This window comes from Phoxinus phoxinus, assembly GCF_949152265.1.
Source record: "Phoxinus phoxinus genome assembly, chromosome: 10".
Lineage (NCBI taxonomy): Eukaryota > Metazoa > Chordata > Actinopteri > Cypriniformes > Leuciscidae > Phoxinus > Phoxinus phoxinus.
The window spans coordinates 16,550,435-16,810,547 of NC_136885.1; the positions used below are offsets into that span (position 1 = coordinate 16,550,435).

A 260,113-nucleotide genomic window follows, 5' to 3' on the forward strand; every position below is an offset into this window, starting at 1 on the left:
CGCCGATTTTCGTCAATGAAGCGACGCAGCGCGGACACGCACGGCCATGAGACGCAGTACTCGTTCCCTCTTCTAGAGAGAACCGAGGTTACGTTAGTAACCGAGTACGTTCTCTTACGTAGAGTTCTCTCGTACTGCGTCGAAGAACGCTACGGGAACCCCATGTAAAACGCCGTGCGTGCTCTTGGACCGACACAGACACCTAAGGGCGCGCGCGCCCTGGTATACAAGTGCCTACCCCAAGAAGTATAGGGAGAGCGGCTAAATTAGCATCATCCCTTTATAGTAGTGCCTCTTAAGGCATAATAGCATATATATGTAAATATAGATATATATGAGGGGTAATAGCATGCTCATGGGACACATTGTCAGTGAGTGATGCTTAAACATTGAAGTGACCTGGGCCGCAGCGCGGGGCAGGAACACTTATACACATTAAACATTGAAGTGACCTGGGCCGCATCGCGGGGCAGAAACACTTATACATATTAACATTGAAGTGACCTGGGCCGCAGCGCGGGGCAGGACACTAATACATAGTCTTCTAGACCGAGAGCAGTTTAGCCTGCAACGCAGGAACCTCTAGGTTATAGAACCTAATAAATGTAGACGGGGAGGCCCAGCCTGCCGCCATACAGATATCTTGTAACGAGATTCCGCTATACCAAGCCCATGAAGAGGCCATGCCTCTCGTGGAATGTGCTCTGATGCCCAAAGGGCATTCCAAACCTCTAGATGCGTAGGCTAGCGCAATGGCGTCCACTACCCATCGAGACAGACTCTGTTTCGTCGCGGCTCGCCCCTTGGAGCGTCCGTTGAACGAAACAAAGAGCTGCTCCGTCTGTCGAAAAACAGCGGAGCGGGACACATAAGCTCTTAATGCCCTGACCGGGCAAAGGGGGCTATTTCCGTCCTCTGAAGCCGGCAGAGCCGACAGGGAGATGACCTGAGCCCTGAACGGTGTGTTGAGGGACTTAGGCACGTACCCATGCTTCGGTTTCAATACGACTACAGAGTCGTTTGGCCCGAACTCCATACAAGAAGCTCTCACTGAGAGCGCTTGCAAGTCTCCCACACGCTTCACTGAAGCGAGAGCCAAAAGAAACACGGTCTTGAAAGACAGGTGTTTCATGTCAACTGAGTGAATAGGCTCAAAAGGGGCCCCTTTCATAGCGTTCAACACTGTAGAAAGGTCCCAAACGGGGACTGAGGGGGGCCTTGGGGGGTTTAACCTCCTGGCGCCTCTAAGGAAACGGACCACCAGGTCGTTCCTGCCTAGTGAACGGCCAAGCGTTGGATTAACGAACGCTGATATGGCAGCCACATAGACTTTGAGCGTGGATGGGGTTCTTCCCTTATCCAATAGCTCTTGCAAGAAGGAGAGAATCTCCGGTTCTCCACACTGAAGTGGTGACAGACCTTGATCTGAACACCATCCAGAGAACACCGACCATTTGGAAGCGTAGAGCCGTCTAGTAGACGGAGCCCTAGCTTGCTCGATCGTGTCTAACACTCCTCTTGGGAGGTTAGCGGGTACCCGTTTATGGCCCATACGTGTAGGGACCAAAGCTCGGGGTGAGGATGCAGGATCGCGCCCTTGGCCTGTGAGAGGAGGTCTCTCCTCACTGGAATCGGCCACGGGGCAGTACTTTTTAGTCGCATCAAAGCTGGGAACCAGGTCTGATTCGTCCAGTATGGAGCAACCAGTAGTACCGAGCATCCGCTCTCCTTGATACGCTCCAGCACTTGAGGCAGGAGTGAGACAGGAGGAAAGGCATAGAGCGGACGGCGGGGCCAGACTCTGGCCAGCGCGTTCGCGCTCTTCGAAAAGAATTCTGGGCAGTGAGCGTTCTCCTGGTTTGCAAACAGGTCTATTTCCGCTCTGCCGAACCTTTTCCACAGCAGACGCACTGTCTGTGTGTGTAGGGACCACTCTCCCGTAGGAACATTGTTCCGTGAGAGTCTGTCCGGGCCTACGTTCAAGTGGCCTGGCACGTGTGTTGCTCTTAACGAGCGCAGGTTGTGCTGGGCCCACACCAGTATGCGTTCCGCTAACCTGAATAGGTTTCGGGACCTCAGGCCACCCTGGTGGTTTATGTAGGCTACTACCGACACGTTGTCCGAGCGGACCAGGACGTGGTGTCCTTTTATCCGGGGACAGAAACGCCTCAGCGCAAAGTCCACCGCCATCATTTCCAGGCAGTTTATGTGCGGTAGTTTGGCTCGCTCTGCCCATTGGCCAAAGAGCGGTCTGCCGTCGAGCAGTGCTCCCCAGCCTGAGGTGGACGCGTCCGTGGACACCACCTTCAGGCTCGAGGAAGTCCCCAGGCTTACACCTGACCGGTACCAGTCTGACGCTCTCCATGGTGTCAGGGCTGAAATGCATTCCTGAGTGACCTTGAGGCGATAACGACCGTGTAACCATGCTCGGCGCGGTACGCGCGTTCTCAACCAGAACTGTAGTGGGCGCATGCGCAGCAGGCCCAACTGCAGCACTGTAGAGGCTGAGGCCATGAGGCCCAGCATTTTCTGAAATCTCCTGAGCGGCACTATGTGGCCGCTGCGGAAGGATTTCGCCATTTGCAGGGTATTTCGCCTGCGCTGTGATGACAGGCGTGCTGTCATAGACAGTGAGTTCAGATCCAGTCCTAAAAAGGAGATCCTTTGACTGGGAAACAGTGAACTTTTCTCCCAATTGACTCTCAGACCTAAGCACTCGAGGAGATCGAGTATTAGTGTCTTGTGGTGAGCGAGTTCTGACGGAGATTGAGCTAGAATCAGCCAATCGTCCAAATAGTTCAGAATTCGAACGCCTCGGAGTCTCAGGGGTGCCAGCGCCGTGTCCATGCACACTGTAAATGTACGAGGTGCTAGGGATAGGCCGAATGGCAGGACTGTGTACTGATATGCCCGGCCCTCGAAGGCGAATCTCAAAAATCGCCTGTGACGTGACGCAATTTGTATGTGAAAATACGCGTCTTTCAGATCTATCGCCATAAACCAGTCTCCTCGGCGAATTTGCGCGAGGATTTTTCTGGCCGTGAGCATTCTGAACTTCCGCTTTGTTAGCGTTTTGTTCAGACGCCTTAGATCTAAAATGGGTCTGAGACCCCCGTCTTTCTTCGATACCAGGAAATATCTGCTGTACAGACCCCCTTCGCTCTGAGCTTGAGATAAAGGCTCTATGGCCCCTTTGCTCAATAGCTTCGCTATTTCGGCTCGAAGTAGATGTGCTACTTCTGTTTTTACCGTGGTTTCGACTTTTCCCGTGAAACGGGGAGGGCGTCGATGAAACTGTAGCGAATAGCCTCTTTTTATAGTCTCTAGCACCCATTCTGAGACCCCGGGAAGTCATTCCCATGCATCTGCACGTGTGACTAGGGGTTGAATGTAATCTGGGCCCTGGTCGCGAAATGGCGGCGACACGAGAGCAACCGTGTGCTGTGACATGGACGCCGTGGCGTGTGAGGCGGGGGGCATGTTTAACACAGTATGCATCCCGCGCGCGCTCAGCTCTCTGTGTCGAGAGAGAGCGCGCGGGACGAGTCCCGTAGGGCTCGTGATGTTTGTGAATAAACGTGGGCGCTTGGTGGCGGGCACATTTATAACACCGGGAACACTGTTTTTGTGTACTGACTGACCGTTCGTTAGTTTCGTTTTTACAGAAAACCGCGGAACGTGCAGTGTGTAGTGGTTGTGGGCACTTGGCAGTGGGTCACGCTCACTACATGTAAAACACAATCGGCATGAGCCGATTTTATGTGTGCAGACCCTGCGTTGTTCAGGGCTGTGCTTGCACGGGTTGAAAAACCGGGCTCTGGTCGCGAAATGGCGGCGACACGAGAGCAGTCGTGTGCTGTAACATGGGCGCCATTGCAGCGTGATGCGGGGGCGCGCTTAATCGAGCGGGCAGCCCGCGCGCGCTCTCAGCTCTCTCAGGTGAAAGAGAGAGCGCGCGGTGCGAGCCCCGTACGGCTCGGCATGTTTGAGAATAAATGTGGGTGCGTGAACGCGGGTACATTTATAGCACTGGGAAGTACTGTCTATTAGAACTGACTGACCGTGCATTGGTTTCGTTTCATAGAAACCGTGTGACATGTAGTTTGTAGTGATTGTGGGCGCTTGAAAACGGGCACGCTCACTACCTATAATGCACAATCGAAATGGGTCGATTTATGTGTGCAAACCCTGTATGTGTAGGGCTGTGCTTGTGTGTACGAATGGGCACTAGGTCGTGGGCATTACGGATACACACATTACATCATCGGCTGTGGCCGGGACACCGTGTAGCACAGAGAGTACTGTCTATCAGAACCGACTGACCGTGCATTCGTTTCGTTTTTACAGAAACCACGGGACATGCAGTGTGTAGTGATTGTGGGCACTGAAAAGCGGGCACGTTCACTAACTTACATGTGAAGCACAACCGACACGGGTCGATTTTATGTGTGCAAGCCCTGTATTGTGTAGGGCTGTGCTTGTGTGTACGAATGGGCACTAGGTCGTGGGCATTACGGATACACACATTACACCATCGGCCGTGGCCGGGACACCAGTAAATACATTTTCAGATTTACCTGGGGCGTCGTGAAAACGGCGTCTGTGTGCAGGCAAACGGGCATTGATGCCGATTTGGTGACTGCAAAATACACTGGCACGGTCGCGAATGTTGGGACTGTGCGAGCGAGACATTTTAGTGAAATCCGGCCGCGGCGGGATTTTAACACTGTAGCTTTCCTCGAAGCAGAAATGCGCATCCTGGCTGAAAACGGGGCTTTCCGGGACTCCGCGATTTCCTCGTGAATTCAGGAAGAAAAAGGCGCGGGTCGTGAGGACGGTAACGTACGTTCCTCTGCAGAAAAGCAGCCATCCAGCCGGTAAGCGCATCGATGCTGGTCTTTCTCCGTCGACGCTCACGAGCGGCGGGGGAGGGGAGATCCTCGGAGCTCGCCCATCCCTCGCTACCCGAAGCGAGGAGAGAACAGCAGTCGTCCTTCACAGACACGGCTTCATCTTCCTCATCCATGACGGACGCGGCGGCACACAGCGGCCCTTGTCCGTCGGTCAGAGAGTCGAGCGAAGCGGGCGGAGAAGCTAGCGGCAGCAGCGGCGAGCATCTCGTGGTGAAGGGAGGTTCCGGGCTCCGCTGAGCACGGCGCTTTTCACGGCGCGGCACTACAGCGGGCGGAAAAGGGTGCAGCTTCAGTAAATGAACGCCAGGCGAGTCCGCAGAGTCACCGTAGGCATCAAATCACAGTGATGGCAGCCGCCATCGACGAGAGCTGAAGCTGCGTGATACTCACAGGCAGGAAACACAAGCACGTGGTCCCCGTCGCTGAGCGGGGCTCTACACGAGCCACAGGAGGTGCGAGACATCTTGAAAAAGACGCTCGGCTCTTTTAGTGTGGAAAAACTGTGTGACGCGACGGCGAACACACACACAAAACACACACACATAATGTAAAGGATATTCCACGCCGGAGAAGCGCAGCAGGGAACGGCGGCTGAAGGCGGCGATGACCAGCGGCTTCAGGTAAGAGGCGCGTCCTGCTGAGGTGCTTGTTCCAAACGGCTGTGGCGGCTCGAATCCAATCCAACGATGCGTGCAGCTTCGTGAATTTAAGAAAATCGGCGTGTTAGACAGCTATGCTCGTATTTATAGGCCTAGGCCACGCCTGTTTGGGCGGGAGGTGACGCAGAAGGGCGCGAAGCGCCCTCATTGGTCAGCGTCCTGGCCTCGCATAGGCTGTGCTTTTCTGGCAGAGCAGCCAATGGGTGAGCTGTATTGCTCCGCCTAGGTTGTATGCTTCAGAAAAGCGTTTTACATTATTACAAAATTAAGGATTAATTTTAGGCTTCAATCTCGACAAAGAAATATCTTTCCCGTAGCGTTCTTCGACGCAGTACGAGAGAACTCTACGTAAGAGAACAATTATCCGGGTATGAATTCACCTGTTTACTTTTACTGTTTCTAAATGTATTTATTTATTAATATGTGGGAGAGCTTGAGTGTTTTTCAAACAGTGAAGTTTGTCGCGAGGAGGGATTTATCTCAGTATTATTTTGAAGGTAGATTTATTTTTCACAAATGCCTTATGTTATAATTTTTTATTATATATCAAAATGTTCTTGTTTTTATGCTAATATAGAGAGTCTAATAGACGTTTTGTGATGTGATGTTGTTCTTGTTCTGTTGGTCTGTGTGACTCAGTGCCTCTGAAGAGCATCTCGGTGGAGGTTCGTGTTCAGGATCATGTCTCCACAGTCTGCTGTATGTGAATGAGGAAGAGCGCCCTCTGGAGGCCTTGTTCGTGTTCCCTCTGCCCGCTGATGCTGCTGTCTGCCACTTCAGTGCCAAGATCGGAGAGCAGGAGATAGTGGCAGAGGTGCAAGACAGAGAAACCAAAATATAAAGTCCAAATATAAGTCTGCTGGACATTCATTTGCATATTTTTTGCACCACGTAACAAAATTGTGTTTTGCAGGCAAGGGATCGGTATGATGACGCTGTGAGTTCGGGTCAGCAGGCGTTTCTGCTGGAAGAGAGCACAGAGTCCTGATGTGTTCAGACTAAGTGTCGGGTGTCTGTTGCCGGGTCAGAACGCTACCGTCACCATCATCTACGTCACCAAGCTCGATGTGCAGGCCGACCACTCGTTGCGCTTTTGTCTGCTGGCTGTACTCAACCCCCGATACACACCAGCAGGTACAGCAGCTGCTACACACACTTTATTAGCGGAGAGAAGCTATTAACATACTCTGATTCTAACACACTTTGTGTGTCTGTGTGTGTGTGTGTTTGTGTGTCAGGTTCAGGAGCTGATATAGTCTCAGAGATTTCATCAGCATGTGGAGCTGTTCCCTACACGCTGACTCTCAGTGTCCATGTGAGCTCTCCAAAGCCCATCTCCAAACTAGAGTCCAACTTCACTCTGGATCCTCTAGTGTTCCTGCACTCGGATCACACTCAGGCTACGGTACTGTGTGTGTCTTCATGTGATCACTGGCATTATGGGATTGAGTGATCAAGGTTTCACTGACTCTCTCTCTCTATTTCAGGCTCTCTGATGAGGGACCCAGTGGTCATGATAAGTTTGTACCCAGAATTCCCAGAGGAAGTGATGTCATCACTGGCAACACAAGGAGAGTTTGTTTTCGTGATGGACAGATAGGGCAGTATGGATGACATGATGCATTATGGGAAAGGAGCACATAGTGAGAGATAGAAAGCGCAAAGGCAAGATTTAAGTGTGCCTTTGGGTCTTTTGACATTAGACATGTGCCGGTATTTGGTAACACGGTATCTCAGGATAATGATGTATGTAACAGCAGAAATGCAGTAGTTACACCGGTACTCAAACTCTATGGGTTTTAAAATAGAGTAGGCAGACGTTTTTTACTTTTAGACAGAAATTTCACTAAAAAGTTTAAGAAAAAATAGGCAAGTAGGAGCTTGGTAAATTTGCTGGTGATCAAATATTCAAAAAATCTTTTTCTTCCTAGCTGCTAGATTATCAGCAGGAGCAGTTTAAATTAAAATCACGCAAATCACATCTCTACAATGTTTGGTTGATATTCCATGTGAGGCTAACCTCATCTGCCATTTTTCTCTCTCACATTCTGACCAGAGAAACAGCCGCTTTGCTGATGAAGTGAAATATGATACCGCCTAGTTATTAAGACAATTATTTCATTATGTTTCCATTCCATGTCTCGCTACAAGACACTCTGCTGTTACTGTTGAAGAGTCTGCCCATGGGATGCTACTTCAATATCTATGGATTTGGCTTTGATTTTGAATCCTTCTACCCGTTAGTTACTAGATCTTCATTCATAGATATTCGCAATTTTTTGAACATGACCACAAAATTCACACCATATGTTAGAAATCAACTTTGCCTCTAGGACCACCTCTGTCAATCGTTCGTTAAATATTGGAGATTATTTCAAAAACCTCTCATACTAGGTTTTTGTGAACTTTTGTGAACTAGTCCTACCGGGTTTTGGCTCAACCTCGAAAATGTTAAAAAACTTTAAAGGCATGGTATAATGGCCCTTTTTACAAGATGTAAAATAAGTCTCTGATGTCCCCAAAGTGTGTATGTGAAGTTTTAGCTCAAAATATACCCCACAGATAATTTTTACAGCATGTTTAAATTGTCCCTGTTTGAGGGTGAGCAAAAACGCGTCGTTGTGTGTGCCCCTTTAAATGCAAATGATCTGCTACTCCCGGCACAGAGAGCGGAGCTTCAACAGCTATTGTGTGTTAGCAGCTCCGATTAACTCACGCAGACACACACTGAAATGTCAGAAAACTGTTCTGCCTTTTATGTTTAAACTGGAGTCAGACAATGATGGAGAGACTCAAGAAGAAGTGACAACATGTAGATTGCAACAGGAAGTTTCTGAATGGTTAGTTGATGAATGAATGTTGCTGATGTGGAGTTAACTATCTTCAAGTCTTTGATTATCAGCAAATGAAAAAATAATACAGCCTACAGTTTACTCTGTTGACTGTTACAGTAGCTAATTATAGAGATGGCAACAGTATGGTTGACCCTGCTTGTATTATCTGCACATGTGATCATCCAACCACCTGTTGTGTCCCTCCATATGAGAGGGAAGGTCAAATCTGACTTGGGTAATATGAGCTAACCATTTGTTTTGTCCTAAATGAACAAGTAGGCTACTCTTGATATGAATCAGTCAGACTGTGATTTAAATGTGTTTGAGGGCAGTGACACAATTTATTGGGGGAAGTTCATCTGTGCGGGGAGTCGAATGGCTCCCTTTATTTAGAACACTAGGACAAGTCAAGTATGGGCAGAGGAAGAGCTCCCAAACACTCCTGCCCCTGCACATGTGCTGGACATGTGTGTTGTCATTTGTCTCCGCAGCTGTTGGGACAACACCTCACATCTAAACCCCCTGTGCCAGCAAGTGTTTGGGACATTTAGGGGACACAAGCAGGGTTTTGTCAGCCAACACATTTCAAACAAGTAGTCGTAATGGACTCTCGGCTGTCGAAACAGATCCAGTGCTCCGTGTGTTTGGGGGACTTTACGGATCCCGTGAGCCTGCTGTGCGACCACACGTTCTGCCGACAGTGTATCAGCAATCACTCCCAAAGCAGCCGCTTGAGACTGTGTCCGGAATGCAGGCGACCCTATACTATGTGGGACCTCCGGTCCAACCGCGTCCTGCGGAATATGGTGAATGCCGTGAGGGAGCACTTGAGCGAGCAACAGGCGCTCAGGGACACGAACGGAGCAGCTTCGGGAGCAGACGGTGGGACCGCAGTGAGAGTGTTTGAAGAACCGGAGAAGCTGGTGTGTTCAGATCATCAGGAGAGACTCAGGCTGTTCTGTGAGACGGACCAGAAACTGGTGTGTCTGATCTGTAGGGACGGTGAGAAACACCAGGGACACAAGTTCAAACCTGTGGAGGAGGCAGCGGAGCCCAGAAAGGTCAGTGAGTTAGGACTGGAAAGTCATAGATATTACGTTCATTAAGTTTGTGTTTGATGCTACTTAAATTGCAGGTCACATCTAGGTCTGAAATCTGAAGTTTTTTGGTTTCTATTTGATCTATTCCCACATTGAAGACTGACTGAAGAGATGTGATAATCTAAGTAACTGTATATTGTCTTATAAACAGAAAAATAGTTATGTTGGGCAGTTATTGCAGCAGGTTTGTTCTGGGTCTCGGAGACCCCAGGGTCATTTACTGTTTCTCAATATAATAAAATACTTGATTGAAGTATGAAGTTGGTTCACCCAAAAATGAAATTTCTGTAATTAATTACTCCCCATGTTGTTCCAAACCTGTGAGACTTTTGTTCAACTTTTTAGGAACACAAATGAAGATTTTTCTGATGAAATGTGAGAGCTTTTTCTACTCTCCTTTGACAGCTAAGAAACTACCACTTTGACACTTCAAAAAGTTCATAAAGAGATCGTAAAATTTATCCATATGAATTGAGCAGTTTAGTCCAAATTTTCTGAAAATCGCTTTATATGATGAACAGATTGAATTTAGGCTTTTATTCACATATTAACATTCATTCACACATCAGTTATGATAAATGGAAGCTCAAGCATGTTCGCTTGACGTGAGAGAACCAATGAGGCTTCAGAGTGGTATGTTTTTTTAATGTATTTTTTTATTTATTCTAGATATACACCTTTTAATCATGATAATTTTCGATCACAAAACCATGATTAATTTTCCTAAGATGCGGTGAACAGGCTTACAAAAGCGAACAAAAAACAGCTTTGCCCTTTGTTTACATCGTAGCAACAAATTAAAACTTTTAACTGTTAATAGAAAACACAACTAGAAATAATAAGATACTTCTTTTCAACATAGCTAACACTGTCTTCTCTAATGCAATAAACCAGGCCTCATCCCCTTGTGTATTCCGTGTGCGGAGATTATTTAAATGAGTAACATTATGACTTCACAAGATCCGGAAAAAAAGCGAGTCATTCCTTGTAGTCCATGGAAAGTGGATTCTGTTAAATAAAATATCTCCCTTTTGACTTTTATATTTTTTCATGCTCAAACAGCAACATTGCACACTGACTAAAGTGGAAAAGCATAATAGGACCCCTTTAAGGTTGGAGTACATTACACAACTTTTGCACAGATTTTGGCCCCGATTTGCAATCTGTACGAGTCCAAAAAAAATCAGTAACCAGTGTACAGATTTGAGTTCACCAATTTTACAAAAAATCATGTAGTGTATGATGGACACAGATTTTTTTTTAGCTTTTAGCTCCAGACTGAGATTCCATCCGATCAGAGGATATTAAAACATATTTGATATTCTGAGCCCATTTTAGAAAACGTTACACGAAAGAGGCACACGTTTCTATCCGGATTTGTTGTGTTTGGAATGACTTCAAAGTGTGAGTGATCCTCACTCGTTCAGTGTCTGATGCCTTGTTTTTCTCTGTAACCATTTCCAAAGTTGGCAGTGTATTAAAATCTGTTCAGAAGTCTGTTCAGTCAAGTATTGTATTCCAGCCTTAATTAGAAGAACGGGTCATAAAAAAACGAAGCGTGATAACTTTCTCCACGTACTTAAGACATTTACTTCACTAATTGTTTCAGAGATTTTAAGTATGGAACATTAAATAATGACTTTTATTATTTGTATTATTTACTTTTTCCATTTAATATAAATAAATATAACCAAAATTATTATTAAATATTATTTATGTTCGTAAAAAGTAAATGTTTACTTTGGTAAATGAAAAGAAAGATAAAGCTTCATTAATATTTTACTGCGGTTTAGTTAGTCAGGAAATAAAACACAATAAATTATTAGTTATTTATTAGGCCTAGTAGAAAATATAAGAAATTATTATACTCTTTACATTAAAGAATTTAAGGGGAAAGTAAGAGGTTAATTTAAAATGTACGGTCATTATTTTTTACATTGGGGTCTCAAGCTAAAAACAAGTCTCATCTCAACAAAACATGAGGGTTAAACTTATTAAAGTGTAATTTCACCGATTCTCAACCCAATTTGTATTGTTATGGTAGGATGTGTAGTAGGCTATATGTAAATTTAAAAAATTTACTCTTTCTCTGTGTTACCTGGACCAAGATATTCACATTTATTTGCCAGCAAATGTCCGCCAGAAAACGCGAAACACATCATTCGGTGGATTTTCAACAGCTGCAGGGCTTTTGTGAAAACAGCAGTTAATTTCTTTCGTAATACACTGTGTTTGTTGTCATCCAGTTTGAAATGCTGACTAAAAACACTAAGGTTTTACAGATTTTCTGTTGTGGTATTTTCTCCATGTATATATGATTCTTTGCAGTTTTTAGCCAAAGGATCCTTCACTGGAAACAGAAAGTACCTCCCTCCCGCTAAATGTTTACTCTTTGAATGCTTACACCAGGGAACAATACAAGTCGACACCATTATGACTAAAAGTTTGCTTAGAAGTATTTCCAACTGAAGCAAGGTGGTGGTAGACCTATTTGACTTAAAGGATAATTCCGGTATTTAACACCTTGAGTCTATACTGTAGTTTGTTTTGGATGAACAAGAGTGGTGGACAACATTTTTTTGACAATGGTTCCTCTCTCGAGTTTTTGACTATAATAGAATTGGCCATGGACCCATTTAACATTGGAGTCAATGGGCATGTCCGAAAATGTCATTAAAACAGCCAATAATGTTCGTTCACAAAACTGTTAAACTCACCGAGTGGTTGGTGTTCGTTGATGATTATAAACAATATATCGTCGCAATATATGATTCCAATCCGTTTATTTTGCTATAGTGGAACTATTTTTTCAGACACTTCACAACTGTGTAACTTCCGCTCAATATTTGAATCTGAAGCGTTAGCACACTCCCGACCACTTGATGGCGATAACTGATGTTTATGTCTCGCGGGACGCTCACGGTCACAGTCGAGTTCAACTTCATATTACAAGTAACAATTAATGAAGGTTTTGTTTGTTTATTTCGCTTACTCTCCCGGAGCACAGTTGCTCTGCTCGCTAGCCTTATGAGAAACGGAAGCGAGCAAAAAGACTACATCGACCAAATGTAAACAGCCCCCTTTCCGTTTCCGGTAGCGCATTTATATTAACGAGCACTCAGTCCTTCAACAGAATTCAATGGGATTTTACAAAATGACGAATAAAACATGACAGAAACTGTATTCCGCAACACTTTTTGTTTCTGGAACATCAACTAACATCACTAATCACTCGGTAAGTTGCACAGTTTTGAAAACTAATGTTAAATGTTGTTTTAATTACATTTTTGGACATGCCCATTGACTCCAATGTTAAATGGGTCCATGGCCAATTCTATTATAGTCAAAAACTCGAGAGAGGAACCATTGTCAAAAAAATGTTGTCCACCACTCTTGTTCATCCAAAACAAACTACAATATAGACTCAAGGTGTTAAATACCGGAATTATCCTTTAAGCATATACATAGCCGAGTGGTGGGAGTGGCCTTGGACGGAAACATGCCCAGTGCATTATGGGTGTTGAAGTTTTCTATTTGGCAAAAGAGAAGAGGCCTTTTTTCTGTTTTATAATACTACTTCTTCTTTTTTAAGTGTACAAGCATTAACAAAGTACTTTCAACAGACCATGAATAACCCCAAAAGCTTGATTCTTTCTCCAGCAATATTATGGACGGGTTAAATAGCCTATCACTGGTAGTAATATGAAGCTCATTCAGCTCATTATTTGTAGCGCAATTATGATTTGAAATAATTTTTTCAATCTTTTTGAGTGAAACGGTTTAAAGGTAATGCATAATATGAAATATCTTGTCTGTTGTAGAATTTATTGTTAGAGCCTTTGAGTTTCCTGTCAAAGGAGAATGAAGACCTGCAGACTCTTATCAAGAAACAGACGAACGAGATCTCTAAAACTGAGGTGAAAAATACACTTTACACAAAAGAGTGAAACAATCTATCAACATCACTCCATAAAGGACCACAGCAGGGTTCATTACCATCCGTGATTCTTCTTTTCTCAGGAAAGGTCTCGGCAGCTTTCTTCTCAGATCTCCGCACAGTTTGAGGAGATGCACCAGTTCCTGAGGAAAAAGGAGGAGCAAGTGAAGAAAATGTTGTTGAAAGAAGAGAAGGAAATGATTGAAAAGATGAAAAGAAATAGAGCAGAAATAGAAGAGAAGCTGAACGATGGAAGAGAGAAGGAAGGGATTCTACACTCAGTCTTTGAGTCCGATCAGCCAGACGGGTTTCTGCAGGTTCAAACTAACATTTGCATTCAGCACAATTTGTCCAGTTAGCTATGTCCAACATAGGCTACTTCCAGTAGGCTACAGTAAGAAGGGAAAAATATGTAATCATTTTTAATGTTATTCAATATTGATGGAGAAGTATAATTAGTCTAAAAATGTGTAGATTTTATACAGTTTGCTTTGATTAAAAATCATACAAATATAAAGGCAGATTGTTTTACCCTGAATACACTCCTTTCACCTAATAATAGTCTGCTGATTTAATCACCATAAACAAAACTGACAATCATAAACATGATCCTAAATTATATAAATATTATAATATAGAAATGAGGTAACAGAGTTAAATAGAACGCTTGTCACTGGGTCAGTACCTTTAACGGGACAACTTTTTACCTTCATTTGTACCTAACAGGTGGATATTAGTGATTTATATGTACCCTTAAGGTACTACTATGAATCGTTTAAGTGTGAATCATGTGTAAAGATGGCCCAGTGAAATACTGTTGTACCCCTAAAGGTATTTTTGCATATTTTTCTGAGAGTGAAGAATCAGGTTTAAGAATGTGATTTTTGGAGGGTAAAAAAGGACTAGCTAAGCACAGAATTATTGCATATATTATACATAACGTAACACTGGGTTATTCATAGCTGCATTTTTCATGACGATAACCATTTGCTTTGTCTGGTTCTTCTCTTGTAGTGGTGGACTGAGAAAGGGCTGGAATGTGTTGAAGAGATGAAAGAAAAAGAAAGCTGCAGTGAAAATAACGACTGTGCTTCTCAAATAACCAAGTATGACAATATATACTGTAATGATTGAGGTAAACATGACCAATGCTGTATAAATCCCATAAGTTACATTCTACTCCTGCATTGTAGGTTCAAATCAACAGTGAAAAGCGTCAATTTCACACCTAATTCTTTGTTCCTCGGCCTTCACGAGACTCATTTGCAGTTTATTGTGTGGAAGGAGATGCTGGGCTCTATCAAACCAGGTGAGGACATTATCCATATGTAGACAACACTTTAAATTAAAATACATGTAAAAGTATATTAAAAATAATGCACACTAAATGGTGAACATAAGAGACTTCTTTCAAAAACATTTGGAGAAAAAAAATAGTTTTTGACTGGTAAGTTGAGCTGCATTTATCTTTCAAATTTTTGTTTGTCTTTCTTAGCCCCTGATCGTAATGTCATACATGACTGTCATGACCCATACCTGAGGGTCTCCTCCGATGGGCGCAGCGTCATCCGCACATCCAAAAAGGGGATTTTTTTGCGTCACAAAGACTATAGGCCTCTGGCCAGGACCCACAAGACCTTCCAGTCTGGGCAGCACTACTGGGAGGTGGACGTAGGAGCGAAGATAGACTGGAGCGTGGGCTTTGATGGTGGCTGCATAAGCAACTTGAACAAGGACATTGGGCTTCACCTTAAGCATGACCAAGGCTACTGCATCAAAGAGTATGAGACAGTGACCGAGATAGATCTGACAGTGAAACCACACAGGATAGGGCTGTACCTGGACTGCGACAGATGTCAGGTGTGCTTCTATAATGCCGATGACATGACTCTACTGCACACCTCCACATACCCTTCCTCCATCCCTTACTCGCTCAGTCTCTCTCCTGGAGCTTATCTAGCAGGGAAGAATTCTGATCCTCTGACAGTGTCCTGGAACTGATCCGTCCCGGAAACAATTAGACACTTTGTTAAGAAAAAAAAAAAGACCACGGGAGATTTTGTTCTTTATTTTAGACAACAAGGGAAAGCTTATCTGGCATTTCTGCCACATAAGAAAAAAGTCATGCTTTCCTAAATAATAATTATGACATAAATTGTCAAAATTATCAGATACTGTATAGTAATTATGAGAAACGTCAAAAGCATGACATACTAAGACAATTTATAAGATTAAAAAGTCAATGATTTTTATCATTTTGACTTTTTATGTAATAATTATAACTTTTATCTTATAATTTTAACTTTTTCATAATTTTGGTTATCTTATCATCTTAACTTTTTGTCAATTTCAACCTTTTATCTCATAATTATGATTTTTTTTTTTTTTACTTTTTGGACTATAGGAACTATAGGAAATAGTTTAGATGCAGCTAAAGTCACCTTCATTCTTTCAACATGTTAGAGTAAAAACAATATGGAGTATAGAATTATAGAAAATACATATATATAGTTTATGGACTTGGTTTGTTTGATATTAGAAGTGTTGTATGGTTATACTGGTGCAACTAACTTCACAAAATCAACAAGGTGCATTGAAGGAAAAAGCAAAAGCACATTTTGAACAATACCAGCAACTCTTGTGAAGTTGTCAAAATAATCAGAAAGTGGAGCTGAAAAAATAATACTGTTTATTTCATTTATAAGTTTTGGCGCAGACCTTCATCAGGGCTAAAAGATGCGCAAGTTGCACAAAGACTCAATTCAAATGAACAAATAACCAATTAGAAAGTCAAATGAATGGCAACAACCAATCATAACATATGAGATAAGTCATCACAAGTTCACAAGTGATCTTTGAATACGATGTTTATTAGAAGCTCACCATAAGAATAGAGGCTATTGGTGTCACGTTTAGTTTTGGCTTTGTTTCATGTTCATGTATTATTTTTGTGGTTTTCAGTTATCCTGCCTTGTCCTCCCCTTTGTCATGTGATTCACTTGTCTTCTTGTGATCATGTCATGTGCTTCCTTGTGTTCTCATTGGTTCATTGTTTAATCCTGTTCACAGGCGTCTTGTCAAGTCATTAGTCTCTGTGTATTTATTGATCTCATACTTTCCAGTCGTTTGTCTTGTCCCTGTAACCATTGTTGGTGAGTGTCAAATCAAGTTTTTTATTTTGTATCTGTTCACATTGGGTGTTAATAAATACTACACTTGGGTTCTATCAAGCACACCTTCAGTGGACTATCTGTCACGCTCACTAGAGCCTCATCAATAGGGCATGTATGCGCTGAACAGTAAGTTACAGTTAGCAACAGTTAACTAATCATGGAACAGAACCTGCACCTGAGCAGGTTATGTTCAGAGAGTAGGTTGCTATGGCTACTTACACACCCTGAAAGTTACCTCCGTTTTTGGAACCGAAAGTTGAGGTTATCCGTTTACTTACCCTTAAACATAACCCGCTTTCTGGAATACCCCCCTGTAGTATTGCAGCTGACGTGTATAAACAACACCACACACTGTACATTTGTGGCCACACACTTATACTCTTCTGCCCCACACACTCTTGTTTATTTTCATATTTTATTGGGTATATTTACAAACACCAACATGCATAGAGCTGATTCACAGGGAATTACAGAACTCAAGAGTTGGTACAGAACATATTATGCTTTAAGTGTGCTACCAGCGATAGGCAATACCACACAGAGCTACGCAACTCATCACCACACAAAAGTACACACACAAGTGATAGAAAGAGAGATAGATAGACAAGAGAAACGGATGAATAGCAGATAAATTGGTATAATTAACCACAAACAACCAGTACACTATATTTATAATGCAACATAGCCATTTCTTTCTCCAAAACATACTAATGTAATTAAAATCTCACAATTATAAATGCTGTTATAATGAAAATAACAGCTACAAGAAAAATTATATAATAATGATAATAATAATAAAATGATTAAGTCATGCATCATTGCAGTTTGCCCTGTGAGGTAAGACTATGATACTAAATATGATTTTTCTACCGAACCCCTGCTTAACTCTTAAACCATGACATTTTATTATATTTTTCTTCATTTTTAAAAGAGACATTAAAGTTCAAGCCAATTACAAAGCTAACTTCACGAGGAGTTCCGTCTCAGATTTTTTTTTCTAATATACCGCCTAAACTATATCCTAAAAACAGTACCAATTGTCCCTGACAAAATCATAGATACTTAAATCCCAGACATTAAGTTTCAATTGTAAGCTTTCATACGCTACACATACAGTAATGTGAATGCTCAGTTCTTTCAGTGCTCAGTAGATACTGTAGCTGGCTGCTTTTCTACATTTGGATGGAATCGTCCTGAAGGTAAATCAGCATGTGGTGTAATGGACAAAAGCTGTGTTCCATGCGGACTGGCACGTTACCGGGACAAGATTCATCTTTCATTTTATCGTATATGTTTTTGATTAGCAGCTCAGCTGAAAGCAGTGACAAAAATGTATACTACACATGAGCATTCAATTGTGGGAAACACAGAGGGCCATTTAATGAACAAGAATAAGCAAGCTCTAATTTTAATCACCTTTCCCACTACAGCCACTAAAACCCTGGCTATACCTTTAGCATGAAGCATTTTTATCTTGAGTGAATGTGTCCGTGCTCACAAATAAGTTGTATAGATGATTATTACCTTACATTTGCTACACACATTCATACACATTCATGCAGGTTTAGTATGTAAACCCCTTATTCAACGCATTATACTGATGCAGAATATCCATTCAAAAGAAAATCATCAATGCTATCGATCCTATATGGGTTTCCCCAGCAACAAGCCTCATAAACAGTACAGTACAGAGTATGCATAGTCACTATCAAGCTCATGGTGATACAGATCTTACCACATAAGCCATCACACTGTAAGAAATATAAAAGAATCATCTACACACTACCACACTAATATATTCGACTGTTACCATTGAGAGTTACAATAATAACAATAAGACAATAATAATGTTGGTCAAAAATGTTCAACAAAAGTTCTTCCTTTTTCCTGGAAAGTGAGATAATAAAATAAGGGAATCTTCAGGCAACACAACGTTCATCTATTAATTGTTTGTGTACAAATTAGGAGAACAAATTATTACTATTTTGAGGAATAAAATATTTTTTTATTGTCAAGAAATTCGTTTTTTAGATTGACTAGTCTAAACTAGCTTTTTAACAAAATAAAAACATTAATTGTATAATAAATTAAAGAGTTAACTTCAGTAAATCTTTGATTTATGCACTAATGCAGCCCCCAAATAACCAAAACGCATGCCTTTGCATGAATGAAGTTGTGTGCATCTTTATAAAACATTGCTGGGCTGATGATATGACAAGAAAGGATTTGGATAAATAAATAAAAAGCCACATATGCATATTGGTTTTTTATTGGACTTAAAATTATGATGAAGTGCTGTTTTACGAATATAATTTTTTTGATAACTTTGCGCTGAGCAGTTTAATTAAGTAAGCTTGTGGGCAAGCCATTTGTTATGGCAGAACACCTAATAATAAATACAATATGATGGTTTTATTTTTTGTTAGACTTGATTCTTATTCATTACCCATTTCTATTTCCAGTTTATCTGTCTATCTATCTTTGTAAAATCTAAATATATATATATGTATATATTGATAATTTATACAGTAATTTATAATGATTTTTTCCCTATATATCACAGAAAATATTCCAGACATCACAAACCAGGCAAGAGGGTCAGAGATAAACAGATAAACACATAACACGGCTACTAATAACTACGTCTATTATATGGTCTCTTTTTCCTTGTATGCTATCCCCTGATATTTTTTCCACACAAACATACAGGCAGAATTAAAGATAAGTCACATGATAAGTGAAGCATAACCAATGGGAACAAGGCCCTCTTTGTGACCTTGACGACATCGAATCCAGTCGTGGTCCACACCTCCTAACAGAACAAGCTCCTCCCCCTTCCTGAAGCTCAGCTCGGCTCCAGTGCCTGTGTGGTCACACAGAGTTCTGACCCCCCTGATCAACCAGAACACAAGACTCAGAACATTGACAGTAACAGCAGCGTTGCTAACGTTAAATAAAATTAATGATAACAACAAAACCTCTATCTATAAATTAGGCTTATTACCTAAAACCTTAAAAAATACCTATTTGTTCTTGCAATATTATCAGTCATAGTGTGTATTTGCTTCATGTAACTGCTCACTGTGTTTGTATGCTTACATCTTTCTATGCTGTCTACACTGTGTTGTGTTCATCTTTATGGATTTGAATGTTTTGCACAATTTGATTTAACTGCTAAACGCAACCGCATTGGCTCTTGTTCTGGACTGGGCAAATGTCCATTGTCCATATGACTGTGCATATGATTGACTGTATGATTGTCATGTTATTGTTCTTTATTGTGAAGAATCCTTGAGCTTGGGAAAGGTGCTATATAAATGAAACATATTATTATTATTTATCATTATAATTATTAAAACGATTAAAAACAGGTTTGTTATTTGAACTAAAGCCGAAATACTATATAATGTGTATATTAGATGAGTGAAATAAATAATACATAAATAAATAATAAATTAAAACGATTTAGAAATATAAATCTATTTAAAGGTTGTGTAGGTAAGAATTGTCTAAAGAACTTTTTTTCAAATTGGCTTAAACTGTCTTCATATACCAATACATAATTAAAATGTAAGTACTTTGAAAAAGAGAGTATAAAAATTGAGTGACTATAGTGTATTTAATCTTCAAAAAACACAGCTCATTAATTCCATTCGGGACGAAACAAGTGATTGGCTTGCGCGACTGTCACTCTTCGTCACTATGACTACCGTCGCTATTATTGGCTCTGCCCACGTGCGCGCAGTCGCGCACCCGTTTTTAGGTGGGAGTGAATGGAATTAATGAGCTGTGTTTATTGAAGATTAAATACACTATAGTCACTCAGTTTTTTATACTCTCTATTTCAGAGTACTTGCATTTTAATTATGTATTGGTATATAAAGACAGTTTAAACAAATTCGAATAAAAGTTTTTTTAGACAATTCTGACCTACCCTACCTTTAATTAAAATTAAATCTGAAAATATAAAAATAAAAGCTTATTCAAAATATACAAAAATAACTACAATAGTCTATGAATAATATTAAAATAACTCTGAGTAGAAATGTTCTAAGACAAAATAGATTGTGCTTTATGGGTCAATGAGATTGAAAAAATTGTCCAACTAAATGACTCTACAAATGTAGTGTAAAGTAATAACACATTTTCCTTTCACCTTAAATACGTGCACACATTTTATAATTTTTATTATATATATTATATATTTTTTAAGGAAAAGCTGTTGTTTTGCAAATATAATGAATATAATTTAAGTATTGCATTTTTTAAAAATTCTAAATTATTTTTTAATTATTTCTGAATTAATGAAATACTTGGTTAATTAATTTACAAAACAAAACGGAAAAAAAAAAAATAGGACAAATCATGCCATTGACCTAAATACAAAAGACCCTACAAAAAACACGTAAAAAAAAAAGCCTCTAAAAAAAGGTTTGAACATTATTCTCATAAAATGCATAAATGTAAATCTCTTAAGAAGAATGTGAATAATCTAATGAAAACTTTACCTCAGGGGCTTTGGCTGATCTCTGGTTTCATTCATCTTTTCATTTTCATCTTCTTCCTTATCTTTGTTTCTTTGGAGCTCTTTCTTCTCAGGCGGAGAAACCTGGCCAAGATTCACTATGCGAGAAAAGACGGATCCGCCAGGGGACAGCCACTGAGATGGACGTCTATAAACAGAATACAAAGATACGTCGCATGAATAAACCGACACATCTGAAACAAACTAAACTGACATTAAAAAGAAACATCATCAAACCTGCTTGTTGGTGGGTTGTTGGGGCTCTTAGAAGCTCCAAAGAGCCGTCCCATTCCCCAGGGAACCGCTGCTCCACTATCCCACAGGGAAAGATCCTCTCTTGGTTGCTGCCTGTTTTCAACTGGACTTTTTGGATTCAGTGAGAAGCCTGTCTTGAAGTCATCTGGTGAGTTAGGACCTTTAACGTCCTCTGTGTTAGTGGCCAAACCAAAGTTCTGCCCTAAACGTTCCCCCAAACGCATTACTGCCCCCCAGCCTTGCTGAAGAGCCTGGCCTGCCTGCTGGGAAAGGCTTCCGACATTAAGAGGTGCGGAGATCTCATTCCCATTAAACCATGATAATGGCGGATTGGCTTCCTCCTTGGTGCTGCTTGATGATAGCGAAATTGGATTGCGATACGCTGACACATCAAGAACCTGACTTGTGAGACCTGAATTAGGGTTGGTGTCTAAACCCAAAATGCCAAGGTCTTGCTCTAACATGCTTCCAAGATTATGGCCATTTCCTTGGAAAATCCCCTTGGGTGACAAGTGGAAGCTGAAGTCCTTATTTGGCGGGCTATATATGTCAGAAGTGTGACTGGCTGGGGTAAGAATTGGGGAGGAGGGATCAAGGTGGTGATGCTGAAACAGCAGGTCGAGGTTAAAGGTCAGAAGAGAGAGAGGCTGCAGTAGGAGAAGAAGCTCCTCAAAAAGAGGCTGGCAAGATGTGAGTGACAGACGCATGAAGGAAGTGGGGCGATAATATGTTTCCAATACATCTGCGGGACAGTAAAAAAGTTATTACAGTTATTATTATTTAAAAAGTTAATACAAATATTATTATTTAAAGAATTATTACATCTCGTCACTGGTTAAATTAAGATTTTTAATGATACTGCAGTGACCTTTCATACATCCCTAAAAAAAGTCCTAAAACCTGGAAATGAGTTAGTATTTTTAAACTTCCAGTTGCACTGTCAATGGGTTTTCGGTTTAAGGCACCGTATGTAACTATTCTAACTCAAACTTTACAACTTCTAGATTTTTAAAGAAAGTTCGAAAGAGTCGTCGGAAGTGGTGGTGACGGTGAAGTCATTTGACTGTGGGGTAGTTTGTTTATAGCATAACTTTAGCTATTTACTTCTGGCTATTATATTTAGGCCTCAAAATTCACAAAATTGTATTTATAAAGATTATCTTGATGAACAAAACAAGTAAGAAGAATGACTTTTAGTTTTTCCTGAGGTAATCCAAACACCAGTTAAAAAAATATTATTGGCTTTTTGAGGGTACCAGGGTGATGCTCACTTCCTGGTTGGGCTCCAAAAGCATATCATTACTGTAGCATTCTATGAGAGCCGTTATTAGCTAAGTTTGTTGTTAGTAAATTTTGATCAATGTGAAATGATTTTAAGAAAATAAAAATGTAATGTTTGTATTTTGACAATCCATCATTGTCATCACAACCCCAGAGCCGATAAGACTGCAACAAAAACTTTGATGATAGTCTGGGTTTTAAGTCTTAAGATGGATTTTCCAGCACGGACCACTAGGCTAGAGAACAACAGTAAATATGAATGCTTACCACTGCAGGACTGTAGATGCGAAAGCCAGTAATCCAGAAGCTTGACACTACATGACAGATTAGAAGAGAATAAGAATAAAACAGTGGAGAAAAACAAGAAGAAAGAGACACATTAGTCATTTTGCCAATTAAATGATCTTAGATGGACGGAGGAAAGTTCTGCCTTACTTGAGAAGGCCAAACAGGAAGGCGTTGAACCTGTGTCTGCTCTGCTTAAGCTGGGGAAGCCCCGCTACTTTAGTCTGGAGGTTGTGCAAAGCCTGTGTGCTTGGGCCTAAAGGAGCACCATAAATGAAGAGAAAAAGATTTTTTAAAGAAACATTTAAAGGTGCAGTATGTCATATTGACACTGACAGCTAGTGGTTGAAATTAGTACTGCAGTTTAAATTCAAAATATTGGAGAGAGTTGTTTGCCCCTCCTCAGACTAGCTCACGCGGGTTGTCAGATTGAGGACACACAACAGGAACGAGCGCAATTTACAATGGAAGGCCACAAGGTCATTTATCTGCATTTTAATATGCCTCTGGTCATAGAACTTTTTAGATGGATGGCGAGGCTTTTTAGGTCAGGTAGAATCTGTAATCTCTGACCAATTTAATTTGCTGGCTTCCATGGCTCCAATACGCAGTGTTTTCCACCAACTGGCAACCCAGGGTGTCGAAATACTATTGGGTAAAATTGGCAGTGGGCGGGATTAGACGAACCAAAACAAAAACATACATTCCGACATATAAAGCTCATTTTGAAGTAGAATAACTGGCTGTAACAAGAATGTGAACTTAGCATGTTTCCTAAATAACTGCAAACTTAGTAGTTTTATGCTTTACTACAGTCAAAAACAGTGCATACAGCATGTTTTAGTTGCATTTAAGCAAATTATTAATTATTTTAAAATGCTAGGAAGGGCAACAGAATGAATGTGTACAATGCTGTACGGTTTATTTAAAATCACGCTAAAGCTGCAAAAAATATGACACCATGAATATGAGTAGCAAAAACAAAAAAACATTGAGGGAGAAAACCGAGGAATATTTAAAGATTGGAAGTATGACAGAGATGCATGAGTCAATACTGCAGGGATTCACAGTGCCAGAAAAGAAGAGAATTAAACAAGTTTGAGGATGAGGGAGAGAGAAAGAGAGGTAGAATATAAAAAACAAGATATTTAATGACGGTAATTGTCTTATAATCCTGGTCCAGATGTCTTATACCTGGTTTGGTGGAGGCCTGAACCAATCCCCAGGGTGAATTTGGCCTTCTGCCTGCAATGAGGTCACTCTGGTGGGGCTTGAGTCCATCACAGAGAAGGCTGCGCAGGGCTGGACAAAGGCACTGCAGTACCAGACGACCCAGAGAGGGATTTACACTGCTGTCTCCAGAAAGAGTCTGTCAAAAGAGGTAAAAAAAGGGCAATGGAGGATAGACAGATAAAAGACAGGGAGACAGACAGAAAGAGAAAAAATAAAAATGTGCAAAGCAATGGAAAAAAGAGATATGGGATATAAAGTTTTAAAAATGAATAAAAAAGGGAAGAGTAGAGAGAGGGAGCAAGAAATTGGGAAAAGAGGTGAAAAGGTGCATGAGGTTAGTGTGCAAATAAGTAATTTGCAAAGCTCGTGTTTATGGACTTTGATGTACCTTATTTACTGAGTAAAACTGGAGAAAGAAAAAGGAAGAGATAAGCCAAGTGCATGGAAGTGGCATGGAGAGAAGGGAAAAAAACAGTTGGGATTTACTAATTTTAGTTCAAAGTTTGTTTGTTTGCTTGTTTGTTTGTTTTTTCAGTGGGAATTTTTCAATTAAACTAAAGTGGGGTTAATAATGCCAAGTTTGAAATCGAAAGTTAGCACAAAACTTACCTTCTGTACAACAGTCCTGGATGAATTGAATTGAGCCAAAATGGCCTCCACTGCCACACTGACTGAATTGACAAGAGCTGTGTGACAAAAACATATAAATGTAGGACTACTATTTTCTTTACAAAAAAAAAATAAAGACAAATAAAGACAAATATGGACCAGCACTATTTATAATCATGAGGTAAACTATACTATATTACTTTTCTTTTCTTGCAGGCATGCAGAAGACAGCCCTTCAGCACTCAGTGAGGTCCTCACATCATCTCCCATCCAGGCCGCTTTCTTCTGCTCAGAGCCGGCAAATGAGAAGCTGCGAACCGCTATTAGGAGGGAAAAACAGCAGGGTGGAGTTAGAAACTCGATTAACGGAATATAATGTATTACAGTGCTCCTGATTCATCCAGTGCAGTACATGACAGCAGTTTGCGAGGAATGTGTATAGATCTGATACAAATATTCATGAATAAATTATGAAAGATATTTATTCATTCAAAACATATTTGGATCTGATTTGACATATTTGGGTTTGTCACATGCATTACCATAAGGTAAGTGAAAAACAAAACATGCTGAGCAGCATAAAAAAAGAAACACCAATCCCTTAAAAATAAACAAAATTATAAATATATATATATATATATATATACACATATATATGTAACCTTTCATTTAACCTTTGCTTTTTGTGTTTTAAAAGCAAAGGTTAACTGAAAGCAAGAAGTATATTTATATATTAAAAATGATTACAGCTACATTATGTAACTTTTTTGTTTGAAATTAACAAAATTTAAATAATGGGCGAGTACATCGTAAATCCATCTTCCAAACAATGTTTTTGCCTTGGCCTATAATAATTTATACTCTAGAGTTGGGACGGATTTTGCGGGAAAATGCATACACCTAGCATTAATTCTGTGCATGTTTACGTCATATCCATAAATAAAGGAGAGAAGGTCAGGATACTACTATATGTAATGGAAGGTGCCTCAACAGTTTTTAATCTCTAAACCAGTTACTACTTTAGTCTATTTGTCTTTTAGCCTATACTAGCTGAGTTAATAGTTAACTATAATAGTTTACACTGTTTCAGTCTGATGGCCTCAAGTCATCAGATTTATCAATGCAAAGTACGCAATTACCAAAACAATGTTCCTCCACAAGTAACTTGTTGTATGATTCATCCGCTGGAGGGTCAAAAGTTACATACTGTAGTGTATCTTTAGTTAACAGAATTTATAACAAAAAAGGAACACTAACAGTTGAACAGTAAAAAAAAAAAAAAAATGAAATAAGCCATATATTATCACTTTCAGAAAGAGGTTGTGATGTCATCATGCAACGGACAACAACATATGTCACACTGTCACAGACACTGACAGTGCTACAATATCCACAGGATTATGAATGAGACACACAGACAAACAGACAGTGCTTTACAATCAAAGAGAGTGGGAAAGAAGTGGAAGAAAGTGAGAGAAATGAGAATGGACTGATTTCTTACTCGAAGTGAGCGGTGGTGGACTCTGAGAGTGAAGTATGGGAACCGATGGCTCCCGCAGAGGGGCTTGAACAGGGGGAGTGTACAGATAAGGGTAGTAAAGGGGTGCAGCAAGGGCAGGAAGGGTGTGACTACGAGGAAACAGGGGTGAGCAGAGACGGGCAACATCTGTGCCTGGAACTGGAGGCCCGGACCTGTGGGGAGGTGAGATCGCTCCTACGGGGGACAGCCGTGGTGGGGCGCCTTTATGCAAGGGGCAGTTTTTGGGGTGGTAAAGATAGTAGGCAGGGAAAGATACAAGCTGCTGTTTGTTCATTAGTGTGTTTTCATTGCTGTCATAAAACGGGTTGATTGGTGGTTTGGAGTTATCAATGTTGTCCGAGTTCAAATCAAACAGCGAGTCGTCATCTTTATAACGGTTTTTGTTTGCATAGCTCTGGTTTTTGAGGTTTCGCATAGTAATGTAAGTCTGCATGTCAATGTTTTTGTATGGTGTTATGTCACCCTCAGTGAGTGTGTTAATGTTAGTTGGTGGTTCAGGGTCAGTGAACAGCTTCAGGGTATTTCTTGTGTATCTGGCATCACTGTAGAGTGAATCATCATTTCTGATTGAATCTACTTCATTGTTATACTCGGGACAGAAGTTGTTTTTTATGCTGTCAGGATCATGCCCACAGATGTATAAAGAATCTAGAAAGCTGTCAGTATGATTATAGCGGTGGTACAGAGAATTCATGTTAACACTGAGATCATTGTCTTGTTTACAGAACAAAAACGCATTGTTTTCTGGCCCAGCACAGTACAGGGAGTCAGTATAGTTGTTGTCGCTGCAGTCAAAAGTGGAATTTATGCATGATGGGTTTGAGATGTTTATGGAACCCTCACAGTGGGCCACGGCATGATTCCTGTTAGTGTCAGTGTGGTAAAATTGGGAGGCTTGTGACAGGGGAGCAGAGTGTAGGTAATAAGGTGAGGTCAAGGAAAGGGACAGGGGAGGTGAGGACACTTCAACAGGAGCATTATGGGAACAAGGGTGAAGAATTATGAATGTATAACAATAGAGAAGATTCAGAATCAAAAAGATGGGCAGAATGGTAAAACAGCAAACAGTAAAGAAAGAGGAAGAAAAAGAGAGAATGGAAAAATGTTAGTGTCATTTTGAAGAAGAGAGAATGCACTTGATGAAACATGATAGAGAACTCCTTCAAACATTCAATATGCTAAAGAGAGTTTTTTCTGTTATAATAACCATACAAACATTAGAACACAACACAACACGACAGTGTATGGGGAAATTATGTATATTATTCACTGTACAAAGATGAGAACATTTAGATCATAATAATACTTTTAATGTGGATAGCATGAAATGCAACTCAGTGTTTCTCTTACATTAAACATTAACATTAAAGGAATAGTTCACTTAAAATTTAAATATTGAAAGATGAACGTTTTTTTTTCTACTATGGAAGTCAATGGGGTTCATCAACTGTCTGGTTGCCGACATTCTTCAAAATATGTTCCTTTGTGTTCAGCAGAAGAAAAAAATTCATTCAGGTTTGAAACAACTTGAGGGTGATGACAGATTTTTCATTTTTAAGTGAACTATTACTTTAAATTAAAATAGAAAAAAAAGAGAAAGACTAACTATTTTAGTCTAAATAAACAAGGCACAAGATAAAAATTGCATTAATTGAAAACAAAGTAAACTTTTCCTCAACAATTTAAAAAAAAATATATAAAAATAAAAATTACTCAATCCATGAAAATGTATTTAATACACAAATTCCTTCTGACAACTGCACAGAGAACGGAGTGCCACACCCTTATATATTTTCTTTGTCTTTTTTTAGCTACTTAAACATCCTACAATCTTCTATGGCAATATATGGTGTGCAAAGCCTAACAGCACTATATCTGATCCCTCAACATCCGACCGAGCGCAGAAAAGCATGCACTCTCTATCTAGGATCTCACTAGGAGCTGTACATGGATCACATTACACCTGCAATGGCAACTTTGACTTAAAAGGCAAGCTACAAGACTTATGCGTTTCAGGATATGCTCTTTCATATGCACAATATTGACAATTACTTTCTGACTCTTATCAGTAGATTGCATGTTTCATTTCAATGGATTATAGTGACTAAGTGTTGTTAAACTGAACTGAACCATCCAACTGAACTAAATTTTTCATCATACAATACATACAGTATACATAGAGTAGCCTATTGTGATTTACTCACATAAAAACATTTTATTTTACCTTAACATGTGCTGATATCTCACTCTCTCTCTCTCTCTCAAATGAAGTCAGTTTGACTCAGTATTTCCTGTTTCCTTGTTGCTGTATTGTGATTGGTGTAAAGGTGAGTCACGCCTTTCCTACACTTAAAGGCATATGGTCATTTTATTGTGCTATCTGATAGTCAAAAATATGAGTGATGATGAGTGTAATGATTCACTAAACAGCAATATAGTAACACAAAATGATAACAGACACACAACTTGAATAAATAAAAATTTATAAATAATAATATCCATGAAAAAGATGAATATCACAAATATTGCCAAAGCTTGGGTTAGCAGAGTTGCATTTTAAACTTGTAAACAAAAATGAGGGCTCCTCCAAATGTATTTGCTACTCAATTTACAGGCACATTAGAGGCCATTTATGTCTGTTGTCAGTGAAGTAACCTGATCCAAGCAAATTTATCTTTTCCATTGGGCAGATAAACAGTGCAGAAAGAAGCACAGCAAAAAGGAAATGGCAAATAATAAGAAGTGATAATAGCAAGCATAGAAGTATCAAATTAATAAAAGGAGACAGCGAGGCATGTCAGAAAGACAAAGTTGAGGACAGAAGCAGAAAGGTTTGGAACGTGCATCATGACTATTTTATGAGATAATATTTGTGATGGTAATATCGTTTTAAGGGAAATGCCAATTCATTTGACTTAGAAATTCATCGAAACTATTGACTGAAAAATAGAAAGGTTGACTGAGGAAATTATGACAGAATGTGTGGCATGGCAAGGGAAGAGAGGATGACAGAAAAAGGGAATTAGCCTGCTGAGAGGATGAATAATTAAAAGGCTTTGTGACATCATGAAAAAACAACAGAGCATTAAGCTTGCTGCATTCTGAGATTCCCTCCAGTCTTGCTCTGCTGATTCATCTACCCATCTGCCTGTGTGACTCTCATCTTGGATCATCACTTTCCACGTCATCAGAGCATTGTTCTTTTACTTTCTCTTTAATATTCCACTAAAATAATTTGCACTGTTTTATGATGCTGATTAACCTTCTAAGACAAAACAGGTCAAAGAAAACAAATATATTTATGAAATCAACTTTACCTGTTGTCCTGGATTCCAAAGTCCACGCTCCATCTGCCATTCCCCTAACTTCCACTTCATCCTCGTCTTCCATCATTTTGGTGTGAACAGCTTGATCTCTTTCATCACAAATAGTCCTAAGGCTGCCTTCACTTACTGAACACCCAATTTGTTGGGACACTTTGGGTTTTGCTGGGCAAACATCTTGTATATTCAGGCGGCACATTTCCCTAAAGAGGGACAATGAGGCAGGAGTGGGTGGTGGCTGAAGAAAAGATGCTTGTGCTTGGGAAGTATATTCCCAGCCATCCCCATCAATTTTCTCTCTTCTCCATTTGAGGTTGTACAGGAAATCAGGGTCTGGGGTGACGACATTTGGATCGGGTTCTGGTTGAATAGGGGCTGGATTGGAGCTCTGTTTGCTTCTGTTGCGCAATTCTTTAAAGGTTGTGACTTTTAAGCCTGAAGGTAAGCCTTTTTGCAATGTGCCATCATTGGACAATTTTTGCATCTCAAGAGGCGGTGACTCTGTTTCTGGGGTGAAGGCTATCAGCCAATCAAATCTATCTGGGCGAGATGCATTGGCAAGTAGAGTGCATGGCTTAAGAGGGGGTAGTTCAGGAGGATTGGAGACAGTTGGTGGACAAGGGGGCAATGGTCGTGGAGGTGGAGGAGGAGGGGTGTCTGAGATCATAGAAGTATAATCAAAACTCCCAAAGCTAACATTCGGGATGTTTGTATTGCTAAGATCAGTGCTGTAATATGAGTTGGGAGATAGGCTAACATTGGATCCACAACTGCAGCTATGATTACAGTTTCCACCATTTCTCTTACGCCGTCTTGCCATTTCTGTGAAGGATGTTGTCCTGATTGCTTCTTTCTGTTCATCTTTAGAAATGTCCTTTTCACTGAGAGTATCTAATTCCTTTACACATGTAGACCTGTCTTTTCCCAATTTGGTTCCTTCTCTCAATATGGAGTGCAACCCCTTATCTACACCATCTTCCTTGTGTGTTCTGTTAACACTGATTTCTCCAAACTGAGAGACATCAGACATTAGCGGTTGCTCATTCTCCAGGACTACATCTACACAGACACCCAACTCGGGACTAAGTTTAAGCAATTCAGCTTGGGTGAGGCCTGCAAGTGCAAGCAACTTTCTGATTTCCACATCCAGAGCATGAAATGATGGAGGGGGCAGGAGTGATGGTGGAGGTGGAATAGCTGGAGGCGAGGACATTGCAGGTGGAGGTGGCAATGGAGGAGGTCTAGACGTTGGTGGTGGAAGGGACAGAGGAGTCTTTTCTCTTTCAAGCTGAGCAAGCCTTTGAGCCTCTAGACGGGCTTTATGACGTCTTCTTGGAGGAGGAATGGGTGGTGTGGGGAAGGGGAGAGCAGGTCTGTCTGTATTTAGGGAGAAGTAGGGCACAGGCTGTGATGGATGAGGAGGAAGGGCAGGAGGTTTCAAGGCTGGGGGTGAGGATGACAGTGCAGGCAAGTTAGGAACAGGGACCCTTGAAGAGAAAGGAGTAGTGTCGTTGGTGGATGAGACTGAGAAGGCATGTCCACTGATGTTCTCATAAGTGTGTGTTTCTGGATGAGCACTCACATGCCTTGTTGGAGGCTTTGGGGGCCGGGGAGGAGGATCCAATGGCGATAAAGCCGGTGAATCAGAGGCAGGGGTTTCATCAAGGTCAGAAGGAGCTGTCAGATCTACCCCTGCATCAGAAAATTCCTGGGAGTCACTTGATTTGTTGCTTTTATACAAATTCCATGCAATGTCAATGTTGCCCATTTCATCTAAAACTCCAGTGATATCCTCATTGTCAAAGTCAAACCCTTCCTCCTGAAGTTTCACAAGATATGCTAACTTAACCTCTTTGTTGACCCTCTGAAGCTTCTGCTGGTGATCCAATCTATCTCTGACAATCAGCTCACCACCCAGTTCCCAATGTGCCAGCCTAACAATGCGGTAGAACAGATCCATTTTGCCCAACTCTTCTATGGAGTCTAAAAAATGAAGGAGATCCACTTTGATACATTTTCCTTCTTCTGATTTCCTGTTCTCTGTGTAGTCAGAGGAAGGAGAGCATGGGGCTGAGGGATAGCCTTCATCAGAAGAGCAAGGCGATCTTGCAGGGATGAGATCTAATGGTAAGACATTGGAGTGAAAGGTAGGGCAATTGGAGACAAGTGAGCAAGAAGATGGACAGGCTTCAGAGGCTTCTTGGTCCTGTGATGACAATGAAAATGTATCAGGGCAGTCACACTCCAGATCTGAGCAGCTGCTAATGGATGTGGAAGAAGATGAGGTAGAAGATGTGAGGGAGAAGTCTAGCATGGATTCTGGGCAGTTGCAGCAAGAAGGGACAAGAGTATCATCATCTTCATCGTCATCATCTTCATCATCTTCACCATCACAATTGCCGTTGCCATTGACATCAATATTGCCATTTACATTTACACTGCAGTCATCATTTTTGAGGTCACCACCCTCTTTTTCATCCAAATCGTCATTTTCCTTCTCTATCTCCTTCACTGGGATGGCATGAGGTTGCTTTACTTCTGGCTCACACTCGTCTTCTTTGATGTCTTGTTTTGGAACAGCCAATTCCTTCTGAGGAGGTGGCGGTGGTAGCTTCATTTGTTGCCTGATGTTTACAGTGTTATTGTTGTTATGGTTGTGATTAAAAAGGCTGTTGCTATCCTGAGGTGAATGGCCATCACAACACAGACAAGGTAGGCTGGGCTCATTGCAGTTTGGATCCACAGCTGGAGCCAGGTTTGATACAGTGTGTACACTTTTTGGTTTTGAGATTGCTGGAATTGCGTGAGCACCATTCTTCTGTGGCCGCACCAGTTTGGACTGAACCACTGGGGCTCGTGCACCTTGACCGGGGCCTTTTAACTTGGAAGACTCAGGTGGTCCCCGAGTGCCACGCCGAGGGGACGAAGATGCTGTGTTCATGTTTTTGTCATCCCTCTTAGCCACTTGGCTTGGTTTTGTCTCTATGCGCCTATTCTCAAATCTGCGGGAACGTGGGGGCACAGAGGGACGAGAGGAGGGGTGCATGGTGGTATAGTTTTTATGTGCTAATTATTATTTTGATGTTTGTCTAAGGAGTTTGTAAACATATGGTGTCACATCCTGGACTTAGTTAGTACCTGAAATATCAAAAAGACAGATTCTGTTTAGAAACACAAAATATAAAAAAACACCACCTGGCTTGAGAGGTCGGACAAACATTCTTCATAATTTAACATAATTTGGTAAATTTTATAGATAAAGTATTTCTCTGTTGTTCCTGGCCTAATATTGAACATCATTATTTTTTTCAGTTTGTCAGAGCATAAAAATATATACACTATTCTGTTTTACGGAAACACAACTAGGCCTACCTATTGTACACCACCCGTACCCACTGTACAGCAACTTTTTTTTTCTTATTTTAAAATTGCTGCCATTCTTAGTACTACTATTATTTTTTTTGTCTTAAAAATAATATATAACTGTAATAATATTGACATAATAGACCTATATAAAATTATTTTATATATTTACTTTAAAATGTGTGTGTGTGTGTGTGTGTGTGTATGTGTGTGTGTGTTTGTTTGTGTGTGTGTGTGTTTGGATCAGTATTTTATGTACTGTAATAAATAGTATAGCATTATTTCAAAGTCTTTTATTGCATTCTCACAATCCATGGCCTCAGATCAAATTTGTTTTTATTCTTGCAATTCTTACATTATTTAGAGAATCACCTTTTATTATGAGATAATTAATTGTAATGTTAGATAATTAGACATTGAGATAACTATTTTAATTATAAAACATTCATAGATAAAAAAAACTAAATTCTGACAGTAAATCATAATTATCTACTAATCTAAATATAAGCTCATGTCTAGAGAGAACAGAACATGCTGTCGCAAAATGTAGCCTTAAAACTCGTTATTCCACTATACAATATCTATATGGCTTTTCTATGTGGGAGCCATGTGGAGCAGAAAATCGTAGCAATAACCAACGCTGTTTTTGCTCTTTATAAACACCGTGGGCAATGCACTGCTCGCGCCCAATGTCCTTGGATACAGAGGATGTAAATCTAGGCCTACCGAGCGCTTTAGTAAATAAACTCATGATTGATATAAATACATGAACATCCCGTTCTCTAATACACAATTGTGTATTATTTAATGTCGGTGGCTAATAAATTAAATATTTAAAGAGCGTTTTAAAATTATATCTTACAAGATGATACGAGTTGTGTTGACACCTCCTCCGCAGACTTTAATGCTACTGTATCAATACAATAGACTCAAATTTCACATTAATAACGTATTGGGTTATGATATAGCTTCAAAGTATTTCCTTACAAGCAAAAAAAAAAATATATATATATATATATATAACGTTGTATATATATCAGAAAAGAAATCAGAAAATTCGGAAAATGCTTCAAATCTAGCATACAGTGCATTAAAAAAAAACGCATTTACCCAATTTCCAGAAGGATATAAAGGATGCGTTCTTCTTGATCTCGATCTCTATTCCACCGCACAAGCCATGACTCTGAAATTATTATATGCCGTTATTCTTTTTCTTCCAGTCTATCGCTCCGTCATAACCCTCCCCTCCTCTCTCTCATCCCATCCTCGAGACCACACCCCTCCCTCAGCAGCATCTCTCTGCTCGGCTCTCACACACGACTCGACACTTGCACACACTCAAACACCTCACACGGAGAACTGCATAATAAAAATGTTGATCAGATTTGTTTATTTGCACATTTATGTCTTTAAGTATTCTACATACAGCAATATTGGGGATTGATCACCTGACCGGACACTTGAGACAGACATTCTGGCAGTCTATAAATGTACAGTACAACTGTTAATGTGACAGGTTTCACACAAACAAACAAACAAACAAACAAACAAACAAACAAAAAATATAGGATTCTGAATGAAACTGCCCTGAAGTGCCATTGTGTTCTGCTTGGGAAGATATTTTCTCTATAGGGTATTTTTTTATTATTAAATAAGAAGTTAAATATTTCAAGGATATTTCACTGGGTTGGTTCTCATACTTTAAACAAATATTCTATTTAACTATTGACTTATTTTTTATCTATAAATCTTTACTCTTCCTAGTTCTTCCAAAGATGATGAAAATACAATGCAAAAGCTGGTGAAAATATGGTTTATACATGTACCTCAATTTAAACACTATTTGTTGTACAATGCCTGACCTCTGAATCAGCCGATTGTATTTTTGATGCAAGAATAAAAGGGGAAAAACAAATAATTAAGCAACATAATTAGACTTTTAAAAAAAAAAAATGCATTCTTGACAGTATATTTAAAGTGCAGTTAAAATCTACCGTTTTCATATACAACTAAAATCCCCCACTGCATCTTTATTTGACCCTGAAGTCTGTGTGCCTAAAGTACTCAATTACATTTGTCAAGTCCCTCCAGTTCCCTGAACTACACCTTCATTTGTTCCTCTTATATATTTTTTTGGCAAAATTAAGAAAAACAGCATGAGGCAGATTCTTGGCATGAAGCTGGATGAGTTTTTGAAGGCGGCGATAGCTCTCCTCCTCATGTTGATGGTATCGGATAGGCATTTCTAGAGTATCATACAAAGCCTTGACCCTTTCAACACTTTCAGCATCACTACGCCCATAACATGCCTGAGAGAAAGAAGACAGGTCAGAAAACTGTTAACTCTCCCACATTAAAAATATGTTCTATTTTTGCATTCATTATATTTGTTTGTCATTCAACAGCCCCACACTTTCTCACCTCTAGTTCTGCCCTTTGTTCAGGTGTCATGATGCCCAGTGCGGTCACCACCAGCCAGCTGCATTTGTTGTCTTGTATATCTGTGCCGATCTTTCCAGTCACTGCAGGATCCCCATAGCAATCCAGGTAGTCATCCTGTCAACGAAAAACATGTTATGAATGCTTTGAGATATTGCAACCAGATCTGATTGAGGATACTAAGCTTCAAAAGTGTTGCTTTATACTAATACGGTATACCTGTATCTGAAAGAACTCTCCCATCTCTAGTAAAATTGTTTTAGCATTGTTGTGTTCAGTCTCATTCTCAATCCCTGCCTGTAATCAATAAAAGAAATGATCACAAAATGAATTATTTTCATTAAATATACACAAAACACATGTATGCAAACTCACCATGTACATGGCTGCAGCCACAGGGAGATAAAACGAGTAGAATGCAGTCTTGTATTTAACAATGGCTTTGTACCTGAGGCAAATACACTGTGAATCAGTCAATGATAGGCAATTGGCAAATGATAAGCAATACATAAATCAGCAAGCAAGTATTTAAATTCTCTGTGCCATAAGTTTAAGAAGTCCAGCTCAACTTCTCACCTCTCCATGGTGAAGCGATCAAGGTCGATTTTGTGTGGAGGTGCAGTCATCAGATCTAGAGTTTGACCCAGCTCTGTCTGGAAAGAGGTCTTGAAGGGAAAAAAGATTCAGTTTAAGTCTTTGTCTTATGTCTTTATCTATTAAACAATATGCATGTGATCGAAATAGCTTAACAGTTTTGTGTCAATTTAAAATTAAAATGTGCGTACATGCGTAAATTAGCAGACTAATGAACCTTTGTGTGTGTTACCTCAGTAAAAAGCTCAAGCAGATGGACATAGTAGCGCTGTCCTCTGCAATGTCTGCGAAGAAGGCGGTAGATCGCCCCCTCCAGGAGAAAAGCGTCGTTAATGGCATCCAGACCAATACCTTCCTGGTAAATTCAAAAAGAACCCAATTAGCACAGGAATACTCCACACAACTGATATACACTACTGTTATGTAATATAACATAATAAACATACAAATATAATACTTATATTTGTATAAGTATTATATTTGTATGTTTATTATGTTATATTACAAATATAATACTTATTCCTCTTAAACAACTATGAATTGTCAATCCCGTGATATGTACCAATTATTTTTTTTTTATCAGACACAAGAATAATGATTTGTAAAGTTATTAAAGGAATAATTCCCCCAAAATGAAAATGATGTCCTCATTTACTCACCCTCATGTCGTTCTAAACGTGTATGACTTTCATTCTTCTGTGGAACACAAAAGAAGATATTTTGAAGGATGTTGGTAACCCAAAGGGGTGCGTGTTCCATTTTTGACTATACAGTGAAAGTCAATGGGAACGGAAACTGTTTGGTTACCAACATTTTTTTAAATATCTTCTTTTGTGTTCCACAGAATAAATAAAGTCATGCAAGTTTGTAATGATGGCATTTATCATTTCAAATGTTTTGGGTGGACAGTGCCTTTAACAGTAAAAATTTAATAATCATAATAAAAATAATAAATATTCTTGTGTTTGAATTTTTTATTTAAACAAGCACAAATCAATTACCTTCTTATACCAACAGGGTTGACCCCTTCTTGTCATGGATGCATCCATGATGTCATCAGCCACCAAGAAAAATGCCTGAAGCTGTGAAGAATCAAAAAGTTTTGCATTGCACTCTTTAATCTTTTTTCTCACTTATTTTTTCTTCTTCAAATTACAATTAATGGTATACATTTTACACACCAGTTCAATGCACCATCCAACCAACAGGGCTCGGTGAGCTTCATCAGGTGGCAGTTCAGAGGGAGAAACTAACTCCCGTAAAGAACCAATCACAGACAAGCCTCGGTTTCTCTTGCCTCCAGGGGCATTGTACCGAAGCACCTAGAGAAAAGTGACACATTTCACAAAACCAGAGGTGTCAAGTAACGAAGTACAAATACTTCGTTACATTACTTAAGTAGAAATTTTGGGTATCTATACTTTACTTGAGTAATTATTTTTCAGCCGACTTTTTACTTCTACTCCTTACATTTTCACGCAATTATCTGTACTTTCTACTCCTTACTTTTTAAAAATAGCCTCGTTACTCCTATTTCATTTCTGCTTGTTTTCATTCCGGCTTGTCGTCGTTCAAAAAATGGGCAATTATACAATAGATCTGAGTCCCGCCTCCTGAACACACATCGCTAAACTGATTGGCTTTGTGTTTTCTTTCTAACTTGTGAGAGGCTGTCCGCGCGGCGCGCTGTAGTTACATTTTGTTGTGCAAAGCGGCAAAACTCCTCCGAAGGAAACCTACTGTAGATGCGGTAAGCGAGGGAGAAATTAATCAACAGTTTTGTGCTCAAGAATACGGGGCAAATCGCGTCAAATATTGCTTTGGGGACAGCCGTTTTTACAATATTGCCTACTGTATGACAATCGCGGGATAAGTGGCAAACATAATCGTTAGTGTGTGTGTGTGCGTGCGTGTGTGCGCGCGTGTGTGTGAGAGAGAGAAGAGAGAGAGTGTGTGCGTGTGTGTGAGAGGGAGACTGAGTGTGCGTGTGTGTGTGTGTGTGAGAGAGAGAGAGAGAGAGAGAGAGAGAGAGAGAGAGAGAGAGAGAGAGAGAGAGAGAGAGAGAGAGAGAGAGAGAGAGAGAGAGAGAGAGAGAGAGAGAGAGAGAGAGAGAGAGAGAGAGAGAGAGAGAGAGAGAGAGAGAGTGTGTGTGAGAGAGAGAGAGATAGTGTGTGTGTGTGTGTGTGTGTGTGTGAGAGAGAGAGAGGAGAGTGTGTGTGAGAGAGAAGAGAGAGAGAGTGTGTGTGTGTGTGTGTGTGTGTGTGTGTGCGTGCGTGTGTGTGTGAGAGAGAGAGTGTGTGTGTGTGCGCAACCATTATAGTGTCAAAATATCCCCACAAAGATGGCAATATCTGAAATCCTTATATGCGGCTGACACAGGTGGCCTAGTGCCTCACAAGTTTTTCAACATTTACATTTTAATATATATAACATTATAGTCATTATGGCCTTAGAATTTTTTTTTTTTGGATGCACTATAGGCCCCTTTGGCGCGGTCTAAGCTTTTGTCCTTAATGGCATTTTTTGCCTTGCATTACTTTTACTTTTATACTTTAAGTAGTTTTAAAATCCAGTACTTTTACACTTTTACTTGAGTAAAAAGCTTGAGTTGATACTTCAACTTCTACAGAAGTCATTTTAAACCCTAGTATCTGTACTTCTACTTGAGTAATGAATGTGAATACTTTTGACACCTCTGCACAAAACTGACACATAATACAATAAATTCAGTGCAGAGTTGATTCAGAATTGTTTTAGATCTGTTCTGGAGTTTTAAACTGACAATGCTTTGAGTGCCAGTCTCCATGTGTCTCAACTCTAGCATAATTTGTTTTTTTGAACATTAGCATGTTCTTTATGTCTATGTACGGAGTACGGACACCATGACATTGACATTTGGTTGCTGATGTCACATAGTATACTTCTTAAAACACATTTCACATTAAATAACCAGTGAAGCCTGTCATCTTTTATCTCTTAGTCTTGCCCATGTTTCTTCAGTACTGGTTGTGAGAGTTTAGTTTACTTTACCTCTCTGAGTCTGTTGAGGGCATCCGTGAGAACTGGATCAGTGAAGTCCTGCTCTGTAAGTTCAGACACCAGATTTTCAAATTCCCCCTCAAAGAGCTGAGCATCCGACAACATCTTTCCTTTCTGCTGGACACCGTTACTGCACCTGCTGTCACCCTGAAGTGATGGAGCACACAAATACAGTGCAATGACGAGACATAAATACAAAAATTAGGCAAACATTTGACAACATGATTACTGTATGATTTGGAAACAATGGAAATAATTTATTGTCCTAAATTTAAAATACATAGCTACATACATACATCAAAACCTACAGACAGCTTGTTCATGCGTTGGGTTTAATCCGCAGTAAAAGCCTGATTTTGTTTGCTTGCTTTTATGTAACATTTGCCAAATTAATTACCGTATGCCACTTTTAGGAAATAACAGCACGCATATTACGCCCTGCTTAGCACGATCAACATAACATAAGCAATGCAACTGTCAGATGTAAACATGATCGCGTAAACTTTGCTAGCTTTGGCTAAGAGCAATATGAACATTATTCACATAGTATTTAATATTTACTCATTCACTGTACACTTTTATCATGTAAGAGGTTTACTTTGACTTACCATTGGGAATCTATCCTTGCTCAGACTACTGACACATATCTGTGTGCTTTTATTTCACCTGCCGAAGGCAAAGTCAAGACGGCCCATAAGATCGAAGGCGTACCTCAAATTGTAGTTTTTCTGTACATTTATTTCAGTGTAAAGTCTTGATTTTTAAACTTCAAGTACCGAAATGCTTTGCGCATGATCTGTTGGGGCGTGTATGACATCGTATATGACATCACGAACATCCATTGGCTGACATCATCGAACGAGGATGGGCTCCAAAGAAATTAGCCAATGAGAAGAAACTATCCAGGACGCAAGGGTGGAGTGAATGCAAGGGAACCTATCAGATTTGGGCAAATTATCTCTTAGCATAACATAGGGGAGAGCGGGGCACAACCTAACGCTTTTTGACTTTCTCATTTTGTAGAAGTAACGTTATAGGGTTCAGAGTATTTTTTTTTCATGTCTAGTACAATTAAGTGGTTTTGTTTCATTAATAAAGTGTATACTTTTTTCTTGAATTACCCCGAAAAATGGAAGTGAGGTGTGACAACATGCCCCATGTGGGGTAGTGTAACATGACCATATGACAGCTTACATATAACCCTATGCATTTAACACATAGCTTAAAATGTTATCTGATCTAATCAAGAAATATACTTTGTCAATAAATATAATGGCCTTTTTTATAATAATTAAAAAATAAACAATATTTTGAGTTTGACAAGTTCATAATGTAGCCTCCAAATGCTATGCAAATTTCATACATTCCACAACTAGGGTCCCTCGTGAATCTCAACCATTTCCACCACAGGCTGAATCATTTTCTTTCTTGCTTCATGTTTTTGTATTGAACGCCCTTAATTGAACTGGTGTTATTTTATGAGAAGAGCACATGCCTAGCACAGCATTTTTTATACCTCAAAAACTTGAACACTTATTCCATTGTTGTAATTTCTGCTGATATGCTGCTACAGGCCCAGGTTAAAATATGTATTTACAAGTATTGTTGTTATTGTTTTTTGCCTTATGTAAGTATGAATTTTAATTGGCATTACACTAATATTACTGAACATCTGTTAACTCATTTGTTGCAACTCATCAGTGAGGTTCAAAAAAGTAAGATAAAGTAAAGTGTTGCAATAAAAAAAGTAAAGTGTTTCAATACAAAGTTTAAAAAGTTGGCTTAGAAAAGGGAAAGAATTATAGAAATACAGTACAACAGAGCAACATAAAGTTGTAGTAGTAATATTTATTTTTTACTGAGGCGGCGTTTAGTAACAGCAATGCGTTAAAATGTAGGCTAATTAATATTTATTCAAGGACAAATTGATCATACACAGCCAGCTAAAATGATTCACTAAATGCTTACAAAGAAAAAAATCTACATATTTTTCTTCTAAATAAGTTTAAAAGCAAATGAAAAAACAGATTTATTAAAAGCAAACATTTCCTGTCACTTCCACTTTCCATTAAAGATCATTCATGCATAATATGTTTTTAGTAAGAATCATTTGCAAGAAAGTTATATGTTATGATTATGGTTTTATGATATGAAATTTAAATTTAAACAGAAGACAACAACTTTTTCTAGCTCAGCTTTTAAAATCCTCTTTAGACATGTCTAATATGGATTGACATAGTGTTAAACATTTCACTATCAATTGTCTTCTGTTAATGCAGATAAATTGAGCTGTCGTGACTGCATGATCCTGCAGAGGAAAGCTTAAATCTTAACTAGGTAGTATTATCTTGAATAGCAAGCTTGTCAAATATTTGGTATATTCTCTCAGTAGTATGATGCTTCTTCTTCCTCACTGAATCCAGTCTGAACAGCCTCTTGAATCCTCTTGATTTCCTCTGGAGGAGCAGCAGGCAGAATGGCAAGCAGCTCTCGATCGATCTTTTCTAGTCTTGCAGTCCTCTTCCTGTCAAACTCCTCTTTATTCTTCAGGACAAGCCTTAAGATGCCTTTCTGTGCCTCATCACAGGAGTTCTGGAGCTGTTGTCGCTCATGCTCAAATTCTGGCTTACTTTTATCCATGGCCATCAGTTTGCCCAGTGAACTGACACGGTCCATCAGGTACTTGTTGGAAACATCTGTGTATGTTCCAGAGATCATATTAACCAGACTAGCAATGTTACAGGCTTGGAAGGCTTGAGAGTACAGCAGATCTTTCGAGAAGAGCTTTGCATTGTAGGAGAGGGCTTGTGTTTTCTCAGATGTTGAGACAAAGTTTGTGAGAGTTTTGCTCAGGCTGGTTTTTATGATGTTAGAAACCATCTGAAAGAAATGAACCATCTTCTCCCACTGCTCCTTCACTCTCCCCATGGCATCCATTCCTTTGACGAGCATCTCTATGGTAGTCTTGAAGTCGATCTCTTTCAGTTCACAATTTCTCATAGTGACCAGAATATCAGTTAGTTCCTTCTGGTTCTTCTCTAGGTTCTCCACACACTTTTCATAGTTCTCACTTGTCTTGTTCATCTGAGCTCGGGTCTGCTCTATAGCGAATCGTGCATTATCTGTGGCCCTCTGTGAAGCACTCATGTTCTCTGACTTGTTTTCTTCTTTTTGCATCATTGGTGGTTTTGGAGAAATGGCTGGAGAATTTGTGATGTCTTTGCTTTTGCAATCAAAAATATGGGTCGATTTGACCAATTCCAAGACCTTAAATATTATCTCGATGCTTTTGTCCTTGTCACATTTGCCATCTGGTGCATATTTTGCCAGTTGGTTGCATATGTCCATGCCCTCTTTGCATAACTTTTTTGCTTGTTTCTTTACTGGGCAGTCAGGGATTTTCTTTAAATCATCACTGATCCTCATGAACTGTTTTTCTATGAAATTCGTGTTTGTACTTTTGTTCTTCTGATCATAGAGATTTGCCCAGTCAATGTCATCATTCTCACTAACTACATTCATTGACTGCAGGACTTTCTGCACACAGTTTAATATTTCAGCAGATTTACTATATACGTTTATTTCAGCAATCACATCTCTTGCACTTTCATGATCTCTAATGTTGTTATAATTATAAGCGATCTTTGTTGTTGCAGAACACGCATTTCTTACTGGGTGAGTAATAACAGATGTAAGTCCATTAACCAGGCCTGTAATGCTCTGTGTTATCCCACCAACCGCATCCATGCCAATCATTTCCCATCCACCTGGGAGAGAATCCAGGGCTTTCTTGTAGCTCTCATGAGCCTCATCCAGTTGCTTCTCCATGGCACTCACTGCCTTCTCAGTCCTTTTCTTGGTTTCTTGTGCTGACTGCTCCCTCAGTTTGCTCTCTTCTAGTTTCTTCTTGATTGCTGACATCTCTTCCCCATAGAAGTGCTCTGCATTCACACACGCTTCTAGCAGCTCTTGGATGATATTGATGACATCCTTGAAACGCTTTTCAGTTGCACTAGACAAATTAAGACATTCATCTGCAATGACTCTGATATTGTCCAGCTGATCAGGAAGATGTGCTTTGACAACTTCATCATCGCCTTGGAACAGAATCTTCACAGCCATCTTCATGTAATCTGGCACTTGGGCAGTATGGAGGCGAATCTGATCCATGCTCGTATGGGCCTCATTAAATGCCCACCAACCAGAGTTACACACTTGCATGAGGCAAGCGCGAAAGGAATCGGGGTATTTGATGAATTTGTAGCCATCTTTGGGGGAATTTTTATTGATGGAAAAATCTGTCGAGGATGAGATGAAAACCAGCTCTCCCATGATGGCTATGGACAGCGGAGCTGGAGTCAGATACTCTTCCCAATTGGCATAGGGCTGCATCATAAGTTTGGTTTGGTTCCTCATGTCCTCAGCAGTGGTGAGACTTTGAGTTGTCTTTGAAATTTTGGAATCCATGGCTTCTCTATTCCTGCTCAAAACAAAGACAAATTAGAAAATCTCACTTTTTTTATTCCACAAATGGCAGCATTCATTAAAGCAATTTTTTAAAGAATATATAAGATTTTTTTCTTAGCTTGAAGAAAACCAATGGACAGTGCCATATAAGTGTTTTTTTTAGCAAGAAGTTAAACAACTGGTAAGGGGAGAATATAGAGTGGAATAGCCTTACACAACACAACTTACTGCAGTTAGCCTGTTTTCAGTAATCCTAAGGAGAAATCACATAATCACATTACACAAGTTCAAATATCTTTGCAATCATATTAATGAAATCATGGCAAGCACTAATGGCCCATGTGGATGATTAGCAATCCGATTAAAATGTATGTTACTGTACATGTACGTACATTACATTGTATATAGGCAATAGATTGTGCATTCTGTGTTGATGCAGGTTTACTCATGTCATCAAGGTAATAGCCCACAAGGTGGGAGTGTTGTATTAAAGCAAGAGACCCGCTATGGTTATATTCTGCTGTTTTCAGTGATGAGTGTCTAGATATTCCAATTTCAATTTCTTGTCAAAGATGTCTCTTATTAAGTTTTGCCTATTCAAAAATCCCATTCAAAATATCTACAAATATGACTAGTAGCTAATAAATTACTTTCAGATATCTACAAATGTATTGTGGATATCTTTAAAGATGATTAATTAAAGTTATCATACATTTGAATTGAGTCAAACAGCCTACCAGTAAGCCAAATACAAGATATCTCGAATTATACTTTTTTTACAAGTGGTAATTTAGTTAGTTCGAATTGAATTATCACTAGTAAAATTATAATTTGAGATATCTTTAATTAGAAGTAGAACCATCTATATAAATTATAGATATATTTAATTAGCCTTCAATTTCTACTGGTCAAAACTCATTTGTAGACATCAGAAAATATTTCCAATGGAAGTCAATTGACTATGACTAGTCATAATCACATTGTAGATATCTTAATTCCAATTATGATCAGTCTAAATTGCAGAATAGATATGTGAATAGAATTTTGAAAAGTCAAAACTAAATTACGACTAGTACAGACAAGGGGATTAAATGCTAAAACAGCTTGTCATAGTCCTGTTGTCTTTGGCCATGCACCCACTGCAGTAAAATTTGGTTGTCAATTCACCTTTTGGTGCTTAAGTATATACACACAGACACAGTAATTTACGGCCTCTCCCAGAAGAAGCGGATTTCGCCTCGGACGCGCGTCAATTTCGCTCCAAACGCTTGCTTCTACGCGCGTGTATTTCGCTTTGGACGCGCGAATGCATTCAAAATGTTCAAGCGTCAAACGCGGCAGGCGCGAATTTGACGCGCTATTCGCGTCCGGTGTGAACGCACAGTAATGCACTCAAGTGTTGCCAACTATTTTCAAAGGAAAGTAGCTAACGCCTTCCCTAATGGTGCGTTCACACCGGACGCGAATAGCGCGTCAGGCGCGAGTGATTTCAATGTTAACGGCGGTGATCCACTTGTCCGTGCGACACTTCTGTCGCGCTGCACTCCACTATATTCCTATGGGTGACGTCAAGCGACTTTGACGCGCTCGCAAAGCATTCCGGGAAGGCGGCGCTTCATTTGAAAAAATGCCGCGCGTCAAAAACATAGACAGTATATAAGATGGACACAGCGACCCCATAGACTTCAACGGAGAAAAGTGAAGCCCATTTGAAGCACTCACTTCCTGATCGCCAGGCGAACTGCGCAGGCTCAAACTGAGCTTGGTGACGTCAGCAACGTGCCTGACAGTTGCCAGTCTTCTAGTAGCTGTGCCGATGGAAATCTGAATCATTCCCTTCCGAATCTTGCAGAGACGGAGAGCGTGAGCATTAGCTGTCCATGAGCTAGCAGCAGAAGCAACTTCATCACTCTCTATGGGCTTCTCCCTTCACTTTATCGGACTTTATGTCTCGACGTCCCCCCGATGTCTTGCGAGCTTCTCCGCCGGTATATACGGTAATTTCTCTACAGTGCGACAGAGAGTCGCGTGGGTTATGACGCAATCGTTAGCCTATTATTACAAAAACTGTTTCTACGGGGCCATAACGTAAGGTACAAGGTAATGGAGCCTTTTATACATTGTCGTGTTTCTTTAGAAATAAATAATGGACAAATGGAGTCTTTGGACGCCTCAGATGTAAAGTTATTCGCTGTCAAAGTGACGCAAAAATGAATGGGAGTCAATGGAATGCTAACAGCTGGTGAAGTTCTGCTACAATGGCGGCGCCCGCGGAGGCTTCAGTTTCCGGCGGATGGATTACCCCCTTGGTCAAAAAGCTGGCCGATGCCCATCTTTATGCAAATGATTCCATTGAACGCGAGGCGTCTATCCAATAGAAGCACGCACATGGAGACGGAGGGAAGTCTCTCGCGGGTCCTTTGTTTTTGACTGGCCGCTGGCTCAAAACCACGCCCATAGCGGTAAACTAGAAGAACGCCCATCAACGTTCGTCGCAGTGGCTGGCGGTGCGGTCGCTAGAGGGCGTTCCCGCTACTGGTTGCCTAGTAATGTTTGTGAGTGACATTCACGGATGTTTCTCCATGTTGTAGACAACAAGTCCGTTTTCTTGCCACTACAAACAAACATTTTGGAAGGAAAATTTGAAATATAAATGGAATCCGTACATAATATGCATAATATTAAAGATGAACGAGAAACTGTGAGTGCTTTTTGCCATCGCGGCTATTTAATTGCAACAAACGGGCAAATACCGGTCTATATGGGTTCACGAAACCAATCAGGCTCTGAGTCAGTACTGTGAATACCACTGTATGTACACGGAGATATTTCACAACTTATAGGACAGTTTCTGACGGCTAAAATTAGCTTCTCGTTCAACTTGCCTCTGTCAGAGAGTGACGGATGATCACGCGCGCTCCACTGACTTCACTCCTATTGGTTGTCGCTCCCGAAAGTCGCTCTTCATTTGCATAAAGTTAAACACATCTCAACTTTGTCGCGTCGCCAGACACGCCCCACCAGGTCGCCAACGGCCGCGATCGCGCGTGTCGCCGGAAAACGCCCGCTCCCCTTTGAAATGAATGGTAACGTGTCGCTTTGTCGCTTGTAGTGTGCACGCAGTGGCGGTTCTACATTGAATTACACCCTGGGCGAGACCCCCTTCGATCCCCCTGTTGTGTTCTAGTGTCCTTTATGTTCATTTAACAACACACCATGTGACTGTGTGGCTCTAAGCGAGTGCATCCTTTATTACTGAACTCACAAACAAGACACAGACATGAGCAATCAACAGATGATCAGTCTAACCCATAAGTCAAATTAATCAGACACGGAGTGTGTCAAACCAAATCCACCACATCCCCCCTTTTTAACAAAACTACAATTTAATATTTACATTCAGATAGGTTCACTTAAATCTCCACATGTAAATATTCAAATCTATCAAACAGTAACTTTAATTAAACAAACACCATATCACATGTTTACTTATAAACGCTCACAGTAAACATCAATAGTCCAAATTACTTTGAGAATACTTTGTCTTCTGTTACCAAATACTGTTTCCCTTTTCTTTTCTTTCTTTTTTCTTTTACATGTCCACAAGATAATCATTATATTTAGTTGGCCGTTTTACTTCTCTACCACTTCTAGTATGGCATGCTGGCTGCTCTTCCACTCTCACCGGAGCATTCACAAGTGATTGGTCTGCAGGTCGGGGTGCCTGAGTGGAAGTCTCCTCCACATGCTCATCAGGATCAACATCTTTAAACAGACTCTGATGTACCTTCCTCAAGTGGCGTCTATTTCTCCTGAATGTCTTTCCTGCTGGCGTTTAAACTGTATAAGACCTAGGTTCATCTCTCTTGTGAACCACCACTGCAGGCTCCCATCCACGTCTCGTCTGCATATGTACTGTGAATCCTGGAACCAGCTCAGGTAGTGTTTTGGCATTACGGTTGTACTGATGCCGCATTCGAGATTGCAAATCCTCCAGTCTTTTGTGTATATGTTGTGGGGTTGACTGTTGAAGCACAGCACTAGAGCATGGGAGTGTACCCCGCAGGACTCTGCCCATCAGCATTTGTGCAGGAGATTCATTCAGACCTGTCACTGGTGTATTTCTTAGTGACAGCAGCACTAGATGTGTGTCTGTGCCAGTTTGTACCGCTTTCTTCAACGCATGCTTAACAGTCTTTATGGCTCTTTCAGCAAGTCCATTGGACTGAGGGTATCCTGGACTGGAGAATGTGAGCTTAAAGTCCCATGATGCCGCAAAAGACTTCGGGCCCTATTTTAACGATCTGAAACGCAAGTGTCAAAGTGCAAAGCGCAAGTAACTTTGTGGGCGGATCCCGGCGCTGTTGCTATTTTCCCAGCGGGATAAATGACTCTTGCGCCCGACGCAAATCTAAAAGGGGTTGGTCTGAAGTAGCTCCATTATTCATAGGTGTGGTTTGGGCGTAACGTGAAATAAACCAATCAGAGCGTCCTCTCACATTCCCTTTAAAAGCAGGTGCGCTTGTTCCATGGCGGATTGCTATTATAACGGCGGATTTGCCAGCGCACGACAGGAGCAGTTCACAGCCGAGGAAACCGACGTTCTCGTCAGGGCTGTAAAACACAGAGAAGTGACATTGGGGATGATGGGAGAAACCCACCCAAATTAGGTTCGGTTAAACAGGCGTATAATTTGGGTAGTAAATGTGTAGCTAGCCTAATCTAGATGTTTTTTTTTATCTATTCTAGATAGATCTTTTTCACATCTTCACGGACACAACAATGATTTCCCTCGTGTGTTAATATTTTTCCTTGTAACAATGTATGATTTGCAAAAATGAAAACTGCTGCATCTGTTTATAGCCTATTAGAGAATCAAAGTGGATGCGCGTTAACATTATGGCCAAACACGCGCCCTTAAAATACCATATCACTAACACGCAACGCGCCACTGTCTTTAGACTGTTTTTTTCCTGGTCAATGGCGCAATTGCTTTCTAAAACTGGAAAATAGCACCATGGAAGTTTTGCGCCGGAACACGCCTTCTCTTTGCGCTGAACCGCCCCCGCGAGCGCAAGTTCATTCCCTAATTTACCGACGTGCGTCTGTGGAGGGAAAAGTCCGCTGTGCGCGGGTGCAAAATAGGAATGATACATGCGTCGGTGTTCAAAGTCAATTGCGCTGGGTGCAAGATAGGGCCCATGATCTCATAGCTAGCAAATGGTACGTTGTCACTCACTAATTCTTTCGGGATACCATGCCTGGCAAAGACTGATTTCATCTTTTGTATTACTGAGTGGGCTGATTTGTCTGGTAAATTCAGTACCTCTGGATCTCCACCATTCTCCACCATCATCGCTATGTCTAGTGCCATTCCAGGCCAGTATAGGGATTTTCTTGCTTTGGCCTTTGTTCTCTGGATACCTTGGTGAGCTATGTGTTGCTTTTCTAAGATGACTTTTTTGAAGCTCTGAGGTATGATTATCTTGTCTCCTACCATCACAATGCCGTTCTGTACGCTGATTTTGTGCCGCATAGGCCAGAAGTTGTGTAGGCTAACATTCACACCACGTCTTTTCTGTGGCCAGCCAGTCTCTACCTTCTCACACAGATCTTGCAACACTTTGTCTGCTGCAGTGGCCTCTTTCAATTGTTGGAGTGTCTGTGTACTCAGTGCATCTGTGGCCTCAAAACCATGCACAACTTTCTCATCATAGAGGTCTTCGCCATCATCAGCCTCCCTACTTACAGTTGCACGGGATAGTGTATCGGCAATATGCATGTGCTTGCCCGGTGTATATACAATGTTCAGTTCATACTTTTGTAGTTGTAAGAGCATTCGCTGCAATCGTGCTGGGGCCTTGCACAGCTGTTTCTGCATGATGTTCTCAAGGGGCTTATGATCTGATTGCACTGTCACTGCCTTGCCATATATGTACTGATGAAACTTCCTTGCTGCGAAGACTATGGCGAGCAGCTCTTTCTCTATTTGAGCATATCTTTGCTCAGTGTCATTGAGTGCTCGTGATGCATAGCACACAGCAGGGTGTCCCTCTTGCAGAAGACAAGCTCCCAAGCCGTCTTTCGAAGAGTCAGCCTGTATTGTTAGTGTTTTTTTGTGATCATAGAACTTTAGGACAGGTGATCGTGTGAGAGCAGCCTTCAAGCTCACTAAAGCAGTGCTATGATGTGGATTCCACTGCCATACAACATCCTTCCTCAGCAATTGTCTTAGAGGCGCTGTGAGTGACGCTTCATTCGGAATGTACTGAGCTAAGTACTTAGTCATGCCAAGTAGACGTTGCAGGCCTTGCTTATCCTCTGGGGGTGGCATGTCAATGATCGCTTTCACTTTTGCATCATGAGGTCTCAGGCCATCCGGTGTGATGATGTGTCCCATGTATGTCACAGTATTTACCTTGAACTGGATCTTATCACTGTTAAATCTCACCTTGGCTGTTTTTGCTCTCTCAATGACCTTACTAAGGATTTCATCATGCTCTTGCTCTGATGAGGCTGCGATGATCATGTCATCGGCAATGATGTGTACTCCTTGTATGTCACCAAACGTCTCGCAGTTTTTCTGCTGGAACACCTCACTCGCTGACTTGATCCCGAATGGGAGTCTCAGAAAACGATATCTGCCCCATGGTGAGTTGAAAGTGCATAGTTTTGAGGATGGCTCATCCAACTTGATCTGCCAGTAAAAATCTTTTTCATCAAGAATGGTGAAGATAGACTTTCCAGCCAGGTTACTGCACACATCTTCAGGAGTGGGAATGGAGTAGTGCTGCCGTCGTTTTATGGCTTTATTCAGGTCACGAGGATCCAAAGATAACCTCAGTGTACCATTTTTCTTCTCTGTGATAACGAGGCTGTTTACCCATTCAGTGGGTTCCGTAACAGGGGATATAACACCTCTTTGCACAAGATCTTGAAGTGTTTCTTTCAGCTTGTCGCGAACAGACAGTGGAATATTTCTGCATCCATGGATCACCGGTGTGACTGTTGGGTCAACATGTATATGATGGACTCCTGGGAACTCACCTAACCCAGTGAAGACTGATGGATGGATCATGACCAGCTCTTCTTTGGTTGACACTGACTTTTTTGCCAGCAGCTCAATCCTTTTCACTAGCTGCAGCTCCTCACATGCTGCTCTGCCCAGGATCGGCATGTCTGATTGATCGGACACATAAAACTGTAATGTAGCTGTAGCTTTGTGGGTCTTGCATTTCAGTGACACAACACCTTTTGGGGTGGAGCGCGTTCCCCTAAATGCTATCAACACCGTTGATGTAGGCTGTGGCTTGACAGGACCAGGGATCTTCTGGACAATGGATAGAGGTAGCACATTTGCCTCTGCACCTGTGTCCAGTTTGAAGCTTATCTCTATGCCACGGATGGTAGCTGTCGTGTACCATGCACTGTCCTTTATTTGTTCCATCTCATGCCCCTGTGCGTGTCCTAACATGCCAATGTACATGGAATCAATTTCATTCACTATGCTGTGCACTGTCTTTGCTCTCCTATCGTTTTGACTAGCTGCGTGGCATACCTTGGCAAAGTGGTTACTTTTGCCGCACTTATGACATACTGCTCCGAAGGCTGGGCATTGCCTTGGCTCATGACTCTTTCCACATCTGCGACAGTTTCGAGTTGCTGGTTTCTTATAACTTTTACTCCTTGCACCAGGCTTTCTCTGTTGTGTTGCTTTTTCTATAGCATTTACTTGAGAGTCTTGGACAGCAGCAGTATTTTGCATTGCCTGTATCTGTGTTTTGGCTAATTCAGTTGCCCTGCATATCTCAATAGCTCTGTGTAATGACAAGTCATTTTCACGAAGTAATCTTTCTTTGAGAGAAGGGTTTGTTATACTAAACACCAACTTGTCTCTAAGCATGTCATTCTCACCTGGGCCAAACTCACAGTCTTTGCTTTTTTGTTTTAGCTCTGTGATGAATCTGTCCACCGTAATGCCATCTGCCATGGGATGAGACCAGAATTGATGCCTCTCAAACACAACGTTTTTTTGTGGGCTGCAGTAGTCTCGAAATGCTGTGAGCACGTCTTCCATCGTCTCATTTTCTTCATCTACGAGATGGATGGAGAGTGTATTATACACTTCTAATGCCTCTTCTCCAATGGTGTGAAGCAAAATAGCTATTTTAACTTGCTCTTGTTTATCACTGGCTCCCGTCGCAGTCATGTACAGCTGAAAACGCTGTTCCCATCTCCGCCAATTTTCCGCTAAATTGCCCGTCAGCACTAGTGGGTTGGTGGCTTGAACTGTTCCATGTTCGTCTATCGTTACGTTACGTTTAAATTTAAGCTGGCGCGCTAATCAGCTAGTGTCAACAAAACTGCTCGCGGTACTCACATCACTGTCACTTCTGACACCATGTTGTGTTCTAGTGTCCTTTATGTTCATTTAACAACACACCATGTGACTGTGTGGCTCTAAGCGAGTGCATCCTTTATTACTGAACTCACAAACAAGACACAGACATGAGCAATCAACAGATGATCAGTCTAACCCATAAGTCAAATTAATCAGACACGGAGTGTGTCAAACCAAATGCACCACACCCCCCCACCTTAAAAAAAACCCATGTATTTAATTGAAATAAATTCACCAAGTTTTATGTCGAAAACCAGCAAATAACACATAAAATTAGCATCAATATGCAATTTTGGTTTACATAAACATTAAAATAATAACATTAAAGATGATGGCCAGATTTTAAAGGAGTGTCTTTTATGTCATCTGTACACGTTCAAATAACGTTTTTACAAAAAAGGTTTTATAAAAAGATAAACCTCACATATTTCAGCCTTTAAATAATTTTTATAAAAAATAATGCGTCAAAAAAGATATATTACTGACATTTACAATGCGCATTAGCTTATCTTTTATTATTAATAGTAAAATTTGGTCCGATTTTCCCATTGCGTCTGTCGTTGCTATGCAACCATGCACTGCGCTCTCCACAAGCACAAAGAAGTTTTAGTAGAGCGGATTTCCACCACCGAAAAACGCTTGCTGAAGCTCTGCTACAAGATTTATTTACAGAGAAGAGAAAAACACCCACGGTGTTTGGTTGCACCCCCATACTGAAAAGTTTAGATTTTTTTCATCTGGCTGCCCCTGGAAAAAATGAGCCCGTCGCTTCAATTATGAGCGCGCTTCCCGAACTCGAGCGCGCAAAAGACGCGATATGTGAACATATAAAGCAAACTTTATTGGCGAGCTACCTCCAATCAGCTGGTGGCTCGCGAGCGACGTGTTGGAGACCCCCTTTACATAGCTTCTGTGCACGGCAGACGGCACCTTCTCAGCAAGCAGGGGCGCCAATTTGCCAATAATTGAAATTATATATAATAGAAAACCGCTTCGCGGCGCAGAGGTTTTTTTTTTTTTTTAACAGCTCGTGCCGCCCCCCATGTGACATGAAAAAATGCCGCCCCGGGCAGCCACCCGGTTCGCCCGTGCCTAAAACCGCTACTGTGTGCACGCACCTTTACGCGCGTGTAACGCGTCTTTGCATTGACTTAACATTGAAATCACTCGCGCCTGACGCGCTATTCGCGTCCGGTGTGAACGCACCATAAAAGTCGCTAAATGTCGCTAGATGACGTCATGAGTCAATTAGCATATTTATGACGTCATCGCGTCATACTTGCGTTCTGCTTGCCTTTTTTTTTTTTGCCTGTTTTCTCTCTAAATGAATGCTCATGTACTGTACATATTATTCGGCGATATATTATATTATATTATATTATATTATATTATATATAGCCGAATGTAAAATAAAGATGTTCTCATTTCCTATATTTTTTTTTGGTCAGACAATATGAATAGCTATGATATAGGCCTAGTGAATGACTAAATGTTTTTTATAGGCCTATGTGGAAATTTATCTGAATTGAGAGAGTTCGTGAACCAGATGAACTAAAGCTCTGTGATAGTGAGTATTAAGTAATAAGCACATGAAAGAAATTAACTTAAAATGGTCAAACTAAATTATGGAGAAAGCAAAAAAGTCGGGGTCTGAAAAGTCGCTAAAAATAGCAACAAAGGAGTGGAGGGGTGAACATCTTCTGCTCTGACTGCAGAGCGGCGGCTGCGCGAGGATTGGGCCGCCTGTGAGTGCTTTGGGACGCGGGTGAGACCCACGGCAGCACCCGCTGCTCGTTGAGAAGAGTATGAACGATATTTGCTTTCACGTCAGAGAGTCTCCAAAAGTCACCAATAACAGCAGAAAAAGTCGTTAGATTTGTCGCTAGTCGCTTTTTTGTAAATGTGTCGCTAGAGGGGTCTGAATACCAGTAAGAGTAAAATCTTTCCGTGGCAGGGGCAATTGCCACCGGCGCCTGTCACTCGACCTGTCACCACTATATGCGCCTGTCACTCAACCTGTCACCACTATATGCGCCTGTCACTCAACCTGTCACCGCTATATGCGCCTGTCACTCGACCTGTCACCGATATACGCGCCTGTCCCGCGACCTGTCACCGATATACGCGCCTGTCCCGCGACCTGTCACCGCTATACGCGCCTGTCACTCAACCTGTCACCACTATATGCGCCTGTCACTCAACCTGTCACCGCTATATGCGCCTGTCACTCAACCTGTCACCGCTATATGCGCCTGTCACTCGACCTGTCACCGATATATATGCGCCTGTCCCGCGACCTGTCACCGATATACGCGCCTGTCCCGCGACCTGTCACGGCTATACTCGTCTGTACCGCGACCCGTCAAGGCTATGTGCGGCTGTCCCGCGACCTGTCACGGCTATACTCGCCTGTCCCGCGACCCGTCACGGCTGTCCCGCGACCTGTCACGGCTATACTCGCCTGTCCCGCGACCCGTCACGGCTGTCCCGCGACCTGTCACGGCTGTCCCGCGACCTGTCACGGCTATACTCGCCTGTCCCGCGACCCGTCACGGCTGTCCCGCGACCTGTCACGGCTATACTCGCCTGTCCCGCGACCCGTCACGGCTATGTGCGGCTGTCCCGCGACCTGTCACGGCTAAACTCGCCTGTCCCGCGACCCGTCACGGCTATGTGCGGCTGTCCCGCGACCTGTCACGGCTATACTCGCCTGTCCGCGACCCGTCACGGCTATCTGCGGCTGTCCCGCGACCCGTCACCAGTGGCGGTTCTACATTGAATTACACCCTGGGCGAGACCCCCTTCTTTTATGTCGAAAACCAGCAAATAACACATAAAATTAGCATCAATATGCAACATTCAAATAATAACATTAAAGATTATGGGCAGATTTTAAAGGAGTGTTATCTGTACACGTTCAAATAAAGTTTTTACAAAAAAGCTTTTATAAAAAGATAAACCTCACATATTTCAGTCTTTAAATAATTTTTATAAAAAATAATGAGTCAAAAAAGATATATTACTGACATTTACAATGCGCATTTGCTTATCTTTTATTATTAATAGTAAAATTCGGTCCGATTTTCCCATTGCGTCTGTCGTTGCTATGCAGCACGCACTGCGCTCTCCACAAGCACAAAGAAGTTTTAGTAGAGCGGATTTCCACCACCGAAAAACGCTTGCAAGCTCTGCTACAAGATTTATTTACAGAGAAGAGAAAAACACCCACGGTGTTTGGTTGCACCCCCATACTGAAAAGTTTAGATTTTTTTAATCTGGCTGCCCCTGGAAAAAATGAGCGCGTCGCTTCAATTGAGCGCGTTTCCCGAACTCGAGCGCGCAAAAGACGCGATATGTGAACATATAAAGCCAACTTTATTGGCGAGCTACCTCCAATCAGCTAACGTTACTGGTGGCTCGCGATGAGCGACGTGTTGGAGACCCCCTTTACATAGCTTCTGTGCACGGCAGACGGCACCTTCTCAGCAAGCAGGGGTGCCAATAATTGAAATGATATATAATACCGCTTCGCGGCGCAGAGGATTTTTTTTTTTTTTAATAGCTCGTGCCGCCCCCCATGTGACATGAAAAAATGCCCGGTTCGCCAGTGCCTAAAACCGCTACTGCCTGTCACTGCTATGTGCCTGTCTCGCGACCCGTCACGGCTAACGTTATATGTGCCTGTCTCGCGACCCGTCACGGCTATATGCGGCTGTCCCGCGACCTGTCATGGGTATATGCGACTGTCCCGCGACCTGTCATGGGTATATGGGTGTCCCGCGACCCGTCACGGCTCGGCTATACCCTCGACCTGTCACGGCTATGCGCCTGTTAAATAAAGACGGTTAAATAAAGATATCAATAAATAATATAGCTACCTGGCCTAATGAAATATTGTAACAGTTTATAATTTAGCTACAATTATTTTATTATTTTCAAATCTAGCCTCAACAGTGTTAGATTTTAATAAAATAAAAAAAAATTGTGTTTTAAAAAAAGAAGGTGTTTTTCTCTTCTCTGTAAATAAATCTTGTAGCAGAGCTTGCAAGCGTTTTTCGGTGGTGGAAATCCGCTCTACTAAAACTTCTTTGTGCTTGTGGAGAGCGCAGTGCGTGCTGCATAGCAACGACAGACGCAATGGGAAAATCGGACCGAATTTTACTATTAATAATAAAAGATAAGCAAATGCGCATTGTAAATGTCAGTAATATATCTTTTTTGACTCATTATTTTTTATAAAAATTATTTAAAGACTGAAATATGTGAGGTTTATCTTTTTATAAAAAAAAGCTTTTTTGTAAAAACTTTATTTGAACGTGTACAGATAACACTCCTTTAAAATCTGCCCATAATCTTTAATGTTATTATTTGAATGTTGCATATTGATGCTAATTTTATGTGTTATTTGCTGGTTTTCGACATAAAAGAAGGGGGTCTCGCCTGTAGTCCTCAGTTGTAAGTCGCTTTGGATAAAGGCGTCTGCTAAATGACTAAATGTATGTAGGCTATGTAATGTATGACAGGCGCCTGTGGCAGCTGCCCCTGCCACGGAAAGATTTTACTCCCTCTCCTGAATACTCGCTAAATATAGCGACAAAGGCGCTAAGTTGGCAACACTATATAGCCTAATAAGGCATGAAGGTTAAACTAATTGATAACAATAAGAACAAGTCATTTCAAAAAGTGCAGCAACATTCATGCACAGAACAAGCAACAGAATCTGACTGATTATTCCCCCCAGTAAGAAAAATATGTTTGAGTTCCGTTCAGAAAATGAATGCATTAAAAATGTAGTTGTTATTAGATGGAAGGTTTTAAAACGTTCAATAGAGCAAATGTGCATTTCCAAATTAGTTTTGGTCTTTCGTTAAAAAAAATTAGCCTAACTCTCAAAACTATTTGAATCTGATTGTAACAAATAACAGCCACTTTTGTTTAAAGCTGCACTTCAACTTAAGTGCTCTCATTATGAAAAGGCGAAATAACCATATAGTTGTCTTACCCTGACGAAATGGCAGATGCTTCAAGTTCAGGTCCGTTAACGGTCTGAAGGAATGGGTGAAGACGTCGATGCTTTTATAGGCGACATGGAGAAATGCCCAAGTTTCCAATAATGCTTTACTACTTTTGCTTTCGCTAAAGGACTGCCTGACCACCCCGGTCACTTAACGTTCAGCTTTGATGATTTACGTGATTTTGGTTTCAGATTCGGTTTTATGTATTTGGCACGGCCTATTTTAAAACACGTGACCAATTTATACTTCTGCGTTGAACTCACGCCGTAGCTACGCCGTAGGCTGTGTGTAGCGCGCGTACCCTCCGGCGTACCCTGACGTGCACCTCTCAAAAAATGTAACAACGCGTCAATTCTACGCGGACGCAAGTGCTGTGATTGGTCTGCTAGACCCCTCCCTCGGGTTTCACATGCTCACTCTGCATGTGTAATTGCGCGTCAACGCGGACAACGGCGCAGAAGTATAAATGAAAACCAACGCGGCTCCGGCGTAGGTCCGGCGACGCAGAAGTATAAATCAGCCTTCGAGGAAGGTGGTCCCTCCCTAATTCTCTCTTGAAAACCAGGGGATTTCTGCATGTTGGTTAGAAGCCTATATCTAGGATACAAACACTCCATTCTCACGATTGACGAAGCATAGCCTATACCGTTAAAAAGAAAATAAAAGAAGCTGCAACAGCCAGTTTCAGGTAAGCAGGCTGTTTTAAAATGTATATTTTTATGTTTTAAAATAAGAGCTGGCCATTCGTTTTTTCTTCTTCTACTTATTAGAAATTAGGTATTTTTTATATAGGCTATGTATATGCCACTGTCTGAAGTGTGACATAGGGGAGAGTAGGCTACTTGCTAGCTTGACGGAATTTATATTTAGGCTACTAGTTGCCATATCAACACTATATATATAGAAAAAAATGCGCCAAAATTCTGAAATCTTTGGAAGATATCAGATATCACTGACCATTTATTTAACTATAGCAAAAGTAAATTTCTTATGTTCATTTTTCATCTCTATTTTTGGTGTTTATTTTAAATTAGACAAATCTGATATTATTTTAATCTCCAATATGTTATTTAAGAAATATGATTCTTTAATGCTGATCTAACCAGCAGAAGACACTAGCAGGGTTTAAATCCCAGTTGCACAGGTGGGGCGCGTTGTGGTTGTAACACTGCGTTACAATGTGCCCCTATTAGAAATATACTATTTTCTATTCTATACTTTAATGAATTCTATTGAGAAAACATGAGAAAAAGGTGAATAAAGACTGAGAGTCAATGTTCAGAAATTATTAATTAGTATTATGTTTTGAACTATGTTGTATAGCTGTGTTTCTGGTGTGTTCATTGTCAAACTCAAAAATTATTTTATTTTTAATTATAAAAAAAAATGGCATTATTTTAAATTAAAATTTTAATAATTGTATTTTATTGAGAAAATATTTTAGTTGGTCTTGTATATTTTTTTTATTAGATCAGATTACATTTTAAGCTGTCATATGGTCATGTTATGTGCCCCTCACATGTCACAATGTACCCCACCTATGGGGCATGTTGTCACATTGCACTTCCATTCTTTAGAGGTATATCAAGAAAAAAGTATACACTGTATGAATAAAACAAAACCACACTATTGTACTAGACGTGGGCAATTAATGTAGGAAAAAATAAATACTCTGAAGCCTAAATAGATTTACACGAACTGAGAAAGTCAAAAAGCGTTAGGTTGTGCCCCGCTCTCCCCTATCTCAAAAACGCTGCAGTGAAATGGTTTCATATGAGTAGACCATGCATATGGGACATTGCATGCAAGAATCGAGTAACAAATGTATTTAAGAGTAACTGTCATTCCAGTTAAGTCAAACAAATGAAATTGTAAAAAGAGGTTTTAGAAAGAGTAAACACTTATTGCAAAAATGTATGCTGTAAACATATGCATCTAAATAAAACAATGACTTGAAATGTGACCTTTAAAGAAAGAAAAAGCATTTTTCAAAGTAATGCACCACTTGGCCCATACTAATAAGGGTAACAACAAACAGATGAGAATGATCAGGCAAAGGAAACAGGAACACAAAGCACAAGACGAACAAGGAATCCATAATTTTGTGACAGAAGTTTATCATTATGTGCCTGAGAACAACAGCACGCTTCTTTGATATTGTTATTTAATCCTTCACTAATTGGCACAGGGTAGACCACAGATATTAGGTAGATATTTGATACATTTAAGTTTCTTTCATTTTGTGTTTCAGGATGACAGTCGAAAAAAGACGGTAAGCTTTTTTTCATCTAATCTCTTCACAAAGTGTTGCTGGTATTTAAAGTGAATGATCAATTATTGATATGATGTTGTAAATTAAAAATATTTTTCTCTTTCCATATCTTCAAACTTGCAGTGTAATGGATTTGCAGGCAATGGAGGCAGTTTCTGTGCCTCTAAATGAGGGAATTGTCTCTATCTGCAACATCTGCAAGTCCCTCTTAGATACACATGTAGATCCCAACACTGGCACATGCTCCAATTACAAACAAATCAGGAAACATATTGAGCATGCTGAGCAGTGCCTGAAAAAATCAGAGACAATGATCAAAGGAGAACTGGGATGTTTGGATGAACGCATAGAGCAACTTACTGAAGAAAATAAAAAGGTTGAGCAACAGAGCAAAGAAAAACGCATGGCCATGGTTAAATTACACATCGAGAAGGAATCTGCTGAAGAATCATTAAAGAATTCTAAAGCAGCTTTGGAGCAGGCTAAAAAAAGTGTAGCATTAAGAAAAGATGAAATAAACAGAGAGACAAATAGGAAGAACACAAATACATGTGTAGCGATTGCAGGGGCAGTACTGACTGCAATACCAGTTCTCGGATGGATTGCTGGTGAGAAATCCTCTCGGATTCACTACTCTTTATATTATCATCCTAATGAGTACAACTAACCAGTATTTGTGGCTGATATGATTTCTTGCTTTGCTTTAGGGCCAAAAATTATGGTTATGGGAGCATGTGCAGCTGTGGATGCCTCAAAGGCTATCAGCAATGCTGAAGATGAGCTAAGAAAAAATGAGTCCCAAGTGAATGACAACAGCATAAAGGTGTCTAATTACCAATCCGAGATCTCTACCATACAGAATGAGATTAAAGAGACTGATCAATTGCTGAATAAAATTCAGAGGGAGATTAAAGAGGTGAAGCAGCATCTAGAGGTCACAGCTGATTTTCAGCAAATAGTCAGGAAAGCTGTGAACCTTCTGAGTGTTCTTAGTGGAAGAGGTACTGTATTGGAGAGGCAAACTCAACGTTTCATCCTCTGGGAGCCTGTGATAAAGTGCATGGAAGATGTGATGAAGGCAGCAGGAAATGTTGCAGAGAACCGGCTCCTTTAGGCAAGGTGTACCAGGCTTCATAAAAGCTTTGAAGGAGAATGTTGGAGGACTGCTAGCTTTATGCAACTCAACCAAAAATTCTGAATATGACAGCTATTACTGATCATAAATGTAGAATGCATAGAAATACTTTACAAGCAAGGCAAGAAACAAAAATTATGAAAATAGCCGCTTTCCGACCAAGTAGTTACAGGAACTTAGTTATAGGAACTGTCCACTTATAAACTAATACTCTCCCCCAAACACACACACACACACTTTTGTCAATGCAGACACACATCGCTCTCAGACATTCACACATACTCAGAAACATCATTTTAGATCATTGAGCCATTAAAATGCTTCATAACACAGTCAATAGTGCCCCTAGTGGAAACCAGAAAAATAACGTGCATTTCACCCCATAGGGAATACCTATGTAGTGACGTAATCTAAATTTGCCTGAAGTGGTCTGGGTTTTCCCAGGCTAGCTATATGTTCCAATTTGAACATATAGCTCAACACAGTGTGTGTTATACATATTATGCAACATGGGATCAACATTTTTAAATTTATCCAAAAAGTCACAATTTTGCCAAATTACATACCATTTGCATTAAAACAGCGAAAATGGTCAAAGAAATTAAACTGAAAATGACCAAAAATGTTCTAATGCAGCATGAAGGTTAAATGGTAACAGTAAAAGTGATAATCAGAACATTTATTTTATGCATTATTTTTAATTTTGAAAAATTTGTTGTAATAAAAGTTTTAATATCTCTTTATAAATATATAGCTGGCAAACTGTATTGTTAAAATACAGTACAACTGCTGAAACAATTTAAAGATTTATTTTTTACAGAGTGATGAATTGTTGAGAAATATATTCCCAGATCCTCCACTGAAAAGTTTTTTTTTTTAAGTACAACTTTAGGGGACAAATTAGTATAGCTATTTACCAGCCACTCGTGAAATCTCCTGGTTAGGGGTTAACGCTAGGGTTACTTTAAATGTCACCATTGTAATCACTGTGATATATAATGTTGTGCAAGGTAAAACGTTTTTATATGTAAAAACAAACAAGATCTATTCTATTAAACATTTTATTAATTGCCAAAATACTGTTATTTAGGCTATATGGAATCTCCTCAATGTAAGGTTTGGGAGAACAAAAAGACGATTACTGAACATAAATATGCCATCAAGAAGGTAAATGAAGAATCAAATGGCAAAACATTTAAAAAGTAGGCTACTGCATAATAGTAATCCATCTACCTGCATACTGTATCGATCGTGTGAATATTAAGCCTACTATTAGGAAAGGGAACAGAGAATTTAAACTGAATCAAAGAGAGACGTTTTGGATTTAACTAAAGGCTAATCCAGGATTGAATGAGGACTTGGATTTAACTCCTTTTTATAATCTTTTAATTTTTTTATTAACATTTGAAGTGGTGTTTTTGTGTATGGAAATAAACTGTACATTTTAAATGCTGTATAGAGATGTTGGTCACATGACAACTGTTAACTAATCAGATGATGTAAATAAATGATTCTGTTTTCACCTGTAGCTGAGTTTGTTGTGATGCTGAGGAGAGCTTTGGCCGAAACGCTGAAAAGTTTATAGATTTTTTTTGTATGGAGACCAGGGACAGTTGTAACAGGGGACGGTTGTAACACCTTGAATTCCTCCCATCAGAAACAACCTAGAGTGATGACACTCTCTGTGCTCATGCTTATAGTTAGGTTCCCTCCATTCTTACCAAAAAGGGAACCACATTTGAAACTTCCTGACGGAGTTATCTACAAAAGGTTGTTTTTGAGTAAAAAAAAATACTTTTCTTTCTGATATACGTCCCGTTACAACTGTCCCAGTATCACCAACCAAGTGTCATTTAGGCCTATATTTTAAAAACTAATCAAGCAAAAAAAAAAAAAAATCCCATTAATTTGCTAATTAAAAGTAAAATGAGCACTGTGCATTGCAAATTAAATGTAAAAGTTTAAATGTAAACTTTTTTGAGGTGTTCTACCCATTAAATAATTTTCTTGCATTATAATTTGACGGTTGCACCTCTTTTTTTGTCATGTAGTATGACAAAAAGGTAATCATTACTTAAAAACATGACATTATTAGTCACAATAACATGATTGATACATAATATTTTCCATTTTGCGTATATGATTGATTCATTATGTATATTTTAGACATGTTACAACCGTCCCTGTACACTGGGACGGTTGTAACAGTAGAGAGACTGTATTAAAATCAATTTTGCAACCTGTACATATTTCATAAAACCACTTAAATACATTGTTTCAGCAGTTGACAGATTGAAGTTTATAATATAATAAATTGGTTATTCCAGTATAAATGGTTTTTGATGTAGGCCTATTGCTTAAAAATTGCTAAAAGTGTTACAACTGTCCCTGGTCTCCCCCTATGTATCCATCCGATAATAAAGGCTTTTTAATTTGAAAGAGTGCCATGGTCATTCTAAAGTTTTCTTTGATGGATTATTAAAACGTGTATTTAAAATGTAATGTTTGGTGATACATTTGTAGTTTGGTAAGTGTCCACTAGGAGCAGCACATTAGACAAAAAAATGACAGTTATGATCGTTTTCAGGCACGCTTTTTTTTTTTTTTTTTTTGTAATGCTGTAACTGTAAGTTGAACATCGTCTGATGCAACCAAATAGATCATCTTTTGTTTTGTTTTTACAGCTTCTCATTTTTGTCTTCAACCGATTGCACACAGGTGGCTCATTTGGACATGCAAATGAGAAAAGTTAAGGACTTGTCAGCGTCAGTGCAAAGCTGTGCATGATTAAATATATTTTAGCATATTAGCTTTTAATGTTTTTTTCAATGTTTTTTCTACATTGTACAACATATGCCCTTATTCATATTCTCAGTATTAGTGCTAAAACATTAATGATAATACTATTATATAATAGGCCTAACAATAATAATTATTCACCACTACTGCTAATAATACATATCATATCATCATCATGATCAAAAAAAGAATAATAACTTGATTATTTCAAGTAAATGTGATTTTTTTATGAGAGGCAGTATAACAGTATATATACATAATATAGTATTTATTTTACAGTTTAAGTAAATCACTGCGAAGAATAATACAAGTGACCAGCAGATGGAGACAGATATTACCGTTTTTACACTGAACTCATTTGTGAAATGTCAAAGATGAGGTTTTAACATGCAGTTACAAGTGTGTCAGTTACTGTAATTTGGCTCCCTAATGAAACTTTAGAGCAAAAAAAAAAAAGAAAAAAAGATTTGAAGTCTGTTTAACCATTTCATTGTTACAATTTATTTATTTAATTTACAATCAATTTAACAGCACAAACAGCACATTGTTCTGTCACATGGTATAAAGTAAAATTATTAATAGTAAGAATAACAAAACAAAATAACTCTTAACAACTGGCTTGAAAAAAAACTCTAATGCCTCTTTTGTAGTGGATCATCGTTTATAAAATCCACCTTGTGCAATAGCTTTCAGAAACACTGATAAATTACCTAAATAACACATACAGTATGTTTGCACAAAACAATGCACGCATATGTAGAAAGGCAGTGGGTTTTCTCAATCACACAAGCTGTTAACAATTTTATATACACCATACTATATATATATATATATATATATTTATAAATATATATATATATATATATATATATATATATATATATATATATATATATATATATATATATATATATATATATTTGCTAAACTTGGCAGATGTGATGTATTTGGACCGGTTGCCGTTTTATTGACAGCATATGAAGAAAATGTAGTTTATGTAATATATTGATATATCAAAATAAGTACAAAAATGGATTTATAGGCTCAGGTTTAAAAGTTAAAAAGCTGTGGAATAATATTCATTCTAACTTCTAAGTCTAACAGTCCTTTGAAGAGAGGTAAATAAACAGTTTTTAATAAATACACACGAATGCCGAAGCAAATGTCTCTTGAGCGTTCTGAAATCACACAGGAAACAGCCAAGTGTTTCCTGTAGCGGTGAACCCAATGAATTTCCTGTGACATTCCTACATGATTAGGCAAACAGTGATGGAGAAAAAGAAGGATGAAGCAGCAGGGAGTCTGACTAATTCAAAGAGAACAAAACTGCTATGTATTTTCCCCCTTCGCTGCTCTTTTACACCGTGACTCTTTTTAAAACAATTTCCGCATAATCATTAACCAACACTAAATTTGCTTCTGCCCTCTCTCTTCTGGCCATCATTCTTCTCTTTTTCATTAAGAAACGGAGGACAAAGATCATGGCTACCAGACTCACACTGGTGAGCAGCAGTACCAATCCAAGAGCCAGAAGGTGTGATGGACCACTGTTCTTGTACTCCAAATGGTCCCATAAACCCAATGACACAATACTCAAACCAACCAGAGTGCCCCAAACCCCAAAGGCCATCATACAGGTGCCACAGGACAGCTCCGCTCCCCCCGTCACCACCGTGACACCGGCCACAGAAACCAACCCATTTGGTAACGTGACAGTTTGAGACTTTGGATCATATTTCACGGTTTGGGACGGGTTAGGCTCGGCTGAAACGTCCTCAGATGTTGCCATCATTAATGTGCTCCACAAAAGTAATATCTTTCCGAAGTTGCCTGCCTCTCCTGTGTATGTATGATTTTTATAAACTCCTTAAATATTGATGATTTCAACACAATAAATATTTTAGGAAGCAGTTGTCCACCCAGGCTGTGCTTCTTCTGTGGTTGTCCTTCTCATCTTTCCTCATAGGGTTGTGTCAGTCATTTCTATACTCCCTATAAATGATACAAAAGCACAATATACATCAGCATAATAGCCTATGCATAGAAAATGGCATTGTGATGATAGCAAATAAAGTTATAAATTATAGAAAGACTACTATTAAGTGAATCATTATCCACGTATGAAAATGTCCACATAGCCTACATTTTAGAAATATTGATTGTTTTTTAGCTCTCATTGTAAGAATTACACTTGTTGTTCTGTTAATAGTCAACATAGTATTATTTATCAGTATCTTGGCTAGTTAAAATAAATGAAGTGTCATATAAAGTACACTACCAATCATAAGTTTGAAACTAACTTCATTTTTTATGAAACTAATGCTTTTCTTCAGCAAGGGAGCATTGAATTGATCAAAAGTGACAGTAATGGCATTAATGATGTTACAAAAGTTGTCTGTTTAAAATAAATGTAGCTCTTACTTTCCAAGCTCTTAATTTTAGCTCTTAAATGTACCGAACTTTCTATTCATCAAAGGATCATGAAAAAATTTAACGAATCATGAAATTCGAATGATTTCTGAAGGATCATGTGACAACAAAGACTGGAGTAATGATGCTGAAAATTATGCTTTGCCATCACAGAAATAAATTACATTTTTAAAATATATTAAAATAGAAAACACTTATTTTAAATTGCAATAATATTTCACAATATTACTGTTTTACTGTATTTTTATTATAAAATGTTATGTGTTGATTGAATACAAACATATCAAATGAATAAATATGTAATTAGTCAAATGTATACATGTCTCACCTTTTTCTTGCATGTAAAGAGTCACAACAATATATTTGTATTTCAAAACATGAAGAAAAAAAAATCCTTCACAAATAAAACTCTTTATTCTAAAATATTGTTAATCCAGTCTTCTCCTTCAGATTCACCAGTGTAAAAAAATGTTCTCCAAGGACATGTTTTCTCTCAGGCAAGAACATGTTAAATGCCAGTGCAGTGCTCTACGACCATTCTCATAGTGTATCACTACTTGCAGACCAGCCTGTACCCACCACAGAGCCGGTGAACTGTTGTTTTTATTTTCCTTATCATTTGTTTGTTTCCATCGCCCTTTGTGTCCCGAAGGAAAGCGATGTCTGTCATTAGACATCATTATGACCCATTAACTTGTATTTATCTAAGACTCCCTCCCTTCCTCTGCTCCCACCCTCACTCCTGCCTTTGCTGAAGAACCGGCAGCATTTTTAAAAGAGGTATTGTTTTCTAGGAAGAAAGTTTGGTTTTTCTTTCAAAAGAAATTTCCTCTGCCCTTTTGACATTTCAATCGCTATCCTGTCTACGTGCCTCATTCTTTGCGAGCAAGAAATCAATTTTGTTGATTTACCTCTCAGATATATCTCATTATCATTTCCAAGCTCAAGAAATATCTGAAGCCAGTTGGGTTTGAGTCTTTTCAGTAAAGAAACACTGAATTTGTTCATCAGTGACAACATAAACAAGTGTTCTTGTTTATGTATTCCTAAAGATCTACTCATTCAAAGCCCAAGTTGATCCGTTGAACACCCAAAGGCATAAAATGTTCATTAAGCATGAAACACCTTGATGTCGGCAAACACTTGAGGGTGTTTCCTTCCAAATCTTGTGGCACAATTGTTGTTTCAAATGACTGACAAGTCAGCCTTTTTGGTGCTGTGAACCTTGAGGAAACTAAGTATTTTTGATAGATTGTTTATTATGTTGTCATTTGCAATATGTGTATATTCACTACAGTGACATGAAACCACACTCACATAACATCCACAACAACTATAGGCTAAATATCTACTAGTTCCAGCAATCCTTGTTATTTGCTGTCAATGTGGGCACATTGTAATTAGCTCTGACAAGTAATCCAATAAATGTGCTCTTGAAATTCCTGGAATAGCACAGAGAAAATCCCTGTGCTAAAAGAAGGAATGGTTAGGTATGTCTGGTGTTTCCGAGGGAGTTAAATAAATCCAGGGTGATTAAAGGCAGGGCAGACCTGTATCAAGAGAATGTTTTGGAAAGTTTCAAATGCAGCTTAAGGTTTAAATGTGTGATCTGATGAGGGGAAATGTATGGGCACAGGGCGAAAAAATCCAGACGAAATGTGAAAGATTCCCTTTCTTGTCCTGTCAGCACTGTAAACAGTTTAAATACTTTTGTTGAATAGACTGGGGCCGTTTACAAGACACCGTTTTCAACTAAGAACGGAAAACTTTTTATGCGTTTGGGCCGTTCATTTACATGACAACGGCTTTTTGGGGGCCTGAAAATGCAAGATTTTGAAAATGCGTTTCAAAGTGCACGGTTTTGAAAACGATGCCGTTATCGTCTCTGTGTAAACTAATAAAAACGTGAATTTTGTGAAAACGGTACTGCGTATTACGTGTGCAGTCTAGTGTTTCTTTACAAAGTGATATCGCCAACTACTGGCCTGGCAGCATAATACAGTGTTTGTAATTGTCTTTGTGGATCCATGTGAACGGGTATCTTTTTGAAAACGTTGTCATCTGTCCACAAGAAATGCAAAGGATAAACGTTTCCATTTTTAGTACATCGTTGTCATGTAACTATACCAGATATTACATTTTTTATTATTATTTTTTTTTTAACAATAGGCCTGAGTTCAGATCTCTGAACAATTAGTTTCTTGTTGACATCAGATTTGATTTTATTGATTTAAGGAAATTGCAAGTGTTTTGGCACACGTGTGCAAAAGTTGTCTACATTTTGCACAATAACTAAATGCACAATTGTTGATCAAAACTGATGAGTTGATTCTCAGTGAAACTGGCAAACTCTTCACAACTTCTAAATATTCTTGTAAGCCCTCACATGCAAAATGATCCATTCAGTTATCCAAATCTGACAGACATGCATGTACTTTCCATAAATATCTATTGTAATATCTGCTATATTGGAAAATGACCTGCCATTGCAATAAAATAAGAATCACAATCAACCAATCAAGTTTGGAAGCATATATTTATATATGGAGTTTGCCCACAACAAGATAATTACCATTTTTGAACATGGAGGACCTTAGTTTTATTATCAGCATTTTTTATACACATAAATATTGTAAAGGTAAATGCCAGTCTATATTTTTACATTCTACATACAGAATATCCGCACAACAACCACATGTTGGTGGCAGAGCAGCAGTATTTAGCCATCATCAAGAACAAGAAATTTGCAACATGGTCATTGCCAACAATTCCATCAGGCTAAGAGATCCAAAGTGCAACATAAATGACAATGCTGTCTTTGCGAATATAAATTCTGTCAGCATTTCCAAACAGAGTTTTGAAAAGACATCAAATGACTATGAAACAACTATTTAAGGTGCCATTTGAGAGCAATAGTAAAAGAGTAAAGGAGCTGTGGTAGTATGTCCAGGTAAACCATTGGTGTGCACTTAGTACATTGTCCAGTGAGTTTTACTGTAAGATGCCTGTATATATTTCTTAAAAGTTTTAGATACCCATTAGAAGAGAACATTTTTACTAAACTGTGAATAAGCTATGTAAAATTAAGTTTATATTGTTTCTGTTTTACTTTATAGATAATAATGGAGTAAGAAGGACATGAAACAACCCACATTCCAGTTTTTGAGGACGAGGTTGGGTTCAATCTGGCAAAAGGTCAGAGACGTGCAGCCGCAATCTCATTGGACACCGAGCAACAATTGGAGGGTGTGGGGGTAATATTCAGAGAAATGGCAGCACACATATCACACACATTGAGCCCTTTAACACCCAACTTCTCCTGGCCTTCCTTAACAAACTTTACAGAGACCTAATACAAGAAAGAGGTTTAGTTAGACCAGATTTGCCAATTTATGTTATTGTCTGGGATAATGTCAGTTTCCACCGAACCAACATTGTTAGGGAATGGTTTTCTGCACATGAAAGGATAACAATGTAGTTCCTTCCACCATACTCTTTTTTCCTCAGTTTTTTCAGCATGGAGGTGGAAAATATATGACCATCGACCACAAGATCAGATGTCTCTGTTAGATACTATGAATTCTGCATGTGAGAACATCACAGGTGATCACTGCAGGGGATGATTGCATTACTCAAGGAGATTGATTGATGCAATCAAGAGAGATATTTTCTTTGACAGAAATCACTAACCATTCAGAGACGTCCTGTTGCATTCTACATGTTGTCACTTCTTCTTGAGTCTCTCCATCATTGTCCGACTCCAGTTTGAACATAAAAGGCAGAACAGTTTCAAACTTTCTGACATTTTAGTGCGCACAAGCTGCTAAGGACACAAGCTGTTGTAGCTCCGCCCTCTGTGCCGGGAGCAGCAGCTCATTTGCATTTAAAAGGACACACAAAACAAAGCGTTTTTGCTCACCCTCAAAAAGGGACAATTTATATGCTATAAAAAATTACCTGTGGGGTATATTTTGAGCTAAAACTTCACATACACACTCTGGGGACATCAGAGATGTCTTATTTTACATCTTGTAAAAAGGGGCATTATACCACCCCTTTAAATGCTTGTGACATGTGTTACTATACTCTAAAAAATGCTGGGTTGTTTTAACCCAATTTTGGGTCAAATATGGACAAACCCAGCCATTGGCTTAAATTTTTAAATTAGCATTTTTGATCCAAAGTTTGGGTTTGTCCATATTTGACCCAACATTGGGTTAAAACAACCCAGCATTTTTTAGAGTGTACGTGCACAGCAATTGGCTGCTGATTGCTTTTTCTTTTTCTTTACATTTGCATAAAGTTGAGTATTTCTGAACTTTTTCATACTCTCAATGCATTCTCCGGTCTGCTGTTAATCCCACAATCCACCACCCAAGCGTGTTGCTCATTCATAGCAATGAATTGAAAACACCCCTTTGCTCGCTCCTCCTCACCAGTGTAAAACGCATCGTTATGATAAAAAAAGCAATGTGGCCGATAATAATACTATGGAAGAGGTGTGTCACTAAAGCCCAGAGAGAAGTAAATGTCTGCTACACGGAGCTGAAATACTGCCAGTATTTATTTAGAATGACCCAACAGAATTAAGGATGCCGTGTGTCACAGATTCAACAATCTAATGATATTTACAAATGAACCTAAACACAGCTGCTACTAAAACAGCCATTAGTCACTAAACCAAACATGACCTCATGAATTTATTGGAGTAGCCTAACAAAAGTTTATGTGCAAGTGTCAAAGGACACCATGGGCAACATAGCAGGAAAAAAATCAGGATAAATGAGTTTGTTGCTTATGAGTTTGACTTTGACTTTGACAGATGGCAAGAAAAGTTGTAGAGAGGTGAGGTTTACAGGAATAAGATTAAAAGAGGGATTGTTCCTGGAAAAGAGGGTATGGCAGATATCAGGTCCAGGCTTAATGATCCCCTGATTACAACTTGCAATTGAAACACCATCAAACAAAACCCACGGATGTTTCGAATTAACCTCAATGAACTTGATACTGACATCAGCAAAATCAGCTGTCACTTGATTCACGCTCAGTGAAAGTGTTGACTGTTCGTAAATGCTTCTTCAAATAAAATAGATAAAGTTGATTTTTTAAAAAGCCATATAGAACCTATAGCAGTTTTGTAAGAAACAACATTAAGTTATAAGGAAAATATATATGTATCTACAACAAGGCCTTATTTTTAAGGTCACAAAAGGTCAGTTTGGTTGTCTGGATGCTGCTTTCTGTGCCAAAGTGCTCAGATGTCTCATTAAGAGGACTAAGACTGTCAGTTGAGGACATGACTGTATATTCAGGACTCATTGTTATTGACTTAACCACTGCGCTTTTGCGGCTGAAATTATTTGGAGTCATCTTATTCTTTCACAATAACAAACATTTACTTTTTTTGTGAATTTGTTTATTGTCCATTTATTTTCTACACAATTGCCTTATGTCGGCCACCAAGAAACTGTAAATAAAGGATCTCTGGAGTTTACCAGCAAGGTGATTAATTAATAGAAAGAAAAGAAAAATTACTATATCACATATTTATTTACTGCTATTTTTAAATCAGTATGATGCATAAATAAATCGATAATTAGTTAAATATGCAATTTGGAAAAATAGCTGGAAAATAGGCCTACACTACAATGCAATGTATAAATTCATAAACACCTATAGTATAAGGTGTGAAACCTTACTGCTTTGTGCAAAGAGTTCTTGATTTCAATTCAGTTTCACAATTTCAACATGTTAAATAAAAATGTAAGTTGTGACATATTTAAATGAGCAGAAATTTAAATAATCCTTGATACGTCACACAAACTAAATGTTTATTTTGTGTGACATAACATGTTTATCATCAACAAGCTTAAGATGTAGTGACAACTGGGTATTTGCCTAGTAAGGCAAGTGACAGTTTTGTCAACTGGCCCAGAACTCATTTACATTGACGAACGAATGAACGAACGAACGAACGAACGAACGAACGCAAGATAGATAGATAGATAGATAGATAGATAGATAGATAGATAGATAGATAGATAGATAGATAGATAGATAGATAGATAGATAGATAGATAGATAGATAGATAGATAGATAGATAGATAGATAGATAGATAGATAGATAGATAGATAGATAGAAATGAATAAATAAATAAACAGACAGAGATAGAATGATAGAACGATTGATAGAACGATTAAAAGAACGATAGACAGACAGATAGACAGATAGATAGATAGATAGATAGATAGATAGATAGATAGATAGATAGATAGATAGATAGATAGATAGATAGATAGATAGATAGATAGATAGATAGATAGATAGATAGATAGATAGATAGATATAAATTAATGAATAAATAAACAGACAGACAGAGAGAGATAGAATGATAGAACGATTGATAGAACAATTGATAGAAAGATATATAGAACGATAGATAGAAATAGATAGATGGATAGATGTTGTTTTGATTGTATTCAGGGTTATTACTGTAATAATTAATGGAAGGGGATAGTCCCGAGCTGTTGATTTGGGGCTCAGAGGCTCAGCCATGTCAAATCCCTCTTTAGCGACTTAAACCTGCATTCAAAGGTAACAGCCTAAGTTCACCTGCCCCACCCTCACTCACTCACTCACCCACCGGCATCAATCAGTGGTCATTCTTCCCTGTACATTTCAGTGCTTCATTACAACGGACGTTGTTCTTTCTCTGCTACCTCTTTGGAGTAACATCTAGAAATCCTTCATTTTCAAAGGAGAACTGAGCACCAGGATTTTGGAGACATTAATAATTACAGGCACCCAACAAAAAAAAGAGATTCTCTGAGAACATCTCAACAAGAGCAGCTTCAAAGTAGAGTGTTTCTCTGATTGGGAAAGGAGGACCTGACAAACAACACTTCCTGAACCCCTGCCTGTGCCCTCCACCAGCTGCCAAAAATGGGGAATGCCAAAAGCAGTGCTATGTCCAAAGAGATCCTGGAGGATCTCAAACTCAGCACCAAATTCTCAGAGGATGAACTGGCACAGTGGTACGAGAACTTCCAGAAGCAGTGCCCGTCTGGCCGTATCTCACCAGACGAGTTTAAAAAGATATACGAACGCTTTTTCCCAGAAAGTGACGCCGCATCATACGCCCAGCACGTCTTCCGCTCCTTTGACACAAATGATGATGGAACATTGGATTTCAAGGAATACATCATCGCTCTACATATGACATCAACTGGAAAGACGGAGCGGAAGCTGGAGTGGGCCTTTTCACTCTTCGATGTTGACAAGAACGGCTACATCACCAAGTCAGAAGTGAAAGAAATCTGCCAAGTAGGTCAAATGTTATCTTCACAAATATGAAACGTTTGTGGCAATGTTGTGTGGCTTCCCTTCAAAATCATAGCATAAATGAGTGAGTGTATTTTTGTAGGGAGACTGGGGCTAGTTGTCACGCTTTTTTACTGCAACTTCTCAAAGTATCACATATTATATTATATTATTATACAAAAAAAATCCCATAAATAAGTGACAACATGCTAAGATAAAAACGTGCCAACTTACCCAACCAGTCATAATATATATTTGTCCAGAAAAAAGTTCAACTTTTCGGTTAAACTATGTTAAGATGTTTGAAACCATCTTGAAAAACATTAGACTCAAATCCTTATAGTTACTGAAATACATCCTTATGCAGTCTTAACACAGACCACTTCCCCCCATGTGACAACTTGCCCCTGCCCCAATATAGTGCTAATGCATTCTAACCTTTCTCCTGATCAATGAACCAGACTTTAAATATTCTCTCTATTCTCATTCTAAGTTTTGTTTTGTCAGCCATGTACTGAACACAAACAAAACACGATGCCTCATTAAAAAAAAAGAAGCCAAATGTCTTATCCTGTAACTTTGACTTAATAAGCCAGTGCCTCGGAGCATGGCTAATGGAATTGGCCGATCCCAGAATAATCCATCTGATAAATGGTTTAGCTTGAACAATAAATGCACACAGGGGCCTTTTCTGAGGTAGACAGACAGGTGGCTGGGGGGATTACAGTGTGAGAGACTTTTTTTTAGAAAGACGCTGGATCAGTGGGTCATAGAAGTCACAGTAAACAGTGGGAACATACATTGCATATTAAATGTCCAGAAGGACAAACATGGGGGTGGGGGGGATGCAAGAAAAGAGTCACGGAGATCGGTACAGTAATATAAATTGAAGCATTGGAAGAGAGTACACCACCACGAAAACTTAAGATGTGATATGGATACTATTGGACAGGAGATACTTACCTTTTTGATGCATTGTTTACGGCATTGTTTATGGCATTAAGGCATTTGTGGATGTATATTCAAATGGTTATTCTCACACAGCTAGTGTCAGATCAGCATTGACCTCATACTCAGGCTTTGTGATCACTGGTTTGGTGGTTTATAAGTGTAAATGTCTCTGTCATCATGCCAGTGACTGAATGCCAAAGAGTAGCCAATTAAAGACTGAGCTTGTTGAGGGCAGCGAGTGGTTTTGGCAGGAGCTTTGGCACTGCATCTAATCTGTATTATTCTTACGTGTCTTATGTGTCAGAGATAAACATCTCCTCAGATCACTGAACCACTCAGATCCAGGTCAGCTGTGGTCAGGCAAAACTAAAGTCTATGTTGATGACCCTTGGCATTAGTGGCCCTAATCTATGATGATTACCTCCAGACAAGCATCATCAGAAGAGCAGATGGCCATTCATTCGACACTCCCAATAATGGCTGATGAATAATGGCTGTGGTTTTCACTGTCAGAAAATGAATAATGTAATAAAACAGTACATAGACTGTATTGAGATTTAAAGTGTTTACTTTTGATGTGTTGGGGAGAAAATGCTATGAGATTGGGAAATGGTGGCTAGACTATTATTAATAATATTATAAAATAATAATTATCTATATTATCCTGTCTAATAAAAGGCAAACAGATCATATATATTATAAAAATGACCACTACAAATTAAAAAATAATATCAGTTAAATTGAAGTCGTCGTGTTTGGATATAAACCAAAAATTTTCAAGTTGATTGATGTTTGATTCATCAATTTTCTTTGAGTTCCAAGCCCATAATGTGTAAAATTATGAAAGCGAGAGGTTTTAGAAATGATTCAGGTTACACTATATTTCCACTTTGGACATCAAGTAACTTAGCAAGTTTGTCAACTAACTCACATTCATTTCCAACTATGGCAACTAACTCTCATTAGAGTATTGGCTGTTAGGTTAGGGTTAGTAGAATAAGTTGACATGTACTTGCAAAGTTCCTTATAGTTAGTAGAATGTCTGTTAGGGGAGCATCATAATAAAATGTTAGCAGACAGTCTTACTCCAATGACTAGTTGATATGTACTTGCAAAGTTACTTTAGGTAGAATGTTTAAAGTGGACTATCGAAATAAAGTGTTAGAAGTATTCAACAGAGCATGAGCATCTGTTATTTTTCCTCCCTTCTCAACTCCCCTTTTCTTCTATCTTGTTGATCTTCAGGCTATCTTTAAGCTGATCCCTAAAGAGGCCCAAGAGGATCTTCCAGCAGACGCGAACACTGCTGAGAAGAGAGCAGACAAACTGTGGTCGTACTTCAATAAAAAAGATAATGGTAATATCTTTGTTTTTGTATTTTAGTTTTTAAATAGGCAAACTGTTTTGTATAGCTTTTAAAATAATACAATAGATGTATTATTATCAAATATCTGCCATCCCTGGATACATGGTAAAAGTTTCAAGTCTGTTACTTGAAAATAAACCATGGTAATGTCAAAAGTCTGCTGTTAAAAGCTATGTGGTATTGTCCAGTAACATTGAGGGTTCTCACCCTCTCTTTCTCTTTTTTTCCCCAGAGCGATTGGCTGAGGGCGAGTTTATTCAAGGTGTTCTTGACAATGAAGGCGCTATCCACCTTATTCAATATGAGCCCAAAAAGTAACAATAGAACGAGAACAATAACACTGTATTTTGATTGTCATGTGGTTTCCTTTTGTGCTCCCCTCTTTTCTTTTTCATTTTGTTTGTTTTTGACTTTTACCCCTTTAATCTGGGCACATCTGTCTGTTGCTTGTATTAGAGTGCGAAATAATTTTGTCAATATCTGAAAGCCCATTAACTGCTATATTTTTGGAGCGAGTCATGATAGATGGAGTGAGGATAGGTTAAAGTGATTAATATTAAAGATTGTAAACTGATAGTAAAGTGTCACTGCTGGGAACATAATGTGTTGAAATGTGTGAAAAAACGTAGACTTTCTGACAGATGAAATTATAACGATACTCTTGAGCTGTGTAAGCAATCAAGATAAGTCATATTCCTCTTGTAAAAGAAGATAAAGGCCAAAAAAAAAAAAAAAAGATTGATTGCACAATACTGTATATTCAATAATGTTTGTCATTTAAATTGTGCAAATCAGTTTTTTGATGTCCACAGCTGAGGAATAAAACTAAAACTGTAAAAGCTACCATGAGTCTCACTATTCTGTGTCAGTATGTGTGAATTTGTGTGTAATTGTTTGGATGAGGTGAAGAGTTCAAGTGAACCGCTGGAAAGGGCAGCACATTAATCTCTGATGGTCTGCTAGCGGCCGAGAGGTTTAACATTCTCGTGGCAATATTTACCCGTAATCCTAGATTATCTTTGTGTGTCAACGCATAGATAATTTGGGACAGATATATACTTTATGCACACAGGTAAATGAGAGTCTCTCTGTGAGTACTTTGGAATATTGTGTTGAAGAGAGTCAGATCTTTATGCTCTTTATAACACTGTTTACTAACCGCTCCTTTCCTCACTGGCTTAGTCCAAGTCAGGATTACTGACATAATCGCCTGTCCAACATTGCAGAGTAGACATTTCAAAATCTCCAACTTCACAGTCCATCCTCTCTCTCCAGTTAACTCTGTCTCCGCTATTGACGGAAATTTCCTGTGTTATGCTGAATTTCGACTCCTTGTCAAATTATTACCTATAATCCTTAATCCTAACCCCTCCCCCACAACTAATCCTAAACCTACCAATACTAGGGGAGTAATAACTTGGCGGGGATCAGAATTCGGCACAACACCTGGTTTCCGTGTTTACACTGTTATACGGTAGGGCGTTATTATAGTACATCGTCTGAAAGAGTAGGCTACTGAATCTCCTGATCAAAAACACACTGGACTCTATCATACACCTGGCGCAATGCGCGTTGCAAATGTTTTTGTTAGTTTTAGCCCGACGCAGTTATCATTTTCACGTCCTGTGCACGTTGTTTAAATAGCAAATGCATTTGTGCGGGGATGGGCGTGCTGGTCTGAAAACGAGGTGTGTTCAGGCGCATTGTTGGCGCGTTGCTATTTTGAGGCAACTAAAATAGACTGCACCATTGACCAATAAAAACCTGGTCTAAACTCAATGGCGCAGTATATATTTTTTGTTATTTAAAGGGCGCATTAATAATATGAGCCTACAGGCGGGTGCACAACGTGCATACACTTCTTTTTCCGGCTTGTCCCGTAGATGGTCTGCTTGCACACTTTAACCTCACACACTAGCAGATCTGTTTCCTCTCTGGAGAAGCGTTCAGTTTTTCCGCTCGCAAATTCCACCATGTAAGTAACAATCCGCCATGGCGAGAGCGCAACTGGCTTTTAAAGCGAATGGGAGATGAGACTCTGATTGGTTTATTGCACGTTACGCCCAAAACACACCCATTACTCATTAAGAGAATAGTGACAACCATTTTAAACCATGCGCCCGGCGACCATTTTTTCCGTTGTTAAATTAGCAATGTAAAATAACGCAATAATCAATATTAAACAGCATATAAACCAAAACTGCTTAATGTTACTGAATGAAATGTCGACCCATGACGAGCTATAGGACTGAGCAAGCATTAGGGGTGTTGATAGACTCGATCTACTCCATGTTTTGATCATCGTTCTGACTCCAATCCAGACATAGTCTGACAAAAACACAATTTTCTCAGCGTTTTGCTCAAAATGTTGCATTTTTTTTAATGCAACTTACCCACATTCAAGTTTAAAAAAGAATTCAATAAGCTAGAATAAAGTGGGGGGTTTATGTTTAAAAGCAGAGGGTCTGTTCTTTCTTTTGATATATTGCATGTTCAGATATTCATACAACAAAATATTCTGAGGGCCATGAAACTTGTGAATAATCAAAAATGGTGGTGGGCAACTTTTTCAAAAACGCTGGCATTAATATAGGCTATAATTTTTTTCTTTGTTTTGCCATATTGAACATTTGTGATAATGAACTTGAACCGTTAGAAATACAAGGAACACAAAGAATGTCACATTGGACAACAGTGAACGTAAGTTACAATATAATTTACAGTATTGACTATACCCTGCTCTCTCAGAAGTAGTAGAAAACACCATGACACAAATAATCACAACAATTGATGGTTGCAACAATTCCACATTTAGTAAATATTTCGAGGTATTTTAGATTTTGTTAGTAATAATATTCTTTTAAGCAAGTCTGTACATTAGCTATGCTAGCAGATGCTTTTCTGAGCAACAGAGTTGTTAAATAACACAGATATAGCACAAAAGAGTGGATATAACAGAACACCTTTTTGTTTAGAAAATAACAGATGAGATGCATAACTAAAAATAATACAGGCTTCGTGATCTGACACTATCTCAATGTAATCCACTCGAGAGTCTCATACCTTTCAATACATAAATAAAATTTCCTGGAATCCTCACACTTGGAAATCCAATCACTGAATGATTTACACAAACCTTTCTCACATCTGCTGTGTGTCTACATATAGTATCCCACACTCACACTGACTGAATTTCAGCCGCACACATACCTGAAAAAAAATCATCTATAGAGACATTTTGAATAGACAATTTTTGCAAGTCAGTCAGTTAATCAGACAAACGAAACATGCAAGGCCTTTGTTGTAAAACTCAAAGTATAGTTCACCCAAAATGAAAATTCTGACATCATTTACTCACGCTCTTGTCGTTCCAAACCCGCACGGCTTTCTTTTGCGGAACACAAAAGTAGATATTTTAAGATACGTCACAGTGCTTTTTGGTCTATGTAGTCAATGGCAACCAAACCTATTTGATTACCAGCAGTTTTCAAAATTTATTCTTTTGTGTTCCACAGACAAAATAAATTAATTGAGGTTTGGAACGACATGAGGTTGAGTAAATTAAGTCAGATTTTTCATTTTTTGGGTGAATCAGCAAGGAGAATCTATTCCTTTCATGGCCTCCTTCATCTCATCTATCTCTCTCTCGCAGTCCTCACATGTATCTGGTCTGCATCCCCCAACCAGTACCAGGGTGGGCACATCTTCCTCTTGCACCATTCTCATGCTCCCATTGGATGCCCACACAGAGTCCATCATCCCATTCGGGCACTGTAACAGGCCACTGACGGAGTAGAGCCCGCCCCCTGGGACCACCTCATCGTAGGATGGAGCGTGGGTTGTAGCGCGGGCCTCTTCTAATCGAAGCCTCTGGCGGTGGCGCATCTCAATGACTGTTTTGGTGTAAGAATTAAGGGTCATAACCGCAGCCCCCATGCAGCAGCTGAAAGACACCCATGCCAACCTTGGAGTTGAGAAGTGAGAGAAAGGACCATGCAAAAGAAAGAGGGAGATTAACAAAGAACTAGACAGGATTTACAGGCTTTTTTACATCTAATGTTTGACATTTAAGTGGCATTTAACATCATGGACAAACCAGGGCACATGTCTTCTATATTTGGATATATATTAACATACTGTATATATATCATAGCTTTGACGTTCCATATTTGTAATATATGAAAACTTGAACGATATTTGATATCTATGGCAAAGGGGAAGCGAAGAAATCTTTACAAATGTTATATTATATATTTGTATAGTTACATCATGTTTCTATTATTTGGATATTTGCAAATAAATGGTGATGATTAAATTATGACAGAATTTTCGTTCACTATTAACATTTTAAAGGCTTTGTTAAAGTGATAAAATCATATAAAACGTGTTGAAAACAGCACAAAAACAATTACACAGAACAGAATGAATGCTTTGTGCCAAGTCAGAAAAATGCATCTAAAGAATGTGATAGCTTTGAACCCATTCAATTAATTTCACTTATTAAATACATAGAAGCAACCTATTAATTCCATGGATTCAATAGAACTGGGAAAAATTCCTAAACATTTGCATGTTTCTAAAGTTTATTCCTGACCTGGGCCTGCTTTGCTGCAAATTGTAAACTATATTATCGCACAGTAAACCCAAGTTTACATCTGCCCACCTACAGTGTAGTACACCCCAAAAAAGCAATATACTACATAAATAGCAAATCTCGACTGATTGATTGCTTGTATCCTTGCAAAACATAAACTATATTAGGCGATCACCCAGCTCTAATCTGCTAAATGCAACTAAAAGGCATGAAAATACTTAAGATATGATAAACATTAACATCATGATTTTCTGTAAAAATAATGTGAAAAGCGCTATACAAATAAATTTGATTTAAGTTAACTAAGTTCAAACTACACTTTTAATCGGATCCCAATCAAATTAAAATGATATTGTGTAAACATGCAAGTGTACTCACGCAAATGACCAGCCGTAGTCCCAGGTCTGAGGTCTCCAGTCTTTGGGTCCCACAATCACAGTCAGCTGAAATACGGTGGTGTACATCATATGAGCCACCATCCCTAACAGTCCTGAAAGATATAACTAGAGGGAATTAGGACAATGTAAGATGCCTGGTATGTAATGCAAATGATCAAAAATATAATTCTTTAACAATAATTACCAAAGACTGCAATACCCAAATGTACCACAAGAGAGAAGCAATCTCTTACCTGAGAGCACAGTGCACATGGCTGCAAAAGCGTTGATTTTGAGCGCATGCATTTCTTTATGAGCACACAACACTTCCACCCACATGAGTAGAAACCCCATCCCCAACAAACTGATGTACATGAACTCAGCAATCATTGACAACCAAAGAACACCTGCAGAGGAACACAATGAGCATATACTGTACAAATAGAGAGAGACTTGACATTCTGTATAATATATATCATATCATATATATCATATATAATTTCATGAACACACACATGCACTGCACTCTCACCATGAGTCTCTCCAGGAGTAAGATCTAAGAACCGGCGACATCTTTCTCCTGTAATGTAGCAGAATGAACAAGAATAACAATGAAATCCCATGTCTGACACACAACGACAGAATTATTTAAATGATATATCAAGCATTTTAAAATGGGTGTGCCATTTTGGTTTTTACTATTTCTTTGACACTAATTTGGAACTCATTTTTCAAAACTCTAGACATTGCAATGATCTAACTGTCAATTAAAATAACTGCTCAAAATGATAAGTAACTACTGCATTACTGCATAAATAGCTTTATGAAAATTGATGAACATTCCATGTTATGATCAGAAGGTTTCTGGATCATGAAATCTACTTTTAAATACACAATTACTGGAAAATTAAACAACTGGTCTACATTACTTTGGATGTAATACCTCATCATCATTCTTTTTCAGACACTGTTTCTATGGCCCCATGTTCCACTTTGCCAGACCATGTTTTCAGATTTGACATTACTGTTGAGGCCCTTGTTGCGAATCCCAAAAAGCGGGTTGAAAAAATGTTTTGAACATTTGATAGCCCATTACAAGTGATTGTTTTGTGTCCAGATTTTGAAAAATGCCATCAAGGTCCTTATTTTTTTTATATTTTTTTTTACTAATTTGTTCAAATAAATTGTCATTTACCCTCATGTCGCTCAAAACTAACCCGACTTTCTTTCTTACATAAAACACAAAATAAAACATTTGGCAGAATGTTCATGCAGCTCTTCCATAAACACATGCACTATTGCAAGTGTTCTGAAGATTTGAAAAAGAGAAAACGGCATTGTTGCATCTCTGAAATCTTGCATATATTTGCATATATGCAAAACACATTTGCATATATTCAAACATAGCATAAATTCTACATTCAGTTTCATTGTACGGGAAAGAGCAGTGTGAAACATCTAACATCTCCTTTTGTGGTCCATAAACAGAATGACATAATCGACATTGTGACTTGACGGTGAGTAGATCATTTTAGGGTGAGAATTTCCATTTTTGGGTGAACTATCCATTTGAAGTCTCTCAATGATACTTTTTCTTACCATCAGCGTGCTTTTCACAAGACTCCCAAAATCCTGTGTGGAAATATCTGAAGGTGTACTTGTCTTCTCCCGTCTCCCAAATGTAGTGAACTGCGTTGGCCAATTGCCTTTGACGAATCCTGGCTAGTTCCTCCCTTCGCTTTGGTGGTAAAGTGCCCCGTGGATCTGGGGTGGGGCTTTCTGAAAAGAAAAAGAAAAAAGACAACCAATTAGCCTGTTAGGAACCTAAATAAGTGGAGTGTACAAGCACTGGAACTTTTCACTGTTCGTATCACTCCGCTTGTCTGTGTTCCAGAATCCAAACAGTCACATTGGCGATTATTCATTGACTCTTTCTACAGATTACATTATTACACCAGTAGGTGGCGACCATCTTCATAAACAGAGTTCGGGCTAACACATTACAAATAAAGTGAGTTACGTAATCAGATTACTTTTTAAAAGTAACTAATGCATTACTTTTAAATTTGCAACAAAATATCTCGGTTACTTTTTTCAAATAAGTAACGCAAGTTACTTTCCATTTACTGACACCTCTCCTGTCCCATTGTTGAGAGAAATCCGGACTAATGTGCAGAGGCGTTGTGTGCGCCATGTAAACATTATACGGTTATTGAAGTTCTAGACTAAATGAGAGCATGTGTTTACTCATCAGACTTGCATAAAGACAAATTCAGTATTCCTCAAAATGAATAAAAAACAGCGAAATGCAAACTCAGAATATTACGCAAACCTGCAATAAATAAATGTGTAAAAAAACACGAATATACTATGTATTTAATCTCACTTTATAAACCAGTGTCTTTGCTGCTGACCTTCCGTGATACAACTAAATTAAGATAAACATCACATTTGTGTTTAATTTTTTTTTTTTTATTGCTGACATAAGAGTGTTGAACTAACCTCTCCAACCTATTCTTCTGCAGCCAGAATGGAAATGGCCGAAAGGTTTGATTCAGCTGCGCCCTACAGTAGCTGCGAATTTGTATTTCCTTCTTCCTGAGTCTTATTCATTTCACTTTTGGTGCGAAAGGGCCTTTACATTTGCCAAAAACATAACTTTTTTTAACACTGTTTATGAATGAATCATTGAATCATTCACTCAACCAATTCATTCAAAACACTGGCTTATTCATTCAGGAACGAGAAACACTACTGTTGCTTGGAGATGCACGAAGATGAATATACTTTCATTTAATTTGGGACTATTTATGTTGATTGGTCAAATAGGCAGAACGAAATTGTCTCTAAAAAGTAAGTTACTCAATCATAACTTCTTGTAATATCACACTCTCAATTGTTATGTTGGCCCGATCTCATCCCAAGGCGTCATATACTGACGCTTTGACAAATCGTCTACATCCAACGCACATGGCACCCTTTAGCGTCAATATGAGACGCAGATAGAAATGGGCCAGAAGGCGCCTCCTAGCGGTCTAACCCTAACACTACCCCAGACCCAACCATAACCGCGCGTGTCATATTGACGCTAAAGGGTGCCATGTGCGTTGGATGTAGACGATTTGTCAAAAGTGTCAGTATATGACGACCTAGGATGAGAATGCGTTGGAATATCAAAACGATTGTGATTTATCACACTGGTAAAATCAAACCAGAAGATTAAGGTGCATGCCAACCGTTCCGTATAATACGGAATCGTCCCGTATTTGACACATAAAAGTCTTGTTCCATATTGAACCGATACGGAACGCACTTTGTTCCGTATTTTTGAGAATCAATTCAGTGCAAATCCGTGACAGACACACACATAGCTTCTAATATATGTCAGACTATGAACGAAGACATTTGTAGGCTATGATAAGAAAAAAAAACAGACGGTGCGAGCGGTAGATACTAATTTCTCCCCGTTTGTCTATGATCAGCGTCGAACATCATCAGAGAATGCCCTTTTAATTGGTCGTTTCAGTCATTGTGAGTCATGTATCGTAGCAACGATGACGACAAGTGACAACAGCGGGAAATGTAAAAATGACTAACGTTACTTCCAAGCAGCCGGCGAAAAAGAGCACAAAAATATAGAATTGAATGGGAAATAGCTGCACAATGTGCTTAGTCTGGAGGTTTATTTGTTTCTGTGAGATTTTCCTTGTGCATATATATAATATTTGCTTCTCTTGAACCCTTCAACCTGCATCATTTCAACGTAATTGTGTTTAAAGGGTAACTAAACCCCTGGTCAGAGCCTGACTCCACCCACTGGCAATATTTGAAAAATGCTGGAAAAGTGGGCAGTGCCCAGTGGAGGGGGGCGTGCACCTGAGACATGTCTCTCTGTAGGCAAGGGCGTGGTTAGCTGGTACCCTCTTACATCACAGGGTACCACAACTGCCAATAGGAAAATTCAACTGCAGTAGCCACCGTTCAACCTGAAGAGGGCATCACTCAGACGTTTTTACACAATATATTGTAGAAATAAAACACTTTATACCCAAATGTCAAAAAAATTACTTGAATCAATGAACAGCATTAATAAAGCCCCAGTCTTACAGATCATTAACTAAAAAAAAGTTGTTTTAGGGTTTAGTTACCCTTTAACAGCAGAATTTGTGGTGAAAAACTACATTAGCCATTTTCCTTGTGCATATATACAGGTGTTGTATTGCTTGAATGCATTATTTGAGTGCAATATTTCCTTTCCAGTGCAAAACAATAATACATAAAAAAAACAGGTAATATATATAAAATATATATTGAATATTTTCTTTATTAGCTGTTATTTTTATGTACTATTGTTTTGCACTGGAAAGAAAGTTAACTAAAATGGAAGTATAATTATATAATATAAAGATATTTGCACTACACATCCTTAAAATGTTGTCAAATTAAATGTCACCAATCCCATCCCCCCCCCCCCCCCGACCCCACCCCACCCCACCCCACCCCGTTCCTTATTTCAATTTCAGAAAGTTGGCAACCCTAGGTATATCGTACCTGTAGTGTAAGGCTCACTATTGTTCTGGCCGCAGTTCTTCATCTTGACAGGTGACAGGCAGAGAGGTTTGACCACCTTGTGCGTTCCTTCACACCAGTAAGACGTACAGAAAGCCAGCACAGATAAAGCAAGGGCAAGGGAGGTCAGGAAAAGAGAGAGCAGGGAGCGAGAACGCCTGGACATGTGGTCCAACATGCTACCCAGAGGTAAGGAGGAGAAGGGCAAACAGGGATGCCAGTGTCCACGCACAAAAAAAAATCTTTTGGGATGAGAAAAAAAATTATATAAAGCAGAAATGAGAGAGAGATCCCTAGGACAGATGGTAGGATAAATGAAGATGTGGATTTATTAAAGGAGAGGGTCAGACAAGGAAAGAAAAACATATGTCCCAGGCTTATACATTTAAACTTTGTTCTTGGCAGATGTTTATTAACCAAAGCAATAAATGAAAACAATTCTTGAAGAGTTCTAAAAGACAGATACACAGACACATCTTATACTTTAGCACTATCGGTTTGGCATTCGTATATCATTATTATATGGATTTTGTTAGCTAACAGATTTATTGTTTGTTTGATGTTTTTATATGAAGTCATTCACTTTATTATAATTTCCGATCACCAAATTCTGTAACGCAAATCACTTCATGTCATAAAATGTCTTGATTAGAATATTTAAAATATTTGTTATATTAGTGATCTGTTATGTTGCTTTGAAAACCAAAGGCAAATCAATTTACTAATTACGTCTTCCAATATCATTCATATACAGTTCTTCTCGTTTATACCCCTTGCAGAATATGTAAGATGGTAAAAATTATAATAAAATAAGAGGGATCATAATAGCATGCACTGTTTCACATTAGAGTTGTATACTATAGTCTACAAGAGAAAATAATCACTTGATTAACACAAAAGAACCAGTTCAAAAGTTTACATACCCTTGAATCTACCTGGATGATCAACACTTTTATGTTTTGATAGTTTATCATGAGTTGTGGTCAGGAGCAGTTAAACCCAATGTTCTAGCGTTATTTTATTGAGATACTATTATAGGTTTTTATATTATGTTTATAATTTTCAGTTTCATTTCATTTAAAGTTTTGTTCAATTTTAATTCATTTTGTTGTGTTCAAGTTTGTATATATTTGTATTTTGGTTATTTAGTTCTTTAAACTAAATGAAAATGAGAAATGTTGCAGCTAGATGAGATAAAAATAAGTTTGTTTTTATACTTTATTTTATTTCAGTTGTTTGTTTTATTTTAAGTAACAAACATGTTTTTTTTAATGTTTTTAGTTTTAGGTTCGGTTATAATAATAATCATTCTTCAGAAAGATCTACTTTTTTTTTCTAGCATCTTCTGCTTTTTTTTTTACTCTTTCCAGCAGAGGCCGTATGAATTTGAGATCCATCTTTTCACACTGAGGACAATTGAGGAACTTGCAACTGTTACAAAAGATACAAACATTCACTGATGTTCAAGACGGCACCATGATGTATTAGGAACCTATAGGGTGTACATTTTTCTTGTTTAGTTTAAGGCACATATTTCCCAGAATACAAAATAATCCAATTCAAAAAGTTAACACCCCCTGCACCATCTTGAACATCAGTGAATGTCTGCACCTTTTGTAATAGTTGTGTAGTTCCTCAGTGTGAAAAGATGGATCTCAAAATCATACAGTAACTGTTGGAAAGGGTTCAAATATGCGGAAGAATGTGCAGGACCTGAAGACCAGTGGGAAGTTTAACTTCCTGTTATGTTTATTCAGAACAGTACAAAAAAAACAAAACATGCAATTTTGCATAGGGGTATGTCAATTTATGAGCAGAACTGTAATTTAAAGGTAAAACATGTTCATGAAATGCAGAATAAATGATACGGGACTATTACTGACATTCCCTAACGCATCATCCAGTCTAGCACTGAATGGGATTAAAAATGAGAAAAGGAAAGAGAGGGAATTCAAAGGATTACGTTTGAAGTTACGTGATGAAATTATTAGTTAAGCTCTTGCATTAAGTCTAACTTTACTTGTAATCCTCTAATAATCTGTTTTAATCTGTTTGGGCTTTGTAGGTGTGCATGTTTTATTTATTTTTTTAAATGCTTTTAAGGATTCCTATGCATTATTTTTATCCTTCAACTCACATTAAAAGTGAGCTATATGAGCATGTAATATAAAAAACTATAGTTTAATATATCTGAATAAACCTGACTACATTATAGATTACATCAACAAAAGTCATTTTCAAAAGTCAGATCAACTAAAAACAGTTCTTTGAGGCAATATTTGCACATTTTCACGTTTTACAGAAAAACAGATCCTAAATATAATTAAATTTTGTTTGTAAGCGATACGAAAGGCATTATGTGTGCTAATCAAAAGAAATGCTTGAATCATTCTACTATTGTTGAAGAGTAGTAACAGATGTATCTGCAGTATCTAGAATTAAATATTTAACAAGAAAATTGACATTATTCTGCATTAAGAAAAGCAGATTTTTACCTGTGCACATTAATCTTCTTACATCATGTCCATCGTAATATTTCCCCTCTGTTTCGATCCATTCATTTTCATCTTTTTCTTCCTTCTGTGCAGTTGTTAAACACAGAAGGTCTCGTCTCTTTGGTTCAGCATGCAGTTTCCCTCCATGCAGATTATTTCTGCTTTTCCCCTTTTTTGGTACAATCCTGCCCAAATCTCCTCCTTTTCCTGCCTTTCCTTGGAAATTGGTGTCACACTCTACCAAGAGCATCCATAATCCCTCTTCAGTCCATCTGTTAGCGCCGTCTCCATCTTTCTATCCTGTCTTCTTTTACTTCACTCCATCCCACCCTTTTTAAACAACCCTCTGTCCCACCTGTGTCTTCACCGGCTCTTACATGTGACCTGTTCTGTCCTGGGGCATTACCCACCCCTCCTGTAAAAAGTAATCACTCTGTAATACTGAGAATCACATATTGTCCTTGTCCCTGTAAATCACTTCAACACGAGCTTAAATATAAAAAACATTCATCAGAATTTGTCACTAAAGGTATTTGGTGTTCTTATGATTTCCACCTCCCACCTCCACTGCGCTTTAAAAAAGTCCCACGAGATGATGCATTGTTTTATAATATTATTTACACTTTATTATTTACAAAAAAACAAGACATGAAAAATGTATAAGTTATAAAAGCAATGATGACGTATGGGATGTTTTTGTTACTGTATGTGTACAGATGTATAAATGAAAGGTGGAAAACGGTCATCCCCAGGCCTGGGACTTGCAGTAATGGAGAACTAGTTTCCCATCACTTCCAAAACACTGTAAAACAGAGTAGAAGAACAAGGTTTACCTGTTAAATCAGAGAAACACATTGTTCCTTCACAGAAATACACACCAAAATGAACCTATTATATTCATTATACAGTATTACACAGGTCATGTTAAAAACAGAACATCACACTTGCGTATAGAGGACTGTTACGAGTTTCAAGTCTTCTGAATAGTGCTGAATTTGTCAGCAAAACAATGCTACATGTACTCACTGTAGTAATGACAGTAACTTATGCATAATAATTACATCCAACTAAACCAAACCCTGCTTCTAATCCTAACCCTATAGCAAGTACCGGTACATGTTCATTGATATTACTCTATACTTAAATGTATAATTGATGACTAATGACTAAGACACATTAAAATAAAGTGCAACCAAATGGCCATCTGAAATTATTTCAGTCTACTTTTAATTTCCTTAAAAAGCCAGATGGGGGCAGAGTAGCATTTGGCAAAACACACACGCACACACACACAAACATACCTCAAAAAGCACACCCACTTCTTGGTCTGGTGATGGAGCAAATGACTGATTGACATAAATGAACTGGTGGAAGAGCAGAAAAATAAAGATAAAGCATTCAGTACAAAAGAGCAATATGAAAAATCTAGCTCATGTCATAATTATTTTTTCTGTTTGATTTCATGAGAAAAAATACTTTGATTGGGTTGGTTTATAAATACAATTATTTGAGAAAAATCACATAAATGATACATACAAACATATACATACACACACACATATATATAATATTTATTAATAAAAAGGTTAAAGCTACAATATGTAAAAAATGTCGCCGCTAGGGGTCGCTAACCTTTTATAATAACAAAGGTGTAGGTTGATGACGCAAGCAAGCGCAAGCAAGCGTAATTATGGAACTTGTCGTCATGCTAATAATGTTTATGGATGAGTGAAAATATTTATGTTTTTAACATGACTGTGGTATGAAGCAGGGCGTGATTGCTAATGAGATACAGATATCAGCGCCACACACAAGTCCCGTGGATATAAAGGAATGAGGACATTTCATTTCTACCGGACTACCCGCACGTGCTGAATTAATGCACACACAGGTCAGTTTATTTGACGAATTAAACTTGTGAGGTAACACAGCGCTGTTTCCCTTGGTCTACACACCATCACACTAAACTGCATTTGAGTGTGTTTAAAGTTATAACGTTATTCTGTGTTAGTTTGTCTGTATGAGACTACCAGTAAGCTAGATCAACATTAGAATAACACACTGATCATATTCTAACATTTCATCATGTTGAGCTATATAACATTGATTTGTTTTATGTACATTTGCTCACCTGTCTAATTAAGTACATGCAACACTTCAAGTCGAAGTTTAGCTCTCGGCATCTCGAAAACGCCACGCTAATATTGATCCTCATTTTAGTTCACCTTTTGTCCCAAAGTCTGCTTGCCATGGTCCATAATGTTTGAACGAAACAACAGCGTGAGCGTGCCGCTAGGCGCAACACAGTTGTCCACATCTGTCGCCATGGCTACTATGGCAGTACGAGCGAAAACCAGGGATAACGCGGATATTACGTCATTGACAGGCGACAAGTGAACAGGGACGAGCCATTACGGTATTTAAAATGGGAATTTTGCTTTAATCAAAAATCTTTGGGAACTTTTGGGATATTGTAAGCACACAACTGCACGAAATATATCTTTGGATATTACAAAAATCTTACATATTGTAGCTTTAATACATATGTATGTATTAAACATATTTAAAAAAAACAGATATTTAACTTTGACAAAATGTATTGTCCACGAATGTAGATCTAAAGCAGTGGTTCTCAACCGAGGGCCAGGGCCCAATAGCACAGTGAATGCCAACTCTGGTCCTGGAGTGCCGCAGCACTGCACAGTTTAGAAAAAGCCACTTGAAGGCAAGCCTGCAACTTTAGTCGGGGAAAAAAAGCGGAACAAAAATCCTTCTTGCAAATGAACGATTCGAGCGCCGTCTTCTGTTCCTCTTTTAGAGAAAAAGGCAAGTCTAAATCTTTCATTGTAGCGCCCAAAGCCGTTTCAAACAACTGGTGTTCATCCATAGCCATCTTGCAATGTTTACTAATGACTTCGACGTCGCAGCGCTGTCGTCATCTCGCCTCTGGCCCGCCTATATCAGATAAGCCGATGTGATTGGTGCAGCTCAGAAACAAGGTCATATATTTAATGAGCATCATTACTCGACACCAGAGTAACTCGCTGAGCAAATTCAACTTGTGCTCTCACGAGAACTCTGGATTTCCAGGGTCTCAATCAGCTCCATAGCTCGTGAATCAGTATATCGTGTACACAAATCCGGCCGCTGATAAGGACCGTGGTTCGCTACACAATGGTACGATGATTACTCAACTTCCGGAAACATGACTACACAAAACGTCAAAGTACAACATTGTAGAATGTTGCAATCTTGCAGTATTTGAGCTGAATATTAATTATAAATCCTAACTAGACGTATTGTGTTCACTACCTGTTTAGCGATGTGCATTAATGCTGACATACAAATAAAAAATGGTTTCTCTTTTCAAATCTTCTATCACGTGTCATTATATTTATTGAGTTGGCTTGTGTGTTTTATGTTCTGTGCATCAGAAATGTGACGAATTTTCCAGTAAGGGAGCATAGTGATCATCGATGCTCCCTGGTTTGTGTGGTGTATTGTGGGATTTTTAGGGAGCGAACATTTCAGTGCACTGAAAGGATTTTGCGATTGAGACAGCCCTTATAATGGCCATCAAATATTGTGTTGGACAACGGGAAGCATAGAGTCAAAAAAGTTAAGACCACTGATAACTCCCAGGAAATGGCATGGCATTTTCAAGACCTGTTCCCTTGCACCAGTCTTAAAGGGATGGTTCGGAGTAATTTCAACCTAGGGTCCTTCTCTATATCTCTAACTTTAATAATGTTCGACCAAGGGAAAAAAAAGCTTCTGGAGGGGTCTTTGGCTCGAGGTCATGGTGCAAAGGACCCTAGGTTATTACTCTGAACCATCCCTTTAAGGCCCGAGCATACTTAATTTTCCATGTTCCGTGTCCGCACAGCTTTCAAAAGTACACTAACTCAACCGGATGAGCGCAGACGGGCACGTTTGACACAATTGCTTTTCCAGACTCTACAGGATATCATAGGGCAGCACTGAGTCGTGTCATTTACAGGATGTTCACTCAGAGGGATAGAAGTAGCTTGCATGCAAAAGTTAAACAAGAACCAAAAAAAAGAAAACAACAACGGAGAATGATATACTGGATGCTCCATATACTGCTTTGTTTACTGTTCTTGGAACAGCGTGTTGTTTTGTATCGCTCTGTACAACAACTGTACAATATATGCACAGTTGCGTATTGCCACCTACTGGACTCTTCTGTCTCAACATTCACCTTGCGCATGCGCTGTTGTACGCGGACCCTCCTGGTGGCGAAACTTATGTCTCAATGTGAATATCTAAACTTTCAAACTGGGAAAAATTAGTGGTTGTGTTCTTTTGTTGATGGCACAGTGGTCTGGCAGAGGAGGGAGAGCCCACTCTGCCTTACACTGCTTTTTAAAATTAAGCGAGTTGGTCATGGTGGGGTGAATAACATACCAATTGTTCACTAGGCTCCAGTTTGAGAAAGCGTGAGATGAATTGAGAGAGTGACTGAATGGTCCTCCCTTTCTCCACGGACCATTTTTTGGTCTTCATGATGGGCGTATCACCGACAGCCTTTAACAGCACATCAACTGAAAGATAAAATGAGAATAAAAGAATTCACCACATACTCAGAAAATCTCTGTGGACCATACTTATTAAGCAGCTGAAAACTATTATAGATTGCTCTTTTAACAGTTTACTTAAGTGTGTTACGAAACACGAAAATGTACTCTTAAAACAAACAAACACAGTCCAACTTTACATGAAGTGTCATTACTACTAGTACCACTAGTACATAACAACTATTAACTTTTACATGTATTATTTTGGTTTATTGTGTACATACATGTTTTACATTTAACATATTTTAAAAAGAACATGCATGTAATGACAACTGTAATTCATTTAATTACATCTAAACTGTTGACAGTTTAAACTTGTCTCTTAACCCACCCTTAAACAAAACCAGACCATCAAACATGTACCAAACCTTACCCGTATCCCGCCTCAATAGTAGCAAAAGTGTTTTGCAATACAACATAAAAAACAATGAGTACATTGTACCTAAAAAGTATTTTTATGCAAGACATACATAGTAGCTAAAGACACCTAATCTAAAGTTACACCCAATAAAATGAACTGCATTTTTTCACAAGGGCCAGTTAATTACATTACTGTTTGATGTCAAACTACTTTGTTTGTAAAAATTGAAAGCAAGTGAAAAAAATATAAGTTAAATTAAAATGTATGTGTATATTACTGTTAATCAATAATGATGCTAAAGGCTCTGCAATAAAACATTAAATAAATACATTAATAAGGTACGATATGGCCATAGGCTCCACAAAAGGGTTCGTAACGTCACAAAATTGTGATTATAATACTCAGTATTATCTTTTCACCTGTTGTTGAATGATTCTACAATAATTTTTTAGGCCATTCGGGCAATTAAAATAGCGATTACGCCTAATTTTCTTTAAAATCTTAACAAAAACAAAACTCTTACAAACACTTTCATGGTAAAGGAGCACATGCCTGCTTTGCCAGCCATTGGTTGCCTACATACAAACGGGAAGATCATTGGCTGGCAGAGCTCTCAATCTTTGCGAAATCACGGAAGTAGCTCGATTAACGTTATGACCTGCCGAAATAAACACTGCAGCAGCGTTTAACTATTCATTTATAACAGTTTCTCAGGTCATGTATATAACTCATACTCTTTTTCTTCTCATCCGATAGTCCAGTCTGTTCAGTGACAGTTTGTTGTATCGAAGGTTCATCTTTTTGATTTTCTGTAGGAGATTCTGCGTTGTCAGACATCCTCCGAAGAACACGACTGGCAGGCAGCAACACTATGACTGCGCATGCGTGCTGAGCTAAGCTTAATTTTCAAATTAAAAGTCTCTGAGGGCGTTCTATTTTTAAATAGGCTACCAAAAATATAGCAAAGCTAATTTAATTTATTTGATAGAATTAGCTTCAATTCAGTTTAGTAAATTAAATTCGTTTTTATTTAGTGCCAGCAGATTATAAGAAACCATATCCATATGCTAATCTAACCACTGGATGGCAACATTTTCATAAAAATGGTCACATAAAATAAGACCTTCTGGAAAGCTTTGTAGGTCTGACAAGGGATGAATAGATATCTATGCGTGCTGGTATTAAAGAGATCTACTGTGCTGCATTCATTGCACTTCAAATAAGTAGCCTACACTTGACTCCACAGACTTTTTTTATCCCTTGACATTTTTTTTACTCACAGTAGAATACAACACTAAAGGCGAGTATTCCATTCAAAAGATAGAATTCACAGGGGAGCAAATATAAATCCATTTATAAATAGGGCCTACTGTTCAGACTTATTTTGGCATTGTAAAGATAAAAATAGCTGGATTTTGTTTCATTCTTGTAAATGGATATTCTCTAATCCAGTGAACCACTCCTTCAGTAATGCTGGGTTTTATATGTGACCTCATACACTGACAATGCTTCCAGCCATTCATCATTGTATTGGTAACCCTAGTGAGAGTGTGTGCCATAAGCTGTGCTAAGAAAGAGGAAGTGATGTGATGTGATTCATCGCTCATGCAGCATCCTTGAATTCTCTTTGCAGGCAGGATATGTAGGCCACCAAAGCTGAAAGAATGTCAGTTGTAGCCTTTAATCTACAATTCATTCAAAGATCTCAGTTTTCTTAACCCTATAGCATCATATTTGATGCGTGAAAGGAATCTAAACTGTCAACAAAATTCAAACTTTGCTGAAAAACCTGTTGTATAAGTCCTCTGATTGATAATTCATACTTTTTTTAGCAAGTAAAAGGCATTTATTGTAAACATGTATCCCTTTAGGTCACCTGTCCTTTTGCTGTGAAATCTTAGCCCACTGTGAAAAAGTAAACATAACAAGTAAACATAATAATAATAATAAAATATTTATAAAATGCATGTATCGTATTTGAAAAACAGGCTTTTAAGGAATATTTATTTGTACATCTCTCAATAACATTGCATTATATATTTTGCCTCCCAGAGTAAGAATGGAGATCCATCATCAGAATATGATACACACCATAAAAGCCTGAGTATGATACACCTCATAAAATATTATAAAAAATGTATATAATTTATATATAAACTGTATAATTTATAGGCTATATAAAATTTATAAATGGCAATTTTTTTCCATTCTCCCAAATATTTCTATAATTTCATGTTATGCTTTTAACTCAAAGAAATTTTTCATTATGGATTTGTAGGCCTACTTCTATCATAACATTGATGGTGATGGTGATAGTGATATAGGCCCATACATGGAGATGCAAAACATAACAGATCATTAGAACAGGTTCTGCTTCTCTGTTCAAAATGTTGACAGACGGGATTCCAAAATGTGTTTTCATTGTGATTCACCCATGGCAATAAACTCACACAATGTACAAACAGTCCTACACAATAACTCTTATATTTTATATAGTCTACTCACTTTAAAAAACAAAACAAAACAAAAAACAAGTTAATTACTTTTTTAGATGACCAATTGCCTTGTTCAACTTTTAATTTTTCACTTGTTCAACCCTAACAAGCCCCACTTTTACTCCCTATTCTACACTTGAGTGAGGTTTAACATTCAAAAAGAAAATTCATGTGAAATCATTCTGAAAGGAAAACAATGCAGCGCTGCGTCAGTCAGTATCTAGGCTACTTTCATTCACTAATACAGCTGTTGCCAAAGCGCTCCCATGTAAAACTCACGTCACTTCCTTGCCCATCCCTAAAGGAAAAAAAGAAATATCGGAGAGAGAGAGAGCGACGCCAGAAAAGTCTGTAAAAGAAGGAAAGCGATATTTAAAGAATAGTTTGGTTAAAAGTGGAGCAAATAGGTACAATCCAGTTGACAAGCACACGGTGAACAAAGTAAGTCTAACTCCCTCGTTTTGAAGGAAACCGATTCGGTAACTCCGTTGGGCGCGTAACTTTTGCAGTTACTCCCACTTTAAGAGACCTTCATTGCATTAAACTATTATACTATTTGATACACACGTTGATTTTTGCTCTATTACAGCTTCATTGGACAGGGCGACGCTTTCCTGGGCAACAGGCAGGTCTTCTGCTTAAAATTTTAATAGCACTGGTAAGTTAACTGGCTACAACTACTTTATTTCGTTTTCATCGAATGTGTATAAAATGTGTATAAAGGTGTTTTACCTCAGAAGGTGCGTTAAACCTAAGAATAATTTGTTTTATTTTGTACCCGTGGTGAATACATTTAGATCTGGTAAAGACGCCTCTAACTGATACTCTTTCCAGCTGTTGCAGTTGTTTATGGGTTAGGACACACATTTCGATAATTACTATTATATCTTTTTTTTAATAGCTGCTAAGCTTCTCGGATGATGCAAAAAAATGGATTTTAACACCAGGCCTATAAAGCGTAACTTTTTTTTAATTATTAAATGTTTGTCGGGGGGACTTAATTTTGCATTATTAGAAACTATGGGCTTCAAAGGTAAACGAGTGGCATTTATGTCTGTCAATGAGTTAAACGATTTAAGTTTTAAAAAGATGTAGGTTATCTGTGGGCACGTTTATAATGTTTCTCAGACTTTGCGTCTCAACCATAAACTGTAAAAAAAAAAGAAAAGAAAAAAAAAAAGGTCTCAACCTCGCGAGAATGCTCGAGGCAAGAATGCTTTTTAGCACGCTCTTCACATACAAGTCCGAGCTTGGTTTTGGCTTCTGTCAACTCCTCTTTTTCCACTACCTTTACTCAATCATAGCTCTTTTTTGGGCAACGTAATGATTTCATACCTGTTTATCGATCAAATCGATCAAATCCGGAAATATAGATATTGAAGAACATGAGTCTTATACTGTATAAGCTCACCTCACCCAAAACAGAGCAGTTGAGTCCCTCTGAATTGAAACTTCAGCTTTTACAGAGAAAACAGTCTGATAAAAGAAATGTAGGAATGTCAATAACAAGCAACATTAAATTATAATTAACTATAATATATAAATCAAATGATTTATAATCTGATATTATATTTATGATTTGGGGGATTTAGAAATGTGGATATCAAGCAACATTAAATAATTATATTACCAGCAGATAAGATGTTATTCACCGTAAAACAACAGGTTGCTGCCTTAAATTTTAAAGTACAATCAACTTGGTTGATTTCAACTTAACTGACTTAAAAAATTATTTGAATCTTTTATTACTTATAAAAAAAAGTTGCAAATACTGTATATAAACTTATTTTGATGAGTTAAAACATTATGTTGTCAACTTTTCGATCATATAATTTTTTACTGTGTTATTATATTATAGTACATCATATAGTATATGATATTTAGAAATATGAATAACTAGCAACTTTAAATAATAATTAACTATAATATAATATAATACACTGCCTGACTACAAAAAAAAGGATTTAAATATGAAAGTGTCTGCCTACATGGTTGTTTAATAAATGAAAAGCTTCACACTCCATCAATTAGGGTTAGAAGAACTGTTGCCAAACATATAACATGCTAGAAACATAATAATCACTGCAATAATGATCCAATCATTGACTCTTAAGCAGTTGCCTATTTAAATCTAAACAGCAACTTTTTTTTTGGCCGGCCAGTGTATAATAATATATCATATAATGGAAACCATTTAGTTGTTTAAATGTTTTTATTACACCTTTCCCTTCATCTTACTTTGCAATTTTGTTCTTCAGTTGCTACCATGCCACTCCACAAATCATCTCGAGCCCCTCGTCTGGACCCCACCATGATCTCTGCTCCCCTTGGTGATTTCCGTCACACCATGCACATTGGTCGTGGTGGAGACGCATTTGGGGACACCTCCTTCCTGTCCAGCCATGGCCCCTCTAGTCCTAATCCGAACTCTGTGCAACCAGTCGGGGAAGCCACTGTAGAGACCACAGACATTCAGATGAACAATAATGATGACATTGAATATACTGAAGAAGATACCGGTCCAAGTGAGCTCCGGGACGCCGATTCAGTTTCCTCCTTTGACCTCGACTTCGATTTAGGGCCTTCGATTTTAGGAGATGTACTGGGAGTGATGGATGGACTGACCATGGGTTTTCACAAAGACAGCGAAGAAGTGTTTAGTCCCAGCAAGAGCACAAGAGATGTGATGATGTCGCCAAGGAGTGCTGCCAATGAGTTGAATGAGAGGATGAGAATGGAAAGCGTGACCAAAGAGGTGAGCCAACAAGATGAGCAACTGAACGAGATGAATGGCGTGAAGTCAAAAGGGCTCAGGCCCAAAGTGCGATTCAGCGACAAGCGTGATGAGATCATCGGTCGGCAGGAAGCAATTGAGGGGCTAGACGTGGAAGGTGAAGAAGAAATGAGCTTGAGACCAAATAAGGAGATGCAGGAGATTAGTGGGAGAATAGTTTACGACAAAGACCCAAGAGAAGCAGAGATGGTTAATCGGAAGGAGGACAACTCTCCAAGCACCTCTTCCTCAATGAGCTCAGAATATGAGGGAGTCTCCCCGTTGGACCGGAGGAGAGAAAACCAACATCTTTCAGAAACAGATTCAGAGGAGGAGGGTTTCAGTGGAGAACAAGGATACACTTTTGAGGACGAGTTCGATGATGAGATTGGCCTATAAGAGGACATTGCGAGCGATGATGACTCGTGAACAGAATCAATCTTTTAAAAAAATCCAAACACGGAGAGTTGATGAAAATGTCCTTCTTGAGGTAATAACTGGACTATTTGGAACTCTCTTTTCCACCCCTTTGAAGTTTACGATGGTGTTTGCTCATTTTCATGTCTATTTTATGAAAGAAAGACAATCTGACGGTTTTGTCTTTTTATAAGTACAAATTTTGAGAGTCTCCCATGGTCAGTGTGTCGTCTTAAAGAATAACCCAAGAACAATTTTCTGCATATATTCCCCAAGGTATATAAAACTGTTTCATATTTCCACTTAATAGTTCCGTTATAGGGCACTTTACCTTCTTCAGTTAACTGGATACAGCTTTAATCTCAATGGAGAGTGAATACCTGCAGTACAGACTCTCTTGTTTAAGCCAAACACCACATTAATTATTGTTTATATTATGGTTATATACAGTGCCTTACAGAAGGCACTGAAGATGTTTTCCATCTTTGTCTTGCTTAGTTTCACTGAAAAGCCAGCGAAGAAGCTTTTCTTTTTGTGGGAAGTTGCAAGGTTTCTGAATGCATTCACAAATGCTGGAATTTTCTCCTGGGAGTTTTCATTATTACATATGCATACATACATATCCTAAAATGCAATAAGCAATCAGATTGCTTTTTGTTTTTGGAGATGTAGTCTTTTAAAAAGTGTAAACATGAAATGCACACAATATAGTTACACACTACAAAATAGTCTTAAAGCTAAACAAGTGCAAAATGCAAAGTTTTTTAAACTGTGAATGGAAAACAGAACTCATATTCTGGTTGATCGTGTAGGTTTTGACCAGAGTCATAAAGGGAAGCCTGAAAAGCTTTAATAGGTTGGGTTTATTTTTTTAAAGCGATTGCTTTTATCTTGCTTTCACATTTTGTATGATTATAACGGACAATCAGTAATTATTTTACACTCAAAACCACTCTGCCAATTGAAATAATGTAGATAGACCAAAATGTGTAATTAAAGTTTTATAAAACTGCCAACTGGCATTTTGTATTCTTTGAATGTGCTGATGGAAGGTAAATGCATTTCTGTAATGCTATTTTTATTGATATATTTTTTATTTTAAAATCAGGTAAATAAATGAATTCTTTACTATCTTTATCTCCCTCCCATTTTATTTTGAGAGTATCAGTGTGGGATCATTTTTTCCTTTTGTTTTTATTTATGTATTTGTAGGTGGATGAATGGATGGATTTTGTTACACATTTCAGAATAATTCTAAATGACATGTTATGGAATTTTTGTAATTCCTGTTCTCCATCTACAAATGCCACATTCGTGACCACGATTCCAGAATTATTTGTCTTAAAGCATCAACCAAGGATCAAAGTAAGTGGAGTACTTGCAAAAAAAAAACTTTGTAAACAAATAGTTTAAAACTGTAAACAAGATATTTCTTTATACTTACACTGGAGGGCATCATTTTATATTAAAACCATTTCCTCTTTCCATCAAGAATCACTGAATTCATTAGATATCAGTTTTCAGAGCACTCATTGGCTGAATAAAAACATGAATTGTATTTTTTGATTCAACATTTGCATATAACATGATTTTATCTAGTTAGGCTAATTAAATTTCCTTCAGTACTCTTTAAAATTGTTTTGTGCAAAACAAGGAATTGAGGAGTTTTCTCGTTTTTTTAATGAAGAAATAAGGACTAACAATACATTTTCCTGTTTATTATAATATGTGAGAAGGCTACTATGGTTTTTGAAAATGAACCTTAATAAAACCTGCAGTCTGCCTTCAGACCAAAAGACTAAAACATCTTCCTGTTATGTCCATTAATTTGCCTGAGAAAACAATTCAAAACTTTTTTTTTTTTTTTACTGAACAGACACCAAAGGAAAAGTGTCTTTGGAAAATATGCTGGTTGTAAAATAAACAAATGAAGTTAACAGACAACCAATAGACTTGATGATTCAGAGCGGAGTTTTAACAAATTAGTAATGTCACATACAATTACATCATTTCTGTCTCAAGAAGTTGAAAGATTGGTTCCACACCTACAAGAAAAGGGTGGGAAAATGACAGAAATGCATACTAGTCATGCATGTTCCATTCATCCATCTATGTATATGTACATTAAAAATGACACACATGCACACTGTTTCTGCCTGAAACAATCTGTCCAATCTGTTTCTCTCTTTCTCTCTCACATACACACACACACACACACACTCACACTTAAACAGAAATAGTTCTGAAGATGTTGAATCCTGACAGCGCTGTGGAAATGAGAACTCCAGGAATCTGTGGGTGCCAGTGGACCTCCTTCACTTCTTTCTGGCCCTGGTGAAGGAACAGTAGCTGTGGTGGTAGCTGTTTTAAGCCCTCTTCCTGTCCTCCCACGTCACATGATTCCACCGACAGATCCCATTGGCTGATGACGTCATCAGCTCCAGAGGCGGCAAACACACTAGAGTCAACAGGGCTCCACTGGACCGACGTCACAGGTGCACTGTGCTGCTTAAAACTGGCCACTGGATGTCCAGACTGAAAAAAAAAAAAAAAACGTACAGTAAAAAAATAAAACATATCTACACACTACCAGTCAAAACTCTGTGGTTGGTCAGTAAGATAAAATTGTTTTTTTTTTTACCAAGAACCAATTAAATGGATAAAAAGTGACAAATATTTTTCTAATGTAATAAACGGTTTCTATTTTAAATAAATACTGTTCTTTTGTACTTTAATATTCAGCCAGGAAGAAAATGTATCCTGGAAAAGAATGTATCATGTTTTCCACTAAAACATTAAGCAACACCGTTTTAATAATAAAAATATTTTTTTCTTGTGCACTAAAGGACCTTGAGACACTGAAGACTGAAGTAATGACTGCTAAAAAAATACAGCTATAATAAATCACATTTCACAATATATATAAAAAAGAATTTTTTTATTGAAATAATATTTTACAATATTACTTTAAATGCAGCCTTAGTGGTGGGCATAAGAGGTTTTGTTTTGTTCAGAAATCCTACAGACCACGAACAATTAATAGCTATATATGAAAATATTCCAACTTTACCGCATTTTTCACAGTTGTCTATAACTTAATATACCAGGCAAACAGTTCTGCTATGGGTTTATATGGCCTCAATTGCGTTAGTCTCTTCACGTGATACCAGACTGACCTGTTTCACTTTGCTATTTTCCTTTAGTTGGATAATAAAACAGTAGTATTTGTTTCCTCTTACCTGGAACTGCCTTAAATCCCAGACTTTCAGGAGGCCATCATCTCCTCCAGACAAAATAAAAGGTTCAGTCCGGTTCCAGCTGATAACATTGACATCTGAAGAATGAGCCTCATTGGCTGAAAGCATAGAATTAGGTGGTGCCCTTAAGTCCCAAATGCGAATGGACTGATCCACTGAGCACGATGCAAAAACCTGGGGGTGGGAGAGAAACTCATTTAGACATTACATCCATTAATCAATATCCATTAAAACCATCTCACTCTGTAGTGACACACCGTGGCTTCAGTAGGTGACCACTGTAGGTCCTCAACAGACTTGCTGTGTGAGCTGAAAGGCCGTTGGTCAATCTTCCAAGTCCCACCCTCCTGTGGCTCCCAGACATGAATGTTCTTCTTGCAGTCGCCGCTTACCAGGCGTCCTAAGGTAGGAAAACATTACATTATTTGAATCTTAGTAGTTCCTTTAGTCGCTAGACATCTATTTATATAGAGATAAGACCCTGTTCTGTCTGTCATATACACTGTGTTCCAAAGTATTAAGCAAGTGAGATATCAGTGGGATTTCAGTACAATAAACATTTAGTTATACAAAGAAAGTGTTTGTTTTATTTCTCACATTTTTTTAGATAACTGGTATCAATCTCAGACAGGTTTGTTAAGTAGTTTGCCAGGTCTTCTTAGGTAAATGGAAAACCTTCTTAAAGAGGTTGTTTCACATTATTAAGCGAGTTACAGTTATGCAATATGGGCGGGAAGAAAGATCTTTCTGAAGATGAAAACCATGGAAGATGTTGAAAAGGGTCTTGAAAAAGGCATGTAAACTCACATTTTGTGGAAAATGAACAGATATTGTGGAACTATTATTGTCGTGTGTTTTAAGAGCTCGGTCAGAAAAAGGCTCAAGGAAAGTTTCTGTTAAACAAATGTATTGTATTAAAAGGGCAGACCATCAATTGTAGTGCTAGTATGAAATTCTTCAGTGAATAAAACTATTTAAAAATTAGTCTTCATTTATTTCTAACTTTATGCACAACTGCCAGCCTGCAAACACATGTTTGCTGCTCAACAGTGGCTTTTTATAGCCTACAAATAATTTGTTTGACAGAAACTTTCCTTAATAAGCCTTTATCTGACCGATTACTTCTGTGCTCTAAATTTCTCACACATTTTTTGATAGTTTGATAATCTCCATTCAGTCTTCACACAATATTAGTTGTTTCATGCCTTTCGCATCTTCAGAAACATCTTTCTTCCTCCCCATACCGCATGCACTGAGACCTGCTTAATAATGTGGAACAACCTCTTTAAGTAGGGTTTCCATTTAACAACTACTTAAAAAAACCTGTCTGAGATTGATACCAGTTATCTAAAAAGATATGAGAAACTAAAACAAGCACTTTCTTTGAAAAACTAAAATCTGAACGTGTATTGTACTGAAATCCTACTGATAAGTCCCTTGCATAATAACTTGGAACACAGTGTATAAAGTCACAATCCATAGTTGTGTTCAACTTGAAGCGGCGCTGCGCAGACAGATCAGTGTATAACATCAAAGTACCGCGCAAGGGATTAAAAAGCATATGGAGCCGTCTGCTCTCTAATCGATCTATTGGTACATTGATGTCATACACCAATTGGTCCGCGCTGCACTGCTTCAAGTCGAACACACCTCGTATTACCCACCTGGTACCTTGGGTGACCAATCAATGGCAAATCCTTCTGACATGTGACCAGTAAAACTGAAAAGGGGCGTGGCTTCCTTCTGTTGCTTGATAAAGGCCGACATCACTGATGAACTATGTACTGCCTCAAGTTGAGGTCGGAGGTCAAAAATCTCCACCTGGCCTTTCTCTGACCAGACAGCAGCCAGTGCCTGTTCCCCGCGTTGGGTGACCTATTCAAGTATTGAGATGATAATAACTTTAGATGAGTGAGAAAATTAAACTGCTTAGGCTGGATTACATTTCTAATATCTACTCTGCCAAAAAACTGATTTTTTTTTTCACAGCAAATTATTTATGTGTAAATATTTGTATGAACATAAAAAGATTGAACAACTGAGACAAACTGAACAAATGTGACAGGCTTTGGACAAACAGAAATTAACTGTAGGCCTGGTTTCACAGACAGGGCTTAGATTAAGATAGGATTAGTTAATTCAAGATGTTTAAAAAGCTTTTATACACATGCCTTAGAAAAAAAAAAACATTAGGCTACTGGTGTTGTGTATCTTTTTTTTATTTTAGTTGCTTTCAGTTAAAACAGCTCAAACGCACATATTAGTCTGGGACTAGGCTTAAGCATTGTCTGTGAAACTGTGCAAATTAGTCCCGTAACAAAAGGAAGGGTATATCACTGTTCACCTCTGCAGTCCTCATGTTTTCTTTCTTCTGGTGTTTTACAGAGTCAGTACTAAGAAAGGTCTCTTTAATGTCCCAAGTTATTGTAACTGTGACTTTAATTATCTACCACCTGTAAACTGTTAGTGTCTTGAGGACTGTTCCACAGGTGCATTATGCAATAACTGTTTATGGGTCATTGAACAAGCATGAAAAACATTCTCTAAACCCTGATCTAAAGATCTGTAAATCTTATTTAGATTTTACATAATTATCTGTAAAACAAAGCACACTGAAAAAGGGACATTTCTTTTTTTGCGGTGTTTAAAAAAAAAAAAGTCGATTAAATATAAAAGCAACCAGACTTACTCTGACTCTATTGATCCCACCGTAATGTGGCATCATGGCCAGTTCCAACTGTGGTTTCTTATCCTCGTCTTCCTCATCTTCATCACTTTCTCCATCACTGCTTTCATTTTCATCTTTTTCTTTGTCAGTTTCATGAAGATTGTGCATGCGCATGACAATAAGCCTGGATAGAGATTGAGAACATTTAATTTTCTTTAGGTCTTTGTAAGAACGAAGCCAAACATAATAAAGGTAGTATTAGATGTTTGCTGAAGATAACAAAAAGTAACAAGCTCTGCCAGTATTGTTTGCCAGTTTACCTGTTGCTGAGCGCAGTGTCCGCCTGTGTTCCAGCACAAAGCACCATAGAGAGAGGAAACTGCTCCCTCCCCTCTCCTTCACCATCACGCACCACGTCAAAACTCAGACATGGGGCACCTGCAGGGGAAAGAGAAGTTCACTGATTACATATGTATTTAAGAAGAGAGCAAGTATGGTTTTAGAAGATACATCTGGTTATTAACGTAATAGTTCTTCTATTTTAATTCACGTTAATAAGGCTACAAAACATTCTCACAAAACCTGTCAAGAACTCCTTTTCACTAAAATTAGTATTTTACTAATTTAGAAAAAAAAAGAAAAAAAATGTGCTCAAAGAATAAACTGTTTGGATGAAGAACATCTTAATTTTTAAGCACATTTCCCCCAAATCCCATTCTCACTATAATGTGACAAAAATTATACAAATGACCATTTATGACAATACAATTTGTTTGACTAACTTTTATAATAAAAATAATTGTTTAGCGTAGTTTTGTGCAAAATTTGTTTTGTAATATTGTATTACGACATCGCAAGACAAGAAAAATGTCAGGATGCATTAGTGTAATGAGAGTTTGTAAATTGTCCTAAAATAATGCCTCAATTCAAAATATAATAATTATAATAACAAAAACTATTATTATTTTGAGAAAACTTAAGCCTACATTGCCATTAGGATATTGTGACAATATGTTCAGGACAATTACACTGCACATAATTACCTGGCATTTTCAATGATGATACATATGTGAAATACACTTGGATCACATACCCAGACATCTCTCAGCACAGATGCAAACAAAAAACTGTGGCAGTTTCAGGGTATCATACAAACTGACTATAATACAAACACCATGGTGGTCATCCTTTTGACAGAACTAATACAGGTCCAAAAAACATGTTATTGCCATATACTTTATTTTGTTAGTAGATGTATGCAATATGTTGCATAGAGCAAACTACATATATGAATAAATCACTCATGCTTATGTTTGATCGGACATGTTAAGCAAACAAACTGACCGGTCTGGCACTCGTGATACATGCGGTAAGCGGAGCGGTCCATCTCGAGCTCTTCTCCCGGCTGGAGCGCCTCCAGACCGGGGACATAAACTTTTTCCTCTACGTCCCCGTTCTGTCCACCTCCCTCCACATCCTCCTCCTCGCCGCTTCCACTCGCCTCCATGTCCTCAAACTCATCATCCTCCTGAGGCAACGTGTCTTCATCGGCCGCGGACATTTTGAGAGAACGGACTGTTTCCGCTTCGCGTCACGTGGTTTAAAGCGCACTCCAAGCCCTGTACAGAGTTGGAAAGCACCCAAGTCCCCGGGCTAGCGGGAATTGTTGTCCCAGACAGAGTGTTTTCCAGAAATCCTTCTTATTCTTATATCTCTAACATTTAAGTCATCTTCTATAAATCTGGGCATTGAAATCTGCCATCCTAATCCGTTCCATTCCAGTCCAGTAGTTGACATTGGTTAAAATGAAAGAAGAATTATGTCAGTTTCAGCATTTATAATAGCTACATTATCTAACTCAAAAGTCGTATCTGTTAATATTATTTAGGCTAATGGTCTAACATGAACTAACAAAGAACAGCCTACAAACTAAAATGTATTGTTAGCCTACTAATGTTAGTTACCCTACTGATAATGTTAACTAAAGGGACCTTATTTTAAATTGGTCTAAGTATTCCAACCTGGCCATCATAATCTTAAAATGGCCAGCATTCTCTTTCATAAAGTCCAACTGAAAAGTGCCCAAAACCCATCTAAATCCATCCAAAATCCACCTAAGTGGATCAAAAGACCAGCAAACCAGTTTACGCTGGTACGCATTTTTTTTTTACCCTCCAGAAGGATTAGTGCTAGTTTGCATGCATGTGGTTTGGATAAATATTGTGCTAATCCAAACAAATGCTGAAATGTAACGGGGCAAAATCCAACATTATGAACAACCTTGTTTAATTTCAACAACTAAAATGTAATTTATTGTGTTGACTGGCTTCGAAATGTGTCAGCTCTATAGGCTATTGTGTTGGACAGCAAAATTGTGTGAACAATAGGTCTCTGTGGTGTCTTGTTGTTTGTGCCATCATCTGCAAGTCCCTCCTTCCAGCTGAGAGTCCTCATTCAAACACTCGGAGTCTGACAAACAAAAGAGTATAGTCTCTTTCAAAAACAATTGCAATAAAGTTCAGGTCAGGCAAACACTGAATTAATCTTAAGAAGATTTTATTCATGTATAAAAATCTACATGTAAAAACAGACATTACATGTACACCAAAAATGTTAAATTTATTTGAGTAAAACATTGCTTGTAGTAGTAACCTTCTCTATGCAAGACAATAATACTTGTAAACATGACTTGTGTAACCCTTTTGTAAATGTCTTTTCTTTTTCAGAAAGTAGCAGGTGCTGTGGTTCCAATATGCTACAGTTGTATTTAATATGGCTTTAATTATTACATGAGTGTAGTTGTTCACTCTTGAATAGTGAGCGATAAGCGGGGCTTTCTGGCTTCATCTATTCTTTACTTTTTCACTACATTCAATGTTAAAACATTCAGTCAACAGGTTTTACCTGAATTATCATGGATGACACACAATTCACTGTATAAGATGATAGAAACACTGGATAAGAGAAACAATCAGTGCAAAGACATGATGCAGAAGAAAAAAAAACATAATTCACATACATAAAAGAGAACCTCATAGCCATGTGTCGGTTTCCAAAATATCCCTTTTCTCCAACAGAACTGATCCATAACTGCATCCAGCCACTTTATCCAGAGAGCATTTCTTAGAAATCTCATGCAAATGCCAAGCTTATCAGTGTAAAACAAAATTAGCATCCATAACTGACTAAAATCAAGGCAACACGGTAGCAGTCCTTTCAAAGTGAAGCCTTCTTCTGGCCAAGTTTTGTGGCATATTTAAAATAAGATCAGACTTGATATTATCCATAGAAAAGATAAGCTCCAGTGAGTGAAACCTGTGCAACGTGTCTTAGTACAGCTGTTGGTCGGACCCAGGTCGAGCTGTCTTTTACCCGTCTCTCCTTCTATCACATACTGTTGCTCATCCACCGGTTCACCATTCTCCACATTCTCTCTCTCCTTTGGATTTTCTTGATCCTCTTCACTTGGTGAGGGGAAGATGCAGTTATGCTCTCCGAAAGCACAATTCAAATCGAGCCATCGTGTGAAGAAGGATGAGGTGAAGGAGAGAAGTCCTTCAGGCGATGACTGAACAGATGGGAAATCAGAAAGATCTGGACGATCCGGGAATTTCTGTTAACAAATAGATACGGGGGGAAAAAAACACTTCAGATGACAGAAATGCAGATGTTCAATCTGTCAAGCCTACAATAAAGAATGAAACACTTACTGATACAACATCTGATGAAACAATGTAGTAGCAAGAAGTATGGTTTGATCAAAGTGTGTATAAGAAAGAAATAACTGTATGATGATATACCTCTTTTGCTAAGCTGTCCAGCCTGTAAATCAGCTCACTGATGAACTTGTACTTGAGGTGAACTCTACTGAGGTGCTGGAAGAGCTGACTCCAGGAATTTGACAGGAACACAGCAGCACTGATCACACAGCACTGAACACACACACACACACACACACACACACACACACACACACACACACACACACACACACACACACACACACACACACACACACACACACACACACACACACACACACTTAATAATAATAAGTCATTTTGAGCTAAATAGGTTCTCTGTATCAAATAATAAGGACTATCATAGTTAACATAAATGGGTTAATGACAAATAAAGATGACTGAGATGATAAATCAGGAGAAATTTTAGTTTTAAAAACATGTGACAAGTTCTTAGAAATGTGTTATCTATTCCTGTTGCTTTCATTATGGAAAATATACCATATCCAACAGAACATTTTGATTGACTCAAAATGACTTAAAATGTAATGTTGTAAAATTCAAGTATAGAATACGTAAACAGTTTCTGTGCAATTTACAAGAGTGTACACAATTGAATCATTATTGTCAAACATGTTTCAAAGTAGGGTCTACTTTTATAATGTTTGAGTCACGAATATAATATTACTCAGTCTGACCTGAGCAAAAAGTGTTTTTATAAAAAAATTAAATATTAACATATTTTAAACAATAGTACTTCACTCCTATTTTTAAAGAAACTATAATAAAAGATAATGCCATACTACTTATGCCATTCTTTTGTTTATTTTTTTCAATTATTTATTTATTGAATTATTATTATTGTGTTTTTTATGTAGCCTATATAAAATATATAGCCTATGTATTATATATATATATATATATAAATATATAAAATATATATATATAGCCTATGTATGTATATATAGGCCTATATTTAAAAAAAATTAACACTAAAACATGTTCATTAGGTTTATTTAAATTATTGTCTGTAACTGAACTGCATATAATGTATCAAAATTGAGCGTCACGTCACTGACCCGTACAGAACTGTCATTCTTACCGGCTCATTGCACAGCGCGCTGTCGTTGAAATAGTGAGACACGACGTAGTTCTTCGGAAACACTTGTGGCTGCAACACATTTAAAATCTCATTATACATCCTTTGATCTTTGCTTTAGGTTGCATGGGCTTCTCACACGTTACCAAAACCGCAGAACAACAATAAGGTCAGTGCAAAATCACACAGGAAAGATAAACGAGACTGCGAACTTTCTAGTAAACAATAGCCTATGCAGTTTTTTAAAGGGCGAAACTCACGAATCCGTTCATTCTTTCAATGTTTATAGTGTCCTGCAGATTTCTGATCGTCGTCTTCATAAAATCATTGCACCCACTTCCTTGAACAGTCAATATTGATAGAAGTAACAGCACTGAAAGGCAAAGGCAAACAAAGGTTCAGAGCATTAAAAGCCGAAAGATTTTTCAAAACAACTACGCATTTTAGTGTAGCGAACACCATACACACTGTCTGATAATACAATAATTTTAATACGCGCATCAATTGATGGACTTTCGTCAGCGCTGCGCGCGTATCACGTTACCTGTTGGTGACATGCTTCTACCGGCCAATGCGGCCCATATTCCCCATGTTCTTCTTAACCGAGTCCTTTTGCGCGACAGATTGTTGCAGTAAAGTTAAGGGAGAATCTCAGTCTCAGTGGGTTTCCCAGCTGCCTCTTCTTTTAGTGACTACTAACCAACTCCTCTTCCTCTTACTGCTCCACTTTCTCCTCGATCCCTCATTGACAGCTGCACTGCGTTCTGTCCCTCTCTGGCTCAATCCCAGTCAGTCAGTCAACTCCCAAGTCTTCTGGGGGAAAAATTCGGATAGAGAGCAAGATATTCCTCTGTTTCCTGTGAGATTTTAGTTTCCTGTTTCTTTTACTCTGCTCACTTTCCTTCTTCCTTTATAAATTCCTAGGGTTTGAGGCTTTTATTTCCAGGTGGCAAGCTAGTGAGCAGGACATTTGATCTGTTGTTGTAGGCTACTGGAGCAAACCATGTGGAGGCTGTTTGCTCACTGAAAGTGAAAGTCCTGGTGGTTCAATCTCTCTCCCCGCTCTCTTTAAAGCTCCCCACCCCTTTACCTCATTAAACAGCATGCACTCCCCCTCTTCTCTTCTCTTCTCTTTATCAGTACTGAATGCACAGCCTTTCCCGGGCTTAGTCATAGTCATGCACTCTGGCAGTCTGTTTTTAATTTCCCTCCTCCCCATTCAAGTAGGCCTGTCCATGTCTGTTGCTTTCTCAATCGCACAATTCATCAAGTGAAATGATGACTAACACATAAGCTTTCACATAAAAAAAAGGATGTTGAATTGTATCATGTTTATGTAATTCATACTGTTCTAGATTAGTCATTGTCAGGAATGTGATGCCTATAAAATGAGAAGATTCAGCTATGCCGTCTTTATAGACAAAGCAGTCAGTGTGTGGTGCATTTAGTTCAAATACAGTTACATGAAAGATTGCATCAAAGAAAGAGATGTTCATAGTGCATGATTAATGAGTGAAAAAACATTTTCTGTATTGGGATTTTTTAATAGTAAGTATAGTATTGTTACAATGTAACGAGTAAATAAAAAATAAAAATGAGAAAGTTTTATGCAAAGTTAAGCTTGGCTTGTACCATCTGGAATAAATAAATTCATGATTAGGCCTATCTATGTGCGTAATAGATATTGTGGCAATGATCCAGCAATTCCTACTTTTCCATCAATCAACCTGTGCAGACAGGAAAGAGTATCTTGCAATCCTCCTCAGTCACATTCACACCTACACACCACATTTAACTGAATTGATTTTTTATTTAACCTGCATCGATAGATTTGTTACACATTTTTTAATCTAAAATGATTTTGCACATCAAGATACCTAAATATGTATATATTTATATATATATATACAGTGTGTGTGTGTGTGTGTATAGTGATATATCACTTCTGCTCTGCACTGTGTAGCTACATTAATATAGTAGGAAATAACCTTTCAGTTATGCTCATGCAATTGTGAAACACTAGCATGTCCTTATGTAAGAGGTGCTCATGTTGGGGGTACGGTACGTTAGAAGTGTTTATTACATAACGTGAGGTATTGTAGCACTTTGAAACAAGTTGTAAAACCTTGAATGGGTTTAGGGTGATTGCTAAATATTTCAGAAACTTTCAGCAATTAAAGGGCCAGTTCACCCAAAAATTATGTAATGATTTACTAATGCTATCATGTTCTTCCAAAGAAGATATTTTAAACACATGTTTAATAATGTTATTAATGATAATGTCAATAACTATTTTTGTCCATACAATGGAAGTCAGTGGAGTCCAAAACAACACTGGACCTTTCTTTTCTTTTTTTTGCATGGGGAGAAAAATCATTGAGAGCTTTATCAAAATATCTTCTTTTGTGTTCCAAAAGATATGTGCAAATTCTTCACCACAAGATGATCACGATTGCGGTCAGTAGCTGGAATAATCCCATTGCACTAATTCATTACATTCCTTAATAATAAAAAAGTAAGTAGCACTTTACAAGATTTACAAGCAGCATACAGTCTTTATTTAGCATGTGTGAGTTTAAAATCCATTTATTTGAAATAAGTTAACAAATAAGGATAAATAAAATTGCTGATAAAAACAGACATTTTCTCTCAGACATGTCAGATGAACAGAGATATATGATGATGACGTGAATTATAATGGACATAAAAAAGCATTATGTCAACTGATACTCTCCCATGAAGTCAGTGGACCATGTGCTATATTAGACAGTGAAAAAGACAGAAAATGGACATGTCTAGTCATGACGGTAAAAAAAAAAACATTCCATTTAAATGCACATGCCGTAAGTAATTTTTTTTTAGGTTTCAATCACTATGATAGCTTTTACTTTCTCTCTGTACCATGCAGAAAAACACATTCTCAGGCTTGGCCCCTTTTTCCCGTAATTGACACACAAACACACACACCCACACATTCTTTTCATCTAACTCTAGCAATGAGTCTATTGTCCCCTTTCTCTCTCTCACTGGCTCAGAGTTCTTTCTCCACCTCTGACTGCAGTCATCAGATGGCTCTTGTAGAGCTTGCTGAGTCCTGTCATCCAAAACTTAAGAAGACGCACATTGTCCTCTTCCCCGGGCCCCGTGGCCCCCAGCAGGGTTAAAACCTTTTGAGTGTCCTCTTTACCTCTGCCATCCACCTTGGAGAACTTAAACAACACTTTTACTTTGCTGGAACAGAGAGAAAAAGAAGAGCACATGGTGAGAGGAAGCACAGAAGGTTAGCAAGGGAACAATAAACAGACAAGACGAAAACAGGACAAAGAGGAAATTGGAAAGAAGCGAGTAAGTGAATAAGAGAGAGGGGGGGGGGGGGGGGTTTACAGGAAAAAGGAGAACAGGCAAAATATTATTTTTATTTTTTACTAGATGACTTTTCTAAATTGTCTCAAATAAATATAAATGGCACATTCCACAAATGCAGTATATTTTGGTAACCGTTCATTCATTGTAGTAAAAGCTATTTTTAATTATTCATTCATTTTAATTACCAAAAAAGTATTATGTAACAGTGGTCCTAAATCATTGGCAAAATTGCAGGCCCTATTTTGTAGACAATTGTGGAAAGTGCCGTATATAAATACTGTAACAGTACTTCAACAGTTGTAACAGTTTTGTAACTTTTTTTCAGCAAGGAAGCATTAAATTAATCAAAAGTGGCAGTAAAGACATTTACAATGTTACAAAATGTCTATTTAAAAAAAAAACATGTTTTTATTTCTATTCCTCTAAGAATTTTGATAAAATATCTTGCTTTCCTCAAAAATATTAAGCAGCATAACTGTTTTCAAACTTGATATTAATAATTAATGTTTCTTGAGCAGCAAATTGGCATATTAGAATGATTTCTGAAGGATCATGTGACAATGAAGACTGGAGTAAAGATGCTGAAAATTCACAGAAATAAATGACATTTTAAAATATATTAATATAGAAAACAGTTATTGTAAAAATATTTCACAATATTACTGTTTTGCTGTATTTTTGATAAGATAAACTCAGCCTTGATGAGCATAAGAGAAATCTTACTGATACAAACTTTTGAACGGTATATATATATATATGTGTGTACTGTTTATATACAAATGTAATAAATTAGACAAAATTATATAAATCAAAGTGAAAAGCAACTCTTGAGCAAGCATTTTGGATAAATGAGTGGATATTTGTATGGAATAAAGACTGTCATCTGCTTCTAAAGGGGGATATTTGTATGGAATAAAGACTGTCATCTGCTTCTAAAGGGATTTATTTGAATTAAATAGTGGTTTGTATATATCTAAAGAAAAGTGTTAATTTACTTCATCCACTCCTCTTTCAGACAGAGGAGGCAGAGAGAGACCACCTCCACTGACAGATTCTCATTAGAAAGTGCCACTTCGATCTTATTCAACAGAGTTGGACCTAAGAGAAAGAAAAACCATGAGGAAGCCACATTATAAAAGGAAATCCAATAAATAGTGTGTCTGTTTGAATAGGGGTATACATCTTTAAAGACTGTGGCAATCCTACATGTGCCCATGCGTTTACCTTTATCCGTTGGTTGTGCGTTGGCACTGCTAATGTTGAACTGGTAAAGTGAGAGAATGTCCTCATCCGAAACAGGATTTACACAACCGCGCTCAACGTTAAGTACATCCACCAGCACAGAAAACTCTGGAAGACAGATTGAGAGAGAGAGAGAGAAAGAGGGAAAGGGGTTACACCATTAGGATTCTTAATGAGTGTTGAACTTTGAGATGAACCTGACACAGAGTTATGAAACAATTTCACTATGTTTAGTAAGAAAACAGTCACACAGAAGTTGAGAAATATGATGTAAATCACATTCCGACAAAGAAAACACCAAAACACTTTGTTTGAGGCCTCTATAACATCCATGTGTGTTTGTCTTAATTAAAAACAAAATACAATCATGTTATAAAAACAATATGATCCCCCGAATTGATGGATAAAGATTACGAGAGCACTGCTGCCATTTCTCAGTGTCACTTATGCATAGTGTTACTGTTTGTGTACGTTTGACCCAAAGGAATCTTAGCTACGGCAGCACTGCAAAGATGGAATCAGAATACAATAGGTTAATGGGGCTCAAATCCCTCAGGGCTTGGATCTTAAGTGTCTTTTAATGTGGTGTAGACATACAAAAGTTAAACGAACTGGCTGTGTCAAGCAAAAATATACAAAAGAGGGTTTGCAGTGAAACAGAAAAGAAACAGCAGATTGTTTTACAGTACAGTACCTGAAGAGCTGACATGGGCTGGGATTGGTACATCTGGGCTAAGGCCAAGGAAGTTGCATCGATATGCTTCCTCATAGTGAGGACTGTACGGAACTGCTCGGACACAGCCAACTGGAAGCAAAGCCTGTGAAATGGTCAGAAAACTGAATTCAGGATACGCTTTTAAAGATCATAAGAAAGTCTTCAGTCAAGGGTGTCCAAACTTTTGACTGGAAGTGTATAGATATAACACAGATGTGCTTTATGGTGTAGACCTGGAATCACTTGATTATTGTGATGGAAAAAGGTATTTAGCTGACCTTCAGCACATTAAAAGCTGACTGGATAAGACCAGGGTCTGCACCTCTCCATATGACTTGGTTTCCCATGAGAACGTGCCATGTCAGTTGTCTGAAATCTGTGGTACCCAGGACCTGCCAATTAATCCAAAATAGCATAGTCAAATTTAATATTTATATATATTTTTCAAATCGATGTTGGTAACAGAGTAAACATTTATTTGCCTGTCTTAAATGTCTCAATGATTTGAACTTCGGCCCAATAAGGTCCTCTTGTCTTCCATCATCAAATTGAAAGTCGTTAGCCTGTACACTCTCTGATTGGCTGGCCTGTGAGTTAGATCCGCCCCCTTCGGCGCCATCCCAGCCACTCATCTCTTCCTCTTGCTCTGTGAGAGAATTGTACACTACGGTGAACATTTTTTAATGCTGAAGTCTACAGTATAACCTTAGGTTATGCAGAGTCATTGCTATCATTCTGACTATAAAAGATGAGCAAAAAGTTCTTTGAGAAAAACAATCTCTTGAGAGCTGTTTGTTTGTCACTCTCAGGAGCAGAATGTTGGAAATGGAAAATCTGGGCCAGACACCCAGTTAACAGTTCACAAATCAATTTGTTTTAAAAATCAATTTGTTAGCAGACACGCTAATTAAAATATTCCTACGGAATCAATAGTATCCCTTTTTTTTTAAGTTTACAAAGTGTATAGAAACAATTTTATCACATTTTTAACAAAACTAAATTTCAATCTTTATTCCTTTAATGCTTTTTAAATAATTATTTTACTCTGTGTATTCATTTTACCAGTTTGTCTTTCAATAAGAACGAGTGTGTCTTCTGTTGGTGCTCCTTCTAAAAGCTTCTCAGTCAACCGACTGCCACAAGCTTTCAGCAACCTACAGTACAGATAATTAACAAAGTAAGAGGAATTATTATGATTTAAAAATACAAAATAGATAGGCTTATTGTGTTTAAAATGTGTGTTTGCCAAGGAAAGCATCACTATTACTATTGCTCATACACATTTAGGGTTAGGGATCTGACCAAACGCTAAATGTTTGTCCCAGGTACATGAATGATGCCTCAAACAGTGCTGTGAAATAAAGTGTAAAATAACAAATAATGTCACATTGTGAGATATACAGTAGCAATTTGTGTTATAAAGTCACAATTATAAGAAATAAAGTTGTAATTATGAGAAATAAAGTTAGAATAGTGAGCTAAAAAGTCATAATTATGAGAAAAAGTCACAATTGTGAGTCTCAATTATGAGAAATAAATTTGTAATTGTGAAATATATTTACAACTGTGAGAAATTGACACAATTGTGAGACAAATGTGCAATTATGAGTAATAAAGTTGTAATTGTAAAATATAAAGTTACATTTGTGAGAAATAACGTTGAAATTGTGATATAAAGTCACAATTATGAAACAATTGTGAATCACAATTATGAAAAATAAAGTTGTAATTGAGAGATGTAGTTACTACTGTGAGACAAAGTTGCAATAGTGAGATATCAAGTCAGAATTGTGAGATAAAATGCGACAATTGTGAGATAAGTCACAATTATGTGAAATTAAGTCACTATTTTGAAATAGAAAGTTAAAATTGTGAGACATAAGGTGGCAATTATGAGAAAAAGGTGCAATTACGAGATCTAAACATTGTGAGATATAAAGTCTTAATGGGAGATATAAAGTCATAATATGAGTTATAAAGTCAAAAATATTCAGAATAGAGTTTTACGCACCAGCTGAATGAGGAGTGCAGACTAGCCCACAGGTTTTGGTGTTGGGTTAGAGATGTGAGTGAGCGGGCAGCATTGCCGCTGCGCTGGTGGGGGAACACTGCTGGAGAAAAGGCACTGTTCATACGTACAGCCCTCTGAGGACACACACACTGCTCACTGTCAAACACCTGCAGGGTAACAAACAGAGCAAAATATTGTATTTTCAACACTGCAATCAACTCATCACTCCCAAGAGGCACTCCGTCAATCACGGTACTAAAGTGGGTCTGCAGTCCAGGACCTTGAGTGCTGTGTTCTGTAGGCTCTGAATGGTTAGCCGCAGGTGGCGCAACAGGAATGGCCAGGAGTTGATGAGGTAGATCCTGTCCATAGCTACCACGACAATGCTGTACCAGCGCTGGAAGCCCCGTGCCAGGCTGTCTTTGATGAAAAACGTATGAGAAAAAACAAATCCATGCTGTTCGTCTCCAAAGAAGATGGGCCCCTCTCGACCAGGACAAACCTGGAAAAGCAGATGATGTAAAAAGTATCATATGTATTTTTGTTTATTCATTGATGCAAACAAGCGTATACATACCTCACAGCTGAGGCTGCGTACACATGCCTGTCGCACTACACTGAAGAGCTGTGGCTGGCGTGGATGTTGATGGCTCAGATAGCGGATTCCTGTCTCACTGTCCACACTCACAAAGCCTGGGTGAGATGCAGGTAGGGAGCGACAGCCCTGGTGAGAGAAAGACAGATATTATACAATATTAGAGAGAAGGACATTTTTGAATTTATTTGGGCTGTGACAAGAATACTTTCTCACTTCACACATGTCTGCTCTTTGTGTGGCAGAGCTGTTGGCTCTCATGGTGAGACCTTCACCCTCTCTGTCCCCCTCTCGGTCCCTGTCACCAGGAATGGCTGAACCAGGAGATGGGGATGGAGGGTGGACGGCCTCTGTACAGAATAGCGTCCGAGGGCCATGGAGTTCACAGAAGTGGCAGAGGGCAACTAAAGCGTTCATCTGGAGAAAATTGAAAGGTTATATGAGAATATGCAATATTATCAATATATATATAATTTTTTTACATTTTGATTTTGATAGAATGAGGTTTAGTTTTAGATGTTTATAAACCACAACAGACATTTAATGCATAAGGTTAACAGTGGACCTAACAGTGATGCCAATGACTCTTGCAGTAAACATAACTCTTATCAACTGTACAGGCAAAAGCAAAACCATTATACATTTTGAGATTTTGCTTCCATTACACATCTTCTTCCAGACTAGTGGAAAACATCCAAGTGTTACTACATTTTCTCTATTTGTAGATTTCAATAAAAAAATTTAAAGGCTGTTTTCTCAAAATGAGTTTTTTTTTTTTCTTATGCACTGAGCCAGAAATCTCCACTTCAGTAACACTTACAAGTTTCCTGTTTTATTCATATATATTCTGTTTAAGTTTTTCACAGAGGGGTTTCATATATACATTCGATATTTATATAATATTACATTTTATTACTAAAAGTATGGTGATTTTTAAAAGTATGATGAGTGATGAAAAGATTTCTAAAATCCTCTCTGTAAAACGTATGTCAACAAAATGAAACAAGAGCCAATGGTCAGATTTCTGTACAAATGACGGCATTTTTAATTAAATAATGCCTTATTTGCATTTTTAAACATAACATTTCAGGAAATTTGAAATGTTCATGTGAAAAGTGTTATGTGTTGTGATCAACTGGGGAAGTGTCAAGTGTGGTGACATATATATTTTTTTACTCGATTCACATGTGGTACCATGACTAAATCTAAACGCAAGCAAAAATTATATATATATAGAAAAAACAACAAAACAATATCCTTACCTTTATCAGCTGGGTACAGCTTTTGCACCGACTGGTACTGCCAGTCAACTATCAAGAGCAAAACATTGGAATGGAGCATTGACAATAGCAACTCTCTACAGGTTTTGCATGTCTATCAATGTTACTTACAATGTAATTTGTTACAAGTCAACATAAATGACAAACTATCCTCGCCGATGTACAGTTGACTAAATTGTCACTGAATGCGATCGTAATAATTAGTTTAATCGTGTTTACAGTGTTAGGTCCATCCTTTTACAGTCTTATGCGTCATGTGATGGGGAAGTCACGCGCTAAGATCACAACAACGTGTGCGTGACTCACACAGCTGCTCTTGTCTCTCAATGATCATCGGTACAGGCCAAATAATCCACGAATACGGTTTTCTGTTGTAGCTACATGCTGGCGCCATGTATATGTTTGTTATTTCGAGTGATATAAATAATGATGGGCTCTTCCGTAATCCGCAGAATGCCTTTTGAGATCCCTGGTCAATGAAAGAATCTTCTGAGGAATCGGATCTTTTATCCGATTCAGTTGAATCGGTTTACAAAACCGTTCTGAATGAATCGCTAATGAATTATATGGATAGTTCTTATTTAATATTTTTGGACACCCAAAAATGAAAATTCTGTCATAATTTACTCTCATCAAGTTGTTCTAAACATGTGAAAGATTCTTCGATTTGCTGAACATAAATATTTTGAAGTAGGTTAGTAACAGTTGTGGTGTTTTGTTTTTTTCATACTATGGAAGTCAATGATGCCTCACAACAACTTTTTGGCAACAAACATTCTTCAAAATAGCAGAAGAAAGAAATCCATAAAGTTTAAGAACAACTTGAAGGTGAATAAATGATGACAGAATTTTCATTTTTGGGTGAACCATCCCTCTAACAACTCCAACATATGTAAAACAAAAAACAAAAAAAAGTTCAGGCGAGATATGTAAATTAGAATTGTTCATTGTAAATGCAAATTGCATTTAATGTTTTTTTTTTTAATGAGTGGAATCATGGCTGCAATAGACTGACCTAGGACACATTAAATAACAATACATTTATTATTAATAAAATTGAGTACAGGTATTATTTATTATGTGTTTGAATCAGGTTTGTATGAACAAAAGAATCGATTCGCGGAAATGAGTCGGGCATCCCATTAGTAATGCTTTTGGCGAGAACTACAATACCCAAGACCTAAAACCGGAAGTGGTGTTTGTGGACATTGCCCTAGCAGCATAGTAAGTAGACTTGAAAATAATAAGGAACTACATTATAAAATGTACAGTGAATGTTACAACCAACAATAAAAACAGTATGTTCAGACAACGAACATTGTTTTGGCGTGTAAAATATTTGGTTAAATCATTCGCGCAAGAATGTGAGTCATTACCAGATGATGTCATCATGTACAGGTCAACATTAACACTTACCAGTCGACTTCGAACCTCTTACTCTTTGTGACTTGAGGTAAGATAGTTCATGTTCTTTATTATGCCAAAAAGATTTTATACATAATATGTGTTTTGTTTTTGTTTTACCGACTACAGTACAATATAGCAAAATGATTGGCGTTAGGTTGCTTTCTAAATGACTGTTAATGTAACATACTTTTTTAAATGAAGCTCTGTTGAAGCTGTCAAATATGGAGTTTGAGGAAGAGAGAACTCAGGAAAACATCACAGAGCATTCTGACAGACAAATCCTCATAGGTAAGATATAAGTTACATTTATTTACACTTCACAGAGTTACATTTCATCGGGAAATTAAGTTGATAAAATATACAAACATGTAATTCTAAAGGTTATATTTAGCATTTTATGGTTTGTAGTGCTAGTAAACTATTTCATTTGTTGTAATTTTTACTAGTTTAAAAATGTATTTCTTCAAAATGAGCTGAAAATGACAAATTTATCTACTTTGTTAATAAAACTTTTAGGTCACCGCCTATGACAAATACTGGAGAGGTACTACAATGCAAATGGCCTGAAGATGGCAGTGAAAATCCTTTTTAATTTATTCATAATTTCTCGCAAAGTATAGGTTTGTTTTGAACAAAATTGCTGTAGGCTTACTGTAAGTGGAGAGTAGAGAATATAATTTTCACAAAGAAATGTCTGCTTCTACACCACAAGTCTTAAGAGCACTTACAGGGACACACCATTATTGTGCTATTTTCAGTTAAAACCTCCTGGTTCAAAAGCTTTCAAAGGGGACAATTGTGCTGTGTTTCTGTTGAGGCACCCAAATTGTCATCTTTTGGTACACGGGGAGTTTTAGTTTGTAGTCTGTACCAACCTTTCAGGTAAATGTTGTACAGAGAATACCGTTCAAAAGTTTGGGTTTTTTAAGATCATTGTTTTTGAAAGAAATCTCTTGCGTTCACAAAGGCTGCATATATTTGATCAAAAATTGTAATTTTGTGAAATATTATTACAATTTAAAATTATTCATAATAATTCCTGTGACGGCAAACTGAATTTTCAGCATCATTACTCCAGTCCTTCAGAAATCGTTCTAATATGTTTATTTGCTGCTCAGGAAACATTTCTTATTATTATCAGTGTTGAAAACAGTTGTGCTGCTTAATATTTTTTGTGGAAACTGTGATAACAAAAAATTCCAGGATATTGTTGATGACAAGAAAGTTCAAAAGGACCAGCATTTATTTGATTGTAAAAGTTTTTACTGTCACTTTTGATCATTTTAATTTATCCTTAAAATAAAAATTTCTTTCTTTAAAAAACTAAAATAAAAATTCGTACTGATACCCAACTTTCGAACTGTAGTGTGTCTGTTTATTTTGCCACAAGGGGTGTGTAAAAGTAAAAGTGTAGGTGGTGGGTGGAGTTGATATAACTCACGAGTTCAAACATGCTGCACTGAAACCAACATTTGCCCTTATACGTTTATTCTGTCCCTTGTAAAATTGCCTGTTTACAACCATCTTCACAAACCACTACATCCTGTCTTCTATTGTCCATATAGTTATAGATTAACCTTATCTTGTGTTATCAGTTGGTGCATGAATGTATTCATATCATACTGCTGTATTTTCACTTTGCTGTGTGGATGATTTTACTGAACCTTTTCTTCCATTTCCCTTCATACCAGATGAGATGAAACAAGAAACTAGCCAAAACATTTGCCAGCACTTCCTCTTGGGCAGATGTCATTTCGGAGACAGATGTCGACTGTCTCACAGGTCTGTCAATCACTCTGGATGGTAGAGATGCAAGTAGAGAACTAGCCTTATGGTAGACATGCTTTATTATCTTTATCATTAGCTTTATTTATTATATACTGTTAAAAGCACTATATAAATGAAGCTGACTTGACTTATCTGTATATTTTCATTTAGACAGCAGTTGGTGTACAGCAGTTGTCATCTTGTAGCTGCCATAAAAGATGTACAATGTGATAGATGTTGGGCATACTCATTGAAGCTTAGTGGATAAATAATGCATTGCTCTTTCCTGACTTCACAGCATGCTTGACGTCCCTCAAAGCACACACTCAGAGGAAGATGATACAACCATCACAGAAAAGCAGAGCAAGAGCCGAATAAATGGAAAAAATATGAATGCTGAAAAGCAGCATATAAAAACTGAGAGGGAAGGTGTGATGATAGATTTAGTGATCAAGTGCAGACACACTTTAATTTCCAAATTCACTCTTCATGATTACAAATAGATGCCTTTCTGTCTCAGGGTGTAAGAAGAAGCCACGCATGCGTACAGCTGATGATGTCATCTCCAGAATTATATGGGACGCCTCAGTGGACCCAGCTGATTTTGTAGTTGGTCACCTGGATCGCTTCCTTGGGGTGCTGGAACGCCCATTCTCTGACTTCTCATGGGACACTCAGGTGTGTTACATCAGTACTAATGTGGTTCACTATCATGTGACATGTATGGTCACACCCAGCTTTAACACTCATTTGTTCCTCTTTAGGTGTGTGACTGTGACTTCTCTGAGGAGTTAGCTCTCCCTCGTCATAGGATCCAGTACTTCACCTACAAAGGCCAGCGGTTGTGGGATAGAGACAGTCGCACTGACAGGGTGTTCGGCTCCACTGGGCAGACTATTTTGCCCCCTTTTGGCGGTGAGGATCAGCAGCAAGGTGAGCGACAGTAGGGACTTTAAGCAACAGCTGCTGAGGGCATGGCAACGGCGAACGGAAGTAAACTGTTAACTGTCGTAGCCAAATAACACACAAATCACTAAGCAACAATAAAGAAGATGGCGTAACGGATCATTAATTATTTGACAAAGTACAAAAAAGTCATAAAAACAGCAACAGAAGGATTGATTTTGGAATTAAATGATATACAGATACAATTAAAATGCCACATAACCATAAAATATAACATTTAATGATCTAATCTGTCACGTATTAATGACTACGGCAAATCAGCTATCCTGTAGTAGACGGTTACAGTAAAATGTCACGAAGTAGCAGTTAAAGTCGCGCATGTGCAATAGAACGACATAAATCCATATCCACCAGTATTTTGTTCTGTATTGTCCAGCAGTTGGTTACTGGGTCAATGCCATATAAGAATGTCCACAATAAAAATAATGTCCAGTTTAAAAAATCCAGTTTAAAACATGTGTGCCAAGTTCTTAGAGATGTCTTTTGTATTCTTGTCAGTTTCTTATGGTTATGAATAACTTCAATACCATTTTCAAGAAAGGTTTCAATGTAATGACTGTTAGTTGGACCATGTGTTTTTTTTAATAACACCACATGACTTTTTATGAGTGGAATCATGGCTGCAATAGACTGTCCTGGGACACATTCAATTACAATACTTATATTATTAATAAAACATTGCAGACAAATGTTTTTCAAATATTAATAAGCAGTGACACAATAATAATAATAAAATAATAATAATAAGTAATAATAAGTTTTTTTTTTTCAATAATTACATTTTTTATATATATATATCCAAATGAATTTTAATACAGATATTAAAACCATGTGATTTTTAATAAGTATAGGACAAAGAAATGGGATCATTCCACTTAATCGTAATATATTGGAATTATTCAATTCTCAGACACACCTGATATTGGACAACAGGAAGAGACCACCAACAGCACAGATGTTTCAAATGACCTAGAGCAAGAAACTGACTTTTCTGAAGAACAGGATGACGTTGTAACTACAATTACAACAACAAACAATAAACAAGAGCTGGAAGATGCCATAGATCACTCATTAACCAAAAATGCAGAGGATGGAACCAGTGATGACACCTTACCATTGCAACAAGAATCTGCACCAGAAAACAAAAAGATGGCGGCTACTGAAGATCTCCGTTTGAATCATTTGGCAGAGGAGCTATCCATCACTCAGAAAGAAGAACCGGCTAAAATAGTGGAAGAATGGAAGGAGAGCTGGGATGGAGTGAGTGGTCCAGAACCAGAGCCGGTATCATTCATTCAGCCACAACCACAGCCGAGACGTCCACCGCCACGCAGACCCACTCACTTCATCTGCTTCCGCGTGGACTCTCCCGCTGCTCTCCTGGCCTTCCAGCGCGTTCAGAGGAAGGTTCTCTCCCACCTCCCTCAGTCAGAGCCGCTATGGGTGACCCCGGAAACTTTACACATCACTCTCTCTCTGCTTGTTCTCAATAGCCCAGAGGAAGTCAGCGCTGCTGCTGAGCTCCTGCATACCACAGTCAGAAACTCCCACAAACCCCCTATATCTGTGTCTTTCCCCCTAAAACTAAGGCACTTTAATGGGACTGTTCTCCATGTGACCCCACAACCCCTGTCAGATGTCCAGAGCCTGAATTCCCCACTCCAAGAAGCCTTCCAGGAGAAGGGCTGGCTTCACCGCCATTCCCGATGCCCTTCGTACCATCTCACCCTGGCCAAAGTGAGGAGGCCCATGACAGACAAGATATTTGAAGGGATAGGGGCTGTAAAACTGGCCAAAGACGTGAATTTCGGCAAGCTTGAAGTAAATAAACTCTATCTTTGTGTGAACGGCCACACAAACACAGAGGATGGTTTCTATCAGGTTGTATGTGATGTGCAGCTGCCCAATGTGTAAATGTGTCAGAGATGATGGTTATTAAATAACAACATCAAATACTTGATGTTTTTTAAACATGTATTTTAGACAAACAGGTTTCCTGCAGCATGACTGATTATTTAAAATCTAATAGTTGCAAAGAGTCAAGACTATGAATTTATGAATTTTAAAAATATGTTTGCAATAATTTCTAAATTATCTCTGTTGCAGTCACTATTCTTTTTATTCTTTCTTCACAAACTCAATCGACAACACAAGAATTGACGACATTGAAAGTTCTTAGTATAATATTTAAATATTTAGTCATCTTTTGATATCTTGGTAATTATGTACAGTAGTCATATTTCAATGCAAAAACTAAATTGAATTGAATGGCCAAAGAACTGAATAGCTTTGCCTTTGACACTTGAGTTTGAAAATTGTATTTTAAAATGTATTTTATTTTATTGTAGATTTCTGTACAAATATAACAAGGTCTTCTCTTACTTGAGGTTTGTGTGTGCATTTCTTAACCCTCGCTTAGGTAAAGACATACAGCATTCTCCTAATACTATTGCTAAGTGACTTATTTTTGGATGACTTATGGAATTGGACGTGAGGGCGAGTGTGTAATCTTTTTTTTGTTGAAAGTGGACTGCATATAAATAAGTAATACACCATGTATTTCAGCTATGTTTTTATCGCATAAGCTCTCAATTATTCAAGATCAAACAAACAACTCAGAACAGCTGAACATTTTGCCCCTGGAATGTCTTGAGACCTATATGTCCAAACAGAGAGAAAAAAAACCCTAAATGAAACATTTTATTAATATTTTTTTCTTGCATGTATACGTGTGTTACAGTAGCAGCTCTGTCTGAGATGTCAGTGAGGAAGTCTTGCATACATAACATAATTTTCTCTTTCCTCCTGGATACATGCCCACATATATGAATGCTTGTGCAGTCTCTCCATCCCTCCCTTTTGTGCTTCTCTATATAGCACCCTTCCCCCATCCTCACTCGCTTTCTCTTTCAGTGACACAGAAAAACCAACGCCACCCTCCCTCTCTCATGCATTCACATATCCCCCCCACCCCACATACTCCCTTGGCACACAAACACCCATCTCTCCATCCCTCGCTCGATCTGTTGTTTTTATTGTATTTTTTAAATCCTCCTATCTCGGTTAAACCTCTGGGGCCACCGAGAGTCTAGCATCCCTTCAACCCTTTCTTTCACCACCCATCACCTACTTAATGTCTGGTAAATAATCACAAGCATTTTCGGAAATTCCCTGAGAGTTTGTGCTAAACTGAACGGATTACATTTGCACAACCATTATTGTCTCTTTTTTCACTCTAATTTGACAAAAGATCCTCCTGTATGTGGAGTGCATGTGGTTTTCTCACAATCAATCACCTTTCTTTTACTCTGTCATTATGAGTTGTTGTGCACTCTAAATACAGTACATGTGTAAATCCCTCCATCCCCTTTTGTCTCTTGCACACAAACACCCCCCCCCCCCCCCCCCCAACACACAGAGAGAGAGAGAGAGAGAGAGAGAGAGAGAGAGAGAGAGAGAGAGCCAAGTTCAGTCCTGATCATTGGGACCCTCAGGACCACACCATTTTTTGTCGTCATTCACTTACTTAAATTAGACTGTATTGAGTTTTAAAATGGGACAATTAAAATAAATACACAATTTCCCACCCAAAAATTTTAGCCAATTTTTTAATAGCCATAGTTAGCTAGTATTTTAAGCGAACACACTGAATGGATTTCATTTGCCCTGGATGTTATGGATTTGCTACTTCTGCAGACTGAACATTTATTTTCTGTGGAAACGACATCGACGACATAGTTGTGGATTGTTTGAACGCGAATTCTGACAAAAAAACAATTAATTTCAGAAGTTTTTTTTATGACTCGGGGCGTCTTTTCGCGCGACTGTGGACGGTGATTCAAGTTCTCAGCGGATTTCAAATAAACAGAGTGAACCCGACGGACAGGCGTCGAGATTTGAAGGATTCACCCCTCTCTTAAAACATCCCTCGGGGATTCTCGATCTCTGAAGACCTGTTTCCCATCTATCAGCGAACACAAAGATTGGGCGCACACTGGAACTGAAAATACTGTAGTTTTCTCTTGAAGCCCAATACAACAGATCTCACCGCTCAGGATGCAAACCGTTTTAACGGTCAGCTGTCTCAGTAATAACATCTAATCGCAAACTAAATCACACGAGCGTGAGAGACGTGGAAGCACCACATTAGGCTGCTGCAAATTAAGGTGGGCAACCTTTTTTAAATGTGCTATATAAAATGTTATAGCCTGCTGTGCGGTTAATTTGCCGTGTCAATTGGTCTGTGTGAAAATGTATGACAGTTAATTCATTATGCGAGGGAATCATGAGTCCATTCAAACAAAAGATCCATGTAATGTGTCTTGGCGCCCAGACAAAGCGCTAGCGTTGTTGAATATGATTGCCATAAACAAGTAAAGTCAGTCAGAGAGAGATCGATTGGTCTCTCGCACCGGGTCAACTCACATAAGTGCAATCAATCAGTTCTGGCCTATTTTGTTTCTGGTCATTTTGAAGGTTTCATCAATATCTATTTGATTAGGATCAGTTCTGTTGTGTGTGGATTGTTGTATATTTACAAATACCTTCATAATATGCTCCTTTAGTTATTGACACTAAACACAAGTGGATACAAACACAAACAATGGCCTCCAGTGACCTTTATGAACTTCCTTTGGACCCTCCTTTGGGCCACCTATCTGTTCTGAGCCACAGCAGCACTAAAAAATGTCCACTAAAGCAGAAAAATAATATAATTATCAGATGTGAAAAAAACACAAGATTAAGTAATTATTTCAACAAATTTTGATAAGTAACTTATGATAAATGTTAATGGTGTGTGACAAAATATATCTACCATCATCATTGGCCTTTTATTAGACAATTATTTCAGATTTAATGCTTTCAAGAGACATTCCAGGCTTTGGATATTCATGGAGTTATACGGAATTAAAATGTATTTATTCATTTATTTATTTATTTATTTATTAATAGCATAGTTCAGCCTTAGTGACCAACAATCAGTTCATTCATTTTTATTAAATCAGACTACTGAATTAACGACACTGGCAAAAATATTCTGGGAAGTGCATATTCAGAATTTTGAAACCCTACTGTTATTAAAATTTTGGTGGAAAGATATTTCAAGGACATGGTACAATTTTTAGGATACACAGGTAGCCTATATCATTATCATACTCAAGTCACTTAGTTAAAATATGGTTTAGGCTATTTCTCATGAAATATCGTAGAGCTAGCCTAAGCCAAAAATGAATGCTTCCTCATAGTATCATGAAATGGCAATTCCAACTAATCAAATTATTAATCCTGGAAACCATTTTTGTTTTTTATTTAGCATACTTCTGTTGTGGTGAGAAGCTAAAGAATGGACGATTGATGTTAAGCATTATTCAATCCAGAATAGAAAAGAATGAAAAAGATAAGAAGATGGAAGATTTTTTGTCCCTCTATTGTTCTGCACAAAAATTTCCTTGCGTTATGCAATGCAAACCATCCTTATAACAAGCTGACAGAATGCATCATGTTCAGATGTGCTAGTGTTCCAGTCTGAGTCACAGTCTGCAAAAAACGTTCCATAACACCGTTTCACTTTAATTTGGCTTCTATTCACAATTTGCATTTGAGAAGAGGACACTTGTGATAATGCTGTACCAACCATATACCACACTTCACCAGCTTATTGTCTTGACCCACTGCATGCTGGTAGTCTTCTTTAAGAGTAAATCAATAGCCAACAGACATCTGCAGTTTATTGTTAATTTATTGATGTGAGATGTGAACTGTTTTGGTGAGATTAAGTGTTCAGATATGACAGACATACATTTGACAGACATGATTTTTGGAAGGTTTCTGTTGACCAAAAGATCTAGAAAACTGGGGCAGGGGCAGCTGTTTGTCCAAACATTGCAGGACAAGGGGTGGTGCAAAAGGCACAGTAGTGAGTGTACATGTCATAGTGATGTAGAAATGCATAAAGCCAGGTCAGTTGAATTTTACAAATTCAAGTTATAAAGTTATTGGAATGTATCCCATCCATGTATGTATTCCATAAATCAATTAAGGACTATTTGGTCTATGATGAGTTAATACTGAAAATTGTATACAGAATCTGGTGAAGTCATAGAGTTTTATCATGAGATCGTAATTTAAATACAATGTAAAAATGACCCTGATGACATCGTAATGATTTTTCCCATCTTGAGAACAAGATTTCAAAATGTATAGCCCCGGATGAGATCATAATTATTTTGTATGTCTGATGAATGGTATGATTTTGTGTGTAGCAGTACACACTCGCCCACCCCCAAAACCCCAAGATGATGTTTCAAATGTATCAAGATCTAACAGTTGCTCAAGTATCCTCTTAGAAACCTCTTCTCTCAACATTGATGATCTAATCACTTAATCCATGTTGTTTCCCAGTGGACCTCTGTCCTGGTAATGAAAACATTTGTGTGTGTGTCTCTACTTAACCTACTTTCAACCTATTCCTTGTTTCCCCTGTTATTTCCGCATTTTATTCCCTTTTCCTCTTTGCTACATTCTCCTCCTTCTTGTTCTGGTTTGTTCAGAGACATCTAAATAATTTTTCCTCTTTTTTTCCCCACATCAAAAGATAAAAATCAAGTAAATAAATCAAATCACTTTATTCACATTCAACCTTACACACAAGTGTAATGATGAGTGAAAACCTGTGGTCCACACACTGCAATTATTCACATGCATGTGAACATAATATATATAATGTACAGAATTAGTCATGAAATCAAAATTGACCATTTTTGTTGTTTATGGAATATTGCAGTTTAAATAACCCCTCGTAATATTTAATCAAATTAACTTCTCCCTTTTGCAGCGGCATCTCTGATGATGTGTTTACTGGTGTGAGGGCGGGAAAAACCTGTCACTCACATGACATCACTGCAATAGCAAACCACAACCATCCAATTAATTCGTGACGGACAAAATCAAGTCCTGCCCAATTTATTTTTCTTGTTCGAGAAGCAGCTTCACTCAGATAAATGTCAGATAAAAATGTGATTTTAAAGCTAAAATCTGTTTAAAAAAACAACAACTATTAAGTGATGTATTATATGTGTTGGGAGTAACGCGTTACAAAAGTAATACATTCCAGTAACATATTACTTTTTGCTGTAACGCAGTAGTGTAAGGCATTACTAATCAATTTTCAGTAATATTTTAATCAGTACATGTTCAGTAACGCTTGCGTTACAACACACTTTTAGTTTTAATTGTAAAAAAAACCAAAAAAAAAACAGCAAGACCGCGAGACATTAATGAATGAAAAAATACAAGTAGGCTAAGTGACCTGTTAGTGGTCAGTCAATAGCCGCGTGTGGTGTCCAAGTTTGTAAATAAAGACTAAATGGCAGCGTCTGATATATTTGTATAGCGATTTATTTTTTACAGGAGTGCCGCAAGTCATGATTTCGGCCTGTGTGCTCGCGCTGGCCAGTGGAAAAGCGGCTAATGGGTGAAGATAGCATGAAGAAGACTGTACATTCGCGAGATGGACGTATGCGCATTAGGCTGCTCTATTTGTTCTGTGTTTTCTTTCTAAGCAGTTAGGCTATATTTAGGTGGTATTTTTCATGTTTTTCATCACACAATCATGTTTTTGATGCGGTGGTGACGTGTTCATGTAACATGTAACCTAAGCCTAAGGGTGGTGGCGGCGCTGCCAATAAAGCACCTAAAAGCTGTCACAAAGAACCGGAAAAAGCAATGATTAGGAATATGTCAAATATATAGCTGGCTCACAGTCCAATCTTGGTGTTTTCTCTTAAAGGTGCAGTAAGCGATTTATGAGAAACACTGTTGATATTTGAAATCAACCCAAACAAACACACCCCTCCCATTCTGCTCCGTGCCCAAAATACACAAACACGCAATGCAAAATAATGTTACTCGAAAAATTAAGCAAAGATGACGAACAAACGGCAAGGAAGAACAAAAAAAAACATTGTAGACAAGAATACACATTACAAGCAAGAGTTTGTTGTTTAGACGCTAGCAGCACACCAGCTCTAGACAAACAATGATACTCAAAACTGTCCTGTTATTATAGCTAACATTGCAATAACAGCAATGTTATGTGAAACATAGCCAAACCAATGTTACTCAATATTACTAAGCTGCCTTCCCGCATAGTTTACTCCAGCGCTGGAAAGTTAGTCTAGTATTCTAATATTAACGCGGGTCCTAAAGCTCTTACCTGATCATAACCTTCTTTTTTGTAATGTCTCTCAGCCATCTTGCTTTCTACCGTCTTTCTTCAAATCTTCCTCTCGCTCACTCTCTCTCCTCCCCCATCATGAGTGTATACACCCCCCCTACTGATTGGCTACAAGTGTGTTGTGGTGCTTGATCCGAATACACTTTTAACAGCGTTTCTCAGAAATCACTTACTGCACCTTTAATAATCACATGTTTCTCAACCATTACAGATATTTGAGGAAGACAGAGGTGATTTACTGCATTCATGGCGGCCATAGCAACTGTCCCCAACTACACCCCATCGGTATGGGTACGGTTATGCCATGCCATTCCTCGCCTGGACTTGACCCTGCAGACACGAGACAGCGTGTTCACTCCAGACAGCTGGGAGTACCAGCAGGTAACCCTCTCTCTCTCTCTCTCTCTCTCAAGCACACTCAATTCTCCTCTGCCCTTTCCTTATTTCTCACTCTCAGAAACAATTTTCACATCTGACAGCTGGCGGTAGGCTTGGAGAGATACACATTTATTTTTGTCTCGCTCTTTATATTCTCTCCTTTGTTTGCACCCTGTCATTTTGTCTAAGTTATATCACATATGCAATATGTAAGAAATAAAGAAATTATTAGAATAATAATGGACACCTGAGGCGGTAATGCGGCTACGCATTATTGGATTACTTTTCAATAATTCAACTGCCCGGAGTCAATTATTCCGCTTATACTACGGTTACCGCGCCTCAAAACATTGTTCAAATGATGTATTTCAAGACATTTGTCAGGTTTTTTGTCCTTAAAATGCTCTTGTGTGTGGGACTAATTTCTTACAAGTTGCTAATTCCAAAACGTCATTTTAGAGCTAGTGACGGAGGCTTGAGCCATTGATAGCAGGCTAATGCAGTTATTAATTAAGTTAATAACATACATACATATATATATTTAATATATACATTTAAAAAGAGAGAGAGAAAGAGAGAGAGAGAGAGAGATTAAGCGTATATGAATTACCTGAGTCTGGTGCGTCTCTCAACAGTGTTCGGCAGCAGCGTCTCTACTAATAGGGAAACTGTAAGTTTATCTACCTTGCTAGTGAGAAATTCATGTAGCTTTTAAGTTGTCAAACTATTTTACTGATAAAATCGTCAGAGCAGCGCTGACAACACGTTTATGTGCGAGTGTGTGTCCATACTCTGTGTGCACGCGCGTTTGAGTGGGAGAGAGAGCTGGAGAAAGAGAGTATGTGCTTTCTGTACATAATAAAACGTAATTTTGTGGCAAAAAACATGGACATAATTAATACGTTTTATCCTATTATTTGGTCAGTGTCATTGTGGGTTTTGGTTCTTTTGCTGTTTTAGGCTGTAAGGACTTTTAAAATAACTGAAATCATTTGGCGAGGTGATATGGAACTGTAATGCGGTCAAGACCTGCCTGGAACTACTGTACTTAGCCATGCTTTTCCCTGAAAATAATTGCAGAAATGTATTTTTTCTTGCTGTCAGAAATAGTTACACGTTGACTCGCATGACATACTCTCTCTCTGGCACTCTTAGTCTCTAACACACTCTTAGAGAGATTAAACTGGAGTGTTATAAAAACCATTAAAAGCACTTTTCTGTCTGCAGTTTAAAGATGAATTGACTCAAAATTGTATCTCAAATTATCTAATGTCAGTCGCTAAAGAACCATAGACTTGCCTTATCAGAGACTAAAAGCATGATGGACTGATGTAAAAATGATAACTCCATTATGACAGAGATCCGTTTACTTAAGTGTATGTTTCCACATCACTTATATTTTGATAAAAGATATGACTATATATGACCAACACATTAGAATAGGAACCATGAAGCAGTGACTGTGGCTTAAATGAGGATGTGTACATTCCATTTTGGTTGAGAAAATATGAAATATGTAAAATATTAATAAATATGTAGTTTTTTTATGTACCATTAGCTTCGGTTCTCAAATTTGAATCCAAGTCCATGATTCAGCCATTTCAGACAGATTCTTAGTCTATGGAAGTATACTTTCTCAATAACATGCATGTTATAGGTTACCATTACCTTTACACCAGTTGGTGGTGACAAGTAACTTTATGATTGAGTCACTAATTCATTTATTCAACAGATTCATTCAACCACACTGATTAATTCCAGAACAAAACATGTGATAGTCTATATGAATGATTCATTGATTCTTTCACTTAACCGAATTATTCAGCATTCAGGAATGAAACACAACTAGTGTGTGTTGTGGCTTCGTTTTGAGCTTTTCTTTGTTGACAGAGCAAAAAGCATAGAAAGTAAATGGCAATATTGTGCCTAAAAGTCACTAAATATTAATATCTTGTTTATTGAACTCTAGTAAAAAAGCCGCCTCCTTGTTGCTTTAATAACTTCTCAAAAACATTCTAAACTATTGCTGTATAGTTCTAACGTGACATGTGAACTTAAAGGCAGTGGCACACTATGTAAGATTTTTGGATCAAAATATCCAAAAACCACTAGAACAATGTTATATATTTTGTTGATTTGTGTACTTACATTATCCCAAATGTTCAAGCAGTTTTAACCAGGACACGGACCGCCTGTCAATGACATCATACGTTACTAGCAGTTTAACTAGCAAATATAAGTTTTAGACAAATCTGAGACACATTTTGATAGCCTTCATATATATATATATATATATATATTTCTGCATTAAGAGATTAAATAGAAACAAAAATGATGCATGATGAAAAATTTTATGCTTTTGCATCGGTGTGTAATCTTTTCTGTTAAAAAATACTTTCTCCTCTCCTAATCTAAGTATTCAGATTTGCAAAGGCAGTTATAAGTACATCACACTGAAATTGTAGGTCGACTGCCCACAAAAAGTGCAAACACTTAAAATATTAGTAATTTACAAATCGATTACATCATTTGCAAGTGCTTTATGGTAGTGATCAATGCAGACGGCCATTTGTTTGTTGCAATTCTATGATTGGTGGATATTTCTCTGCAGCATCATGGGTAATGTATTTCTTCAACAGGAATTGCACTGTGAAACAATAAGATAAAATAATATGAACCAATGACTCCAACAGAAGAATATATCTTTGATAAACAGCCTTAGAGTTGGTGACATTATCGATGCAGAAATTAAACAGCTACAGTGAACGTACTCTTAGGAAAAGAAATAGCTTCACCACAAATAGATAAAGGTGGAAGTGACAAAGACAGATTATGCTGGATGCCTGAATGGATCTACAGGATAAGATGCAGATGATAAGAGACAGATGTGCTTGAAAATAACGTACAGTGAGAGAGCAAGAGAGATGGTTGAGAGGAGAAATAAAAGAGCGAAATACTTTTGGGTAATAGTGGGAATTGTGAAGAGAGGAAAAATCAACGAAGAGGAGAGAGAGCCGGAGATAAAAAAACAACAAGAGAGGGAATCAGAGGGAAAAGCAGTGAATGTATTTAAGTAGGTCACAGATTATTAATAGAGATCCAGTGGCGTGGATAAAAAGAAAGAAAGGGAGAGAACAGTGAGGGATGAGTGAGCGGAAGCATGGATAGAAACCATGGGGAAAGGAGAAGGGGATCATGGGGAGAAAGTGAGAGTGAGTGAAACTGAGGAAGATGGATTGGGACCAGATTGCAGATGTATAGTATATGTAACCTGAATGGACAATGTGTGTATGAATCTGACAGCAACCTTTAATTATACCTCCCCTTTCTCTCTCTTTGAGTGGAGCATCCATGCTGTATTAGCCAATAAGATTAAAGAGACATCCTCCATTTTATGGTCCTCCATACACTGGTTTCAATATAGCACATGCATGTGTTTGAAGGTATGTAGGCCTATATTCTGCTTTTTTACCTTGAAAACAATTAGATGTTTTCACCAAAGTAAGATTTACTTTTAATTTAAACAATTCATACTCAGAAATTGCTAGTAAATTTCACAAATAATTTAGAAGAAAAAAGTCAAAAAACACATTGAGTTAAACATGACATTTTGAAGTGGAAAGACTGTATTTTTCTTGTAAAACATATTTTTACGGTGTAACTTTATATAAAAGTCTTAAAGGGTTAAGTTCACCCAAAAATGAAAATTCTGTCAGTAATTACTCACCCTCATGTTGTTCCAACCCCGTAAGACTTTCTTTCATCTTCGGAACACAAATTAAGATATTTTTTATTAAATCTGAGAGCTGTCTCACTCCTCCATAGGCTTCTATTGTAATTTAAACCTGTGAGCCCAGAAAGTTAGCAAAGACAATAGTCCAAGTGACTACAGTGGCTCAACCATAAGTACTTTTTGTGCGCAAATACAAACAAAAATAACGACTTCTTTTGTGGGCCTCTGAGTGAGTTCATTGGCCAGCATCACATGCATCACACACATGACCAGCGTCGGCCAATAGTGAGCCTACGTTCTGATGAAGCGCTGCACTGTTACACTATGTGAACTCACTCAGAGGCCTACAAAGAAGAAAATGAATAGTTGAATAAAGTCTGTTTTTGCGGAAAAATTTTTTTTATTGTCGCTTGATAAACTTATGGTTGAGCCACTGTAGTCACTTGGACTATTGTCTTTGCTAACTTTCTGGGCTCACAGGTTTAAATTACAATAGAAGCCTATGGAGGAGTGAGACAGCTCTCAGATTTAATCAAAAATATCTTCATTTGTGTTCCGAAGATGAACGAAAGTCTTACGGGGTTGGAACAACATGAGGGTGAGTAATTACTGACAGAATTTTCATTTTTGGGTGAAGCAACTCTTTAAATGAATTTAATGATGATCAGATGTAAGACTTGATTCACAATCTACTGCTCTTTGTTTCTTATTAGACCAAAGACATCATCTAAAAAAACTGATGTCATGCGCTAAACCAGCTAGTACTTAGTAAATGAATAAGTAAAAAGTGTTTTCTTCCTACTCTTTTTCCATCTTCTCTTTTTACAGACACTCCTGGTCCTCTCCAGCTTCTCCGCCATTGCTCTCGTCCTCTCGTTGCTTGTCATTCTCTCCTTCCTCATCCACTACTGCTGCTGCCATCGTGGCGAGGGGGGCAGGGATGCAGAAGAAGAGGAGGAAGACGATGATGCCAGCGGTGGCCATGGATACAGTGGCAAAAAAGGGCGGGGCATTTGCTGTGTCACATGGGTATCAGTTGCAGCCGTCACATTGTGTTGGTAATACCTGTTAATGACAGTCATTTTAATATGCCAGTGATTACTGTCTTTTGAGGATATATTTTTAATTCTAAATTCTAAATTTGAAGTTCTATTTTATATTTTGCCCTTGTGGCTACCATAATCATACAATACAAAAAATTATATATATTTTTTGCGTAAAAGTGCGGTTACACTAGACTTCACACACATGCAAATATGGAGAATGGAGACACAAGCACATACAAAGTAAAAATTTTCTCGCGTACCAGAATACCAGAGAAAAGTTTGTTGAACTCTGAAAATCCGACCGATGGTCCATCTAAATGCCTCTTGGCTCAATAAAAAAAACAAATGTATTAACATTTTTTAAAACACATTGGACTGCAATATTTGTTCCATGCCCGAAATTTAGATGCATTAAGTCTATAAAGTCTGCTTAAAAGACCGCTCACACACACACACACACACACACACACACACACACACACACACACACACACACACACACACACACACACACACACACACACACACACACACACATATAAAATGCTGCTCTATAATTTCTGTGTATTGTGTTATATTTTTGATGCGCAACAACAGGACTTTGATGACATCATCTGTGTCTTGTTTATGACTGCTTCAGCGATCAAGCAATTTGCATCATTTAATGAACAGATGACATTTAGCACCTGACATCATCTATTCAGTCCCTGTGGGAAAGTACTGATGAGTGAAAAAGAGAAATGTTCCCCACTGTATTTATCACACATCAGAGTGCAGAAACAGTAAACTGTTCAGGGCTTCTATTATTAGCAACTGCCCTTATCTGTATACGCAAAATAGTATTCCCTCCCCCATTTCTAGACTTGCATTAGATAAAGATATCATGATTTCTCCTAAGTTAAGCTGTTTCATATGCACAATTGCAAAGGATGGTTTCTTCAATTATACAGAAACATCTTATTCAACATATTATGAATATGAAACCCAATGTTTTTTCAAGCCTCATTGATCTGAACCGTCAGCATGATATATTAATGCTGTTTATGTCACACATAAATTGCTTGTGTAAATTATCATTGTTTCTATGAGGTTGGTTGGGTTTGCTCTGTGCGTGATTTCATGATGCAAACGTTCTGATGTGGCACGTGTTCCGCCCCCATGACATCACCCCCCACCCCCCTTCCCATCCATGTTGACCTCTTTTTCTGAGGGATTCAAAAGCTACATTCTGATTTACAGCGAGGACTGCATATAGGCATATAAACACCTTTACTGCTCGCATTGCAATATTAATTATCGTTTAAAACACATAAACACACTCTTCTGCTTTCTTTGGCTTAATCTGGGTCAAACAGAGAGAGATTGGGCTGTGCTATTTTCGGCAGGTTGGAAAGGATTGGACAAGCATCTGGTCCAAGCATTAATCTGAATATTTGAATGTGAAATAGATATGTAAATTAGTGGATTTTCAGTGTTGATGGTTTGGATTCCAGTGCTCTTTTTTTTTTTTTTTTTTGCCTCTTTTAAGAGTTGGCAAGGATGTATTAATTTGATCTAAAGTGTCATGTTAGAAAAGATTTCATACTTAAATAACTTTTGAACTTTCTTGAAATGTATCAAAAAATATTTTTAAAAAAGCATATTAGATGATTTCTGAAGGATCATTTGGCACTGAAGACTGGAGTAAAAGCCACTGAAAATTCAGCTTTGCCATCACACAATAAATTACATTCTAAAATATATTAAAATTGAAAACAGTTATTTAAATTTTTATAATATTTTACAAAATGTCCTGTATTATTGATCAAATAAATGCAGCCTTAGTGAGCATTAGACTTCTTTCAAAAACATTTAAAAATCTTACCAACCAGTATTTGTGTAACTAGATGAAATATGTCTCATTTGGTTTTCTCTTTCTCACTTTCAATTCTCTATTTATGCTGTCTGTCTTTCCTCCCTCTCACTTTCTCCTTCTTTGTCTCCTTTCCTTGTTTCCTTGTTCATATTTCTGCTTTTTGTAGTGTTGCCATAGGCATTGGTTTCTACGGCAACAGTGAGGCGAACGATGGGATGTATCAGTTGACCTCATCCTTGCTCACTGCCAATTACACGCTGGCTTCCATCGATCTTCTGGTGAGAACAGAAATGCACACACACGCGCTCATACATACACAAAAGCTTATTCCATCAATCTCCCTTTGAAGCGCCAGGGGACCAAAAGAAATACAGGATGTTCAGCAAACACACTCCATGATTTTATTACACTGTGATTGCTATAACCGAACAGGGGAATTCAGATGAGTCTTATCTGTTTTGAATGTGTGTGTGTGTGTGTGAGAGAGAGAGAGAGAGAGAGAGAGAGAGGGAGAGAGTGAGAGAGGGAGAGAGTGTTTGAATGCATTTGTGTGAGATAAAACCCTCTCCGGGTATTGATTTGGCTGGTTGCTCATATGGTCAATCGATGAATGTGTTTCAATCTGATTAATGACCTACTTTACTTCTACTGTACTTTTATAAGACCCTCTCCATTCATTCCCACTTTTTCCACTTTATCTCTATATTCCACACATCTTTTCCACTACTCTTTTCTTGGTAACACTTTACAATAAGGTTCCATTTGTTAACTACATAAACAAACAAACAAACAAAACCTTGTAAAGCATCTAGTGATCTTAGTTAATGTTAATTTCAACGTTTACTATACATAATTAAAATAAAATGTTGTGATAATATGGGCCTAAGCTTACATGAACTAACAATGAACAGTTAATAAAAGGCCCAATGAAATTAAATTTGACTGTTCTTGTTTTTTTTTAAATGGAAGATTGCAGTTTTTATTATAAATTCATGTGCCGTCGTAATCTTTAATCAAAAAAACTTCCCCTCCCTCTTGCAGCGACATCTCTTCTCTTCTCTGATGACGTCACTCACATGACATCACAGCAACAGAAAACCACAACAGTCCAACGATCCAATCAAATCCCGACGAACAAAATCAAGTCCCGCCCTATATTTTTTCTTGTTCGAAAAGCCGGTTTACTTGTATATGCGTCACAATAGACTATCACAACTTTTGTTTCATGCCGACTTCAACAAAGGTTAATAAATACTGTAACTGTATTGCTCATTGTTAAAGTGATAGTTCACCCAAAAATTAAAATTCTGTCATTTATTGCTCACCTTTTGTTCATCTTTTGTTCACTTTTCTTACTCTTCGGAACACAAATGAAGATATTTTTATTAAAAACTGAGCGATTTCTGTCCCTCCATTGACAGCCAACGCTACTACCACTTTGACGCTTCAAAAAGTTCATAAAGAGATTGTAAAACTAATCCGTATGAATTGAGCGGTTTAGTCCAAATTTTCTGAAGAGACACAATCGCTATATATGATGAACAGATTGAATTTAGGATTTTATTCACATTTAAATATTCATCAACTCACACGTGAGTTGTGGTAAACGGAAGCTCAAGCATGTTCGCTTGACGTGCGAGAATACAATGAGGTTCATTCTTGTTTTACGCAGCAAGTTTGAGCTTCCGCAGGAACCAATGAGCTTTGTTTTGCGCACTTCAAGCAGGTTCGGTTGAGCTTCTGTTTATGTTCGCTGATCAAGGTTTATATGTGAAAAAAGGCCTAAATTCAATCTGTTAATCAGATAAAGCAATTGACTGGAATTAACCGCTAATCCAATTCATATGGATTCTTTTTTACGACCTCTTTATAAACTATTTGAAAAGTCAAAATGGTAGTTGCGTAGCTGTCAATGGAGGCACAGTAAGCTCTCAGATTTCATCAAAAAGATCGTCATTTGTGTCCAGAAGATGAATGAAAGTCTTATGGGTTTGGGACAACATGAGGGAGAGTAAATAATGACATCATTTTTGGGTGAACTAACCCTTTAATGTTAGTTAATGCATGAACTAATGTCAACTAATGGGACCTTATTGTAAAGTGTTACCCTTTTCTTTTGTATTTAAGCTAGTATGTTCATAAATCAGATCTGGGTACAAATGCATTGGGTTCATGCCATTCAAAGTGAAATATTTCATTATAATCTTCTCCTCTTGAATGTCCAGGTTTCAGACACCGTGGCCGGGCTGCAGCAGTCTGTCTCAGGACCCTTGACCTCTTTGGAGGATGTGTTTGGAGGACACAAGCCGGCGCTCGTGCCCACACGCTCCTGCAGGCGCCTTTCAGAGCGGGTCGTGTCTATCCTCTCCAACCTGACACTGGGAAGAGGTCTGATTCCCATCGGTGACGGATTTTACAGGGCGAATGGAAGCGAAAGCATAGTAGGAGCACTTACCCCAGCCCCACCTTCTGTAGCCACCACTCTCAGTCCATCCGCCAACAGCATCCCTGCGCCCTTCTCCCCAGGCTGGGCAGCCAACACACTCATGGTGAATGAAGACTATAGGTGAGGAGATGGCAAAAGCAGATTTGTCCTGATTTGTGTGTTCAGTGTTGATAGATGTTGATATTCAGTTGATAAAAATATATCGTTGAACTATCATAACATTTTTATATTCTTAGGCAAGATTTTTGAAGCTTAAACTGTCACGGTACATCAAAGTTATTTATTGTAAAAGAGCAAAGAAAGTCTTGTTTGTCCATAATACAATTCTTTGAAACTGATTAAAATATTGAAATGTAAGAATGATCCTCTGACCCGTGCTGGTCAAAAGTTGGGCCTCAGTAAGATTTTTTATGTTTTTGAGAGAAGTCTCTTATGCTCAACAAGGTTGCATTTATTTGATCAAAATATAGTAAAAACAGTAATAATGTGAGATATTATTAATGTTTATTAATTATTCATGTTTTCTATTTCCTTGTAAAATGTAATTTATTCCTGTGATGGCAAAGCAGAATTTTCAGCATCATTACTCAAAAATCATTAATATTGTGAAATATTCTTACAATAACAGTTTTCTATATTAATTTATTTTAAAATGTCATTGGTTTTTAGTATTATTATTATTACTGTTTCAGTTTATTTACCATTGGCAGGTGTTGCTAAAATGTGTGTGTAGGTTTTGAGATTTCACTGTCTGAAAAGCACTGTATTGAAGATGTCTGTTCTGTTGTTTAGGTGGCTGTCGTACGTGCTGCTGCTTTTACTGGATCTGGTGGTGTGTTTCTTTATTCTTCTGGGTTTAGCCAAACAGGCCCGCTGGCTACTTATTCTGTGAGTTACACTCATTTCTGAACTGCTTGAAGTGTCTGGTAGATTTTATATGCACACAGCATTCCTGCGTAATGTAAAAAGAACATAAACATTCATAGTTATGTATATTATGTTTCTAAATTTCCTAAGATAGAAAATGCGTACAGAAAAAGGGTAGTTTTATTTTTGCTTTCCGACACCCACTCAGCCACAGAGAGGCAGATGGTGAAAATGTGTGTGTGTGTGTGTGCATGCATTTGCAGGATGACAGTGCTGGCCTGGTTGGCTCTGTTTCTGAGTTGGGGTTCTCTCGGCCTGGAGACGGCCACAGTGGTGGTGAGTATTCAAGCAACGTCTAGCCCGAAAGAAAAACAACAGCTCTCCGCAAGCGGACATCCAGCACAGAATACCGCCATCTGTGTGTGAATGAGTGTGTGTCAGCTCGCTTTGCAGAGGCATTTGTGTCCAGCCAAAGCTCTGTGAATGTGACTTTAAGTTTTCAAAGGTCACACCAGCCAAGATGCAGTCACTTATTGTCTGCTTATGAAAGAGGAAGAGAGGAATAGAGTGTGTTTGTGCATGTTTTTTAATGAAAAAGGTTTTCCACTCTGGGAACTCAGCAGTCATGGCACAATCCCAAAAATGGAGGAAAATAGGGCAGAGATTAAAGCTTCAATGCGTGTGAATCTGAGTGTCTGTGTTTCTTTGTAAAAAAAAAAAAAAAAAAGAGAGAGAAGGGAAACATGGATGCTGTGTTAAAGATGAGCATAAGAGATCTTAAAAGCAATAGGAAAAGAAAAAGAAGAGAGTGAGAGAGTGAGTGTGCTGAGAGGAATACAGCAGTAATGGTCAGCTGGACTTAAAAAATATATGAAAAAATAAATGTAAAATTACAAAAGTAAATACACTGTAAGTATTTTAATAATTTTATTCAGCAAAAAGGCAATACATTGGCAGTAAAGATATTATAATGTTACAAAATATTTCTGTTTCCACAAAAATATTAACTTTGATAATAAGAAATGTTTCTTGAGCCCCAAATCAGACAATTAAAATGATTTCTGAAGGATCATGTGACACTGAAGACTGGATAAATGATGCTGAAAATTCAGCTTAAACACAGGAATAAAAAAACTTTAAATATAAATTAAATATAAGAGTTATTTAAATAAATAAAAAAATCGCAATATTATTATTATTATATAAATGCAGCCTTGGTGAGCATAAGATACTTCTTTTAAAAACTAAAAAGTTCACCAAGCTCAGATATTTGATGGGTAGTGTATATATGAAGGATAAATATTGGGTCACCAGTAAGAACCTCAACCAAAATCTTTAATGGCCATACCGATGATGTGAAAGAAAGAAAGAAAGAAAGAAAGAAAGAAAGAAAGAAAGAAAGAAAGAAAGAAAGAAAGAAAGAAAGAAAGAAAGTAAGTGACAGGACGAGATGGCAGTTGCTGGCCTTCAAAACAAGAGTTTCATTGTCCACTTCCAGCCAACAGGAACAATTGCCTAGTGCTTCCCCTTTATAACACACACACACACACACACACACACACACACACACACACACACACACACACACACACACACACACTCAGTTTTCCTGTCCTCTCTCCAGCACTCACTCTCTCTTTCTCCTGACCCTCTTTAGTCCTCTTGTGAATCTCTTGGTAATATTGAGTGCTATTCACTTTGATTAAAGTGTGTGTTAAAGAGACAGACAGTGCAGAGAACAAGAGGAAAGATCGGAAAACTGGTTGAGGGATGAGAAAAAAGATGAGGATTTAGGGGCATATGTGTCAGTGAATACTAGATCAATAGCAGTCAGAGCAGTGGGACGAGTGAGACTGAGGGAAGTATGTCACTTGGTCACTGTGCCACACTGGTAACATCTCTCTTCTGTATTTGCTTTTGCTCAATTCCCTTTCTTGGTCTTTTTTATCCCTCTCTCTATCTTTCTCTCTCAGGCCCTGAGTGATTTTTGCTTTGACCCAAACACATTTGTGCTTAACTCCACTCACTTCAACTCTAGGACAAGCACAGGTGCTGTAAAGCTCTTTCGTACGCAAATGCTCTGTTTCAAAACGTATTGAGTTGCCTACATTGGCAGCATTGTAGAGCATCATTTACAGTCCCAACGTGAAGGCTGCTCAAAAAGGCACAATCTGTGTCATTAGCTAATTTTATACTGAATTATAGCTAAAAAATCCACGCTCACACAGATGTCACTTTCAAACCAAGTCAAATTCTGTAGGGTGACGTGACAAATCCTTGTGACCAACTTGAAACCATTGCAAAATCCTGTGGAGAAATGGTTCACCCTCATGGGAAAATCTTGATCCCTAATGAAATGACTGGATTCGTTAAACAACGGTAAATGTAAACATATTTTTAGCTGCCTACTAAAATAGCTGTCAAGCGTGTCTGTCTAGTTCATGTTGACATAGAAAACAATCAAAACGCAGAAAAGTGGAATGCAAAATTGTGAAAATTCGTCAAACAACGGTAAATGTAAACTGCTAAAATATCTCTGTCAAGCGTGTCCGTCTAGTTCATGTTGACCAAGCGGCAACCATCCGATATCTCTCTTGAATCCAACGCGGAAGTGACTTAAACTGCAGTTCCTCAATTGGCCTCTAGAAACAGGCTCCAAAAGAGAGTCAATCCCATAAACCCCCCATGTTAAAATGCCCAACTTTGCAGCAGAAAAAAAAAATATTTTTACAGCCTGGTACAAAACGTGGTTTTGGTCTATATAGCTAATTTAATTTTGCCCTTCATGACAACTGTGAGGGGGGGGGTGAATGTTTTTATAACACATCTGTTTAAAGTATATTAAGCCTTAAAGTTCTGCATAATTAAGGGCGTGGCCACTTGAGTGACAGGTGGGTTGCCGTTGATGTCACTACTAGCCGTTTATCTGCTGTCTGTTAGCTGTCACGTCACCTCAGCTAATCCCGCCTATTTGGCCATTTTCGGTTATCCGGGAGTGACATGCATTCACGCAGCCAAGATGGCGATTGCCGGCTCCGCCCACTTTTGGGCTTCAAAAATGCTCTTCAGAAACCCACGGGTAACGTCACGGATACTACGTCCATATTTTTTTTCACAGTCTATGATGTTGTCATAGAAAACAATGGAAAATCAGCACAGTGAAATGCAAAAATGCTTCTGTGTGTGAACGGCCACTTGGAAGGCAGCTGCATATGTAGGCAGAGAGGCAACTCACTACGTTTTGGAACAGAGCTACCTGTCCATCTGCCTTCATCTCTGACGCATACACAGTCTTACCCACGCCTTGTATCTTTTTATTTTCCTCGCTCTCTCTTTTCTCTAAATAGAAATCCTGGATTATTACCTAAACTGCGGCAGGAAAATGAGCAGCCCTTTTCAACAGGTGCGCAATCTTGTTACATGGCAGTGATGTCATAGAGGTTACTAAAGCAGCAAAAAATAGAATGTTGATGATATCACGAGGCAGAATTCCCCAAGTAAAAGAATTATAATGATGTCACAAAGCACAGATTAAGATTAAAAAGCAATGCCATTTATGTCACGGTGGGGATGAACAGAATAAAGAGGATTATGACATTGTAATCAAGATTTTGTAATCAAGACCTAGACTGACAGTGTATTTAGAGGGACTGATGAATGAAGAAAGGAATTTGATGTCATAAATGAAATTATAAGGACAGTGAAATAACAATATTGACGTGAAACCGAAAGGCCAGTTTCAAACTGACTGTGTAATAGAACTGCTGCTCTAGTGAAAAGAAAATGATTTCTGAGTTACTGTATTGAATATTTCCTTTAATATAGTCCATAAATGATACAATTGTTTTTTAGCCATTGGAAATTATAAAGCCATTTGAGTATGTTCTCTCTCATAAAGAGGCTGAACCAGTTACAGGTTTTAGCCTGTGAAATTCTGTTAAATCAGTGAAATTCTGTTTGTTGAACGGGCATAAGATACTGACCCAGTCCCAGAGAGCGCTTTCCAGCATCCACTCTCACCTTTCCAGTCTGGAGAGAGACGCCCTCCCACGGTTCCCAAAGGCAGAGGTATGTTAACACTGCTTTCAAACTGACAGGAAAGATCAATAGCAGCCGCACAGTTAAGTGGATCACAACACACTGCTCAGCTTCGCTGTTATTTTCCCTTGTAGAAGTCACTCAGGGAGGTACAGCAGATCCTCAACACCACTGAGGGAAACTTCCACCAGCTGGTAGCACTTCTCAACTGTCGAGGGCTGAACAAGGTAAACACAGCGTCCTGTTTTCACCTCAGCCTGACTGCACGTGAGAAACTAAAACTATACTAGTATACGTCTCAATCTCCTCCATGTTTTCATGTCGCTCTCTCAGGATTACGTTGACTCTCTGAAAGGCCTGTGCTATGATGGGATGGAGGGCTTGCTCTATCTTTCCCTGTACTCGTTTCTCTCCGCTTTGGCGTTCACGGCTATTCTTTGCTCCCTCCCTGGAGCCTGGAGGAGTTTCCACAGGTTAGGTGAACTTCATCGCTCCACCCCGTCTATCATCCCATCTGCTGTTATTTTCAGGAATGGCATTTCCGATTATATTCATGCCGACAAAGTTAAGATGGCTGAGCTTCATCATAAAACAAGTTGTGTTGCACTTGAAGTAAATATTAGTTTATACAGCCTATATCATATGGTGATATATACATTAACAATTTTTCAGTATCTTGTGTATTTGGAAGCTTGTTTCTGCCACTGAGTAAAAAATAAAAAATGAAATTGCAACTTTTCAAAAAAAATAAAAAAAATCAGAATTCACAATTAATCTTTCTTTCTTGTAATCCACCTTTTGCTTTAAATCAGGGATTCCCAAACTTTTTTTTTTTTTTTTTTGAAGCCATATATTTACATGGGATGAGATTTAAGTTAATATTTCAATAATTTACACATTTGCATGTTCATGATTCTCTGATGTCAGTTAACGGTCACATAACATCCAGGTCAACAAATAAAATATTGCGTCTTTTTTAGTGTGTTTTTTTTATATAAAAAATATTTATTTACTTTCATTTGACATAATTTAATTCATTATTTGCTTCATCAACTCACAGCCCCACTTTGGAAAACCCTGCTTTAATGCCTGTGCCCGAGCTAACTTTGATCATTACGTTTCTTTGTTTTACATTGTTCAAAATCCTAAAACATTTTGTGTAGGTGCAGTTTTAATTAGATCACATTGAATACCAGATTTTCATTGTGGTCTTAGACTTTTTGCACCCCACTGTGTTTATGAATGCAGAAGGTGCTTGATGAGAATGAGAAAGCACATTTTTTTATACAGAAAAAATGTGCAAACAAAAAATCTTTCAGAATAACCCAAAACTGAGGAATGCATAGTATGTGTCGATGTATGTGTAATGTGAATATAGAGATTAATGCTCGCCAGGAACCTGAAAAACTCCAGATTTTTAATGCAAAACAAATTACATGGTTCCATCATCCTCAACGTTAATGGAGGTCCAGTACGGTTTGACTTAAATGGGCCTGTGGTAACAGAATAAACACTGACAACTGCTCTTATCAGCAATGCCCAGATGAGAGAAATATGATCTCAACTTAAGGGCATTAGTGCTTAAATGCACTTCGCTCCTTTTATCTGGATATGGTATTAATGTCGCTATTACCATTAGTTCAGAAAGCTCAGTCACTTACTATTGATTCAGCCTGACTTGGTACACTCCCTCAAAGTGCCCGATGTTGGCAAATCAAATTGTTTAAAGTAACAGAGGTGACTGCAGTTCTTAATTGCAGTAAAATTGTGTTCGGAGCACAAACTCCTCTTGCACAGACAGTAGATGGCAGATGCATAGATTAATGAAATGGCAAAGAGGAGCGGGACAGATTAAAGGATTACCTTCTAGACTGGGATTATTTTATTTCATGACAATATCAACATGTATGTACCGGTAGTTAAGAGAGATTTTTCAGTATATGTCTTTAAAGCCTTTGTTTTTTGCAAATGCACACATAACAGAAAGCACATAAAGCATATACTTATTTCATGACTGTTGTTTTCCCCCATTTTTTTATGTTTCCATAATTCGTACTGGGTGGCATAGGGATTCAGATGAATACGAGGACTCCGACAGCGAAAGCGAGGACCCCTTCACTTCTCATCAGGCACGTAGACCGACGGCCACGGGCTCCCAGCGAGGGGCCTTGCCCCCCTTCTATAGTTACCAGGGGGCCGGCTGGACTCCCCCCTTTTCTAGCGCGCCTCCGTTACCGTGAGTAACACATGCACAGACACACAGACAGACAGACAGAATGACCCTACCCATAAACCAACACAAGGTTGTGTACATCACTCACACATAGCTCAACAATTATTTTACTTCAGTATCTGGAGTACTAGGAGTGCCACTCCTAATCAAATCAAATGCCAATTTACTATTTAAAAATAAAAATGCTAATAAATAAATCAGATTTCAATTTATGTATAAAATTTAGTTAAATGTAACAATACAATTAATAACTTTTCAAACTGACAATTAAATGGACATATTTAAACCTATGTAATTAATTTAAGTTTGAAATGGTAGCTAAATGTATTGAAATAAAATAATACTTCAATAGCTTGCAATTAGAAAAAACATTGGCCAATTACATTTTCTAAATCCTTTTCTTTACCCATTTTTCAAAGTTTCTAATACATTTTTAGCAATTAAAAGTTTTTTATCATTTGTCACGATACTACCATTTTATTATATTCAGCAAGGATGCAATGAATTGATACAAATTTAAAGAAAATAAGTTTATAATGTAAATTATCAATTTCAATTTCAAATAAACACTTTTCTTTTGTTCTGTTCCATTCATCAAAGAGTTGTGAAAAAAATCCTGGCCTCCACGAATATTACAAGGTTTAAGCAGCACAACTGTTTTCAACATTGATAATAATAAGAAATGTTTCTTGAGAACTAAATCAGCATATAATAATTTCTGAATGACGATTAGCTTCTATTAGGACGTTTTTAAGTGCCCTTGTCAGACAGGGGGCTGGTTCGGCACTATTGGTGTGCAGGGTGTCCGCGGAGTCATAAAAAGTCATAAAATGTCTTAAATTTAATAATAAGAATTTTAGGCCATAAAAAGTCATAAAAACGTCCGGATTTTCCGTACAAGGTCTTAAATTCATATGCTCGTTCATTCATTGGTTCAAGCATTGCCTTTTCCCCCGAAAATGCGCTGGCGGCATAATGTTAAATGCGCCAAAAGCGGAACGAAAAAACTAATTTGAACCGCGCGCCACACGGACCGTTTATCGGCTCGGCTCAAAGTCCAAACGGCAGCGCAGCGCGAGCTCACTAGAGCAGACGCGTTTATTCTGATCGGCCTCAGTCACCAGATCCAGCGAGAAGCGCTTGAATTCAGCGAAGAACACACATGTCTCAGTGATTTAAACCGGTTTAAAGGCAGATGAAGCGGCGCTGACGAACAGGACAAACACTGTGCGCAGCGATACAGTCAGAAGCTTTTCCGTCGACACATTCCCATTATTCACCACGGATTTACTATAACGTTAGCCTATTAATATTAACTGCACCATGTGGGATATACATATTGAATTGTATTATATTATTATTGTAGACAATGTATTAAAGGACTAATGGAATATAATTACAGTATTTAATAATGTATTTAGGCTAACGTTACTGTTTTTCATACATTTCATGAAGATATCAAAGTCAACACAAACCTGTTTCAAGACTTGACCCCCATTAGCACATGCAGAAACTGAGAAATTAGTTTTCCAATAAAGATATTGATTTTGTTAAGGACCTAATGTCAAATGTTTGAATGTTTTACCTCAGATTTGTGAAATGTTCCCCTGTTTGGCAAGTGTTTGTCATGATATGTTCTGACAATAAAGAGTAGTTTAAAACCACAATTAACACTCTACAACTTTCACGTAGGAGCAAAAATATGCCTTTAAACTTGAAAGAAATAAAGATTTGACATTTATCGTGATAATTATCTATATCGACTATAATAAAAGTTATTTTTCGTAATTCGTGTAGGTCATAAATTTAAATCATAATGGTCATAAAAAGGTCCTAAAAAGTCTTAAATTTGACTGACTAAACCCTGCAGAAACCCTGGTGTGACAGTACGCAAAAGTGACACAAAAGTAATGCAAAAGTAATGCAACGCATTATTTTCCATAAAAAGTAAGTAGGGAGTAATGCAATATTGTAATGCATTACTTTTAAAAGCAACTTTCCCTAACACTGATCATGTGACGCTGAAGACTGGAGTCTGCCATCACAGGAATAAATTACATTTGAAAATGTATTAAAATAAAAAACACTTCATTTAAATCATAATAATATTTTACAATGTTACTGTTTTTTATGAGATTAGACTTGGTAAGCATAACGGACTTACCGATCCCAAACTTTCAAATGGTGAATTTTTAAACCTGAATGAAATAAACACTTTTAAACATGTATATTTATTAGTCCATTTTGTACATCTTTATTTTTGAATTATTCAATTGATTATTTTTAAGTGGCACTTCTAGTCTTCCATATATGTCTAGGCATTAGAAACTCACATATTCTAGTTCCTTGCTTTAGCAGCTAGGTTGTGTATGAACTTTGCACTATAAAATATACATATATATATATATATATATCTATATATATCTATCTATATCTATATATATATATATATATATATATATATATATATATATATATATATATATATATATACAGGCATACATGCATACAAATATAGAAAGTGTTATGCAGGCAGACAAACACATAAAGCTCCAGTCACACACAGACAGACAGACAGACAGGTAGACAGGTAGGTGTAAGATAGAGCGCACAGACAGACAGACAAACACAAACACATGCACACACAGACAGACACACAGACAGGTGTATATGTCACAGTCCAGCCAAAAAAAAAAACAGACATGAGTCCAGAGGTCTGTCTGTCTGTGTGTCTGTCTATTGGTCTGTCCGTCATTGCAAGACAGACTTAGATCCACCAATCAGAGACGATCCACAATATAGGTAAAGTCCCGCCCCCTCTGATATTTCTGTCCGCTGTCCAAAGTACATCACTCTTTTCAAATCTATGGCAATCTGCCTTGCAGTTTCTCTCTCCCTGCTTTATTACATTCCCTGTTTCTCTCTCTTTCAATTATTCTGTTTGTAAAGATCATGTGCTATTTTCATAACATTAGATCTGACACGGACACTTTTTCTCACTTCATTCACATTTCCATGTGCTTTAAAATGAAATAAATCCAAATTCTATATACTAAATTTATATTTATATATATTTTACATTCACGTCTCCTTTTCAATATCCTTCTCTGTCCTCTTAGATTCTAAAGGTTCTTAAAAGTGAAAATGTCACATCTCTCTAACTCTCTTCCACCTTTTCTCTTCCTGTTTCCACCCTGGATCCTGGCTCTCGTCCTTCCTGCTCTTTGTCCCGTACTGTGGCATGTCATTCTTCCGTCTCTTTGCTGTCCGCTTCCTTTCCTCTCCATTGTCCCCTTTACCTTGTTCCTCTCTGCACCTCTCTCTTTCTCTATGCAGGACTCCAAACGTTTCCTCCAATGGCAACCCTGGTTATGAGAACCTGCCTTTGAGTGACAGGCAGTCCCCACCCCCCTCTGTGAGTTCCCTTGTCTTTGTGACATCACTGCAATCTGTGGCATTCTCATGATTCTCATGAACAGACTGACAGACAGATCAGACCGAGTGACTATTCGCTAAGCCCCGCCTTAAAACGTTACTGACCAATCGCCATATGTCCATATTATCCTATATAATCCTATAAAAGTCCTGCGTGTTTTCTGGAACGTGTACACTACCATTCAAAAGTTTGGGGTTGGTAAGATATTTGAATGTTTTTGAAAGAAGTCTCTTATGCTCACCAAAGCTGCATTTATTTAATCGACAATACAGTAAAAACTGTAATAATGTTAAATATATTATTATAAATTTACTACGGTATATAAAATCTATATATTCATATAATAAAGTGTAATTTATTCCTGTGATGGTAAAGCTGAATTTTCAGCATCATTACTCCAGTCGTCAGTGTCACATGATCCTTCAGGAATCATTCTAATATGCTGATTTACTGCTCAAGAAACATTTATTATTATTATCAGTGTTGAATACTGGAAACCGATATCTTTGAGACCGAGTCTTTGAAGAGAACGTTCAAAAGATCAGCATTTATTTGAAATAGAAATCTTTTGTAACATTATAAATGTCTTTAATGTCACTTTTAATAATTTAAATGCATCCTTGCTGAATAAATGTATTAACTCGTTTGCCGCCAGCATTTTATAAGAAAAAAAAGTTGCGGGCCACCAGCAGAATTTTTTATAATTTTCACAAAAGTTTCATGGCCCCCAGAATATTTTGTGGTATGAATATTGAATATGCAATATATCAAAAGAAAGAACAGACCCTCTGCTTTTAAACAAACAAAAAAACCTGTTTTATTCCAGCCGGAAATTTCCGTCAATGGCGGGGAAAGAGTTAATAATCTTACTGACCCCAAATTTTTGAACAGTGAAGTGTTACTGGACAGTATTGTTTAAACATAATTTCATAGTTTACAGAAAAACATCTGCATTGTCGTACAGAAATTATTTCCGGTTCATTTAAATCGGTTTAAAAGCACATTTTAGTAAACAAGAATTTGCAGCATTGTGGAAAAAATGTGAACAAATGTGAAAAAAAACTATAGTATATATATACTGTATATGCACTTAATAATGTTTAATTTTAAAATGAATATTTACTTTTCTTTCCTTTCTTTGTGCTCCTCCTCTTGTGGATCTGGCTCCTCCTCCATGCGGTTCTCTGGAAGTACAGTACTCTCCCAGCATGCTGACTGGCTACGGCGCCAGCCAATCACACCCCAACCCCTCCCATTCAAGAAACCTGTACTCGCACTAATTATTTTTCTGTATAGTAGAAAAAGAAAGATATATAGCAAGGTTTAGTTTTCATATGGATGGACACTTTATGAGACGAGAGACTAATTTAAAACTCTAGATGTTAAATATCTGTGTGTAACGTCAGTACCATTGAGTCTTTTGGGTGTAACAAACTTACAAAGTGAGTGACAGATAAAGCCATCCGCTTCATTTAGTCGTACGATCCTGCCACTTCCTCTCCCTCTAGTGTCATGCTGTACATATAGCTGGTGGAAACAAGATGGTATTGACGTTACAGTAGTGGTCTATTTTTAAATGTATAACCACTTTATTTTGGAGTTTTTATATTGTTATATGTAGTCACAGATGCGTAGTGGCGATGGCACAATTTCTTTGTATGATTATGCAGTTTTCTCTTCACCTTTCTTTCTTTTTTTTTACTATTTGACAGGACCCTATTTTATAAGTGGAAATTCTGTATTACATACCTTGTATACCCTCTGATACTATATAATTATTTATTTATATAATATAAATATATGAATATATATTCACTGTATAAACGTTTGATTGTTAATGCATTTTGATGATCAAAAAAGAAAAAAAAAAATGTTAAAAAATTGTTGAGGGCTAGTGTGTGTTTCCTCTGCTGGCTCTGAGCAATACAACTGCGTTTTGCCAATTGCAATGCAATGGCCACAATGTAAGCAGCAATAATCATCAGGACATCTTGCAAACACCATCTGTGTCTGTGTGTGCCAGAGGTCTTCAAGACTATAAATATGACATTGCATTGGTCCCTTCTCTTGGCTATCAACCTGTTGTTAATCCTTAAAAAAATGAGTTTCTATGGTTTAATGCTCCTTTTGAATGGCATCCTTTTTCACTACAGAGTCTAATATAAATGAAATAAAAATAGAGTAACAAAAGTGGAATGTCTGAAAATGTTTTTTTTTGCAAAGCACTACTAGCATCTCGCTATATAGTGGGTTTGTACAGGTCAGAAATAAAAACTTTTTATATTTGCAATCATAATATTAATTTATATAATATTACACAATATTTAATTTATTGGTAGCACTTTACAATAAGGTATCATTTGTTATAAACTAACAATGAGCAATATATTCTTACAGGATTTATCAACCTTTGTTAATGTTAGTTATTAAAAATGTTCATATTTGTTCACAGTGCATTAACTGTTAACTAATACAACTTTTAAATGTTGAGCTTAACATGAACTAAAAATAATAAATTATGTAGAAGTATTGCTCATTGTTAGTTTGTCAACTAGTTAAGTGATGTTAACAAATGCAACCGTATTGTAAAGTTACCTATTAATTATAAATTAAATATTAAGCAATTTCAGCCATATAAAAAACAGCATGCTGTCCAGTTGTGTCCAGTACTGAATCAATTAAATTAAATACATTACAGCTGTTTCCTATAAAATTAAGTCAATAAAAAAGCAACATAAAATATATTATATAAATACGGCGATATAATACATTCTAAAGATTAAAATAGTTTTTATTTCAATTATTTTTATCTAATTATGATTATTTTAATTCATTAAAAATAAAAGAAAATTCAAAATGTATATAAATAGTACTAAAGTATTGTATAAAGTAATATTACAATTTAAAGTGTGTGTTCTTCACATTCTGTAATTTCAGTGATTTCTTCCAATAAAAAAACCTTCATATTATCCACACATTCAACACAAATATCTGACAGCTATAAGGGGGAGGGATATATCAAGTGTTACATTACAGATTAAAAAAATTCCATGTGTTTTGAATTTATAGTTATTTATACATTTTTGGTGCTTTTTGCCCTAAATTGTGTTTAAATCCAGACCCTGCTCTGCACTAAATGCGATCATTTCTGTGAAATTCAACTGACTGAATCATTGACTTGGATTAAATATCATTTATATGACATTAAAATCCAGCTCAGACAACATTAATCAACAAACATTAGTACCATAATCAGACAAAAGCAACAGCTCAGACATAACCAAAGTGTTTGTAGCCGTAATGACGGTTTCAAACAGCTCTTCCATTTTGCTACACTACCACAAGCACTGCATGAGCAAAAACAGTCAAAGTAGAAATTCAATAAAATTCAAATAAATAACACAAATCAAATGTATTCAGTTTCCCTCCAGTTTTCACTGAGTCGATGTAATGAGGCAGTTTGCAATAAAGCTTGAGAGAGTAAAGGAAGTGAGTGCGAGATAGAGCTACGATCTCTTATCTCCCTTGTTTATGCATAGTAAGATGTACACTGATGTCTAAAAGGCAATGAATGATACTTGAACACTAGAGTACCCTTTCTGTGCATAGTTGTTGTAACAAAGACACACATTTTTGATCTACTTCAGCAGTGGAGTGCATAGATAAAGATAAAGTGAGAGATGGTAGTTCCTGAGAGGAGAGAGAGAAAGAGAAAGAGAGTGAGAAAGAGAAGAGTGACTGGCACAGCTAGAGTAGCGTCTCCCCACAAGCCCACAAGCACGCAGCCAGTGTGACTTCAGATAAACGGCTCCTTCATACGAGAAAACATGTCCCTTTAAACACTAGATCATTCTCTCAGACTGAGTGTCTGTGAGTGAATCTGCCATCTTCCTGTAGTGTCGCTCTCTCCATAAAGCTTTCCGGCGCTCCAGTGTTTCTCTTTCACGATCACGCCGCATTGAGAGAGAGAATGTTCGGTTGAATCACTTCCTGGTGTCATCTGGTTTCAGCCACGTCCCATCGTCGTCTACTTCCTTCTGAACGACAAGCAGCATCTCTGCAACATCCTGAGAAACCTGTTCAATGAGAAATAACCTGGGAGGAAGAAGAATAAAGAATCAACTGCATACAAGCGTCTGTACATTTCTAATAATAATATCCATACAATTATTTAAGACAAACATTTTATGGTCCTACGCCTTCCACAGACGATATATATACACATATAAATATATTTAGACCACTTGACTTAGTGATTGCTATCAGGATGTGAAGAGACTTTCAACCAGCATAAAAAAAAAAAAAATCTGGAACAAGTCACCTACCCTGCCTTTAATTCCCCTTTCTATGTGATAGTGCCTTTTGAGTCATTTCGTTGTTTAGTGATTTTTATTCGTTTTTGTTTTATTTAAATATTTCTAAATACTTTTAATTAATTTTTTATTACGGTTTAAGTTTTAGTCTCATGCCAGTTCTTCAACTTAAACGAATTTCAGTTAGTTCCCAAGGCAACGTTTCCAAGGTTTTCATCTAATATTTATATTTTCATTTCAGCTTTATTTCAATTAACATAAAATGTTTTCAATAGTTTTAGATTACGATAACGATAACAACAATAAAAGGTTACTCTTAAACGTACTGCTTGTTGTGGGTTTTATTGAAGGTTAGCTGTATAATAAAATTTCTTACACATAAGTAAAATAGACAGTGTAACAGAATCAAATCGAACTGAATCTGTATCGAATCAAGAGCTTGTGAATCAGAATCAAATCTGGAAATGTGTGTTGAGATCCAGCCGCTGTCTTAAGGTCCTTGCACACTGAAAGTCCGAAATTCGCGTCCAAAATTTTTGCACGTTAAAAAATAAATACGACCTCACGTTTGTGAATCACACTTGCACACTGCCTCCGAAACTTTCGTCCGTCATAAAAAAATTCGGATCGGGTTCGATTTTCTGCGTTTGTCGCATCCGTAGCAAGCAGTTTGAATGGTGTTTGACAATTCAGAGCCACCGAATCACGAATACGAAAAAACGCATTCGAAAATTTCGGACTCAGTGTGCAAGGACCTTTAGGAAGGAAATGAAAAAATGCTCTGGCTCTTCCAAGCTTCATAATGGCAGTGAATGGCTGTATGTCTTTAGAAGTCCATCAACGCGCATCTATTCATTATTAAAGTGCTCCACGCGTCTCCGGGGGTCAATAAAGGCCTTCTGAAGTGAAGCGATGCATTCGTGTAAGAAAAATATTAGTATGTAAAACTTTATCGACTAAAATAACTAGCTTCCGGCAGACGGCCTATGCATTGATTTGCGCAAAAAGAGTAACCCGTGAACTTGACGCACGTAATAACGTAATAAATAAATACAAGGGTAAATTGAGTCCGAGAGACCATATGATCCGGTTTGACTGTATGTCTGTTGTGTCCTGTGATATTTCCAAGGACTGCCATTATAGTCCTGCTCTTTTTCTTATTATATTACCTGTTCTGTTCCATCATAATTGTGTCTGGCCAACAATGCACTAATTATCAGTGACATCTGGAAATACATGGGTCTTTTTTGACTCAGTTTACATTGTGTACACACCTGGTAGCTGTAAAACATGCGCTAATGTTTTCATGCAGAACTGTATCAATAAGTTCAAACTTATTTCTTGGGGGCAGTCGTGGCCTAATGGCTAGAGAGTCAAGACTGGTAACCCGAAGGCTGCGGGTTCGATTCTCAATACAGGAAATGAACGAGCAAGACACCTAATCCCCAATCACTCCCCGGGCGCTGCTCCGGGTGTGTGTCCACAGTTTACAGTGTGTGTTCACTACTCACTACTCCTATTGTGTGTGCACTAACTCGGATGGGTTAAATGCAGAGGACAAATTTCGAGTATGGGTTACCATACTTGGCCTTCACGTCACGATCACTTTTTATTGATTGAGTAATTTCGAAGTTAACTAATTCTAATTAGAAGTCTCACCTGAGTTCAGTTTCTCCACCTATACAGGCAGGCCCCTTTAATTTAGAGTCTAGGTTATAGAACTGCCCGTTGACGTCCCGTACTGCCAGCCAGTGTCTGCGTCTCAGTGGGAGAGACACAAATCCCAGTGACACCCTTGATGGGACATTCAAAATGAAGCCTTCAATTTTGTCCAGGCACAAATTCTGTATTGACCTATAGTGTGTGACAGAAATGGAGAAAAGTGAATGCACCTTTAATGATCATCATGAAGCTCATGATTAACAAAGTCACACTCACTTGCGTTTGTCCCACCAAACTGCAGCGAGCCCCCGACTCTGCAAAGCTGCCATGATGACATTGACGTCATAGTTTCCTGTGCCCAACACTGAGCGGTGTGGGTTCATCACACATTGTGGGGCAAGTCTGCAAGAAACAAATAGGACAACTTCGACTTTGAGAAGATAGCACAAGACTGAGAAGAGACAACAGAAACGGAAATGGAAGACTTTTCTTCCCTATTGTGACGTATACGTGTATACGTATACTGACACCTGATTGCATCATTATTGCGGTTTCTAAAATATTATGTTTGGCAACCATTCTTTTAACCAAAAATGATGGAGTGTGTAGCTTTTCATTTCTTAAACAACCATGTAGGAAGACACATCATGGCCATATTATATATATATATATATATATGTATATATATATATATATATATATATATATATATATATATATATATATATATATATATATGTATATAAATATATATAAGTTAAGTGGCTTCTCGAACAAGAAAAACTGTAAGGCTGCCTTGATTTTGTGCATCAGGAATTGATTGTTTTTTATTGATTGAGAGATTGATTGTTTGCAATTGCAGTGATTTCCTGTAAGTGACGGGATGTCCCAACCTCGCGCCAGTAAACACGTCATCGGAGAAGATAAGTCATTGCAAGGGGAAGTAATTTTTAATTTAAGATTACCATGACATGAGTTGTACACGGATAAATATATATTTATTTATATAAATTGTGTTATTTTTATAATAAATACGGCAATATTACATTAAAAATAAGAACGGTAAATTTGGGTTTGCTGGTGACTTTAAATGACGTGAAGCGCGCCGCTCACCGCTTGCAGATGTCATCTGCTGTCTCCTTGGTGAACACTCTCTCCTGGAGCACGTTGTTCAAGGCATGGATGGCGCACAGCTCCAGTCTCTGTTTCTCATGAAACACCTCCCCCTCGCTCATACTCGCCCTGCCATTACAAGTACATTCAGGCCGTCGATGAACATATAAATACGCCCAAGAAACAACACATTCTGTAGTCGCGTTCACGCGAGCTGACAGCACATGACTGAATACAACATCATCATAATCATACCTTCTGGAAGACAGAATCCGCAGTGCAATGATTTATCCACAGTAAAACTATTACCACCGAGACGAAACTAATCTTTATTGTTCCATTAAACCTCCCCAGTTGATATTAACTAAACCAACAATAATCTATGACAGGAGGACGCTATCGGTTGTTGTCCGTGAGGATCGGCCGGAAGTTGTGTTGTTGTTGAGTTGAGGACACGCCCCGTGAGGTCATGGAGAAAGTCATGTGAGCTCCACAGTGGGGCGCTGTTATTATATACTGTATAAATACTGCTATATAAATAAAAATCCTCTTTTGCCTAAGCAAAATTATTTATTTTTAAATACAAATGGTATAGAATAAGCAAATGCATATTTTGTATAGCCTACTATTATTGAGGAAGATCTATATAGTAATAGCATATAAAATAAAATGGTTTGGCTCCAGAAATCAGCGATTTTTTCCCCAATTTTATACATGTAAACAATACTGTAATAGTGCATTGTATACATGTTAAAAAAATATGTTTGTTTTTAAATATAATATTAATAGATGAATTATGCAGAACTTTTTAAATGATAGAGTCTACAGCGGTGCCTCATATATTCTTATTTTATTTTGCTGTATAATTTAAACAATGTATATTTTGTAAACATTTTATATTTTGTAAAATGTCGTGCCTTATATGTTGTAAACAATCTACAAAGTTTTTTTACGACTAAAAAATACAACACTCTAATTAGCGCAATAAACGTCAACTACGAAGCGATTGCTCTCTAGCGGCCGTTAAGTAGTACTACAAACATTTGTATTGTCTGATTGTTTTGTGGGTTCCCAGACACTTATTTAGCACCCTTGATTAAATCAGTAATAATGACGATCTCTAAATGACTGATTAATGGGGTAAAAAAATAGTTTTAACTGAATTTTTAGTGGCATTGGTCAAGATAAATGTATATATCTAACTGATAATGTAAATAATCAATATTGAGCATGTAACTTAAAACTATACATCGTTTATATAAATAGCTTTTACAATTTGTTTTACATTTACATTAGGTTTTACATATACTTTTTTGGGTGGATTGTACTGAAGTACTATCGCGTTCGAATCTAATTATGTGATTCACAACACACTACAAGAGATGGCTCATTATTAGCAGGTTAGATTTACAAATAATTTAGGTTAAACAACATTTTAGCAGAGTGACACTACACGCTAAAGTCTTTCATTGGATCATCAATTGAAACAACATGTGTCCCTGCCTTTGGGAGGGCACGAGTTATTCAAACGCACCTATTACCAAAGAGCATTTTTCGCATTCTCAACTTTCTCTGGTCCGTGAGGTCTCCAAGGGCTTCTACGTCAGCGCAACAAAAGCTTCTGATTGGTCAGATGAATTTGATCGTTGAGCACATGCAGTCTTTCTCGCAATCTGATTGGTTAAACCTCTTTCGAACTGCTTCTTAGACGAATTGTATTTTTGTTCCTGTGTCAAAGACTGCTAGCTGGTAACAGGCTACAGTAGCCGTCTGTGACAGTTAGCTATCGAACAAATCAACTTTATCAGAGGCGAATTTGACAACATATTGGACTTTAAAACCTATACATGGCAGAATTCGTATGAGGACAACATCGGATAGCAGTTTCACAAGGGAACGCTCTGAAGAATAGCCAGACATCTACATTACTTAGCAAGCCAACCGTTAGCTTAGCCTGGTTTGATAGCAACTCTAGCAAGCCGACCGACATTATAGTGAAATTTAGATTTTGAGCATTTGTATACTCTTTAACCGTCTTAATATATGTCGCAATCTTGATTGGTTGCAACTTTTAGATTCGTTATAAGTGGTTCCGTCAATCTAGTTATAGATCACTAGATCAGTCTAGTCGCTGGTTTGGTAGCAGTTTACTGAGCTTTCTCATTTGAGGCTATCGGAAAACCCCACACAGCTGGAAATGGTACGTTTAAACTGTGCACCGATGAGTGATGCTTTTGGTTAATATAAGAAAAAATATTTTCTCTTTATTTTCATTACTTTTTACAGTTTATCTTGTTCATTGGCAGACGTTACAAGCTTTAACTTAATGTACAACTGAAACTGATTTTTCATACGTAGTTGATTTAATTTCTTGTCTATTTTTGACTTTTATTTATACTATTATCACTGTCTTGAGTTAACACAGAACAGATTTCACTGTGCTGATGTCAAACTATCTGTTGCTAGCTAAATTTCACTGATCGTGTAGCATTCGCTGAAGTAGCCTAACTTACTAGTATTAGATAAGTTAACTGTTTTCAGAGTTATTTTTGCGGCTTGTGATATGAAATGCACTAAGGTTCAAATTAGTACAAATGTACTCATTTAGAGGAATAGTTTACCCGAAAATGCTAATTTTGTCATTTACTCACCTTCGTGATGTATCAAACCTGTATGAGTTTCTTCCTCCTTTTGAACACAAAAGAAGATATTTCAAGAACGTTGGGAACCAAACAGTTGACGGTAGCCATTGACTTCCATAGTATTTTTTTATTCTTACAATGGAAGTTAATCGGTGCTGTAAACTGTCTGGTAACCGACATTCTTCAAAATATCATCTTTTGTGTTCGACAGAAAAAAAGAAACCTATAGGTTTGGAACAACTTAAGGGTGAATAAGTAATGACAATTAAAATTTTTGGGTGAACTATCCCTTAAGCCGTATTTTTTTGTCATGTCATGAACGTGCGCAGCTTTACCAGCAAATGTCGATTTGTAGCAACTAATTCTGTAATTGTTTGTGACATTCATTAGCTGTTCTATTTTGTTTTGTTTTCCTTGTAGAATTCAAACGTTGAGAACTTGCCGCCTCAAGTGTTGAGACTCGTGTATAAAGAGGTTTCCGCCTTGGCAGCAGACCCTCCAGAGGGGATCAAAATCTACCCCAGTGAAGAGGATATCACAGAACTGCACACTGCCATTGAGGGACCAGGTAAGAAGTGCAGTTTATAAGAGGTCGCTTCTCGTTTTTATAAGGTCCTTGGCTTACATTTTAAACTTAAACTTTGTTTTTCCCCTTTTACACAACAGAAGGAACTCCCTATGCTGGAGGGGTGTTCAGGATGCGTTTGGTCCTTGGGAAGGATTTTCCTGCTGCACCTCCCAGAGGCTATTTCCTCACAAAGATTTTTCATCCTAATGTTGGGCACAAGGGTGAGATCTGTGTCAATGTACTGAAGAGAGACTGGAAGGCAGAGCTGGGCCTGAGACATGTATTGCTAGTAAGTGCCGTTTTACTCTTTTTGTAAAGGGACACTGTCCCTTTAAACCTAGACTAAACTGCTAAAAACAAAAATACCCTAAATATAACCAATGATTTTTTTAACCTCTCTAACATCTTGGCAATACCAATTACATGATTACTTTCTGAAATGCATCATCTCTGAAGTTCTGTCACATTATTCGGTTTTGTGTCTCACTGTGTGAATAAAGTTTTTGGTCATATAAAAGGGGATAATTTACCCAAAAATGAAGTTTTGTCATATACTCATCCTCAAGTTTTTCCAAACCCTATATGATTTTCTTTCTTCAGTTGAACACAAGATAATATTGTGAAGAATGTTGGTAACCAGACAGTTGACTGCAGCCATTGACTTCCATAGTATTTATTTTCCTACTATGGGAGTCAGTGGCTATCGTCAACTGTCTGGTTATCAACATTCTTTAAAATATAATCTTTTGTGTTCAACAGGAGGACAATTATACAGTTTTATAGTTTGAGGGGGAGTAAAGGATCAAAGAATTGTTCCTTTTTTGGGTGAACTATCCTTAAGTTTATGCTCACCACAACTTCATTTATTTGATCAACAAAATGGTGATTTTACTCTGGTCTTCAGTGTCACATGATCCTTCAGAAATTATTTTAATGTGCTGATTTGGGGCTCAAGAAACAAGCAAAAATAGCAATAATTTAAATAGTGCTATTATAAACCGTTTTTTAGTTATAGCAGACATCCCATCCATTGTATTTATAAAATACTTTATGTATTTTGACATTGAACCTTCCTTACAGTTTGGTTTGTTTGACATGGTTGTAACAGACATGAATGTCATGGTCAGTGTAAATGTATAAAGAGTATTGATATTTCAAGAATAGCTGTATTGTATAACTGACCACAATTTCAGCCAAGGCTAGATGTGGCCATGGAAACAGGAATTTTGTTATCAGATCTTTGTAATATTGAGACATTTTCAACTTCTTAATGTAGGACCTGCATATATGTATTAAGCTTCTCTTATGAATCACCCACACCACTCTAATTCTCTGTTTCTGTCATAGACCATCAAGTGCCTTCTGATCCATCCAAACCCAGAGTCGGCTCTGAACGAAGAGGCTGGGAGGTTACTTTTGGAGGACTATAAGGAGTATGCATCCCGTGCTCGCCTTCTAACAGAGATCCACGCTATGGGAGGCACTTCAGGGGCCCCTCAGGAGCCCGCTGATGGACCCCAACCCAAGAAACATGCAGGAGACCCAAACAAACGTGTAGTCGGGGCTGGTTTGGCAACAATGGCTGCTGGCGTCAACAACTCAAACGGCAGCTCCAGCGGCACAAGTAGTAGCAATACTAATATAGTTGCAAAGAAGAAAACAGATAAAAAACGAGCTCTGAGGCGGCTATAAAAGAGAATGAATCTGTGTTTTTTGTGTACATATAAATATTGAAGTGTGCAGACCCCCTTTTCACCTCCTTAAACTGTTATACCGTTTTAGGATAGCACATTCATTTGCTCATGCTCCTACCAGATCACTCCTCTCGTTTTTGTTCGGATGTCTCTTTCAACTTACTCTCAGGACTTGAACTGTCCTTGTGGCAATTCTCTCTGTTTCACTGACAAAAAGGGTTTTTCATCTGTCTGTCAAATGTTTTACAATTGTTCAGAATATGAAAAGTAGTAAAAGTTTTTGGACAAATTAATTTGTGGCCTCTAGCATTATGTAATGACCATCAGCAGGATTTTGATGTAATGTATTTAGAAAGCGGGTGTGACGGGACAGCTACTGTAATTCTGTCCTATTGCATTTGGACTGAGCCCATTAAGTTACAGATGAGGTTTTTTTCAGGGGTTTAATGAAGAATAGTACATTGCACAGGATATGATCGTTGTGTTTGTGATGAAAGATGCAAGATCAGGAATAACAGAGAGGGGGTTCAAATGTGGTCTGAATATTATTCATGAAAAATCTGTTTTTAATGTTTGTTTTTTTGTGAGTGCATATTTGTGGTATTATTTTTTTATTTGTTTCCAGTTTTTACTCAATTTGTCTGTTTTTATATTTTGTAGTTCACTTTTAAAAAGGCCTTTTTCCGTTTTTAAGTGAAAGGCTGATTTTACCCGACACTGATGCTTGAGGGAGAATCCTTAAAGCCTTTAGGCCAGCTGAGATAGAGCAATGGGGCAAATAGTTAATCATGAAATGAGCCAGAAGTGGTGTTCAATCGGTCTCATCTTTGAAATAGATTTGTTTAGTTAGACTTGTTATCAATGAGAACATTTACCCGTTGTTATATGACCACAGCTGCATTTTCCTCTAGCTCTGCTGGTCTCTCAATCAAAAGGCTCTTAAGGAATCTTCTCTGGTAGTCTGTTGCCCATTGTTACACTTTATGGGGCCTTCGGTTCCAAAAGATCCTCTCTAACATATGAACTTTGGGCAGGATGTTGCTAAAACAGTTTGCCAGTGTTTCAAAAGCTTGTGGATAACCAATGGGGCATTTTGTGGCCATTTAAGTTATTTAAATTAATAAGAAATAAAAGAATTTTAGGGAGCAATTTGGTTCATTCTTTCATTTGGTATAGGGAAAAATATATATTTGTTCTATCCTTGTGTGTGCATGTTGAACAATTGAAGCTGGCTGAGAAAGTTAAAATATCAGGAGTTATCTTTGACATTGTGTGTTGGGAAATGATTGCAGGATGTTTTCAGAAATCAATTTATGATGCAAGTGTTTTTGCAGAATTGCACTTTTATTCCATATCACTCGCTGTAAAAAGTGATCAGTTGACAACTTAAAAAAGTGAGAAAACCCGTTGCCTTAAAATTAAGTAAATAGACCATAAATAATAATAAAAAAATAAGTTATAGGGAATTGTCAAGTTCACATAACTTATTTTTTTTTTATTACGCAGGAAGTTAATTTACTTAATTTTAAGGCAACGGGTTTCCTCACTTTTTTAAGTTATCAACTTTTTACAGTGTTGGCATCTTTCCGTTCAGGCTCCATTCACCTAGCACAACAATATTGACTTTTGAAGCATTGTATAATGATGGATACGTTCAAAAACAAGATATTTAGTGTATTTCGCCCCTTGAAACATTTTATGCCATACTCGGGTTCTCCCCCTCATACTCAGACAGCGCATTGCGGGCTGTAATTTGCGCGGGTTATGAACGGATGGTCGGTTCTCGTCGCAGGTTGCCTGAGCGGCCCACCCACCTGTATAGGAATAGCTAAGTGCACACCGGCTAATTGCTGTCTGTATGAAGGAAAGCCGATGAGGGGGAAGATATGAGTTTGAATTACATACAACAATCGAAGAAATTCAAATCGTATATTTATTTATTAAAAACAAAAAAAAAGAGGTTTCAAGTCTCTTGCACACTTTAGATATGGGCCTACTAGTCTGCAAACAGCTCGTCCTTTTCACCTGTGAGAATCTGTGTCAAGAAAAACAAATGACCTGCACCGCGTAGTTAATATTTCATGTCCTCCGTGGATTGTGTGCTGTGCGGAGAGTTGATTGCATCGCTCTCCATGGTGCTGAAATGGTTATTGACGGCTGTCGTTTAGCCGGCGGCAGAGGTTCCGCATTCAGCACCGCCGCAGAGGATGTGTGATTATATCAACTCCAACTCATTTATAGACACTAGATTTGGTGCAGATTAATTAAAGAAATATTTATTGCCGATTTAATCATGCATGCATTTGACTCGATGAGTGATCTTAGTTAACTAAGGACTAATTAAAACAAAGTTGTATTTATTGAAAAGAAACCCACGATGAGTAGTTTATGGATGCGGGAATCAGATTAGCAGTTTGAATTAATGAAAATCTTTACAGCTACCAGGTGGTATAAATCATTTGGCAACGTACAGTATGTATTTAAATCATTGGGCATCTTTATTTTTTTTCCTATTAAGTACTATGTGAAGGTTAAGCTTTTACCATAGGCTGTGGCAAAGAATAGGATATGGCTGTGTCATCATGCAGGGTTGGTTTTTCTTTTCTTTTTTTTTGGTTGCATTTTTTTATTTGCATTTTCTTTGCGAAATCGGTCACTGCCACATTCGGCAAACGCTATTATGTCTTTAATTCGATGCCTTACTGTTTTTCTGCAACCCATTCTTGTTAAAGGGTGTAAGGAATCAAGATTATTAGAGTCACAAACCAAATGACATCGTTGCCATGGCAACCGATCAGTGTGTCTCCCCTCAACACACACACACACACTCACACCATATTGCTTAGCCAGCCATAATCGTGGCAAGGATGAGAAGTAGTTTGAGAAAGGAAACACTTGAAGCGGTCTGGAATCAACGTATCAAACCCTCATCAACACCGTCTCGCGAAACCAATAAACGCACTATTCAGCGCAGCGGACCTCTGTGAGAACACCCGCCTCATTCCACCGGTGTTTCGTGACAGAGTCGGAATGTTCTTGTGTGCACACTTTGCAGGCGGCGTCGATTAACGGCAACGTTAAGGAGCAACACAGAGGGGGGAAACATTCATGGCGCACGTTATTCTGAGCGTTATAAAAAATATATGAGGGACTTAGGCAAAGGTTATCAAACCTGGAATACTTTCACAGTACATAACGTTAACGCGCAAATAAGTTGTGCACGATCAGGTAAAAATCGATGCTTTCTCTATAGTAGATACGAACATGGAAACAACCGGGGTAGGTGAGAGAAAACCCTTGAACGAAATTAGTGACTGTAACTGTTGTTTTGTTGCTAAAAGACGAGACTATCATCAATAAAGGAGTGCTGCAACAGTTTGTGGAAATAATTTCCCAGCCATCATCGTCGCTCAGGGTTGAGTAAGATGCGAGACTGTCGTGAGGATCAACAGAAACCAGCTCAGGTAAGTCTCTCAGGTTGAACTACATTGCTGCATGTCATCTAATTGACTGATCAATCGTTCACGCGCAAATGTTTCACGCGCTCTATGTTTATCGAAGTTTCGTGATTCGCGCTGGGGGAAAAAAACAACAATAAAATAAATGTTCGACATGTTCATGTCACATTTTATGTTTTCAATAATTTGCAAGCGGCCGGAGGAAGATGTTCGCACATATGTGAGTGTAATGTGGCTCCACATCACCCTTCGTGTAAACATGCATTCACGCCTACGCAGACGGCCATTCATTGCTCTCGCGCTGGTTGTCATGTCCACCTACTCACCCTCGTGCGAATTACAGCTCCAGAGACACTTCGATATACGACAGTTTCACATCCAGCAACCAGAAATATATTTTAAAAACGGTTATTATTGGGGAATATGACTGTAGCGAGAGCAACAAAAGTTCGATTTGTTAGGTGGGTTGCGCAGAGGACTTTTCATACAGCTTATGTTACGTTGACAGAACCACAGCCTGATGGCATTTTTTGAGGGGGCCACACAATAGGTAGCAAATATTTAAGTATAATTCAAGGTGAAAAGCACAGATGTACTGAACTATTGGAAATTATGACAAATCTGAGATTATTTTATCTTTGTGAATTATTTTATATACAACGCCTTCTAGTTTGTTTAGTTTAAAAGAACAGAAAAAAAGGGCCAAGGCCCTGCCAAACAGTTTCAGAAGTAATAGAGTTCAGTAATGAGGTGAACCTTTGGTAAAGGTAATGTGCCAGACCTGCAGATGCCATGTTTATCATTTAAACCACTGCGCTGTAAAAAAAAAAAAAAAAGAACAAAAAAAAAAAAAGTATAAGTTGCGACAACATATGCTTTTACATTGCTTTAACTCGTCAAAATAATTAATGCAATTTTCAACTTTATTTATAAGTTAAACCAGATTCAACAAATTTTTGAGTCAGTTTAATGTAATTTAAGTTGGAATGACTTAAACATCCATGTTGATTGTACTTAAAAATTTAAGGCAGCAACTTTTTTAAGGCAGCAAATATTTATTATTATTATCAGTTTTAGTAATATTATTTTTAGATAATCAGCTCATATAATTAAAGCTGGTTTTCTTGTTTGCAAATTGGCGTAAGTGAAATTTGCTGTCCATAAGGCACCATGCAGAATTTGACCGAAGCACCTATGACAGAAGCCTTAGTCTCTCTCATGATAATTACTCATTCCTCATATGATCTCATTCCTCTAGATCTACGCTAAACATGGTCCATGATGCAAACAAAGTGCCTTTTTTTGTCTCTTTCACTTCTCATTGCATTCATTTGACAGCCCTTTAACCAGATCAAGACCAGGGTAATACATTTGATAAATAATATACATTTTTGAAGGATACAGATGCATAAAGGCTTTAGGACGTGATGGACTATCCGTGAATAGCCCAGAGTGTCACAGGGGTAAGAAGGAAAAGGGCAAACCATTTGTCTTTTGAGAGAGAAAAGCGGGTTTAGAGGGGTAAAGGAGGTCTATTCATCCTATCTATCTATCATTCTCTTTCTCCTTCTCTCCTTCTATACAAGTCTGAACTACTGCAGTGCTATTCTGAGAGAGAGTGAGCTGCCTCAACCCACGCACTGAATATCACAGAGAGAGAGAGGGAAATGGAGGGAGATAAAGAGAAGTCGAGAGAACATTCAAAACAGACATGTTTTGCAACAGGAACACAATGAAATAGATGGAAAATAGCACGATTTCCTAAAATCAGATGAATCGCCCATGATTCCTGTGTGAACAAGCGTTTCTGACTGTTCTAGAGACTGTTTTGTGAATGCGCCACATCTTCAGTGTCACATCTCTTAGAAGTCGCCCACAGTGGCTTGCTGATTGGGTGCCGTGTTCAGGAAAAGCTAATCCAGTTTGTAGAGGCGCATACTGTTTCACATAGAGGTGTCGAAATGGCCTACGCTTTATTATAGACATGCAAATTAGAGGTTACTGTTTTTAATGTCATATAGGCTGTTCTTAGGTTTGCTTCTGTGAAAACTGTAGATGGCCCACATGAATCACTCAGCGTCACACCTGTTAAAATCGCCGTTCCGTGTGTTCTCTATGAACTGTTGACAGTTGTGCGCGAAATACAATGGCGAAAAACGGAAAAAACATTCTTCCCACGTAGGTCGCTTCTTGCACTGTATGTGCAAAATTCGTAATTGCATATCTGTCAATGCAAAGTCCTTTCTACATATTAATTATGTGCAAAATGGGGGCAAAACCACAAGCAGGTTCTGTTAATTAGGAATATTTTGTTATCAGCAGCAGCCATTAAGATAATTATTAAAAGCCTTTTTGCAACATTCATCAAGTTCCCAGCATGACATAAATAAGAGAATAGTCTGACCATTCAAAAAAATAAAAAAAAATAATTGATAAAAATTTTGCATCATATTTCAGTCATCACAGTAACTAAACCGGTTTTTACATTTAAACATTTAGCCACATATTTAAATGTAATGAATAATATAATATGTTTAAATAATATCTGCATTAACATTAATCTTAGCAGTTCTTGTACCCAGATTTATGGTCTTAATGTTATGTTTATTACTTACCAAAATAATTAAAAGCATAATTAGCTTATGTTGTTTTATTTAATAACTGAGTTTCTTATTTTCAAATTTTCATTTGAGCCTGTGTACCAGAGTGTATTCCTGTGCCTATGTATTTCGAAATAATACCTGCATTTAGTTTTTTTCAGTCAATAGTTTAATAATTTAGCAGAACCAGCTTGATGCCACACCGCCACTGTAGACGTAATGCATAACCACTATTGCTAAGATGAGAGCGCAGCCTGCAGCAGCCAGGCACATGTATAATTTCATGGCTAATGCTGTATTTCTTGCAGATTTTTATGCGGCTTGTGCAGTTTTCCTCTGTGATATCTGTGCCTCATTACATCAAAAACACGTTGTTGGCATTAACTTGTTGATCTGCGACAACAGATTTTGTGTATTCACTCTTTTCAATGGCTGTACATTTTATATACCTGTAAAATGCATGGTTGGAGAACGTGTATTATATGCCGTATGAGAGCGTGTTAATGTTCCTGTGTGAGCCATCATACTGTCTATGTAGCACTGTATGTTCCCGGTGTTGTGTACTGTGTGCGTATGTGTGTTAGTAAGTGGTGTCACTGAATGCTCTCCATTCTCTTCCACCCACACACTGCCCTCCCACATACACACACACAAACACACAAAGCACCTCTCCTCTGTCATACCTCTGGCTCTGTGCACTTCTGTTATGCTGTGCTCATATTTAAATCTCTACCCTGCATTTATCTCTCTTTTCTTTTGTACTTTTCCCAACCTTCTTTTATCTGCTCGATGGTTTTCAACGGGCCCCTACAATTGTGAAAAATAAAGCATATAGGTATTAATTACAGAATAACTTTAGCATAACACTGTCTCTTTTACTTCCTCTCAAACATTCTGACACATAGACATACAGTGTCAGGAAAGCATCTCTCTCTCTCTCTCTCTCGCTCTCTCTCTCTCTCTCTCTCTCTCTCGCTCGCTCGCTCGCTCTCTCTCTCTCTCGCTCTACCCCCTCCCTCGTGTCATGCATCATGCTATGCTCTCTGAAAAGGACTGATCACTATTTGTTCAGATTATTGCTACTATTCACTTCTCTCAATGCTTCTGATTCATAGTGACTTGTTGTAACACGTTAGACAAATGGTCATCACACCATCTTTTCTTTTCTTTCTCAGTGCCATGAGCTGAAATCTGCAGCTGTACTGCATTTAGTACAAATGTTAGATTTAAGTTTACGATTTAAGGGGTGTATATTAAATGCAATCTATCTTAACCTTGCTTGAATTTAAATGCAGATATTAAATCTATATGTAAATGTTAGTCACCATGAAATCAATATTTACAGTTCTTGTTTTTTTCTAAACGTCTTCTCTGATGACGTGTTTTTCGGCGCGAGGATGGGAAATCCTTTCACAATTCAATGATCCAATCAAATCCCGACAAATTAAGTCCTGCCATACATTTTTTTTCTTGTTCGAGAAGCCGTTTCACTCGGATATACGTCACAAGAAAAGACTATTGCAACTTCTGTTTCATGCTGACTTTAAATGTATGTAGTAAAAGTATACTTTTACTCTAGTGACTTTAAATGTATGTATTGAAAGTATGCTTTTACTCTAGTGAAGTCTGTATTTTTCAGAACTTTTACTTCAGTGCTTAATATCTTAGTTTTTGCTCCATTACACGGCAGAAAATCATAGCAGCATTCCTCATTATTTTGACGTAAAGAAATCAAGAGCGCTTATAAATGTGGTGATGAGATTGTTATTTTTCTGAGCCATTTAAAAAAATATATTTTTTTGGACCTGTCAAACTGGTGCTGAATTCATAACTGCATTCTAACATACTATATTTACTATTTCTGCCATAGAAAGATATGGTAAAAAGCGAAGCATGCAGTTCCGAATTCAGCTTGGTTCACAAATCGCAAGGAACGATTTATTTATGAATCTGCAATGATCCATTTCCTGCAGTTCAATTCAGATTTCCGGTGGAAACGACGTTTGGCCAAATGTGATTCAAAATTATCTTGCTATACTGAACTGATGAGATTTTCTAATGTGCATTGAAAATGCAAATCATATTTAGGCTATAAACAACTCTAAGATGTTTATGTGCCTAAATTATGTAAGTTGTTTAAAAGCTTGTTGTATTTAATGTTCAAGACTCATTTCATCGACATATTTTGAGGTTGTCACTTGTTTCACAGACTTCTTAACTTCGATTGATATCGAAAGTTCAATATTTTGATTGTGTACAGGAATTTTGTTCATAAAAATGAATATTAGCTTTTTTGCCGGTATGTATATTTAACCCCTTAACTGTCGGCGTCCCGCTAGCTTTTTTTATTGACACTTTTTTCTATCACACCTCTTTGAAATCGTACATTGCGTTACCAAAACAGGAAGCGGTACTTTAAAACCTTTTAGGGCTCCTCGTCCTGGTGGTGGTGTCATGTTTATAATCAAAACATTTTCTAATCTTGACAAAACACATTTGTTCCATATTTGGCGAGTGTTTTGTGATAAAAGTGATATTGTGACAGAATTCATTAATTTATTACAGGAGAACACATGAAAAAAAAAAAAAAAGTCAATGAAATACGGGTGTCACCCGATGGCTACTTTTGGTATAGCGCCTAAACAAAATCTCATGGGAACTTCAATTTTAAAACAAAACATGGTTAGACATCTGGCTTTGAGTTTATAGCAATTTTAGAGTAACAATTATTCTGTAAATATATTTTTTGTATAAAATAGAAACAGTTAATTTGTTTTTACAGTAAACTTAAACTTGCATAACTTTTTACACTTTTGAAGTGCTTGCACTTCAGCAATAATCTGCTGAGTGTCTTCTTTAAAAAGAGACCAACCTTAGGTCTGAATTCCATATTCTTAATGTAGATGTAATGTGTATAAACTGTGAAGGATTTTTTTAAATTAAACATAACTAACATGTATTTTTCTTGCAGGAATAACATTTTGAATACTAAGTGTTTCTAACAAAAGGGGAAATATATGACCCAAAAACAACAAGCTTGAAGTATACCATTTTTTTTAAACCTAGTAAAAGACAATTATACATGTGAGGAACCAATCATTTTAGAGAAAAATTATGAAATGGATAATGTCACCTTTGCCATGCTCCTATTTTTTTAAATCTCTTGTACTCTTTATGTCCGTGATTAAAGCATATCGAAAGGGATTGTCTGGAGTCTCTCTGGTTACTGCTGCGCAGCAGGTTAGTGGAACACTAGAGACCTTATTCCCAAGTGATCGCGTTCTTAAGGGGCGAGACTTTGTCCAACTCAGCAAGACCGAGTATAAATTTGAAAGCGTCGATCAGGAGACACTACGCCTGGGTGTCGATTAGGAGACGCCCCAGGTTAACTTAAGTCAGGTGCGTAGGGGAATTTCTACCACAAAACATATAGTCCAACCCCATAAAAATCTCTTTTGTGTTGAATTCTGTGGATTCTATATTGATTGCATGAGTTGCCGGCCGCATACCTTTTTTTCTGTCACTTGCCATATGTGTCACAATGAAAATAATAGGCTGCCATGCAGATGACGAGCTAACTATGATCTTTCAAAAACTTTCACTGATCTCTCTATGTGTGTGTGTGTGTGTGCATGTAGGATGTAACATCAGTGTGTTGATTTCTTTTCAGAGGCACATCGCTTGATAACTGAACACGTCATAACTGCCAGTGGATTCCAAGATCAACCCTGCAAAAATCGTGAGGAAACAGCCATGTCCACACCATGGGATTTTAAACCATTTCACCAAGAGCAAACGATTCTCAATGAAAACTGGGCTTATCTTAAAGGCATATCTGCTGCGTGAATCCTAAGAAACTGGAAAGAGACTGGAAGGTTTACATAGTCACTCTCCTTGGAAATATTGTAAAGACAATCAGCCCTGAAAACCTTTTACGTCTTTACTGCCATCATCAGTTTTTGTGTGTTTGTCTGTGTCATCGGTTTATTGAACATTCTCACCTAAAATACGCGAAGAAGGGCACACATTTGATGACTCAATTCGTATCTGATTTCTTTCAACTATTTTAAATTTGCACACCGGATTATTCATTTGGTCTTTCTTTACATGCTGAATGAGGATATGCACATTCATTTTAGTTCAGTAATGTAGAAGTTTGCAGGCAGAGATGCTGAACAAACTCAAAATGATTCCTCATCACACTGCCCTCAAACCCTCAAAGGAGTTCACCATTCTGAGTAGTCCTGTTGACACGTAAACAAGAACAAGAAGATTAGTTTCTGAGGTTATTTTTTTTTCACCAAGTGTATGGAAATTGTTTATACTAATTAATAATAGTAAACATTCAGGGAGCATAACAGGTCAGGGAAATCTGCTTAAAGACTAAGTGCCATTGCTGAATGTAAGGAGTGCCCAAATAAAATAAAATAAAATTGTGAAGACAAGCAAAACTTTAGTTTACATTTTAAAGATGTTTACAGTTACCCCTTTCTCTTAAATGAAACTTTCACCCTGATAAGTGCCAAAACAGAGAATACTAAACCTAAATACTTCTAATGTACACAGTTACACTACAACTTAAATGCCTTTATGTGTCATGAAAATACTAGATATTGAAGTAATAGGACAGTAACGAGAAGCCATTTTGTTTGTCTGTGGATATGTGAAAATGTATACTTTTGAAAAAAGCCACAAAAGGGAATATTTGCCTTGTTAATGCATTCAAAACAGACAATTTGTTAAATATTCATTCATTTCCTGTTTATACAAAAACTAGCCAATTGTACGTTGCCTGCTCAGAATATTGTCCGCATTTGGATTGTTTTGCATATTGTTCAGGTTTTCCAGCTATATGCTGGATGGAAACTCTGCATGATGAGAGAATATGTGTTGTATAACTCACCTTGAAGCTGAAAGCACATCAAAATAGTTTTTTTTTTTTTCTCTCAGATTGTGACCCTTCACATCGTACACTTTTATCAGACTTTGAGAACAGATTTGTCTCTCAAGACTGTTTTGATATAGACTCAGATTTCATACGTCGGAGGGCTGCTACAGGAATATTTTACATACAGCACTAAGCAGGCTGTTATTACAAAATTCGGCATTGTGCGGTGGGTTGAGTCAGCGAGAGAAAATAGCAGCATTAGTCATGTAAAGATGATGCCCACCTTGGAAGCTCGAGTACGTGTCATTATTCTCTTCCTGCTAATCGCTGTCCCACTTAACGTTTCCTCGGCGAGCGTCCCGGGCCCCTCCAGAAACGGAACAAATGGGCCTATCACCATCACCCCGATGCCCAGCCCCAGATCTCAGGGTAGGGGCTTTCTTTACCCCCTTTCTAAAAGCGGTGGGAGTATGCGAGGGAAGTCCATGAATCGTCGGCCAAAGCAGCCAGCTGGAGTGGCAGAAATGCCCCTCCGGCCGCTGCCTCAGACAATGCTGCCAAAGAATGTAACGACTGATGCACTGAAGGCCCCTTTCGGAGCCGCGAAGGTAGCTCCGCCTCCTCGCAAACTGGTGGAAGTGGACGTGTGTCGAGGTTATTATGATGTCATGGGGCAGTTTGACATCACCTTTAACTGCTCCAAGGATGACTTCATCTACTGCTGTGGGACCTGCCATTATCGATTTTGTTGTCCGGACCGCACTCGAAGGCTGGACCAGAACGTCTGCCACAACTACATTTCCCCTGTGTGGGCCAATACAGCCCCCCCAGCCGCCAGGCCCTCACTGCCTGCTTATCCGGACCTCAGCCGCATCGAACAGAGCAACAACACCGTCTACGTCATCGGTGGAGTCATCTCGTTTACTGTGGCAGTGGCGGTGGCCATTAAAGTGGCGTTCCACAAGGCATCACGGCAGCCTAGGAACCGAGAACTCAACATGCCCAGGTAAGAGGTCATGTCTAAAAGGATGTCAAATCGACCTTAAATTGTATTCTCTAGATCACTGTGGACCCATCGCTCTGCACATTTTGTATGTCTCTCTTATCTGTCACACTTAAGTTCATGGAGTTCTCACCTAATGAGCTGATGATCTCAATCAGGTGTGTTCAATAAGGGAGACTTACAAAATGTGTAGAGCGGTGGGTCCCCAGGACCAGGGTCGAAAACCACTGCTCTATAGACTAATGATTTCTACATCCTTCCCTGTCAGGGCTCTTGTGGAAATGTTGCGTCACCAGTCGAGTCCAGTTCAAGAGGGAGAGAGAAACAACAGCGTAGCCTTGGGAACTGGAGGAGGAGAGGGGACACTTGGACGACCCCCGAAAAATCTATATCCCACACTACAGAGTAAAGATAACAGACGTGAGTGGACAACTCCATAATCTCCATATGCTGGGGAAGAAGCCCCCCTTAAGAACAGTGTGCATTAGTGCGTATAATTAACTATGAAAATATGTAAAATATAAGTAGCAAAAAACGATTCAGTCCGATTGATGATTTAGTTAGCCTAATTACCTATATATATATATACATAATTATATTATTATGAATAATGATGAGGTTTGAAATGTACATCTTATATAGGCCTACAATATAGGCCTACATTATTAATAATCCAATAATTCCATCATAGTTAGAATGATTGAATTAAATTATAAAACAACAGCTTTCAGGGGGACATGTTACCCCAAAGGGTTCACTTTAACTTTTAATTTGAAAAAACAAAAACAAAAAAGCCATAAAAAAAAACATTTAAATGATGGTGACCTGTGAATTAAGTGACAAAAAGTAGGAAAAAACCTTTAACTCCAATAACTGTTCAAATGTTAAAAAAAAAACTAGTGATGTTCAGATGAAATATCAGGAATAAAAATCTGCTATATATGCAAAATGTATACAATTTTCACTGTAAAAAATTATATGATCAATAAGTTTTACATTACTTTAATTGATCAAAATAAGAGAATAATTAGCTATTTTCAACTATAAGTTAAATAACTTATACATCCAAGTTGATTGAACTTAAAAATGTATGGCAGCTTATTTTTTATATTAATTTGTATTTTTTTTACAGTGTAGTGACATCTGTGGTTTATAAGTAAAAAAATAAATGTCTAATGTTTTATCCAGGTTTTCTGTGACTTCAAATCAGCTAAATGCAGTAATTTCAACTCGTTTTGTCTCTTACATAGCTTAAAAATGAAATTAAAATAGGTTACTTGATAAAGTTAAAGTAATGGACAAATAAAAGCCAATTAGTCATGTCACCAGCTATAATATGAAATAAAGTGTCTTGGGTCAAAAATCCATTAATATTCAATGATTTTATTAAATTTGCACTAATTTTACCCTCATGGACCTGGTTGCAATTTGCAGGTATTGTTGCATTATATGTCATACAGAGTTCCTTTCATGTTTCCATCTCAGCTTGAGTCTTGTGAACGACCAACTGTATAAATTCAGGACAACAAAGGAACATAGGGAAAAAGCCAAAGCCAAATGATGAAAGGGCATTTGTTAATTATTTAGCACGAAGCTGTATATGATGGCATTAGAATGAACAGACGGCGAAAAATTTTCAACACATTGTGGAGCTAGAAAGAGCTTAACAGGGCAACATTTATAGTATTAGATGGATAAATGTGTTTTGTAAATTTATACTAAATGTAAATTAGTCGCAAAGACATGCACATAAAGGCAGAAATCCGTAAGACACACACACCCTATGCCTTTTTTCTTATTCACAGTGGGGAATATACAGCATAACTTCATCCACACCACAGGCTCCAGTCCCAAACATACAGCCACCATCGGTAGGTAAAACCAACAATTCTACATAGTTGTATATTCTGAACTGCTGAGTTTGAAATAACCTCAAGGTCCATCATTGCATACGTGTCTTTAAAGAGCGTGGATCACGTATGAACAACATGCAGATGGCCACCGGTGGCACATTGAAGCCCAGTAAGCATACTAACGCCATGAAGCCCCAGCCGTCCTTCCATCACTCCCTACATAACCTGGCACAGCTGCCACCCTCGTACGAAGCCGCCATGAAGCCTGAGATCAACAGATACTCATCTCTCAAGCGTCTGGGTGAGTGCTTTATTACCATTGGAGAGGAAGATTCTTATCTTAAGGAAATTATGTTTTGTAAGAATTACATAAAAGGTTGGCATGATTGCTTTCTTATTATAGCCAACATAATTTCAAAGGCATAAAGCCAATTTAGAAGCAATAAGGAGAAAAAGATGGATGAATATCAAAAACAGTGTGACATTTAGTACTGGTGTATTTTGAAGGAGAAATTACCTGCTCGATGATGTGGACATAGTCTCATGTTGGGCTCAGAATGTTGCGGAAAATTATCTGAACGCTTGGGTTTTTATTTAAAGCAGTGTCAGTGTTTCACTGTATAGCTTGGGAGATATAAATGTTTGTGAAGGTCATTTTAATGAGGGCAAACCATAGCAAAGCGCCCGCAATCTTGTACAGACGCATAAAGCCTTAAGGCCTCTCTCTCAGCTAGACATCAAATCTCCTGGGAAGTGTGAGTTACAGTTGGATGACAAGAAAGTTCTGCACAGGCGAAGGTTATACAGGCTGATACAATGACTCAGACTTCATCAGCCGAAAGATGAAATGGCTCAAGGTACAGAATAAAATAGGATTGTATTAATATTGTTAAATTAATTGAATCATTATTCACATTAAACACATAGTCCCGGGATGGACGTTGAAGAATTTATATTAAGAGTTAAGTAGGTTGTGATGAACCTTTTAATGACATTCTAGCTTGCAGCTCAAATCCTGTAAACATTTATAGTTGTGCATCCATTTTTTTGGGATACACAGTATATTGATATATATTGGCCAATATTAGAGAGTAATTAGTTATCAGTATTGGTTACGTTATTCTTCCATCTAGATTATGCTTGCCGTCATCTAATGCTCACCTAAAGTTACTCTTTAAAAACACTGATAATTTACTTAAGTGTAGTGCTAATATTAAACACTTTTAAATGTATTCTTAAGCAAATCTCAAGATTAATAAATAATTAATATTACAATTATTGTTTTTAGTGTTTTCTCATTAATTAGAATTAACATGAAAACATTAAAAATGAGAAAACAAACAAATAAATTAAGTCTTGATATTGATATTGGACAGATTTTTTATTTTGGTCATTTATTGGTCAGTGTCAGCTATTTCTATAACTGAAAATGAATTACTTTTATAAATGTATAAAATTTTTCTAAAAATATTAATTTGTATAATTATCAGCTTTTCATATTATAGAGATTATTAATATCGGTGCATCCCAATGTTAATTTTCGGATCTTTTTAAACATGTTTTCCTCCACCTACAGAGAAAGGAGGACTGGAGGAATATTCAGGTTACTGTACGACTAAACGGAGGCCCAACAACGCCCCTCCTCCCTCCTTTCATTCCTCCCAGCATCACCTTCCCTGGGGTGGCGACTACACAATGGGGGGAAGAGGGACGCTTCCCAACCGTGCCACTCGTCCTCGAATACCTCATCCGCAGTCTGCCCCAAGCCACACCCCGAATCCTTACCCTCTGGAACCCCCGGAATCAAAGCAAAATCAGAATTACGATACGCTTTCCAAACCGCCACGTCGCGTCAAGTCAACGGACCAGCTCCTTGCCCTTGCCGACGGCAGCACCTTATCAAGGCTCTCGAAGAACCAGCAGCATCAATACTACAAAGCCATGGCCACTGCATCAAAGAACTCCAATAACCAGAACACCCTGAAGAAGTCCAAGGAGAGGCTGCTGATGTCACCAGACCATCTAGAGGAGGAGATAGGCGGGGATGAGTTTGGCGGAAGCGGGATGGGTATGGGAATGGGCGACTACACGGGCGGAGGGGGAGGCGGAATGGTGCCCACCCTGCCCCGCGTCAGCCACCAGAAAGCTCAATCGCAGCAGAATGTTTGTGCCACGCCATCACTCGACCGTCACCACATGATCAAGATGAACTCGCACCCGACGTCGGGGCGAGAGCAGGAGCGGAATTCGGCTGCGATGTCAGGTCACCTGGGAGGAGGCGGGGTTGGAGGAGTGGCATGGGGCGACATGCCAGGAACAGGAGTTGTCATGGGAACAGGGACTCTTGGTGGACACAGTGCCAGGAGGCTTGCATTTGCAGCTAAAAGGCAAAATACCATTGAACAACTTCACTTCATCCCCGGTGGAGGGGGAAGTGGAGGAGGAGTGGCATCCAACCAAGGGGTTAGAACAGGAAGCAAGAATGAGGTTACTGTGTGAGCAAGAGGCTGGAGAGGGTAAGGAGGGAATGGAGAAGATGGGTGAGAGATAGACTGTGAAGAGTTGGAGGATGGTAAAGAGACTGTGGGAGAGAGAGAGAGAGTGGGCGGAAGAGGGAGAGAAATAACGAGAGAAGAGAGAAAAGGAGTAGGAGGATGGTAAAGGAATAAGAGAAACAGATTTTGAAGTAGGGGGCCACGAAGTGTGAGAAACTACGCAGAGAGCGAAGTGGCACCATATTTTTACATATACATATTGTATATAGTGGCAAATTCACAACATAAGACTAGATTACAACAGTTATAAGTCAGGTTTGATAGAGCTTCAAAGTTTTTGTGCTTTTTACGTTCATGAAATTGCCGCTATAATTATGATCATAGCTGCCATATACAACTATTTATTTGTGTAAATTTTGCCTATAAATCTACAGCATAGAATATCAATAGAGTGTAATATAAATTCCACATGATGTGGACATTTTTTCAAATCTTTATGTCATGTTTTTATCCTCAAATATCTTACATTATTACACATTACAGATATAGCTGCTATGGAGCCATATATTTCAGAGAATGGCTTTTATCTTATAACTATGATGGAACTACTGGGAGACTAATAATTAACATCTGCATAAGAGGAACCAGTTGAACGAGGAGCGCTCATCCCAACTGATGAATTGCAAAGCTACTTACAGTTGGACAAACGTAATGCCGGATCTTATCTCTTTTTAAACCCTAATCCACTTCTTCATAATGAGGAAGTGCGGCAGAGTTTTTACAAGGTATGTCAAAAGGAATTATGAAATTGAACAATTGGAGGAGCATATCCAAAAACTCTGAAGAATTTGATGAACTCATTTGATGAATTAATTTTGAATACCGTAAGATAACGAAAGTAAGCCTTACCATACATTGTTACACCTGCATCTTATTCAGTGTGAATTTAATATGGATGTACCAAGTGAGTTTCTTTTCAATTTGTTTAGGTGGAGTCCTGAAAATAATGCACAAGAAGTTTCCTCAAGTTTGCCCTTCAGTACATCACTGGAGATCGCTTTGAACTATCGATGAAAGCCATTCTGGGACACAATTGGGCAGAAAAGCCCAGATGAAAACCAAGAGAAATGTCTGACAATCATCTTTTTTCTCCATCTTAAAAAGACTCATTAATGATCAATGGCACTTTGTTTGGATTCTGAGCCACCACTTTCTACAATGTCCAAGTGCTGGGATTTGCAAGGGAGATTCATCATAAATCTGGCTGGACTACCAAAAGCACAAGAATACATTCGATTTATGTAATGCTGGGTACATACACATTTACGCTCCTCTTAGGTATACTGTGTAGACAAACGGTTCACCTTAAGCTATTAAATATGGATCTGAGATGAAGACAATGACTCAAAAGTAAAGGCACTCATCAATGTATTTGTATGTTATGATATTCTGGCATAAAATTAGTGCATAACATGGCGGTACCATTATCTCGCTCAGGTGTTGGTTGGCATTTGCATAAAGACAAACCTCCTGGAATGCTTTTTGAATCTCCATGTTGAAGCCATGTGTATATGCTGTTAAAACTGAGACTCTGCGAACAGTCTGAGGATACGGGCATGCCAAAACAGCTAACCTGTATTTTTAGAATCTGCTGTTACCGAGATATGACCACGACACGTCATATCTAATATCTTCATAACCAATAACGCTTATCAATATTAAGGGCTATACAACACACATGCGTTAGTGGTACAGCTGTTACCCACAGCTTAATCATTATTCAATGATAATAATCTCATTATTTACCAAAAAAATATAATAAAATAGTAAGTAAATATTACAATGAAAAATGTAAAGTGAGATTGTTCGCAGAAGAGCCAGATATCATTTACTGTATGGTTCTGACCTCTGAGAAATAGAGCTCATTTTACCAATGAAAACTAATCAATTTACATTGTAAAACCACCAACTAGTCTTTTTTTTTTTTTTTTTTTGTCATACACTTTTAACCTCTTGGTTAATTTTCAGTGTAATGAAATTGAACAGTATAAGTTACAGACTATTTGAATATTTATGCCTCCCTCGTAAAAGTGTTAAGGAGTAGTTTATATCACATCAGGATTGGTGGTAACATATTCATTTAACTTTTCACTGGAAATAGTGTGTATCTTAATGAATTATGAATACAACTTAAAGACAATCTTCCTAACAGCTCTGTAATACATTGGTGTTTGTTATTGTCATTACTATGACAGTTAATATTATGGTTATTGGTGAAATTTCTTCTTGTTGTTATGGTTATCTTATGATTATGATGGTGATTTTTTTCCTCTGTGGTTTTAGTGTTTACTTGTTTTAGATATCTTTCTCATGAAATTCTTTTGAAATTATGAGTAGAAAATAGAAGCACAAACATCAAAGCCACTCATTGTTTGCCAATTCTTCATGCATTCCTGATGATGAGGAGTGCCTTCGAAAATTTCTCAGTGTGATGTCACATTGTAATTGTTCTAAGCCTGCAAATGTCATTACTTGTTGCAGAGACATCACAATGGGTTTATAAATGATGTCATAGGATGTATGTTGTATGTGTGTAACCGAATGTCTTTTTGTTAAGTGAAATTTCAACTTTTTAATGTTTCTTTCAGGGACAATTAGAACAGATGAATCAATTTAGTATTTTCTTTGTCACAAAAAGTCAGTAGCAATGTCTGTTTTGTATCCACAAGCCATAATTATGAAAATGTTTATGAAATTTATTCACAAGGCATATTACTGCAGAAAATAACAAACATTGGATGTGCAAATAAAGCCCTGAAGCATTTTAAAAGGATGGCAGCTTACAATGGAATGAGCATTTGTTGCAAAGCGGGACAGTGAAGACTGAAACCCTTTGGGAAAAGAGCACTGAGTTCATGTCTTGAAATGTTTAAGCACAAACATAGAATGAATGTTTGGTTAAATCACTTCAAATCAAACATTATAATTATTATTATGTAACTATTATAACAAATGTCCTGCTGAAATAATAACATAACTTAGGTTACACTGCATTCTCAACTTTATTTCCATACAGGTTAAATTTCACCTTTGTAAAATAAAGTCAAATGATGAAACTGTTGCCTCGAATGTCTGATGACACAGGTCAAAAGAGAAACAGAACGTTTAAATTATTCCTAATGTCAGCATTTACTATGCAATGTTTACAAACTTATTTTCCATGAAGCATCAGTCTGGATATAAGCAATTCCAAGGCAGCCATTTTGATAAGGACCAGCCTTTGAATTTGAGCTGCCAGGATGTAATAAAATGGCCACTGTAAGAGCTTTTAAGATACAAACAAGCTGTTTAAGAAATCATAGAATATATGAATAACGAATTTAGAACATTATATCAGATATATATATTCGCCGAGTTGTAATTCGAATTTACCTTATATTTTACGAGCTGGCTAGTAACATGCCAAATTTGACTGCGCAACAACACCGAAAATGCTTAACAAAGCTAACCGCAAATATCATACAGCTAAAAGGCAGACAAATGATATCGTTATTAGTAGCTCCTTTAATTAAGGACGCTGATATTATCAGTGCGCTAGTTTCAGACACAGAACTGCCTCCTCCACCACAAATACAAAACGTAGCGGACTGAAGACGGGGTAGGCGGAAGTGTTCCAAGGTCCGGAAACGACTAATGTTAAAATCACACACGTCACTTGTTCCTCACTAAAACACCAACATAGACCGTGCAAAATATTTTAGTCGACAAAAAAAAAAAGCAAACGCAAAATAAAAAAGTAATCGGTCGGAATATCGTTTGATGCATTTTTCACAGTATATAATTGCGATAAGTGCATCTGTTTTAAATTATAAGGGACACTCGGTCTCATGCTATCGCACCACGGTTGCAGTGGAACAGAGTCTGCTAACTAGCTATAGCTAGAAGGCTAACCACTGGAAAACAGCGCAGAGCTGCTGGGGTACATGAACGAGGGGGGCTGGGTGGGAGAGAGTATAGCAGGCCCCGCTCATCTTGACCAGGCTAAAAGATGGATGCGTAGGTAAAAAGGCCTATTTTATTGTCTCGACTATTATTTAATTATGCCTAATTTACTTGCACAATAATACAGTTTTGCTCTTGCATTATCTGACTTGCTGTTAGGTCGCGCATATCATGACTGCAAGCTAAGCCGTGTCCCTTTGCTAAATGTGTAGTATTAGCCAGCTGTTTTGCATGCTAGTTGTTTCACATAGCCCCAGCGCTAAAATATTTCGCGTCCATTAATACGCAGAAGATATTTTTTCAAGCACTATTGACTTTTGTATTGCATTTTCCCCATCGTAGACAATTTTCCATTACTCCCAGGAGTCTGTCGAAATGGACATTTTATTAGTGATACGCGATGCAATCGGAGGATGTAATAATTGCATGAAATTCACCTCTACCCCTGACGATTCACACTGCACTCAGCATCTTTTCCGCACAATGCTAACTGCTCAGAATGTAAGATGAAGTGATAAAAAAAAAAACACTCGCAACGTTTCAATAGAAGAAAACCGTGTAAATATTTAGATATGTGTAACTTATTGTTTTCATTGCGCATATCGTCTGAAAATGTATTTTACATTAGCCTACTTTTGTTTAGTATCGTGTTGTGACTGTAAAATGACATTCGTCAAATGCATCGATACTAATCAGCGAGTATCATTTGAATTGTTTAATATCTGTCATTTAGATGATGCTGATTGATTGATGAATTCATGTTTTAGATCTTGAATACAATGTATTATTTCAGAATGAATTATGAATGGTTAGATGTGGTTCACTAGAAATAAATAGGGGCTCAGGTTTCCTTTTTTATTGTTTCTGTTATTATGAGTTCTTTATTTTGCTATTGAATAATGCAAATGGACAAAAAATGAAGACATGGAAATGTCTTTAGGATGTTTAAGTGAAGGACCAAAGTTTTTCAAAGATTTGCCAGTACTTTCATAATTTTTCACACACACACATAATATTTTATGTGTATTGAAAACAAACAAATATTAAAACGTCTGCTAATAAACTGTCTGCCTGTTGGTGTTGTTTTTAATCAAAAACATTTATGTGTTTTGAGGTTTGATGGTTCATGTTGTTTATTAAAATAATTGTATCTGAGTTTTTGTTTAAAATAAGTAATTTAACATGTTGCTCCTTTTTTCCTTTCACAGTGAGAAGAGGAGTGGCAGAAATAACATTTTCACAGCCCCCAAGAATGGTAGTGGAGGATTTTGCTTCCAACTATGGAAAAAAAAGAAAATATACTAATTGAAACTGGAAAACAGAGATGTAAGCCGCATTTGGATCAAGAATTAATATTCAATGTAATAAAACCAGCCCGTGGGATTTGAATGGATCCATCCTATATGGTCATGAATTGAAAAATGTAATCAAGCCAGTTGGATATATTTTAATGAACTGAAACTACATTAAGCACTTTTAGTGCACTTGCCAAAATGTGAAAACATAATTGCATCTTGTGCAATTGTGGCATTTTTCTACCGGTCCACTGCACTCTTATGGAACATTCAGACTGAAATATTGATATCAAAGGTGAACTATCCAAAATAACTGTGATTATATGGAATCCAATGTGAAGCCAAAAGGGAGTTGAAGTTATTTCATAAGTGACAAATCCAATGGAAAACAGCTTTTTGCAGAAATAACAAATTCATGTTACAATGAATACAAAATGTCCTTCTCAACTACTTGCTCAAAGAGTGAAAAAGTGGGTGCCCGCTTTAAATGAAACAACACCAGTGGCATAAGGAACATGTGAGATAGCACTGTTTTTGAAATTGCTTCTGATTACAACTAGTTGAAAAGCATCAAATACATTTTGTTGCTGCTCACAGAGCAGAAGGTGTTGCAACTGCGCACCCATGTATCAGTAACTGGGAGATGTTCCAGTTTGGAAAATACAATGTGGACATCATAGAGATGCTGAGTGGACACCAGTCCCATCAGTTCAAAGGTCTTGGATTAGAGCGACAACTTCAACACCAACAGCAAGTGCAGCTTCACCAACACCAGTTACAGCACCAGCAACAGCAACAAGGTGAGACATCTGGGTCAATTTTGTCTGGACTTGGCTTAGGCCCACTACAAGGATCTAGAGGCAGTGCCTTTACAGATTCTGCATCAATTTTTGCAAAAATGAGTGCACCTCCTCCACCTCTACAACAGCAATCCCTGTCTTCATCGTCTCAAAGTTTGAGGAAATCCGGCAAAATGTCTGGAAGCAGTAGCAGTGGTGGAAGTCATCTGAGTGGATACCCTCAGTTTTTGCGCTCATTCCACCCAACTGAGGCGACCCTTGCACAAGAGCAGTTACATTCAGGAGTAGGACGATTTGATCATTTTGCCAGCAGTAGTGCAAGTGGAGGACTGGTTTCATCTGTTCCACCACCACCCCCGTTGCATCCTGGCCTGTCAGTACCTCAGGCTTCTCCTGTGCCACCGTCCTCTTCCCCATCTACTTCAAGTTCTGTTTCAACTTCCAATAACCCTCCCAGCAGTAGTGCAGTGACTACCTTGGGTCATCAGTTGGCAGGATCTCAGTCTGACGCCCGAAGCCTACATCAACAGTTTAGCTGCATGTTAGCGGCAAATCAGTATTTTCTTTCTGGAGTACCAGCCAATTCCAGTCTAGAACAATTTTTAGTTCAGCAAGGAAGTCATAACCATCTTGGTCTTGGTCTGGGCCAAGCTGCAGGAGAAACAAGTTCAGCCCTTGCTCCACCCCCCGCTCTTCATTCTTCACACACTCATGGCCATTCAACCTCTCTATCACAGCCTCATCAGCCACCAACACAACAACAGCAACTACCACCTCACACTTTGTCTCACACTCACCCACATCCACACCATCCACTGCACTCCTCCTCACAGCATTCTTCGCTCGGAGGTTTTGACTTTCAAGGAATCCCAGTACTCTCCTCTAACCAGCTAGCATCTCTGATGCAGCAGGAGGCTGGTTTACCACTTCCTCTTCCGCTACATCTTTCTTTATCAAAAGACGATGGAAAAGGGGACAGTGGTGTTGTAGGAGGTGGTAGAAGAAAAAAAGCTATGGCTGGCTACCTGCCACAAAGAAAGGCTGAAAGCAACAACAACAATGGCAGCAACAGTCACATCTCTACAAACCCTAACAGTGGCACTTCAGGGGGACTGAACCAGGATAGCACACCAGGCTTGGATGGAGGTGGGGGTGTTGGTTTGTCAGGTATTGGTGTAGACCCTTCTTCCCACCTAACCTCTTCTACTTCAGTTGTCTCATCATCTTCTTCTGCATCCTCTTCTGCAACAGCATCAGTCTTGGTGACAAATGGCTCTAAAACAGCCAGCCATGGTTCCATGCCACCTCAATCTCAGCCTGAACAAGAGCCCCTTTATCATTGTGGGGAGTGTGGCAAAACTTTCACACATCTCTCTAGTCTGCGCAGGCACCTACGTAGTCATGAACTAACTACAGCTGGTACAAGTGGCACGAGAAGTAACATTGTAAACCCAATTTTGCATCCTTCCGATCCAGGTATTCCCCACTCTACTCAAGACAGCTCAGCCTCATCTTCGTGTGGCAGTCATGACAAGACTTTTCATTGTTCTGAGTGTGGAAAAGGTTTCAAGAAAAAAGGGCACCTCCTTCAACACGGGGTCATCCACTCTGGGTCTCGGCCCTATGCCTGCACTACTTGTAGTCGTGCTTTCAATCGTCGTGAGTCACTCACCCGCCATGAAAAAATCCATGAAGAGAAACCATTCCGCTGTCCAGCTTGTGGTCGCTGTTTTCGGGAAAGTACATCTCTTTTGAACCATGCAGCCTCTGGCACCTGTGGCAAGTCAGGACGTACAGCGAGATCAAAGCATGAAAGTAATATAGTTGATGGCAAGAACAATAAAGCTGGGGGCTCCCAAGATGGAATAGCGACTAATGCAGCGGGTGAGTAACGTCTAGAGTAGTGTTTATTTTTAGTAAACCCAGTCAAAGTCAAAATGTTTCATAGGCACTGTGAAATTTGTGTGCATAGCATTATTACTGTTTAGTCTGTTGTGCAGGTTCTTACCGGAGTGATGATTTCAGTGATGACTACAAGGACCAGCGCTCTCAAAGTAACATGTATTCTGGAACAACCCCATGTGGTGGTGGCAACATGACAGGGCTTGCACTTAGGAAGGCACCATTAGCTCCTACTCTGCATCCACACCCACAAAACCAAAGCCAGCAGCATCATCAACAGCCGCATCTCCCACTTTCGTCCCTGTTAGAGGATTCTGAAGATGATGTCACTAGCTCGGTCAACAATGCCATTTCTGCCATCACTGCTGCAGCTGCAAATTGTATGAGCGGGGATCTTGCCCATAGTGGAGGCAGAGGGGATGATCGCAGGGATATCATTGGTGGATTGCTTGGAGGTCTGGGTCTAGGGCCTCTTGCCTCGCCTAGTGGTCCGTTATCAACATCTGGCCTGGAAAAGTCCTATAGAGGTGATGCTAACCCAAGTGCAGTGGGGCTCAACCAGCAAACAAATCAGCAGACACCTGGTGGAAAGCCCAAGCGTCCTCGTAAGCCCCGCAAGAAAAAGGAACCTGGTCTTGTTGGTGTTGAGCCCCCGAAAAGAAGGCAGTCCTCTCACAGACCAGGAAGGCCTGGTGGGGATATGAGACCATATTTGTGCAGTGTCTGTGGTCGAGGATTTGCAAGAAGAGAGACTTTGCGGAGGCATGACAGAATACACACTGGAGAAAAGCCTCACCATTGTACTGTGTGTGGCAAGTACTTCAGAGAGGCATTTCATCTTAGCAAGCACCACACAGTGCATTCTGGAGAAAAGAACTACAAATGTATCTTGTGTGGAAAGGACTTTGGATATGCTCAGAGCCTTAAAAGACATGGCAAGCTACACCAGAAAGGTGAACTGGAAGAAGTACCAACAACGCCAGGTGGGGAAAACCTTAACTGCTATCCTCCATCCTCTGGTGGCAGCTTGATTCAAGGGGGCCAAAGCAGCTCCTCTTCTTTCTATTCATACTCTCAAGATGTCAAACCACAGACATCAAACAATCAGCCCCCTCCTAGACTGTACACATGTGCTATATGCTGGAAATCATTCCGCCATCACTTTCACTTGACAGCACATCACCAAACAGTTCACGAGGGTGGTGGAGAAAAGCTATTTTCTTGTGAAGTCTGTGGGAAGGCTTTTGCATACTCGAACAGCCTTACAAGGCACAGGCTTTCTCAGCATGGCTTAACACGGACTGGCCAGCCAGTTGCTCAAAGAAGCACAGGCGAAGGTAACAGTGTTGGTGGTTCGATATCAGAAAGTGAAGCTGCTACAAATGCTTTGCTTCAGCTTGCGCCACCTAGTGGCACACATGGCGAACAACATGGACTTCTTCATAGCCAGCAGGCTCCTCCCCAAACACAAACTGGCTACTCCTCTCTGTTCTATATACCCGATGCCAATATTACACACCCTGCTTCATCTAATGCCTCATCTTATTCCCATTCTCTGCCATCAACTTCCTCAGGGCCTCTTCTTTGTAATCATCAGCATCAACAACACACTGGGATAAAGGGTGAACCCATTTATCTCACTGGTCACAGGCATACTCTTACTCCAAACATACCTGTGCATTCCCTTGCTTTGCCTCCATCAGAGCCACATCAGCAACGCCAGAATCCCCAACAGCATTCAGCTGAGATTCAATCTACACACCACCACACTTTTCAAAGCCAAGAAGAGTTGAGGAGACGAAAAAAAAAAAAAAAAAGACGGCAAGAGAGAGAGGAGATAGGCTACAAATGGACCCCGGCTGCAAAAGTAGAGAGAGAACCTGTGGGAGTTTCCCTTGGGGAAAGGCAAATAAATCCTCTTAGAATAAAAAAAATTAAGCGAAAAAGGAGAGCAATTCACAGGACACAACATAAAATTAAGAAGCGCATGGCTGTGATCGTAAGAATCAGGCGTGGAAGTGGAGGAAGTGCTGTGTATGAACTGGGCCTTCCAGGTGGACTGAGGCTTCACAGGCTTCGTTCTCTCAAAGTTCCTCTGAAACGAAAGTCCTGTCCCCTTTGCCTTGGTGCTACCTTCTCACAACAGGTAGCACTTAAAGTTCATTTAGCAGCTAGACATTGTCCCAAAGTGAGAGGCCTTCAGCATCGTTTGAAATGTCCAGTTTGTGGAAAACAGTCTCGCAAGTTCCTCTCAGCTCTCATTCACAGAAGCTCCCATTTAACCAACAGAGCATTTTCTTGTAAACATTGTCCCTGTCGTTTCTGGAATTCAATGCTCCTCACACGGCACAAGAAGGTGTGTCGAGGGACGTTGGCTAAGTTTCGACAAGAGAGGTCTCTTTGTGTTAAATTAGTCATGGGAGCAACATACAAGAGGTTTGAGTGCAAAGGAAACTCTTCATCCATGCATATGGAATACAGTCACTGAGTTATGTCATTAAATTCATTTTCATATGCACTTTAAGAAGAGACGTGTTGGGATTTTCATGACAAAAACTGAGATACCTGACAATACACCCTTTGCTCATGTAGACTTTGACTTGTGTGTCAGGAGAGCTTTTCTCTCTCAATCAGTACATTTCTTCTCGTAACTTGGACCCCTAAAAATTAACACCTTCAACAAACTCACAGATGTATCAAAGGCATTTTTATTGAAAAAATGCTTAGCCTCTCCATCTATCTAATTCCACACCAGTCTTCTAAGATGAAAATTCTTGTTCAGATTGAAATGATCGTTGGATGGCAATAGATGAAGATTCAGTGATTTGGCTAATATTGTACTGTGCCCTAACAATAGGCTATTGCTCACTATTCCTCAACGGATGCTCTGTAGAATTATTCTGTCTTTGATATATATTGTGTTGTTGGTGTTCACTTAGAGCAAGTGTGGAGGTGTGAATTTGTTAATGTAAAAAGTGCATTCAGTATCCGAAGGAGAAAGGGGGGTCCTGTTAGGAAGTTGAGTGTTTTATTTTAAAGAGTATTTAAATTACTGCATGTTGGACATTGCTGTCCATGTATTGAACGGTCAGCGTGAGTGATGAGACTGGGCTTACATGGTTACATGACAAATCCAATTGAAAATGTACATTCAATCTAAATAGAGGAACCAAAATAAATTAATGTATAATAACAAATGTTGATTAACACTTTGTAATATCAAATGTAAGCCCTGTTTTGATTTATTTACTCTTTTGAAAGAAAACTAGCATTAGGATGGTAACGCCAGCACTTAAATAGGAAGAATATGATTTTCCACATAACCAGTCAAAGGACTAAAAAAAATGTAAGATGTGAATTCACAGATTCTTGCCCTAAAGGCAAAAGCCTTACCAAATTGTGACAATTAATACAACACATATTATGGGTAGTACAATGTAGCGTTAATGTATAGAGTTTAAGGGAGGAAATGAAAAATATAAGTGTACTGTAATGTAAATTGTGTCAATATTTTATTATCTTTTTTTAAGCAAAGGTCAATTATCTTTTTATCATAGCTACACTTCAGGTAGTTGGAAGAGTGATTGTAAGAGTTATCACTTTAGATCAGGTCTTGATTAAGTGTATTAATGTGTGACATTCTGTCCATTTGCCAACTATGAACGTATCCCATGTACTTTTCTCACCTTTCAGAGGTGCCATACTACTTATAACCTATCTTTTCTTTTCTTTAAAAGAAGAAAAGTAATACGTATGTTTCTATCACTTTATTTACACATGATAAGCTGGTTGTTGATGATACCCAAGCATTTAATAAAATTTCAAAATGTTATATCCTCATTAATACCATACACATTTATAATTTTTTCAATGTTTTATATGTATTTGCATGTATTAAAATGTGCAGACATATTCATTTTACATACAACTGTATTTCATGGTTCCCAATGTTATATTTAACGTTTATTATTTTATTTATTGCTTCTGTTAATTTTTTGTTACAAATCTTAAATATGTATTATATTCTGTTGCTTTAAGGTCATTTTTACCCTGTAGTAGTGTGATTCTTACACATTGAATATTTGTGTCTGATTATATATACACAAACACGATAATGAACAGTGCTGGGTAGTAATTGATTACGTAATCAGATTTCAAAAATCAAGTACTTGTAAATAGATTATATTACTTTTTAAAATACTTGTAATCAGACTACAAGTATTTTTATATTGATTACATGTTGTGCTCAAAATGGCAGTAAATTAATCTTAATTCATTGATTCATTATTTCACATCATTTCATATTTACATGCAATGAAGGGATTTTGTCTTTTTTTGTGTGTCTCTTTGACCTAATACGTTTACTTGAAGTAACCCCTGATATTTTGAGAGAATAAGTTGTTAATAATAAAATTAAGTTAATAAAAATAAAATTAAGTTCACAGTTCTCTGATGTCAGTTAATTGTCACATGACATGCAGGTAAAATTAAATACGTTTTTTTTATTTTAGTAAATTGTTTTATTTTAATTGTTTTAATTTTACATTTTTTATTTTAAATGATGACTTAATTAATAGCTTCTCATTAAACTCACAAACTCCCAGCAGTTCCATCACGAACCCCAGTCTGGGAAACCCTGGTGTAATTAAACATTTAATTCACTTCATGTTGTTGATTACTAAGAATGGAATATATTTTCTTTGTATTTTTATATCAATATGGTACAAGATTATCCTATTCAAATCAACATGGTAAACAAGTTAGGTTAAATGTAATCTAAAACTAGTCAGATTATTACCGTAAATGTATATAACTTTACTACAATTTTTTTCATGTAATTTGGATTCAGTAAACTACTACAATTTGACTACCCAGCACTGACAATGAACTAGGATGTGTTAATACCAGACAGATAATGGCAAATATCATTTAGTACTAATATCCTAATGCTAGAATGCATGTTGCCCATAAAATCCCCCCAAAAAATCCATGTTGTCTAATTTTTATTTTATCCACTGAATTGTAACTGTATTGAGTGCCCTTTTTTCATCATTTGATCTGCACTTGGACATTCACTGGTCAGTTTCTGTCTGAACATGGTGTATAATGTTAGCCCCAGAATGTTTATAGAATTATAGCCTAGGCTATAGTTGTTGGGAATTCATTTATATAGTTTGTAGATTTTATCAACTGCACTGTAGCCTACACACAGCTGAATGATAGGTGTTGATGTTGTGAAATTAACTCAACAAAACGAATTAACCGTTTAGAGTGCTGTATTCATTCTAGCACTTAACGTTGCTCTTTCACATGTTGATCAGTTGGTGGCAGCAAGGATCCTACAACCTACAGCATGAAGCTGGGAGCCCAGCAGAACAACTGTCACATGGAATTAAACGCGGATAGTGGGTGGAACAAGTACTCCGAGTCCTCGAGTGTGTGTGTACGAGGGAGGCATGGAATTAAAATGAGTCCAAGAGAGACAGGGATGGTTTATTCGCCTATTGTTTTTGTGTAAAGTATATGGGGGGAAATAAAATAAAATGTCCTTGTTAGATGCCTTTAAATCTGTATTTTACATGTTCACAGTATTTGCATTCTACTGTCCTCATTAATTAGTTTGTTGTATCCGTAAAGACAGACATATAGCCTAGTAATATTTTTAATTGTTATCTGCATTGAATATTATAATACTTTGATCCTCTCGTGAGGTTGGGTTCATCAGGTTCGACCCTAGCAAACCTATTTCCTTTATTTCTGAATCTGTTGTGTGTGTGTGTGTGTGTGTGTGCGCGCCTCTCTTCGCCTGGGTTCACGCGGTTTCTGTATTCTCACGCGGCTGTAGCATGGGTGTGATGAATGGGCGAGCGCTGTTCTCCACGGCAGCCAATGGTTGGGCGAGCAGGGAGGAGCCTCTTTCCTCTCAGCCAATGGCAGCAAAAAAGCTCAGCCGTGTCTCCGCGTGCGGACACCATGTGCACTGGAGAGCGCGTCTGTGTTTCTGAGACACAACGTGTAGTTGCCATCTCCTCTCGCATGATGTGATCACGTTTCCCCCGGATTACTAGAGAAGTGAAAAAGTGTGCCATTCGCTTGACAGGTTTTCCCCTAAAAGGTTGCTCTCTGATAGGACTGTGTAGAAATGTGACAGGTTGTTGTTAATTAGACAACTCATTCCATATTTTCACTAATTCTGTTTCTTTTACGGTCCACTTTTCAACTAAATAATTATGTGGGCGCATGTTCATGCTGTTCCTTGGTGCCGAACATAAGCGTCATCGGGACAGCTTGGAGTGAAATTATTGAACAATTTGTTTTTAATAAGTGCTTCCCACCCTGAGGAGCGTGCCTGTCACGAGGGGCGTTCCTTATTAATATTAAACAGTGATGCGCCTCTTCGTGCAGTGTTCGCGCTTGTACTCTGGGAGGTGTGACGTCACGTGAGCGGCCCGTGTTCGTTCCAGCTGAGCGAAAAGATCGGACGGTTCAAGCTCAAAGCGTGCGGCAACTCACATGCAGAGAGAACTGAACAGAAGGGGGTGACCACAGGGGGAAAAAGCGATTGAGCGACTGCATGGAAAAAAACGTCAACATCCCACCAATCGCACTACGCAGCAGAAATTGACTCAGCAACACTTTCTTCGTTTTGTTTTCATTTGTTATTTTGAGACGACGCATTCAAGAGTTCAGCGCGCTCAAGTTATCGTTTGCATTATTGGATTTTTTTTTTCATTCTCCCAGATTTTTCCATTCTCCACTGTTCTCTACTGGAACCGTTATATCCGGTCAATTGCTTATTTTTTCCCCACGTTGGACTTGGACATAACGCTATTCTGGACATTCGTCTATATATTTTTTAAAAGTTCCAACATAAGATAAGCTAATTTTCTGGAAGTACTGGGAATGTGTATTTTTATCTACTCGACCAATCTACAATCAAATGCAAGCAGAATGGCACTCTTTGTTTAAACATCTTATTTTCAAATAAAGGTAATTTAAAGTGTATTTTTCTTTAATGTCAGATGCTCTGGTGCACGTGAGCCGAGCAGGTCTTTCCTCTGTCTCTAAAGTAAACACGGTCTCGTGTTGCATGACTTCACAACTTTATGTGTACTTCTATAGTAGCCTACTCTAGTGATACGAACTGAATGCAAATGCATAATATATTATTATAGGTTCTGTTTGACTTCGAACTAATGCTAATCCTTTATTTTTGTTTGTTCGTTTCCTCTATGAATCGTCATGTGATTGATTTGACGGCTGCACAATAGTACTGAACCACTCAAGCATCTAGCGGTCAAGGGAGCTCAATCCGGCAGACGTTGGATGATGGCCAGGCCGCTTTCACAGCTCCTTCCCCCGGACCTTCCCTCTGCCGGAGCCAGTCCGCAGTTTGGCAACAGTAGCCAGGCAGGAGGCTCACTTAACGGAGGACACTTAAACTCAACTGCAAACTTAAAGTCGCTCCTGCAGCTTCCCGTGAAGGGCGACCAGCGCGTCAAAGACTGTAGTGAAATGAAGGGTGAGGAAACGCACCTGCTTCCCTGACACTCAGTGTGTATTATAATAGACAGGCTCTCTATCAACCTTTTGTGCGTGCTCCTTTAGACAGTCAAAATAATGTGTTAATAGTCACCATTCCAGTTAGTATCCTGATTATTACGATTAGTGTTTGTTTTTTTATGCGTGGTTTCACATGTCAAATGGCAGTGCCATGTGCAATTGTGCGTATCTCTCAGTGAGCCGCAGACAGGACATCACATGTGACTTAGTAGAAGAGATAAACAAGGCTAGGCCACTTAGCTCTCTACCCAGGTACTTTGAGGTCAGCTATTGGCTAAGCCATTTTAGCCATTACAGACCTGCATAACCACACAGACAGAAGTTTTCCATTGCCTGCAAATACAACGTGATTATTGGAAAAGCTTCTTTATTGATTGCTGTCAGTGTTTTGTACTGATTATCTAGTTACCATTAATGCAAACTGACCCTGAATAGTCAAGTAGAAAATCTCTAATCCCGTGTCAATCCAGTTTCTATGTGCATGCGGCTTGGGAATCATATTATCTAGCATTAAAAGCACTGCCATTAATTTTGAACACGTTTAGTTCTCAAACTGCATTTCAAATGATTCAAGATGTTCTGCTTTTGCTCTTTTTGTGTTTGTTTTTAAGCATTGGTATTTTAGGAGATACCTAAAATGGTATTTTGGTATTGCAGTTTTTTCATAGAGAAAAGAACACAAACTTAAACAAAACACATGTTGCAGTTACATTTTTATGGTTTGTTTTTATACAGTATAACTAAACCAGAAATGTCTAATTTCAAACTGCCTTTACTGGTCCTGGTTTCCACACCAATGCACCGTAAAATGCCTGATTTAGCCTAACTGGTGTTGTTAAGATTTTAGACCCCACCTAAATAGTTTTAGATGGAAACCCTTAGACTTAAGACCTTCAGCCGCCATCTCCGATTTCACTATGCTTTAGTTTCGCATTGGGCCTGTCCATTAGAATTCTTTTTATACCAACTAAACTTAACCAGTACCACACTACTCTATATCTCAGCCTATACCACAGCAGAGCAATGTAGTATTGCAATGTTACACTAGCGTAATGTTATGTTATACTATACGCGTCTGACTGTTGTTACGCCTGTTGCCTTTTGCCTTTGCGTCATGGCTTGGTTTAGCCATAATACAGTAGTTTTGTAACGTTTAGCCATTGTTCAACGGTATTGTTGCTGTGCCACAGAGTTAAGCAGTGTCACTGCGGTGTAACATTGTAATCGCTTTACCATGGTCTTTCAGGAATGTCAAAACACATTAATCTTTAGCAAGTTTAAAGGAAGGTTTTTCAAAGGCTCTTCGTTTTGCATTGATGCACCGAGAGTCAGAGCTATTCACATGTGTTGACATTGCAGAGGTAGTTCTCCCAGAGGGATGTGAAAGTTGCTGGGAAGTGCTATTCTTCCCCTAACTACGTAATCTTAGCGCCATCAGAAATATTGCTCTCTTGAAATCAAGTCAAGTCAATATGTGTTCGTAAGAATAGTTAGTTTGTCTTTTTAGATTGCTCGAGATATGACCGTAATATTATCTGCGGATTAAATTGGATTTCACTTTCCTTATAGGTAAGGACAGGTTGGATATGGATGAGGACTCTCTTGGCCGTTGTCCTATGCGCAACGGCTGCAGCAATGGACTAGCCACTGAGAGCAATGGAGCAGGCACTGGCAGCTTCTCAAACAGCAACAACAGTTCCTTCCTGGGTCCGTTGCTATGGGAACGAACATTGCCATGTGATGGCGGGCTATTCCAGTTGCAGTACATGGATCTCGAGGAGTTTCTGACAGAGAACGGGATGAGCAGCATGCACAGTACCTCCAACTCCACCTCAGCTCAGATACCCTCGCAAAGCTCTCAGTCGGCCATTCCCAACCAGGGCTCCCAGTGCCTGCCCACCTCGCCCCCACACTGCTCCTCTTCGTCCTCACCGACATCCTCCACCTCCTCTTCCTCGCCCTCTCTGCTTGGGCTGGACATGCATACGCCGCAAAGCATGATGGGAACGGCAGACTGCTTGCACGGTGAGTTTTCTTTCGCAACTTGCTGCTGCGGAACATAAGCTAGAGAGGATGTTAAAAACCCACGAGACGAACGGTCTGAGGGCAGGCCGTCGAGGTGAAGAAAGGAAATGATGTGGGCCGAAAATGAGGTCTAACGCGGTTCAAACACTTCCCCCATTCTGCTTACAAGAATTCCCCGGGATTTTTGTCCGTTTGCGAGTTGTAAAAAGCACCAGGCTTGTCCTTTTTGGGTGTGTGTTACTGTGTAGTTTCAGAGTATTAATGGTTTGGGTGTGTGTGTTGTTATGAGTGTGGATAGATGCTATTTCACTATTTTGATTGTCAAGAGGTTTGGGCGTTTTTTTTTTTGGAGTGAGTGTTAGAGGGTGTGCAGCTGGTGAGTTCTATGTGAGTTGTATTTTATAGGTACGTGTTAACATTGGTTCTGTCAAATCAATTCATCGCGATTAATCGCATCTAACATAAACGTTGATAAATATGAGTGTATGTTTGTTTATATGTATTTATATATATATATATATATATATATATACAAACACACACATATATTATATTTACAAACTTTTATATTAGATGCGATTAATCGATTCAACGGCACTTTAACTTTGCAAATATTTAATCAAAAGTGAAAAGTTTGCTTGTTTTTGGATGCTACAGTATATGAAAAGAATGGGCTGGTTAGAACAGTATAGACTTGCAGCAATGAAAAAGGGGATATAAAAAGATAAATAGGGGATGACAGCACGTGAAAAGAGAGGAAAAGATTGTGATATAGAGCTGAGAACATGATGGCTATTGAAAGGCTGGTAAGTAAACAGTGAGAGACACACAGGTGAGCCAGAAGCAAAGAATGAAAGGCAGAGACGGCGTGTTTGTGATTGTGCTCGCATGTTTTTAAATCTCCTCCTCTTCTCACACGCTTGGTCCATGTGCTCTCGCTCGCTCACGTGCCGAGGCAGGCAGAGCGAGGACGGGGGAGGGGCAGAGGAGAGGAGAGGAGGTATGTGTGTGTGTGTGGGAGTGTGTGTGACTAACAGACAGGGAGAAACTGAAAGATTGAGATGGAATGACTCAGTGCGAGTTGATGCTGTACTTCCGATTAGATGTTTGTTTACGTTTCTGTAGTGGCTGAGAAGAGATAGAGAGAGATTAAAAGTGCTGCTGGTAAATATTTAGAATGTTCAGGGCGATTAAAGAGCACATGCAGAAGCCATCAAATCACATATTTCCACAGATTTGATCAAGCACTCTCAAAAAAAGAGGGCCTGTGTCAGTGCATGTGCCGTGGACAGTAAAAAGAGGATCATTGCCAAATGGGGTTAAAGTTACTCTTAAGGGTACTTTACAGATTTTAGATTAGGTTTATGGCTCAAACAGATTTTCAAAACATAGCAACAGTTTTGTTGTGCTGTCGTGACAGGGTTCACTTTAACCACGCACGCACGCACGCACGCACGCACGCACGCACACACACACACACACACACACACACACACACACACACACACACACACAGCTTTTCAGTATATAATATTATTGAATATTATTTTCATGCAGATGTTTATGGGGTTGTAACTTATTTAAGTTTCTTTTATATTAGGAAAAATTGTGTGTGTTTTATATTATTGATTATTTTTTTCTTCTTTTTTAAAATCTATTTAATATAAATGTATATATTTTGTTTATCAGGTTATGGGTATGTGTGTGTGCGTGTTTATTTTTTTAAAGTTAATTCTTATTTATCTCTAGCTCATATTATTTCCTTGCAGATGTGTATGTTGTTCTAAGTTAAGTATATATTAAATATATTTGGGGAAAAAAAATAGTGTGTGTGTGTGTGTGTGTGTGTGTGTGTGTGTGTGTGTGTGTGTGAGAGAGATTCACTATCAATTTATTTGTAGAATGAAAGTAAGCATTTATAAAAAAAAAATTCAATGTTCTGAAATCCAGAGATCAGGGTAGAAATATTGGAAAACGGAAAAACAAGAGATGGATTGGTGGATTGAGTTGTTGTTTGCTGTCTGTTACTGCCCCCTTGTGGGTCGTCTGGGTACAGTTTTGAGAGTCCCATTATTCTGATTGTATACATTTAGCAACGTGACTTAATCAAGTCATCTACTTTGTGTCTACCTTCAGGCACTCCACCAGGCAGCTTGGAGCCAACACCCTCACCATCTTCCACTACATGTCCACCACTCCCTACTCCACCCAATACTAACTGCAATGAGGTGGTGCCGTCCTTTGACCCTGATCCCGCAGACGTCGCACTGTCGAGTGTGCCTGGACAGGAGGCGTTTGACCCACGCAGGCATCGTTTCAGTGATGAAGAGCTCAAACCTCAGCCCATGATTAAAAAGGCTCGCAAGATGCTTGTCCCCGAAGACCTGAAGGTGAGAATCTCAGCGCAGCATCATTTTATGGACTTAATTCACATCATTTATCAGATATACAGAGATCCTAAGAGATTTATGTTCATAATCTTGCCAGCTGTGATGGTACATGTTTTCCTTATCCCTTGGTCATATGAACATGTGGATTTTGTGAAACGTGTACTTTTTGTTATAACGGCTTACAGTCAATATTATTGTGTAGCTGTCTAACTAAGCACCACTAGTCATCTATCACAGTGTATTTTTCTTCTAACGGATTGATTGGCAAAAATGTAGAAATACCGGTAGTTTCTGCGCCACTTATTCATAGATATTGGATGGAAAATTCCACTCATTTTGTCCAACAGGCCTGGCGTCCTTCATGCCTCTATACAAATGCAGTAATGCAGATGTCAGGCGTGTTTGCATCAGTACAGATGGTGACACTGTGATATTGTCACTCACTGATAGCAACTAGATTTCAAAATTAAAATAAGATTATTTAAAAAATCATCATTAGTTCCCCAAACCCATTACTAGAATAGTTTTAGTATCATGAAGTAACATACAGTTATTTATAAAGTATGTCACATTGACCTCATTGGGGAATGGGTGGTACCATTATGTGATCATATCTCAATTCTGAGGCAGATGTCTTGGAAACCGAGGATCTCAAATATTTCAGCTTTATTGTTATAAAGGGCACAGCAGTCAAAAGGGGGAATTCCTTTGTAATCACAGTGACCTCTCCTCTGGGAACAAATAGATGTTTTGAATACTTGGAAAGGAAGCGACATTCTTTAATGAGTTTTCTTTTTTTAATATAAGAGTTATAGTTCACGCCTAAATGAAAACTGTCATCATTTACTTGACCTCATGTCTTTCCAAACCTATGGAACTGGATTTGTGGAACACAAAATAAGTATTTTTGAAGAATGTTTTCACTATGTTTGTCCAAATAATGAAAGTCCAAACCAGTGTTATTTTTTAATATTATATATGTACTATTATAGTATTTATTCATATTTTGAACCTGCTTTTGTTTATGTTTTGGTAATTGTTTAAATGTGCTTTTGTCATATTTACTTGTTTAAATCTTTGTTTATTTATTTATCTTGCATTAGCACAGATTCACTATCAAATTATTCACATTTATAAAAGGAAACCAGGAGTTTAAGTGTTCTGAAATACATAGCTTATGGTAGAAACATTTTATGTGCTTTAAAAAATATAATTTAGCTTTTATTTCTGTTTGTGTTTATTTTTTTATTTCAGTTAGTTGCCAAGTTTTTATCTTATATATTTATATTTTATTTAATGTCAGCTTTACTTTTATCATTAACACAAATTTTAGCTTTAGGTTTAGCTTTAGTTGTGGTTTTTGACACTGCTTCAAAACAACACTGGACCCCATTGACTTTTAATTGAATAAACAAAAAGATTTAGAAAAAAAAAAAAAAATTGTTGTTCCATTAAATAATGAATACTTATAAACAGTAAATTAACTAGAAGTATAATTACCAGTGGAATAAATAAGGGTTTCCAGGGAGTTCGCAAGTTGATGAAAATCTGCAAATAAAATGCATACTAAAAAAGGATATTTTGTTTACCTGCATGTCATATGACGGCTAACCAACAGCTTTAAATGAATAAATAAGTCAAATAATCTTTTGGATTTCGAAAAACTGAAAAAGTAAATAGCATTATGGGAATTGACACTTTTATGAGAATGTATTTAGTGTTTTTAAAACAAGAGTTTTTTTTTTTCATGACATCAGATTTACTGTTCCTCGCCACTACTGATAGAGTGGTGTGAACCACAAGCCTGCGTCTGGCACTTTGAGAACAGTCACAGAACATCAGTCAAACCTCAGACTGTTTGCTGGTTCAAAGCCATTTCTCGCTGGAATGTCACTCAGAGTTGCTATAGAAAACCTCAAACACTTACATACCAACTCACACATCTGGCAAAGCTCCACACCTACAGTTGTAGACATGTTCTAATGTATACTTTTTTTTCTTCTTCTTTTTTTTTTTTGAAGGATGAGAAGTATTGGAGTCGGCGTTGTAAGAACAACGAGGCCGCAAAGCGTTCTCGCGATGCTCGTCGACTGAAGGAGAACCAGATCTCTGTGCGCGCCGCCTTCCTCGAGCGTGAGAACGCTTCACTCAGACAGGAAGTAGCCGACATGCGCAAAGAGCTCGGCCGGTGTCGTAACATCCTGAACAAATACGAGAGCCATCACTTGGATCAATAAGAAGGAGAGGAAGAAAACGCAAAACGAGATGATGGATGGAGAACGCAATGAATGTTCCTATGATAGTCACGCTAAAAAGACAGATGGAAAGTGCATCAAATATGGAAGGATGTCTGAAGACGGCACAAGAGCTCAAGTTTCAAACTGGAGTGAGAGAGCACGTCACCTCTCTTAACTTTTTTTTTTCCTAGTAAGGTACAATGGCAAGATTTTAATTATGGAGAGAAATGTATATTTTTATAAGATAGAACAATGCTTAATGGTGAAAGGAAAATTTTGAAATTAATTTTTGTATATTTTCTATATCTTTGGGAGGGCTGTAAAGTATAGACGTAGGGAACTGGTTGAGGTATCACTGTAATTTAAAATGAATTGATGAGGTATTTTTGAAGCGATCAACTCTTGTGAAGGAGAAAAATTTAAGCCTAGACTTTCACAGAACTTTAAAGATTTAGAAAATAACTTTCTAGAGAAATTAAACTGTAAAATACAGAGAAAAATATATATACATTTAAATTTACATAAAAATGTTGATATAGATTTATTCAAGCACTTAAGTTGTGATAAACCTGTGTGTAATATTTTGGCAACGGTGACCGAGGACAACCACAGATGAGGGGAAATGACAGGTGCATCTCAACTCTTTGGGGAAACACATTGTTTATCAGTTTACTGCTGATATTTATTTGTCATTCTCAAAGGAAAACTAAACATGTAATGATGATATGGAGATGGTTCAGAAAGACATGCATTATTTGTCACATATTTTATTGGCATTTTTGTGTTTATTTCCTTGGTGAACTCCGTAGGATTCTTCTCCTGTCTACAATGTACTCATCTTTTTATAGGAATCTGACTCACAGTTGCAAACAAAAAAACGCTTTTTAGCAACAGCACACATCCACAACGTGCAGATCGTAAGTGAACTTGCAGAGGCTGTTCTTGCTGTGCAAAAACACAATTTGGACCTCTATGGATTGAATATATATATTTATATATATATATATATGGGACATGACTTTCATCTGATTGTACAGAATGATTTCTTATATTGGAAGCACGGGAAATTGCATTTCAAAACAGGTTGACATGTAGACATTTGGCTATGTCTGCGCTTTTGCTGGTTTTGCACCTGTATATGCAAACACATTGAAGCCAATGAGCGCTCTTACTTTTATTGAAACAATATTGAATTTTTACAACCTGTTTACTGGTGTCAGTACAAATGTTTCAAAATCTATTAGTTTTGTGGTTCCTCGCTGGTTCTCCAGTCATGTCTGTTTCTTTCCTTAACGACCATTAAAGTAACTTCACTTATTATGAATTATTATTGATCTGATCATTATTATTACTATTGTTGTTAATACTATGAATGAATTATTATTTTTGTTGTTTTATTTCCTTGATATTGTCTATTTTATGTTCCTTTAAAGAAATAAACCCCCCAAAAGTCTCCTCTCAGCTGTGGAGATTTTGTCAGTTCCTCTTTGTTACAGCATTCATCGTCAACACCAGTTATAGAAGAAGTGTTGCCCTGACAGCCAGGTCAATTTGTGTATCAAAGGAACACTGGGGGAAAACTACCCCCCCCAAAACTGGTGCCCTTGGTGATCACAAACTGCTTCCCTGAAATAAATGGATTTCTTTCTCTTTATTTCTGTGCACTAGCATTATAAAGACCCATCATACCATTGGCTCCGTCTTTCTCTTTTTTGTGCATGTAGGTGTTTTAGCAAACCGCCTTTTTTACCCAGTAATTTGCTGCCTGTTTCTCATCAGTGACAATATACTTTTTGCAGATGAATTTTGGGGTAATGTAGTCCTTACTTTTCTGCACTTCCACATGTGGATGACTATGAACATTTTGTGTTGTGACTCTTGTTTTTTTTTGATGTACAAATGCCCTAATGCATCAGTGTTACCCACACTGCACCTAGCCAAAGTAATGCAGGGGAATGTAGTCTTTTTCTCCAAGACCACAAATAAACTCTTGTTCTTACTCACTACACACTAGGGTTGATTATTTTGTATGTCGTTTGTGCCTATTCTGTGCTACCAAGTGTAGTATCTTCCACTTCCTTACTAAAAAAATGTTTCATTAATAAAGCGCAGATCCGGATGATGTGTGTTCTTGAATTTGAATCGGCATGAAGGAAACACAGCAAACTGCAGTCTGTCAAACAGATGTAGCTTGTAGAAAACCTTTCTACCATCAAGCTAATACACAATGCTGTCATGAAATGCAGTTCAGAAAAGGTTAACAGACAAATATTTCTAAATATTTAACAATATAAGAGAGTGGGGCACAACCTAAAGCTTTTTTTTTACTTTTTTCAGTTTGTGTAAACCTACTTAGCGTTAAGAGTAGTTATTTTTTTCCTGCATTAATTTTACACCTCTAGTACAATTATGTGGTTTTGTTTCATTAATACAGTGTATACTTTTTTCGTGATTTACCCCGAAAGAGTGGAAGTGAAATGTTACAACATGCCCCATAGGTACATTGTGACATGACCATATGACTGCTTAAAATGTTATCTGATCTAATATACAAAAATATACAACACAAACTAAAATATTTTCTCAATAAAATACAATTATTAACTTTTTCATATAAACGAATGCCATTTTTTAATCATTAAAAATAAACTGATTTTTGAGTTTGACAATGAACACTGGCAATCACAGCTATACAACATAGTACAAAACATAATAATGATAATAATAATAATAATGAATCATTTCTGAACATTGATTCTCAGTCTTTATTCACTTTTTTCTCATGGTTTATCAATACATATAGAATAGCATTGTTAAAACGTGCCCCACCTGCGTAACTGGGATTTAAACCTTGTCTTCTGCTGGTTAGAATAGCATTAAAGAGTTATCTCAACTGTTAAATAACAGATTAGAGATTCAAATAATATCAGATTTGTCTAATTTTAAATAAACACAAAAAAAGATGAAAAATTAACACAAGAAATTTACAGAAATAAATGGTCAGTGATTGATATCTTCCAAAGATTTCAGAATTTTGGCGTACATTTTTCTCTATATAGTGTTGATATGGCAACTAGTAAATGCACTAAGTTTCGTCATGCTATCATGTGTGGAAAGTATTTAAAACAAGTGTTACAACTGGCCCCGCGTTAGGTTGTGCCCCGCTCACCCCTACAGTAAATGAAGAGGTACTCAAATATATATAAAATCATACAAAATAGGGTAAGATATTTGTGAAGAAAATAAATGGGAAAAATAATATATATATATATATATATATATATATATATATATATATATATATATATATATATATATATATATATATATATATATATATATATACATGTATAAATAAAGTTTTGATTCCTCCAATTTCCACAACCTCTATGACAGTGGATCCCAACCAGGGGAAGCACAGTTCAAAGGGGTCCGGAAGATGGCTTAAAATGATTTAAGACTAAATATGCTTTAAAAATATAGGTGTATGCTGATATAATATTTCTTGTTTCAGTTTGTTCCCCTAAAAACTTCTATTTTTTTATTTTTTCATTAGTTTTTTAAAGCAGGGCTCTTATAGTCTTGGGAAGCCATAATGAGGGGATTTTAAAAGTGTTACCTGCAAAGTCATGTAAATTAATAAAATGTATATTTATATCAGAAATATAAACTTTTAGTTATGTCAAGCTAAAATGTTTAATTGGATAAAAGAACTGTAATCAAATGATTATTGGTAATACAAAATTATAAATAATAATGGAATTTCATTGTTTGTATTATTTATAACTATTTTGTTGAATTATTTTAATTATTATATAACATTAACATGTATTATTATAAAATATAATTTATAAGTTTTCTAACGTTAACGGCTAATATTGCCCACCACAACCCATCGCGCGTTGGACGAGGATTCGGTTAGAACCGGTAAGTTATGTAGAGAGGTTTTTGAGTGATTAATTATCAGTATCTAACCTGACGAAAATGTATTTATTCAATGTTGTCTACATTATATTGCATCTGCAGCAGCATTATGAACTTTTGTAAAGATACGTTTAGCCATTAACTTTTAAATGCATCACATTCAAATTGCAAACACATGAGAGTCTCCGCATGGAAGACCCGCGACAGACAGATGAACGTGCTACTACATTCTTTCTCCGAAACGGTAGGAAATTAAATAAGATTGCATGGAGGATTTTAACTGTGACAAGATTATTGACAGGGCAGCATACTGACAGGATACACGCGACAGATCTGTCTGTTAAAGATGAGGAAGTAGTATGTCTCAAAGCTTGCCTACTCTTTTGCTACACACTCAAAAGTATGTACTTTTTCTTCACAAAAAGAGTACATACTTTTAGGGCGTAGTATAAGTAGGAAAAAAACTGGGATGCAGCCCTTGACTTTCCCATCATGAAATACACTTCCCATAACCAATTGCCTCGACTCAATATGGTCTTATCACTTCCACCTGTGTGTCATTGCCTTGGTTAACTCTGTCCATTAAGCCCTGTTTTTTCAGTTATCTTGTATGTGTCACACTGCATTTTTCACTTGTCTCCTGCGTTTTGGTTTTGACCCTCTGCCATTCTCTGCCCAATTTCCTGGATTCCCCTGTTTGCCTGTGCTTTCTATCCTGTTGCTTGTTTTGGATTGTTTTGCCCCTTGCCTGTCAGTCATATGTCATATGCCCTTGGCGTCTCAGAGCAGTTTCAGACCCCTTTATCGTTAACCTGCCATTGTTTGTAGTTTTTAACACTGTTTATCTGTGTTTGTGGTTCTGATTCAACCCTCGTCCAACGCAGAATGGGTTGTGGGCAATATTAGCCGTTAGATTGTGCACGGATCTGCACTTTGGATTCCAACTGGAAAAAGTAGACCATCCAGGTATCTTTGGGATACTAATTTCAACATACTACGATTTGGGACACACTGGCTGCGTCTGAATTTGCATACTCCCTTGAGTAGGTACTTATTTTGAATAATTGATTACTTCACGGCCGCTAAAAAAGTATGTTCTAATGTGAATGTGTGTAAATGTAATCTGGACATGCTACATTTGCAATATTGTCATTATCATGTGACCTACCAGCACCAGTTATGTCGCTTCACTGCCATTCATAAATCCTCTCCCGTGGCCTCATGGGATAGTAAAGCGTCCATCATATGCACACTTTAGAATCTTCCTGGAAGAAGTAGGTTATCCGGGTACTTTTTGCCTACTTTTTTATGAATGTTGTGAACTTGGACATACTTCTTTAGTCACATACTGATTTTAGCCTACTAGCCATACAGTAGTCAACATTTGTAGTGGATCAAAAAAGATCATCAAAGTTGTCCTAAGACAAGAACGGGTATTGTTCAAAATTAATGTAGAACTTTGAGGAAAGGTTTTTGATCCATTTGAATACTATTTAGGACGGATAGTCTGTTTCGATGGTTGTTGATTTAATTATGCACGTGTCTCTAGTTTTGTTAATTATCTAGTCGTGTATTTAAGCCCTTTTGGTTTCCTCAGTGTTCGGTCATGTCTTTAGTTTACGTGGTTGTGTGATCCATTTAGTTAATAAAATCTGTTCTTGCTTTGTTCTTCGTTGTTCGTGTACTTCATTACTGCAACCCCACTTGCCACTCCTAGTTTTTGTGAATGGAAAAGTTTGAAAATGAGCATACATTTTCGACAATTGCAGGCCTTGGAGTCAGAAAGGTTTAGATCAGCTGCTCTAGGAACCTTTTTCAGGGTATTTCAAAAATCTTATTGTGGACTTAAGGTCAACTAATATTTAAGTGCATCAAAACCCTTTTCCTGTGATGAGGAAGTCTTTAGACAAAGAGCTTGATGGCTCTTGCATGGATTTATGGGTCCAAATTAGCATGTTCTACAAATAACTACTTTTTTACCAAAGGATTCTGCTGGTGTGGCAAACCCAGGAACCCTCAGGAAGTGTATTTTATTGTCCAGACGTAACCTAAGCACCTCAGTGTCCTCACAGAAAGGGAAGAGGAACAGACAGGGAAATCAACATTCAGTACACATGAAGTGAGTTGCCTCCAATCTTCCAAAAACAATAAACATTGTCCAATATGCTCTACAGAGTACTCTTAGTAGTCTTATCTTTATTCTTTAAGATATTTATTATAGAAGAGTACATCCTTTCTGACCAGTAAACAACAACTTAAAGACAATATTGTGGATGTATGTTCAGATAAAGAGGTAGGCCTATGTTTCATTCACTGAGTGTGACATTCATCAAAAGGGTGAGATAAATCAGTGGACCTAGACTGAATGTGATTGTTTGTTGGTTTAGCTGGTCGCTCTGTGTGGGAGCATGTCATGTTTATCTGTCAAAGTGTGTATTTACTCTTGCTAAAGGAAGTTGGTTCCTTTCTGTCTTAGGATGTTGAGTTTAATTGTGGTGTGTTGCGATGTGTCGGGTCACTCTTGCCGTATAACAGACACTTTGTTGCAGTATTCGACTTGGCACTGTGCGCCTGTATGTGGAGAAGAGTGTATCCACGAGGCCTGTCATTTGATGTGGGGGTAAGTGTTCGAGCTCTTTTGGCATCAATGGAATTGGGTGAAAGGTCTTTTTTCTGCGGAATTCTACCCAGTATTCAAAACACTCAATACGATCCAGATGTGTGTGTGCATGTACGGCAGCTCCACTCCTCCCTCGCCATCACACCATCACAATACCCCCTCCTCCAGACTCTCCCCCATCTTTATATTCCCCCTTCTTTCTCACTACCTCTTTCATAACCTCTACAGTAAGTGTCAGGGAAAGATGGAGCGATCTGTGCTTGTGTCTCTTCTGTGTGTGTGGGCCCTCAGCAGCCTGGCTGCAGCATCAGGTGAGTGTGTTAGTGTGCGTGGGTGGCTGAGAGAAAATGAAAGGATTATGGATGGCTTTCCATGTAATACAGTTTTTTTTAATGGTTTGTTAATAAATATTGAATGAATGACAGCTCATTTGATAGATTTTTGCCTTAGAGACTCTAGTTTTAAACTGGAGTTTCAGTATTTATCATTCATATTTTGTATTTAAAGAAAGTGATCTTTTTCATTTATTTGAAAATACATTTTTAGTCTCCATCACATTGCTAATGAAATTTCTATTCAGCCAAAAATGAAAATTCTGTCATTATTTACTTAACTGTATGTTACTCCCAACCTGCATGGTTAATTTATTCTGTGCAACACATAATATATTTTGAAGAATGATTCAACTGTTTTTGCCAATACAATGAAAGTCAATGGGGTCCAAAACAATTTCGAACTCCATTGACTTTTATTGTAGGAAAATAAATAAAAAAATAGACATTTAAAAAATATATATATTTTGAGTTATACATACATGTATACCTGTCTCTTTAAAATGTGTGCGTTTTTTTATTTGATCATTTTCTATCATCCCCTCCCTTTCACACATTACCTTGAGAATCTGTTTGTTAGAGTTAGTTTTCCATGAAACACACACACACACACACACACACACACACACACACACACACACACACACACACACACACACACACACACACACACACACACACACACACACAGTGTCTTTTTCAGCTCAAAATCATTGCTTAATCAGAAATGCATAATTGTGTTAAGCTCTTTCATTCTATTACTAATATTCTGTTTTGTTGTGAGCTTGTAACATTCCTTTTTATGGGTGGGCTAAATCCATATCACTGAGTGTCTGGTTTATGTGGAAGTATTGTGTTAAACACCTGGTTCAGCTCAGAGAACAGTGTCTTGGGCAGACTGCCAGACATTTAACAGCCTGCTCTTTTATGGTATGGATTAAATAGTTAGACAGACAAATGTACACTGTATTTAAAATGTGTTGATGGCATGGATGCTATATATGTATTCTCTTATGCCTTCCAAGGTTGCATTCATTTGATACATTAAAAACAGTCAAATTGTGAAGTATTATACACTACACTGAAGACTGGAGTAATGATACTGAAAATTCAGCTATGCCATCTCAGGAATAAATTACACCTTAAAATATATTAAAATGGGAAACCATTATTTTAAATTGTAAAAAATATTCCACAATATTACTGTTTTTACTGTAGTTTTGATAAAAATGAATGGAACCTTAAGCATAAGAGACTTATGCCTGCCTGTGAAACAAATTATGATCTGCATATTGTCTTTTTTTCTGTACAGTGGATGTAACAGAACAGTGCCCAGAGAGAATACTGGGTAATGAGAGAAGACAAACATGCCCAAAAAACTGTCAGCAAGATAAAGACTGTAGCAACAAACGTCAGTGTCTCTGCGACGGGCAGTGTGGACTCAGCTGTGTGGCCCCAGGTCAGAGCTAGAAACCCCATAATGCATTTATTATGAACCTTAAAAGCAAATAAACCTAACATTTTTTACTAAATTTATAATATATTATAAGGCAGTGTCCATAGTTTTCATGTGAGTATTCTTTGTGAACAGGTCGATCGTGTCCGTGGCCTTTCCCACCTGCAAAAAATTCGGATGTAGTTCTACTTTCCCCTTTGCCCTCTTTCTCCGCTCTACTAGAGGTTCGTTGTAAGCCTGGATACACCATGCATAATGGGCTGGACGCTACAATACGCCGCTGCCAGGGTGACCGGCAGTGGAGTGGAGATGAGCCTGTTTGTACAGGTAGAAAGGAGTAAACATTTAAACTGTTATGTATTGTTTTTTTTACTGTTTTTACAAAACATATTGTTTCAAAGCAGCTTCCCAGAAAATGACATCAGTCCTGTTGGGTCATGTTGACCTTATCTTGTTTGTAAACCATCAAGTTATTGTCAGTATTATGCAATTTAGGGAGAATGACTTCATAGCAGCAATATTATGGTGGTGATATTTAGCGCAGCCAGCCATGAATGCGAGAAAAAAAGATAAATGTGTGTCAGTGTCTGCATAATAATGCATTTTTGGTTGCACGAATATTATGGAACAAAAGCTTGGAGCTTGTGGACCTGGGTCAGCACTTATTTCTGGATGGTGGGGTTTTAGTCTAAAGACTCCAGCTCTGTGGAGAGGAGGCGTAAATCGGCAGAGCTCCAGGCTGCAGCATTCCCCTCTGCAACACATGCACAGATTCAAACACTCATTTCCTGGAGTAACATGAGAGGTATTTCTAGGAATGAGCTGTCAAAAGAGGTGTAGGCGTTTGGGGTCTGTGAGTTCTGTCCTGCAATACTCTATTATCTGCAGATCAGTGACATGGAATATTTAACAAGTAGAGACAGGCATGTATGCCGGATTCACACACAAAGTTCAAGCGCATTCAAAGCTGAATCGATGTACAATGGAAGTTTGTCGTGTGTGCATGTTGACTGTATGATTTCCTCCCCCTTCATTAATCAGACATCACACAAAAGAGGGAGAGATTCGATACATACTGTAACTGCATGAGTCAACTGCACAAGAGGGAATGAGAACAGCTTGTTCCAGATGGATTTTTCTAATAAAACTCAAAATGAAGATTCACATTCTGTCCATCCATCATCTGGGTACCTGCTCAGCCACACGGTGACCTGTGAATCCATTTGTTAACCCTATTTACCTATCTTTTCATTCAGCTAGTCATGTATTATATGTTACCACATCTAGTGCAGTGGATAAAAGCTTTATGCCATTATCCACAGGGTCATCCGTTCGGATTCCTTTTCTGACTATATATAAAAAATCAGGGAAGCTGAATAACGAAGGGCCTTTGACCGTAAATTCTCTTCCCTTACACCGTCTAAGCTCTTGTTTTGAACTTATATGGTGAAAAAAGGCACTTACCCCCCTAAACCATGCATGAGAATCATTTAAATTATGTAAAAAAATTTGTCTGTTTTAGAAATACATAAAAATGCAATGCAATATTTACAGTGACCTGCTTGAATAAACATTTTTGTATGTTTTTAAAATCTATAAATGAATACTGCCCCAAGATTTGCATTCTCTTGCTAAGCTTTTGCATTCCCCCATGAAACTTGCGTTTGCTTGCAAAACTTTTGTATTCTTTCGCTAAAGTATTGCGTTTCCCTGAAAAAATTTTATGGTTACTCATGTAACCCTGGTTCCCTTAGATAACGGGAACGAGCATTGAGTCAGTTTTAGCTGAAGCTTATGGGGAAAACAAAAAAACAAAAGCCGCCTCAGCCCACCAAAAAGTGCGGGGTTGACTGTTGACTGAAGTCACGCAGAAACGTCATCAGTCAGAATCTTTCAACTGAGGAGCAGCTAGCATGACTCGCTGGGCAGCAAAGGTAGCACGGCAAGCTACGCCATGCTCGTATCCTGCCGCACAGATATTTGCGATAGAGACTCCCCTGGAGTCCAGGCCCAGCGGAATGATAGAGGAAGCTGCTGCCATGAGGCCCAACAGCTTTTGAAACCTCTTGAGGGGGTGAAAGGACCCCACTTTGGATGAGGTGGCCATGCTCCTGATTTTTAAGGCGTGTTCTTGTGAGAGCCAAGCCTTCATTTGGGCTAAGTCGAAGACTGCTCCCAGGAACGAAATTAGTTGGCTGGGGGAGCAGCAGCCAGTTGACCATAAAGCCCAAGTCCTCTAGATGGCTGAGGAGCTGGGATTTGTGGGTGCATAGCTCCTGTGTCAGGGTGACCGGCAGTGGAGTGGAGATGAGCCTGTTTGTAGAGGTAGAAATGAGTAATGATTGAGGAAGCTGCCGCCATGAGGCCCAGCAGCTTTTGAAACCTCTTTTGAAGCCAATCATCGAGATAGTTGAGTATGTTGATTCCCTTCTGTCTCAGAGGGGAGAGAGACGCTTCTATGCACTTTGTAAAAGAACGCGGAGCAAGAGAAAGTCAAAATGGAAGGACTGTATATTGAATGCCACTCCCTCGAATGAAATCTCAAGAACGGCCTGTAATGGGGGACTATCTGTATATCTAATAAGCTAGGGGTTTTCAAAGTCTAAGACAGTGGGCCTCCCTTTTGACACAACTTACCCAATGGCGCCCCCCCTCCCTTTAAAAAAAACAAAACAAAAAAAACACACAAATAGCAATGTCAGACTCTTAACTCCTCACTTTTATCGTTGTTTGTGTTAACCTAAAAAGTGCAGTTAGGCCTCGTTTACACTGTTTATCAGTGAAATGTGACCCAATTCGGATTTTTTGCTCATATTTGAGTCGTAACACAGATCGGATGTCTTCTATGACCGTGTAAAAAGGAAAAAAACGCATGCATTCGGATATTTCAAGATCGGTTTCAGGCCTCATTTATATGTGGAAATAAATCAGATATGTGCCGTGACTGGCAAAAACAGGCAGATCGGATTTTCTCAGGTGGTTAAATGATGCGTAGTATACGCGTCGATAGTATACGCGCATCTGCAAAGGGACGGATGGCCCGACGAAACATCGTAGGAGAGGAATGTGGACAAACGTTGACACATATCAACATATCAAATGTTGGCCAGCTCATCCTAAAATTTCGGACTCACTGCTCCTCGTTAAACCAAATATTTAAACACAATATGCTCCCGCCAGTCCTGAGATCTCTCTCGCACACAATAACTGAAGCATATGCAGGCTGCAATGATGGCACTTTTCGTCCTCCTTCACCTCAAAATCATGGTGATGTTTGGCGAACTTTGCATATCGCAGAGCTAGCATCAAGCATACTTTGCGTTCGTCCATCTGTGCAAGAGAATTTAACCCTTTAAGCATGCGCGATGTTTCAGATGGCAAGTGTAACATGAATCGGATACAATTGAAAGAAAGTGTAAATGGACGGTCAAAAAATCAGATAAAGGTAACAAATCAGAATTGGGCATCAAGACCTGCAATGTAAACGAGGACTTATTTTAAGAATAATAACAATTTAACTTTTTACGTTAATTAATTTAAACGAATTAATTATTAGGCTATAATTTTTACCACTCGCTGCGCCTCCTCTGGTATGCTCTGGCGCCCCCCTGGGGAGGCATGCCCCACACTTTGAAAACTCCTGTAATAAGCATCTTTCAGATCTGATATAAACCAATCCCCCGGGCGAATTTCGCAAGGATTTGTTTGATAGTTAACATTCTGAAGGTCCATCTCTTGAGTACGCGATTCAGACATCTCAGACCGAGGATAGGCCTGAGGCCGCTATCCTTCTTGGGGACAAGGAAGTAACAGCTGTAAAAGCCTGACTTGCTGCGTTCCGTGGGGACTTTCTCCATGGTACCTTTTTACATCATAGACCAGTAGCATCCTATAGACTGAACTTCAGCTCTGATGACATGCGAACTGAGATCGTCTGAGACCGATGTTTGAATCATGCCCCTGAAGCGGGGCGGTCTACGAGCGAATTGGAGCAACCTCGTTCTATTATCCCCAAAATCCAGCTCAACACTGCCCGTCATGCCTGGAGTGCAGTGGCAAATGTTTGAAGTACTACAGGCTTATTTTAGGCAAGAAGTGACGCATAGCCTGCAATGACTTCTGGGCCTTGATGTAGCATTCCGCAAAGTCGTCGGAGGCGAACAGGAAGAAGAGTCCTGTCGGCGTCCTTAATCTTTGTGAGATTGACCCACAATCTCCAGCACCACTAGACTGGCCGTAGCGAAGAGGAACAGTGGACACGTGCCACGTCTTAGTGAGTTCCTGGTGGACCTCCGGAAAGAATTGAGCTGGACACTGCCAAGGATCCTGCTGGCGCCGCCCCGGCAGCAGGAACCATTTGTTGAGTCGGCTGCGGACGGGCTCTTCTGGGTCAGACCATTCCAAGCTGAACTCTTCAACCGCTTTAGTGAGGACTCGCAAAGGCTCTGAGTCCATACAAGGCCTCATGACTGTGTGTCAAGGTCAATAAGTCTCTTGTAATATTAGATAATTTGATCATTTTATGACAAACAAGGTTGGTTCAGATAAAATGTCAATTGACACCCCAAAAATTTAATATGTATGAATTAATAATTCATGATGTTTGAATTAAAAATGGAAAATATGTTACTACTTTTTAATTGTTTTATTTACTTATTTTTACTTTCCTCAAAATTACATGAACATTTTTCAAAACAATAACACATACACAAAGAGTACATTTCAAAGGACTTGACCAAATCAATTTAGCATTTAAATGCATACTCAGATCAAGAGATAAATAAGCTATTTTGATTTTTCCACCAGCCTCCCCAGGTGGAGGTCTTGCAGCAGAGCCGGTTCTGGTGCCTGAGGTGTCCTGTTCTTTGCCTGATGATGATGATCTGCTCTCTGTGCAGGGCAGTGCTGCTGTGGGATCCACCATCCAGTATCAATGTGCATCTGGGTGAGATTGAAGAGACAAAATACAACTGGAAAGAGAAATACAACAGAATGTCTCTTTCTATTATAATTATGCAATCTACACACTTCATCCTTTTCTCCATACAGATCTGTGCTGATTGGAAATAGTGATAATATCTGTCATGAGAAACAGACGTGGCAATACCCTCACCCCATCTGTCGCCGTAAGTGTGTGTGCGTGTGTATGTCTACACATCCTCCTCCGCATGACTGAGACAGAGATCTTGCTAAAAGGAAATAGCAGGTGTATTATAATGTATGTACGAGTGGAAGATGTTGATTCAAACTGCTAAAGAGATATTGTGTAGCTGCATTTGCACAAAATGGTACAAAGTAATGAAAGAGAGATGAAAGGGACAGCGGGAGAGAGAAGAGCTATAAAGACTGTGTGGGTTTGAGAGTAGGTGGATAGGGCACTATGTGTAAATGATTTTTTGAGTGAGTAGAGCTAGTGGAGCTTCACTAAAATGCTGGTTTCACTAAATTCTTCTAGTGCAATGATGCCCCCTGCTGGATCAACATAATTTTTGTAGCCATGCTTATTTTAAAGGCTCATTCCATTATGCTCAATCAATTCCATAGCACTGTAATTTTGACTGGTCCTTCCTTTTCTTTTAAAAAATGCAAAGAATGTGCGTTACTGTGAGGCGCTTTAAGTAAGACCGATATCTGTAGATGTTAAAATAGCCAATGTAAAATAAATATGGTTGTAAACTTGTGGAAATCACCTATTGACTTTTTTGGTGAATGTGATTTCACCAAGTAGCCTACAACGCGTACCTGGATCAACATCTTTGCTGATCCTAGAATAACATTCCAATCAACCAATCGGATTTGAGGGTTTACAGTTTATGTCAAAGGACTTAAATTTAGGGATAAATTATGGGTAGGGTTAGGTTTAACTACATTTCCAGACAGGAATGTTTTTTTATGAAAATATATTGATCCAGGAACATGTCATACTTGGCAAAATCATGATGACCATAAAAACTTTACAGCTCAAATAATACACACTTTAACACAAAAAGTTATAAAACACACAATTTGAAGCGTTACATTTCTACACTTTAACATAAACACATACCCCCCGGTTTCACAGACAAGGCTCCAGGCTTTGAAACTGGGCCATAAACATTAAAATAATTTGCTACTTGTTGCATATAATCAACATTGTGCCACAGTGATGTCGATTGAGCACAGGATTATTATTTTAAGAGTTTTCACAATTAGACTTAATAAGGTTTTTAAACTGTAATTCTGCAAGCACATTTGTGTGAATATAAGTGTGTGCATATGTTTGTTATCAGGTGTGGTGTGTCCTCCTCCTAAGGAGGTTGAACGTGGACACCTGGTGGCTGTCCAGAGAAATGAATATGAAGTTGGTGACACAATTTATTACCTTTGCAAGAAAACCTTCTTGTTGGATGGACCAAATCAAGTGACTTGTCTACCTAATGGGACATGGAATGCAGAGCCTGCTTGTCGGGGTAAGAAAAGCTGGCAACAACACAATACATTCAGTCATTATGGCTGTGTTGAACTTTTGCATTAAGCATTTGTATTTTCTTCAATGTAAGGTTTGGAGTGTTTTGGTTTCCAGCCGTGAATAATAAACCTCCTTTCCTTTTTGTCATGACAAATATCTCCCACCATTCTCTTCCCTTGCCCTTCCGATCAGCCCGTTGTCCAGTCCCAGCTCAACGCAGCAGGGTGATTGTGGGAGCCCTAAAGCGCTGGCCATATGATCTGACGGATGGTGTGGTTGCCCATGGAGAGAATGTGACATTTTTCTGTAAACATCCTGAAAAACATTGCAGCTTCACTGCCACGGCGGTCTGCATAGATGGACAGCTCAAGGCACCTAGTTGCTACCTTGGTACACAATTTCCATCACATTTATACACTTAATACTTTACACTTAAAAATAACCCTGCATCACATTCATCTACCTCTTTTCTCTTTAGACCCTACCTGGTTGCAGTTCAAGCTCTTCCCTCATCGACTGGTTTCTGAGATTGATGCATGTGATCCTGCTGACCTTCAGTAAACCCTTCAAATTATGACAACACATTTTATATGTTGGCACACACAGTTCTCTCCTCACTTTGGAGGAGAGAAACAATTGTTTTATTAATGTGCCACTACATTTTTATTTTGGACCGGATCTCAGAATCTCACAGTTATGCCTCATTTAACTCTTCTCTGTTCTATTTTGTATGTTGCATTGACAAAGTTACCTTAAACAGAGTTTGTATCATATCTGATGTATGCAGACACCCTCATACTTGCTTGAGGTCGCGATTGTCATAAGCTGCTATCTTTTGTTGTGTTTTGTGGCCATAAGTGTAAAAGTGCTTTTTTAATTATAGCATTTATGTTTATCTTGTTATAATATTTTATTTCTTTGTTTCTTCTGTTGACGTTATAGCCATTGACTTTCATAGTAGGAAAAAAAAAAAACAACTATGGATGTCAATGGGGCCCATCAACTGTCTGGTTACGGACATACTTCAAAATATCTTATTTTGTGTTCAGCAGAAGAAAGAAACTCATACAGATTTGATGATACAGATAAATGATGTCAGAATTTTCATTTTTGGGTGAACTATCCCTTTAAAAAAATGATTTCTGCAAACTGATACATTTGTCAATACCACAACCAAGAAAGCACAGGCCAAAGTTGATCTCTGAAATCATGCCATGTACAGATGCTCTCTAATTTTACTGTATTCCAAAAGCAGTTTTATAGAGATAACTGATTTTTGACTGGACTGCTGATTATAAGAAAAGAGTAAACTTGGGAATATTATTGCATTTAAGCTTTGCTGATATACAGTCATGCTGAATTGTGCTTTCATAAGGATTCAGTTTTGCATTGTGCGAACTTCATAATAAATAATCTTTGATTTTTTTTTTCATCTCTCTTGGCATGATTCTACAATAAAGAAATTGGAAACAGTTTTGTCATTAAAAGTACTGATTTTATTTTACTTGGTAAGTCTGTATAAATGTTTTAGATTGAACAAAGACATTTTTGAGCCATATATCTCAAAACTTAAATGAAAGTAAGAAAACTGAAATAAGTAAAACTTAAATGCATACAAAGACATTAATGCATTTAATGACATTAAATGCATACAAAGACATGTTTGAGCCCTAGACATTTTATGTGACATTTTATGGATCCCCTTGCATTTGCGTAACTGAAATGTATAAATATTAACTTAATACGGTAATGAATGTAATGAACAATTAGATTATACAATTAAAAATGGTATCGCTGTGACATTATATATATAATATAATTTGTATTATTTCAAACCAGCATATTAAATTCCTCACAAAAAAATGTTTTTTTTTATGTGCTTAATATAAATGTGCTTAATTGCCATGAAAATAATGTTAAAAATAATAATAATAAAAAAATAAAGAATTCCTTTTATTTATACAATTTATTTACTTTTTACTTTTGGGGTGAAATTTTACCTGTAGACAGTTAAAGTGAGATTCACCCTTAGGTTTATGTTATGTTTTATTCATCTCATAAACATACTGACAAATACACAACTAAAGTTATGTTCAAAATATTCAGTCCTAAACGAGTCCAGGTCGGACGTAGAAAACTGCAACACCACGACATCCCCCCCTCCCAGCTCTCTCGCGCTCAACCTCTCCGCCCAGTCATTCATTCATATTTGGTCTTCCGGAAGTATCTCAGGGTCGGGCCAGTCAGTGCCTGCGCGAGCTGACTCGTGGGGTGAGAACAGTTTCATATTCAATATTACAGTTATAAAGAAGCAATGTGTGCGAATGGCTGTAAGCTTTTGGGGAGAAATGTATGTTATTGTGAGTAGCAGATAAAGAGCGTTTGTTGTCTTGGAAAGTTTGAAATAGGGTTTCCAAAGCAGCAGTGTGTGAGCGCTGTCACTGCCTCGAACCCTCGGTACGCATAAAATGGCTGGTCGCAGGTTCGAGCGCAGTCTGTGTTTTGACCAAAATATGGGAATAATTTGAGTGTATCTGACATACTCACGTTATGGAAGTATATGTCCTCAGACAGATACTTTTGGTCATATAATGGCACGGGTTCGACTCGCTGTCTGGACCCCGCAGACATCAAACGCGGTGTTTGGTTTTATATTTTTCTTCTTTAAACGAACCTCCGACGCTTAATGGCGTCGAATGTCCCCGTGTTGATCTCTAACTCTCCCACAGTGCTGCATGGCTGACTGTACGGACAAAGGCGTTGGTGTCAAACCCTGAGCCATGCGCGCTGACAGATGAACGTACTTAATTTGTGATGAAAACCACGGGGAGGAGGAGTGAACCTGCTACCATGACAGCGCGACGTTCAAGCTCATTGCGTTGCGTTCTTAAAAACTGTATGGCATGTGAGCACTTTTTCCCAAATATTACACAGATATTGAATGTTGTAACTATTATTATAGGTCAGAACTGTTCCTTAGCTTGGCTAACTAGTGTTGGCGTCCTGTCAAGCTTTTCATTTCCAAAGAATTTGTCTGCTTTTAGTGTTTGTAATAGCCTATTGTTAAATGTGAGAACTTCATAAATGTGTGTTTATGCAACACAATCTAAAACCTTTAATAACAAATTGCAATCATATTGTGTAATTCATATTAAAGATAAAGTAGCCTACTGGTGGATTTATTGGTTTAGGCTAATTATAGTGAATAAATAGTATGCCATAATAAAATGTAATATTCATGTTTATAAAAAATAAAGTGGTTTATTGTTTTAATTTACTGTCAGAAGTGTTATAATAAATGCTTTTAATTTTTGTATTGTTGACATATTAGAGGTTGATAAATGAAAACAACTGCTAAAATATGACCCACCAACCTGTCCTCTGAAATGTGATTTAAGCTTTCGAAATATATTTATACTAGATTTGGTGACCTATTTGACCACAACGACACAACTAGAGAAAGTTGATAATAACAGTCCTGTAGTTTATGAGGGTTCAGGATACACCTGAGAAAATAATGTACTAAATTAGTAAATTATTGTTAAATTCCAAAATAAAAAATATTTTTAAGCTTTTAAAATAACCTGTCAAGAAGTTTGTGTTCTTGTTGTTTTTTCTATGCGAGTTGCTCAGGGATGTCATCATTGTCAACATCTGATCCTACTTTTTTAAATGTAGCCTATGTTTTAGTAGGCATCAGTATTAAATGAAAATAACTTGAAATTTAATCATGTTGTTGTTAACGATGAAATTTTTTTTATTACTATTACATTATTAGCACTGATCCTTAGATGAAATATAATTACAGATTCTTACAGATTCTATATCGCCTCCTCTGTTTGCTCTGTTTAACTGCAGCTGTCTGTTGTTTTTAATTCAGTATGTTATGATTCTGTTATGCTTTTGAAGTAAGTGCTTCATAAATGCTTGTAAACCAACCCCTTATAGATCATAAAATGAACAAATGATTATACAATTTTTTCTTGGCCACATAAAAACTTAGTATCCATTTTTATGCACTGTATGATGCTGTCTTTTTATATTTAATCTTAAATACACAATATTAAACATTTATTAAATATATGATTAAATAATATTTTTAATGTATTATATATTAATATATAAAGTGGCTATAACTTTAAAAAGGTTATTATTAGTAAAAGATGCAGTTAATTTGTACATTTTGACAGCACTACTATTTTATGAAGAATTGTTACCTTAACATTTGAGATCTGTCTTTGTATTTTAAGTTTTGCTATTTCTATTATAGAATTCAGAATCATATTTTGTCTCTTTTTTTTTCCAGATTGATGCCTTAGATGAGTAGAAGGTCCTGACTGATGGCAGTGCCAGAAACATGGGTGAAAATCAGCAGTTACGTCAGATGGACAATGAAATGGATATGGTGCCATTACTTGGATTATGCAAGATTCTGTGGCCCTGCCAGGCAATATTTCAATGTTCTCTTCTCAGGTTATAATGAACTGACTTACTCCACAAGTACTGAATAATATGATTTCTTCTCTACTGCTGAATGTACAGAGGTTGCTATGCGCAAACAACACGCATTAGACGGGATAGGTGAGACCATTCCACATATTAAGTGGACTGACCTTTCTGCAACCAAAGATTGCCAAATGTCTGTGTGTCAAGAGGGTGAATTATCAGACGAGAGGCTCTCATTGAGGACAGCATCTAAGAACAAAGATGTGTTTCTTGTTCCAGCACAAGAGCAGACAGAAGTTGTAAAGGATTACAGCAAGCAGAATTCTGTGAGCAGTGTGCAGAACTCACCAAAATATGAATCCGATTCAAACCAGACGATTCCTCTTGAAAACCAGACAATTCCTCTTGAAAACCAGACTGTTAAAAATAAATTTCTTACTTTTGATGAGAATACAAGGAGTCTACCAACAAACATGCAGCTGATACCCAAGATGGAGTCTATTAATGCTAGGACCGAAGTTTGTGAAGTCACAACCAAAGCTACAAACATTGCTAAGATCTCAACCAATGATTTACTAGAGATTAAAGTTCAACAACAATCTATTTTAAATAAAAGTTTCCATAATGATAAACTACCATCACCTGCTGGATGCAACCACACAAGCAAGGAGTTGTGCCCTAATAATAAGACACATATTGTTGATGTAGCACCTGCAAGAGAGAGTAAACTTGGGATGGACATAAATCCAAACAAAAGATTAGAATATTGTAAAGACCGCATTGAAGATTATACAACAAAAATTCTATGTAATGTAAGAGAGGAGAGACTTGATTTTGGAAGGAATACTGCAATGACAAGTGCAGGAGAGTCTGTGGGACAAAAGGAAGAGGATGAGGTATTAGATTTAAGCCTCCCAAAAAAGAAAGACCGAAATAATGAGAGACAGAGTGAATGGGTTGTAGACCCTGAATATGAAGGCTCACTTCATATGGAAGTTGATGAAATTGAGGATGAGCCTCAACATATAGAAGTGGAGCAGGAGGACGATAATGAAATGTGCTGGATTCCATTAGGAAGTGAAGCTCATACATATCTCCCACAGTATTGGGATGGACATTTGTCCTCCCCTGCGCTTGAACCCATGCCAAATACATCGTACCCCACCGTCATAACCCCAGATCCGATGGATACACTACTTATAGATGACCAGGGGATTCCTTACACACTTACCCCAGATGGACAGAAAGTCCCACAAATTGATAATATACAACATGCTGAGGGGCTTTCTGTACAAACAGCTCCAACCCCAAGGCAAGCTGAAGATAAACCCTCTTCCTTTGCTGATGTAGAGGATATTGCAGACTCAACACTGCAGACACAACCCAATTCACTGTGTCCCAATATGTCTCTAGGTCATGTCTCAGTGAAAGCCTCACAAGTTGCCCCAAACCTTAAGCCAACATCTTCTGTAGCTCTTGCTAAACCCTCCATCATACCTGCTGTGTCTGACTTGGCATCAGTTCCCATTCAGATTTTGGCTAATACTACAGGGTCAAACACTCCCATTCTTCTTCTTCCTCCATCTCAGCTTCAGTCGCTTTCCTCATCAGCCTCTAAGGCTAGCCCGGGGCTAATTACCCTTTCCTTACCGATTCCTCTTAGTCAGAACTCTCAGTCCTCCCCCATGTTCCTAGTTTTGTCATCTCCGGTGTCCTCAACTCAGAGTTCATCCTCTCCTGGTCAATTATCTCAGATTTCCCCCTCTTCCACTGTTCCCTCAGCTACTTGTCCACTTGATTTGGGATCTACATTAACTTCATGTCCATCACTTCTTAGCCTCAGCACGGTTTCCTCTTCCACAGCTACAGACATCTCAGGATTGAATAACCCCTCTAATCTTCCTGCTAGCCCTACCTCATCAACTGCTTCCTCTAGCACCTCCACAGTGACCTCTACAAGTCCAACCAAGCAATTTAGCTCTGATGCCTACTCCGACACACCAGTGCCCACTTCCTTTCGGGAGGCTCTTCTCAGATTGGCTGTGTCTGTGGAGAAGAAACAAGAAAACAAGCCTGAGATTCATTCGGTCACTACTCCATCCTCATGTTCTGACGCAATGAAGTTGGATTCCTCTTCCACATTACATGAGAGTAAAAACCACGAGACAGAGATAAACTGTGACGGTGACACTGAGTCTACCTCGGTAGACCAAACAGACGCATTAGATACCATCTCTTCCACATCACCCCTTCGTCCCATATCACCTGTAAATCCCATCAATCACCCAAAGAACCAAGACCCGCAAGCATTAGGCCCACGTCGGATTCTTTACTGTCAGTACTGTCCGCGGGTCTTCTACTATCTTTCAGACCTTGAGCGCCATTCCATCACACACTCCCAAAGCAAACCCCACGTATGTCATCTTTGTGGCAAGGCGTTCAAAAGATCAAGCCATCTTGAGCGACATAAACACATCCATACAGGTCAGAGAAACTTTGTGTGCCAGCTTTGCCCGAGGCGTTTTCGTGAATCAGGGGAGCTAATGAGACACCAGAGAGTACACACCGGTGAGAAACCTTTTCAGTGCTTAATATGCCACATGCGTTTTGCAGAGCGCAACACACTGCGACGTCACACAAAGCGCAAGCACCAAGGCCAGCATCTGGAGGCGATGGGCATGAAGGTGAAGTCAGAAAGTGGAGAGATTTCCCTCGCTGGTGTACAAGGAGAGTCAGAAGAGAATGCAGAGTGGTACAGTTCAACAGTTCCTGAAATGGAGTCTGACAGTGACACAGGGGGAGAATGAACTACACGAGGGCATTAAAAAAAAAGATTTTCTTTTTTTCAAAAAGTTTCAAGACGAGCATAGTTGTAAATACGTTTATTGATATAACAATTCTTTACTTCTCACAAGTCTATATTTCATTCCATTAACTCTCGAGACCTTTACTGGTGATGACTGAATCCTGCAATATTCACTTCAGATTCATTCTAATAAGCTTTAGTTATTGAGATAGACCACTTGATAAAAAAACATTACTTTCAATTATTCATCTTGAATAACTTTGAATTACCAATATTTGCTACTTATTGTTCTCATTTCAATTTTTTGCATGTAAAGCTTTCAAGGGTATGATGTAGTTATTGTAAAAGACTACAGGACTTAGTATCAATATTTATGACACGGAGACAAGGAATTGCCTAGATCAGTACATCCTTAAATCATGACTAGGCCCACACATATTTTGTGCCCTCAAAACTGCAGATTTCCACAGAATTGGAACATAAATCATTCTCAAAGTTCTAAACATCTTCCACTCTTTTCACGTTCCTTTATTATGTATGGATAATTTGATCATGCTTTTAGCTACTAAAAACTGCTTTGGTTTTCTTGTCTTTCAAACATGTTCAATGCAAGTGCATTGTGGCTGCTTTGTGATTCTCCACCTGACCTGCAGGGGACAGTATGATGTTGTGTTTTCATTATACTCTTTCAAACTTGAGTTGTACAAATGCTGGGATCTTCTGACCTGGCACTGTTGTCTCTTACACATTTGTCTTTTGTTGTTTTTATTGCCATTTTCTGTCATCTTCTTTGACTTAAAGCAACAGCCCAACTGAGGGTTGCTACCAAGTAGACTAATGACTGCAGTCAATCCTATTTTACATCGGCATCTATTCTGTAGAATTCTACAGATTTCCCCTAAAATGTTCTTCTCATTACACAACTTTTATATTTCATTTTCAGATATTATGCATTATGAAACATTTTGCTCTTTGTTCATTTTGGTTTCTCCCTCTTGGTCACCTATTTTTCTTTTAAATTATCTGCATTGTTCTTTTTTAATATTGAACATGAACTGTTTGGTTTATAAACTCCTTTCCCTCTTCAGGGGACTGTTTCATTTCATTAGCTTGAAATATATATTTTTTTCATCCGGACAAAGAAGGTTTTACTTCTCATGATAGCTTGCCAGACATCTGTTACAAATTGTTGCAGAAAGTTTTAATTTGAAGTTCATTTGCACGTTATTTTTTATATAATTTTATTTATTTAAGACAAGATTTCAAATTTGAGTTGCGCTTTTCAACTTTAAACCTTGATTAGCTGAATGTCTAACTTATTAGTTAGTAAAAATTAAGTTCTCTGTTTGATAAGTTTAAAAAAAAAGTGCTTGAAAAAAGGTTTAATCCCTGCTGATTAATTTATCTTCATGTAATTCGCCATGTAAATAACTAAACATCAAGCATGGACTGGACACATTGGGCTAATCTAAAATTCTGTTGGTTAAATCTCAGATTTGATTAAGAATCGGAATATTTGTGCACGCTAATTAAAGATCGTCAAGCCCTTTTCTTTTGCGGTGGTTCCCATGCTTAATTAACTTTGCTTTAGGCTCATGGCAGCACATTCTGCATGCTGTGGAAGTGTCCAGCTGCTGAACAATATCACTAAATTTGGTTTGCACAGTTGCTTAGGCTACATATTATTTTATTCATATATATTCAGATTGATTCAGTGTTTTTATTGAGCACATTTCACAATAGATTTACCATGCATTTAAAAAATGTTTGGTTCCTTCTTGCAATGTTAAGATGAATGCTCAGAGTGTGCTTAACGAAGAACAATCATGCACCAATGAGAACTATTTATTTATGGTGAAAATGTATATATTTAAAATGGTGTGCTATGTCACAGAACACTTATATATTTAATACACAATTTAAAACTAAGACTGCAGATATTTAAACAGCCTAATTTCTGTAACCTGTGTCACAGGATTTTGAATAAAATGAATCAAATCGAAATGCTGAGAAGTCATCCATCTTTTTCAGACAAAATTATTATTATTTTTTACATTAAGAAAAGTTTGACATAACATTGTGTGCTATGCATTTATAGACTATATGATACATAGACATTGTAATTTATTAATTCAGTGAATGAATGAAATGCCCAATATTACTGGTTCATATAATTCAGTTTAAAAGTGTTTATGAATGTACTTCACCTCCTTTAACCTTACAAGCTGTGCTAGACTGGAGTGTCTGTGTACGTGTGAGTGACAGCTCAGATGTGCTCAGAGGGTCGGTGTTCAATTTGGCAGCATCAAGGAGAGAGGCTCCCACAATCAAGCTGACAGCAGGCGTCTATGAGTGTCGAGTATGAATGCGTGCATTTGTGTGTAATAGCGAGAAAGAGAGAAACCGTAAAAAATGTTGTTGACTTTTTCTGCGAGACTATGTGCTTCTATAACATTGATGGTTGTTACCTGCCTTTGGTATGTGCATAATAATCAGAAGCCTATCTGTGTAAGCCTGCAACAGTCTCTTTTAATGAATTCTCAGGCAGTATAAATAATTTCCAGATAACAGTGAAGAGGCAACATTTTAGACAACATGGCAGATGTTTTGGTGGCAAGGAGAGGCTTGTTACTATGAAATGCTTAGGGAAGAGTGTTATTTTAATTATGCTGGGCATTGATGTTTTCTGAGATGTAGAGGCACAAGGGAGATCTGCAATGGAGTTGTTAGCATAGCAGTGGTGAAGAAGATTGGATGAGCGGTCTGAATGATTCGAGGTTCAAGAACAAAGACTTATGAAATTGTAGTTGTTGAGGAAGCTGGATAAGGAGTGCGAGTATTTTTTCGGATAGAAAAGCGTAATGTATAACAGACCTAGCATATTCTAGTTCTAGGATGTTGTTGCATATTTATGCCAGCAGAGGTCAAACTCACTCCAAGTTATGCATGGTCAAATCAACCTGAAGCCATACAAGTAACTAGCCTTTCAACATTTAAAGTTATCCATCTTCTCTATTTTCAGTGGTTCTCAACGGCTGGGTCTTGACTCATAAAGGGGTCACACAGTGGGTTGTTCTGCAGAATGCAAATTATTAAACGAAACTAACTATATAATCATGAATATGTTACCTTTTTAAAGGCTAATGCAAATACAATGTTTGACCAATTTTTAAACCCTATTCATCTTATGTCATTTCAGCTTGGTACCGTGTGTAAAAACTGATTCCTAAAGTGACACAAGCTGAGAACCACTGGCCTATTTACACTGCTTTTGATCAATTACTAAAAAAGCTGACAATTTCTATAGCTGTGTAAAATGTAATATTTCTTTGCAGATATTAGTTATTTAGTGATTATTGTTTTGACACAATTAGCAATTCCAACCCATATTGTCTGCAGGCCTATAAATTCAAATTGCCTGTAGAATGACATGAGATGAAATAGAGGTTCCCACCTTGTGTGCAGAGATATTTGTCATTTTGACATTTGTTCTTGCATCTTTCAAAGCCAATGAGACATGTGGTGTCAATAGTATGTATGGAATGTGTTGTTTCAGTTAAGCTGCTCCTGCTGTGACACAAAATGAAACAAGCTAATTGAGGTGAGCTAGTGGGATGACAGAGAGACAAAGATGGACAGTAACAGGTTCTAATCACAGAGGGATTCCCGAAAGGGGGGCTCGGGGGTTGATGGGAGGAAGCGTGATTACATCACTTTTCCCCCAATAGTACATCATGGCATAAATTGCATGTGCGTCACACGATAAGCGGCCAAGTTTTTTCCAATTCTATCATTCACAACCTTCATGCTCATAATGGTTCGTATGGTTATATTCAGTGTCAAGGTTGAGACACTAATGTCTCTTATTAAAATGGCTAATATTGGCTTAACCAGCTGCTCAATGCTGTTATGAACAGATATACACTTTGTGTGCATTTCTTCTATCTTTCTTCTGTCTGTCTCACACAAATTGTTGTGCACTCAACTTGTAACTCTTGTTTTGGACTGTTCTGCCTTTATTTTTGCTCTTGTATCTCTCTTTCTCTCTCACTCGCTGTCTGTCTGTGACCTGCTGATACAGCAGCACACACCAACCTGTCCATCAAAGCCACCAAACAGGTGGTGCAGTAATGATCTCCTTTTCCCAACCCCCTCCTCTTCCCCTGGCCCCCGTCTCTCACTCATAGACAAACATATTTGCATGTTTGTGGATTAAAACGGAACTCCTTGGCTAATGTGATGTGTTTTACATACTATGTATCTCTACATTTATACGTAAACTTTTGATGGAGCAAATTCATCATTTCGAGAATATTAAAACTGAATAGTTCGCTCAAAAATGAAAATTCTGTAATTATTTCCTCACCCTGATGTTGTTCTAAATCAGTTGTTTGAAGAACATTGGGATCCAAACAAAAATGGACCACATTGACGGTAACTGTATTGACATTTTTCTAAATATCTCCAAAAATTAGAAGAAAGAAAATCATACAGGTTTGGAACAACATGAGAGTGAGTAAATGATAACAAAACTGTCATGTTGGGTGTGCTATCCCTTTAAGACCTCATGTTTGCATTACTGACCTTTTTTCATGAATGTATAGGAATGCAGTTCACAAAGTCAAGCTTCTCAATAGACTATATTGAGTTGAGTTAACATAAAAATGAAAAATTTAATGCAGTGAAATACAGTTTCTTTCTCCACATCCCTTTCTGATCCAGCAGCGACATATATGTCTGTAGCTTTTATACTGTACATAATGTGCCGCTGAAAGTCACCAGCTTTTACAAGCTCCTTTAGGTACCTGTGGGGGAAGGTCTGGCCTTGTCACCCCAGACACAGAAAGAGGAGATAGGGAACACCGCAAGTTACCCACCCATTAGTGTCACCCACAATGAATTTATCAGCAAGTGTGTGTGTGTGTGTGGTGGGGGTCTGAGGGGGCAGGGGCAGGACGTCAGGGTGCTCTTTTGATAGCCCAACACAGTTGGCTCAACTCCTCGGTGTGGGGGTAGAGAGAGAGAGAGAGAGAACGAGGTGTGCTGGGTGAATTCTGCGTGTAAGAAAAGAGGAAGAAACACAGGGCCCTTTTCTCCCTAGATTCACCTGTGGAAGGGAATGAACAAGCAGGCGCAAAAAAAGATAAGGAACAACCTTGTCATTGAGCGTTGCCTCGATTTAGCGTGCCTCAAGTTCTGCCCTCATTTTCCACCTCAATCACAAGAATCTCTCTCTCTCTCCACTTTAATCTCTGTTCAACGCCACTCTTGACAAAACTCGGGGGAGTTCAGTCTGACTGTGAGTATTCATTTTCATTCATGCTATTGTGTTTATACATTTATCTGTGAATATATGTTCTTTTGTGAAGGGATCTACGTGTGTATGTCTGACAATAGAAGTTTTTGTGATTTTTATCTAAGGCCAATTTGTTGCTTCAGTATTTGTAGTCAGTGGGTAGTGGATTCTGATTAACATTAAAGAGATGTAAAGTGAAAGGTACTTGAACTCCAACTTTAAGGCACATAAATAATAACAAATAAATTCTGTAACTCAAGCCTCTGAACATACACTCACTTTCATAGACTCCAACAATTTGAGCCTTGGCTAGTTGGGCAAAAAATCCTCCCATTGGAATAGTTTAAAAATATGGTTAATCCAAAAATGAAAGCCTGTGTTTACTCAACCTCATGTATAACCTCAAACCTGTATAATTTGTGATTTGTTCTTTTTTTATGTTTAGTTTCAATGTACTAGTAGCTCTTTTACATGCAAATACAGTCAATGGGGACTGGAGATACAGGAAATACAGCCAAAAATGTAAATTCTGTCATAATTTACTCACCCTCATGTGGTTCCAAAAATTTATTAAAAATGGATTAAAAAGCACCATAAAAGTGTTGCATGACTTTTGCACTGTATTCCTAGTCTTTTGAAGCCACATGATAGCTTTGTGTGAGGAACGGATAGAAATTGAAGTTGTTTTTAAACCACTGAGATGTTACTCGCTGCGAGTCAGAGAGTTAAGTCAAGAACCAGATCTCTGATTTATAAACATGATTCAGACTGGTTTTGTGAATCAAATGAACGGATTCATTAAAAAGATCTGGCTCAAAATAATGATTTGCTTAGTCTCTACTTCTATAAGAAAATGTAATGGACCACTAGTGTAGATGCCAAGATTCTCTTAAATAACAAATTGAAAAATGTCCTGTTTGTTACACAAACCTATCGTAATGCCGCAGAATTCATTGCATATAAAGAAGGAAATATGTTGTGTTTTAAGCAATGCTGTCTACTTTCTCTCTGTGATACTGTTAGAATAGAAGTTAGCTTCGGATTCCTCCTGTTTCTGTCAGTCGCACACAGACTTTACTAGTTCTGGTGTTTTTCTCTTGCCATTTGATGGCGACTAAGTTAAGTTCAGGCCTCCTGTGACTTTGCTTTCTTTCTCTTCAGGGAGAGGAAAGGGCGTAAGAAATCATCATAAGTATCTGCCCTGCAAGAGGAAGACGTATCTTTAAAGCCCCCACCCCTTCTTCCTCTGTTGTCTCTCCATTATGACCTTGCTGGCGTCTGAGAGGTCACTGCTCATCCGCAATAAGTTCCGTTCAGGTAAGAACAAAGGAGGGTTCACACGACTGTATCCAAGCTAGTTTTGAAAGCCCACGTGTAGCTGTCTGTCTATTTTGGTTGGTGATGTGAGTTCTGATGATGCTCCCAGTGGCTGGTCTGGTGACGGAATCTGAGTGAAGCTCTTTGTGGCTTTGCAAACCTCTGTGAATATAGTCTTACAAAGCAGAGGCCTGTCAGGCTTTTTTCAGTTAGTCTGACTCATTGTCAGTTGATTTGGTTCCATAAAGCAAATTTAATGGCTCAGGCACTTTGGCAACTTATTCTGAGAAAGTAACTTGGTCCAGGGCAGGCTGTAGTTGTTGCAGAGTTCATCTGAAGCCTGGGACACACCAAGTTGACGTCAAAGAACTAGCGGTGTTGAAAGCTGGCTGTGTTGTCGCCTTTCGTCGGCTGCGTCACTGCCAAAAATCTGGACTACACCAAAAGGACTACAGGCAACTGTTAACTATTATGTGTTTTCTGCGCCTCTGTGTAAGTTATTATTTTTCTATATCAGCAGGTATCAATAGTCTATATTCGTCTTTCAAAAAGGGAAACCGAAACTAGGACTGCAGATATACAAAGCAGCGCTTGCTTACCATTTTAAATATCGATCACGCTTATGACTTTCTTCTTTCTTCACACAAAATATTTGTACCTTCGAATGCTCAGGTAAGATGACATAAAATTAAAACAGCTTTCTGTCTGTACCATCTTGACTTCTTTGCTCGCTTTTGTCACTTTTGCTTTTATTCCTGTGCACTGACTCGTTCGCTAAGCTGAACAGCCAATCAGAGTTCTCTCGCTGACCGACGGCCCAAAAAACCCAGATGATGTCCGACTAGAGAAGCCGACCGACTCTCAAAACGTTGATGTGTGCCGGCCTTAAAGGAACACTCCACTTTTTTTGGAAATAGGCTCATTTTTCAACTCCCCTAGAGTTAAACAGTTGAGTTCTACCGTTTTCGAATCCATCCAGCCAGTCTCCATGTCTAGCGGTAGCACTTTTAGCATAGCTTAGCATAGATCATTGAATCTGATTAGACCGTTAGCATCTCTCTCAAAAAAATGACCAAAGAGTTTAGATATTTTTCCTATTTAAAACTTGACTCTTCTGTAGTTACATCGTGTACTAAGAGCGACAGAAAATGAAAAGTTGCGATTTTCTAGGCCAATATGACTAGGAACTATACTCTCATTCCTGCGTAATAATCAAGGAACTTTGCTGCCGTACCATGGGTGCAGCAGGCGCAATGATATTACGTACGCCTGAAAATAGTCCCCAGCTCGGTAACTTCCAACGTGACCGGCACTAAGTTTGTAATATCATTGCGCCTGCTGGTACGGCAGCACAGTTCCTTGATTATATTACTCAGGAATGAGAGTATAGTTCCTAGTCATATTGGCCTATAAAATAGCAACTTTTTATTTTCTGTCGGTCTTAGTACACAATGTAACTACAGACGAGTCAAGTTTTAAATAGGAAAAATATCTAATCTCTTTGGTTATTTGAGAGAGATGCTAACAGTCTAATCAGATTCAATGATCTATGCTAAGCTATGCTAAAAGTGCTACCGCCAGACCGGAGATCGGCTGAATGGAATCGAAAACGGTAAAACTCAACTGTTTAACTCTAGGGGAGTTGTAAAATGAGCCTATTTCCCCAAAAAGTGGAGTGTTCCTTTAACACTGACCGACCAGAACAAAATTATATTACCAAGTTATGCATTAAAAAAGCATTACAATGCATTAAACAGAACAAAATATATTTTGCCACAGTGGATCGACTTGATCAATCAATGAATTGACCTTTAGGGCTGTTTAATTAAGCATAACGTGCACATCAAATGATCTTGACGCATTGAACATGGGTCAAATTAGTGAGATTGCGTGAACTTAAATTGTCCTTTATCGAACCACTTTAGTCCAGACTGATTTGTTAGGTTAATTCAAGTCAGGTTTTGGACTGTAATCCCCAATTTGCTTGGCACACTTTATGGAACAGGCCCCATAAGTTGATGGTGCTTGCTTGAATAAAATGTTCTGAATGAGCAGCTTTATGTTTGTGTTTAATCTATACCTTTTTAAAGCTGTGAACATTCGGACACATTTTTTTGACAAACCTTCCTTTTCTTTTTAAACTTAACACTTATTGGAGTTATATGAATTTCAGTTAATTACAATTGGAATTTAACAAACATTCTCAATTAAGTTAAATTCAAACCTGTTGTACATTCTCAATGCATCACATTATAAAATGCGGAGATGAAGGAAATTTGACCAACCAACCCGTCTTCATGAGGTTCCACGGTCTCTCGCATTTCCCCATATTGTACAAATGGGGCCAGCAGTGTGGTCCTCCCTGAAGGACATGTGGACACTGGACAGATTGTCTTTGTTGGTTCCCATCTGTGGTTGGAACCCCTTCAAAAGCGGTGCCCTGTCTTCTTGGGTTCCCTATAAACATCCTGCTGGCAAGATTCTCAGACAAATGTCCAGTCGCACTCTTTGGTAATAACAAGACTCTTCCATCAAAAGTGCATTGAATTAACACTTTGTAAACTTAAACAGTTTAGCTAATATCCTAAAAAGGACTGTAATTTTAAAAAGGAGGATCGCATGTATAGACAGCAAGGAGAATGCGAAGAACCTTGTCTTGCTCTGGTACTAACCCTGGGATCAGCTGTGACCTTGGATATGTTGTGTTGTGTTGTGTTGTGTTGTGTTGTGTTGTGTTGTGTTGTGTTGTGTTGTGTTGTGTTGTGAGAAAAATGGCTACCCCTCCTGCAAATCCTCAGTCACAGTGTAAACAAAGGGTTAATGTATAAAATACATTTGGAAATCAATGTAAGAACATTTAAGATTTATAACAAAATTGTAATTTATTTCTCATTGACAATTTAAAGTATAGTGGACTCTTAATGCTCCAGCAATTAATGAGCAAAAACAAAACTGAAGTAATCTGAAAATATATTTTTTTTTCTGGTGATATAGTGTGAGGATGAACATAGGGAAATTTGCCAATATCTATGAATTTAGTCTATGTTTATGAAATTTGTATATTTAAATTATTACATAGGCAACAAATATGTCTCTTTTTTCATTATTGCTTTACAGGCTACCAGGTGACTGATCTATTTTTTTATGTGTTGATTATGCAATAAATATGGAATTAGCCATGGAGGGATCTTGTATTATTTTAAATAATGACATTGTTTCACATTTGACATCTTTTTTTTTTTAGAAAACCAGATTCCAAATATGTAATATGAGATAGACTTTTTATTAAAAGTCAATAATAAAGATATACTGTATATTGAAATCTTTCTAAACACGAAGCTTGTTTTTATAATTGTATTTCATTTAAAATTGTACTTGATTGTTTGTTCCTTTTTTTTAATACCACACTAATCCGACAGATATCAGTGAAATTGGTGTCCTGAGAAATAACACTGGTCTCTGTGGCAGCCTTAGGCTCCACCAAAAAAAAAAGAGGAAAACAAAATCTGATTCTACACAAAGCAGCCTTCAATTTTTTCCTCTTTCAAGTCTGAATGAAAAACCTAATGATAACACAATTACCTTATTAAAACAACTAAAACAGATATTATTCAGGTTGTGAATCTTAACGACAAGCTGTAAAAATGAAGAGTAAAGACCATTTAAAAGATGTCAGAGATAATATAAAACAAATGCATAAGGGTACAAAACCATATCCAAGTGTTTGGATGTCTCAGAGGGCACTTTTGGCTCAATTATCAGGAAGGAGGCTTCATTAAACTGCCCAGATGCTGCCTAGAAAAGGTCAACCGCTAAACTTTCTGCACAAACCAGAAGGATATTTAGAGAAGCCAACAATCACTTTGAAAGAGTTCAGTAGCTGAGAACAGAGTAAATGTGCACCAGTCAACCACAACAGGAGGGCTGCTTAATGCAGAGCAATACTAGAGATACTAATACTAAAGATGCTAGGACTTAAATTAGGATGCTAGGGACGGGTAGTACATAACGACATCTTAATGCTCTCATTCCAGCACACTATGGCTTTACACCATATTGAAATGTTAGGATCAAACACTGATTAACAGTTAACGGTTCGAGTGAAAAGTTGATGTTTGTCCCTCTATTGCCTCACTGATGATTTGAGAATAATTTAATCCTAAAACCTTTTTTAAACTTTTTTTTATTTGTGAATGTCTCTCTCTCTATATATAGTAGAATATGTAATAGAAACCTTATATTACTTTCTTTATAGTAAGGAAACAAAACTAATTTAATTCTAAACTGTCATTATACAGTGAATTAGAAAGTGTTTTGATAAGTATTTATTTTCAGGCATAGAATAGTAATATCAGTGGCTTCTACAGTTAGTAGTGAACAAAACTTGAACTGTCATTATGCACCTCTGCCATTATGTGATCAGAGCACACCAGTTCTCGTCATTACTATAAGTTGCAGTGGCACTCAGTGAATTTTTAATCCCAGAACTCCAACCTAATTTGGCCTGACGCCACTCAGCATGTAATTCTCTTCCAGAGTAAAGTAAAAAGGAAGAATTTACTTAGCACGATTGACAGCGAGAGAGGGAGCGAAAGACAGACAGACAGCGAGAGAGAGAGAGAGAGAGAGACAGCTGGATGGGGGATGGGAAGGATACAGAAATAGACATTCAGAGGGATAAATAGTTACCCCCTTCCTCTCACGTCCACTCTCAGATCTCAAAACTCAGCACAGAGGTGCATCATGGGACAAGCGACTCCTCCCACCTCTGGCCTAGCTGTAATTCACCTGCTGGTTCCAGCATGTTCGTTTGTGCATGCCTTCTTTTAAGTGCCAAACAGTGATTGCATGTTTGACTAGGTTAGGGAACAGTGTATGTTTGCAGTGCCTATTTCATATCTAACTAATTTATTATGATCATCCGAGTGGTGCAATTTACTTGTAATATGCTGGGCTTACAGTCATAAATTGAGCTACCGGCACTACACTGCACATTCCTCAAGGTGGGAAACTCAGGCTTAAAAGTTTTCTGAAACACAGAGACTGTATTTTAAATAAAGCATTGTAGATATTGTTTTTATTGCATAATAATAAATAAATATATGTTTTTCAGTTCTGCAGTTGAGAATACAGAACCGCAGACAGCAGAATGAACTTAATGCAGAGTCTGGTGAGTCTGTGTCTTTATGAATTTTGATCATTGTGCTTGGCCACAGGAAGTCAACGAAATTTTCCCTTATGGGGCAGGACAATTATAATGTACTTGATTTGCATTCTTTATGCATTTCAATTCTAAATAATAGCTTTATAACAGCTTGTCTTTTTGTTAATTCTTACTGTCTCTGTGCTCTAGGTACAAAGGCCTCTGTCTCTGATAAAGTTGGGGAAAAAGAAATCAGCAGTGGTTTGGTGAGCCATTATTTATCTATGTTTCAGGAGAACTAGTCAAATATAGACTAGCAGCAAACAAAACTAAAAAAAATATGTTTCCATGAAATAGCTGATTATGCAACTGTGAAACCTTTTCAAAGATAATTTGAGGGAGAAGTTCCAAACTAAAACTATGGTTGGATCTAATGGCTTCCACGCTTGACACACTCCAGCAGCAGTATGTGTATGCCTTTGGTTTATATGAAAACAGACTGATGTGAAACAGGGTGCCAGTGTAGATAAGCAAAGTACTCAGTGATGCCAAAAACGGTCTGATAACTGACATGAGTTGGTCTTCAACCTCTTTAGCATAATTTAATGTTTGTAATTACATGTCTAGTTACTGTCGCAAACTATTAGTATTAGCCGTGAAACACTGTTAGCACAGTTAATTATGTTTAGTAAGACAGTAAACAGCAGCTGGTTCAAGATAATTACTGTCAGGAGGGAAAATGTAGTCTTACAGGAGAATGTTACCACCAAAAGCAAACAATTATTTTCAGAAACTTCACCCATGTGCTATCGTTCATGAACTATTGGAGAAATAAAGGTTTACAGTAGCCTACTTGTTGATGTTTTCTGATGTCGATTTGACTGGACTGTTTCCCAATGCAGCGTCAGACAGAAGATGGTGCCATTCAGAAGTCGCCCCCTAGTGGTTTGACTGCTCAAACTGCACCAGGTGATGCCATTGAGAGTTTTCCAATATTGACCTTCAGTTATAGCCAATACCAGTACTGAACAAAGGTGTAACCTTAAAGCTGGAATGAGCGGTTTGTCCATTAGCCATTCACATATCCATCGGTGCCCATTCATCAAACAGCTCTTTGTGTTTGCAAATCATTCAGCTGAAGGTCCTTCTGTACTGCACTTATTATCAGTAGCTTTCTGAATGCCTGAATTGGATTACCAAACAACAAATTCTTTTGTGAAAAATCATTCATATCTGTCTTTAAAATAGTCCTCTTCTTCTCCTCTCTTATTATAAAGCAGAGCAATTGATCTTCCATTTACATTCCCCATCTTTCACTATTCATTTTGTTCTCTTTCTGATTCACTCGTTTCTTGTTTTCACTTTCTCTCTTGTATTGTCTCTCGCTCACAGACAGGAGTTATAGTGGAGCTCACAAGCAGAAGAAGGCTCGTCTGGCTGAGGATCTGAGTGAGAAAATTCAGAGTCGGCCTGGACCACTTGAACTCCTGCAGAGGCATATTCTGCCTCTAGAGAACAGTGAGTCATTGAAAATAACTGAAACTGATGCCTCACAAAATAGCCTAAACTCAAACTAAATATTTTATAGAGTCATAGACAAACACTCACACACAAACAAATACTCTCTTATATAATACTAACATGTAATTGGGGTCATATTTCTCATAGTGTTTTGTGATTAGCAAATTATTTTTTGTGACTAAAGAGAGAAAGCTGTAATGAATATTTATACAATTATTGGCATCAGCAATTTGTGTGGATGACACTCATAGCATAATATATGTGCATATACGTGCAGTAAAAACACCAGTCAGATGTTAAACTTATGCAAAAGTGACAATATAAAAAATATATAAAGTGGAACATTGTAGGGTACAGGCTAACCGGTTAGCGATATGCTAAGCTTTTATGCTAAGTGGTTAGCTTAAACATAACCAACCAGAAAAAAATCTCAATATATAGCTTTAGGTTATATATGTAACATTAGTGATAATAATTTTAATGGGCCTAATAACAGTTCACATGGCACACACATCATAAAATACCATAGTCCCATACCATAAAATACGAATTAAAAGTGTTTTTCAGCCAATGGACTTCGCTCTTAGGCAGTCTTGATTGAGCGGGCAAACCAAATTGTTCATAACAGCAGCCCTGATCAGATCAGTTGACTTAGAGACTTCCAATTATTATAATTTTTTTAAATCACACCAAATGAAGTACAAATCACATAAAACAGTGAACATCATTAAAAACATTTTTTTTCAATATAATTGTAATGCATATTGTGCATTGCTATTACAGGTAAAGTTTCAATTATTTAAGTTATATTTATACGTTTATAGTGTACCTTGTGTATTAATGATAGTTATATTCGTGCCAATAGCCGGCAGTGCTTCGACACGCAGCTTGGTTGCGCTTTGGGTGACCCAAGTTCGAATCCTGGCTTCTGGACCTCTCCAATCCCATTCCCTCTCTCTCTTCCTGCCAACTCTTCAACTATCCTGTCTAAATAAAGAAAACTATAAAAATGATTCTGAAAAAATATACATTCTGACAAGGTGTAGTTGTGTAAACAAAACTTGCATTACTATCTATTAGAATAGAATGAGGAATTTATATAGCACTTTAACTGTACACCCAAAAGCGCTTTACAATCATATCAGGGATCTCTCCTCGACCACCACCAGTGTGTAGCATCCACTTGGATGATGCGACGGCAGCCACAGTACAACGGCTCCAGTGCGCTCACCACACACCAGCTATAGGTGGAGAGGAGAGAGAGTGATAGAGCCAATTCAGTGGATGGGGATTATTAGGAGGCCATGATTGGAAAGGGCCAATGGGTGGAATGTGGCCAGGACACTGGGGTTACACCCCTAGTCTTTACGAGAAATGCCATGGGATATTTAATGACCACAGAGAGTCAAGACCTGGGTTTTACGTCTCATCCGAAAGACGGCGCTCTTTGACAGTATTGTGTCCCCATCACTCTACTGGGGCGTTAGGACCCACACAGACCACAGGGTGAGCGCCCCCTGCTGGCCTCACTAACAGCTCTTCCAGCAGCAACCTGTTTTCTCAGGAGGTCTCTCATCCAGGTACTAACCAGGCTCAGCCCTGCTTAGCTTCAGTGGGCAACCAGTCTTGGGTTACAGGGTGATATGGCTGCTGAGCAGACCACATTGTTCATAACAGCAGCCCTGATCAGATCAGTTATTAGTTTCACATTTCCACATGACATGTAACCTATACCCAGAATTGTTGCAGAAAAGCTTCACACATCACCATTTCCTCTGCCTCAGCTGCTTCTTTGCCATCAGATGTCTTTGAAGATGACAACTCCTCTTCTGCCTCTGCATCTCCCGAGCAACTCGGGATTCACCAATCTCCTGGCTTCTCATCATCACCTGGGCAAGGAGGTGACCAATCACCAAGTGATGCGTCACCTATTGCTACGCCGATCAGCCCAAACAATGTACAGGTATAAGAGGTGTAAAACACCCAATATTAGACGTTTTGCCTTGTATCCTCTTTTTCAGTTTAAAGTTGAAGTGTGTCATTTTGCGAGAACTGTGGAGCTATCAAAATATTTCCCTACCACCCAAACATTGCAACAGTGGGTGAACCAATGTGGTGATATTGGTTGCTATCTGTTTGCCGTGTTTGATGGAAAACAGCTGAGGCTGAACATATTCTTTTTCGTGCCACTAGTGGTGCAAAAATTATGCAAATTTTACCTTTAGGTTCAGGTTAAATGGCTGGAAGATAGTTGCTCATAATTTTCACCAGTATCAACTCATCTTCTCAAAACAGTGCAGATTGGCATTGCTCCCGGCAACCGAGTGCATAAGCCAACCAATGACCATGACAGTAACGGGGTCAAACTCCATATCAACAACTGGGAGACCCAAAGGGATGTACATGCCCTCCCAGACACCACCACTGCTACCAAAGGTAAGCATTCACACAGAGATTTGAAATAATGATGTGTTTTACTCGCCCCATTTCATTATTCATTTTTTCCCCCATCCACTTGCTCATGTAATTTTTCCAAATTATAGTACTCACATTCTTTCTCTGTATGCCTCAAGACAGCACAACCTCCAGTTCCATCTTCTCATTCCATTCTGGGTGGGTCCTTAACTTCATCCCGCCCTCCACGGCCACGAAAGCCTCGCGATTCCAAACCTAAAATGAGGAAGCTGAAATACCATCAGTACATTCCCCCAGATCAAAGGACTGGGACTGGAAACGGAGCCGGAAATGTTTCGCAAAAGAATAACAACAGTCAGGCTCCGGCCACTGATTCCTCTTACTCCCACATCTTGCAACAACAGCAAGTGTACTTACAACTACAAATTCTTAACCAGCAACAACAGCTCACTGTGACAAACAGGTAAACCTCCAAATAAAGCACCCATGAAAAAGACCATGATTTGTACAACGAAAGCCGGGAGCATGCTGCACGATTTTTACAGTCATCTTGAGTAAAAGCCATGGCACACTGGGCAAGATAATTTTTTTTATGTTAAACTGTACAATCAGAGCAGCCACTGACCAAATTGGGTGGGTGGAGTGGGGGTTTGAAATCCTCAGACTAGATGGCTGTAACCATCATACACAATGTGAAATCTGTCAACTCCAAGCTCCCAAAATGTGTCCACTGGCTCTGACTCAAGGCAACTAGCATCAACAAAAGTCTGGATTTAAGTTGTGTAGTGTAAGCCAGCGTTATGTGATCTAAGACTGATGGTTTTACCCTATGAGGAGAAATCGTTTGTGATCCCTAAAATTTATCTCAGAGAGCAAAATCATAGCTAGCGTAGAAATCGTACAGTGCAAAGCAAACCCAGCTTAAGAGATTCTACTCTGTGATCTGAATAGCAATCAGGAAACAATTACTTATATACCTATCTAAATAATAGTGAGAACCAGTCGAAGATTTCTGGAACTACACCTCAAAGTTCCCCTCAGTCTGGAACCCCTTCAACAAACCCCTCTACTCCTGATACAAGTCCCATCCACCAGGCAGAGTTACTCCCCTCAAATCTTGATGACCTAACGGTAGGAATATCATTGGTTAAGATTACTCGCTCTAGATCCAGATGAGCAGGTGTCCAATCCTGCTCTTGGAGGAATATTTCCTGCAGACTTCAGTTCCAGTCCTTCTCCATCACACCTAATTATTATTTTAAAGTAATCATGAACACCTTGATTACCTGGTTCTTGTGTGGGTTGGAGGTAAACTCTGCAGGAAAGTGGCCCTCCAGAAGTAGGTTTGGACACCCTTGGTTTAGATGATCTGGTCTTCATAAACTGTTTGTTTAAACAAGCTTTGTATAGAACATTGACTGTATTCCTTCTTATCAGGTGTCAGTTCTTCGTCAGCAGTTGCGGAAACGTGGACTCCCAGTTTCCGGTACTAAGCCTGCACTACTAGAAAGACTCCGACCTTTCCAGATGACGCGTCCCCCGTTAACCCCTGCCCCACTTTGCCAGCTAGGGGCCACACTAGAACCCTCACACCCTGCTGCACTCAACCAATTCCCTTCCGGTGTAAACACCTCCGCCAAGTCTGTTCCAATGTACATCCACCCTTCGGGTTTAGCGGAGCAAAGCATAGTTGGTGACAGTTACCTCACTTCTCCTCCTTCTGCTGGCTCCAGTCCTACCTTACATACATCCTCTTCTCCAATGCCCTCTGGCGCCACGTGGAGGCCAGGCCAGCCAGTAGATGAACTTAGTGTGGAGCTGGAAATGAGAGAGAGGTTGAGGAGCAGACCCAGAGAAGTAGCGAAGGACTCTCAAGTGAGTATAGATAATTGATATATGTGGATTTTTTTAACATTAGTGGCATTTCCTAATATTGGTGATTTTTTTTTTTTATTCTATAATTTTTGGTGAATCTATTTAATCATAAATACTTTAAGTATTCAATGTACTATTTCATTACTTCTGTTTTTTTCCAGCTGTGTGGAAGTTCCCTTCATTCGTTCCTGCAACAGGAGCCAGGATGCACCAGAGGGAAACCAGACGCAGGCAGACAGGAACTGCTCTTTACCTACTGTACTGGTGAAGGAAAAGTACGTACTTTGATTTAGTAAGACAAGCAGGGACATACTAGTAAGACAGTACTGTGACATACTACCGCACCATTAAAGGGTTAGTTCACCCAAAAATGTAAATTCTGTCATTAATTGCTCACCCTCATGTCGTTTTAAACCCATTCAACTTCGGAGCACAAATTAAGATATTTTTAATGAAATCGGAGCGATTTCTGTTCCTCCATTGACAGCTACGCAACTACTACTTTGACACTTCAAAAAGTTTATATAGAGATTGTAAAACTAATCTAAACTAATGGTTTAGTCCAAATTTTCTGAAGAGACACTTTATACGCTGAATAGAGTGAATTTAGGCATTTATTCACATATAAACATTCATTAACGCACACATCATTAATGATGAATGGAAGCTCAAGCATGCTTGACGTGCGAGACCCAATGAGGTTCATTCCTGTATGTTACGCAGCACGTTTGGGCTAAAAATATGAGCTATTAAAATATCTTTATTTACGTTCCGAAGATGAACGAAAGTTTTATGGGTTTGGAACGACATGTGGGTGAGTAAATGATGACAGAATTTTTATTTTTGGATGAACTATCCCTTTAAATTGCATCTTGATTTATTGAGGTATTTCGTAGTCTAAATAAATGTGGTTAATATTAGACACACACAAAAAACGATATATATACACACAGATATATTTCACTATTGAAATTAATTACATTCTTTGTATTTTTTTCCTAATATTAGGCGAACTGCTGTCAGCTTTGTGATGTAATTGGTCAAGACTTTGATTTGCCTATGCAAATCACTGCCAGTCCAGCACAGGCATCGCCCACTGTCCGGAGTTTGGAAGAGGAACTACAGGAGGCTATTCAAAGAGTCCAGGTGAGTGTTTTTGAGTTTGTGTGCTGTCTGCTCCCTCACAATTACCTATGTTATGCAACTATTGATGTATTGATTGCTGTTCATCAACAATGAGCACTAAGCGTTCGACTTCCTGTCTACTTTTTCTCTCACCATTTAAGATGGACCCTACTCAATCCATAGATGACATTTTGGACGAGACTATTGGTTGCTCAGGTGAGTGAAATTTTAATCTGTGGTGGTTGAAACATTTCAGGAGAGAGAGAAGCAAAGATGTTGCTTACCAATGGCAAAAAACAATACATTTTTAAGATGACATTTTAGGGTGGCCGCGCCGCCGGACATACTGACATGACTGTGTTGAACTCCTTATCTTTCAGATAACTCCTCACTCATCACAGACGTCCAATCAGCTACCACCATCCTCTCAGGCTCCTCCCCTGCCCCGCAGCCTGACCAATCACAGCTCACAAAGCGCCAAAAAGAAGACAACTTTCTTTCCTCTCCTCTGTGCTCTTCGCTTCTTTTAGAGCTTCCTCCCTCACCTAACAACGCTCCACCCCTCGGTTCAACCCCAACTCCACTTCCTCCTCCCCCCATCTGCACCACTCCACCATCCAGCTCACTGTCCAGGAAAAGAAGGTCAGAGGTTCTTGTTTTTGACCCTGCTGATTGGCTGGAGACCTTGACCTCTGGCCTGCACCCGCTAACGCCCCCCACCGCCCCATTTTTAGAGAACGACTTTGGCCTTGACTCAGACCTGAACGTCAACAGGGTCCTCGACCTGATGGTGGAGCAATGGTGAAGAAGGGGCGTAGTGTGTGTCTGCATGTGTGTGTGGCTAATTGGATGCATGATTGGAAATTAACCACCTTTCAAATCGTGTACCCTCGAGAGGCGACCCCTCATCCTCTCATTCGTTCCTTCATTTTTGCATCCATCCATCTCTGTCAACTGATGTGACCAAACAGGTCTGACTGGTGTTGACTGCTAACCTCTACTCCACGCAATGTCGAGAGAAAGAGGGAAATGGAAAACAGATATGCTTTGGTAACTTGTTCAGAAAGAGCCACAAAGAGCATGTGCACATACGCAACACTTTCACAATGACTTGTATTTTTATAAAAGCTTTAAAAATTAAAAAAATAATAAATTATGCAAAAAAAGCGGGTTTCCCCGTTGATTTGCCTCTTGCTTCAGCGCCAGACAAACTGTCGGCATGTGGCAACTGTGTGGAGCAGCGGGAGCTTCAAACAATGAGTGTGTGTATTTACAGGGAAGTGTATGCGCTCCCTGTATGTGTGAGGACGCTTCTCTTGGCTGCTTTATCTGCGTGTGTGTGTGTGTTTGTGTTGGCGCATACACACGTGCCAGAATGTTCTGCATCTACAATTTCAATGCAACATAAATGAGGTGCCTAAAGCATCCAAATGCACTTGTTTCTGTTTATACTGGTGTACATTTTTCCATTTAGGATCAAATTATGATCTGCTTTGTCTGAACTAGTGCATCATAGCATTGATGTTAACCCAAAAACATGGGTCTAACAACAGATCCTTTTTCGATTTGAGGACAGAATAACTCAAGCTACCTTTAGGCACCAATACAGTGCACAATAATGCTGGTCTAATGCTAATTCAGCAAGATTGAAACCACAAATTAGGTTAGGAACTTGTGAGAAAATGTTTTTAAAAAGCCTAAATCTAAAGGCTTTTGAGCGGATTGATCAGCCTGCCCAGACAACACTGTGCAAAGTTAAAGAGGGAATCTTTCGACTGCTACTGTTTAAATTTTCTTAATGGGACCCATATAACATTGTCTACCATTGTTGTTTACAGACATTTGACCTTTTGACTGCCCATTGCTTCTATGAATTACTACAACAGGGATACAGCACATTTAAATGTTCAAAGAAAGTGATTTATTCTGTCCCGTGTCCCAGTCTTAAATGTGAAAGTGTATGTGTAAATAGGACAATGTGTTTGATAATCAAATATATTGCCCTGAGTTCATTAACTATGCAGACAGGTGCTGGAGAATCACAGCATTTGTGCAGCTATTGTTGGCTCTCAAATTATTATTATTTTTTAATGTAACCCTACAAAACACAACTATTGTTTCTTTTAAGCCACATCTCTAAATAAATCAATGACCAATCAACCAACCAACAAAAAGAAAATATATTAAGTGTTTGATCAGATATGTTCACTGATATATTTATTGAGTAATTTATTTAAACTCTTGTCAACTATCCACGTTAAAGTCCTATAGTAAACCTAAAACAGTCAAATTAAAGTCTTAATTGATTTTCCCACCTGTGTCTGTTTCTTTGTCTTTATGAATTTTTTTGTTACATTTTTCATTTGTTATACTGATGAGCTCAACTCAGTAAGTTTCATTTTTGGTAAATTTACTATACCTTGTGTGAAATTACTTGAAGCAATCATGGTGATCACTATGCCTTCATTTTCTTTTAAATGTCCCTTAGGCTGCCTCATTGAATCATTTCACTGCCCATAATGTTCCTGTAATGTGGTGTCAGCAATAAATTCTTTGTACACCGCTTCAGTCTATAACTGCCTTCGCTCCTGCTGGAAATGAGCCTCTGTGAAGTTCATTTAATAATTTCCAACATTTCAAGTCTACATTTGTAGATGGTTAGAACTTAGCAGGAGCTTGATTGCCTTTCTTTCTAGATCATGGTTAGTGTAAAACTGCACTGTAAATCGTCTAAGTAGAGAAGGCGTTTGAAGATGCTGGATGGTAGAAATGAAACGTATACATCAAGTAACCCTTATGAGAAGATCTGCTTTCCGATTTGAAACACACCAATCATATTAATTCACACCAACTGATTAACTATTATTCCTAATAGGAACAAATAACTGATCCTAATAAATACAATTTACACAACCATGCATTATTCATATTTGCCACCTTTTGCAAAGCAGAATTTCAGCTTATCTGTGCTTTAATTACTTGAATGTGTTTATTAGATCGCTCAAAACGTTTGACATAGGCTGTGAGCTCACTAACACAACGTGACAAATTCAATATACATCTTGATCAAAGAAAATATGTCAAATTAGTGGCAGCTTGTACGAGGCATTGGCATAATATTATGATTTATTATAGGTAAAACATTTATTTATTTATTGTTGATTCTGTTGTAATGTGCATTACTCTGCATTAGAGCATATATATGTTTTTTTATTATAATTTTATCGTTTTAGATCATTATTTTATTACACAGCTTTCTGGAAAACTCATATTTGTTTGGATAATCATGGCATTGAGTGATACAATTTTTCTATATATTCACTGCTTAACTATCACTGTCTCTCTCTTTTCGTACCAATAGTTCATTGCTGCCATATTGTGACTCACAATGGTTTCCATATGAAATAAAAACAGCAGTATTTATTCAGTACGGTTTATGGATTGACACTGGATCGACAGAGTTTTGAAAAAAGAGATCTGTTCTGCCTGATAATGTCAAAGAGTCTATTTGATTTGTTGGTAGGCCAATTTTTTGTTCTATTTGAAATTAAATGATATACCCCTCTAACATGCAGGAAGCCTACAGATATTATTGCCAAAAAAAAAACAATGATGTGAAGTGGACATTATCCCTTACTTAAAGCATGTGAAATACACAGATGTACACGTCTGAGAAATGAACATAGCGGCTTGACAAATAGCAGACTTACTGCAAATTTCACAACATGGACAGACCTCTTGCAGTTACCAACAGATTCCATCTGACATAGGCCAACAAATTAAGATTAATAATGTAGTACGGGGATTTTTTTTATTTGCTGCATTTCTGGTTTTTGATGTTCAGAGAGATAAAAGGTTCTTAAACATATGAACTGTGTAAAACGATGATAACCATCAAACAAGAAGCTTAATCCAACATAAATCAAGCATGCATTTATCCGTCTCCACACTGAAGGCCTCGCTCAAGCCAATCCAGCGATTTAACGCTCCGCTCACGTGAACGGTATGTAATGAGTTTCCGTATAATGACTTATGCTGTCACGGATAACCTGCTTTCTTGCTTGGTGCTGAGTTTTACTCCAACTTCATGGAAATTAACCGCTAAAAGGTAAAAAAAAAAATGTATGTGTAAAGCAGCCGGATAGAGTTGGAGTCTCTGTGCGCGTTTTCGCATCTTCTTCGTTCTCCCACCGTGTGGATCCATTGGGACGAACAGTGAATGAAGGTCAGGCTAGTTTGATTGCATACTGTTGTGACCCTGATCAATCCCCCTCAGGCGCATGAGCGGAAGGAGCGTTTAGTTGCGGGGATTTGGAGCAACAGAGCAATCAGACACGTGAAGCATGTTGCCAAAAGCTCTCCAAATAATTTAATTCAGGTGTTCCAATGACTTCCAATGGCCACAGTTGTATAAAATCAAGCACCTTGGCATGCAGACTGCTTCTACAAACATTTGTGAAAGAATGTTAAGTGTAAAAAGTTTGGTGTGGGGTTGTTTTTCATTGGTTGGGCTTGGCCCCTTAGTTCCACTGAAAGGAACTCTTAACGCTTTAGCATACCAAGACATTTTGGACAATTTCATGCTCCCAACTTTGTGGGAACAGTTTGGGGATGGCCCCTTTCCTGTTCCAACATGACTGCGCACCAGTGCACACAGCAAGGTCCATAAAGACATGGTTGAACGAGTTTGGTGTGGAGGAACTTGACTGGCCTGCACAGCCTGACCTCAACCGGATAGAACACGAGATGGGATGAATTAGAGCAGAGATTGCGAGCCAGGCTTTCTCATCCAACATCGGTACCTGGCCTCACAAATGCGCTTCTAGAAGAATGTTCAAAATTCCCATAAACACACTCCTAAACCTTGTGGGAAGCCTTCCCAGAAGAGTTGAAGCTGTTCTAGCTGCAAAGGGTGGGCCAACCCCATATTAAACCTTACAGATTGTGCATGTAAAGGCATACGTCCTAAAACATTTGGCAATTTCGTGTATATATATATCTGGCACAGGTTTTACGCCGGATTCCCTTCCTGACGCACACTCACACCCACACACACTCATACGGTCAATTTGGCATATCCAATCCACCTCATGCATTCATACATACACACATTCCTTCAAAATAAACAACTTATTATATAATCCTTTGCTGATTTAGGTACTTTACAGTAAAACCAGATGTAAATCTCTTTCTGTACAATACAGTAGTGGGGCAATGAACCCAAACAATGAACTTATTTAAAGTAAGTAATTGATAATTATTAAATAATTAAGTTAATTGAGTTTAGCATAATGCATTTATTTGTGTTTGTCAAAGTTATTTAAGTTATTAATTATGTTGTGTTACCAAGAAATCTGACATTTTCAGATTAGGAGGTCCACGTGTTGACTGAAAAGGCCTGTTCACATCAAGGACGATAACGATAGGCCTTTAGTTTTATTAATCGTTCCTAAAGTAAAAGAATAGCGAGTCCACACAACAACTATAAAGATAACGGCACAGAAAAACAATATAGTTGAAATCACTTTAAAGGGCTTTAGCATTTAACCCCTTATATTGGCAACCCCCACAGCCATTACATATTTAAAACAGTAATATCCTATTACTAAACCTAAACTAATCTTGACAAACTATATATCATTTGAAAGCTTACAATCTCTAGTTTACATATTTGCTGACTGATTTTCAAAATAAATTACAGAGGAGCCGTAATTTATCAATTTGCAACAAGAATATTTTCATATTCCTAAGGCGTGTTCAGACCTTTATTTTGAAATAGTGATAGAAACCTCAGTTTGTTTTCATGCCAAGAGTTAAAAAGATAGCACCCATTCAATTCTTTTAGAAAAAAAGGTCTGAAAATGTTTTAAATATAAAGAAAAAATAATAGATTCACCATTTGTGATGTGGCAGCGAGCTATAATGCACATACGTGTTCTTTTTGTTTAATTCATTTCAAAATCTGCCAAACTTTTGCCAAAGCATCCTATTCTTCTGAATAGGATGTCTACTTCATAAATTGTATGAAAACAGTAAAAATAATGGTTCAGATCACTCAAACAACATATGGAAATGGAGGTGCCCTTACATGGGCAGTAATGTCAACTAGTGAAAAAGTTTGGTACTGCGCCCAAACAAAATCTTACTGAAATCTTATTTTTTGAGATATCAACCTAAAATTTTAATCACAACTTCAGATTTTTGGCTTTGATTTTTTTTTTGTTGCATTTTTAGAGTCCTCCAGGTTTTGAAAATATAGATTTTATATAAAATATGAATAATTAAATTTTTAACATTGTAAATGTTCACAAACTCAAACTTCTATAACTTTTTTTCGGTTTAACTTTCTTAATTTATTTCACTTCTACAAAAATCTGCCAAATGTTTTCTTTAAAACAAGACCAATCTTACATCTTATATTCCAAAGCATTCTTGAATTACAACCATTTAAGTTTGGAATGTGCATTTTCATGTCTATTAAAAAAAAAAGGGGGGGGGGGGGGGTGCCGCCTAAGGGGTTAAAGTGACCGACAACAGTGCAGAGTGTGCTTATAATAAACAGAACAATATTGTTTGTTGGTGTGGACGCTAATATATTTATCATTCATAGTTTGAACTGGGGGGCCTGGGTTCATGATTGAGAACCTCTGACTTAGTGAGACTGATCCAGTAAACATAAAAAATGTGAGTATATCAATTAATCAATCATTTAATCCTATGTCTGAATGTGTGTGTGTGTGTGTATGTGCGTGCATGTGTGAAAGAGAGAGAGAGAGAGAGAGAGAGACCATGAGTTAGAGGAGTTCATGATATGTTGCCTGCGCCTGCCTGAGCTTTTATTGATCCCTTTAGATTCTCTTACCTTGACCAATCATAATTTTTACAACTTGAGTCGTATTCACTCCATTACACACTGAAGACAGACCACACATCAGTACTATGTGAGAGCCCTGCTGAGAATTGGAGACTTTTATATATTACTCAGTGGTCTGATGTGATTTGAATGCTATTTTTGTAACAACTTTGCCTGTTTTAGACCTAAAATAAGTTGCCTCTAGTATCTTCGAAAGATATGGAGTGTTTTGAAATGAAGAGGAGATACAGGGGTTTTAGACTAAAAAATGTCTGTAACAAATGGGGTCCAATGACTTTGTTAATATAAAAGAATTTTCCCTATTGATTTTCCCCAGGATCTTTTCCATTTTTATATGTAAATTTTTCTTACAGTGCACTTCATTGCCTCCCATAAGCAGGATAATCTATGTGCCCCTTTATTACTGAACGGTTAATTAAAATGTTAAATCAAGGAACGTCAATATGGATAGAAAACCTCACTATTTTCTCATTGAACATGTCCAAATTAAGGCCAACTTCCTCCTGCTGACTTTATATGTAACTGTGTTTAGCCAGTTTGCCAGGTGGCATTTCTGGACAGGGTTAGCAGATTCTGAATAAACAGGCTGCATTCCAGGTGATAAATAGAAACAATTATATATTCAAGAGCTCATATGTATATGAAAGTTGCCATTTGATCTGCCAGCACTTCACAACCACCACACATTACTACCATTTTCAAACAAAGTGCAATAATGGTTAATTGTCATGTTAAATAACTGTCCAGAGGCCATGTTTGGGTTTGCAGTGTCTTCATCTTCCCTACTGGTCAATAGTCCCAGAGAGTCCATTTATAAATCAGCCACTAAACATGAAAGAATTGATGGGTTAGTTATAATAACCAATTAGCACAGTGCTGGAAAACCCAAAGCAATTATACTCTTAATCAGCTGCACTCACTGACCCTCAGTTCCTCTCAGGTTTGATGAGTCATCAGCACCATTGTAAAGAAGCAGCCCATGGGGGAATTCAATGAGCTGCCCTGACCTCCTCCGACACTGATAAACACAGGCTGAGGACTGGTTTAAAACCTTTCTACATCGGTAATTGTAGAAAATGTGTCTAATATTTGTCTGCTATGAATAGTTTAGAAATGTACTATGTACTTTGGATGGAATATATGTTGCTTTGAATAAAATCATACTTTGACATGCATAATGTAGGCTAAATATGAAATGTAAATCCATTGCTTTTTTTTCTTTGCTTTAAAAAAAAAACATGAATTGATCAAATTTACTGGTAGGCCAACAAGATAATTGCCAAACCCCCCACCCCATTTCATTGAAGCATTTAAATGAAACATAGTAAACATACAGGAAGCCTTTTCATTCAAAGTTGCACAGAAATAAATATAGAACAAATAAATAAAACAGTGCAGAAGTACACTGAAAAGCCAGTTTCCCTGTCTGTTTCATTGATTCATCCCATTCACCAGTTACCTCTAATTAACTTGTTAGCTTCTTTGTTTGTACTTAGCGTACGTTTACATGACAACGATATGCTTAAAACGGAAAAGTTTTCCCTTTGAGTTTTCCGCATACAGACGACACCATTGTCAAAACGATCCCCATTCACATGGATACGCGTAAACTATTAAAAACCCTGTATTCTGCTGCCAGGCCAGTAGATGGCAATAAAACACTATGGACTGAACACATAATACGCATGTGCATGACGTCATCATCTTCAGAGATTCACATTTTTGTTGTTTACTTTGAAACCGGTTTTCAAAAGTTTGCGTTTTCAGATATCCAAAACGCCGTTGACGTGTAACCGAACGGCCAAAGCGCATAAAAAGTTTTAAGTTTTTAGTTGAAAACGGTGTCGTGTAAACAGCCCCTTAAGCCCTCAGTTTCAGTCAGTTCTTTGTCCTGCATTGTTTAAACGTCAATGTTTATCGTCTATGTGGAACATGGTTGTATATTCTCCTAGATTTTCTTCTGTTTGGTGTATCTTCTTCACCGTACTCTTCATTACAGCCACCTCACCATGACAGTGTCTTTGTTCATTAACTTTTATTTTGATATTATTTTGTCTAGTATTACCTGTGTTTATGTGTTTGGTTCCGGTTTCCTTGGTTGCCATTGTTATTTGTTGTTTCATTGATTAGTTTCTCACCTGTACCTCATCATCCTGTGTACCCTCAGAGGCTATTTACACCACAAAGTTTTCAACTAAAAACGCATTTTTATGCGTTTTGGCCATCCATTTACACAACAATGGCGTTTGGGGGGCCTGGAAATGCAAGCTTTTGAAAAAAGGATTTCAAAGTAAAAGTTTTTGAAAATGATACCGTTATGTCTCCATGTAAAGCAACAAAAATGTCATGCATATGCATAGTACGTGTTCAGTCTCTTGGCACGTAGTTTCTTTAGTGATTTGCTCGCAGCACCTGAGAAGCCCCATGGTGAGGAGCAGAGAGTTCGCTCAGAGTGTTGCGCTAATCACTCCGCCAAGTAACAGTGCTTCGCCAGTATGTATACGGATTGAAGATGGCTGTGTCTCATGTGACCTTGTTATTTGTACATGCTGTGACTATACAAATCACAACATGTAAAAAGGAAAATGTTATTTTGTCACATATTGGGAGCAGTATGCTAGCTGGAGCCATTTACCGCCAGTCTTTGTGCTAAGCTAGCCTAGCGGTGGGTGCGTCAGACAGAGTTACGGAACGCACGGAAATGAAAAGGGTATGTACGGACTTATCTAACTCTGGGGGATACGGTAAATAAATTAAAGTCCCAAAATGTCGGCGCGTTCCTTTAAGAGGATGGTGGTTATGTAGGCTATAATAGTGATTTCAACCCTGATGCTTATTTCTAATTGGTTAAACTGACGGTGTAACAACTCACCCTGCATGTGTGACAACATTACAGATGCACCTGAACAAGCAAAATAAATAGAATAATCTTAATATGATTACTGTTTACAGTGTCACTATTTTATTATTATTTACAGTGGCTGGAAGGCTTCTGAATCCAATGACTGAAACTCGCATGCTATCAAAATATGAGAAAATGGAGCACCTTGTATGTATTCCTTTATAAAAACACATAAGCTTTGTCATCATTGGCCAGCAAGAAATTCAAACCCTACACCTTTTAACTCCGGCTCGCACTTTTCATCACCATTCTGGTCTCCAGATTCAGATAGTCAGTTAGTGATACATTATATGATTTATATCACACAGGTTTAATGCATTTAGAATGAAGTTATAGAAACTTACCTCACTTAAATGGATTTATTTTGACACTTCTTGTTGGGTATGTTGTTATATTGCTATTTGTCATGTAAATTGAAACTCCTACAGTGGCAATAAACATTCAAATGAATCAAATCCAGTTTGTTGTTGATATTCCAAGCTATTTATGCTGAGGTGTAAGTGAACTGTGGAACTTTCAATTTAAACCATAAAAGCATGCCTAAAACCAAAAAAGAAAAAAACAAGATTGATATATTTGGTGTGACATTGAATCTGGATAGAAGTGAGACTAGAATTACCAACAAGTGGTTACAGCTGTGGGACAGCATGATGCACCTGACCTGTCCTTCCCGCTTTCACTTCATCTTTTTTTGTCTGAAGCACAGTGAATCACTAGAGTAGAGGTCAACATATGAAGCAGGCGCGCGCGTGCGAGCAGTGTGTCAGTGTTTGAGCGTTAGCTGAGTAGAAACACATTGTGGAGGATCTGTTGTCCCTGCTGGATGCCTGTTTGAACAGGTGGAACCGTGGGGGCCAAATGAACCCAGAGAAAATGATTACATAATGACCAGCATCATTACCTTACATATGTCAACTCGGCCAAGCATACAAGGTCAATTCAGCTTTGAATCTCTCCTTCTGCCAGACGATCAGTTCCATTCAGGAACGAGGCTGTTTATTCTGATGGTGTTGTTGTATTCCGTTTCAATTGAAATGTTCTGATCCACAGTCAAGGACTTAACGCTCAGTTAAGCGAAGTCATGTTTAATATGATTACGCTTTTTTTTGGCTCTGAAATGATGTAATGGATGGTGTATGAATGCAACAAAATGCAGCGGAGACGGGGTATGAATTTGTAGGTCAGACAGAGAGGAAATGAGGGATAGAGTCGAGAGAAGAGGTATAAAAGATTCTTTAGAGTAGAGAGGGGAGGAGAGAAAGCGAGAGGGCTCTCTAAGTCTCAGGAGATGTGCCTCTTGAGTTAGTGATTATAAGCTCAGTATGTAGATAACAATCTGAACAGCATGGTAGGAGAGAGAGAGAGACAGAGAGAGAGAGAGAGAGAGAGAGAGAGAGAGAGAGAGAGAGAGAGAGAGTGAGTGAGTGAGAGTAATTACAACCTCAATTAAACAAGAGAATCTGAGATTAGGGTCAAGAGCCCTATCACACTACATCACTGATACAACTCTGCCACTTCATCCCTCTCTTTGTCTTTTCTCTTTATTTTTCTCTGTTCTCCCTTTTCCCATGTTCTCTATACTTTCGATGTCTCTGGTTTTTGTTGCTAGTATTTTTTAGTTTTATAGTAATGAAACTTTTGATATGAGCTACAGCATTAAGCCCACAGTGAGGTCTCACCCCTCCTGGCTAATAAATATTCATGAGCGCAGAGTCGACCATCTCCCCAATATACTGAAGGTCAGCCTTTCTGAATTCCGCCATGAGGGCCTTGAATTATCGAGAATCTGTACATTGGAAAAGCGCTTCAGGGCCCTTTGTATCCTATGGGAGGTGTTTCAAGATTATATGAATGAACAGCTATGCATTACCAGTTAAAATTTGCAACCGGGTTTGCTCAATATTCAATAATGTACGTGTTCCATGTTTAGAATATTTGGAAAATGGGGATTTTTTTACTGTTGTTGTTGTAATTAATGATATAACTGAGTTAATGAACTATAGACTAATTGATGAATAATTATGTAATTATTTCGATAGGCATGCATATATAAGCTACTGTAAGTATTTTTTTAGAAACAGAAATGCGCTTTAAATATCACCTGAAAGGTCACACTAGTGTCATCTATAAGGTTCTGTAGCCTATATGGAGGACCAAACCTGCAGGAATAAAAAAACAAACAAACAAACAATCAATCAAATTAATTATGCTTTCATTTACATTTATTAATTTAGCAGCCGCTTTTATCCAAAGCGACTTACAAATGAGAACAAGCAGTTAAACCAGTAGGACAACAAAATGCAAGTGCAATGACCCTTCTCAGTTTTAATCTAACGCAGTACATGTGATTTTTTTTTGTTTAATAGATGAAGAGAAAGTGTTAGTATTGCTGTTCTGTCAGGACCACTATCGTCATATATGATTGACAATTAGCATACAGTTTGGATTGGCGGTTTGGTTCCGTTCTGGGCGAGAACTCCCTGTGCATCCATGCAGCCTAGCATGGATAAGAGCAGGAGAGCAGCAATAACCCCCTTGGGGTAAACCGAACAGAACCAACATGAATTTATGCAAATATAATTAATTCAAGATTTTAAAGTACACATAATTCGAGAATTTATTCTGATTCAAAGGGAATCAGAATGCCAAATCCTGACTGGCGAGAGGAGGAGCTGGAGATGGAGGAGGGTAATTCGCTCCAGAGAAATGCGATAGCTGCTGCTGATACTGAAGGAGCTTATATATGTACAGGTCCTTCTCAAAAAATTAGCATATTGTGATAAAGTTCCTTATTGTCCATAATGTAATGATAAAAATTAAACTTTCATATATTTTAGATACATTGCACACCAACTGAAATATTTCAGGTCTTTTATTGTTTTAATACTGATGATTTTGGCATACAGCTCATGAAAACCCCAAATTCCTATCTCAAAAAATTAGCATATCATGAAAAGGTTCTCTACACGAGCTATTAACCTATTAACTCTAAACACCTGCAAAAGATTCCTGAGGCTTTTAAAAACTCCCAGCCTGGTTCATTACTCAAAACCGCAATCATGGGTAAGACTGCCGACCTGACTGCTGTCCAGAAGGCCATCATTGACACCCCCAAGCAAGAGGGTAAGACAGAAAGAAATTTCTGAACGAATAGGCTGTTCCCAGAGTGCTGTATCAAGGCACCTCAGTGGGAAGTCTGTGGGAAGGAAAAAGTGTGGCAAAAAACGCTGCACAACGAGAAGAGATGACCGGACCCTGAGGAAGATTGTGGAGAAGGACCGATTCCAGACCTTGGGGACCTGCAGAAGCAGTGGACTGAGTCTGGAGTAGAAACATCCAGAGCCACCGTGAACAGGCGTGTGCAGGAAATGGGCTACAGGTGCCGCATTCCCCAGGTCAAGCCACTTTTGAACCAGAAACAGCGAAGAGAAGCAGCACTGGACTGTTGCTCAGTGGTCCAAAGTACTTTTTTCGGATGAAAGCAAATTTTGCATGTCATTCGGAAATCAAGGTGTCAGAGTCTGGAGGAAGACTGGGGAGAAGGAAATGCCAAAATGCCTTAAGTCCAGTGTCAAGTACCCACAGTCAGTGATGGTCTGGGGTGCCATGTCAGCTGCTGGTATTGGTCCACTGCGTTTTATCAAGGGCAGGGTCAATGCAGCTAGCTATCAGGAGATTTTGGAGCACTACATGCTTCCATCTGCTGAAAAGCTTTATGAAGATGAAGATTTCATTTTTCAGCATGACCTGGCACCTGCTCACAGTGCCAAAACCACTGGAAAATGGTTTACTGACCATGGTATTACTGTGCTCAATTGGCCTGCCAACTCTTCTGACCTGAACCCCATAGAGAATCTGTGGGATATTATGAAGAGAAAGTTGAGAGACGCAAGACCCAACACTCTGGATGAGCTTAAGGCCGCTATCGAAGCATCCTGGGCCTCCATAACACCTCAGCAGGGCCACAGGCTGATTGCCTCCATGCCACGCCGCATTGAAGCAGTCATTTCTGCAAAAGGATTCCCAACCAAGTATTGAGTGCATAACTGAACATAATTATTTGAAGGTTGACTTTTTTGTATGAAAAACCCTTTTCTTTTATTGGTCGGATGAAATATGCTAATTTTTTGAGATAGGAATTTTGGGTTTTCATGAGCTGTATGCCAAAATCATCAGTATTAAAACAATAAAAGACCTGAAATATTTCAGTTGGTGTGCAATGAATCTAAAATATATGAAAGTTTAATTTTATATTATAACAATAATGAACTTATCACAATATGCTATTTTTTTTAGAAGGATCTGTATACAGTGTAGGCGTCGTATTCCTATAGGTAGATGTGGATCAGCTGAGAGTCAGCTGATGCGAGCTTGACTAACGTGACCAGCCAGAACTAAAGCTACGCTTGATGATCAAGTGCTGCCGAAAAAGATGCATCTTCAGCCGTTTCTTGAAAATGGCTACGGACTCAGCAGCTTGAGTTAGGCAGATCATTCCACCAGCAGGGAACAGTCGTGGTAAAGGTCCGAAAAATAGATTGTGTGCCTCTTTGGGATGGCACCACAAGAACGTTCGCTTGCAGAGTCTGAATTAATGAGTTTAGGTAAAAGGGAGCAGAGCCAGTGGTTGATCTGTAGGCAAACGTCAGTGACTTGAATTTGATACGAGCTGCAACTGGCAACCTGTGCAATTTTGTGAGGAGAGGAGTGACGTGTTTTCTCTTCGGCTCGTTAAAGACCACTTTAGCTGCAGCATTCTGGATCAGTTGCAGAGGTTTGACCGAGCAAGCTGGAAGACCAGCCAGGAGAGCATTAAAATAGTCCAGTCTGGATAGAACAAGCGCTTGGACAAGGAGTTGTGTGGCATGCTCTGAAGGGCCTGATCCTCCTAATGTTGTACAAGGCAAATCTGCATGTTCTAGCAATGTGGTCTGTAAAGTTCAATTGATCATCAATTACAAGGTTCCTGGCTGACCTTGATGGAGTTATGGATGATGAGCCTAGCTGAATGGTGAAGTTGTGATGAAGTGCTAGGTTGGCCGGGACCACAAGTATCTCTGTCTTTGTAAGGTTTAGTTGAAGGTGGTGGTCCTTCATTCATCCAGCCAGAAATGTCTGTCAGGCAGGCTGCGATGCGAGCGTAGCTACTGTTGGATCATCAGGCTGGAATGAGAGGTAGAGTTGTGTGTCATCAGCGTAGCAGTGATAGGAAAAGCCATGTTTCTGAATCACAGATCCTAGTGATGTCATGTAGATGGAGAAGAGAAGTGGTCCAAGCACTGAGCCCTGAGGCACTCCAGTAGCTAAATGTTGGGTCTTAGACCACACCCCTTCACGACACCCTAAAGGATCTACCTGAGAGGTAAGACTTGAACCATTGGAGTGCGGTTCCTGAGATGCCTTTTGTCTTTAGGACTGACAGAAGGATCTGGTGGTTAACATGTGTCAAAGGCAGCAGACAGATCCAGCAGGATGAGAACTGAGGATTTGGAAGCTGCTCTTGCCAATCTCAGAGCTTCAGTTACTGAGAGCAGGGAAGTCGTGTTGTCCAAGAGGTTGCTTTCATTTTTTTTAACATTTATTTATTCCCACATATATATTTTTTTACAGATTTATTTATTTATTTGTACATTCATTTATTTTTACTTTTCTGTGTACAGCATGTAAATGAGGGAGGTGGTCCAGTGCATCATTGGTTGAGCGTTCACACCCCCTATGGTTCACACAGAAGTGAGGTCGGAAATTTGCTTTATTAATTTCCCTATTATTTCATTTATTTATTTATCAATATATTTAATTATTTATAATTTGGTCATAATACATTTTTGCTAAATAAATAAAAAATATATAATTCGAATGATACCAATGGCCACGCTGCCTGTCAATCATTTTGTACGTTCACGGTCACCCCATATATGGGCAGCAGGAAGCTAGAGCGTGTCAGTTCACACCCCTGGTTCACAATCACAACGATTTGCAGCGATATGGCAACCGAACACATTTTCAATGAGAGTTTCCCACGGATTCTCTGCGACCCCCAGCGGTTTTATCGCTGTCAACGATTTCGTAGGTATTGTAAGGGCGGGGTCTTGGAAAAAGTGGGCGTGTCTAATTCAGCGTCTGCATTTTGGCGGAAGTTACAAAACGGCTAATGCTTCCAGCCCTTTTTAAATTATTAATTCATGAATAATTGATATTGATTATAGTGTCAGTGATGTCAAACCTCTCAAGTGCTTCAACAAATCACCCAGATACGTCCGGTTATGGAGTTTAGAAAAAAGCTTCGACAGCATTCCTAAGGCAGATCCATCATGCAAACTGGTGTAGTATAATTGAACTGCAGTTCTTTCTTCACAAGATTAAATGAGAAGTACTGGGCGTTTGCAATGAACCGATTGCATCATTTGTTTGTTTAGACTATTTATAGTCCTCAAGTGTGCAATGATCCTTTGTTAAATAGTAGGCTACATTTTTTAATCTATCTATCTATCTATCTATCTATCTATCTATCTATCTATCTATCTATCTATCTATCTATCTATCTATCTATCTATCTATCTATCTATCTATCTATCTATCTATCTATCTATCTATCTATCTGTCTATCTGTCTCAAATAAAAAGGAAATTAAAATAGGCTAAGTGTGAAAAGGAATGAGGTAAGAGAATGGAAAGATAAGAAATGAGATAGGAAAAAAGTATAGGCAGAATTGCAACCTTTGCTTGTGGCTATCTGATGTTTTAATAGAAGCTAAGTGCTGAGGAATCGGATGAGAATTGTGAAGATTTCCTGGTTTTCTGAATAGGATCTCATTACTATTATGGACATGTTTAGGGTGGAGAGGCTTTTTTGGCTGCTTGTTGGTGAAGTCTCATTATGTAATGACATACGACGACCCTTGTATGTCATGCCCTGTGTGTTTTTGTGTGTGCATTCACATAATGTCCATATAATGACCATACTAACTATTTTATTTTCTACCCTTGTTTGTGTCCATGACAACACTAAAGGGTGTATGTGTGTGTGTGTGTGAGAGAGTATATAATTATCGCAATGTGTGCTTTTAGGTTCTCTGCTTATATGGAAAAGTGTAATTCCACCTTTGTGAATCAATAATACATCTCTATTAAGATCCATTGGGCTTTATTAGGCAACATATGCTTGTGCGTGTGCCCCGTGTGTGTGCCCGTGTGTGTCAGCTGGGGGTGGCTCCAGCAATATAATTACTGCTCATAAATTACCCTTGAGATCTTTTTAACCCACCTATACGTATTTATGATAATAATGATTAGAGACAGACAATAAATGCATCAGTATCTGGGTTAGTTCACAGGGCTTGGGTCAGTCTATCTTTTAAGCAGCTCTGCTCTGTGAGATACAGTTTGCAGTTACAGTGAATTCTGTTGAGAAAATGAGTGATTTTATCTTTGTCAGGTAAGTCTAATGTTAAATATGAATTATCTGTTGACATTTAATGGTTGTGAGATGTGTATTTCAATGCGGTTTATCACTTCGAGGTAATATGGGTTGTCAGATATAATGACATTTGTTCTAGATATGGTATATATGCTTTTACTCTGTGAAATACATAAGATTAATTTTTGATGAGAATTTAAAATAGTAGAAAGAAATTGGATGAGGATTGGAGGCTGCCTGGCTTTAAAAGGATGTAAAACCCACAAATATAGCCTCATAAAAAAGAGGTCCATACAAATGGACTCATGCACAATATTAGTAGCGCTTAAATGACATGAATATTGTGTAGGTCCTACAATTTAAAGCATTTTATTCAATTGGTCTGTTTATTCTATTCTGAACTGATCTTTTAATCTTCTGCACTAGTGGTACTGCCTTAGAAGCTTTCTTCTAATGAAATTTATACATCAGAAATGCTCTCTTGAGAGCGATATAAATTGGGATGTGAAGGAGGGGCAGCAAGGAAAGGATGAGAGAGAATGCAGATACTGAGAAATTGAAAGAAAGAGAGAGCCAGAGCTGTAACAGAACAGCCTGGAGTTCTTTGAGTGCTACTAGGGGACTTCAGGAACCATGGATTCAATCTTTGCCTTCCACATCCCTTCGTCAGAGAGATAAAAAGAAGGAAATAAAACGCTATAATGAATGAATACAGCAATTGCCACAGGAGGAAGCAGCAGCAAGGATCTTTGCAATTATATGTGATGAGAAAAAGTGAATGTACCGATGACAGCAAAAATGCAGCTTCTAGAACGCTTAAAGCTTACAACATGCCTGCGCTCAGACTTTTGTTTACAAAGTCACTTTTTATTGATGTTTTTTTGGGGTCTTTGACCCCTCATCAAGAAGTGAGGAATTATTAGAAAGTATAATGTTACAAAAGATTTCTATTTTAAATAAATGTTATGTTTTAAACTTTCTATGCATCGAAGATCCTTAAAAAATGGTTCACGGTTTCCAGAGAAAAATGTAGAAACTGATAAAAAACAATCAAAAACTGATGTTAAAAATTAGTAATAATATTTCAAAATATGACTGTTTTTACTATATTTTAGATAAAATAAATGCTGCCTTGGTGAGGATAAGAGACTTATCACTTTGAGATTTGCCAAAGTTGCAGAATTATATTTAGTGTTATTAAATGATTTGTTTTTAAAGTTTTTAAAGAACTTTAAGTTAGTATTAGATGATGGCAGCAGAGATGATCTGAATGTAAAGATAGAGCAAATTAATGAAATATCCAATATCTGCATACTGATAAAAAAAATAATAAAAAAAACTAAAAAAAAACTCTAATCTTGGGCGATAACCAGT

At 38.3% G+C, this 260,113-nt stretch overlaps 23 protein-coding genes across 44 annotated transcripts; 13 read left to right on the forward strand and 10 right to left on the reverse strand.

Annotated features, from left to right (window-relative positions):
* The first annotated feature begins 6,247 nt into the window (after positions 1–6,247).
* Positions 6,248–16,669, forward strand: trim109 (tripartite motif containing 109). The gene is made up of 9 exons (XM_079626160.1): positions 6,248–6,386; positions 6,486–6,706; positions 6,811–6,977; positions 7,060–9,467; positions 13,328–13,423; positions 13,527–13,760; positions 14,458–14,549; positions 14,637–14,752; positions 14,939–16,669. The coding sequence occupies exons 4-9, from the start codon at positions 9,009–9,011 to the stop codon at positions 15,442–15,444; spliced, it is 1,503 nt and encodes a 500-aa protein (XP_079482286.1). The 5' UTR covers positions 6,248–6,386; positions 6,486–6,706; positions 6,811–6,977; positions 7,060–9,008; the 3' UTR covers positions 15,445–16,669.
* A 91-nt stretch (positions 16,670–16,760) lies between these two features.
* rusc1 (RUN and SH3 domain containing 1) lies at positions 16,761–34,292 on the reverse strand. Of its 3 annotated transcripts, XM_079626157.1 has the most exons (12): positions 34,141–34,292; positions 29,662–32,805; positions 26,306–27,307; positions 25,005–25,124; positions 24,805–24,881; positions 24,584–24,601; positions 24,157–24,331; positions 23,113–23,218; positions 22,945–22,991; positions 21,379–22,138; positions 21,125–21,289; positions 16,761–19,508 (listed from the first exon to the last, which is right to left on the reverse strand). In XM_079626157.1, the coding sequence occupies exons 2-12, from the start codon at positions 32,711–32,713 to the stop codon at positions 19,343–19,345; spliced, it is 5,688 nt and encodes a 1,895-aa protein (XP_079482283.1). In that variant the 5' UTR covers positions 32,714–32,805; positions 34,141–34,292; the 3' UTR covers positions 16,761–19,342. The 3 variants fall into 3 exon arrangements, with proteins under 3 accessions (XP_079482283.1, XP_079482284.1, XP_079482285.1); XM_079626158.1 differs by lacking the exon at positions 24,584–24,601; XM_079626159.1 differs by lacking the exon at positions 26,306–27,307 and having other exon boundaries at positions 34,141–34,266.
* Positions 34,293–34,360: 68 nt separating this feature from the next.
* On the reverse strand, positions 34,361–39,854 carry fdps (farnesyl diphosphate synthase (farnesyl pyrophosphate synthetase, dimethylallyltranstransferase, geranyltranstransferase)). Its single transcript, XM_079627024.1, has 10 exons — positions 39,711–39,854; positions 39,094–39,249; positions 37,245–37,385; positions 37,065–37,145; positions 36,296–36,418; positions 36,046–36,134; positions 35,845–35,917; positions 35,689–35,766; positions 35,452–35,586; positions 34,361–35,339 (listed from the first exon to the last, which is right to left on the reverse strand). Exons 1-10 carry the CDS (start codon positions 39,711–39,713, stop codon positions 35,139–35,141), a joined length of 1,080 nt encoding a protein of 359 aa, XP_079483150.1. The 5' UTR covers positions 39,714–39,854; the 3' UTR covers positions 34,361–35,138.
* A 1,081-nt stretch (positions 39,855–40,935) lies between these two features.
* Positions 40,936–57,268, reverse strand: LOC307006246 (uncharacterized protein). 3 transcript variants are annotated; one of them, XM_079627027.1, is made up of 3 exons: positions 56,973–57,268; positions 43,784–43,822; positions 40,936–43,582 (listed from the first exon to the last, which is right to left on the reverse strand). In XM_079627027.1, the coding sequence occupies exon 3, from the start codon at positions 43,567–43,569 to the stop codon at positions 41,488–41,490; it is 2,082 nt and encodes a 693-aa protein (XP_079483153.1). In that variant the 5' UTR covers positions 43,570–43,582; positions 43,784–43,822; positions 56,973–57,268; the 3' UTR covers positions 40,936–41,487. The 3 variants fall into 3 exon arrangements, with proteins under 3 accessions (XP_079483153.1, XP_079483151.1, XP_079483152.1); XM_079627025.1 differs by having other exon boundaries at positions 43,798–43,822; positions 56,973–57,174; XM_079627026.1 differs by lacking the exon at positions 43,784–43,822.
* Positions 57,269–57,441: 173 nt separating this feature from the next.
* Positions 57,442–62,408, forward strand: LOC307005552 (uncharacterized protein). 2 transcript variants are annotated; one of them, XM_079625806.1, is made up of 4 exons: positions 57,442–57,673; positions 59,237–59,257; positions 59,381–59,865; positions 59,965–61,919. In XM_079625806.1, the coding sequence occupies exons 2-4, from the start codon at positions 59,238–59,240 to the stop codon at positions 60,369–60,371; spliced, it is 912 nt and encodes a 303-aa protein (XP_079481932.1). In that variant the 5' UTR covers positions 57,442–57,673; position 59,237; the 3' UTR covers positions 60,372–61,919. The 2 variants fall into 2 exon arrangements, with proteins under 2 accessions (XP_079481932.1, XP_079481933.1); XM_079625807.1 differs by lacking the exon at positions 59,237–59,257 and having other exon boundaries at positions 57,601–57,694; positions 59,965–62,408.
* Positions 62,409–64,207: 1,799 nt separating this feature from the next.
* LOC307005553 (transmembrane protein 100) lies at positions 64,208–66,186 on the reverse strand. The gene is made up of 2 exons (XM_079625808.1): positions 65,950–66,186; positions 64,208–65,183 (listed from the first exon to the last, which is right to left on the reverse strand). Exon 2 carries the CDS (start codon positions 64,981–64,983, stop codon positions 64,549–64,551), a length of 435 nt encoding a protein of 144 aa, XP_079481934.1. The 5' UTR covers positions 64,984–65,183; positions 65,950–66,186; the 3' UTR covers positions 64,208–64,548.
* A 5,368-nt stretch (positions 66,187–71,554) lies between these two features.
* Positions 71,555–76,114, forward strand: rcvrn2 (recoverin 2). The gene is made up of 3 exons (XM_079624744.1): positions 71,555–72,946; positions 75,140–75,251; positions 75,493–76,114. Exons 1-3 carry the CDS (start codon positions 72,566–72,568, stop codon positions 75,576–75,578), a joined length of 579 nt encoding a protein of 192 aa, XP_079480870.1. The 5' UTR covers positions 71,555–72,565; the 3' UTR covers positions 75,579–76,114.
* A 1,842-nt stretch (positions 76,115–77,956) lies between these two features.
* On the reverse strand, positions 77,957–87,676 carry LOC307005969 (germ cell-specific gene 1-like protein). 3 transcript variants are annotated; one of them, XM_079626539.1, is made up of 7 exons: positions 87,296–87,676; positions 84,783–85,093; positions 81,831–82,010; positions 80,764–80,811; positions 80,486–80,638; positions 80,233–80,344; positions 77,957–79,224 (listed from the first exon to the last, which is right to left on the reverse strand). In XM_079626539.1, the coding sequence occupies exons 2-7, from the start codon at positions 84,976–84,978 to the stop codon at positions 78,852–78,854; spliced, it is 1,062 nt and encodes a 353-aa protein (XP_079482665.1). In that variant the 5' UTR covers positions 84,979–85,093; positions 87,296–87,676; the 3' UTR covers positions 77,957–78,851. The 3 variants fall into 3 exon arrangements, with proteins under 3 accessions (XP_079482665.1, XP_079482666.1, XP_079482664.1); XM_079626540.1 differs by having other exon boundaries at positions 78,050–79,224; positions 84,783–85,042; positions 87,296–87,642; XM_079626538.1 differs by having other exon boundaries at positions 78,050–79,224; positions 84,783–84,869; positions 87,296–87,622.
* atg12 (ATG12 autophagy related 12 homolog) lies at positions 87,659–93,135 on the reverse strand. Its single transcript, XM_079626541.1, has 4 exons — positions 92,989–93,135; positions 91,724–91,860; positions 88,597–88,659; positions 87,659–88,097 (listed from the first exon to the last, which is right to left on the reverse strand). Exons 1-4 carry the CDS (start codon positions 93,089–93,091, stop codon positions 88,038–88,040), a joined length of 363 nt encoding a protein of 120 aa, XP_079482667.1. The 5' UTR covers positions 93,092–93,135; the 3' UTR covers positions 87,659–88,037.
* Positions 93,136–95,043: 1,908 nt separating this feature from the next.
* Positions 95,044–99,070, forward strand: cdc42ep5 (CDC42 effector protein (Rho GTPase binding) 5). Its single transcript, XM_079625720.1, has 3 exons — positions 95,044–95,190; positions 95,339–95,407; positions 97,008–99,070. The coding sequence occupies exon 3, from the start codon at positions 97,016–97,018 to the stop codon at positions 97,919–97,921; it is 906 nt and encodes a 301-aa protein (XP_079481846.1). The 5' UTR covers positions 95,044–95,190; positions 95,339–95,407; positions 97,008–97,015; the 3' UTR covers positions 97,922–99,070.
* A 572-nt stretch (positions 99,071–99,642) lies between these two features.
* Positions 99,643–105,675, reverse strand: grwd1 (glutamate-rich WD repeat containing 1). Its single transcript, XM_079625719.1, has 7 exons — positions 105,209–105,675; positions 104,185–104,302; positions 103,886–104,048; positions 102,861–103,071; positions 101,454–101,596; positions 101,179–101,370; positions 99,643–100,474 (listed from the first exon to the last, which is right to left on the reverse strand). Exons 1-7 carry the CDS (start codon positions 105,423–105,425, stop codon positions 100,166–100,168), a joined length of 1,353 nt encoding a protein of 450 aa, XP_079481845.1. The 5' UTR covers positions 105,426–105,675; the 3' UTR covers positions 99,643–100,165.
* A 722-nt stretch (positions 105,676–106,397) lies between these two features.
* LOC307006031 (uncharacterized protein) lies at positions 106,398–109,953 on the reverse strand. Its single transcript, XM_079626622.1, has 5 exons — positions 109,248–109,953; positions 108,964–109,076; positions 108,707–108,775; positions 107,665–107,796; positions 106,398–107,477 (listed from the first exon to the last, which is right to left on the reverse strand). The coding sequence occupies exons 1-5, from the start codon at positions 109,258–109,260 to the stop codon at positions 107,121–107,123; spliced, it is 684 nt and encodes a 227-aa protein (XP_079482748.1). The 5' UTR covers positions 109,261–109,953; the 3' UTR covers positions 106,398–107,120.
* A 1,305-nt stretch (positions 109,954–111,258) lies between these two features.
* flcn (folliculin) lies at positions 111,259–118,462 on the reverse strand. 4 transcript variants are annotated; one of them, XM_079624677.1, is made up of 13 exons: positions 118,024–118,399; positions 117,895–117,942; positions 116,849–117,049; positions 116,615–116,761; positions 116,318–116,539; positions 116,038–116,204; positions 115,089–115,180; positions 114,509–114,672; positions 114,305–114,418; positions 114,006–114,129; positions 113,294–113,419; positions 113,065–113,167; positions 111,259–111,934 (listed from the first exon to the last, which is right to left on the reverse strand). In XM_079624677.1, the coding sequence occupies exons 3-13, from the start codon at positions 117,047–117,049 to the stop codon at positions 111,727–111,729; spliced, it is 1,668 nt and encodes a 555-aa protein (XP_079480803.1). In that variant the 5' UTR covers positions 117,895–117,942; positions 118,024–118,399; the 3' UTR covers positions 111,259–111,726. The 4 variants fall into 4 exon arrangements, with proteins under 4 accessions (XP_079480803.1, XP_079480805.1, XP_079480804.1 ...); XM_079624679.1 differs by having other exon boundaries at positions 118,219–118,391; XM_079624678.1 differs by having other exon boundaries at positions 118,132–118,391.
* A 543-nt stretch (positions 118,463–119,005) lies between these two features.
* Positions 119,006–124,605, forward strand: leng9 (leukocyte receptor cluster (LRC) member 9). Of its 3 annotated transcripts, XM_079624681.1 has the most exons (8): positions 119,006–119,136; positions 119,311–119,365; positions 119,521–119,607; positions 121,011–121,101; positions 121,385–121,515; positions 121,607–121,764; positions 121,851–122,019; positions 122,963–124,605. In XM_079624681.1, the coding sequence occupies exons 3-8, from the start codon at positions 119,541–119,543 to the stop codon at positions 123,964–123,966; spliced, it is 1,620 nt and encodes a 539-aa protein (XP_079480807.1). In that variant the 5' UTR covers positions 119,006–119,136; positions 119,311–119,365; positions 119,521–119,540; the 3' UTR covers positions 123,967–124,605. The 3 variants fall into 3 exon arrangements, with proteins under 3 accessions (XP_079480807.1, XP_079480808.1, XP_079480806.1); XM_079624682.1 differs by having other exon boundaries at positions 119,081–119,365; positions 121,011–121,153; positions 122,963–124,433; XM_079624680.1 differs by having other exon boundaries at positions 119,101–119,365.
* Positions 124,606–125,468: 863 nt separating this feature from the next.
* ttyh1 (tweety family member 1) lies at positions 125,469–152,522 on the forward strand. Of its 4 annotated transcripts, none has more exons than XM_079624881.1 (15): positions 125,469–126,218; positions 130,500–130,669; positions 135,228–135,457; positions 137,467–137,578; positions 139,526–139,866; positions 140,539–140,634; positions 140,877–140,949; positions 142,587–142,662; positions 143,961–144,016; positions 144,589–144,681; positions 144,786–144,878; positions 144,985–145,124; positions 146,720–146,887; positions 150,221–150,299; positions 151,517–152,522. In XM_079624881.1, exons 2-15 carry the CDS (start codon positions 130,535–130,537, stop codon positions 151,598–151,600), a joined length of 1,776 nt encoding a protein of 591 aa, XP_079481007.1. In that variant the 5' UTR covers positions 125,469–126,218; positions 130,500–130,534; the 3' UTR covers positions 151,601–152,522. The 4 variants fall into 4 exon arrangements, with proteins under 4 accessions (XP_079481007.1, XP_079481010.1, XP_079481009.1 ...); XM_079624884.1 differs by having other exon boundaries at positions 146,720–146,780; XM_079624883.1 differs by lacking the exon at positions 150,221–150,299.
* A 574-nt stretch (positions 152,523–153,096) lies between these two features.
* On the reverse strand, positions 153,097–157,905 carry josd2 (Josephin domain containing 2). The gene is made up of 5 exons (XM_079625944.1): positions 157,664–157,905; positions 157,409–157,537; positions 156,572–156,697; positions 156,293–156,487; positions 153,097–154,415 (listed from the first exon to the last, which is right to left on the reverse strand). Exons 2-5 carry the CDS (start codon positions 157,528–157,530, stop codon positions 154,304–154,306), a joined length of 555 nt encoding a protein of 184 aa, XP_079482070.1. The 5' UTR covers positions 157,531–157,537; positions 157,664–157,905; the 3' UTR covers positions 153,097–154,303.
* A 576-nt stretch (positions 157,906–158,481) lies between these two features.
* On the forward strand, positions 158,482–163,729 carry ube2s (ubiquitin-conjugating enzyme E2S). The gene is made up of 4 exons (XM_079625945.1): positions 158,482–159,608; positions 160,471–160,618; positions 160,717–160,907; positions 161,966–163,729. Exons 1-4 carry the CDS (start codon positions 159,606–159,608, stop codon positions 162,308–162,310), a joined length of 687 nt encoding a protein of 228 aa, XP_079482071.1. The 5' UTR covers positions 158,482–159,605; the 3' UTR covers positions 162,311–163,729.
* A 1,431-nt stretch (positions 163,730–165,160) lies between these two features.
* On the forward strand, positions 165,161–181,722 carry shisa7a (shisa family member 7a). Of its 2 annotated transcripts, none has more exons than XM_079626635.1 (6): positions 165,161–165,776; positions 172,041–174,264; positions 174,530–174,681; positions 176,067–176,132; positions 176,227–176,415; positions 177,691–181,435. In XM_079626635.1, exons 2-6 carry the CDS (start codon positions 173,531–173,533, stop codon positions 178,611–178,613), a joined length of 2,064 nt encoding a protein of 687 aa, XP_079482761.1. In that variant the 5' UTR covers positions 165,161–165,776; positions 172,041–173,530; the 3' UTR covers positions 178,614–181,435. The 2 variants fall into 2 exon arrangements, 1 of the variants encoding a protein (XP_079482761.1); XR_013799389.1 differs by lacking the exon at positions 165,161–165,776 and having other exon boundaries at positions 173,531–174,264; positions 177,691–179,507; positions 179,599–181,722.
* A 591-nt stretch (positions 181,723–182,313) lies between these two features.
* Positions 182,314–190,634, forward strand: LOC307006042 (uncharacterized protein). 2 transcript variants are annotated; one of them, XM_079626633.1, is made up of 3 exons: positions 182,314–182,669; positions 183,820–186,590; positions 186,695–190,634. In XM_079626633.1, the coding sequence occupies exons 2-3, from the start codon at positions 184,550–184,552 to the stop codon at positions 189,094–189,096; spliced, it is 4,443 nt and encodes a 1,480-aa protein (XP_079482759.1). In that variant the 5' UTR covers positions 182,314–182,669; positions 183,820–184,549; the 3' UTR covers positions 189,097–190,634. The 2 variants fall into 2 exon arrangements, with proteins under 2 accessions (XP_079482759.1, XP_079482760.1); XM_079626634.1 differs by having other exon boundaries at positions 186,707–190,634.
* Positions 190,635–192,587: 1,953 nt separating this feature from the next.
* Positions 192,588–201,719, forward strand: dbpb (D site albumin promoter binding protein b). Its single transcript, XM_079626636.1, has 5 exons — positions 192,588–193,598; positions 193,880–194,130; positions 195,741–196,196; positions 198,333–198,586; positions 200,608–201,719. The coding sequence occupies exons 2-5, from the start codon at positions 193,935–193,937 to the stop codon at positions 200,821–200,823; spliced, it is 1,122 nt and encodes a 373-aa protein (XP_079482762.1). The 5' UTR covers positions 192,588–193,598; positions 193,880–193,934; the 3' UTR covers positions 200,824–201,719.
* Positions 201,720–204,719: 3,000 nt separating this feature from the next.
* ntd5 (ntl-dependent gene 5) lies at positions 204,720–217,415 on the forward strand. Of its 2 annotated transcripts, none has more exons than XM_079625252.1 (11): positions 204,720–204,750; positions 206,733–206,866; positions 207,297–207,367; positions 207,596–207,678; positions 209,012–209,158; positions 209,291–209,482; positions 213,962–214,100; positions 214,205–214,281; positions 215,425–215,604; positions 215,796–215,993; positions 216,082–217,415. In XM_079625252.1, exons 3-11 carry the CDS (start codon positions 207,360–207,362, stop codon positions 216,162–216,164), a joined length of 1,107 nt encoding a protein of 368 aa, XP_079481378.1. In that variant the 5' UTR covers positions 204,720–204,750; positions 206,733–206,866; positions 207,297–207,359; the 3' UTR covers positions 216,165–217,415. The 2 variants fall into 2 exon arrangements, with proteins under 2 accessions (XP_079481378.1, XP_079481379.1); XM_079625253.1 differs by lacking the exon at positions 204,720–204,750 and adding an exon at positions 204,788–204,991.
* Positions 217,416–217,814: 399 nt separating this feature from the next.
* LOC307005266 (uncharacterized protein) lies at positions 217,815–224,856 on the forward strand. 3 transcript variants are annotated; one of them, XM_079625251.1, is made up of 3 exons: positions 217,815–217,874; positions 218,333–218,508; positions 219,910–224,850. In XM_079625251.1, exon 3 carries the CDS (start codon positions 220,154–220,156, stop codon positions 222,854–222,856), a length of 2,703 nt encoding a protein of 900 aa, XP_079481377.1. In that variant the 5' UTR covers positions 217,815–217,874; positions 218,333–218,508; positions 219,910–220,153; the 3' UTR covers positions 222,857–224,850. The 3 variants fall into 3 exon arrangements, with proteins under 3 accessions (XP_079481377.1, XP_079481375.1, XP_079481376.1); XM_079625249.1 differs by lacking the exon at positions 218,333–218,508 and having other exon boundaries at positions 217,822–217,874; positions 219,910–224,856; XM_079625250.1 differs by lacking the exon at positions 217,815–217,874 and having other exon boundaries at positions 218,164–218,508.
* Positions 224,857–227,828: 2,972 nt separating this feature from the next.
* On the forward strand, positions 227,829–243,859 carry LOC307006074 (uncharacterized protein). 2 transcript variants are annotated; one of them, XM_079626702.1, is made up of 15 exons: positions 227,829–228,154; positions 229,313–229,468; positions 234,582–234,638; positions 234,822–234,877; positions 235,514–235,580; positions 236,004–236,129; positions 237,935–238,095; positions 238,428–238,568; positions 238,706–239,010; positions 239,540–239,678; positions 239,985–240,422; positions 240,584–240,697; positions 241,431–241,568; positions 241,709–241,763; positions 241,928–243,859. In XM_079626702.1, exons 2-15 carry the CDS (start codon positions 229,414–229,416, stop codon positions 242,350–242,352), a joined length of 2,277 nt encoding a protein of 758 aa, XP_079482828.1. In that variant the 5' UTR covers positions 227,829–228,154; positions 229,313–229,413; the 3' UTR covers positions 242,353–243,859. The 2 variants fall into 2 exon arrangements, with proteins under 2 accessions (XP_079482828.1, XP_079482827.1); XM_079626701.1 differs by having other exon boundaries at positions 227,832–228,154; positions 237,917–238,095.
* The last annotated feature ends 16,254 nt before the right edge of the window (positions 243,860–260,113 follow it).

Bases quoted from the DNA above. Each gene is read 5' to 3' on its own strand.
- trim109 (XM_079626160.1), top strand. From the start codon at position 9,009: ATGGACTCTCGGCTGTCGAAACAGATCCAGTGCTCCGTGTGTTTGGGG. The intron at 13,424-13,526 runs GTGAAAAATACA...TTCTTTTCTCAG, and splicing joins ACGAGATCTCTAAAACTGAG to GAAAGGTCTCGGCAGCTTTC. The intron at 14,753-14,938 runs GTGAGGACATTA...TGTCTTTCTTAG, and splicing joins GCTGGGCTCTATCAAACCAG to CCCCTGATCGTAATGTCATA.
- rusc1 (XM_079626157.1), bottom strand. From the start codon at position 32,713: ATGCACCCCTCCTCTCGTCCCTCTGTGCCCCCACGTTCCCGCAGATTT. The intron at 27,308-29,661 runs GTAAAGTTGATT...CTCCTGTTGAAG, and splicing joins TTTGGAATCCAGGACAACAG to TGTCCTCACCTCCCCTGTCC. The intron at 22,139-22,944 runs GTAAGCATTCAT...ACTGTCCCGCAG, and splicing joins GCATCTACAGTCCTGCAGTG to ATGTATTGGAAACATATTAT.
- fdps (XM_079627024.1), bottom strand. The intron at 37,146-37,244 runs GTGTGTAAAATG...GATTCTTCACAG, and splicing joins TTGGATGGTGCATTGAACTG to CTTCAGGCATTTTTCTTGGT. The intron at 35,340-35,451 runs GTGAGAAAGTGT...TCTTTCTCTCAG, and splicing joins AACAAAGGGCAGAACTAGAG to GCATGTTATGGGCGTAGTGA.
- LOC307006246 (XM_079627026.1), bottom strand. From the start codon at position 43,569: ATGGATTCCAAAATTTCAAAGACAACTCAAAGTCTCACCACTGCTGAG.
- LOC307005552 (XM_079625806.1), top strand. From the start codon at position 59,238: ATGACAGTCGAAAAAAGACG. The intron at 59,258-59,380 runs GTAAGCTTTTTT...TCAAACTTGCAG, and splicing joins ATGACAGTCGAAAAAAGACG to TGTAATGGATTTGCAGGCAA. The intron at 59,866-59,964 runs GTGAGAAATCCT...GCTTTGCTTTAG, and splicing joins AGTTCTCGGATGGATTGCTG to GGCCAAAAATTATGGTTATG.
- LOC307005553 (XM_079625808.1), bottom strand. From the start codon at position 64,983: ATGATGGCAACATCTGAGGACGTTTCAGCCGAGCCTAACCCGTCCCAA.
- rcvrn2 (XM_079624744.1), top strand. From the start codon at position 72,566: ATGGGGAATGCCAAAAGCAGTGCTATGTCCAAAGAGATCCTGGAGGAT. The intron at 72,947-75,139 runs GTAGGTCAAATG...GTTGATCTTCAG, and splicing joins AAGTGAAAGAAATCTGCCAA to GCTATCTTTAAGCTGATCCC. The intron at 75,252-75,492 runs GTAATATCTTTG...TTTTTTCCCCAG, and splicing joins CTTCAATAAAAAAGATAATG to AGCGATTGGCTGAGGGCGAG.
- LOC307005969 (XM_079626538.1), bottom strand. From the start codon at position 87,545: ATGCTCTTGGTAGAGTGTGACACCAATTTCCAAGGAAAGGCAGGAAAA. The intron at 82,011-84,782 runs GTACGATATACC...TTTTCTTTTCAG, and splicing joins TAGTGAGCCTTACACTACAG to AAAGCCCCACCCCAGATCCA. The intron at 80,639-80,763 runs GTGAGAGTGCAG...GTTCCTCTGCAG, and splicing joins TACTCCTGGAGAGACTCATG to GTGTTCTTTGGTTGTCAATG.
- atg12 (XM_079626541.1), bottom strand. From the start codon at position 93,091: ATGTCTGACAACGCAGAATCTCCTACAGAAAATCAAAAAGATGAACCT. The intron at 88,660-91,723 runs GTATGTTATTCA...CTCTTCCACCAG, and splicing joins TGGAGCCTAGTGAACAATTG to TTCATTTATGTCAATCAGTC. The intron at 88,098-88,596 runs GTATGTTTGTGT...TCTGTTTTACAG, and splicing joins AAGTGGGTGTGCTTTTTGAG to TGTTTTGGAAGTGATGGGAA.
- cdc42ep5 (XM_079625720.1), top strand. From the start codon at position 97,016: ATGCCACTCCACAAATCATCTCGAGCCCCTCGTCTGGACCCCACCATG.
- grwd1 (XM_079625719.1), bottom strand. From the start codon at position 105,425: ATGTCCGCGGCCGATGAAGACACGTTGCCTCAGGAGGATGATGAGTTT. The intron at 104,049-104,184 runs GTAAACTGGCAA...ATCTCTATCCAG, and splicing joins GACACTGCGCTCAGCAACAG to GCTTATTGTCATGCGCATGC. The intron at 103,072-103,885 runs GTAAGTCTGGTT...ATACTTGAATAG, and splicing joins GTGGGATCAATAGAGTCAGA to GTCACCCAACGCGGGGAACA.
- LOC307006031 (XM_079626622.1), bottom strand. The intron at 108,776-108,963 runs GTGAGTTTCGCC...AATGTGTTGCAG, and splicing joins TTGAAAGAATGAACGGATTC to CCACAAGTGTTTCCGAAGAA. The intron at 107,478-107,664 runs GTATATCATCAT...ATTTGTTAACAG, and splicing joins TGGACAGCTTAGCAAAAGAG to AAATTCCCGGATCGTCCAGA.
- flcn (XM_079624676.1), bottom strand. From the start codon at position 117,049: ATGAACGCTTTAGTTGCCCTCTGCCACTTCTGTGAACTCCATGGCCCT. The intron at 114,130-114,304 runs GTCAGCTAAATA...ACCATTTCACAG, and splicing joins CAGCTTTTAATGTGCTGAAG to GCTTTGCTTCCAGTTGGCTG. The intron at 113,420-114,005 runs GTACTGTACTGT...TCTGTCTTCCAG, and splicing joins AGCCCATGTCAGCTCTTCAG to AGTTTTCTGTGCTGGTGGAT.
- leng9 (XM_079624681.1), top strand. From the start codon at position 119,541: ATGGAGTTTGAGGAAGAGAGAACTCAGGAAAACATCACAGAGCATTCT. The intron at 119,608-121,010 runs GTAAGATATAAG...CCTTCATACCAG, and splicing joins TGACAGACAAATCCTCATAG to ATGAGATGAAACAAGAAACT. The intron at 121,516-121,606 runs GTGTGATGATAG...TTTCTGTCTCAG, and splicing joins TATAAAAACTGAGAGGGAAG to GGTGTAAGAAGAAGCCACGC.
- ttyh1 (XM_079624881.1), top strand. From the start codon at position 130,535: ATGGCGGCCATAGCAACTGTCCCCAACTACACCCCATCGGTATGGGTA. The intron at 139,867-140,538 runs GTGAGGAGATGG...TCTGTTGTTTAG, and splicing joins ATGGTGAATGAAGACTATAG to GTGGCTGTCGTACGTGCTGC. The intron at 144,879-144,984 runs GTAAACACAGCG...TCGCTCTCTCAG, and splicing joins ACTGTCGAGGGCTGAACAAG to GATTACGTTGACTCTCTGAA.
- josd2 (XM_079625944.1), bottom strand. From the start codon at position 157,530: ATGAGCGAGGGGGAGGTGTTTCATGAGAAACAGAGACTGGAGCTGTGC. The intron at 156,698-157,408 runs GTGAGCGGCGCG...TGTTTCTTGCAG, and splicing joins GCAGATGACATCTGCAAGCG to ACTTGCCCCACAATGTGTGA. The intron at 154,416-156,292 runs GTGAGACTTCTA...TCTTCCTCCCAG, and splicing joins GGTGGAGAAACTGAACTCAG to GTTATTTCTCATTGAACAGG.
- ube2s (XM_079625945.1), top strand. The intron at 160,619-160,716 runs GTAAGAAGTGCA...TTTACACAACAG, and splicing joins CACTGCCATTGAGGGACCAG to AAGGAACTCCCTATGCTGGA. The intron at 160,908-161,965 runs GTAAGTGCCGTT...TTTCTGTCATAG, and splicing joins GCCTGAGACATGTATTGCTA to ACCATCAAGTGCCTTCTGAT.
- shisa7a (XM_079626635.1), top strand. From the start codon at position 173,531: ATGATGCCCACCTTGGAAGCTCGAGTACGTGTCATTATTCTCTTCCTG. The intron at 174,265-174,529 runs GTAAGAGGTCAT...CTTCCCTGTCAG, and splicing joins CGAGAACTCAACATGCCCAG to GGCTCTTGTGGAAATGTTGC. The intron at 174,682-176,066 runs GTGAGTGGACAA...TCTTATTCACAG, and splicing joins ACAGAGTAAAGATAACAGAC to TGGGGAATATACAGCATAAC.
- LOC307006042 (XM_079626633.1), top strand. From the start codon at position 184,550: ATGTTCCAGTTTGGAAAATACAATGTGGACATCATAGAGATGCTGAGT. The intron at 186,591-186,694 runs GTGAGTAACGTC...ATTACTGTTTAG, and splicing joins AATAGCGACTAATGCAGCGG to TCTGTTGTGCAGGTTCTTAC.
- dbpb (XM_079626636.1), top strand. From the start codon at position 193,935: ATGATGGCCAGGCCGCTTTCACAGCTCCTTCCCCCGGACCTTCCCTCT. The intron at 196,197-198,332 runs GTGAGTTTTCTT...GTCTACCTTCAG, and splicing joins AACGGCAGACTGCTTGCACG to GCACTCCACCAGGCAGCTTG. The intron at 198,587-200,607 runs GTGAGAATCTCA...TTTTTTTTGAAG, and splicing joins TTGTCCCCGAAGACCTGAAG to GATGAGAAGTATTGGAGTCG.
- ntd5 (XM_079625252.1), top strand. The intron at 207,679-209,011 runs GTGAGTGTGTTA...TTTTCTGTACAG, and splicing joins CAGCCTGGCTGCAGCATCAG to TGGATGTAACAGAACAGTGC. The intron at 214,101-214,204 runs GTGAGATTGAAG...TTCTCCATACAG, and splicing joins CAGTATCAATGTGCATCTGG to ATCTGTGCTGATTGGAAATA.
- LOC307005266 (XM_079625251.1), top strand. From the start codon at position 220,154: ATGCGCAAACAACACGCATTAGACGGGATAGGTGAGACCATTCCACAT.
- LOC307006074 (XM_079626701.1), top strand. From the start codon at position 229,414: ATGACCTTGCTGGCGTCTGAGAGGTCACTGCTCATCCGCAATAAGTTC. The intron at 235,581-236,003 runs GTGATGCCATTG...TCTCGCTCACAG, and splicing joins GACTGCTCAAACTGCACCAG to ACAGGAGTTATAGTGGAGCT. The intron at 240,423-240,583 runs GTGAGTATAGAT...GTTTTTTTCCAG, and splicing joins AAGTAGCGAAGGACTCTCAA to CTGTGTGGAAGTTCCCTTCA.